The sequence below is a fragment of the Pleurodeles waltl genome, chromosome 4_2 (genome assembly GCF_031143425.1).
Source record: "Pleurodeles waltl isolate 20211129_DDA chromosome 4_2, aPleWal1.hap1.20221129, whole genome shotgun sequence".
Classification (NCBI taxonomy): Eukaryota; Metazoa; Chordata; class Amphibia; order Caudata; family Salamandridae; genus Pleurodeles; species Pleurodeles waltl.
The window spans coordinates 1,034,754,283-1,035,042,640 of record NC_090443.1 but is presented as its reverse complement, the minus strand read 5'-3'; the positions used below and the strand labels follow the sequence as shown (position 1 = coordinate 1,035,042,640).

Sequence of the window (288,358 nt, the reverse complement as noted above, 5' to 3'; positions counted from 1 at the left end):
TGTTCAGACAGACAGGCTGGCACTAGGGACAGAATATGGTAAACCAGTTGCCTAACCAGTTTTCCAGGGGCACGTAGCCCTCTTAGTAGCCACACATCTGGGTTGGGCTAGGGAGCTTCACACGCCAGGAAAGGGGTCCTGCCATATTGGACATGGGCAGAATGGTGCATCCTGGGATGCCCAGATGCCACACTTAGCAGGAAGTGGTCATCAGGTGAGTGGGGGGATCCTGGTAGCCAATTGGCTGCTAACAGCATCCTGCCCTTAGGGCATTTTCTGAGCATAAGTAGGGCACCCCTAGCACCCCAACCTCTCATCTCCGCTAGACTGGAAGAGGACTAAGGTAGGACTGCCCTGCTGCACCGTGGAACTAGCAAAGAGAGGCTGCACTGGCATCCCCTGCAGAACCTGGTGATTAGCAAAGGAGAGGAACTGTGCCTGCTGTGTCCTCCTGGAGGAGAACTCGTCTCCAGAGCCCAGCCAAGGCCAAGAGACTCCAAGGGTCAGTAAGTTGGCCTCCTGTTCACAGCACAGGGACACAGCAGCTAAGACGCCTGTTAGGGCAAGTTGGTAGCCCAAAACCTTGAACCCGGCACCATCCGCAGCCACGCCGCACCAAGGACCAAGACCCAACGCACCTGAGTTTGCTGAGCCCGGGAGTGTCATTGAGTGTAGCTGGGACCACCAGAGGACGAGTTATCGATCCTGGAAGAATTGGGCCATGACTGTGATACTGGGCGACTGGTAGTCCAGTGGCAACTGGACTTCTGCTAGCACTGAGATGGCTTCAGGAGATGTCAACCCTGTGGCCAAGACTGCCTCATCCCCTTTATGAACTAAGAAGTATTTCGACTACATTGTATCCAAAGCATCCTTTGAGCATCTTGATCATCCTTCATCCCTTGCATCAGGACCACTTCCAGAGGAAAGCCCTGCAAAGGATAAAAGTGCCTGGAACTGACTGAAGACTGCTTCACCTGCTGATGTCATTGTTTCTGAGGACCTGCCTGGTCCCCCTGACTGGATTACTACTGGAGTTGGTTGCCTAAAGTGACTCTGAGGGAGTACATTGCAACTAGCCCTAACATTTTGGTGAAAACATTTCCTGCCATCTAGTGTTGGGCTCAGGCATTTGCAGCTTGTTTTTTCTTCGAAGACGTCTTTTGAGTCATGAGGGATGGTGGCTCCTCCTATAGTATGTATTGCACATGGTCATTGGCTGTTTTTCTCCCCCATCGGGTTCAGACATCTATCTCAGAACTCCGGGACCGAAGCTTCAACACTTTCCACGAGGCCTTTTCAGCACCTCGACAATACTCCAAAGACAACCAATGACCATTTGTTTCCACATATTTCATCCCACCCACCCAGGCTCGGCCCGATCCGACTTTACCTTCACTTGAACCACGCAAAGTAATGGAAGAGACTCCGTTCAGCCCCAAGTTCCACGCTAAATATTCCAGGAAGGATCAACACTTGGTCTGCAATCCCCTGCCTGTCTTCATTACACAACGAGATGTTGTGTGAAGCCTGCCTGCCCTTCCGGTTGAAGAAGACACTTTGCCAATGGTGAGAGTGCTGCTGGGTCCGTACCATCATGCAAGCGTACTGAGCCAAAGATGAGCCCGATATCTTTGGGGACCAACCACTCATTCTCCAAACTGAAGAGGACATTGGGGGGGAGCAGAAGCCCAGGGCGTGCCTATGAACATCCCCATCTTACTTGCCAGCAGCGGGGAAGGCTCTGACTCTGAGCACAAGCCTACAACCTCAAAAAGCCACGTGAGTACACCAATGAAAGCCTCAGACAGCCACACAAAAACATTAGCAATTGCTGATGAATCCCCACTGCCCTCAGGCCATGGAGCTGTCCAACATAAGGCAAAGGAGCAGACACCCTACCTCTGCCTAAACAAGCACCAAAATGTACCAAAGAACCAAAAGCACTGACTGTCTCAAACTTAAAGCCAGCCTCTGTGCCAGTACCAAAAACTCAAACCTCGACGTCGGAAATGCCTACAATGCTCTCAGAGCCAAAAGTTACAACTTCAGAACTGAAAACACTCGGCATCGAAGGCATCGCTCCATGTCGAGCCCACTTCGCCGCCTAAAACACTTTCAGCACTCAAACCGGCGGTGCCAAAAATACCCAAGACCGCCGTGGAGCTGAGAGACGTCAAACAAAAGGGTCTGTATATTAACCCAACACTGGAAGAGTAGTTAAAAAAAACACCTCCAGCACCAACAGACACACTCCCTAAGAGGAAGAAAACATTTGAAGAGGAGATCATGGGGCCTGAGCCACAAAATAAATTTTGGCCCATACAGTTTCCTCAACTCCCACCTCCTCCCACTCTTACTCTACCATTACCTCTACCCTCTACTCCACCACTTGATCTTCCTCTGCTCCCAACACCAGTTACACACCCCGCTTATCCATCATCACCACAAAACTCCCCTCATGTTCACCCGCGGGGATCACCTACACCACCATCTTTCAGGGAGCATAGCACAGGGGATAAAATTGATGCCTATGAAACACCATATTTTCCAGATCTTCCGAGAGAACCTCAAAATGTGGACGAAGCATGGGATGACTGATACAGACTCAAAGGATGATATCGACCCTGAGCTTTACCCCTCTAAACCCTCCCCACCACACGACACAACAACTTACTATGAAGTGTTGTGCAGGGCTGTACAATACCATGAAGTAGATGTGCACACACTAGAAGATGAGGATGATTTCCACGTAGAAATGGTATCCAAATCGCAGCGTACAGTACAATTCTTGTTAATGTTAAAGGGCATGCTTAAGCCCATGGCTGAAATCTTTAAGCAATCTGTAAAATCAAGGGTCCTAACCCCAAGGGTTGAGAAAAAATATAAGCCTTCACCATCCGAAACAACATATATCAAGGAGCATGTTCCTCCTGATTCTCTGATGGTACTCACTGCCAGAAAACAGGCCAATTTGCAGGGGACTGGCAATGCCCCCACCCACCCCCACTGATGGAGAGCAAGAGGGTTGACACAGCTGGAAAGTGTGTGGTTGCACAAGCAGCTAACCACCTCAGGATAGCAAATTCAGTAGGCCTCCTTTCTAGATACAACAGGGCAGTAAAAATATGAATCAATGATGCAAATAAAGCCTTGGCAAGGTGTGGGAAAGTGTTCAGTTACCAGTGATCAGCTGTCCACAAAGATGCTGTGACTGTCTGCTGCCCTCATGATGTGTTACAGTATTTCTGCTGGCAGCGGAAGCATAAATAAATCAATGGGTCTCAGCCCAAAGCAAAATGGTGGCAACTCTTGCGTTAGGACAGCGATAGGGCATTTCCCAGCATCTTACTTCTAATACTTTTTGGGGGAGAGAGGGAGTACCTCGCCTCTGCCCCTCAGCACATTTACTGCTGTGTGGTGCAGGGGGCGAGGGAGAAACTGTCGTAACCTAGCAGGGCAACCCTCTGAGGTCCGTGGCCCTCAGACACTCGGACAGGCCGGAGAGGCCTGCGGAATCTGAGGTACTAGCCAGGAAGCCGATATTGGTGTCCGCAGACACAAAAAATGACTCTGCAGCAAGTAGCCGGGCGACTAGAACAAACAAAGAAAATGGCAGAGAAATGAAGGAAATTACCAGTAAGACTGGTAAATAAGCAGCAAATGTTTTCATGAGCAGTAACAATACAACGCATATAAAGAGCAAGTGCCACTTATCTGAGCGAAAAGTTTAAAAGAGAAGGAACATTCTGCCCATGGACTGCTTATATGTTGTTAATGTTCTAGTCTAGGTTGTCTTTGCTTTTATAACGTAATGTTCTTTTAAGTGCTGCGTGGAGTGGCATTAAAAGGATAAATGCATAATGGTAGCCTCCGGTCTTGCAATGAAAATACTCCAGCATCTCCCTGAACAATGCAACCAAAGAGGGGCCGAACTGGTAGAGGGAGGGAAGATAATATCTAAAACCACCATTCAATGTGCCTTAGATGTAGCAGACTCAAGCGCAAGGCAGGTTAACCCCAGCATCATTATCGGGTGCCTCGGATGGCTGAGTTTTTGGCTTCAAGCCTGATGTACTGCAACATATACTAAATTTGCAAGTTGATGGGGAAGATCTCTTTGGACCACAGGTAGATGAAATTCTAAAGACAATTAAGAAATACACCAATACCGCAAAAGCTATGGGTGCCTTCCAGACATAGCCCCACAGGGTTTCCTTTTGCAGAGGCCAGTATAGAGGGGCATCAGAGACAAGTAACTCCAAGAGCTCACCCTACACTTAACAAAGGAGCCATTATGGCTTTCCTAGGAAACATTCCACTTGCAGATATCTTTAAAGCTGCTACATGGAATAACCCACACACATTCACAAAACACTACTGTGCCGATGTCTTCGCTCACCAATGAGCTAGAGGGGGTCATGCTGTATTGAGAACACTTTCTAACAACTATGTCAACCATTAGCGAGCCACCGCTTTTGGGGGGGCACTGCTTTACATTCAATGCTAAACATATGTATCTATGGGCAACACATGTTACATGTGTAAATAGAATATGTTACCCTGTAAGCATCTTTTTATAATGTATAGTGCCCTGAATTCCTATGCACCCACCTCATCCCTGGATGCTAATGGCTGATGTACACACCTCTCTACTAAAACACTCAGCTTTATCAAAACTTCACCTGCATGTTCATCTCTGTCACTCTACTGCTCCTAACCTAAATGCTCAAAAACCACAGATCTCCTATCAGTCTCAGTACACCTGAGGGGCATACTATAAGTTTCAATACAAAGGCAATAGAGATCAAGGCTGTGGATCCGCTTCCAAAGGGACCACCTCCACCAAATAGTGACTCCCTACACCGAACTCCTCCACACTTAACACGAATAGGGGAACGGCTACAGGACTACCACACAAACTGGATACACATTACATCAAATCAGGGGGTCCCTTCTATAATGAAAGATGGATATTGCAGCAAACTCACTTCACCTCCCAGTATCCCACCTGGAACACAAGCTATGTCAGGAGAACATTTGTCACTCCTTCAATAGGGGGCCATAAAGCCGATCCCAACACAACACCAAGGACATGGGGTGCACTCTCTCTACTTTCTTGTTCCAAAGAAAGATGGTACTTTAAGGCCTATATTAGACCTCAGGCCACTCAACAAGTACATCCTGTCTGAGCACTTTCACATAGTAACGTTCCAAGATGTAATGCCATTGCTACAGCAGGGACACTTCATTCACACCAATACATCCAGCCCATCGGTGCTACCTCCGATTTCAAATAAGTGGTCAACATTACCAGTTCAACGTGTAGCCATTTGGAGTAACTACTGTACCAAGAGTATTCACAGAAGTCGTGCAGTAGCAGTTGCTCATCTCAGGGGGAAGGGAGGGCACACACGTGTTCCCATACCTGAACAATTGGCTGATCAAGAGTGAAAGCAAATAGCAATGTATGCAGGATACTCAGGAGGTAAGCTACCTTATATACAAGCTAGGCTTCACTCTGAATACACCAAAAGCTCACCTTCACCCTTTAAAAGTCCAACCGTTCTTAGGTGCTGCCCTGGACTCTATTGCAGCCAAAGCCTATCCTAGTCCTGCAAGACCTCTAGCTAGCAAAAGTCCCAGCTAGAATTGCCTCTTTTTCACCCACATCGTCAAGTCACAGTCAAGACAGTGATGTGGATTTTAGGTATGATGGCCTCCTGTATCTCCATAGTTCCACACGCAGGACTGCACAAGTGTCCCTTCAATGGTGCCTCCAATCATAATGGTCTCAGGCAGAGGGGCAGCTACAAGATCTAGTGTTGGTAGGGCCAGTGACCCATCGCTGTCTACAGTGGTGGAAAAGCAACAATCTGTTGCAGGGTCGGCCCATCAAAGCCTCAGTCCGGCATATCACCATCACAACAGATACATCCCTAAACAGTTGGTGGGGGCATATATGCAAGATCTTACTGTGTGTGGCCAATGGTCTGTAACTTAGAAATACCTACACATCAATCACCCAGAGCTTCTTACAATTCAATTAGCTCTGAAAGCTTTTCAACAACATCTTCAATACAAGGTGGTTCTAGTCCACAACAAGATGACCGACATGTACTACATTAAAAAACAAGGGTGCACACACTCCATACGGCTCTCCTGCATAGCCAAACACATGTGGCACTGGGCCATACATCACAAGGTCCACCTCCTAGCAGAATACTTACCAGGGTTGGACATCAACTTCACAGATACGCAGAGAAGAATGTAACAGGAGGTACACAAGTTGGAAATCAACACAACACTGCTCCACTCATATTTCCAGTGGTAGGGAACCCCAGACATAGACCTTTTTGCCACACAACAGAATGAGAAATGCCAAAACTTCACCTCCAGGTTTCCTCACCCACAGTCCAAAGGCAATGCGCTATGGATCAGCTGGACAGGATTATTTGCTTACGCCTTTCCTCCTCTCCCACTCATTCCTTACATGGTTCAAAAGCTCACAGACATCCTTCACTCTAATCCTAATAGCCCCAACATGGGCTCTACAAGCATGGCTAACCACCCTACTATAACTATTGGTTGTGCCGCATGACAAGCTACCACTTTGGCCACAGCTTCTGACTCAGAAGCAGGAAAGGGACACAGAGCCAAATCCCTAGCAACTAAATTCGCCTCCTGAAGTCTTAGAATCCAGAGGTCTCAATCTGACCCAATGTCTGACCATTCTAAAACAAGCTTGCAGGCCTACCACACGAGCATTTTATGCAACCAACTGGGAAAGGTTTGTCCACTGCTGTATAGCAAAACAAATCCAGCCTTTTCTCCCACAGTACAAGACCTTATTTGCTACCCACTCCATTTACAACAAGCAGGCTTTGCGTATACCTCTATTAGACTGCACTTACCAGCACTCACTGCATACATGCAAGATAGACAACATGTCTTTTTTTTTTAATTTCAGTAATAAAAGCCTTTATGGAAGGATTTAAAAAAAAGGGTCATTCATCCCTCCATCCCGCCAGCACCAGTCTGGAACCTTAATGCAGTTTTTACCAGGCTTATGGGCCCACCTTTCAAACCGCTACATATGCATAGAGTTCTTTGCATGGAGGTAGCATTCTTTGTGGCTATAACATCTCTTAGACGAATAAGTGAACTCTAAGCGCTCACTCTGGAAGAATCTTTCTTCCAAATCTTTTCAGATAAATTAGTAATAAGAACAAACCCTAAATTTCTCCCTAAAGTGGTTTCTGCTTTTCATGTGAACCAGACCATTGAGCTACCAGTGTTCTTTCCTAAACCAGACTGCATTGAGAGAGCGAAACCCTTTTGCAAAACACAGCAACTTTTCGTTGCTTTTTCAAACCCACAAAAGGGTTCACCTATTTTTAAAGTGGGAATTGCAGGATGGATAGTAAGATGTATACAAACTTGCTACCACAAAGCTAAGCAAATGCTACCCACACCTCCAAGAGCTCACTCTACACATAAAAAAGGAGCCTTTATGGCTTTTCCACGAAACATTCCACTTGCAGATATCTGTAAAGCAGCTACATGGAATAACCCACACACTCACAAAACACTACTGTGCCGATGTCTTAGCTAACCAATGAGCTAGAGTGGGTCATGCTGCATTGAGAACACTTTCAAACATCTACGTCGACCATTAGCTAGCCCCTGCTTTTGGGAAGCACTGCTTTACATTCAATGCTAAACATATGTTTCTATGGCCAACACATTGTACATATGTAAAAGGAGTATGTTACTTACCCTGTAAGCATCTATTTTTGGTGTGTAGTGCCCTAAATTCATATGCACTCACCCTTCTTCCCCAGATGCTAATGGCTGACGTACACACCTCTGTAATAAAACACTCAGCCTTATCAAAACTTCACCTGCATGTTCATCTCTATTGTCACTCTATTGCTCCTAAACCAAGCTCACCCGATGAGCCAAAAAAATCTAACAAAGGAGCTGATGACCATGCCCAATACAGACAATAGAAAGAATCAGCATATCTTGTGACTTGAAGGACTTCTTAAAAGAAAAAGAAGTTGCAAACGTCCGAGCCCGACAATGGATGGCAGGAGTATGCTAAGCACATGAATCTATGGCACTACACACTCCGTATAGATGCTTACAGGCTAAGTAACATATTCCTTCTCCTTGTTGCACCTGCCCTGAGAAGGCGCAGCATTTTGACGTATTTGTGGGTTTACCAATGTTGGTAAATCTGGGTATGCACCAAATCCATGGGTGGATGTGTGGGAATACTCAGGCTTCTTCCATGAAATGCATCCCTGGGGCAGAGTAATGCAAGGTAGCGGTTTGCGCTGCATTGCGTTGCTCCAGATTTATCAAGCCTCTCAGGGCCACAAAATGTGGCCTTGCGTGGCTTGATAAATCTGACTTTAGTGTTGCATCACCCTTGCGAGGCTGAAGAGCGGTGCACAACGGATAAATATGCCCCCAAGTCTGTCACTTTTACCAACAAAGCTTTTCTCTCTTCTCAAAGGACTGAAACAAGCTTCCGCTGGATCTGTGCGCCCTCCCATCTTTATCTATTTGGGAAGAAGCTAAACAGCCCACTCTTCTGCTGTCAATAGACCTGTGCTGCTGCCTCTCTTCAGTTCTGTCGGTGCCACCTGAGTTATATTGTTAAATCAATAGCGCCAGTAAGCCAAGGTGCATGTCGCACCCTACAACAAAAAATACCATAAAGTCACATTAGTGGCTTTTTACCACAGAGTGGGTGTGAGAGCCATAAAAGTTGAATATTGGGGAAACTCAGTCCCATATTTATGGGAAAGTGTCGCAGGGCAGCGAGTCACCTTCCTGCGCTGCGTCATTCTAAAAGGGCACGAATGCGCAGTATTTATGGAATACTGTGTGTTCCTGTCCTTTCCCCCTGCGCTGGCGCGGAATGGGCTAACAGAGACAACCATGGTGAAAGGGTGCCTGCGTTCCATGCAGGATTGCTTTTGTGCAGGAAGTGACACCTTCCTGCACAAAAACAATCCTTGGAGGCTTTTCCTCTTTCTGTGTGTGCTGCACAGCGCAGCAGACCTAGAAAGAGGAAGATATGAGGAGACATAAAGATATTTCACCTCGTTTCGCCTCCCCTGGGAGGCATAAGATTTTGGCATATCTCCAAGTTTACGAGTTATTGCAAATCTGGGAATGCTTCAAAAACCTTGGAAATTGTTTGGGAACACCCACGCAACTCCCACGGAACGCCTCCTTAGCGCAGAGCAAGGCATCGCAGAGATTTGCGCTGCCTCGCCTTTCTCCATGTTTTTAAGCCATTCAAAGCCAGGCAAGGTGGCTTCAAAAATATGACTTATAGATTTGCGCCATGCATGTACCATGTTGCGTGGTCCAGGCATGGCGCAAACCACTCATAAATCTGGCTCCCAGTGTTGTAGTTAAAGATGAATGTTGCATCCTGCAGGCCCCGCTTCCTGATTGGTGCATAGATGCACTCCTGCTGGCCTCGCCTCCTGATTGGTGCACAGATGCACTCCTGCTGGCCTCGCCTCCTGATTGGTGCACAGATGCACTCCAGCGAGCCTCGCCTCCTGATTGGTGCCCAGATGCACTCCTCTTGGCCCTGCCTCCTGATTGGTGCACAGATGCACTCCTGCTGGCCTCGCCTCCTGATTGGTGCACAGATGCACTCCAGCGGGCCTCGCCTCCTGATTGGTGCACAGATGCACTCCTGCTGGCCTCGCCTCCTGATTGGTGCACAGATGCACTTCAGCTGGCCTCACCTCCTGATTGGTGCACAGATGCACTCCTGCTGGCCTCTGCTGTGACAGATGCACTAGTCCACATGCAGTGGCCTGAGTCCTGCTTCAGCTAGGTGCACTGCTCTTTCATCTGCCACCTGTGCAGCATTCAGTGTATAATTAGCGCTTTATAGCGATCTGCTGTTTTCTAAGCACTCACGTTTGTTACAAATTAAGAACAGAGGCACAGGAAGATGAAATAATTTACCTGGGTTTCCATAATGTGGTTAAATGTGAAGGGTGGGCTAAAAGCCGCGTTCTAGAGTTGGACTTTTAGCCACTAGACCACGAGGGATGAGTCCACGAGGCCATTCCTCGAAAAAGTACAAGTCGGGTAGACATTAATAACTGCTATGATTTTTTTATTTAGGAGCGGTAACTACCTTATAGTAAAAATGGCAACAAAAAATTGATAGGGGTCTAGTTCATTTTTAATATCACCCATAAATTATCTACGCGTCAAGATGCATAGTGCATAAAACTGCTGCTTGCCTGCGTCTACCAGCACACATGTTACCTCCCCACTAAGCCCCAACTAGAGAACATGTCCCCCCTTTCCTATAGGGAGATCCCCTACACATCCCAAAATACCTTTGAACTATACAAATTTCAGTGCAATATTCTTTATTGATGCTTCTTTATTCTATTAGATATTATAGGGCTGGTCACCACAGGTTTTGACTTTGGTAACTTCTTCTAGACCCCTCCAGCCCTTACATTCTCTGTGTCAGCCACCCCCCTTTGAGTAGTGTTACCTTCCGCCCTGAGGATGTAGTCCTGGAAGTGAGAGGGTAGGGCCTCTTCTTCTATCCTGATCAAGAATGTGGGGAGGGCAGTGGGGACCTTGTGGGATCAGAGCGCGCTTAGATTGGGCCCCTTATTCAGGTCACCCTGGCAGCGGGAGGTTCTCCCATTCTGTGGATACGGGCACCGTGGCGACAGTGGACCACACCACAGGCGACGCAACCTCATCCAGTGACGGTGGTGTGGTAGGGGAGGAGCATCTTGGAGACCCTCATCCTGTCCAGAGGGTTGCACTGTACGCTGATGCTGTCCAGAAGAGGAGAAATCCATCCAGGTCACCTCCTTCTATGGATAGTCACATTTCGCCAGAATTAATAATTCCCTACTGCCACAACCCTACTCGCTCATCAACATTTAAAGTCTTTCTTGCTGCCAATTCTTAACGGTCCTGTAGTAAGGTTTCTAAACCCCCTCTGATGTGTGGATGACTATTGAAAAAAATGACCATGTTGATTCCCTTTGAATTCATCTAATGTCTCATGTGCTGCCATTTCTGCAACTTGACTTTATTCCTTGAAAACAGAATTGAGTCTGTCCCTCCATAACCTGTTCATTGCTTTTAACCAACATGTAGGATACATGGATTCTTGCATTCTGTAACTTTGGAAGGCGAGGATCTGGGAGCCCACATGGTGCACATGGAATTGTGCGCGTAGAACCGCCTTTCTTTGTCTGCTGATTATTAGAAGTTCTCAACAAAGTAATCCTTTCCCACATTTCCTAGGGGATTGACTCACCCTGAATCTGGGAACAAAAAAGAAAAAGAAGTTATGATTAGGATGCTGCTGAGGGGTCTTGTGCTACTTTCAGACGATGGCCATCGAGGTCATATAACCATTGGACGACAGTTCATTATACAGAGTTCCATTAAAAAAAAATGTTTTCCAAAAATGGTTTCTGCCCCCATTCTCTCTATGGTGGATTAATACACAGCATGTGAATCTTTGATAGAGTCAAGCTTCAAACCCCTTGATACAGATGAGGAACTTGTTTCCTAGTTCTCATGTGAATCTATGATAGTCTTAAGCTTCAAACCGTTGTCACAGGTACAAAAACGTGTTCCCTAGTCCTCATGTGAATCTATGATGGAGTCAATCTTCAAACCCTTAGTTACTGGTAAGGAGCTTGCTTCCTAGTCCTCATGGGTATTTTGTGATAGTCTCAAGCTATATAATAATGTTTTCTTTTAATTTAAACTTGAGTAGGTCCTGTGGCAGTAGGTTGTAGTGAGGCTTTTTGGTGACAAGTATGCAAATATGGCTGCCTGCAGAGAATGAGTGGTCTCAGCTAAATGTTTCTCATGCAGTGACCACTGCTTTATTTGTAAATAAAATGTGCTGGTGCCCAAAGTCCTCCTCTTAAACATGTGGCTGCTGCAATTAACTGTGTGAACACAGAATACTGAGGCAGCGTAATCCTGAAGCCATCTCTGGCCTCTTTAATCCATTTACAGCCACTCCTTGCCCCCTCAGCTCACTCTTGCAGCTTTCTGCTTTCTCCCATTGTGATGCTTTTTCATTTTCCTCTTCCTCCATCCACAGAAAATGCTTGTGCCAGAAAAACAAGTGCCAGCCCTCAAAAATAAGTGCTGGTGCCCCGCACCGTAAACAACAAGCACAAATTAAGCACTGGTAATGCCAGGCCATACTGGGTAGAATCTAGGTTGAAGGGACTTGAACATTTCATGATGGTTTTGGCACAAGTAATGCATGGTATTTACAATGCTTGGACACTCTGGGGGTATTTTGGCACCATACCATTCAAAATTGTTAAGCAAGGTAAGAGGGGTCAGGGAACTGGTATGCAAAGCAACTGACAGTGGTGGCCTGGTCTCATGGTTTTCCCAAGTCCACCCGGACAGAAGTAATCCATAACTTTCCAGTGTCTGCTACTGAGCAGTAAAGTGGTATGAGCCCTCGTGCCAAAGACTTCTGAAGACAATCGAGGAAACAGAGTGGGTTGTATAGCCACAATGAAGGTTGATGACACCAGCTGGGCAATCAGGAGCTTCAAATGCAGTGATTCATTTGATTCTAACACCTACTAACCATGCACAGTGTAATGGAGGATGGTGAAGCAAGTTGCTGACACCATCTAAGAGAGGATAATAGGAGCAGTCACAATGTTAAATATCTCCGGTACCACCCAAGCAAGGGGAGTGAACTAAATAGCAGAAGGTAGTTGTCGAAGTAAGCCTCAGCAAGGCCTACTAGTGCAAGGGGTTCGCCCTTCTCTGCACAAAGTCCTCAGACCATATAGGAAGAAGTTGGCACAGAAACTGAAATAAAAGACAAAGGCCCATATTTATACTTTTTAGCACCGCATTTGCGTCATTTTTTGGCGCAAAGGCGGCGCAAACTTGCAAAATACAATTGTATTTTGTAAGTTTGCACCGTTTTAGCGTCAAAAGGCGGCGCAAATGCGGCGCTAAAAAAGTATAAATATGGGCCAAAGTTTATTAAACCTCATGAGGTGGGTCCACAGTTCAAACAGCACCCTTCGGTAATGTTTGAAGTAACACACTGAACTAAGAGAGCATGGTCCTTTTATACCCACGCAGGTGGTACAATTATAAAAGCAAGACTTATATACTTATAAGGTCATATGGAAATGCACAGTCGACAGGTAGGAGGGGCTAACAGTTTTCAAGGACTAGTAGACACATTACTGTCGGTTACTAATTAGTAACAGCTGCAGACCTTACTGGGCATGTGCAAAGTGGGAGATGCTAAATATAACTTGTCACTAGACAGATTTCCAAGAGTAGTTAACAGGAAGGTAGGACAGTGCACATGGCGAGCACATGGCAGCATGTGGCAGAGATAATGGCTGCCATGAATACAAAATGGATTCCGCGAAATGTTCACAATAGTTGCTAAATACAAGATGTCTTCTGCTAATGCCTAATCTAATTGCTACTTGCAAGGAAATGTCTCCTTGGCATGGTTACCCCCCTGACTTTTTGCCTTTGCTGATGCCAAGTTATGATTTGAAAGTGTGCTGAGGCCTGCTAATCAGGCCCCAGCACCAGTGTTCTTTCCCTAACTTGTACCTTTGTCTCCACAATTGGCACACCCTGGCATCCAGGTAAGTCCCTTGTAACTGGTACACCTGGTACCAAGGGCCCTGATGCCAGGGAAGGTCTCTAAGGGCTGCAGCATGTCTTATGCCACCATGGGGACCCCTCACTCAGCACAGACACACTGCTTGCCAGCTTGTGTGTGCTGGTGGAGAGAAAATGACTAAGTCAACATGGCACTCCCCTCAGGGTGCCATGCCAACCTCCCACTGCCTATGGCATAGATAAGTCACCCCTCTAGCAGGCCTTACAGCCCTAAGGCAGGGTGCACTATACCATAGGTGAGGGCATAGGTGCATGAGTACTATGCCCCTACAGCGTCTAAGCAAAACCTTAGACATTGTAAGTGCAGGGTGGCCATAAGAGTATATGGTCTGGGAGTCTATCAAACACGAACTCCACAGCACCATAATGGCTACACTGAAAATTGGGAAGTTTGGTATCAAACTTCTCAGCACAATAAATGCACACTGATGCCAGTGTACATTTTATTGTGAAATACACACAGAGGGCATCTTAGAGATGCCCCCTGAAAACATACCCAACTTCCAGTGTGGGCTGACTAGTTTTACCAGCCTGCCACACACCAGACATGTTGCTGGCCACATGGGGAGAGTGCCTTTGTCACTCTGTGTCCAGGAACAAAGCCTGTACTGGGTGGAGGTGCTTCTCACCTCCCCCTGCAGGAACTTTAACACCTGGCAGTGAGCCTAAAAGGCTCACCCCCTTTGTTACAGCGCCACAGGGCATCCCAGCTAGTGGAGATGCCCGCCCCCTCCAGCCACGGCCCCACTTTTGGCGGCAAGGCCAGAGGAGATAATGAGAAAAACAAGGAGGAGTCACTGGCCAGTCAGGACAACCCCTAAGGTGTCCTGAGCGGAGGTGACTCTGACTTTTAGAAAACCTACATCTTGCAGATGGAGGATTCCCCCAATAGGATTAGGGATGTGACCCCCTCCCCACCGGGAGGAGGCACAAAGAGGGTGTAGCCACCCTCAGGACTAGTAGCCATTGGCTACTAACCCCCCAGACCTAAACACACCCCTAAATTGAGTATTTAGGGGTGCCCAGAACCAAGGAAGATAGATTCCTGCAACCTGAAGACGAAGAAGGACTGCTGACCTGAAGCCCTGCAGAGAAGACGGAGACACCAACTGCTTTGGCCCCAGCCCTACCGGCCCGTCTCCCCACTTCAAGAAAAACTGCAACAGCGACGCGTCCCCCAGAGTCCAGCGACCTCTGAAGCCTCAGAGGACTACCCTGCATCTAAAAGGACCAAGAACTCCCGAGGACAGCGGCCCTGTTCCACAAAGACTGAAACATGCAACAAAGAAACAACTTTTAAAGGACCACGCGTTTCCTGCCGGAAGTGTGAGACTTTCCACTCTGCACCCGATGCCCCCGGCTCGATCTGCAGAGAACCAACACTACAGGGAGGACTCCCCAGCGACTACGACCCTGTGAGTAGCCAGAGTTGACCCCCCTGAACCCGCCCAGCGACGCCTGCAGAGGGAATCCTGAGGCTCCCCCTGACCGCGACTGCCTGTTTCAAAGAACCCGATGCCTGGGAAACACACTGCACCCGCAGCCCCTAGGACCTGAAGGATCCAACCTCCAGTGCAGGAGCGACCCCCAGGTGGCCCTCTCCCTTGCCCAGGTGGTGGCTACCCTGAGGAGCAATATCCATAGTTACCACAAACAAAATATGTATTATGTGAAGCTGTAAAACTACTATTATTTACACCCTCAATAGTTACAATCGCTTGTCCCCACTGGAATTCGCCCAATGCTACGTATACATAAATCTGCTTTAGTTTTTTGTAACAGAAATCACAAATTGTTCTTTCTTGTCAGAGTCTCTTATATTTGTGAAGACATATGGTATTGAAACATTGTCCGGTTGATACTCTTCCCATTCCCATTTAGTTCCTTTGGCTTGGGGATACCCATCTTTGTCTTGGTACCATACTTTATTAAGGCGAAAAAGAAGTCCGCCCTCTGTACGTTTTCCAGATGCAAACAAAAGTGTATACCAAGCTTGACAAGAACTATTGTGTGAAAAAGGAAGAGGAATGAAAGGTGTTCCTCCTTTCTTTTGATGCGCAGGTATCATTCCACATACCCAACAGTTAGTAGTATTTGTAGCATTATGAGTATGATGCAACATTTGAATGAAAGTATTATTGAAGTACGTTTGACGGTGCATTGAGTAGTGGCAACAAAAAACTCATGAGCAGGAGCCATCTTTTCAACAAACCAGGTGATTATTGCTATAACCACCAAAACAACAACAAACCCCATATTACTAATGATCACTTTGTTATTCATTTTAGCAACAGTGATAATCGACCCTTCCAGAAATTAATTAAAAACAATGGCTGGAGCTCTTATCCCTGGGCAGCCGCTGATTTCTTCACCACGGGCCAAGACGGGTGTCACTACTCTAATGCATGACTGATTCCCCTCCCCTTGCCACATTGGCTCTCCATTTCACTAAACCAGGGCGGTAGCTCAACTAGTTTTTTTCAGCACTACATATTCTCTCCTCGGTCTCAAATTATATTGCGATACTCCAGAAATCGTATGGTCCGGGAAGAACTCCGCAGATTCGTCAGGTGATATAGCACAGCCTTTCTCCATAGTCAAAATCTCTCGATGATCGGTCAGCACAGCAGGTTCCACCAAGGTAGGTAGCACTCTCTTGCAGTGAGTACTATGGACCCAATTCTTTCGGTTCGTCACTCGAACTGCTGTCCTTGTTGCAAGGAGCACCTGTTCTGGGCCTCGCCACCTTGGTTCCAAGCTGCTTGATCTTTCAAAGGACTTAATCATCACCTGGTCACCAGGTCGGAATTCATGGCCTTCACCTGTAGATCTGTCAGGAAGTGCTTCTTGAACCTGTTGATTAATAGAAACCAAATTGTCGGTTAACTGTGCCAAATAATCATTCATCAGGACACAAGGTACATCATATACAGAATTTGGCTTAGGAACTCCCCAAATGTTCATTGGTCTTCCAAGTACTATTTCATAGGGGGTAAGGCCTGTTCGAGAGTGTGGCACTAACCTAATAGACAATAATGCCAACGGTAATGCATCCGGCCAAGTTAAAGATGTAGAAGCCTGTATCTTCACTAACTTCAGCTTCAAAGTAGCATTATACCTTTCCACCAACCCTGCTGATTGTGGGTGGAAAACGGCATGGAACTTCTGTTTGATCCCTAATCCTTTCAGGACATACTTAATAACTTCCCCCAACAAAATAAGGTCCATTATCATTCCATAAAAGTCTGCAAACACCAAACCTAGGGAAAAATTATTTCAAAAGCACCTTCGCTGTGGTAATGGCAGTATTATCCTTTGTGGGGTACGCCTCTATCCATTTACTGAAGGCACATACCACCACCAAGACATACTTTAAATTATTGCAGCGTTCAAGCTGAATATAATCCATTTGTAGAACTTCGAAAGGTGCAGTTGGTGTAGCAAACCCTCCCGCAGGAGTTCTTGTCCCTTTTCCAGGATTGTAATTTAAACAGATCAAACAAGACTGTACTAATCTCTTAGCTGTACTGGAAATTTCTGGAGGCTCCCAAACTTGCATAAGCAACTTCGTTATTGTTGAAGCTCCAACATGTGCCAGTCCATGTGCCATCTGAACCATAGGTTGTACAAAAGGTATAGGCAATTTCCATTTATCCATCTGCTAATTCCGCCAACAGTCCTCATCATCCAATTTTCCTTCTTCAGACCATTGCTCACGTTCTTTCACAGAAGCAGATTTCTGTATATCTAATACGTCTTGTCTAGCATTATGTCAACGTTCAGCTTGTATCTTCACTACATACATAGAAGTAGTACTTCGCTGCATCACAGTCTCACGTGCTGCGTGGTCCGCAAGGGCATTACCTTGCCCTATCTTATCGGTCACTCTCTTGTGTGCACTACATTTCACAATAGCTATTTTCTTTGGATATGTCAATGCAGTCAAGAGGTTATGCACTAATTCTCTGTGCATTATCTGCATCCCGTGGGATGTGAGAAAGCTTCTCTCCTTCCAAAGCAAACCAAAATCATGAGCTACTCCAAAAGCATAGCGGCTGTCTGTATAAATGTTCACACATAAGTCAGTACTAAGTTCACATGCTCGTGTCAAAGCTATTAGTTCAGCTGCTTGAGCTGACTTCTGTGGTATACGAGCTGTCTCCACTACCGTGTGTAGTGTGGTGATTGCATATGCAGCTGAGGTCGTACCGTCTGGCAACTTCAAACAAGACCCATCAACCCACAATTCCCCATCTACATTTGGAAGGGGCGTATCTTGCAAATCAATACAACACTTTGTCTGTTCTTCGGTAAGGAATATACAATCATGGGTTTCTTGTGACAGAGGCTGAGTCACCGGATATGGCAACAAAGTGGCTGGATTTAGTGTTGCACATCTCCAGTGTAATGTGAGGAGCCAGCAATGTCAATTCATATCCTCTCAGGCGAGCGCTAGTTAAATGTTGCATCTTTGTTTGATTTAAAAGAGCATCAACCGCATGGGGTACTAACACCAACAGCTTATGTGACAAAACTATCCCTTCACTCTGAGGTATTGACAAAGCTGTTGCCGCAACTGAACGAAAACACCCAGGCAACACTCGAGTGACAGGATCAAGTACTGCTGAAAAATATGCACAGGGACGCTGCTTATCACTATGTGTCTGTACTAAAACTGACAATGCACATCCATCTTTCTCATGTACGTAAAGTTCAAAAGGCTTTGTGTAATCTGGAGTACCTAACGCTGGTGCTGAACAAAGGGCTTGTCGTAGCTGCCGGAAAGCAGTCTCACATTTATCTGTCCATGGGAGGGGCATTGAAGTATCTTTAGTAAAAAGTACTAGAAAAGGTTTGACAATGTGTGAAAACCCTAATATCCATTGCCTACAAAAAGAAGTAAGACCAAGGAATGCACGAACATCTTTCTGAGTAGAGGGTACTGGTGTGTCTGAAAATTGCTTGAATACGATCTGATGTAAGTGCACTGCCCTCCTTAGACAAAAGGTGACCTAAATAGGTTACCTTTGGTCTACAATATTGCAATTTCTTTTGTGACACTTTATGATGGTGTGAAGCAAGAAAAGAAAGTAAGGACAAAGTGCACTTTTCACATTGCTCAGGGGTATCAGCTGCCAACAAAATATCATCGACATATTGTATGAGAGCCACACCTTCAGGCAAAACAAAAGAATCAAGTTGTTGTTTTAACACTTGACTATAAATACTAGGACTCTCAGTATAGCCTTGAGGAACACTGCAAAATCTATATGATAGTTTATTCAAAGTCAAATCAAACAAATATCGGCTGTCAGGATGAATAGGGATCGAAAAGAAAGCATTCTTAAAGTCTATCACAGAGAACGTAGTTGCTGTCGGGGGAACCAAAGTAAGAAGTGTTGTGATGTCAGATACCACAGGATATTGTGGTACCACAATCTTATTCACTTCTCGTAAATCAATAATGAATCGATAAATCCTAGTATCAGTACCCTTTTTCAGAATAGGAAGAATCGGACTGTTACAAACATTATACGGAACTTCCTCAACAACTCCAACTGCAATAAGATCATGCACAATTCGTGTGAGTGCTTCTTCGCCCTCCTGTGAAATTTTGTATTGAGGCAAACGTGGCAATACAGCTCCCTCCTTGACACTAATATGTACCAGTGGAATAATCATTTGCCCCACATCAGTATCTGAAGTAGCCCACAAAGTACTAGGGAGTGAAGCTAATGCAATATTCTCTTTAACAAGACAAACTCTTTCCATCACAGGATGATTATCATTCAAAATAACACGCACCCCTTCAGGGGAGCATCGTATTGTAGCCCTGAAATACTTGAACATATCAAGACCCACAATATTGTCTGGTGTATTTGGAGAAAGCAAAAATGGACATGGAGCAGTAAATTTATCAACATGGAATGCAAGTGGTTGTGACAATCGGCTAGGGGAAGGTGTTCCATCGAAACCTATCAATGTAATGGTTAAGCCAGACAGGGGAGCCCTTGGAACTAATTGTTTAGACAAGGTTCTACGAGTAGCTCCTGTATCAACCAGAAACTGATCAGTAGAACCCAAAACATGTGCTGTAACATAGGGACCCCTCTGATCTACTGGAACTTCAACTGATTCCTTACCCCATCCTAGGCAATCCTATGTATAAGCAGAATCTTGGAAATCAGGCTGCACATAGTTAGACATCTGGTATTGGTTCCGTCTATCAAAAGTGTTAAACCCATCCTGCCCTCGTACATTAGCATCAACCCTAGCATGATCATTTGTGCTTCTTCTAGGCCCTGAATATCCTGAGCGATTTCTCATTTGTCCCCGACCACGTGAACACTGCTGAACACGTAGTGCTGGAAAATCGGAAGCTCAATGCCCAAATTTCTTACAATACTCACACTGATCAACAGACAAATTTGAACGAGTGTAAGAAGAACCATAAGATCCACGTCCACCTTTATCACTACCTCTAAAAGGTGGACCATAAGCTTGAGCCAACATAACCTTCGTCTTTAATTCTTTAATCTTTTTATCCTCGCTACCTTTTGCTTCTAATTTCTGATGTTCATAATATTGAGCCATAGTCAAAAGAGAAACCGGAGTAGAGGTATTCCATGAACTTTCACTAGCTTTTAGACGAATAGCTATTCCTGGTAACAGATTTGCAATATATTTATCGATGAACAAATGTCTGCCCATATCATCTGACAATAACTGGCCGCTAAAATCATGAAATGCTTCTTCAAAGCGTGTAAAGAAATCAGAGACCGATTCATCTGCCTTTTGCTTACAAGACGCTAAAACAGTCCAATCTATCTTTTTAGGGGAAATAATCATTTCTAACTTAACTAATATGGCTGCGGGAGGATCTAGAATCAACTGATGTGGCTTTTTCACAGGTTCCCTATCCCCATCCATCTGTTCTAATTCTTTCCATGACGCCCCAAAAACTACACGATCATCAACTTTATGAACAGTTCTCCACATATCTGGTGGTAATATCAATCCGAAAAATAAATCAATGTCAGCCAAAGTCATAGTACAAGAACTAATTGCTCCCTCAACTTCCTCATAAAAGGCGGTTGGATTTTTATGCGGGTCAGGTAATGCTGTTTTAAGTGCCATTACATCTACCCTAGTCCAAGGAGTATACACCCAATTATAAATAAAATAACCCTTAGCATCAACAGACGTTTTATCAACACTTGTACCCGATCCTTTAGGAGGAACATACAAAGGCGCGGCCTCCCGCATTGGTTTAGAGTGAACTATCATAGTCTTATCTGTTCCAAAGATGGAAGCTTGCACCCCGCCGGTCTGAGATGTCCATGCAACTACGTCCACGGCCCTTTTCTCCTCTTGCAAACGGACTGCCGCAACACATAATTTCACCAAACACCTGATTGCATCAGCCACCTGGGAGAAAACAAAAAGACCATCACGCATTTGCTTACGATCAGCTGCTACATCATCGGGCTCTAACTCATCAGAATGTTTCTGAAATAGTTCAATAACTTCTGTGCCAAATGCCTCAGTAAAATATAGCTGCTCCTTTTCCGTCCACCCTTTCATGTTGTCTAAAAGTTCAGAAGCAGAGACAACGCTACGAATTGCTTTACGAGTAATAGATCTAAGCTCAGACGCACGGTCAGCAGGCAACATAGAGCGACTGTCTCGTATCTTCTGTTGCTCCGTACACTAGACCTCAGCTAACTCATGAGGGGCAGAAGGAACGACATACGGAGGTGGAGGGCGATCTAGTAACAAAAAATCATTGTGCTGTTTATTAAGGATAGGATAGAGAGGTTGCCGAACAGTGTATTGGCCAGTTACCTGAAATGTACGTTCTTTCTCTTCTATCTTCTTTAAATCGTTTCTTTCTTTCTTTCTTTCTCATTTCCAATGCTTTCACATATACATTCTTCTGCTGCTCTTTCTCAAGCAAGGCTTGCTCACGCTTCACTCGTCCACGCACTTCTTTCTCCCACATTCGTACACAAACATATCTTGCCTAGACCTTCACTTACACATACATTGTTCCACATACTCAATCTTTCGCAAATCAAATGACCCATGCATAGGCCAACATAACTCAGGATCCGCACAAGTTTATTTATTCCATAATGTGCTGTACATTATAGAAGAAAGACCAAGTTTAACATACATATCTCTATTGGGCGTCACCTCTGGGGGTGCCGGTTGCGATTCTTCCAGTCTCAAATTGGTACCATTACAAAAGCAACACATCCTACGAAGTGCGCTAAAAACAGGCATGCCAAAAATAGTGCAGAATATGCAGTATTATAATGAAAGTAGCACTTAAGGTGCCGTTCAAATCAAAATTAAATTGGAGAAAATTCTCCTCATTTCCTGCCTATATAAATTGCAATTTATATATCAATTCAAAGGACACAAATTGACTAGTCACCCAAAACACGAGAGCCACAGTAAGTGGTGAAACAAAGGCATCAAAACCCACAGCAAGTGCCGTAAAACAGCTCTTACCAATCACAGGGCGTCCAGGTTCCAACTGCCAAGTTCTAAAATCGACCAAATGGTCACTGCACGACGAATGAACAAAAATGATCTCAGTCGAGGACCGGCGCCACCTGGATGGTTAAATCACAAAGAAGGGAAAAACGCCATGGTTGCCAAGACTCGGGTCTCCTCAGGCATTGATCGTCCGCAGCGAGATCCCAATCCTTCGTTGCGTCCAATCCGTCGGGCGTCCGAGTTGCTGATGAGTCCCTGTTTGGGCACCAATTTGTCGAAGTAAGCCTCAGCAAGGCCTACTAGTGCAAGGGGTTCGCCCTTCTCTGCACAAAGTCCTCAGACCATATAGGAAGAAGTTGGCACAGAAACTGAAATAAAAGCCAAAGTTTATTAAACCTCATGAGGTTGTCCCACAGTTCAAACAGCACCCTTCGGTAATGTTTGAAGTAGCACACTGAACTAAGAGAGCATGGCCCTTTTATACCCACGCGGGGCTAAAAGAAGGTGGTACAGTTATAGAAGCAAGACTTATATACATATAAGGTCATATGGAAATGCACAGTCGACAGGTAGGAGAGGCTAACAGTTTTCAAGGACTAATAGACACATTACTGTTGGTTACTAATTACAAACAGCTGCAGACCTTACTGGGCTTGTGCAAAGTGGGAGATGCTAAATATAACTTGTCACTAGACAGATTTACAAGAGTAGTTAACAGGAAGGTAGGACAGTGCACATGGCGAGCACATGGCAGCATGTGGCAGAGATAATGGCTGCCATGAATACAAAATGGATTCCGCGAAATGTTCACAATAGTTGCTAGATACAAGATGTCTTCTGCTAATGCTTAAGCTAATCGCTACTAAATTACAACGCAGCTGGTGGCCATTGAGGATGGAATGGGATGAACAACTATGGTGAAAGAGGAAGCAGAACTTAACATGTCTGCAAAGAATACTGTTAACACAAGCTGAACAAAAAGAATGGAATCAGAAGAGATTCATTAAAGATGTGTCATTGCCCGAACAAGAAGAATGCTATCCAAAGGGAGTCACAAAGGTTTCTGCTACCGGCTGAACAAGAATGGAATCAGAACGGATTCACAAAGGATGCCTCCACCAGCTGAACAAGAAAGGAATTAGAAGGGATTCACAAAAGATGCTGCCACAGGCTGAACAAGAGTTGAATCAGAAGGGATTCATAAGGATGCCTCCACCAGCTGAACAAGAACGGAATCATAAGGGATTCACAAAAGATGCTGCCACCGGCTGAACAAGAATGTTATCAGAAGGGATTCACAAAGGATGCTGCCACCGGCTGAACAAGAGTGGAATCAGAAGGGATTCACAAAGGATGCTGACATCAGCTGAATAATAATGGAATTAGAAGGCATTCACAAAGGATGCTGCCCTTAGCTGAAAAATAACTGAATCAGAAGGGATTCACAGAGGATGCTGCCACCGGCTGAACAAAACGAATGCAATCATAAGGGATTCACAAAGGATGCTGCCACCAGCTGAACAAGAATAAAATCAGAAGGGATTCATAAAGGATGCTGCCACAAGCTGAACAGAAATAAATAAATCAGAAGGGATTCACAAAGGATGCTGCCACCAGCTGAACAAAAATGGAATCAGAAGGGATTCAAAATGATTCTGCCTCTCGTGGAACAATAATGGAATCAGAAGGGATTCACAAAGGATGCTGCCACCAGCTAAACAAGAAGGAATCAGAAGGGATTCACAAAGGATGCTGCCACTAGCTGAACAAGAAGGGAATCTGAATGGATTCACAAAGGATGCTGCCAACGACTGATCAAGAATGGAATCATAGGGGATTCACAAAGGATGCTGCCACCAGCTGAACAAGAATGGAATTGGAAGGGATTCACAAAGGATGCTGCCACCAGCTGAACAAGAATGGAATCGGAAGGGATTCACAAAGGATGCTACCACCAGCTGAACAAGAATGGAATCAGCACGGATTCACAAAGGTTGCTGCCACCGGCCGAACAAGAATGGAATAAGCAGGGATTCACAAGGGATGCCGCCACCAGCTGAACAAGAATGGAATCAGCAGGGATGCTAAATTTATTCATGAGAGGAAGACCTGGGGAAGCACAGGTTGGGGATGAGAACTCCTCTTCGGAAGAGTTGACATGTCTTATAGTTGCCTGCTCCTGTCCACCCAAGGCTAGACCAGAAAGGAATCCACCTAGGCTGGTAAACTGCAGCAGGAGCACAGTGTCCCTGGAGGCAGAGAGTAGGGAATTGCACCCTGAACATTGGATGATGACGTTGAAGTACAATGGGTGGGGGAGGAAGGAAGAGAGTGGGAGTGACCACTTAGGAAGAGGCTGCTGATGAACCCTGAGCCCAACTGGATGAAAGGGTAGAGGGGTGTCTGTTAACAGATACTTAATATGGCTCTGTAGAATCGCCACCAGTTCATGGCACCAACAACACATATGTAGAGACAAACTTTTGCCACAGAGACTGGAAGCCCCAACATGACCCCATCACATAATTCCTAAGAAGATGAAACTTGTGAGGCTGTGGTTGTGATGTACCCCAGCAGGAAGAATGACAGAGGAAGGCCTCACCAAAGACCAGCTGTGTAAACACAATGCAAAGAATGGTGTGCCTCAAAGGGGTGATGGTAGCAAGGGATGAGAGGCGTCCACACAACAGGGAAGTCATGGTAGGTTCAGTGGCTGGAGGCAGTACTGTGTCTGAAGAGGGGAACGAAGCAAGGCCACAGAAGACCATTCTCAGAAGGGAGCAAAGAGATGAGACAGACCAAGAGTGAAAGATGATAAGGAGTGGCAGACATCAGAGACATACCATAGACAGCCTCGTAAGCTCACCTGCGCAGAAGGAGAGGAACAGGATCCATGGTTTTGGATGTAAGCAAGGAAAGGACAGTACTGAGGGATCAGAGAAGTAAGAACACAACACAAGAGAATGGTATAGGTCCCCAGCTGGAAAAGAAGTGGTATTCAGATATTTTTCATAGGTGTCCACATTCACCAAGAGGGACAAGGTTATAGGAAAGCCAAGGCCTGCTTTGAGAGTAGCAACGCGGGTAAGTGTCAGTCATCAAAGCACGTTGGCAGTGAGGTGGGTTCCTCCAAAAGGACTCCGCGGCACAGAATCGGGGAATGCTGGTGCTGGACTGGTAGACCTGGCCACTGTGCTTTGGTTGCAGCGCAGAACTGTGGAGATGCAGAATGTGAATAGGAGAGCGGACAGTGTATGGAGGACAAACAAGAGAGATGGTCGTGGCCAGAGGACAAAGGCGGTTGAGCATAATGATGGCAATCGGTGCTAAGGTGGACAAAACCGTGGTGATGGAATAGAGAAGTGCAGCAGTGGACAAACCCCAGGGTTGGAGATAAAAAGAGGTTAGGTATTACTGAGGGAAGGGTTAGGTAATGGCGAACAGACAGACGAACAGGAAGAGATGTCTAACAGCGGAAGAGGGCCAGAGTAGAGAAAGTATAAGAAGGAGTCAGGCATGGGTATTACTAAATTTATAGGATGACCTAATGGTCACAACTAAATTAAAAGTTTGGAAGAAGAGTACATTTGTGAAAATGTTGGTTGGGCACCTCCAAGTACTTTGCAGGGAGAGGTCAAGGGAGCGCGTGAGAAGGACGAACACTCCAAATAAAGAAAAACTATTGAGCATCTGTATTTCTTATGTATGTGTCCTACAGATGCTTCCACAAATGGTGCAGTGTATGGAAGTAGTCGGAAGGTTGAGTTAACTATGTAGGTCAGACTTGGCCATGTGATGATGAGCAGTTCAGGACTAGAATGAGTGAAGATGACTTCAATGTACCAGAGAACTCAAGATGGACCAGCGACTTGGTGACCACTCGTCCCACAGTAGTGGGACATACCTGCAGGGGGAAGGTTGGATGGGGGCGGAAGGATACAAAGAAGTCTTCATGGGTTGGGTTTGGGCTACTGTACTTGCAACAAAGAAGTACTTACAAGTGCAGAATCCTGGACGTGTCATGGAGTTACTCAAGGTTTCAGCCAGGCCAGGAGAGCTGGGACACACAGAGAGGAAAGGGGAGAGCCGGATGGCGTTATGGCCACGGTTTACTAGGAGAGGCATTGTGGGACAACTAAAGGTATGGTATGCTTATTATCCAGACAGGAGGAGAGCAGGACACTGAAGGCAGGGTTTGGGAAGGGGTTTCATATTCATGATACAGAACCCATGCACTGGAAGGCTCCTACACTTCCGAACCTGAAACACTGGTGCGCTGCGACTCTTTAGTGGGGCAGGGTGGAGTTGGTGGCGTTGAGGGGGGAGGAGGTGTGAGATTTACGCAGGATTCCCATTGTGGCCTCTTGGGATCCTGTTGCATGATCTGCAGACCTTCCAAGATGCGCTTCACAATGGATAGGTGGGCTTAGAACATTAGGGCTGTTCAGCGCTGTTGGTAGGGGCCTGCTGGTAATTGCACCCGCCTGTGTGATTACTCTAGACGATTGACTGCTCGAGATCCTCGCTCTTTACCGGAGGGGTTGAGGACTTGCATGGTATCATGGCCCACAGAGAGGGATTTTGTTTCTGAGGGAGGGGGCAACACCATGGTTGGCAAATACGCAGATGTAATTAATTGGACAACCTAAGAGGGTCCTGCACTGTGGAGATTTAGAGTTTGTAATTGTTCTTCTTGCATATAAGAAACCAGTAACTCCTGCCAATATGCTTTTTGCCATTTCTGAAAACTGATTTTGTCATGAATACTGTTTCGTCAGATCCATGTCATTGCACTTAATGAATAAAATCTAATCAAAATGGTTAAAAAAATGATACAGGACCCATGAAAAGAAGGTTTACTAAGAATATTTCTTCAGTCAACGAACTCGCCCATGTAGTGAGCAAAGTGTTTGAAAAATAGGTGTAAAAAGGGAGTCTTGCCGCTCCTTTGGATGGATGGACCCTAGAACAGTTTACTTTTTTGCAACCAGGCGACTTCTGCCCTCATAAAAGCAGCAGGTAAACGTTTAAGTGCTAACTCTGTGAATGGGTTTATCCTCCAATATGATGCTGCGTCATAAGTAGAACACCAATACATAGTACTTGACAGCATGCAGTAATTATTTACTTTTGCGCCCTCTGGAAAGTCTTTCCAAGTTCACGCAGCACCTGCAGTCCCTTATCAAGCTCACTGGCCTTCTCGCGGATCTTCTTGGCTGCCTTGGTCTTTGTGCCATTCCGTAGCTCTTTAGCATCCATGCCTATGTAAAGGGCATCCACAGTGAGGAAGAGCCCCATCAGGACCACGCTGACCGCCCCTGCGATCTGGATTCCTCGCACCAAGCAACCAGCCGCTTTACGTAGGTGTGCAAGTTGGATAATCTCCAGCACATTGGTGATCACTCAACCTGTTCTGGGTAGACCTCTGAAGACCATGGCCTCCATCTCACGGACATGTAGGAGGAAGAATTCTGGGGACGGCTGAGTGTTTGCAGCTGACGATGGATGCTGGTCAACCACAATTCAACCTCCTTCATGTTAGCTTGGTAGTTGAGGAGAAGAGCCTCCAGTTTTGCTTGCTCCATTCGGTTGTTGACTGTGTTGGAGACTGTGGCTGAGGCGCCAGTGACCCCACCGGCTGCTGAGTGCTGACATACCCAGGCCCACTTCAGTGGCAATGAGCGAGGCACCAAAGGTGAAGGGAGCGAGCATCATGCCCGCCACTGCAGTGATGCCCCCAGTAGCAGAGACAGCACCTCCAGTGATGCTGACGATGGTTGTCCCATGGTGGAAGTGGTCCATGCTATCAGCGATTTGGCGTAGCGGGGTGATGGGAGCCTCGAATGATGGTGTGCGGTCTTCCAGGAGCTTCTAAAACTTCTTCATGCCCACACTAGTATGCTACAGGATATCTAACGGTGGAAGAGGAAACGGATCAGCACCATCTTGACTGGACATTAAAAGCCACAGATTAAAAGATACACCTCACCACTGATAAAAACTAGGGAACAAAGAGTATTGTATTAATATCTTCACTCTTAGACACTGGGGACCAAAGATTGACAAATCAACCCCACACACGCTGGACATTTGAAGCCACAGAGTGATAGATACACCTCTTCACTGACTGGCACTGAGAACCACAGAGAAATATTAACCTTTTCACTGCTGGGCACTGGAGCCACAGAGTAACCGATTCATCCCTTCACCGCTACAGACCCGGCACTCCAGAGTAATGTATTAAACCCTTCGCTGTAAGGCATTGGGGAGGTGTTCAGTCTTTATACGTAGAGCATTAAGAAACCACCAACACTCAGTTGGTTCTCAAGCCTAATAGGGCTGGAAGGATATTTTTTGTGGGGGTGTTTTGTTGGGATACACCCTCCCAATTCAATAACCAATCACAATAAATAAATAAGTAAGGCAGGAACTAGTCACCGTCACAATTATGTCTGCTCATCACACCATGGTTCCCTTCCCATTGAAGAAAGACGTTTTTTCTTTTCTAGTGACCCTCAACGAACTGTAGTAGTGGCATGCTTCATCATCTGGTACACCCTAGCTCCTAGAAGCCATGGTGGGCTCAACTGGCTGACGGGAGCACTTAGGATAGATCCTGCTGTGGTATAAATAAAATTACCTTACTGGTCACCAAGGTGTCCCTTTATTCGTGGTGCCAGTAGGTATGAATAAAATATAGCACAACTGGGGGGATCAAATCTTACAAAAAACAGCTTAGTTTCTCAAAAAGACAGCACAAAATCAAACATCCCATGGGAAGAGCCTTACCGATAAACAAGTATTGTCCAACTTCACAGCCCAGCAATTCGAAATCTGCACGGTGCACTGGCAGCAAGCGAAAGGCCGACTTTACGTCCCGCTTTGCTACAAGCGCTCTTGGCTTAACCTGTTCACCAGACCAATGGCGTCATTCATTGTGGCACACCTCACTGTGCTCAAAGCCTCTGGAATAATATCATTAATGGGCCACCCTTCTGACCAAGACAAATGCTGAATGAGCCTAAACTCACTTTGTTTCTTTTGAGGCACCACTCCAATAGGTAAATCCTCAAGGAGTACATCAGCCAATGATCAAAAGGCCCATAATGTGCCCTTCTCCCATGTCCTTCCTCAATTTAACCTGTACTAATTCCTCGAGCACCCGCACTGATATCAAGTTCTCTGTCGACCTTCTTACTTTGGGCCCCTCATAACCCAACCAAAATCCAAATTCAAAAGCATTTAACAGCACCAATGCGTCCTCTGTCTCTCCAAGGGCAGGAGTGCAGTATCTCAAATGCTGCAGATTAACTGGAGAAGAGCCATTGCCTGTGTTAATCTGTGATCCTCTCCCCCTAACCCTGTCATTGTGGCTTTGCCAAGTTCCACCTTGATTACCTGCCCTCCAGCAGCACCTCCTGCCTCCGGGCTGCACTGTTGTGTGGACCCTTTAGGACCCGGGTTGGCCACCCGTTTTAGTTTGGTTTTACAGTCTGTGTTTTTATTCACATTTTATCCATGTTAGCGAGACTGCTTTTAGGAATCGCTTTTACAAGTTCTATCAGTTTGCTTTTACTCTAGGAAAGCAAGCAACATGCTGCTCGTTTAGGTTACCCTTTGCACAACGTTTATAATCAGTATTTTCTATCCAAGGCAATGGAACGCAGTACACAATATGGTATCTTGTGTTGCCTGTGCAGGAAACAGCTTCTATCACCCAGACACAGCAGTGCATGGGAACTGCATTTCCAATGCGGTGTGGTTTATTATATAAACCAGGCGCTGACCCAAGGAGAGCAGAGGACATTCCAGCCACCATGACCTTGGGGGGCATGCTATGCTATATGCAGCTTGGCTGATCTGCCAGCCCCCTGAAGAGATTGCCATCTCCACGATAAGATGGCTCCAGGCATCCTATCCAGGTATGGGTCTGGGGGCTAATCCCTTAAATCGGGCCAGGCAGAGGGTTACAGCCATATGCTCTCAGATGCAGACATAGGGTTAGCTAGAAATCTCTAGAACCACATATGCCAAGGTTGGATTATTCATCTCCTTCACCATGTCCGTAATGTTGATTACCTTGCTTTCTTTCATTTGCCTATCGCAGCTCACTCTGTATATGCTAGATTGTGATTGTTTCAATAAATGTATTGAAACATATTTCGTATCTTTTTGTCTCTCCTTGGCATGCATGAGTGACTGAGCGAAAGGTGTATGATCTGTTTCCACTGCTTCCTGGGGGAGTCGGAGTGTCATGTTCAGGTTGCCATAATGACCTTTTACCCTGGTGGATGTGGAGGTTTGGGTGCGGCACTGTGAGCTAGCCAGGAGTAAAGCCGACAGTTACTAAAGGTGTGGATTGCACCCAGTCTCCCACACTCTGCAGTTCTGCTGTCCTAAACACAGTCCTATTACCAAAGTAGGACCCGCATAACAGCACTCCCAACGCTGTGTGTTTCCCACTTGATTTTGAAAATCCTTGCAGAAATCGGCAGTTCTCCACTATTCATCCTTCCATATTAGCTCCTTGGTAGTGGCCATTAGGAGTGCCCCAAAGGTTTTGTACTACCAACGTACAGCAATTTCGTAACCTTCATGCTTCTACTCCTTATAAACTTTATCCCCCTGTAACCTTCATCTTTAACACCCTCTGTTGTGTCTTTCCCTTTATCCGCCCAACATTTTTCTCACCACCTGAGCTGCATCTTTCTTTTTTGGAGACTGTACCCTTGCCGCCTCTCCAATATCATATGTTCGTCATGTACCTATCTACCTTTCAAAAGCTGCAACTCCTTACCTTCCCTTCACAGCCAACACCCAACGATTTCACTGAAAATGTAGAACAAACTTTTTCGGCTCTCCAAGCCTTACCTGGTTTCAAGATCGAAGCCCACACTGTCTGCTCTCCTGATATCAGTCGACCCACGCAACATCCATGGAAATGCCTCCCTGACACAAAGTAAAGCAACACAGAAACTTGTGCTGTGTTATCTTACTCCATATCTACAAGGCCATTAAAAAGTCATGCAAAGTGGCTTTGCGTGGCCCTGTAGATATGGGCCAGCAGCCTGGGCCACAGGTGCGTCACAAAAAGTCACTCACTAGCCACACAGGCACTTGTGATTAAGCCCTTCAGTCTAGAAAAAGTACTGATGGCTGCCAGAGCTGAGGAACGAGCAGATCAGCAGAGCGCCGACATGGAAGTGGGAACTACAAAAGTGAATTGCCACTGGTCAGGAAGAGAAGACACAAACACCAAGACTGTGTTTCCGATGTGGATTTTCATTTCCACATGAAAGCAAAGGTCCAGCCATCGGACAGACATGCAAAGGTTGCAGAATGGAGAATCACTTCATAACGTTTTGCAAAGCAAAAGAGAAACCAAGTAAGTCACAGAGAGATGAGAAAATTGGCACTAAAAATATCCAGAAGCTATCTCACCACAGCCCCAAAAATGAAAAATGACCTCAACTGCAAAAGGTTGAAACTAAACGAAGTAGATCGTCATCAAGTTCATCTCGCAAGGATCACACGTCATTATTGAGTGACAGCGAAGAGGGTGAATGTGCAATGATCATGTCTAAAAAGGAGTGACATGGCCTTGCCATGTGCAAAGAGGACAAATGAATGATAAAAATCAGTGAGTTAACAAGACAAAAGAACTCTCATGGACATTGCTCAAAAAACAAACTAAAAATCAACTGTTGTCCCATAATGTAATTGACAGCTGTGCATCCATCAACATCATGCCAGTTGATCACTTTAACAATTTTTCACCTGCACCAAGACTCACAGCATCCAAAAGGAAGGTGTACACCTGAGCTTTTTCCAAACCATTGTGGAATCAAGGACTGTTCAGGGCAACCTTGCTGCACAAGAAGACGTATGTGCAGGCCCCAATCTGCATTCTTTGAAGACCACCATCCAGTGCGTGCCTATTTAGTTTTACAACCGCCGGTGACAGGACTGATCTGTCAATTCCAACCTAAATATGCAATCTGACATTGTGAATCACTTCCCTTCCCTATTTCATGGTATAGAAAGGCTCAAAACAATGAAAGTGCAACTCCACATTAATAAAGACATCCGGCCTGTTGCACAGCGACATCGCAGAATAGCATTTTATCTACAAGAAGCGGCCAAGAAGGAACTAGAAGCCTTGCTAAAACACAACATGATTGAGTGCTCTACTGGTCCCACACCATGGGTGTTGGCCATAGTGGTGGTGCCAAAAATGGACAGGGGTGCAGTGTGAATCTGTGTGGATTGTGCCAAGGCAACAAAGCAATTGAGAGGAAAAGGCATCCTGGTCCGCACATTGCGGATATGATCATGCAGCTGAACGGAGCCAACGTTTTCTCCCGTCTTGACCTGAACAAAGGGTACCATCAACTCGAACTTGAAGAAAACTGCAGGTACAATACTACTTTTATTTGTCTCATGTTGGTTTGCTCAGGTACAAAAGAATAAACTTTGGAGTGTCGTCTGCTGCAGAAATATTCCAAGATATTATACATAGAATTATTCTACCTGTTACACATGCCTTCAATTACAGTGATGATATACTGGTGTTTGGAACAACACAGAAGGAACATGATGAGGCTCTCAAGCAGGAGTGTCAGTTACTTACAGATGCAAGTCTCATGTTAAATGCTGAAAAACATGAATTTCACGAAACAAAACTCAAATTGATTTGGGCACATGTTTTCTGAAGGATGGATAACTCCGGATCCTGATAAAGTGCAAACATTATCAGCCACCAGTCACCCATGAGATGTCACCATGGTACAATCCTTCTTGGGCATGGCCAGCTACTGTTCAAGGTACCTTTGTGACTTTGCCAAAGTGAGTGACCCATTGTGAGATCTGACAAATCAAAATGTTCAGTTCTGACGGTCTTCTGGATGTGACTGCAGCTTCAAAAGCATAAAGCGTGCATTTGAAAATGTGACTGAAATGGCTAACTTTGAACCGAAACACTGAGTTCACTGTTGATGCAGGCCCACTGGTGTTGCAAGCACTCATCTGAACTCCAGGTGGTTCCGATGGGGCAACGGTAATCCCCGAATCCCAATAAGAACTGACAGGGCAGCAATGAAGAACACACTGCAACCCTGGATGTTTCCAAGGGGAAGGGGACCTTGGATGAGAGAGAAAGAGAGAAATACCAGGACTTCTGTGTACTCGGATTTCTCTATTCCAGGCACTGCTGGGCTCAAAGATATCTGGATTCTGGTTCTGGATTCAGGATACTGGCAATCAGGATTATTCATATACACGGGTCTGGGCTCATATTTCCCTGTAATGAAACCATACTTTAAAATAGGAAAAACTAAACAGATCTTTGGCATTTACTAACGTCAAATCAACATACCAATAGTTCACACTATAAACATTCCCCAATGTCATTCAAGAATAATCCAGGAATTATCATGAACTGGAATTATCATGTACAAGGATTTCCACTGAGAAAAAAATAACTGGAATAATCACAACAAAAAATTCTTCAGTAGTTCAAGAGTTCAAGGTTCATATGCAAATATGCAATAGCAATCAGATTATAGTTCTCACTTGTCCCAAATGTCATTAGAACACCAACATCAGATTCTGACCAACTATGAGCACAAGATCCAGGAAGGCGCAGCTATTACAAGAAATACGGCTTCCTCTAACATCTTTTCAGTCACAAGATTGATCCGGATATTATTGCTGGCTTTAGGCAAATTTGATGAATCAACGCTGATCAAGATCCCAAAATAAAGAGGAAAACTTGTGTTACCTTTTTTGGTATGACTCGTGTCTTTTTGCCAGCGCAAGAAAGCATGATGCAGGAAATGCCCGCCTTTTACAGGAACTGTGGTAACTACGGAGACGATCCGAAATACTAGGTCAGAACTCAGGAAGCACTTCGCTGCGAGGAGAAGCCTGTCCCTGTGAAGGTTGGGTGCCGCTACGAAAAGAGGACTGCCTCTGCGAAGGTAAGGCTTCCGAAAACTGGAGGCAGGTAAGCGTCACTTACAAGTTGAACGAGGCTAAGCAGGAGTTAATCTGAAACGCCGGATTTTAGAGCCGGCCCGAACCAAGTGCAAGGAAACACATGGGGAAAACAGAGGAACTCGTTAGTCATCATTGTAATTGCACATGTTTCTCAACTGTCTTTTTTTCTATTAGGAGGATCAATTAAAGAACCAACAGTTGTCATTTGCTTCCTGGATTACCTGGTGAGGCCCAGGTGTTCAGAAGTTATCTTGACAACAATCATTGTTCTAGATATGCTTTAGACATTGCAATGATGTTATTTTCTGAGTTGCCAAGTTACACAAGGTTTCAAAGGCATACTGTAATTCAAACTGGTAATGTGATGAAAAGAAAATAACAACATCTCTGATATCACTCATAAAGAAGGGAATAAGGGCACGACTAAGGCATGTCTAGCCCTGTTCACAGCTGGGACCATGACAAGTGGGGCTGGGAACAACCCTGGCTCAGCCATCCAAATGCACAGAGACACCAGGCATACACCAGTCAAAGCTTGTCTGACACAGAAAATGCCTATTCCCAGCTGGAGAAAGAGAGTCTAACTGTAGCATGGGACTGTGAGCATTTTCATGTGTTTTTATATTTTACGATCATCACAGATCACTAAGCTCTGCTCACCATATTTGGAAATCCAAAGGCCATGATGCCCCCTCGCATTGAAAGGTGAGGGTTGCATTTACAAGAGCATGATTATACAGTCGTGCACAAGCCAGGCAAGAATCAAAACCCTGCAGACTATTTCTCACGAGTACCCCTAAAGCAACACAGCTCAATGTCGAAAACTGCTGAGGAATATATCAACCTCATTGTAAGGTCAAGCACGCCAGCGGCCCAAACAGAATAGATTGCAGCTGCTGTGAATGGTGTTAAAGACATGCTTGTCCTCAAAAACCTCATTTCAGCACAATCATGGAGAAAGAGTGGTCAACCTTTAAGTGACAATGTTGAAATTCAAAAATATCGAAATGTCCAAGATGAACTGTCACTAAATAAGGCAATGTGCAAAGAGGATCCTGGATTCTCATACCTGCAAGTCTGAGACAGCAAGTCATTGAACTCGTTCATAAAGGGCATCGTGGCATTGTAGCCACCAAGAGGGCCTTGAGAGATCGAGTGTGGATCCCTCACTTGGACAAGAAAGTTGAGAGAGAGTTATAGGAGTGTCATTTATGCAATTGCCTGTCTCCTAAGGTGACCCAGCATCCACTAACGATGTCCGATCTTCCGGCACCTGCGCGGTAAAGAGTTGCCATAGACTTCTTTGGGCCTCTGACAAACTGACACCATCTTATGGTGGTTATTGACAAGCATTCCCATTTTCCTCTGGTGCAGGACATGACTTCAATGATGCATGACAAAGTTATTGAGCGGCTAGACAACATATTTGCAGTGTGGGGCATACCGGACACTCTCAAGTCTGACAATGGTCTGCCATTCAACAGCAAGAATTCCAAGGCGTTTCTGACTAGACTCAATGCCAGACATCAGAAAAGTACACCCTTGTGGCCTCAGGCCAATGGTGTTGTGAAACAGTTTATGAGGACCATAAAACGAGTGATCCAATGTGCATCAATGAAGGAAATAGAACTGAGTCAGGCATTGTGTTAAGCTCTCCATGCCTATCGATCTACCCCTCACTCTACCACTGGTGACAGTCCTGCCACCTTGATGTTCAAGAGAGCTATAAGAACCAAAATATTGCAGGGGGACTCCTGAATGAATCCTGAATGATGAAGAGGTTCATGCTACTGATACTGTTCATTTGAGACAATGGATGAAGACATTTGCTGATCATCATTTTGGAGCCCAGGAAATCGTGATCAATGAGGGCGACTGGGTTCTCATCAAGAAAAAATGAAAGACTGATCCTCCATTTGATATTGAACCTTTCGTAGTTGTGTAAGTGTAAGGGACACATGATAATGGCGGCCAATACTGGCAAACCCATACAAGGTACTCTTCACATTTCAAACATCTGTCTAGATAATCCTCAATCATTGCAGCTCCAGAAGAGGCTGTTCCACCTGAGATCTCTGAGCAGACAGCAAGCCAAGACCCTGATTTATACTTTTTGGTGCAAAACTGCACTAACGAAGTTCTGCACCAAAACGTTTAGCACCGGCTTGCACCATTTCTGTGCACCAGCCGGGCACCATATTTATGGAATAGTGCAAGCCGGTACAAAGGGTAGGCTAGCGTAAAAAAAAAATGACGTTAGTCGGGTGGGGCTTGCGGTATGGAAGAAGGGGGTTTTGTACCCACAAAATGATGTTAGGCAGGTTAGAGTAAAAAAATGACTCTAACCTGCCTAGAGTCATTTTCTGACGCAAAACCATCCATACCACATGACTCCTGTCTTAGAAAATACAGGAGTCATGCCCACCACCCGAATGGCTAGCACAGGGGACCAGGGTCTCCTGAGCATGGCCATGGAACCCAGTGCCATGTAGGGGGGAGCATTTCAGGGCCCCCAATGGCACTTTAAGAAACAAAATACTTACCTGTACTTACCTATACTTACCTGGGATAGGGTCCACCAACCTCCGCTGTCCCTCTGGTGTGGGTGTCCTTGGGGCCTTGGGATTGCACCTGTGGGCTTATCCATGGTGTTCCACAATGGAAATAGGCCCACAGGTCCTCTAACGCCTGCCCTGAACCAGACGTTAAAAAATGATGCAAAGCAAGTTCTGCACCATTTTTGACCCCTCTTCCCCCGTCCGTGATTTCTGCATGGGAGGATAAATAAGGCGCTAGGGCCATAAAGTATTTTTTGCCCGGGAATGCCTACCTTGCATCTCATTGATGCACTGTATCTTGTAGATTTGGCACATTCCTGCCCTTTTCTTTTGACACAGGGCAGCGCTGCACAAAGGGTTATGGCACTGCCCTGCGCTAAAAGATTGTAAATATGCCCCCATTGTGTGGATCCAAATTGCACAATGCAGTTCTAAAAGTTGCCCAGCAGTTCTCAAGGCAATGTTTCAGATGCAAAAAAAAAAGTGGCCATTTTACAAATGTCTGCAACATCTTTTTTGCACATACTAAAAGAAAAAAATAATATGATTGATGAAGAAGAAAAATAGTTAGCAAATTTAGAAACTGTCAACCATATTCTCAACATGCTTCTTAGGATTGGAACTAACAATTATGAAGATAATTGTGATTTGTCAGAAAATTTTTAATGGTGTGGATGAGGAACTGTATGTTCTGCTAGAACATGAGGTTCCAATTGCTGTTGTGACAACTCAGTTCTTGGTTAACCCCGAAATCTCTAGTTACTATTATTTCAGCTAAAATATTTGACATAAAATGGAGAAATGTAAGCTTACATAAGCAAGATGTCAAAACATATTCATATGATGGTAACATGATTGGCTTCTTTATTTCTGCAATTAAATATAAAGTAAGAATTATACTTGGAAAATAATTATTGGCATTTGCTCGGTTAGAGGCACAGAGTAATTTGCATATGGCATTAAGACCGGGTTCTGAATGTTCCATCTCATGTATGTCCACACCTGGATTTAATAAGAATGTTTTATTAATTTTTGGTCAGTACAAAGATGTTTTAAACAGAAATTGTGATGTGTTAAGGGTGTTACATATCCGGTTAAACGTAAGGAAACTTCTGTTCGAAATAAACACATCCCAAGAAGTGTACCAATAAAAGTAAGGGAAGAACTTTCTAGTATGCACGGAATGTGTAATTCAACCAGTTGAGAGCTCAGAATGGGTTTCTCCCATACTCCTTGTCTGAAAAAAATGGGCAAGTTGAGACTGCGTGCCAATCTTAGGGCACTGAATAGGCAAATTGTAGTGTACGGTAACTACTTCCTAAAATTCAAGAATTTTTTGCAAACATGAATCAGTCCACATTCTTCTCTACACTAGACCTATGTCCAAGCGTGCCATCAAATTCACTAGACACCATATTGTCATCACTTAATTACATTTATCACATCAGATGATAATTCTGATTTTTATGCATGCCCAATGGTCTGGAATCTGCTGCCTCTATACTTCAAAGATTACTGAATTACTTATTTAGAAACATAGAGTGGGTAGCAGCATTCCAAGATAAAGTTCTTATTTTTGCATCTACTTTAGGAAAGCATACTCAAAGACTGAGGTGTTTGATTTTTTTTATTGAGCAGGTGTAACCATCAAATTACAATAAACTACAGAAAAACCACATAAAATACATTTAGAGTGACATTTTGCACAATTTGATTAAAACAAAAGCCCCAAGATAGGTAAAGCAGGTACACATCCATTAATCTCCCCTATGAAATATTTGAGTGCATCACGAGCCACATCATTTACATAAGAAAGTAATCCAAACAGACAAGAACAACAAGGCCCTTCAATCTTATATTGATATGGAAAACACAATCAAAGTGCTATTGCTTAAGTGCTTCTTATAGTAAAAATTAATTCATAGCGGATCAAAGTAGTGCAATAGGAGCCTTTAGCAAGCTAGTAGCCTTCTGAAACCATGTAAGAGGCTCATCGTAGCTTGGAAAGCGACATATCACTCTTAAACCAGGATGATTACCATAATCGGGAACCCTATCTCAGTCGTTAATTCATCAATCTCCTCCACGAGAAATGTTCTCATCATGCTATTTTTCACATTGTAAAATCAGAAATTATCATGATATACATCAATTGAATTTAGTATAAGGAAACAGTGTGAATATTAGTTGAAATACTAAGCATGAAAAATTATTAGTGCTTAGTGCTAAAAAGAAAGTGCAAATAAGCAATTACAGGAAAAAACTTTCAATCTTAATTAAGATGCGAAAGAAAGAGAAAATGCTTATACTTTGTGCTTATTATAATCTATTGTCACCCCTTAATTCTCATTCTAAGTCATATTCAAGGGATTCAAACTGCTGCTACATAGCTTTAAACCTCTTAACACTCCCAACTCTCTTTGCAAATGCTTCTTCAAACTGATTTGTCCTTAGCATTTTTGCCCACCACCCCAGGAGGGTTGGAACCTGCTGTGTCCTTCAGTTTTTCAGTATTAACGAAGGAGCTATTGTTAATGCAATTGAAATACAATACTGGCTGTGTTTATGTAACTAACAGGCCTCTTTAGAAGCCACAGATAACACTATACTTGCCTCTATGTCCACCCTTGACTGGACAGTCTTATTAATAACTGCAAATATTTACTCCCAGAACTGAGAGAGTTTTGGGCTTGCATAGAATGTGTGAAACCAATGCTCTAGGCCTTCCAGATGACCGGGAACCATAGATCTGGAACTGGGGAATCAATTTATGAAGAGCTTGAGGAGTGTAATATGCCATCCAACGAGTAATTACTTGTTTGTTAAAAGAAATTACAAGACGTAAGAATGAAGTTACAACTGACAAATCTAAGGGCCTAATTTTTTTTATGATCCAGTGGTGCAGTGTGTCAGCCCATACTTACAAGGCCACGTAAAGCCACCTTTCCATGGGCTTGTAAATATGGACCCCTTTCACGCATAACACTGCGTGAAAGGGCCATTTCATGGGTATTGCTCGGGGTGTTCCTGCGCCACACCCATGGAGCCTGACGGAATCTGACGCATTTCCAGATTTACAACTCTGGGAATGCGTCAGATTCCTACACCACCTCAGGAGTGGCGTAAGAGTGACGCAACAGGGAGAAATATCTTTATCAGCAATTTGTGCGCCAGTGCAGGGGGAGAGGACAGGAACGCGGTGTATCTTGTCCCAGTGGCGCAGGGCGGGCAGCAAGGTTCTGCACCACAGGCCTCATAAATGAGGCCCTATGTTTTTTGGGGCACGGCATTTCTGCTGATGGTATTTGACCCAAATAAACTTTGATTAAAGCAAGTACGAACCTCCCGTACTCAATACCAAGGAACAACTAGCATCTTTGTTTGTATTATTTGAGTATTATTCTAAGTTTGTAGATGGGTTTTCTCTGTTAGCAGATAACATGAGGATGTTAATGAAAAAAACACTCAAAGCCTCATTTACTTACAAAAAGTGTGGCACTGCGCCAAAACTGGCAGCACCGCACCACTTCAGAAACACAGGAATGCGCTGTATTTAAAACAATACGGCACACCCCTGTGCTTTCCCTAGCACTGGCGCTAAAATTAGCTGCCTAGTGCCAACACAGGCACTCTTGCACCATGGTGCAAGAGTGCCGGTGTTGGAGGAATGATTGTTTATCTGCAGGAAGGTTTCCCTTCCAGCACATGAACAATCCTTAATGGCACTTTGCTCTTCCTATGCGTGCTGCATTCTGTAGAATGCAGCACGCATAGGAAAAGCAAAAATGAGGTGAAATAAAGGTATTTCTCTCCAGTTGCGCCATGCTAACGCCACCCCTGCTGTAGCGTTAGTTTTTGGTGCTGCCTCAGGTTTGCAGTAGATATGGAAAGAGGAAACAACAAGAATAAATAGAGGAATATTTCTTCTCATTTCTCCTCCCGAGTAGGCTTATGGTTTTGGTGCTTTTACAGGTGATTGAGTAAATCTGGGGCAGTGTCAAAATCCATGGGTGTTGCGTGGGAAACGCCCATGGAACGTCTCCCTGGAGCAGAGTAAGACAACGCAGCGACTTGTGCCGCTTTGCCTTGCTCCATATCTATGAGGCCTTTCAGAGCCACGCAAAGTGGCTTTACGTGGCCTCATAGATATGATTGAGAGGCTTGCAATGCTGGAGCTTCAGATAAAGTGTAGCTCTGGTGGAGCAAACTTCTCATAAATATGCCCTTATGTTCTTAGAGAACCTAGAAAAGCAAAACTAAGAACTGCTCGTAATGTATCAGTATTAGAGAAACATAGTTGTAAATAACCATTAACAGTCACACCAACCAATGTTAACAATACACGTAAGATGGCGGGCGGCGGATGGCCATTTTACCAGCCTGCACTTTTTCCAGCACAGTGGTGTGTATCCCACATTTCGCCAGCAGGTGGCGCTGAGGTATTTTGAAAAAGTACTAGGAATTGTCCTGACAACATGTCCGTAGACACAGAAATAGCATTGTATACAACCCAGACATCCTTGTTGCAACAGACTGAATAGAGATGGAGGAGCCACTGAAAGCTTGAGCCAGAACCCTGGCTCTGGCTCAGGCTCAGCTTGAGGTCCTGTTGGAACCTCGAGCCCACACCGAGGCGAGCTTCCATCTGACTTCTGCCGGCTTCTTCCCTCTACCCAGGATGTGGCATTAGGGCTAATGCTGCTGACTATGGAACTGGGGAACCAGGGTCGACCTTCGGTCTCAGCACAAAATCTCGGGCCAGATGTTCGAAATTGCAGGTTTGCGATTTCCTAATAGAGAATTTTAGGAATTCTCAAACTGCGACGTACAACAGTGTGTTTAGCACTGTTAGAGATTCGTAGAGGCTCGTAAATGGACTGACCTCATGAATATCCATGAGGCAGGTCGCAATTTGCGATCCATTGTGAATGGCCACATCACAGGGATGGTGGCCTGCTGGGGTCAGTAGACCACCATGTCTGTGATTGCTTTTTAAATAAAGCATTTTTTTATTGTAATACAGCCCGTTTTCCTTAAAGGAAAATGGCATGCATTACAAAAACAAAAATGAAAAGTTATCTTTTCGTTTTTTAAGAGCAGGCAGTGGTACGGTGGACCACTGCCTGCTCTTATAAAATGTTTGCACCCACACTCACAAAGAGAAATTGGTCCTTGGAGACCCCTTCCCTTTGAGAATGGTTTAGCATCAAATTCAAGGAGTCTGTAAAATGTGAATGTTTTCCAACCACATTTCCGTTGCAAAACATTCACACATACCACTGTGAGTCACTATTAGGAAGGGAAGACCTGAACACACCCCTTCCTAATACCTAATCGCAAAAGCAAATTGCAGTTCATTAACAAGTTACCAAGTCGCATTCTGCCTTTGGTACATTGTAAAAAGCATTTTTCCAGTCGGGCCGTTTGTGGCCAGAAAAATGCTTTATACATCAGGACCCTCATGATTCTGTGCAAATCGCTTAATATCCCTGTGCAGGTCACCAATGATTGTGAGCTTGTGTAATGTAACTGGTGCTCCTAGAAAGCCTCCAATTTGGCCTATGGGTAGAGTTCACTCGATATAAAATGCACAAACCGGTAAAAACTAATGAACATAAGGAAACAAAACAAGATAGTCATTTCCTGGCTGATTTGTACAAAGTGAAACCAGAAAACCTGGCTAAATCGCAGCTTCACTGCTTGAACTGTGTGATTTTGGGCAAATATTTTATTGCATCAAAACTTTTTTTTGGTTCATTATCCTATATGAAAGCATTTTCATGTATGTGAGCTCAGAAAAGCAGTTGTACAAAAACCTTTTGTGCTTGATTTAATAGATTATAATGTTCTATTATAATCTGTGCCACGTACACAGTTCACATGACAACTGTCTTACCTCTTAGTGCACTAATTGTTTATCTGTAAAAAATATTACTTTTAGTAAGTACTTCTCAGTGCAGGACTATCATGTGATGTATTTATGTCAAAGCCTCACGTTATTGACATACACATTTTAGAATTTTGTCTTTATCATACATTAAGTGATGTTTGTTGTGTGATTTATATAGCTCTTGCATATGGACTTTTGGCTCGTGTCTTCCTGCAAATTTATTGGCTCCCACACCTCTAAGATCCTCACAGCATTTGCTCGCTTCAGTTCTAGGCAGCAAAAAAATGATCCCTGGTGAAATTAAAAGAACCAAGGGCAGTTTGATAAGGGCTGCTTTTGTTCCAAAGCGCTGCATAATGGAAAGGCACTGCTCGGGTCAGCAGTACAAAAGAAGCCCATTTCAAAGTAATTAACAGTTTCTTTTCTCTTACCCTCAAGGTCCACGTAAAACTGGCCAGCTTTACACATCACTGGGTCCTTTAAATCTCGTGGGCATCGTGGTGATTGGTGTAAGCAGAGAAGGGACTCACAGACAGACACCTTGTGGTTTATCTGGAGTCTTTATCCAGTACACAGGCACAGGTATCAGGTAGCTCAGCCCAGGTCTGACTGCTGAGACAGTCAACATGGTCCCTCCAACACATAACGATCCATGATGTCATCGGAGAGAAGAAAGACAGGTTACCACCAAGTGCCTGAGGGACCACCAGTCAATGACACCAGAGGTGAGAGAATTTCTACAGGACACATTGAGGGTGCTCTAAGATGTTCTGTGTCGCTAAGACAGTGCACATAAAACCACACATCCTGCATGTCTCAGCGACTTTATCTTCTTGTACTTCAATCAGTGTTTAATTTGTGCTGGTGGTTTCTGGTGCTCAGCACCGGCACTTAATTGGGAACGCCTGCATTTATGACAGTCTGCCACATGGCGGCGCTGTCTATCTAATCCAGAGATGAGCACAATAACAATTGTTTAATAATTAAATTTACGTTAAAAATGAATAATACCTGCCACCCAATCCACGCATACAGCTGTGGGGGCCTGGAATAGTTTGAATTGTCGCACTTGTAGGAGTGTGATAAGTCGTAATTGTGTTGGTACTGTAATTGGCAGCACCGGCGGGTGCTATGGGTGGTGCGAGCTGCAGCAGCCTCCTCACGAAGGCCCTGGCACCCATTTTCGTTTTTCTTTTACAAATTAAGCATTTAGGCTCATATTTATACATTTTTGCGCCGCATTTGCATAATTTTTCGACGCAAAAGCAGCGCAAACTTACAAAATACAATTATATTTTGTACGTTTGTGCCGCTTTTGCGTCACAAAAATGACGCAAATGCGGCACTAAAAAAGTATACAAAATGGGCCAGAATTGCATTTTGTAAGTTTGCGCCGCTTCTACATCAAAAAGTGACGCAAATGAGGTGCAAAAAAATATCTAAATATGGGCCTTAATTCAATGCTGGTATCTTCAAGTGTTGTAATGCATTTTACAATATGGCCAGAGAAGGGAGATGTGTTGTAATATGGCACCCTCTTTATTGAACATGTTATGTGTATCACTTGTGTAAGTCTCCTTGTTCACTGATCGCTCGTGTCTCTTTTACATTTGTGTTACACTATGTGTTACTTTATTTCTCTGCTGTCCCATGAGAGACCTGTTTTCTCATGTCAACCTGTGACTTTTCACATGTTCCTTGTCTAATGCAATGTTTACTTTTGTAATTTATCCCATTACCAAGCGGTCACACTCTGTGGTTGTTTGTAGATTGAGCCAGTTAATGAAGACAGTTAAGAGAAAGTTTCTATGGGAGCTGGGTGTCAGGGGCACTTTCAGGTAATAAAGTTATTATTCTTATAGTAGTCAATGTGAAGGAGTTTACTTTCTGCAGATATATTTGTTACCCCTCCAAAAAGATTGAGGCCCATATTTATACTTTTTGACGCAAACCAGCGCCAACGCTGGTTTGCGTAAAGAAAATTACCGCCGGCTAACGCCATTCCAACGCGCCAGGCGGGTGCCTTATTTATGGATTGACGTTAGCCGGCGCTGAGGCCTGGTTAGAGTAAAAAAAAAAGTGACTCTAACCGGGCAACGCAGGCTTAGGGAAGAATGGGGGTTGTGCGTCAAAAAATAGTGCAAGTCAGGTTAGAGTAAAAAATCATGGCTCTAACCGGACTTGCGCCATTTTTTGACTCACAACCCCCATTGAAATGACTCCTGTCTTAGGAAAGGTAGGAGTCATGCCCCCCTGCCCAATGACCATGCCCAGGGGACTTCTGTCCCCTGGGCATGGTCATTGGGCACAGTGGCATGTAGAGGGGCCCAAGTTAGGCCCCCCTATACCACTATAAAAACGAAAAATAAATACTTACCCCTACTTACCTGTATTTAGCTGGGATGGGTCACCCCATCCATGGGTGTCCTCCAGGGGTGGATGAGGGTGGCAGGGGGTGTCCCTGGGGGCAGGGAAGGGCACCTGTGGACTGCTTCCATGGTCAGAGACCATGGAAATTAGCCCAAAGGTCCCTTAAAGCCTGCCCTCACCCAGGCGTTAAAAAACAGCACAAATCAGGCTGGGCGCCATTTTTAAGGCCCGCCCACTCCTGTGCGTCAAAATGACACAGGAGTATAAATAAGGCGCACATGCCTTAAAATAATTTTTGGGACGGGAACGCCTACCTAGCATGTCATTAACGTAAGGCAGTTTCACGCATCTAGACAATTATGCACACTGCTGAATTTTGACGTTCGCGGGGTCGGGCGTCAAAGTATAAATATGGTGTTAGGTTTGCACCGAATTTGCGTCAAACGTTTTGATGCAAATTCGGCGATAACAGAGTATAAATATGCCCCTAAATGCGACAATAGAACATCAGTAATTGAAACCTGTGACTTGCAGGTTGCAAGCTCTGAACCTCCTGAGCTGTCTTCATTCAGATGCTGAAGGTAGTGATCACCCCACTCAGTGCTTAATTTGCCAGTGCCCAAAGCCCTCCTCTTAAACTCCCGGCTGCTGCAATTAAATGTGAACATGGAACATTGAGGCGGCGTAATTCTGAAGCCATCTCGGGCCTTTTTAATCCATTTACAGCCACTCCCTGCCCCTTCAGCTCACTCTTGCAGCTTTCTGCGTTCTCCCATTGTGACGCTTTTTCGTTTTTCTCTTCCCCCGTCTTTCCCAAACGTGTCTTTTGCTTGCAGCAAATGCTTCAGGCGGGAGACTAAGGCCCATATTTATACTTTTTGACGCTAAACTGCGCTAACGCAGTTTAGCGTCAAAAAGTTTTGCGCCGTCTAACGCCATTCTGAAGCGCCATGCGGGCGCCGTATTTATGGAATGGCGTTAGACGGCGCAATCAGACCGGCGCTGCCTGGTTTGCGTGGGAAAAAACCACGTAGACCAGACAGCGCCGGCGTAGGGGGAAAATGGCGCATGGGCGTCTTAAAATGGGGCAAGTCAGGTTACGTCGAAAAAATCGTCTTAACCCGACTTGCGCCATTTATTTTCGACGCCCATCCCCCATCAACATGACTCCTATCATTGTAAAGATAGGAGTCATGCCCCCTTGCCCAATGGCCATGCCCAGGGGACTTCTGTCCCCTGGGCATGGTCATTGGGCATAGTGGCATGTAGGGGGGCACAAATAAGGCCCCCCTATGCCACCAAAAAAAAATATAAAAAATAAAAAATTATACTTACCTGAACTTACCTGAATGTCCCTGGGGTGGGTCCCTCCATCCTTGGGGGTCCTCCTGGGGTGGGCAAGGGTGGCAGGGGGGGTCCCTGGGGGCATGGGAGGGCACCTGTGGGCTCATTTTGAGCCCACAGGCCCCTTAACGCCTGCCCTGAGCAGGCGTTAAAAAGTGGCGCAAATGCGCCGTTTTTAGCCACGCCAACTCCCGGGCGTCTCTTTTGCCCGGGAGTATAAATACCACGTAAAGGCCTGGGAGTCATTTTTTAGACGGGAACGCCTCCCTTGCATATCATTAACGCAAGGAAGGGGTTCACGCTAAAAAATGACGCACATTCCGGGAACTTTGGCGCTATTCGCCTCTAACGCCATAGTATAAATATGGCGTTAGTTGGCGTTAGTTTTGCGTCGAAATTGCGTCAAAAAAAACGACGCAATTTCGGCGCAAACGGAGTATAAATATGGCCCTAAGCGCCGGCCCGCAAAAATAAGTGCCGGTGCTCATCACCGGAAACAACAAGCACAAATTAACCACTGACCCCACTGGGACTTTATCTCATATCCATCCTGATCCGATGTCCCTGCATCCATAAGGTCACTCGCTGGAGGTCAGCCACATTAGTGACAACCCATGCCCGCATCCCCCCATCACTATCGCATTGGCCTCCCTCAGGTCCTAGTTTTCATTTCTAGAGAAAGTTGACTGTGGGCCACAATCTCCACAGTGACAACCAGAAAGGCCGGTGTTGACGAGATATTAAGTGCCATCCATATATGGAATCTTCTCTGCACCCATCCATCCTTTATCTTAATGTTAAATGACTTAATAAAGAGTGTGACTACCCGGAGGTGTCCTGGCGCTGGGTCTGTTAAAGGTATGCTGCCCTCAGGAATGAAAATGTCACTTACCCAGTGTACATCTGTTCGTGGCATCAGTCGCTGATATTCACATGGTCTGCATAGCTCGCCATCTGGTGTTGGGTCGGAGTGTTACAAGTTGTTTTTCTTTGAAGAAGTGTTTTCGAGTCACTGGACCGAGTGGCTCCTCCTTCTGTGCTCATTGCGCATGGGCGTCGACTCCATCTTCGATTGTTTTCTTTCCGCCATCGGGTTCGGACGTGTTCCTGTCGCTCCGAGTTTCGGAACGGAAAGATAGCTGAAAACGGAAGATTTTCGACGGTATCGTCTTTGAGGTCTAGGGTTGTCATGTAGTTGTGTTTTTTGAGCAATGGTAACACTTCTTGTAGTGTGACCATGTGAAAGTGGTCTGATTTGATGAATGTGTTTACTACTCTGAGGTCCAGAATTGGTCTCAGTGTTTTGTCCTTTATTGGTATCAAGAAGTACAGTGAATAAACTCCTGTGTTTATTTGTGTGCTTGGTACTAATTCTATTGCATTTTTTTGCAGTAGTGCTTGAACTTCTATCTCTAGAAGCTGTGAATGGTGTTTTGATAAATTTTGTGATTTTGGTGGTATGTCTGGAGGGAATTGCAGGAATTCTATGCAATAACCATGTTGGATAATTGCTAGGACCCATGTGTCTGTAGTTATTTCCTCCCATGCTTCGTAATATTGACCTATCCTTCCCCCCACTGGTGTTGTGTGGGGGGGGTGAGTGACGTGTGAGTCACTGCTTGTTGGTAGTGGTTTTGGGGCTTTGAAATCTTCCTCTATTCCTAGGGAATTGCCCTCCTCTATACTGGCCCCGAAAGCCTCCCCTGTACTGTCCCTGGTAGGTGGATGGTGCGGACTGTGAGGTACTGGCTTGTGTGGCCTGACCCCGAAACCCTCCTCTAAAAGGTGTTTTGCGGAAGGTGGTATAAGATCCTCTGCTCTGCGGGGAGTAGAGTGCGCCCATGGCCTTGGCAGTGTCAGGAAGATTATTTACAAAAAAGCCGTGTTTTTAATTCTTTCCTGAAGAAAAGGATCTAATGTGGGGGAGGTAGAGGAGTGAGAGCTTCCAAATTTTTGCTGTGCAAGTGACAACTCCCCAGTTAGTGCATCTGAACCTTGGAATGACCAGTGTCTTGGCTCTAGAGGAAGGTAAATTCCTACTTTGCTCATACCGACTAACCTTGTGGATAAGATAGTCTGGGCCAACGTGACGCAATGCTTTGTAAGCAGTCATGGGCCCGTCGTGGCCCGTCCGCGGCGTCCCCGACGCAGGGCTACGGCTGTACTAGTTCAGGCAGCTTACGGCGAGCGTAGTGTTACGCTGCACTGTGAGCCTGCAGACCAGGCTGTACCTAAATCCAGGGGGGCAGGCGCCCCGCCTTGCCCTCCCCTGCGGACGCCCATGTCAGCAGTGCATAGTGCCTTGAACCGGATTCGTTGCCTGACAGGGAGCCAGTGAAGCACCTGGATGGCTAGAGAAGCAGATTTAAACCTAGGAATCCCCAGCAATAGTCGTGTGGCAGCATTTTGCAATGTTTGAAGTTTATTTAGTTGTTGCTTCTGCATACCAAGATAGATGCCACTACAATAATCCAGTTTTGAAAGAACCAAAGCTGTAAGCTCTGTTTTTTGGGCCTCAAAGCACAGAAAGGGGAGAATTGTTTTCAGCAACCTCTGCGTGTTAAAGGAGGACGAGGTAACTACTGCGTTTACTGGTCAATGAAAGTGAGCCTGTTGTCCAGGATTATTCCCAAATCCTTTGCCTTACTCACTGGTGTATGGTCAAAGCCCCTTTGTGGGCATGAAGGTTGGGTATGCATGGGTCCAGTAACTTATTTTTCTCTTGCTGGTGGCTTGCCTAAGGGTTGATCTAATGGACCAAGCAGAAACTACCACACTGATATTCTTGCATGTATTTCCAGGCACATCTGACCCTTACGGGAACCCAACAACGCCTCCCCTAATGCAAGATGTCCTATGCCTCTTGTTGTTGCGAAGGCTGTTCCTGAGGTTGATCCTAACACAATAGGCCAGTGGTGCCCAACTTTTGACTCTGGTGGATCCCCACTTTAACATTACCAGAACCCGGGGACCCCCACAAAATCATTATTTGAATCTGGGGACCCCCCCACTGAGTCATTAATGGAAGCCAGGGACCCAGGCCTGTACACTTTTGATGATTTGAACTGCAAAACAATACACAACAAATACTGAAACAAGCATTCCATCAAACACATACACAAATGATAACACAGTATATTTAATTTGCAAACAAATAAATAAATAAAAACATTCAAAATCTTATAGGAAGGTTGGAGTTTTTATGTATTGAAACAAAGCCACACGTCATCCATAGTATGTTCTGTTTGATGCCCCTGCGCGGCTCCCACGGATCAATCGGAGGATACTAACTAAGTTTTTAGCCTCCAATTTTAAATTCTTTGACATTTACAGTACACTTTAAAATTTTCAGATGTACATTTAGCCACTTTATTCATACATACTTTATTAATATGTTAATATTAGTTAATTTTCGAAACAGTCGCGGACCCCCTGAGGTGGCTTTGCGGACCTCCAGGGTATTCCCGGACCACAGGTTGGGAACCACTGCAATAAGCAATGCAAAGGTCAAGCTGCCACAGCAACAATCATAAGTGAGCTGTCCACCACACACAGTGCAACAGCGGCGTCGATAGAGAGGAATGGGACTGGAATATCAAATAACGCGTCCTAAATACTGGTTATAAAAATATCATCCGACTGGAGTTGATAATAGGTATTGTACAACAAATGGGATATTTTTGCAAACAGTAGTTAGGTAATTAATTTATGTCAGACAATATTCCTGTGATATTTTGACTGATTTGCATATAGCTGGGTCGTAACTGGGGTGACGTGGCGAGCAAAATAACGATGGATTAAACCCAGATCTAAAATAAAGTAAAAAAATCAGCACGGGTAGCACAACATGCCCGAATTCCACCTACTCACAGATTTCCATGGATTCTCGCTGAGTTTTTATTTAATTCTGCAGAATTCCATGGAGTAAAACTCCACCAGTTCCACCCAGGGCTAATCCAAACCAGCTAGGGCACATGGTCCCTGCACTCTGGTTGCATGCTACATAAATAAAGTTTTTCTGTTGTTGGTGGTGTTGCTTCTGCCGGTACAAACCCAGGGACAGATTTGCTAACGTTTCATTCAACATAGCACAGCAAGGCAACTTGCTGGGCTGCATTGCGTGAAAGGAAGACATCAGGAATATGCCATATTTACCAAGATATGACACATTTTTGTTGCCTCCTTGAGCTGAAGCACTGTGTGTTGCCTAGAGCCAAAGCAGGCACCCTTGCACCATGCTGCAAGGGTGCCTGCATCATAAGCAGGATCGTTTTTGTGCAGAAAGAGATACCTTCCTGCACAGAAACAATCTTTAAAGGTACTTCCTTTTTCTATGTGTGATGCAGAATGCATCACACATAGAATAAGCATTTGCAATGCTATAGGTCTCGCTTTTACTCGAAGCTAGAGCTATTAGCGTTGTAAATTCCTAGCTGGACTTTTCTTGGCACTTCAATTGAAAATGAAAAGTAAAACAGTTGACATAAGCAGGCCGATTCAATGCGCCACGGCCGCCATGAGCATGAGCGCAAAGGAGGGACACAAAAAGAAAAAGAAGTTCGCTCGCAGTCAAGCGTATCTGCAAACGTGCAATTATCCATGTAACAGGGTCGGTGTCCAAGGCGGTAACAAAACCTCCCCAAGGACTTTACCATTTACCAATAATAACAAAGGATTTTTGAACAGCAAACCCACGAATGAGTGAGTGTGACGGGCGTGTGGTGGGCGTGGTTAATAGCCCACAATACTTACAACAGGTCAAAGCACTTGCACGCTCGACCTAAAAAGGAAGTACGGAGGAAAAATAAAGATATTTCTCCTCGTTACGCCTGGGTATGGGACGTGTACCATTTTGACACTTTCCCTGGTTTACAACTTTTTATAAATCTGGGAATGTGACAAAATTCATGGGTAGATGCGTGGAATGCCCGCACTCCACCCACGAAACGCCTCCCTGCCACAAGGTAAGGCACGGCAGCAAAGTGAGATGCCTTTCTTTAAATTATACTTACTATACCACACAGAGCCACGCAAGATGGCTTTGCATGGCTTAGTAAATCCCACTTAAGGGTTTGTGTTGCCTTGTGTCACCTTGTGTCACCTTGCGCGATGCAAGGGCATCACAATCTGGCTCCCAGTGTGTATTAATGCACTTGCTGCCTCTTGTAGTCTTTTAGCAAAGGTTTCCCCCAAAATCCCGTATCAGTGCTGATCATCGACAGGGGTCCGCAGGATTCCCAGAGTCTCCCGGTGTCATATGCCTCACTGTACATACCCAGGAGCGGGGAAACCACCCGATCCTTGTATTGTCAGCAATATTCAACAGGTAGGCCCATTTGATGTTCTCTATATCTATGGGGCATTTACTTTCCCCTTTACTATCCCGACATAGCTCCCATTTTCACCCCTAAACCCCTTTTCTGCCCTCCTGGAACCCCAAGGGCTACCCAGATAGCAACGCCTCTTGCAGAGGAATGAAAATGTCACTTACCCAGTGTACATCTGTTCGTGGCATCAGTCGCTGTAGATTCGCATGTTTTGCATAGCTCGCCATCTGGTGTTGGGCCGGAGTGTTACAAGTTGTTTTTCTTCGAAGAAGTCTTTCGAGTCACGGGACCGAGTGACTCCTCCTTTTGTCTCCATTGCGCATGGGCGTCGACTCCATCTTCGATTGTTTTTCCCCGCAGAGGGTGAGGTAGGAGTTGAATTGTAGTAATAGTGCCCATGCAATGGAGTGACTAAGTATGTACCTATTTAAGGTTGAGATGATACATATACAAATAGTTGAAGGTAACTTCCAAACTGCTACAGGCTCCCGGGGAGGCGGGTGGGCACATGCGAATCTACAGCGACTGATGCCACGAACAGATGTACACTGGGTAAGTGACATTTTCAGTTCGATGGCATCTGTCGCTGTAGATACGCATGTTTTGCATAGACTAGTAAGCAGTTATCTCCCCAAAAGCGGTGGATCAGCCTGTAGGAGTGGAAGTAGTTTGAAATAATGTTCTTAATACGGCTTGACCTACTGTGGCTTGTTGTGCGGATAACACGTCTACACAGTAGTGCTTGGTGAATGTGTGAGGCGTAGACCATGTGGCTGCCTTACATATTTCTTGCATTGGGATGTTTCCTAGAAAGGCCATGGTAGCACCTTTCTTTCTGGTTGAGTGTGCCCTTGGTGTAATGGGCAGCTGTCGTTTAGCTTTAAGGTAGCAGATTTGGATGCATTTAACTATCCATCTGGCTATACCTTGTTTTGAAATTGGGTTTCCTGCATGAGGTTTTTGAAATGCAATAAATAGTTGTTTAGTCTTTCTGATGTTCTTTGTTCTGTCAATGTAATACATTAATGCTCTTTTGACATCTAATGTATGTAGTGCCCTTTCAGCTACGGTATCTGGCTGTGGAAAGAACACTGGAAGTTCCACTGTTTGATTTAGATGGAACGGTGAAATAACCTTTGGCAAAAATTTAGGATTAGTCCTTAGGACGACCTTATTCTTGTGTAGTTGTATAAAAGGTTCTTGTATTGTAAACGCCTGAATCTCGCTTACTCTTCTTAGGGAAGTAATGGCGATGAGAAATGCAACCTTCCAGGTTAGGAACTGTATTTCGCAGGAGTGCATGGGTTCAAAAGGTGGACCCATAAGTCTAGTTAGGACAACATTAAGGTTCCATGAAGGAACAGGTGGTGTTCTTGGTGGTATAATTCTCCTAAGGCCCTCCATGAATGCTTTAATGACTGGTATCTTATATAGGGAAGTTGAATAGGTAGTCTGCAGGTATGCAGATATTGCTGCAAGGTGTATTTTAATGGAAGAGAAAGCCAGGTTAGATTTTTGTAAGTGAAGCAAGTAACCCACTACATGTTCTGGAGTTGTGTGTAATGGTTGTATTTGATTAATATGGCAGTAGCAAACAAACCTCTTCCATTTACTTGCATAGCAGTGCCTGGTGGATGGCCTTCTGGCTTGCTTTATGACTTCCATACATTCTTGGGTAAGTTGTAAGTGCCCGAATTCTAGGATTTCAGGAGCCAGATTGCTAGATTCAGCGATGCTGGATCTGGGTGTCTGATCTTTTGGTTGTGTTGTGTCAACAGATGTTGGGCAATTTGATGTAGGGTACTACTGATAGGTCTAGCAGCGTTGTGTACCAGGGTTGCCTTGCCCAAGTTGGTGCTATTAATATGAGTTTGAGTTTGTTTTGACTGAGTTTGTTTACCAGGTAAGGAAGGAGAGGGAGAGGAGGAAAAGCGTAAGCAAATATCCCTGACCAGTTCATCCATAGGGCATTGCCTTGGGACTGTTTGTGTGGGTATCTGGATGCGAAGTTTTGGCATTTTGCGTTCTCCTTCGTCGCAAACAAGTCTATTTGAGGTGTTCCCCAGAGTTTGAAATAGGTGTTCAGAATTTGGGGGTGAATTTCCCATTCGTGGACCTGTTGGTGATCTCGAGAGAGATTGTCTGCGAGTTGATTTTGGATCCCTGGTATAAATTGTGCTATTAGGCGAATTTGGTTGTGAATTGCCCAACGCCAAATTTTTTGTGCTAGCAGGCTTAACTGCGTGGAGTGCGTCCCCCCTTGCTTGTTTAGATAATACATTGTTGTCATGTTGTCTGTCTTGACGAGAATGTATTTGTGAACTATTATTGGTTGGAAAGCTTTTAGTGCTTGAAAAACTGCTAGAAGTTCTAGGTGATTTATATGCAGTTTTGTTTGATGTACGTTCCATTGTCCTTGTATGCTGTGTTGATCGAGGTGTGCTCCCCACCCTGTCATGGAAGCATCTGTTGTTATTACGGATTGTGGCACTGGGTCTTGGAAAGGCCGCCCTTTGTTTAAATTTATGTTGTTCCACCACAGAAGCGAGAGGTAAGTTTGGCGGTCTATTAACACCAGATCTAGAAGATGACCCTGTGCTTGAGACCACTGTGATGCTAGGCACTGTTGTAAGGGCCTCATGTGCAGTCTTGCGTTTGGGACAATGGCTATGCATGAAGACATCATGCCTAGGAGTTGTAATATCATCTTTGCTTGTATCTTTTGTGTTGGATACATGCGTTGTATGATGGTGTTGACATTTTGAATTCTTTGGGGACTTGGAGTGGCTACTCCTTTTGTTGTGTCTATTATGGCTCCTAGGTATTGTTGTACCTTGCACGGCAGAATGTTGGATTTCGTGAAGTTGACGGTGAACCCTAGTTTGAAGAGGGTTTGTATGATCTGATTTGTGTGATTTGAGCACTCTATTAACGAATGGGCCTTGATTAGCCAGTCGTCTAGATATGGGAACACATGTATTTGCTGCCTTCTGATGTGTGCAGCGACTACTGCTAGACATTTGGTAAAGACTCTTGGTGCGGTTGTTAATCCGAAAGGCAGTACCTTGAATTGGTAATGTATTCCTTTGAATACAAACCTTAGGTATTTCCTGTGCGATGGGTGTATTGGTATATGGAAATACGCGTCCTTGAGGTCTAAAGTTGTCATGTAGTCGTGTAGTTTTAGCAATGGTAATACTTCTTGTAGCGTGACCATGTGAAAGTGGTCTGATTTGATGAATGTGTTCACTATTCTGAGGTCTAGGATTGGTCTCAGCGTTTTGTCCTTCTTTGGTATCAGAAAGTACAGTGAGTAAACTCCTGTGTTTATTTGTGTGTTTGGCACTAATTCGATTGCATTCTTTTGCAATAGTGCCTGCACTTCTATCTCCAGGAGATTGGAATGATGTTTTGTCAAATTTTGTGCTTTTGGTGGTATGTTTGGAGGGAACTGTAGAAATTCTATGCAGTAACCATGTTGGATAATTGCTAGAACCCAAGTGTCTGTAGTGATTTTCTCCCATGCTCTGTAATAATGACCTATTCTTCCCCCCACTGGTGTTGTGTGGAGGGGGTGAGTGACATGAGAGTCACTGCTTAGTAGTAGGGGTTTTGGGGCTTTGAAATTTTCCTCTATTCCTAGGGAATTGCCCTCCTCTGTATTGTCCCCGAAAACCTCCTCTGTACTGTCCCTGGTAACTGGACGGTGTTGCCTGTGAGGTGCTGGCTTGTGTGCTCTGACCCCGAAACCCCCCTCTAAAGGGTGTTTTACGGAATGTGCTGTAATTCCCTCTGCTCTGCGGGGAGTAGAGTGCACCCATGGCTTTAGCAGTGTCCATGTCTTTTTTGAGTTTCTCAATCGCTGTGTCCACTTCTGGACCGAACAGTTCTTTTTCGTTAAAAGGCATATTGAGAACTGCTTGCTGAATCTCTGGTTTAAATCCAGACGTTCGGAGCCATGCATGCCTTCTGATAGTTACAGATGTATTAATTGTCCGTGCAGCTGTATCTGCAGCGTCCATGGAGGAGCGGATTTGGTTGTTGGAAATGGTCTGTCCCTCCTCAACCACTTGTTTTGCCCTATTTTGTAGGTCCTTGGGCAGATGGTCTATGAGATGTTGCATCTCATCCCAATGGGCTCTGTCATAGCGCGCAAGTAGTGCCTGGGAGTTAGCGATGCGCCACTGGTTTGCAGCTTGTGCTGCGACTCTCTTACCAGCTGCATCGAACTTGCGGCTTTCTTTATCTGGGGGTGGTGCATCTCCAGATGTGTGGGAGTTGGCCCTTTTCCTAGCTGCTCCTACAACGACAGAGTCTGGTGGCAGCTGTGTAGTGATGAAAGCCGGGTCTGTAGGAGGCGCCTTATACTTTTTTTCCACTCTTGGTGTGATTGCCCTACTTTTGACCGGCTCCTTAAAGATTTCTTTTGCGTGCCGGAGCATACCAGGGAGCATAGGCAGGCTTTGGTAGGAGCTGTGGGTGGAGGAGAGTGTGTTGAATAAAAAGTCATCCTCGACCTGTTCTGAGTGGAGGCTTACATTGTGAAATTGTGCTGCTCTAGCCACCACTTGAGAATACGCAGTGCTGTCCTCTGGTGGAGATGGCTTCGTAAGGTATGCCTCCGGACTGTTATCTGACACTGGGGCGTCGTATAAGTCCCATGCGTCTTGATCTTGGTCACCCTGGCTCATGGTGGTGTGAGCTGGGGAATGTGATGGAGTTTGTGCTGGTGAGACGTTAATCACAGGTGGAGGAGAGGGTGGTGGGGTAACTTTTTTCACCACTTTTGTTTGTGGTGTTTGTTCAGTTTGGAACTCCAATCTTCTCTTTCTTCTAATAGGGGGAAGGGTGCTTATTTTTCCTGTCCCCTGCTGTATGAAAATACGCTTTTGCGTATGGTCTACATCAGTTGAGTGTAGCTCTTCCTCAAACCTATGCTTTTGCATTTGGGAGGTTAGCGAGTGCTCTTCTGTATAAGAGCCTGAAACTGGGTCGGTTGCAGTTTGTTTTGGCACCGAAACCCTGTCTGCATCTTTTTTCGGCTCCAAGGTGACTTTTTTCTTTTTCGGGGCCGAAACCTCTCGGCGTCGATCTTCTTCGGTGCCGCTGTCTCGGCGTCGAGCCGTGTCTACACCGGTATCTCGGTGTCGATGCTTGTCTCCAGCACTTTCTCGGTCCCGAGAAGGCTGCGTGCCGGTGTCTCGACCGGAGTCGGACGATCTCGGCACTGTTTGGGCCTTTTTCGGTGCCGACGGTCGGTCACCGAATTTATGGGTCGAGCCATGGCCTGGTGGCAGTGGCGTCCCCTGGGCCTTGTAAATCTTCTTCTGAGTGGTTTTCGACGTCTTACTCACGGTTTGTGTATCGTCGAATCCTTCGGAGTCCGATTCTTGGATCGAAAAGGTTCCCTCCTCTTCTTGTTCCTCGAACTCCCGGTGGGCTGTCGGCGCGGACGCCATCTGAAGTCTTCTGGCTCGACGGTCTCGGAGTGTTTTTCGGGACCGGAAACGCACGACAGGCCACGCAGGTGTCTTCACTGTGCTCAGGTGACAGGCACAGGTTGCAGACCAAGTGTTGGTCTGTATAGGGGTATTTATTGTGGCATTTGGGACAGAAACGGAACGGGGTCCGTTCCATCGGCGTTCTTCTGCACGCGGTCGGGCCGACCAGGCCCCGACGGGGGTTCGAAAAAATTACCCCGAAGGGCACCGGAGCTCTTCGATCTTAGACGCGGTGTTGAATCTAACTACGCCGATCCCGAACGCAACAATACCGACGAAAATCTTCCGAAATTAGCTATCTTTCCGTTCCGAAACTCGGAGCGACAGGAACACGTCCGAACCCGAGGGCGGAAAAAAAACAATCGAAGATGGAGTCGACGCCCATGCGCAATGGAGACAAAAGGAGGAGTCACTCGGTCCCGTGACTCGAAAGACTTCTTCGAAGAAAAACAACTTGTAACACTCCGGCCCAACACCAGATGGCGAGCTATACAAAACATGCGTATCTACAGCGACAGATGCCATCGAACATTAATTTAGGGTGGCATAGTGTTCCCTCCCCCATCCTTTCAGCCACAGTGTCTCATGTTCATGTGTGGTTAGATGTGTTTCCTGTAGCATCACTATCTGTATCTCTCTCTGACTCAAATATAATTATTTTCCCTTTAATCACCACACTTCTGCCCCTGATGTTCCAAGATGTGAATACCCTGGATCCCCCGTTTGTGCAATGTTGGGTCTTAGCATCAGTAGGACAACTGTCTGCCAAGCAGCTCCTTGTGCAAGCTGTGACCTTCTGGCTCCCAAGGTCTCTTAAGCTCCCCTTCCCACCCGTAAGGCCAACCCCAATATGGCATCACAATGTGTACATGTAGTACAACCAACCTCCAACCGAACCAGAACACTATCTTGGAACAGCCTCATATGAAGGTGGGTCGCATCTCTTTCCCCATTAGGGGTGAACAGGCTCTACCCAGACTGAGAACCTGTGTGTCTTAACCAGCGTAGTGCAAGGGTGTGTGCGTGATGCCAAGCATAGGTTTGATACTGCAAAGAGGCCCATTCCAGTACCATATACAATGCATAGACATAGTTTAACACTTTTCCGACTTTGCATGTATGCTGTACAGTGCACCACAAAGTTGGAAAGGTCTGGAGATAAATAAAACAAATTCAAATTAATGCAATGCCAAACTTTTTTCAGTTCCTAGAGCTCTAGGTGGACGTGTGTTCTGCTACATAGGACCCAAATTATAGAACTCAATGCCACAGTCATTGAGATCTTGTCAGTCTGTTTCCATCTTTCGAAAACAACTGAAAACTTGGCTGTCTGAGTTAACCACCCGGTCTTTTTGGATTACTTACCTTGGGAAGGCCTAGCTCTGGAAAACCCATTATTGGATAGCTACTCGCTTTACAAAACGTGTATAGTTTTAATCATAACACAAGCCTCAAAAAGGTGTTATTTTTCCGGCTCGCAGACCTGTCTACGAATCTTAGTAGATAGGGCTTTGCATCAAAAACCATGGGTTGTTACATGGGAATGCCCATTTACCACTCATGGTAACCCTTTCGATCTAAAGCAACACAAAACAATGCTAGAATTACGTTGACTTACTTTAGAGATACTTTCCACTCCAAATAAAGTTGTGCTGGAAAGCAAATCCAAAACTAACTGTTTGTGTCAGTTTTCATCACTTTTTGATGGAAACCCAAGGCAAAATGTTAGTAAATCTGGCCCCAAATTGTGTTTGTTCAGCTGAGGGCCTGCCAAGTAGCCTGTGAGATCTGCATTCAGAGGATAACTGGCATATGGGGAAATATAGCAATTCATTGCCCAACAACCTGGATGGGGTGGGGCAAAGTCAGATGCATATGTCAGATCTTAGGACAGGCTACTGCTTTTGAAGGGCTTGGAAGGAGCACACTATATGCAACCATCGCTAAAGACACTCACAGCCCTTGCAGAGTGACTTCTGCAGCATGCGCTGCACCTGTTTAAGGCACGACGCACCACAGTGGTGTCGCAGGCGCTAAATCAACCTGTAAGCTCACACTCTTCTGGTAAGCATCATAGTCATATGCACTGGTTTGTTTTTCCAAGGACTGTTAATGATAGCCCATGAGCAATGAGTTTCGCATTTGTATTTGAAAGCCTATCTCTGCCCTGTGGGCTGCCTAACCATTATTTGCCCACAAATAAAACAAGTAGAAAGCCAAGAGCTACATTTTATTTTGCATTTCACAAGTCTCCCAATGGCTCTACCACACTGTCATTCCTGTCTCCCAGCCAACAGCATATGTCATTGTAGAGCTTGTTGTTTCACTTTTAAAACTTTGATTAGCAGTAGCGGCTTGCTGGCTCGGGCGGGGCGGTGCGCGGGTGGAGAAATCGGGGGAATCGGGAGGAAATATTAAATAAAAAAAAAAAAACAACACTTACCTTCTCCAACGCCGCGCTCCGCTGCTTCCTCGCTGGCGCTGCAGGCACAGGCTCCCAGCCTGCCCTGCACCAATCCTGACGCTGCTCAGAGCAGCGTCAGGATTGGCTGGGAGCGCCCAGTGTGGCGCTCCCAGGCAGACTGGGAGCCTGTGCACGCTCTCTCCAGCCCAGCAACACAGTTGCTGGGCTGGAGAGAGCCCTGTGCGCATGTGTGTTTAGCCGGCTGTCTTGGGCTGAGGGGAGTGCGCAGTGCACGCCCCCTTTACCAGAAAACCATCATAAACAAAGTTGGTTTTCTGGTAAAGGTTTTGCAGCGGCCGTTACTGGTAGGGGGGCAACGCTCCTCCACCCAAATGGAGGAGCCGCCACTGTTCATTAGAGGTTCAAACCCCGGCTTCAAAACCGATGTTGGCTAAAATTCCAGAACAGACCAAACATTATACAGGGCATGGAGACACTTGTAAATTATGTTTTAAACTTTTGGCTCATATCAACTGCCTGTTTCACACGTAAACTGACAAGTGAACTCTGCTCACATATTTTGTGTTCACTCTTTCATTCACATCATGCATTAAGTCAAGCTTTGGCAAGGCAAACTGTTTTGTGAAGTGTAAAGTTTTGTACAGAGCTTCACAACACAACAAAGGTACAACATGGACAGGAGCAGTGTAGGCTTTTCCAACACAACAAACATGTGGCTGAAGGGGGTGGAACATCACACAGTTCTCCTATGAGGGGATGGAACATCACACAGTTCTCCTACACACAGAGAAAAGGTACAACACAGGTGGCTAAAACACTAAAGTGAGAGTGAGAGGAGTACATGACTAAATACACTGTCTGTGAACAGACATAGGCATGCAAGAAGTATAAAATGTCTGTAAGAAACAGCCAGATCTTCTATAGAATTACTATACATTCCTGTAAGAAACAGCTAGATCTCTTATGGACTCATCATGCATTCCTCTAAGAAACAGCTAAATCTCTTACGGGCTCACCATACATTCCTGTAAGAAACAGCCAAATCTCTTATGGACTCACCGTGCATTCTTGTAAGAAACAGCCAGATCTCTTATGGACTCACCATACATGCCTGTAAGAAACAGCCAGATCTCTTACGGACTCACCATACATTCCTGTAAGAAACAGCCAGATCTCTTACGGACTCACCATACATTCCTGTAAGAAACGGCCAAGTCTCTTACGAACTCACCATACATTTCTGTAAGAAACAGCCAGATCTCTTACGGACTCACCATACATTCCTGTAAGAAACAGCCAAATATCTTACGGACTCACCATACATTCCTGTAAGAAACAGCTAAATCTGTTACAGACTCACCATACATTCCTGTAAGAAACAGCCAAATCTCTTACGGGCTCACCATACATTCCTGTAAGAAACAGCCAAATCTCTTACGGGCTCACCATACATTCCTGTAAGAAACAGCCAAATCTCTTACGGACTCACCATACATTCCTGTAAGAAACAGCTAAATCTCTTATGTAATTACTGTACATTACTGTACATTCCTGTACATTCCTGTAACAAACAGCCAAATCTCTTATGGAATTACTATACATTCCTGTAAGCAAACAAATCTTTTATGGGTTTACCACACATTCCTGTAAGAAACAGCGAAATCTCTTATGGAATTACCATCCATTCATGTACTCCCATAGGATGATGAAGCCTCACATGCGTAGTTCGGTACGCTTCATCAGTGGGTTACACGCCTAGCACTGGGAAGCATGACTGGTCACTGGTTGTACAGTCTCATAGTGATGAGTTCACTCGTCCGGGTGAGGTAATTTCCTTTATGTTCACATTTATGTTGTTCCTCTGTTAAACTGTGATGGCTCCAATTCCTAATGGGTCGCAAATTGAGATCCACCTCATTAATTTTCATGAGTTACGTCTATTTGCGATCCACTGGGAATTGCTAATTAAACTGTAAAGAGCATCATACATTACAAATAGTGATTCCCTAATTGAGATTCGCAGGAAATCACAATTAGGAAACCACTACTTCTAATCTTAGTACATGTAACCCATAGTTATTTATCCCGTTATAATACAATATCATGTCTTCCTTCAACAAAAATTCGGGACGGACATTCACCCCTCAAACTATCCAGACATCTTCGATCAGTCTCAAACCCTAAAGCGGTGAGCGGTAGCGTATGACTACGGACCAGAAGTACGAAAAAATGTGTTTTCAATTCACAATTATGAAACCGCAAACAGCGATGTCCAAATGTGTCCTAAATGCATTTAGTGATTCCCAGTGGGCTGCAAATTCATGAAATAGGTTGTAATTTGCGGCCCATTAGGAATGGCCAAATATCACATGGATGGCGGCCTGCCTGTGATTGCTTTTTAATAGCAGCCTTTTAATTTTTTTATTTTTAAATGCAGCCCATTTTCCTTAAAGGAAACAGGATGCGTTTAAAAAAGAAAACGAAAAAGTTTTTTTTTTTTTTTTTAAGTGTAGGCAGTTGTCTGTGGTCTTAAAAAAAAATTTGCACCCACATTAACAAAGGGGAAGGGGTCCCTTGGTTCCTCGAGGGACCCCAGCCCATTTTTAATGGGTTACCACCTACTTAAAGGAGTCAGTAAAATGTGAATGTTTTGTGACTGCATTCCGGATACAAACATTCACACATACCACAGCGAGTCGCTATTAGGAAGGGACACCCTTAACACGGCCCTTTCTAATACTGAATTGTGAACTCATTTTGCGATTCAGTAGGGTGCTGAATAGTGAAATAGGGTTTGTACATTCAAAAAGGCTTTTTTGCAAAACCTACATACATCTGGCCCTAAATTCTGAAAAGACAAAAGTGACCACTGGCAGCCTTATTGAGAGAAATATGTAGTGGGCGTTGGTGGCCGAATAGGATGGTTCCTCCAGTGTCCTCTCCTCCAACATTCTAGCATATCATGTGCCACACGTCAGGACAAGCAGCGTACCCCACCTCAAAAATATGAACTCTTTGGAAACCAAAAGTATGTGTTTGGCCTTTGGGAAATACAATAAGTAGAATTTTGGAAAAGAGAAGCCCAAAATAACATGAACGCTCCATCAGGATTGTGATCTGTGAGGTACTATCGCCTTGATCCAGTCTCTCAGCCCCAAGACCCCAGAAGATGAGAACCAAAGCACCCCTGTGGGCACAACGTTTGCAGCGCAATGCAGATATTGCGGCATGCTTGGACCAGAGTCGGGTGAGGGTGTAAAGCCACATGTAAAGTACTTTCAAGGTTGTGTCCACCTAGCGCATGTTTCCAGTCCTTTTAATGTCCTAGCCCAGACCAGACCACTCTTCTGAGAGTCCTCTGAGGATCCTGCCAACGCCTGGCCTGGTCTGGCCACTTCTTTTTCCTGCTCAGTTCCCTCAGAGGCCCACACATTTGAGAAATCAGTATTTCCACCAGGCAAGTCTGTAAGAAATATCTGAGCTGCGTGAGTAGTCAGTTGACATATTTGCACATCTCCAAATGTGTACCAGTGTCCCATTTGGAGATACTCAAATCTTTTGTTTTCGCCACTTTTGAAGTCCACCTTAGAGGGAGTGAAAGATGTAAGAGGCCAAGATAAAAAGCCCAGAGAGGAGACCATACGAGAACTGAGGCTCTTGTGAGATTGTAAAAAAAAAAAAAAAAAAAAAAGCAAACAAGCATTGGCAAAGCCAATTGGTCTGGCTTTGTTTGGCAGGCTGTGGACAATTCTTTTTTGTTTTGTCGTGGTTTTGTCAAATCTTTATTGTTTTGAAAACTGCTGGGTAATTGTCCAAAAAAAAAACTGACTAAAAGCAATAATGTTTTTTGGTGTAAAAAATAAAATAAAATAAAAAAGCACACATTACCATAGTGCTCCCTGGCCTTACCTTGTGTGTGGATGTGCTCACTGCAAAGTCAGGCGGGGGCTGGAGTGGGCTGCCACATCGCCCCTTGAAGCATGCTTAAGTGGGCGGAAGAAAAATGTGAGTGAAGCAACCACAGACCAATGGATGAAGCGTGACTGAAAACCACTGTAAGTAACTACGTCAGACACATAATTTTAACAATCAAAGGGGAGGGAAGGAAAGAGGATAAAGGAAGAAAGATGAAGGAAGAGCAGGAGGGAAGAAAGAAAGGAAGTTTAAACTAACAGTTTTACAATTGCTGCAAATTAAACATAATAAAGGCTGATGTTTTTTCCTGGGCAAAGTTTAATAAAGAAACATTGGTGAAACTGAGTCCACAATAAATGTGCTCTGAAGAATTGTCCACTTATGAACTCACATGAATAGTACTGAAGCTTCTGGCTTGTGTACTGTTATTTCTATTTCAGATGGGCATATTTGTCATGCATGAAATACCAGCCGTCAGCTACACAAAGGGCACTTCAGAAGTAATGTCCAACAGCACTGGCCAGTGATAGGAAGTGAAAGCGTGGAATGTGGCCTGTGCTCGCATCGGGTATAAAGCATCCCGCCTCCTCCTCGGGCTCTAAACAGAAAGACAACACTAAAGTAATAATTATAAAACAAAAACACTGGCACCTAGGGGAGTGCCAAGTGTGTGGATTTGTTCATTGTGAAAGAGCAAAATACGGTCACTCAAAGTGAATTTAACCAGTGGATGAAGTAGGCTGATCCATTACCCAATGCTGTGTACTGTAGTGGGCGGATGCTAAATGTGAATGACATAACAACAAACCAATGCTGTATACTGTAGTGGGTGGATGCTAAATGTGAATGACATAACAACAAACCAATGCTGAGTACTGTAGTGGGCGGATGCTAAATGTGAATGACATAACAACAAACCAATGAGCTGAAGGCTCCTTCAAGTAAGTGGATAATATATGTTAATTTAGTAAAATCGAAAGGCCTCGGCTAACACCAGATCTAAAGAGGTATCCCGCCAATTGGAACCCTGGTTGGCTATGGCCTTGCTCAGGTGAGGACTTTCTGACCTAAACAATTTCTCTTTATTTAAAGGTAAGTTGTGTGAAGGGGACAGACCAATGCAGTTTACCCGCCAGCACTCCGAGGGCTGACTACGAAAGGAGCTGCGCCCGGGCATTCTGCACCCTATGGGATAACACAAAATGTGACTTCCGATTCTTTCCTGTGGAACTTTCTTTAGTTTTTGCAATAACTCCTGATCCCTACACTCAGACTTCTTAATTTATGTGTCTTTATAACCATTATACTTTTCCCTTACTAACCAACTTGGCTTTCAGTGCTTTCGTCACAAAGTTCCGCAGACGGTGCAAGAAGTTTTCAGAGTGTCCGCAGACAGCGCAAGGAGTTTTCAGAGTGTCTGCAGACAGCGCAATAAGTTTTCAGAGTGTCTGCAGACAGCGCAAGGAGTTTTCAGAGTGTCTGCAGACAGCGCAAGAAGTTTTCAGAGTGTCTGCAGACAGCGCAAGGAGTTTTCAGAGTGTCCGCAGACAGCACAAGGAGTTTTCAGAGTGTCCGCAGACAGCGCAAGGAGTTTTCAGAGTGTCCGCAGACAGCGCAAGGAGTTTTCAGTGTGTCCGCAGACAGCGCAAGGAGTTTTCAGTGTGTCCGCAGACAGCGCAAGGAGTTTTCAGTGTGTCCGCAGACAGCGCAAGGAGTTTTCAGTGTGTCCGCAGACAGCGCAAGGAGTTTTCAGAGTGTCCGCAGACAGCGCAAGGAGTTTTCAGAGTGTCCACAGACAGCGCAATGAGTTTTCAGTGTGTCTGCAGACAGCGCAAGGAGTTTTCAGTGTCTGCAGACAGCGCAAGGAGTTTTTAGTGTCTGCAGACAGCGCAAGGAGTTTTCAGTGTCTGCAGACAGCGCAAGGAGTTTTCAGTGCATGCAGACAGCACAAAGAGTTTTCAGAGTGTCCGCAGACAGCGCAAGGAGTTTTCAGAGTGTCCGCAGACAGCGCAAGGAGTTTTCAGTGTGTCCGCAGACAGCGCAAGGAGTTTTCAGTGTGTCCGCAGACAGCGCAAGGAGTTTTCAGTGTGTCCGCAGACAGCGCAAGGAGTTTTCAGTGTGTCTGCAGACAGCGCAAGAAGTTTTCAGAGTGTCCGCAGACAGCGCAAGGACTTTTCAGTGTGTCTGCAGACAGCGCAAGGAGTTTTCAGAGTGTCTGCAGACAGCGCAAGGAGTTTTCAGTGTCTGCAGACAGCGCAAGGAGTTTTTAGTGTCTGCAGACAGCGCAAGGAGTTTTTAGTGTCTGCAGACAGCGCAAGGAGTTTTTAGTGTCTGCAGACAGCGCAAGGAGTTTTCAGTGTCTGCAGACAGCGCAAGGAGTTTTTGAGTGCCTGCAGACAGCACAAAGAGTTTTCAGTGTCCGCAGACAATGCAAGGAGTTTTCAGAGTGTCTGCAAACAGCGCGAGGAGTTTTCAGACTGTCTGCAAACAGCGCGAGGAGTTTTCAGACTGTCTGCAAACAGCGCAAGGAGTTTCCAGAATGTCTGCAGACAGCCAAGGAGTTTTCAGAATGTCTGCAGATAGCGCAAGGAGTTTTCAGAGTGTCCGCAGCCAACGCAAGGAGTTTTCAGAGTGCCTGAAGACAGTGCAAGGAGTTTTCAGAGTGCCTGAAGACAGTGCAAGGAGTTTTCAGATTGTCCGCAGACAACGCAAGGAATTTTCAGAGTGCCTGCAGACAGCACAAGGAGTTTTCAGAGTGCCTGCAGACAGAGCAAGGAGTTTTCAGAGTGTCTGCAGACAGTGCAAGGAGTTTTCAGTGTCTGCAGACAGCGCAAGGAGTTTTCAGAGTGTCCGCAGACAGTGCAAGGAGTTTTCAGAGTGCCCGCAGACAGTGCAAGGAGTTTTCAGAGTGTCTGCAGACAGCGCAAGGAGTTTTCAGAGTGTCTGCAGACAGCGCAAGGAGTTTTCAGAGTGTCTGCAGACAGCGCAAGGAGTTTTCAGTGTAAGGAGTTTTCAGAGTGTCCGCAGACAGCGCGAGTAGTTTTCAGAGTAAGGAGTTTTCAGAGTGTCCGTAGACAGCGCAAGGAGTTTTCAGAGTGTCCGCAGACAGCGCAAGGAGTTTTCAGAGTGTCCGCAGACAGCGCAAGGAGCTTTCACAAGCAGTGACTGGTTCATATGCAAACGTGTCCAAAAAAAAAGTAACAGAAAAATGATTTGTTTATTGCTCAATATTTTATTAAGTAAAAAAGTTGGATTTATAGGCATTTATTGTCCTCTTGTTAGAATTTCACAAGATAAACCATCATGCTAAAACGCTATGTTTCCCATAGAAATGGTTAATTACAAAAAACATCTTTTTATTTAAGGAACCTATACCCCAATAGCCAATAATGAGTACTTTACATCTTAAAAAGAATTAACATTAAGGCAAGTAATAACTTTTTTTTCGAAATTGTTCAATATTTCTTTTATGATTGGATATTTCCATCACATACACCGTAAGCAGTAAACTTGGCTACAATCTGTCAGGATTATAATCACTCATGACCTATCCCGATATTACTTATTACGATTTTATACTATAAGCTTAGAGTTTAATATCTTCCAGATCTTTCAGGTATCTGGGACGTGAAACAGTATTGGGGCATCAGCTTCCAGAATATATGAAGAGGGCTACAGACGACAAACAGCCACTGCAAACAAGGACACCCATTACGCCTTTTGGCTGATAACAGATAATTTTAATATCCTTCACTCAAACAATCGGAAGAAAACTGATGAAGAAAGCCTTCTTGACAGCCATCCAACATCATCAATTTATGTAAAGATCTTTGTATTTGAAGAGTACAGGTAGATTATTCTTGGAGGTCAATACAATTAATTCAGCTGTGATTGACTGACGAAGATTAACGCAGATCTTTAATCTTCAGAGAAACATTATCGTTCGATAGAGTAACTTCTAAATAGTCATCAATTGGATTTGGTAACTTCTGGTGATCTGTAAACATCGAAAACTTTTTTCTATCGATTTCGGTATCACTATTATTTACTATACCTCTTGCACATTTTTTTAGGGTGCTCTTACACTTGGGTGCACTCTTCACCGCTCTACCCCGGGACGTGATCAACGGTACAATTGCAAGAATTGATGAAGTAGATTCACACACATTGAGGAATCTTTCAATGATCCCCTCTCATGATCATTATTCTAATAAAGTGCCTACAAGTGAACCGCTAAAATGGGAGCTCGCGTCTGACCAATAAGCCTGCACTTCAACGGAGATAATGATTTGCATTGCTCGATGTTACCCTTTGGTTTTGGTGTTCACTTTGTTGTTTTAGGATTTGGGCAGGCATGCGCTTAAGAGGATTCCGTGCCTGACCAGGAGTGACTAGACGACACCTGCCCTGTAGCTTACTTAAAACTTGCAGGATGCTTGGGAAGGAAGAACATCCAGGTGAGGTGACGTGACGGATACATATGGATCAGGGATTCTGTCAATAATGTGCTTTAGGAGGTGAGAGGGACGATATAATGATACAAATGACCTCTGCTCCTTAGTACAAAATGATTCAAATCATGATTGTACCTCTTACGCAGGCATCAGAGGCCCTAGGTACAGAATGACCACTGAGGAGAAGAAAATCAACTTCCGTCTACTATAGAATCCATATTTGTTCCCCGCGGATATCAGTAGATCGGCCATGGGGAGAAGATTGCTTGGAATGCAGTCTGCTGTGTTTACATTTGCGTCTTCTTCAAGGTGCACGCAATTTCCATCAGTTCGTGTAGCCCCTTCTCCAGCTCATCAGCCGCCACCCGTATCTTTGCTGCGGCCTCCGTCTTTGCCCCCTCATGCAAATCCTTGGCGTCCTTTGCGATGAAGATGGCATCCATGACCAAGAAAAGTCCCGTCAAGACACCAGTGGCCACTCCAGCAATGCGGATGCCCCTAGCCAGCCCTCCGGCTGCCTTACCCAACTGGGCCAGCCTCACAATCTCCACCACGTTAGCGATCCCTCTGCCTGCCCTGGGTAGAGCGCAGAGGGCGACTGCCTCAAACTCCTTCATTCTGATGCGGGAGAAGTCTGGGTGGCTGTTGAGCCTCTCCAGCTGGCACTGGATGCTCTTGAGGCACTCTTCGATCTCATTCATGCTCGTCTCGTACTGACGGATCAGAGTATCCACCTTACCACGCTCCACGCGTTCCTTCACCGTGTCAGAGATGGTGGCCGTGGCACTGGTGACCCCCCCGGCCGCAGCCACACCTAGACCCACACCCGTGACAATCAGTGAAGCCCCGAAGGTGAATGGGGCGAGGATCAGTCCCACGACAGTGGTGATGCCACCGGCAGCACTCACCGCGCCCCCGGTGATGCTTGCGATAGTAGCTCCGTGGTGGAATTGGTCCAAGCCATCTGCAATGCGGCGCAGCTCTTTGATGGTAGCTTCAAAGGAGGGGGTATGCGTCTCTAGGAGCCTCAGGAATACATTCATCCTCTGAAGTGTTAGGTAAAGCGCCTCCCTGATGTCTAAGGGGGAAAAAACAGAATAATGTGTTTAATGTTAGAGAGGAAGGAGACATATGTACCCTGGATATTTTTATATTTCTCTATGAAAGCACATTAACCCTTCTATGTACTTTTTTTTAATTTCAGATGTCCAACTAAGAGAATAAAGTCAGAGTCAAGACCCTGTGGCTAGGAACAAGGATAGATAAGTTCAGATTGAACTTTGAAGAAAGAAAGATTGCTACAGGTCACACAGCAGGTCAGCACCTCTCTGGTGTCTTTTGATAGGACAGGCGATCCTACCCTCCTGCGGGCAGTCATAAGACACCCCTCAAAGTATCGAGGGATCAAAACTACCATCTGCAGAGTCACAGAATATGTTGCACCGCTTCACTTCACTTTTGACGCGTCAGAATTCACTCTCACAACCTACAGGCGAGTGAAGCATGATTCTAAATTCAAGGCTGACCCCATCCACCCACAGGACTGGAAGAGCTGCATCACCATTTATCTTGCAACTCTCTATCACCATGAGGCCAGAAGTGCCACACATACACTCAACAGACCTAATCAGGAGACACAAAGAGAGAGACAGGTAGCAAGAGCAGGGGGGCTAGAGGAGGGATGTCTCATTTATTCATTTATGAAGATGACATTACCCAAAATGTATTAGAGCTCTTTACAAAAGAATTAGATCATTACATAAGATACATAAGCTGCATGACGCAAAGATTTTTGAGCTTTTACAATAGAGGAAGAGTGTTATAATATGGTATAAATTACAAGTCATAAATATTGAGGACCAGGAAGTAAACAGGCGTCAGGTTCAGGAAGGAGCCAATTAGTACTGAGGTCAAAGGTAAGCCTCAAGGCAGCAATCAGTGCAAAAGCTAAGTTAAGGAGGAGTTGTGTGGACTTAGAAAAGTGTCTTTCAAATACAAGGGCTTTCAGTTTGGATTTAAAGATAGCCTGTGAGTTAGTGGTGTGTTGCTTTGAAGGCAAGGAGCTCCAGGCTCTTGTTGCAATGGCTGTTATGTAAAGGTCGAGCTTCAGCATTGCATGATGGCTCAGCCCCACCAGGTATCTTACGCTGGTCAGCCGGGTAACCTGGAGTGGATGTGTGAAAAGCCTTGTGAGCCACACAAGATGTTTTGAATATAGCCCTTGCATCTATAGGAAACCAGTGGCATGTTAACAGTACCAGCAAAATATGGTCATTCCTTATGGCCCCACAGACGAAACACACTGCTGCCTGTAGAACTGCATAAGGTATTTTGCCACAGGGCAGGAATGAACGAGGACTGGACTTTCAGGGTTGAAGGATCTTCTTAACTGGTCCATATATCTTTCTTAGTCCATCCCAGTCACTGACCTTTTTCTCATTTTGTCACTGAGCGCAAGCTCGTGGCCTCAGGTTGGTTCTTTTCAATGGTTTTGTAGGTGCCAGATGGTAGAAGTGGTCTTCGGTGAGTGACAGGGCCAAGTTCCAATGGCGATTAACCCAGTGTCGGTGCCACCTCTTGGATTCTAAACCCATAAACCACGTGGAAGGCACCAAAGCGTGCGGTGTGGGTGGGAGAACAGGCTCAGGGCCACATTAATTTAGGAGATGGATGACTCCACTCCCAGGAGAAGGCACACCATGTGTCCTCCAAGTTGGTACTTAGCACATACCTGCCCTCTTCTATGCAGATCATGCTGCTATGTGGCTGCACCATTCTAGTCCAAGGGCGTAACGAAGCCCCCGCTGTGCCAGGTTAAGCAGGGTGCCTTGGACAGATTAAATTGTTTTACAGCCCTTCATAACTTTCATCTCTGGCTTGCTGGTCACTACAAGGCAGAAGGATAGACCTATACATTCTGGAAGAATAAATCTCAGTGGTACCACTGTGGGATGTGGAAGGGCCAGAGAAGTTCAAACCAGCTTAGAATAGTGACAGAATGGAAAATAAATATTTTGACTATAAAAGAAAAAAATAAGTTAGAGGCAAATACAATGAAATACCTTGAAGGAAGGAAAAAAGAATGCGAATGAGGAAAGTAAAAAGCAAGCAGGATGGAGCGCAGGCACAAAAGAAGAATAGAAAGAAGGAGAGAAAGACAGAAAGGGAAAAAATGGAAAGGGGAAGAAAAAAAGCTTAGAAAAAGGAAGAAAAAAGAATTAAAAATGGAGGAAGAGAAAGAAAGGACAGCAGAAAATAGAATGAAATGATGAAAAGAAGAAATGAGAGACGGTGTTGGAAGAAAATAAAATAAAGAATAAGCAAAGGAAAGGAATTCATGAAGAAAGAGGCATGGGAGAAGGGGTAAAGGAAGGACAGGAGGACGATAAGACGAACGGAAGAAACAAGAATATGAGAATGATACTAAGAAAAGGAGTAGGAAGGAAAATTACACATAAATGTAAGGAAGGACAGACCGTTCAGAAGACACCTGAAAGAAGACCATACAGAACAAAAGAAAGATGTAAAAACAGAATGAGAAGACAATGAAAAGGAAGAAAACAAACAAATAGAAAGTAGGAAAAAAGAGGGAGGGAAAAAAAAAAAAAATCAAAAAAATAAGTCAGTGCTAATAAATACACAGTCTTTGGCCACATTCTTTGCAAATCATGCTGAAGCTTTTTCCTCTTGGGAACAGTGACCACTTGCTCCTTATTAGAAAGGGTAGAGACCGCTCACTGATCTAGGATATTTCGTTCCATGTGGCTCAAAGTGGGGGTTATTTTACTTTTCTGGCTGCTCCCTTGGTAGAAGCCCTCCGTGAAGCTCCACACCCTGAAAATGTCTTGTGTGAGTGATGGTGTGCCGGTCACCTCCCTTGGTCTTGGCCACGAAACTGGACCTTTGCTGCTTGCATCAATAAGTAATTCCCTCTTGGAGACCCAACCGCAATGAGGACCTAACATATTGGGGTTCAGTCTTGACTCTTTCAACGGTGAGACAGAGGGCCGGATTTAGATTTTGGCAGACAAGTTTCTCCATCACGACAGTGACAGGTCCTGTCCACCGAAATATAAATCCCATAGGGAATAATGCGATTTATATTTCGGCGGACGAGATATCTGTTACCGCTGTGATGGAGTAACTCATCTGCCAAGATCTAAGTCGTCCCAGAGTGCAGAAACACCCTATAGGCTCTTTGTTGAGCTCAGAGACCATAGAAAAGGCATCTCTACTGAAGACAAGAAGCAGATTTATGAACGAAGTACTCACCACTTGCCAGCGATTCTTCATAATCTGAGGGCTCCAGTCCCTCATCATCGCCAGCGTAGGACCATTCGAGGAGCACATCCTGCACACAGAGAACAAGAGAGCACAGATTGGGTTAGAGTCAACACAAGGGTGAGGAGGGTGAAAAGATCACAGGTGCTTTGGGAACATTCTCCACTACTCTGGGTCCCATTTCCCCTGTGAGAGGACCTTCTTAAGTGAGCTGGGTCACTTATTCAGGGAGCTACTGGCTGAGCACTGCTGATGCACAAGGAGCTGGTGGCTGAGCACTGCTGTTGCACAAAGAGCTGGTTGGTGGCTGAGCACTGCTGCTGCTGCACAAGAGCTGGTGGCTGAGCACTGCTGTTGCACAAAGAGCTGGTTGGTGGCTGAGCACTGCTGCTGCTGCACAAGAGCTGGTGGCTGAGCACTGCTGTTGCACAAAGAGCTGGTTGGTGGCTGAGCACTACTGATGCTGCACAAGGAGCCGGAGGCTGAGCACTGCTGCACTGCTGCTGCACAAGGAGCCGGTGGCTGAGCACTGCTGCTGCTGCACAAGGAGCTGGTGGCTGAGCACTGCTGTTGCACAAAGAGCTGGTTGGTGGCTGAGCACTACTGATGCTTCACAAGGAGCCAGAGGCTGAACACTGCTGCTGCACAAGGAGCTGGTTGGTGGCTGAGCACTGCTGCACAAGAGCTGGTGGCTGAGCACTGCTGCTGCACAAGCAGCTGGTGGCTGAGCACTGCTGCTGCACAAGCAGCTGGTGGCTGAGCACTGCTGCTCCTGCACAAGCAGCTGGTGGCTAAGCACTGCTGCTCCTGCACACGCAGCTGGTGGCTAAGCACTGCTCTTGCACAAGCAGCTGGCGGCTAAGCACTGCTCTTGCACACGCAGCTGTTGGCTGAGCACTGCTGCTGTACAAGGAGCTGGTGGCTGAGCACTGCTGCTGTTGTACAAAGAGCTGGTGGCTGAGCACTGCTGCTCCTGCTCAAGGATCTGGTGGCTGAGCACTGCTGCTCCTGCTCAAGGAACTGGTGGCTGAGCACTGCTGCTCCTGCTCAAGGAACTGGTGGCTGAGCACTGCTGCTGCACAAGCAGCTGGTGGCTGAGCACTGCTGCTGCACAAGCAGCTGGTGGCTGAGCACTGCTGCTGCACAAGCAGCTGGTGGCTGAGCACTGCTGCTGCACAAGCAGCTGGTGGCTGAGCACTGCTGCTCCTGCACAAGCAGCTGGTGGCTGAGCACTGCTGCTCCTGCACAAGCAGCTGGTGGCTGAGCACTGCTCTTGCACACACAGCTGTTGGCTGAGCACTGCTGCTGTACAAGGAGCTGGTGGCTGAGCACTGCTGCTGTTGTACAAAGAGCTGGTGGCTGAGCACTGCTGCTCCTGCTCAAGGATCTAGTTGCGGAGCACTGCTGCTCCTGCTCAAGGAGCTGGTGGCTGAGCACTGCTGCTCCTGCTCAAGGAGCTGGTGGCTGAGCACTGCTGCTGCACAAGCAGCTGGTGGCTGAGCACTGCTGCTGCACAAGCAGCTGGTGGCTGAGCACTGCTGCTGCACAAGCAGCTGGTGGCTGAGCACTGCTGCTGCACAAGCAGCTGGTGGCTGAGCACTGCTGCTGCACAAGCACTGCTCCTGCACAAGCACCTGGTGGCTGAGCAATGTGGCTGCACAAGTAACTGGTGGCTAAGCACTGATTCTGCACAGGGATCTGGTGGTTCAGCACTTGTGCTGCACAAAGAGCTGGTGGCTGAACACTGTTGGCTGCACAAGGAGCTGGTGGCTGAGTACTGCTGGTGCACTGCACAAGGAGCTGGAGGCTGAGTACTGCTGGTGCACTGCACAAGGAGCTGGAGGCTGAGCACTGCTGGTGCACAAGGAGCTGGAATCCTGGTATTGCTGCACTCCGCACTGCTGGTTGGCAGAGCATTGGTGCTACACAAGGAGCTGAAAGATGAGCACTGGTTTTGCTGCACAAGGACCTGGCGGCCTAGCATCCCTGATCTATGCACCGATGGTGGCTGAGCACTGCTGCTGCACAAGAAGCTGAGCACTGGTTCAGCTGCACAAGGAGCTTGTGGCTGAGTGCTGCTGCTGCACAAGGAGCTGGATGCCTGGTAATGCTATACTCTGCACTGTTGGTGGCTGAGCACTGCTGCTGCAAAAGGAGATGGTAGCTGAAGCACTGCTGTTGTTGCACAAGGAGCTGGTGGCTGAACACTGCCACTGCTGCACAAGGAGCTGGTGACAGAGCACTACCCTTGCTCCACAAGGATCTGGTGGCTGAGCACTGCTGCTGCACGAGAAGCTGGAGGCCGTGCACTGCTGCACTATGCCCTGCTAGGGGCTGAGCAGTGCTGCTGCACAAGGAGCTGGTGGCTGAGCAGTGCTGCTGCACAAGGAGTTGGTGGCTGAGAACTGCTGCTGCACAAGGAGCTGGAGGCCTTGCACTGCTGCACTATGCCCTGCTGGGGGCTGAGAACTACTACTGCACAAGGAGCTGGTGGCTGAGCACTGCTGCTGTATAAACAGCTGGTGGCTGAGCACTGCTGCTGCACAAGGAACTGAGGGCCTGGCACAACTGCACTAAGCGTTGCTGGTGGCTGAGCACTGCTGCTGCAGCATGGATAGCTGGAAGAAGAGAACAGCCACTGCATCCTGGAGATTTGGTGGCAGAGCACAGCCGCTGCAGCATGGACAAGTGGTGGATGAGCACAGCCACTGTGGCATGGAGGGGTGGTGGCAGAGCACAGCTGCTGCAGCATGAAGCGGAGGTGGCAGAGCACTGCCGCTGCGGCATGGAGAGAGAGTGAAAGAGCACAGCCGCTGCGGCATGGAGAGAGAGTGGAAGAGCACAGCCGCCGTACTATGGAGAGCCGGTGGGAGCACAGCTGCTGCGGCATGGAGAGATGGTGGCCGAGCACAGCTGCTGCAGCATGGAGAGCTGGTGGCAGAGTACAGCCGCAGCAGCATTGAGCTCTGGTGGGAGAGCACAGCTGCTGCAGCAGGAAGGGGAGGTGGCAGAGCATAGGCACTGTATCATGGAGAGGTGGAGGTAGAGCACAGCGGCTGCAGCCGGGAGAGCTGGTGGCAGAGCTCAGCCGCTGCAGCATGGAGAGCCGGTGGCAGAGCTCAGCCGCTACAGCATGATGAGAGGATGGGAGAGCACAGCCACTGCAGCATGGAGAGCTGGTCATAGAGCACAGCTGCTGCAGCATGGAGAGCTGGTGGCAGAGCACAGCTGCTGCAGCATGGAGCGAGGGTGGAAGAGCGCAGCCGCTGCAGCATGGAGAGAGGGTGGGAGAGCGCAGCCTCTGCAGTATGGAGAGCCGGTGAGAGAGCACAGCCGATGCAGCATGGAGACCTGGTGGCAGAGCACAGCCGCTGCAGCATGGAGATCTGGTGGCAGAGCACAGCCGCTGCAGCATGGAGAGAGGGTGGAAAAGCGCAGCCGCTGCAGCATGGAGAGAGGGTGGCAGAGCACAGCCGCTGCAGCATGGAGATCTGGTGGCAGAGCACAGCCGCTGCAGCATGGAGAGAGGGTGGCAGAGCACAGCCACTGCAGTATGGAGATCTGGTGGCAGAGCACAGCCGCTGCAGCATGGAGATCTGGTGGCAGAGCACAGCCGCTGCAGCATGGAGAGAGGGTGGCAGAGCACAGCCGCTGCAGCATGGAGAGAGGGTGGCAGAGCACAGCCGCTGCAGCATGGAGAGAGGGTGGCAGAGCACAGCCGCTGCAGCATGGAGAGAGGGTGGCAGAGCACAGCCGCTGCAGCATGGAGAGAGGGTGGCAGAGCACAGCCGCTGCAGCATGGAGAGAGGGTGGCAGAGCACAGCCGCTTAAGCATGGAGATCTGGTGGCAGAGCACAGCCGCTGCACCACGAAGGGGAGGTGAGAGACAACATAGCCGCTGCAACATGGAGAGCCAGTGGCAGAGCACAGCTGCTGCAGCATGGAAAGAGGGTGGTAGAGCACAGCTGCAGCATGGAGAGCTGGTGGTAGTGCACAACCGCTGCAGCATGGAGAGCTGGTGGCCGAGCACAGCTGCTGCGGCATGGAGAGATGGTGGCCGAGCACAGCTGCTGCAGCATGGAGAGCTGGTGGCAGAGTACAGCCGCAGCAGCATTGAGCTCTGGTGGGAGAGCACAGCTGCTGCAGCAGGAAGGGGAGGTGGCAAAGCATAGGCACTGTATCATGGAAAGGTGGAGGTAGAGCACAGCGGCTGCAGCCGGGAGAGCTGGTGGCAGAGCTCAGCCGCTGCAGCATGGAGAGCCGGTGGCAGAGCTCAGCCGCTACAGCATGATGAGAGGATGGGAGAGCACAGCCACTGCAGCATGGAGAGCTGGTCATAGAGCACAGCTGCTGCAGCATGGAGAGCTGGTGGCAGAGCACAGCTGCTGCAGCATGGAGCGAGGGTGGAAGAGCGCAGCCGCTGCAGCATGGAGAGAGGGTGGGAGAGCGCAGCCTCTGCAGTATGGAGAGCCGGTGAGAGAGCACAGCCGATGCGGCATGGAGACCTGGTGGCAGAGCACAGCCGCTGCAGCATGGAGATCTGGTGGCAGAGCACAGCCGCTGCAGCATGGAGAGAGGGTGGAAAAGCGCAGCCGCTGCAGCATGGAGAGAGGGTGGCAGAGCACAGCCGCTGCAGCATGGAGATCTGGTGGCAGAGCACAGCCGCTGCAGCATGGAGAGAGGGTGGCAGAGCACAGCCACTGCAGTATGGAGATCTGGTGGCAGAGCACAGCCGCTGCAGCATGGAGATCTGGTGGCAGAGCACAGCCGCTGCAGCATGGAGAGAGGGTGGCAGAGCACAGCCGCTGCAGCATGGAGAGAGGGTGGCAGAGCACAGCCGCTGCAGCATGGAGAGAGGGTGGCAGAGCACAGCCGCTGCAGCATGGAGAGAGGGTGGCAGAGCACAGCCGCTTAAGCATGGAGATCTGGTGGCAGAGCACAGCCGCTGCACCACGAAGGGGAGGTGAGAGACAACATAGCCGCTGCAACATGGAGAGCCAGTGGCAGAGCACAGCTGCTGCAGCATGGAGAGCCAGTGGCAGAGCACAGCTGCTGCAGCATGGAAAGAGGGTGGTAGAGCACAGCTGCAGCATGGAGAGCTGGTGGTAGTGCACAACCGCTGCAGCATGGAGAGCTGGTGGCAGAGCACAGCTGCCGCAGCATGGAGACCTGGTGGGAGAGCACAGCCGCTGCAGCCGTGAGAGCTGGTGGCAGAGCACAGATGCTGCAGCATGGAGAGAGGGTGGGAGAGCACAGCCGCTGCAGCACGGAGAGATGGTGGGAGAGCACAGCTGCTGCGGCATGGAGACCTGGTGGCAGAGCAAAGCCGCTGCAGCATGGAGAGAGGGTGGGAGAGCACAGCCGCTGCAGCATGGAGAGAGGGTGGGAGACCACATTCTCTGCAGCATGGAGAAATGGTGGGAGAGCACAGCCGCACAGGTGTGTCTCAGAGCAATGCTTCTGCACATGGAAGATGGTGATTAGGCAATGCCCAGACACAGAAGATGGCGCCCGGGCAATGACCATGCACATGGAAGCTGGTGGTCAGGCAATGACCCGCAACACACAGGAAGCTGGTGGTCAGGCAATGACCCTGCACATGGAAGCTGGTGGTTGGGCAATTCCTCTGCAAATGGAAGCTGGTGGCAGAGCACAGCCACTGCAGCATGGAGAGCTGGTGGCAGAGCACAGCTGCTGCAGCCGTGAGAGCTGGTGGCAGAGCACAGACACTGGAGCATGGAGAGCTGGTGGCAGAGCACTGCCACCAGCTCTCCGTGCTCCAGTGTCTGTGCTCTGCCACCAGCTCTCCGTGCTCCAGTGTCTGTGCTCTGCCACCAGCTCTCCGTGCTCCAGTGTCTGAGTACAGCCGCTGCAGCACGGAGAGCTGGTGGCAGAGCACAGCCGCTGGAGCATGGGGAGCTGGTGGTAGAACACAGCCGCTGCAGCCGGGAGAGCTGGTGGCAGAGCACAGCCGCCGCAGCATGGAGAGCTGGTGGCAGAGCACAGCCGCCGCAGCATGGAGAGCTGGTGGCAGAGCACAGCCGCCCCATGGAGAGCTGGTGGCAGAGCACAGCCGCCGCAGCATGGAGAGCTGGTGGCAGAGCACAGGCGCCACAGCATGGAGAGCTGGTGGCAGAGCACAGCTGCTGCAGCATGGAGAGATGGTGGCAGAGCACAGCCGCAGTAGCATGGAGAGATGGTGGCAGAGCACAGCCGCTGCAGCATGGAGAGAGGGTGGGAGAGCACAGCCACTGCAGCATGGAGAGATGGTGGGAGGGCACATTCTCTGCAGCATGGAGAGATGGTGGGAGAGCACAGTCTCTCAGCATGGCGAGATGATGGGAGAGCACAGTCCCTGCAGCATGAACAGGAGGTTGTAGAGCATAGCTGCTGTGGCATGGAGAGATGGTGGCAGAGCACAGCTGCTGCAGCATGGAGAGAGGGTGGGAGAGCACAGCCGCTGCAGAATGGAGAGAGGGTGGGAGAGCACAGCTGCTGCAGCACGGAAAGAGGGTGGCAGAGCACAGCCGCTGCAGCACGGAAAGAGGGTGGGAGAACACAGCCGCTGCAGCATGGAGAGAGGGTGGGAGAGCACAGCTGCACAGGTGTGTCTCAGAGCAATGCTTCTGCACATGGAAGATGGTGATTAGGCAGTGCCCCGACACAGAAGCTAGCGCCCGGGCAATGACCATGCACATGGAAGCTAGTGGTCGGGCAATGACCCGCAACACACAGGAAGATGGTGGTTGGGCAATGACCCTGCACATGGCAGCTGGTGGTTGGGCAATGCCCCTGCACTTGGAACCTGGTGGTTGGGCAATGGCCCTGCACATGAAAGCTGGTGGTTGGCGAGTGCCCCTGCACATGAAAGGTGGTGGTTGGTCAGTGCCCCTGCACACGGAAGCTGGTGGTTGGCCAGTGCCCCTGCACATGGAAGCTGGTGGTTAGCCACTGCCCCTGCACATGAAGCTGGTGGTTGGCGAGTGCCCCTGAAAATGAAAGGTGGTGGTTGCCCAGAGCCCCTGCACATGGAAGCTGGTGGTTGGGCAATGCCCCTGTGTAGGAAAGTACCATCTTGCCTGGCATGTTACCCCCATTTTTCACTGTATATATGTTGTTTTAGTTGTATGTGTCACTGGGACCCTGGTAACCCAGGGCCCCAGTGCTCATAAGTGTGCCTGAATGTGTTACCTGTGTAGTGACTAACTGTCTCACTGAGGCTCTGCTAATCAGAACCTCAGTGGTTATGCTCTCTCATTTCTTTCCAAATTGTCACTAACAGGCTAGTGACCATTTTTACCAATTTACATTGGCTTACTGGAACACCCTTATAATTCCCTAGTATATGGTACTGAGGTACCCAGGGTATTGGGGTTCCAGGAGATCCCTATGGGCTGCAGCATTTCTTTTGCCACCCATAGGGAGCTCTGACAATTCTTACACAGACCTGCCACTGCAGCCTGAGTGAAATAACGTCCACGTTATTTCACAGCCATTTTACACTGCACTTAAGTAACTTATAAGTCACCTATATGTCTAACCTTTACCTGGTAAAGGTTAGGTGCAAAGTTACTTAGTGTGAGGGCACCCTGGCACTAGCCAAGGTGCCCCCACATTGTTCAGAGCCAATTCCCTGAACTTTGTGAGTGCGGGGACACCATTACACGCGTGCACTACATATAGGTCACTACCTATATGTAGCTTCACAATGGTAACTCCGAATATGGCCATGTAACATGTCTATGATCATGGAATTGCCCCCTCTATACCATCCTGGCATAGTTGGCACAATCCCATGATCCCAGTGGTCTGTAGCACAGACCCTGGTACTGCCAAACTGCCCTTCCTGGGGTTTCACTGCAGCTGCTGCTGCTGCTAACCCCTCAGACAGGCATCTGCCCTCCTGGGGTCCAGCCAGGCCTGGCCCAGGATGGCAGAACAAAGAACTTCCTCTGAGAGAGGGTGTGACACCCTCTCCCTTTGAAAAATGGTGTGAAGGCAGGGGAGGAGTAGCCTCCCCCAGCCTCTGGAAATGCTTTGTTGGGCACAGATGTGCCCAATTCTGCATAAGCCAGTCTACACCGGTTCAGGGGACCCCTTAGCCCTGCTCTGGCGCGAAACTGGACAAAGGAAAGGGGAGTGACCACTCCCCTGACCTGCACCTCCCCTGGGAGGTGTCCAGAGCGCCTCCAGTGTGCTCCAAACCTCTGCCATCTTGGAAACAGAGGTGCTGCTGGCACACTGGACTGCTCTGAGTGGCCAGTGCCACCAGGTGACGTCAGAGACTCCTGCTGATAGGCTCCTTCAGGTGTTAGTAGCCTATCCTCTCTCCTAGGTAGCCAAACCCTCTTTTCTGGCTATTTAGGGTCTCTGTCTCTGGGGAAACTTTAGATAACGAATGCATGAGCTCAGCCGAGTTCCTCTGCATCTCTCTCTTCACCTTCTGATAAGGAATCGACTGCTGACCGCGCTGGAAGCTTGCAAAACTGCAACATAGTAGCAAAGACGACTACTGCAACTCTGTAACGCTGATCCTGTCGCCTTCTCGACTGTTTTCCTGCTTGTGCATGCTGTGGGGGTAGCCTGCCTCCTCTCTGCACCAGAAGCTCCGAAGAAATCTCCCGTGGGTCGACGGAATCTTCCCCCTGCAACCGCAGGCACCAAAAAGCTGCATTACCGGTCCCTTGGGTCTCCTCTCAGCACGACGAGCGAGGTCCTTCGAATCCAGCGACTCTGTCCAAGTGACCCCCACAGTCCAGTGACTCTTCAGCCCAAGTTTGGTGGAGGTAAGTCCTTGCCTCACCTCGCTGGGCTGCATTGCTGGGAACCGCGACTTTTGCAGCTACTCCGGCCCCTGTGCACTTCCAGCGGAAATCCTGTGTGCACAGCCAAGCCTGGGTCCACGGCACTCTAACCTGCATTGCACGACTTTCTAAGTTGGTCTCCGGCGACGTGGGACTCCTTTGTGCAACTTCGGCGAGCACCGTTTCACGCATCCTCGTAGTGCCTGTTTCTGGCAATTCTCCGGGTGCTACCTGCTTCAGAGAGGGCTCCTTGTCTTGCTCGACATCCCCTCTCTCTGCTGGTCCAATTTGCGACCTCCTGGTCCCTCCTGGGCCTCAGCAGCGTCCAAAAACGCCAACCGCATGATTTGCAGCTAGCAAGGCTTGTTGGCGTCCTTTCGGCGGGAAAACACTTCTGCGCGACTCTCCACGGCGAGCGGGATCCGTCCACCAAAGGGGAAGTCTCTAGCCCTTTTCGTTCCTGCAGAAACCGCAGCTTCTTCTGTTCAGTAGAAGCTTCTTTGCACCCGCAGCTGGCATTTCCTGGGCATCTGCCCATCTCCGACTTGCTTGTGACTTTTGGACTTGGTCCCCTTGTTCCACAGGTACCCTAGATTGGAAATCCACAGTTGTTGCATTGTTGGTTTGTGTCTTTCCTGCATTATTCCTCTAACACGACTTCTTTGTCCTTAGGGGAACTTTAGTGCACTTTGCACTCACTTTTCAGGGTCTTGGGGAGGGTTAGTTTTCTAACTCTCACTATTTTCTAATAGTCCCAGCGACCCTCTACAAGGTCACATAGGTTTGGGGTCCATTCGTGGTTCGCATTCCACTTTTGGAGTATATGGTTTGTGTTGCCCCTATCCCTATGTTTCCCCATTGCATCCTATTGTAACTATACATTGTTTGCACTGTTTTCTAAGACTATACTGCATATTTTTGCTATTGTGTATATTTCCTATCCTCTCACTGAGGGTACACTCTAAGATACTTTGGCATATTGTCATAAAAATAAAGTACCTTTATTTTTAGTATAACTGTGTATTGTGTTTTCTTATGATATTGTGCATATGACACTAAGTGGTACTGTAGTAGCTTCACACGTCTCCTAGTTCAGCCTAAGCTGCTCTGCTAAGCTACCATTATCTATCAGCCTAAGCTGCTAGACACCCTATACACTAATAAGGGATAACTGGGCCTGGTGCAAGGTGCAAGTACCCCTTGGTACTCACTACAAGCCAGTCCAGCCTCCTACATTGGTTGTGCAGCGGTAGGATAAGTGCTTTGAGACTACTTACCACTCTTGTCATTGTACTTTTCATAAGAGAAAAATATACAAAACAAGGTCAGTGTATATACACATAGCCAAAAAGTTTTGCATTTCCTCTTTTCACTCTTTTCCAAGTGCTGAAAAGTACTTCTAACTTTCTAAAAAGTTCTAAAAAGTTTTTTTCTCTGTCTTTCTAAAAGCTCTGACAAACTTTTTATCTTTTACTATCACTTTAACTCTCTCTAAAAAATGTCTGGCACAGGCCAAAATGTTGATCTGTCCAAACTTGCATATGATCACCTTAGCTGGAAGGGAGCAAGGAGTCTCTGCATAGAGAGAGGTTTGAGTGTAGGGAAGAATCCTTCCTTAGAACTGTTAATTAACATGCTTAGAGTACAGGATAAGGCCATAAGTGCCCCATCTGTTGAAAAAGTAGCTAATGGTTCTCAATCTGATCCAGGGACTCCCCCAGGAAAAGATTCAGGAAAGAAACTTCCTAGCCTGCCCATTACTAGACAGTCTAGCATAGTTGGTAATGATGATGAGCCACACCATATAAATAGTGTTGTCTCACATCATAGCAAAAGCATTTATTCTCACCATACTGGTAGTGATGTTTCTGTTAGCCAAGCTGTTAGGGTGGCTTCTGTAAGGGACAGGTCTCCTTCTGTCCATTCTCACCATACTTCTGTTTCAAGGCATGTCCCTCCCACCCACCCTGATGACAGATTGTTAGAAAGGGAGCTCAATAGATTGAGAGTGGAACAAACCAGACTGAAGCTCAAGAAGCAACAGCTGGATTTGGATAGACAGACTTTAGAAGTAGAGAAGGAGAGACAGAAACTGGGTTTAGAAACCCATGGTGGCAGCAGCAGTATTCCCCATAGTCATCCTGTAAAAGAGCATGATTCCAGGAATCTGCACAAGATAGTTCCCCCTTACAAGGAGGGGGATGACATTAACAAGTGGTTTGCTGCACTTGAGAGGGCCTGTGTTGTACAGGATGTCCCTCAAAGGCAGTGGGCTGCTATCCTATGGCTATAATTTAGTGGAAAAGGTAGGGATAGGCTCCTTACTGTGAAAGAAAATGATGCTAATAATTTCCAAGTTCTTAAGAATGCACTCCTGGATGGTTATGGCTTAACCACTGAACAATACAGGATAAAGTTCAGAGAGACCAAAAAGGAGTCTTCACAAGACTGGGTTGATTTCATTGACCATTCAGTGAAGGCCTTGGAGGGGTGGTTACATGGCAGTAAAGTTACTGATTATGACAGCCTGTATAACTTGATCCTGAGAGAGCATATTCTTAATAATTGTGTGTCTGATTTGTTGCACCAGTACTTGGTGGACTCTGATCTGACCTCTCCCCAAGAATTGGGAAAGAAGGCAGACAAATGGGTCAGAACAAGGGTGAACAGAAAAGTTCATACAGGGGGTGACAAAGATGGCAACAAAAAGAAGGATGGTAAGTCTTCTGACAAGGGTGGGGACAAATCTAAAAATGAGTCTTCAGCAGGCCCACAAAAACACTCTGGTGGGGGTGGTGGGCCCAAATCCTCTTTTAATCAGAACAAGGAAAAGAAACCATGGTGCTATTTATGTAAAATAAAAGGCCATTGGACAACAGATCCCAGTTGTCCAAAGAAAAGCACCAATGCTCCTACCACTACAACCCCTACTGCTACCCCTAGTGTCCCTACTAATAGCAGTGGTGGTGGGCGCAAACCTACTAATAGCCAATCCAAGGGAGTAGCTGGGCTCACTATTGGTAACTTAGTTGGGGTTGGCCTTGTTAGGGAGGCCACAGAGGCTGTGTTAGTCTCTGAGGGGGCTATTGATTTAGCCACCTTAGTTGCTTGTCCCCTTAATATGGATAAGTACAAGCAGCTACCCCTAATAAATGGTGTTGAGGTTCAGGCCTACAGGGACACTGGTGCCAGTGTGACTATGGTCATAGAGAAACTGGTCCACCCTGAACAACACCTACTTGGTCACCAGTACCAAGTAACCGATGCTCACAACAACACACTTAGCCACCCCATGGCTGTTGTTAATCTCAACTGGGGGGGGGCGGTTACTGGTCCAAAGAAAGTTGTGGTAGCCACAGATTTACCTGTAGACTGTCTACTAGGAAATGATTTGGAGACATCAGCTTGGTCAGATGTGGAGTTGGAGGCCCATGCAGCAATGCTGGGCATCCCAGGGCATATTTTTGCTTTGACAAGGGCTCAGGCCAAAAAGCAAAAAGGACAGGGAAGCTTGGATCCTGGAACAATGGACCAAGTGCTCCCTAAAGCTAGGGCTAGTAGAAGCAAACCACTTCCTATTATCCCTCCCTCTACAGTGGATTCAACTTCTCAGGAAGAAGAATTCCCTCCCTGTGCAGAACCTACACCAGAGGAGCTGGAAGCAGACACTGCTGAGCTTTTGGGTGAAGGGGGGCCTGCCAGAGAGGAGCTGAGTGTGGCACAGCAAACCTGTCCCACATTAGAGGGTCTCAGACAGCAAGCTGTCAAACAGGCTAATGGGGATGTCAGTGACTCTCACAGAGTTTACTGGGAGGACAACCTCTTGTACACTGAGCATAGGGATCCTAAACCTGGAGCTGCCAGGAGATTAGTGATTCCTCAGGAGTACAGAAAGTTCCTCCTAACACTGGCACATGACATTCCCTTAGCTGGGCATCTAGGACAAATGAAAACTTGGGACAGGCTTGTTCCCCTGTTTCATTGGCCTAGAATGTCTGAGGACACAAAGGAATTTTGTAAGTCCTGTGAAACCTGTCAAGCCAGTGGCAAGACTGGTGGCACCCCAAAGGCACCCCTTATCCCACTGCCTGTGGTTGGGGTTCCCTTTGAAAGGGTAGGGGTTGACATAGTTGGCCCCCTTGACCCTCCTACTGCTTCAGGCAATAGGTTTATCTTGGTGGTAGTGGACCATGCCACAAGATATCCTGAAGCTATTCCTTTAAGGACCACTACAGCACCTGCAGTGGCAAAGGCCCTCCTGGGAATATTTTCCAGGGTGGGCTTCCCAAAGGAAGTGGTATCAGACAGGGGAAGCAATTTCATGTCTGCATACTTAAAGGCCATGTGGAAGGAGTGTGGTGTAACTTACAAGTTCACTACAACCTATCACCCACAAACAAATGGACTGGTGGAGAGATTTAATAAAACTCTCAAAGGCATGATTATGGGTCTCCCTGAAAAACTCCGCAGGAGATGGGATATCCTTCTACCATGCCTCCTTTTTGCCTACAGGGAGGTACCCCAGAAAGGAGTGGGCTTCAGCCCCTTTGAACTTCTTTTTGGACACCCTGTTAGGGGTCCACTCACACTTGTAAAGGAGGGTTGGGAACAACCTTTAAAAGCTCCTAAGCAGGATATTGTGGATTATGTACTTGGCCTCAGATCAAGGATGGCTGAGTACATGAAAAAGGCCAGTAAAAACCTTCAGGCCAGCCAAGAGCTCCAGAAGCAATGGCATGATCAGAAGGCTGTTTTGGTTCAGTACCAACCAGGGCAGAAAGTGTGGGTCTTGGAGCCTGTGGCCCCAAGAGCACTTCAAGATAAATGGAGTGGACCCCACACAATTGTTGAAAAGAAGGGAGAAGTCACCTATTTAGTTGACTTAGGCACTGCCAGGAGTCCCCTTAGGGTGCTCCATGTCAACCGCCTGAAACCCTACTATGACAGGGCTGATCTCACCCTGCTCATGGCAACAGATGAGGGACAGGAAGAAGACAGTGATCCTCTACCTGATCTCTTCTCTTCCACAGAACAAGATGCTCTGGTGGAAGGTGTAGTTTTGGCTGATTGTCTTACTGCTGAGCAGAAAGACAATTGCATAAACCTCCTAGATCAATTCTCTGAACTCTTCTCTACTGTGCCAGGTACCACTTCTTGGTGTGAGCACACTATAGATACTGGAGACAGTTTACCTGTCAAAAGTAACATCTATAGGCAGCCTGACCATGTCAGGGACTGCATAAAGCAAGAGGTCCAGAAAATGTTAGAACTAGGAGTAGTTGAGCACTCTGACAGTCCATGGGCTTCTCCTGTGGTACTGGTACCAAAACCCCATTCCAAAGATGGAAAGAAGGAAATGCGGTTTTGTGTAGACTATAGAGGTCTCAACTTGGTAACCAAAACTGATGCTCACCCTATACCCAGGGCAGATGAGCTCATAGATACACTGGCATCTGCCAAGTATCTAAGCACTTTTGACTTGACTGCAGGGTATTGGCAGATCAAATTGTCAGAAGATGCTAAACCTAAGACTGCATTTTCAACCATTGGAGGACATTACCAGTTTACTGTAATGCCTTTTGGGTTGAAAAATGCACCTGCCACTTTTCAGAGGTTGGTGAACACAGTCCTGCAAGGGCTGGAAGCTTTCAGTGCAGCATATTTGGACGATATAGCTGTCTTTAGCTCCAGCTGGGATGATCACCTGGTCCACCTATGGAAAGTTTTGGAGGCCCTGCAAAAGGCAGGCCTCACTATCAAGGCTTCAAAGTGCCAGATAGGGCAGGGTAAGGTGGTTTATCTGGGACACCTTGTTGGTGGGGAACAGATTGCACCACTTCAGGGGAAAATCCAAACAATTATTGATTGGGTTCCCCCTACCACTCAGACTCAGGTGAGAGCCTTCCTAGGCCTCACTGGGTATTACAGGAGGTTCATTAAGAACTATGGCTCCATTGCAGCCCCTCTTAATGACCTCACATCCAAGAAAATGCCTAAAAAGGTATTATGGACAGCAAACTGTCAGAAAGCCTTTGAGGAGCTGAAGCAGGCCATGTGCTCTGCACCTGTCCTGAAAAGCCCTTGTTACTCTAAAAAATTCTATGTCCAAACTGATGCATCTGAATTAGGAGTAGGGGCAGTCCTATCACAACTTAATTCTGAGGGCCAGGATCAACCTGTTGCTTTTATTAGTAGGAGGTTGACCCCTAGAGAAAAGCGTTGGTCTGCCATTGAGAGGGAGGCCTTTGCTGTGGTCTGGGCACTGAAGAAGTTGAGGCCATACCTGTTTGGCACTCACTTCATTGTTCAGACAGACCACAAACCTCTACTTTGGCTAAAACAAATGAAAGGTGAAAATCCTAAATTGTTGAGGTGGTCCATATCCCTACAGGGAATGGACTATACAGTGGAACATAGACCTGGGAGTAGCCACTCCAATGCAGATGGACTCTCCAGATATTTCCACTTAGACAATGAAGACTCATCAGGTCATGGCTAGTCTTATTGTCCTTCGTTTGGGGGGGGGGGGGGGGTTGTGTAGGAAAGTACCATCTTGCCTGGCATGTTACCCCCATTTTTCACTGTATATATGTTGTTTTAGTTGTATGTGTCACTGGGACCCTGGTAACCCAGGGCCCCAGTGCTCATAAGTGTGCCTGAATGTGTTACCTGTGTAGTGACTAACTGTCTCACTGAGGCTCTGCTAATCAGAACCTCAGTGGTTATGCTCTCTCATTTCTTTCCAAATTGTCACTAACAGGCTAGTGACCATTTTTACCAATTTACATTGGCTTACTGGAACACCCTTATAATTCCCTAGTATATGGTACTGAGGTACCCAGGGTATTGGGGTTCCAGGAGATCCCTATGGGCTGCAGCATTTCTTTTGCCACCCATAGGGAGCTCTGACAATTCTTACACAGGCCTGCCACTGCAGCCTGAGTGAAATAACGTCCACGTTATTTCACAGCCATTTTACACTGCACTTAAGTAACTTATAAGTCACCTATATGTCTAACCTTTACCTGGTAAAGGTTAGGTGCAAAGTTACTTAGTGTGAGGGCACCCTGGCACTAGCCAAGGTGCCCCCACATTGTTCAGAGCCAATTCCCTGAACTTTGTGAGTGCGGGGACACCATTACACGCGTGCACTACATATAGGTCACTACCTATATGTAGCTTCACAATGGTAACTCCGAATATGGCCATTTAACATGTCTATGATCATGGAATTGCCCCCTCTATACCATCCTGGCATAGTTGGCACAATCCCATGATCCCAGTGGTCTGTAGCACAGACCCTGGTACTTCCAAACTGCCCTTCCTGGGGTTTCACTGCAGCTGCTGCTGCTGCCAACCCCTCAGACAGGCATCTGCCCTCCTGGGGTCCAGCCAGGCCTGGCCCAGGATGGCAGAACAAAGAACTTCCTCTGAGAGAGGGTGTGACACCCTCTCCCTTTGGAAAATGGTGTGAAGGCAGGGGAGGAGTAGCCTCCCCCAGCCTCTGGAAATGCTTTGTTGGGCACAGATGTGCCCAATTCTGCATAAGCCAGTCTACACCGGTTCAGGGGACCCCTTAGCCCTGCTCTGGCGCGAAACTGGACAAAGGAAAGGGGAGTGACCACTCCCCTGACCTGCACCTCCCCTGGGAGGTGTCCAGAGCTCCTCCAGTGTGCTCCAGACCTCTGCCATCTTGGAAACAGAGGTGCTGCTGGCACACTGGACTGCTCTGAGTGGCCAGTGCCACCAGGTGACGTCAGAGACTCCTGCTGATAGGCTCCTTCAGGTGTTAGTAGCCTATCCTCTCTCCTAGGTAGCCAAACCCTCTTTTCTGGCTATTTAGGGTCTCTGTCTCTGGGGAAACTTTAGATAACGAATGCATGAGCTCAGCCGAGTTCCTCTGCATCTCTCTCTTCACCTTCTGATAAGGAATCGACTGCTGACCGCGCTGGAAGCTTGCAAAACTGCAACATAGTAGCAAAGACGACTACTGCAACTCTGTAACGCTGATCCTGTCGCCTTCTCGACTGTTTTCCTGCTTGTGCATGCTGTGGGGGTAGCATGACTCCTCTCTGCACCAGAAGCTCCGAAGAAATCTCCCGTGGGTCGACGGAATCTTCCCCCTGCAACCGCAGGCACCAAAAAGCTGCATTACCGGTCCCTTGGGTCTCCTCTCAGCACGACGAACGAGGTCCCTCGAATCCAGCGACTCTGTCCAAGTGACCCCCACAGTCCAGTGACTCTTCAGCCCAAGTTTGGTGGAGGTAAGTCCTTGCCTCACCTCGCTGGGCTGCATTGCTGGGAACCGCGACTTTTGCAGCTACTCCGGCCCCTGTGCACTTCCGGCGGAAATCCTGTGTGCACAGCCAAGCCTGGGTCCACGCCACTCTAACCTGCATCGCACGACTTTCTAAGTTGGTCTCCGGCGACGTGGGACTCCTTTGTGCAACTTCGGCGAGCACCGTTTCACGCATCCTCGTAGTGCCTGTTTCTGGCACTTCTCCGGGTGCTACCTGCTTCAGAGAGGGCTCCTTGTCTTGCTCGACGTCCCCTCTCTCTGCTGGTCCAATTTGCGACCTCCTGGTCCCTCCTGGGCCTCAGCAGCGTCCAAAAACGCCAACCGCACGATTTGCAGCTAGCAAGGCTTGTTGGCGTCCTTTCGGCGGGAAAACACTTCTGCACGACTCTCCACGGCGAGAGGGATCCGTCCACCAAAGGGGAAGTCTCTAGCCCTTTTCGTTCCTGCAGAAACCGCAGCTTCTTCTGTTCAGTAGAAGCTTCTTTGCACCCGCAGCTGGCATTTCCTGGGCATCTGCCCATCTCCGACTTGCTTGTGACTTTTGGACTTGGTCCCCTTGTTCCACAGGTACCCTAGATTGGAAATCAACAGTTGTTGCATTGTTGGTTTGTGTCTTTCCTGCATTATTCCTCTAACACGACTTCTTTGTCCTTAGGGGAACTTTAGTGCACTTTGCACTCACTTTTCAGGGTCTTGGGGAGGGTTAGTTTTCTAACTCTCACTATTTTCTAATAGTCCCAGCGACCCTCTACAAGGTCACATAGGTTTGGGGTCCATTCGTGGTTCGCATTCCACTTTTGGAGTATATGGTTTGTGTTGCCCCTATCCCTATGTTTCCCCATTGCATCCTATTGTAACTATACATTGTTTGCACTGTTTTCTAAGACTATACTGCATATTTTTGCTATTGTGTATATATATCTTGTGTATATTTCCTATCCTCTCACTGAGGGTACACTCTAAGATACTTTGGCATATTGTCATAAAAATAAAGTACCTTTATTTTTAGTATAACTGTGTATTGTGTTTTCTTATGATATTGTGCATATGACACTAAGTGGTACTGTAGTAGCTTCACACGTCTCCTAGTTCAGCCTAAGCTGCTCTGCTAAGCTACCATTATCTATCAGCCTAAGCTGCTAGACACCCTATACACTAATAAGGGATAACTGGGCCTGGTGCAAGGTGCAAGTACCCCTTGGTACTCACTACAAGCCAGTCCAGCCTCCTACACCCTGCACATGGAAGCTGGTGGCTGGGCAATGCCCTTGCACATGGAAGCTGGTGGCTGGGCAATTCCTCTGCAAATGGAAGCTGGTGGTTGGTCAGTGCCCCTGCACATGAAAAATGGTGGTTGGCCAGTACCCCTCCACATGAAAGCTGGTGGTTGGGCAATGCCCTTGCACATGGCGATTGGTCAATGCCTCTGCACATAGACGCTGGTGGCTGGTGCCCATGCACATGGAAGCTGGTGTTTGGGCAATGCCCCTGCACATGTGTTGCATAGACGCTCTAGGTGCTGATAGTATGGCTACACAGGATCCTGGATTGCGCAGAACACACCGCACTGGCAGCATGGCTGCATAGGACCTTGCATTGCATAGACGCACAGAGTGCTGGGGCTGAACAGTATGCCTGCACAGGATTCAAGACCATATGCTGCATGGACACGCAGGGCACTGGCGGCTAAGTGTAAGACTGCCCAGGATTCCAGACCCTGTGCTGCACAGATGCACGGACTGCTGGACGTGAGCAGTACACCAGCACTGGATCCTGGTTCATGTGCTGCATAGGCATGCAGGGCACTGGCAGCTGACAGTATGGCTGTACAAGACTTTAGATCCTGCATTGCGCAGACACACAGGGTGCTGGGGCTGAGCTGTATGGCTGCACAGGATCCTGGACCCTGCGTTGCACAGATGTATGGGACGCTGGAGTAGTATGGCTGCACAGGATGCTTGACCTTGAATTGCATAGATGCACAGGGTGATGGGGCTGAGCAGGATGACTGCACAGGATCCCGGACCTTGCATTGCCCAGAAACTCAGGATGCTGGCAGCTGAGCAGTACGGCTGCACAAGATCCTGGACCCTGCGTTGCAGAGATGAGTAGGTGTGCTGGTAGCTAAGTCTACGAGTGCACAGGATCTCGGACCCTGCACTGCACAGATGCATGGAGTGCCGGGGCTGAGCAGTACGGCTGCACAGAATCCTGGACCCTGTGTTGTGTAGACGCTTAGACTCCGGCGGCTGAGCAGTATGGCAGCACATGAACCTGGACTCTGCATTGCACAGATGCGCAGGACACTGGTGGCTAAGTGAGGGCTGCACAGGATTGCGGACCGGGCACTGCGTAGTCTCGCAGGGTGCTGAGCAGTACGCCTGCACAGGATCCCGACCCCCTGCGTTGCACAGACGCATGAGGTTCTGAGGCTGAGCAGTACTCCTGCACAGGATCCCGACCCCCTGCATTGCACAGACGCACAGTATTCTGCGGCTGAGCAGTACGCCTGCACAGGATCCTGACCCCCTGCGTTGCACAGACGTGCGGGGTTCTGAGGCTGAGCAGTACGCCTGCACAGGATCCCGACCCCCTGCGTTGCACAGACGCATGAGGTTCTGAGGCTGAGCAGTACTCCTGCACAGGATCCCGACCCCCTGCATTGCACAGACGCACAGTATTCTGCGGCTGAGCAGTACGCCTGCATAGGATCCCGACCCCCTGCGTTGCACAGATGCACGGGGTTCTGGGGCTGAGCAGTACTCCTGCACAGGATCCCGAACCCCTGCATTGCACAGACGCACAGTATTCTGCGGCTGAGCAGTACGCCTGCACAGGATCCCGACCCCCTGCGTTGCACAGATGCGTGGGGTTCTGGGGCTGAGCAGTACGCCTGCACAGGATCCCGACCCCTTGCGTTGCACAGACGCACAGGGTTCTGGGGCTGAGCAGTACGCCTGCACAGGATCCCGACCCCCTGTGTTGCACAGACGCACAGGGATCTGGGGCTGAGCAGTACACCTGCACAGGATCCCGACCCCCTACGTTGCACAGATGCGTGGGGTTCTGAGGCTGAGCAGTACGCCTGCACAGGATCCCGACCCCCTGCGTTGCACAGATGCGTGGGGTTCTGAGGCTGAGCAGTACGCCTGCACAGGATCCCGACCCCCTACGTTGCACAGATGCGTGGGGTTCTGAGGCTGAGCAGTACGCCTGCACAGGATCCCGACCCCCTGCGTTGCACAGACGCACAGGGTTCTGAGGCTGAGCAGTACGCCTGCACTGGATCATGACCCCCTGCGTTGCACAGATGCATGAGGTTCTGGGGCTGAGCAGTACGCCTGCACAGGATCCCGACCCCATGCGTTGCACAGACGCACGGGGTTCTGAGGCTGAGCAGTACGCCTGCACAGGATCCCGACCCCCTGCGTTGCACAGATGCGTGGGGTTCTGAGGCTGAGCAGTACGCCTGCACAGGATCCCGACCCCCTGCGTTGCACAGATGCGTGGGGTTCTGAGGCTGAGCAGTACGCCTGCACAGGATCCCGACCCCCTGCGTTGCACAGACGCACAGGGTTCTGAGGCTGAGCAGTACGCCTGCACTGGATCATGACCCCCTGCGTTGCCCAGACGCATGAGGTTCTGCGGCTGAGCAGTACGCCTGCACAGGATCCCGACCCCCTGCGTTGCACAGACGCGTGGGGTTCTGGGGCTGAGCAGTACGCCTGCACAGGATCCCGACCCCTTGCGTTGCACAGATGCGTGGGGTTCTGGGGCTGAGCAGTACGCCTGCACAGGATCCCGACCCCCTGTGTTGCACAGACGCACAGGGATCTGGGGCTGAGCAGTACACCTGCACAGGATCCCGACCCCCTACGTTGCACAGATGCGTGGGGTTCTGAGGCTGAGCAGTACGCCTGCACAGGATCCCGACCCCCTGCGTTGCACAGATGCGTGGGGTTCTGAGGCTGAGCAGTACGCCTGCACAGGATCCCGACCCCCTACGTTGCACAGATGCGTGGGGTTCTGAGGCTGAGCAGTACGCCTGCACAGGATCCCGACCCCCTGCGTTGCACAGACGCACAGGGTTCTGAGGCTGAGCAGTACGCCTGCACTGGATCATGACCCCCTGCGTTGCACAGATGCATGAGGTTCTGGGGCTGAGTAGTACGCCTGCACAGGATCCCGACCCCATGCGTTGCACAGACGCACAGGGTTCTGGGGCTGAGCAGTACGCCTGCACAGGATCCCGACCCCCTGCGTTGCACAGACGCACGGGGTTCTGAGGCTGAGCAGTACGCCTGCACAGGATCCCGACCCCCTGCGTTGCACAGACGCGTGGGGTTCTGAGGCTGAGCAGTACGCCTGCACAGGATCCCGACCCCCTGCGTTGCACAGATGCGTGGGGTTCTGAGGCTGAGCAGTACGCCTGCACAGGATCCCGACCCCCTGCGTTGCACAGACGCACAGGGTTCTGAGGCTGAGCAGTACGCCTGCACTGGATCATGACCCCCTGCGTTGCCCAGACGCATGAGGTTCTGGGGCTGAGCAGTACGCCTGCACAGGATCCCAACCCCATGCGTTGCACAGACGCACAGGGTTCTGGGGCTGAGCAGTACGCCTGCACAGGATCCCGACCCCCTGCGTTGCACAGATGCGTGGGGTTCTGAGGCTGAGCAGTACGCCTGCACAGGATCCCGACCCCCTGCGTTGCACAGACGCACAGGGTTCTGGGGCTGAGCAGTACGCCTGCACAGGATCCCGACCCCCTGCGTTGCACAGACGCACAGGGTTCTGGGGCTGAGCAGTACGCCTGCACAGGATCCCGACCCCCTGTGTTGCACAGACACGTGGGGTTCTGGGGCTGAGCAGTACGCTGCGTTGCACAGACGCACAGGGTTATGGGGCTGAGCAACATGGCTGCACATGGAGCAAGTGGCCAATCAGTGTGGTTAGGAGCTGCAGCTGAACAGTTATTTGTTGGATTCGACTCCTCTCAGTTTGTCTGTCCTCCTTTCTGTCAACATGTGTTCTTCCCTCCATCCCGCTTCCCCACCAGTGGAAATACCAGGAGTACCTTATCGTCCATCTCTCGGCTGTCGAGCAGGCCTCACAGGATGAGTTTTCAGGCAGTTCAAAGTCCAAAGAGTGCCAGAGCCGGATGGAGGAGGAGACACTGTAAGGAAGAGGGTGAGAGGGCAGACAGAAGATTAATAAACTCAAGTACAAAGAATCAACTGATTGGTCTTCCTGGACACAATAAAAATATTAACTCTCGCTCAAAGTGGATGGATGGACTCTGATTATCTTAAGTTTAAGTATAAGGTTAAAGTACGTGAAAAGAGGATAAATAAAATTTCATCTTAACCTCTAGTCATTATTTACTTTCTTCGGTTTTTAGATGTTTAGAAATATACACAGACAGACACGATTAAATTCAGTGACAACATTTTTCCTGGCTAACAAGATACCTGGTCAACAGAAGTGGACAAGAACTTACCACAAAAAAATTAAGAAATAAGATCACCATGAACTTTGATAGCATCATTCAACAACTTGTTAAATTTGAAATCAGATAACACTTGTTGACCTGCAAACCACACGAGCACATTGACACACGTGCCTCAGAATGCGTCAAGGTATCTCGTTTTTTTGGAAATAAATTATCTAAAGGATTTCTTTAGTGCTGGATTTATGAATGAAAACCCTGAAGCAATTAATAATGCTCTGTCCTGACGAGCAGATGCTTTCCCTGATTAGCACCCGGAAGTAATTCATGTTAAAGACCATAATGGAGGCCAAAACACATCTTTCATGCAACTAGATAAATGATAAAATGCAAAATACTGATGAATGTACCCTAGAAATGGGCACAAAGGTAAGATTGGGAAAATTAACTGTACAAAATCTACATCCTTGAGGCCATCTGAGAAGGATTTCTGGAACTGTGCTCCTTCTCTTGTGAATTGTGCAACACTTGGGTTTAGATCGTTTCTTCCTAGGCCCCTGCTTCTGCCTCGTGAGTGCCATCAGTGTTCATTCACATTTTAAAACAAATGGGAACCGGTTTAAACAAATCTTCTTATTAAATAATGAGATATGCTTCTATGTAACTAATTATATATTATTACTGTTGAATTTAATAAATGTGCTTGTATAATGAAAATTAAGAAATACAATTTTAAAGAATGTAATGTTTTTACAGATGCAGAGTGTATTCAGAGACCCATCTACTAGAAGGGAAGAGATGTATCCATGGACACCCAGGTCAGGCCTCGGTTAAGGCTGACCTCTTCTTGTTATGTTTTTAGTACTTGGATAGCACACTCCTACCTTCTGCACGCCACGTTTGGTCAGTGAAGATCTTATCCAATATACTAAATAAAAATGTGGCATACTGTTTAATAGCACAGTCAAATTAAAAACGATAGAATGGAATGCTATCCAGAGGAATTCCCGGTGCTCACCATTAATTGAAGCACCTTCGACCATCAGCTCTGTGCTGCCTCAGAGCTGACATATATAAATTAAACATCTATCGGCAATGGCAATAAGTCAGGTTCATAACTGAAAACGTCAGCCACACCTATTGGCTTTGTCAAGGTAGGTCTCGGTTTCAGTCTGTGACTTCTGCCCTGGGGTGGGGAGACTTGCCAGGCCTGCTTGAGGTCATTCCCACTGAGGTCCGGATACAAAACTAATCTTTGGGGGTTTGAGGGTGCTTCCGGTACTATGAGAATAGAAGTCTGTGAGAGTGCTACCAGTACTGTGAGAATAGAAGTCTGTGAGGGGTGCGAGAGTGCTTCCAGTACTGTGAGAATAGAATTCTGTGAGGGTGCGAGTGCTACCAGTACTGTGAGAATAGAAGTCTGTGAGGGGTGTGAGGGTGCTTCCAGTACTGTGAGAATAGAATTATGTGAGGGTGTGAGTGCTACCAGTACTGTGAGAATAGAAGTCTGTGAGGGGTGTGAGAGTGCTACTGGTACTGTGAGAATAAAAGTCTGTGAGAGTGCTACCAGTACAGTGAGAATAGAAGTCTGTGAGGGGTGTGAGAGTGCTTCCAGTACTGTGAGAATAGAAGACTGTGAAGGGTGTGAGAGTGATACCAGTACTGTGAGAAAAGAAGTCTGTGAGAGTGCTACCAGTACAGTGAGAATAGAAGTCTGTGAGGGGTGTGAGAGTGCTTCCGGTACTGTGAGAATAGAAGGCTGTGAGGGGTCTGAGAGTGCTACCGGTACTGTTCGAATAGCAGGCTGTGAGGGGTGTGAGAGTGCTACCGGTACTGTGAGAATAGAAGTCTGTGAGGGGTGTGAGAGTGCTTCCAGTACTGTGAGAATAGAAGTCTGTGAGTGGTGTGAGAGTGCTACCGGTACTGTGAGAATAGAAGTCTGTGAGGGGTGTGAGAGTGCTTCCGGTACTGTGAGAATAGAAGTCTGTGAGGGGTACGAGAGTGCTACCGGTGCTGTGAGACTAGAAGTCTGTGAGAGTGCTACCAGTACAGTGAGAATAGAAGTCTGTGAGGGGTGTGAGAATGATCCCAGTACTGTGAGAATTGTAGTCTGTGAGGGTGTGGGAGTGCTACCAGTACTGTGAGAATAGAAGGGTGTGAGAGTGCTTCCGGTACTGTGACAATAGCAGTCTGTGAGGGGTGTGAGAGTGCTTCCGGTACTGTGAGAATAGAATTCTGTGAGGGTGTGAGAGCTACCAGTACTGTGAGAATAGAAGTCTGTGAGGGGTGTGAGGGTGCTTCCAGTACAGTGAGAATAGAATTCTGTGAGGGTGTGAGTCCTACCAGTACTGTGAGAATAGAAGTCTGTGAGGGGTGTGAGTGCTACTGGTACTGTGAGAATAGAAGTCTGTGAGAGTGCTACCAGTACAGTGAGAATAGAAGTCTGTGAGGGTTGTGAGAGTGCTTCCAGTACTGTGAGAATAGAAGTCTGTGAAGGGTGTGAGAGTGATTCCAGTACTGTGAGAATAGAAGTCTGTGAGAGTGCTACCAGTACAGTGAGAATAGAATTCTGTGAGGGGTGTGAGAGTGCTAACAGTACTGTGAGAATAGAAGTCTGTGAGGGGTGTGAGAGTGATACCAGTACTGTGAGAATAGAAGTCTGTGAGAGTGCTACCAGTACAGTGAGAATAGAAGTCTGTGAGGGGTGTGAGAGTGCTTCCAGTACTGTGAGAATAGAAGGCTGTGAGGGGGTGTTAGAGTGCTACCGGTACTGTTCGAATAGCAGGCTGTGAGAGTGCTACCGGTACTGTGAGAATAGAAGTCTGTGAGGGGTGTGAGAGTGCTAAAGGTACTGTGAGAATAAAAGTCTGTGGGGGGTGTGAGAGTGCTTCCGGTACTGTGAGAATAGAAGTCTGTGAGGGGTGTGAGAGTGCTTCCAGTACTGTGAGGACAGAAGTCTCTGAAGGGTGTGAGAGTGCTACTGGTACTCTGAGAATAGAAGTCTGTGAGGGGTGTGAGAGTGCTTCCAGTACTATGAGAATAGAATTCTGTGAGGGTGTGAGTGCTACCAGTACTGTGAGAATAGAAGTATGTGAGGGGTGTGAGGGTGCTTCCAGTACTGTGAGAATAGAATTATGTGAGGGTGTGAGTGCTACCAGTACTGTGAGAATAGAAGTCTGTGAGGGGTGTGAGAGTGCTACTGGTACTGTGAGAATAGAAGTCTGTGAGAGTGCTACCAGTACAGTGAGAATAGAAGTCTGTGAAGGGTGTGAGAGTGCTTCCAGTACTGTGAGAATAGAAGTCTGTGAGGGGTGTGAGAGTGCTAACAGTACTGTGAGAATAGAAGTCTGTGAGAGTGCTACCAGTACAGTGAGAATAGAAGTCTGTAAGGGGTGTGAGAGTGCTTCCGGTACTGTGAGAATAGAAGTCTGTGAAGGGTGTGATAGTGCTTCCGGTACTGTGAGAATAGAAGTCAGTGAGGGGTTTGAGAGTCCTACCGGTACTGTGAGAACAGAAGTCTGTGAGGGGGGTGAGAGTTCTACCGTTACTGTGAGAATAGAAGTTTGTGAGGGGTATGAGGGTGCTTCCGGTACTGTGATAATAGAAGTCTGCAGGGTGGGTGGGGGGGGGGGGGGGGGTGAGAGTGCTTCCAGTACTGTGAGAATAGAAGTCTGTGAGGGTGTGGGAGTTTTACCAGTACTGTGAGAATAGAAGTCTGTGAGGGGTGTGAGAGTGCTTCCGGTACTGTGAGAATAGAAGTCTGTGAGGGGTGTGAGAGTGTTTCCAGTACTGTGAGAACAGAAGTCTCTGAAGGGTGTGAGAGTGCTACTGGTACTGTGAGAATAGAAGTCTGTGAGGGGTGTGAGAGTGCTTCCAGTACTGTGAGAATAGAATTATGTGAGGGTGTGAGTGCTACCAGTACTGTGAGAATAGAAGTCTGTGAGGGATGTGAGAGTGCTACTGGTACTGTGAGAATAGAAGTCTGTGAGAGTGCTACCAGTACAGTGAGAATAGAAGTCTGTGAAGGGTGTGAGAGTGCTTCCAGTACTGTGAGAATAGAAGTCTGTGAGGGGTGTGAGAGTGCTAACAGTACTGTGAGAATAGAAGTCTGTGAGAGTGCTACCAGTACAGTGAGAATAGAAGTCTGTAAGGGTTGTGAGAGTGCTTCCGGTACTGTGAGAATAGAAGTCTGTGAAGGGTGTGAGAGTGCTTCCGGTACTGTGAGAATAGAAGTCTGTGAGGGGTGTGAGAGTGCTTCCGGTACTGTGAGAATAGAAGTTTGTGAGGGGTGTGAGAGTGCTTCCAGTACTGTGAGAATAGAAGTCTGTGAGGGGTGTGAGAATGCTACCGGTACTGTGAGAATAGAAGTCTGTGAGGGGTGTGAGAGTGCTACTGGTACTGTGAGAATAGAAGTCTGTAAGAGTGCTACCAGTACAGTGAGAATAGAAGTCTGTGAGAGTGCTAGTAGTACTGTGAGAATAGAAGTCTGTGAGGGGTGTGAGAGTGCTTCCAGTACTGTGAGAATAGAATTCTGTGAGGGTGTGAGAGCTACCAGTACTGTGAGAATAGAAGTCTGTTAGGGGTGTGAGGGTGCTTCCAGTACAGTGAGAATAGAATTCTGTGAGGGTGTGAGTCCTACCAGTACTGTGAGAATAGAAGTCTGTGAGAGTGCTACCAGTACAGTGAGAATAGAAGTCTGTGAGGGTTGTGAGAGTGCTTCCAGTACTGTGAGAATAGAAGTCTGTGAAGGGTGTGAGAGTGATACCAGTACTGTGAGAATAGAAGTCTGTGAGAGTGCTACCAGTACAGTGAGAATAGAATTCTGTGAGGGGTGTGAGAGTGCTAACAGTACTGTGAGAATAGAAGTCTGTGAGGGGTGTGAGAGTGCCACTGGTACTGTGAGAATAGAAGTCTGTGAGAGTGCTACCAGTACAGTGAGAATAGAAGTCTGTGAGGGGTGTGAGAGTGCTTCCAGTACTGTGAGAATAGAAGTCTGTGAGTGGTGTGAGAGTGATACCAGTACTGTGAGAATAGAAGTCTGTGAGAGTGCTACCAGTACAGTGAGAATAGAAGTCTGTGAGGGGTGTGAGAGTGCTTCCAGTACTGTGAGAATAGAAGGCTGTGAGGGGTGTGAGAGTGCTACCGGTACTGTTCGAATAGCAGGCTGTGAGAGTGCTACCGGTACTGTGAGAATAGAAGTATGTGAGGGGTGTGAGAGTGCTAAAGGTACTGTGAGAATAGAAGTCTGTGAGTGTTGTGAGAGTGCTACCGGTACTGGGAGAATAGAAGTCTGTGAGTGTTGTGAGAGTGCTACCGGTACTGTGAGAATAGAAGTCTGTGAGGGGTGTGAGAGTGCTTCCGGTACTGTGAGAATAGAAGTCTATGAGGGGTGTGAGAGTGCTTCCGGTACTGTGAGAATAGAAGTCTGTGAGGGGTGTGAGAGTGCTACCGGTGCTGTGAGAATAGAAGTCTGTGAGAGTGCTACCAGTACAGTGAGAATAAAAGTCTGTGGGGGGTGTGAGAGTGCTTCCGGTACTGTGAGAATAGAAGTCTGTGAGGGGTGTGAGAGTGCTTCCAGTACTGTGAGAATTGTAGTCTGTGAGGGTGTGGGAGTGCTACCAGTACTGTGAGAATAGAAGTCTGTGAGGGGTGTGAGAGTGCTTCCGGTACTGTGACAATAGAAGTCTGTGAGGGGTGTGAGAGTGCTTCCGGTACTGTGAGAATAGAAGTTTGTGAGGGGTGTGAGAGTGCTTCCAGTACTGTGCGAATAGAAGTCTGTGAGGGGCGTGAGAATGCTACCGGTACTGTGAGAATAGAAGTCTGTGAGGGGTGTGAGAGTGCTTCCAGTACTGTGAGAACAGAAGTCTCTGAAGGGTGTGAGAGTGCTACTGGTACTCTGAGAATAGAAGTCTGTGAGGGGTGTGAGAGTGCTTCCAGTACTGTGAGAATAGAATTCTGTGAGGGTGTGAGTGCTACCAGTACTGTGAGAATAGAAGTATGTGAGGGGTGTGAGGGTGCTTCCAGTACTGTGAGAATAGAATTATGTGAGGGTGTGAGTGCTACCAGTACTGTGAGAATAGAAGTCTGTGAGGGGTGTGAGAGTGCTACTGGTACTGTGAGAATAGAAGTCTGTGAGAGTGCTACCAGTACAGTGAGAATAGAAGTCTGTGAAGGGTGTGAGAGTGCTTCCAGTACTGTGAGAATAGAAGTCTGTGAGGGGTGTGAGAGTGCTAACAGTACTGTGAGAATAGAAGTCTGTGAGAGTGCTACCAGTACAGTGAGAATAGAAGTCTGTAAGGGGTGTGAGAGTGCTTCCGGTACTGTGAGAATAGAAGTCTGTGAAGGGTGTGATAGTGCTTCTGGTACTGTGAGAATAGGAGTCAGTGAGGGGTGTGAGAGTGCTACCAGTACAGTGAGAATAGAAGTTTGTGGGGGGGGGTGAGAGTTCTACCGTTACTGTGAGAATAGAAGTTTGTGAGGGGTATGAGGGTGCTTCCGGTACTGTGATAATAGAAGTCTGGGGGGGGGGTGAGTGCTTCCAGTACTGTGAGAATAGAAGTCTGTGAGGGGTGTGAGAGTGCTACTAGTACTGTGAGAATTGTAGTCTGTGAGGGTGTGAGAGTGCTACCAGTACTGTGAGAATAGAAGTCTGTGAAGGATGTCAGGGTCCTTTCAGTACTGTGAGAATAGAAGTCTGTGGGGGTTGTGAGAGTGCTTCGGGTACTGTGAGAATAGAAGTCTGTGAGGGGTGTGAGAGTGCTACCTGTACTGTGAGAACAGAAGTCTGTGAGGGGTGTGAGAGTGCTACCGGTACTGTGAGAATAGAAGTCTGTGAGGGGTGTGAGAGTGTTACCAGTACTGTGAGAATAGAAGTCTGTTAGGGGTGTGAGAGTGTTACCGGTGTACTGTGAGAATAGAAATATTTGAGGGGTGTGAAAGTGCTACTGGTACTGTGATAATAGAAGTCTGTGAGGGGTGTGAGAGTGCTTCCAGTACTGTGAGAATAGAAGTCTGTAAGGGGTGTGAGAGTGCTTCAGGTATTGTGAGAATAGAAGTCTGCGGGGGGGGGTGAGAATGCTTCCAGTACTGTGAGAATAGAAGTCTGTAAGGGGTGTGAGAGTGCTTCCGGTACTGTGAGAATAGAAGTCTGTGAAGGGTGTGATAGTGCTTCCGGTACTGTGAGAATAGAAGTCAGTGAGGGGTGTGAGAGTGCTACCAGTACAGTGAGAATAGAAGTTTGTGGGGGGGGGGGTGAGAGTTCTACCGTTACTGTGAGAATAGAAGTTTGTGAGGGGTATGAGGGTGCTTCCGGTACTGTGATAATAAAAGTCTGGGGGGGGGGGTGAGTGCTTCCAGTACTGTGAGAATAGAAGTCTGTGAGGGGTGTGAGAGTGCTACTAGTACTGTGAGAATTGTAGTCTGTGAGGGTGTGAGAGTGCTACCAGTACTGTGAGAATAGAAGTCTGTGAAGGATGTCAGGGTCCTTTCAGTACTGTGAGAATAGAAGTCTGTGGGGGTTGTGAGAGTGCTTCGGGTACTGTGAGAATAGAAGTCTGTGAGGGGTGTGAGAGTGCTACCTGTACTGTGAGAACAGAAGTCTGTGAGGGGTGTGAGAGTGCTACCGGTACTGTGAGAATAGAAGTCTGTGAGGGGTGTGAGAGTGTTACCAGTACTGTGAGAATAGAAGTCTGTTAGGGGTGTGAGAGTGTTACCGGTGTACTGTGAGAATAGAAATATTTGAGGGGTGTGAAAGTGCTACTGGTACTGTGATAATAGAAGTCTGTGAGGGGTGTGAGAGTGCTTCCAGTACTGTGAGAATAGAAGTCTGTAAGGGGTGTGAGAGTGCTTCAGGTATTGTGAGAATAGAAGTCTGCGGGGGGGTGTGAGAATGCTTCCAGTACTGTGAGAATAGAAGTCTGTAAGGGGTGTGAGAGTGCTTCCGGTACTGTGAGAATAGAAGTCTGTGGGGGTGTGAGAGTACTACCGGTACTGTGAGAATAGAAGTCTGTGAGGGTTGTGAGAGATCTTGGTCCAGAAAGATCTCTTTTTGTAAACTGTGTAAATCTATTCAGTAGTTTTGGAGTTCTAAAATTAAAAAAGAAGAAAGATGTATTTATTTCTAGAGAAGCGGATCCACGCGCCAGCAGCAATACTGTGATTGGCTGGCCGCAAATTGGGTATGGGGGTGAGGTAACTTAAAACTGACCTGACCTGACCCCATAGGACTGATGGAGGGTCTGTGAGGGACTCCTCATGGGCAAGAAACTGCCCAAAAATTGTCCCCTTCCGGGACGGACCCACGGATCCAGACTCCAATTAAAACAAGCATTTGCAATGTCATAGGTCTCGCAGTTGCTCGGGTTAGAGCTATTAGAGTTGTAAATTCCTAACTGGACTTTTCTTGCCACTTTAATTGAAAATGGAAAGTAAAACAGTTGACATAAGCGAGCCGATTTAAAGCGCCACAGCCGCCATGAGCGTGAAGGAGAGACACAAAAGGAAAAAGAAGTTCGCTCGCAATCAAACGTATCGGCAGACATGCAATTATCCATGCGAAAGGGTCAAGGCGGTAACAAAACTGCCTGAAGGAGGGACAAACGAAAATCATTTAACAATGATAACAAAGGATTTTTGAAAGGGAAGCCCACAAATGAGTGAAAGTGATGGGGGTGAGGTGGGCCTGGTTAAAAGCCCACAGAGAGATTACAACAGGTCAAAGCACTTGTGCGCTCGATCTAAAACTACACCCCCTCACTCATTCACAGACCCACAAAACTACTACCACACCCAGTCAGACCGACAAAGGCGCTCACACACCCACTCACTTACACACCCACACATCCACTCACACATCCATGCAGCCACTCAGACCCACAAAACCTCCCACACACCCACTCAGACCCACACAGCCACTCAGACAGCTACTCACACACCCACTCACTGACCCACAAAACCACTACCATGCCTAGTCACAGACCGAAACAGACACTCACACAACCACATGCCCACTCACACACCCACTCAAACACCCATACAACCACTCACAGACCCACACAACCCCTTTCATAACCACTCACAGACCCACACAGCCACTGATGCACAGACTCACACACCCACTTTTACTCCCACACAACCACTCACACACCCATACAGCCACACACCCACTCACAGACCTACATCGGGGGTTGGCTGCATGCGGAGGGATGTCCTTGCTACCAACCCTGTTCCGCACACTGTTGAAGGCAGTGTGCACTGTGGGGTTGGCTACATGCCACGGTTGGCTGCAGAGTCTGGCCTGCTGCCAACCTCTCCTGCCGCGCACAGCCAAAGGCGGCGGTTGGATTAACGTATAGTAGTTAAATATTACTTTAGGTTTAAAAAACCCTAGAAATTCACTAAAAAAACAAAGGTTACAGGGACATTATAGTTAGGTTCAGATTTTACACATATAAAACCATAGAAATTCCGCAGTTACAGTTATACTTATCCCTAGAAACTATACAGACACCCACACATACATACACACACACACACACATATACATATACACACACACACACACACATATATATGTCACCTAGTGGCGGTCACCACTAGGTAGTTACCGTTTGGACCTAGTTTCTAAATAAAAAGTGTTTTTTGTTTTGTTAATAACTTTGGAATCATTTGATGAACATTCACAACATTTTCCCAAAAAATACGACACTCACTTCAGCATCTGTTTCAGGGTGATCCATCAAGCAGGAGCCGAGAAAGAGGAAGGGTCCCAAAACGCTTTTCCTCATTTAGTTTTCCATAGGAATTTTGAACAGTGATAGCATAGAAACCATTGGATGGAATTACACCAAATTTAGAAAAAAAGGTAGTCCTTGGTCCAAAAAGAGCCCTTTTTGTGATTTGGTATAAATATGTTCAGTAGTTTTAGAGAAATTAACAAAAATCCAAATTTGCAATACAGGGACACGAATGGTTCGCGAACCCCTCTGATCTTGTGCTGAGATCTGATTTGCTGCTAACACTTCAACAAGGAAGGACTGGCAGTCATGTTGGGACTCAGCTTCATCAGAGTCCCAGAAAAAGATGTACAAAAAAAAAAAAGGAAAGAGGCCAGTGTAGAGTCAGCCTGACCCCTTAGCTCTGGTGCTGGGGTCTAAAAAGCATTTTCTTTTTTTTTTTTCACCACAATTCACAGCGGATTCAGCAAAAATTTAAAAAAGACCCTGCAGCCAACCATCGCTACACACGGCCGAAGGCTGTGTGCGGCGGTCGTTGGATTAATATATAGTAATGAAAATGACTTTACGTTAGAAAAACCATAGAAATTCACTTTAAAAAACACAAAGGTTACAGGGACGTTTTAGTAGTTAGGCTCACATTTTAAACATACGAAACCATAAAAATTCACCAGTTATATTTAGAGTTATCTCAAGTAACTGTAACTCGTGCCCTAAGGTAACTATAACTAGCGCCCTAGCCAGGCATTGCTAATTACCCTACAAATTACGGCACTCACGACATCTTTTTGATAACATCATTGATCATATCAATGTAATATTTGCAGTAAAATTTTGGGTGAAAAAACTGTGCTCTTTCATCCCATTCTTGAAGGCCCTGTAAGGCCTGGATGGACTAGAGAGATATTATTCCAGACTCTAGGAGCTCCACCGCAAATGAATTGGTTGCACACATTCCTTAAACTTTTGAAATCTCGAGTCTCAACAGAGCTGCGGGCATGATTTAGGGTTTGGAAGATCGGGTTACTCTCTCACAAATGTGGTAGATATCCCGTCCGTCGTATTCCAATTCTGTGATATCCTATGGGAATCGTGATATGGCGGACGGGATATCCATCACGTTCGTGACAGAGTAACCCGTCTGCCAAACTCTAAATCAGGCCCTTTGTTCCTAGAGTTTCTGTTTACCCGTAGAAGTCACATTTTCAATGTTAGATACAGCGATGCAATAAGGCAAAGGGCCTTATGTCTTCTCAATCAGGAGCCATTCAAGAGATCTTACATCAGGGACGATGTGATCCGTCTTCTTCGAGACGGGCAATAGCGTGGCCGCTGCATTTACCACACCTTTCACTCGTATGAGGTTTGATTTGGGGGTGACTGTGAGACGATCAATTCCGTAGTCCAGATGAGACAGAATTAGAGATTGTACTAGGATCCACGTGTGCTGGTCGACCAAGTACTCTAAACTCTATAAAGCGTGCAACTGTCATTAGACATTGTAAGCGACAGATCCTAGGTGATCCTGCATGTAGAGTTTGATGTCCAGAATAAATCCTAGGGATTTTGTTGGGTTAGAGAAACAGGTCTAGTATCTAGAGGATCAAAGCCCATAAGCAGATTGTGTGCAAGGGTAGAATTGTTACAAAGTGATAATAATTGGAACTTTGTTTTGTTAGGAATGAATGTTATTATGTGTTTTGAGAACCATGCATCAGTGGATACAGAGAAGCGGATACAGAGAAGGAATAAAGCAACATGGTGAGTGTGGAGACTTACCTCCATGTGATGGGACGAGAAACAGTGCCAAGGAGGTTGTGCATCTATGACATAACCAATTTATGGCAGCTGCCACGTGGTACCATGTCATGAGTGACACCTGAACCAAGTCCTGCTTTTTATTAAACAGTGGTTTGCATGCTTGGATTGTTGAGCCCATAATTACAATGTTAACAGCTAAACTACAAGTTCCAAAATTCAAAGTGCTGTAGTAACAAAGCCAAAGGTGGCTTAAAGTACCACACATGACTAGTGGTCAATTGGCTACCATGAACACGGAAGAGATTTTTGTTAATCATTATTTTACTCGTGCATTTCAATACAGATCAAAACAACAAACAATACCATCATTTACCAATTATTACCATTGTCAGTAATACAGAAGCATGGGCCGCCACCGTACAGTATAACTCCAGCCCCCAGCAATCGCGTCAGTAGTACCAGTACGTTAGGTCTCATCTGAAAATGTAAGCAAATAAGCAGTAAAGAGAGACCAAATATCCTTTGGCCGGGGAACATGGAAGTGTTACTCCACGAAAGGAGCACAGCTCTGTCCATCAGGGATGAGGCTGAAATTTCATAAAATGATTTCAGTAGTATGCCGCTGAACCCCTTCAGCATGACAGTGCCATCAAGTGGTCCAATGTCAGCCCGTGTGGGCCAACTAGTCCTGGCAGTCGCTTGGGCATTCTGGTATGTGTAGTTTTCTGCTTTCATTATTAATGCAGAACTACACACAAAAGAACACAAACAATATAGAAAAAAGTTGATGCGATGTTCTCCGCTGCTGTACAAGAACTTGAGAGCTCTGGCGACTGTTTGGAATAACTCAAGGGGCAGATTTTGGCGCAGTAAAGGGAATATTTTAGGAGAATGTCCTGGTAGACAATCCATTTCACCAATTACAAGTGGTTTATACTGGATGTTTTTGCTAGCTTATTATTGTTTGGTCATCTATTGAAGCTCCTGGGGAAAAGTCCTTTCAAATCTAATTCCATCTTGAAACTGGTTATTAGTGTTGAATGTGGCTACTGGTGCCAAGGATGTTGGGTTGCACTACCCTTGTGCACTGGATCGAAAGGAAGCAATGCTCTTTTCCATCTCTCACCACTCCTACCAGTGATCACATACACTGAGAAAGGGAGGCCAGTGGTAGAAGTGGGGAAAGGGGACGGGATGAGAGAGAAAACAGACAAAGAGCTCCATAGACTGACACGCTGCCTATAGGGTCAAGGAAGCCTGCAGGTTGTCATGGTCCTTCACAAGGAAAAAAATATGTCTTAAGTAACTTGTATTAGAATACTAAAGTATAGCTGTAATTATGAACTGATGTACCTTAGCAATAACTCTGTATAACCACCTCTCTATACTTCAATATGGAACTGGGAATTTGTCAACACTAAACGGATGTAAAAATAAGCATCTCATAAATGCATGTGTGCCAATGCCTCTTCCTAAGTTTCGAAAAACTATCTCAAGCTTTGTCATCATACGCTCACGTGAAAAATGAATATCGTTTCTACTTCACTTCTGTAGAACTGAAAAATAATGAATACCATTAACATCTTATTTTTCCCTACTCTTAGCAATATATACTCAAACTGAAAATCTAATACACTGTGTAAATACATATTGCTTACTGGCAGTCGCCAGTTATAGTTAGGACCTAGTTTCCATAGGAAAAGTGTTTTTTACTTGCCAATAACTTTGGGGCCTTTTGACAAATCTTCATGAAATTTTCAAAACTAATATGACAATCAGGTCAGCTACTGTCTTAAAAGTTTCAGGGTGATCCGTTATGCGAGTGCCAAGAAAAAGGGGGGGCAAACACATCATCTCCATGCATTTTCCTACAGGGATTTTGAACACAACTACAGCCCAAACCGCTTGATGGAATTACACCACATTTCACAGAAAGCTAGCTTTTCGTCCAGAAAGCGTGATTTTTATGTTTTGATGCAAATACGTTCAGTAGCTTTAGAGATATTAAAGGAAAAATAAATATAGATATCTAGTGACACAGAGGATCCGTGGATCCAGCAGTCCCGTGCTGATATCTGATTGGCTGCCAACACTTCAACTGGGTAGCATTGGCAGCCATTTTGGGACTCTGCTTCAGCCAAGTCCAAAAAAAACATTAAAAAAAACAAAAAGGAGGTAGGGTAGGAATACCCTAAACCTGAAGCATTCGTGCTGGGGTACCCCTGGGACACTGCACGGGGTGGGGAGGAGGGCAAAAACTTTTTTTCTTCAGTTTGGCCACAAAATCGCAGAGGATCCATGAATCCCCGGCAAAATTAGAAAAAAAAACACAAGGGTGGTCTCCTGTGCTTGTTTAGAGTTTAACCACTGGGTGATCCAGGTCCCAGAAGCAATTCCTTCAGTAGACTAGTCCAGGGAAGTTTGCATAATGATAGCCAACGTTAGTTTTGCCTCCAAGAGTATGGAGTGCATCTCATCACCAAGTGTGTAATTCAATATCTTTAGTTATTCTTTTAATCCCTTTCAGGATGTCCTGATGTGCCAAATCTCCAGAGGTACAGCATGGCAAGAAACGCGTAAGTGTGAACATGTAAGGCAATTGAACAAGTTCACACTCTGCTCTGAATACCATGTCACTTCCTAATAAACCACAGCACTTGTTGAGCTTTGAAAGCTTTGCAAGTGTAGGTGTATTTGAAAATCAAGCTGTAACAAGGCGTTAAATGAACCAAGGGTGTTTTGTCAAGAACACAATTACGTTGCTGCGAAACAACTGTGTGGTATTGTGAGCTGATGTCAGCAAGCCTGACATCAGCTCAGAATGTAATTGTCAAAAATTCTATTGAATGTGTAGGCTGAAAGATGACAAGGCAGCCAACGGGAGAGTTGGATGGCTGAGCTGTTTCTTCCACAATACTTTAATAAATACTCATATGTTACACCTAACCACGGCATGATAATCTTCAATTTAACACTGGCGACGGACGTGGGATAATCATGGAAAGATAAGGACAGCTCAACATTGTTCCACAGAAAGAGAAAGGAAACGGCACAGGAATTAGAAGATCCCCTCGCACTGTTTATTAGTTGTACCATTCGTCTGTATACCTGGTGAGTTCAAATATTTTTTTTAGTCGACTGAAGTCGGCAAGAGTTCTTCACTATTCTGTTTTCAGCAAAGCTCTTGCCAGCTCCCACTCCTTGCTTATAAAAACATTGGGGCACATTGGTACTAATTTTGTATTATTACTTTCTTATAGACTGTGTAGAGCCGCAAAGCCAAAGTCAATTACCTTTCAACTAACCATGCCAATCACTATTTAAATCCTTGTGCTGCTCACTGGTCACAGAAGCTCCTCAAGACACCTTTTATTTGCAGGAGGAGGCTTGCATGTCAATTTGGCAGCAACTTAACGACTGCATTGGCTTCAAGGGCTTTGTCCAGAAAGAGGAAGTCTCGAGCGCTGATACGTCAAGTGTGACGGCGTGACAGCAGGAGTGTTGCCTGGATACTGGCAGCTTTGTGCTGCATTGCTGTGGAGACGCCTTGTCTGTTTCCTGTCTGCTTACAGACGTTATCACAATGTTTACACTTCATTATAAAGGAAAATATCGCATCACTGATACGCACAGCAAACTTTATTGGGCAAGCGCATCAATCTGTTTGTGAAAGGCACCTCGCTGATGCGCACAAGATACTTTATTGGTCAAACGCACCAATCTGATTTAGGAGAGGCACATCACTGATGTGCACAGCATTTAGTACATTGCATACAACCAGTGTTTTGCAAGACGCACATCGCTGATGTGCACAGCATATACAAGGATATAAAACAACAGTGAGAACATTACTAATAAACTGAGGAGGGGCACTGTAATGCCTCAAAATTAATTATACTGTGTAAGAATTTGCCTCAAACCTGCACATCATAGATATACACAGCAACGGTTTAGACTCAAAATTTACTATATATATATATATATATATATATATATATGTATATATATATATATATATATATATATATATATAGTCTATGCATAATTGTGCATTTTTTACAAAAATAATTACAATTGGTCTTATAGCATTATGCAGAATGTCACAGCACCTCCGCTTTCCTTGTCTAGCCCTAGAGATCCTCCCATTAAATGGGCCAAATGGTAAAAGGTGTTTGAGCACTATGCAAGGGTGTGTGGTACTTCCTTGAGTGATGAAAAGAGGACTGCATTGTTACTTCATTGTCTTCGTACAGAAGGACAAGAAGTATTCGATCATCTTCCTGATGTGCCGGATAATGAAGCGGTTGATCTTAACAAGTATGAATCATGTATATGTAAATTAGACAAACATCATTTGCCCAAAGTAAACACCATTTTAGAACGCTACTATTTTGGTAAGAGAGTAAAGAAAGAAGAGGAATCTATAGAAAACTACGTAACAGAACATTGTTGGATGAAAGAATAAGGGATCAAGTCCTGTTGGGTTGTCACATTGAAAAAGTGCAAAAAGAATTATGGCTCAGAGATGAGCCTACTCTGAATGAAGTGTCACTAATTGCTAAAAAAACAGAACATTCCCTGAAATGCGTAGAAGTTATGAAGAAAGACTCGTCAAATGAAGTGCATATTGTAGTGAGTGAAGGTAAAAAAAAAAAAGAAACTGGTAGAGAGGGTGCATGGAGGAAAGAGAATAAAAATAATGTTAACATAAAAAAATGAACTAAGCTAGAGAAGAAATGTTTCAGGTGCGATAAGGTAGGACACTTTGCCAATAACAAAACATGTCCAGCTCTCAAAGCAGTGTGCACATATTGCAAGAGACAAGGGCATTTTGTCTCAGTCTGTAGAATGAGGAACGTAAAACAAAAAGTGCATGAAGTTGATGCAAGTGACAACGAAAATCATGCAAGTTCTGATTTTGAACGTGGACAGATTGTTTTACAAGTAGGGCGGCGTAAGAATAAAAAATGGTCCCTTAGATTACACTGAAGTAGAAGGGAAAAGGACTAAAGTTCTATTCAACTCTGGGGCCAAGATCACCATTATATCAAACAAGTTCTATAGCGATAAATTAGAAGAAACAGTGACTTTGCTCAAACCTAATGTTAGACCATGTGCTTATGGTGCAGATCCCATTGAATTACATAGCTATTTTCTAGGTTTGATTGAATATGAAAATCGCTACACCTGTGGCAAGATAAAGGTCTCCAAGAAAGGTGATAGCAATATGAGTTGGTGGCATCAAAGGGATTTAGGGGTCATGCTAGATCCTAATAGTGAAAACCCCATTGTATTAAAGAACATTAATCATATTTACACAGTAGTACAAGAAACTTAAACAAGTTTGCATAAGACAGATACAGAGTTACAAGAGGTGCTACAGAATGAATTTCCGCGTGTATTCAGAAAGGGCTTGGGTTGTCTAAAGAGATACTATCACAAAATCAAATTAGCCCCTCATTCAGTCCCCTGTTGTAGTAAAGTACGGAATGTTCCCATGAACATACGAGAAGAGATGCGAACTGAGTTAGAGAAACTTAAAGAACAGGGGATTATTGAGGACATTCGAGGAACTGCATGGCTAACTCCAGTGGTTGCTGCCAGAAAATCCAATGGATCTTTAAGGTTATATATTGATCTTAGGCAATTAAATAAAAGTGTTTTAGTAGACAGATATGCGTTACCTAATATTTCTGAATTATTAATGATGATAGGAGAAGCAAAGGTCTTTAGTACCATCGACCTTGCTTCGGCCTATCAGCAAATACAGTTAGAGGAGATGTCTAAAGACCTTCCTGCATTTATAATGCCGTTCGGCACATTTAGATACACCAGACTCCCTTTTGGTCTAATATCTATGCCATCAGTTTCTCAACGGGTCATGGAAAAGATTTTAAACGGAATGGATGAGGTCTGTATATACCAAGATGACATACTTGTATATGGAAAAGATGATTATCTAGGCCATACCATAACAGGTGAAGGTGCAATTCCTGAAGAAGGGCTCGTAGGTACCATTCAGAAAATGTTTCCTCCCACTACTAAGAAGGAGCTAATGCGTTTTCTAGGAATGGCAGAGTATTATCACAAATGTGTTAAAAACGTTGCAGATATTACATACAACATGAGGAATCTTTTGAGGGGAGGAGTCAATTTTTCATGGAATGCTGAGTGTGAGAGAGAATTTGATGAAATTAAGTGCAAATTAGCACAGGCTCCCAAATGCAAGAATTTTGATCCAAAGAAAAGCTAAATTATTACCACTGATGCCACCCTCAAGGATCTCAGGCCGGTTTCGCAACAAGGAGGATGTGGCCCTGAAAATACCATCATGTTTATATCAAGGAGTCTGAAAGGTGCAGAATGTAAGTACTCTGTAATAGAGAGAAAGGCTCGTGCGGTTCAGTGGGCGGTTAAAAAATGGAAGAAGCTTCTGTGGGCAAGTACTTTTGCAGTAACAACAGATCACATGCCTTTGTGTGAGGTGTTCAACAAAAAGGGAATTTACTCTATTTCTGCTAGAATCTCTAAATGGGTTGTAAGTTTACAAGAATATAATTTTAGTGTGAGGTATATTACAGGGGACAGAAAATGTGATAGCAGATACATTGTAAAGATTAGTGCATGAAGGAAATAGTGACCAGGATATTGATGCTACCAATGATCACACAGAGTTTGTCTGTGAAGTTGACTGTGAGATAATTTCAGAAGAGAGGAGATAAACTGAGATGAAACCTTACCAAAGGTGGTGAATCTTATCTGTACTGGCTGGAAATACAAACAAGGGGGTGTGGAGTGCAAAAGTTTTTGTTTGGTGAAGGATCTATTATCGTCTAACAATGGTTTATTGTTACGAGGGACTAGGTTAGTTCCTCTGGTCAAACTAAGAGAAGAGTTGCTGAATCTAGCACATAGTTGTCACTTAGGTAGCTCAAAAACCAAAGAAAGATTACGGTCAAGTTATTAGTGGCCGGTAATGGATACACAAGTAAAACATTTGGTGAAAGAATGCATGCAATGTGCTTTGAGTAAAAAGGGCATGAAACCGAGGACTCAACCCATGATAATCAGAAATCGGCCAAGTGAGCCATGGAAAGATATTGTTCTAGATATTCTAGGACCCATACATGGGGATGGTCACGAGAATTATGTTATAGTTGTGATACATTTGTACTCCTGATGGCCTAAAATATGTTTTTCCAGGTGCATTGAAACACATCATGTAATTAATTTTTGGAAAGCTCTCATTGCTAGGGAGGGTCTCCCAGAAACATTGTTAACAGACAATGGGGTGCAATTAGTTTCCAAGGAGATGGAGAATTTTCTTCAGGGATGCGGAATTGTGCACAAGAAATGTGCTCTATATCATCGTGAATCTAATGGAATGGTAGAAAGATTTAATCGGGTGTTAAAGGAAACCATTTCTGTAGCTAAAAATAACTGCCTAGATTGTCAGTAAGAAGTATCCAAGAGGGTTGGGGTGTACAGGTTCACACCTCACACAACCATGAGTATGTCCCCATTTGTTTTGTTAGGTGGGAGACACCCCAATACCATTCTGAAACCGTCTTGGGTGAATGCATTTTTAGGAGGTAAAAAAACTAAATGTTGAATCCAAGTAGTGGAGGATGAGGGGGGACATGAAATTGAGTAACAGTAAAATACGTTTTGATGAAAAACACTCTGTCAAATTAACAGTTGTAAAAGTGGGTGATGTTGTTATGATAAGATGACCAGTTTGGCATGTGAGTGGAAACAAACTGTCAAAACCAATGAGAGATATCAAAGCCTTCACTAATGCCATACGAACTGAAGATCACTGTGTGTGGAATCTCAACAGAGTGGTCATATATAAAGGAAGGATGTTGGATAATGCTGAGGGTCATTCTCAATTGAACAATGGTCCTACAGGGGGAAGTAAAACCCTTGTCATCCTGGTAAACAATTACTAAACAATCTTCAAACATGTGCAAATTTTGTCAACAATTCATATTTTATTATATAGTAGGTACATATTTCTTTTCTAAACAACACAGTCATTCTTATACTTTGAATTCAATCATTACGGTGCTCCTATAGTGACGGCGCAGTGAAAGTGAATTTAGTGAAAAACGCTTGTGCAAATGTGCTCTGTACATTATAGACAATATGTGGTTAAACCGTAAATTTTCTGCTATCTTCTATAAGCGGACTCATATTACTCCAGAGGTCCAGAAGTCACTTTTTAGTCTCTCAAGAAACATCCACACTATCACAATGTCGACGTTTCGACCCCATTTATGTAGATCAATCTATCTGGGGTCATCATCAGGACTGTTAGTTTGCTATAGGTAGCACCTAGAGTAAAACAAACTGCATTATTCTCTGCCTATAAAGGCTAGTTTCATAATTTGTCATTATGGGTATAGACCCACAATTCTAGGTGATTAAAAATACTCACCAGTCAGCCATCGTATTCTGTCTCAGGGTGATTGTTTAATCATCTAATTCTCCATTGACTCTAGATTCTGTTAGTCTGTCCTCTCCTTGTAAACCTCCATATGGTCTATAAGGCAAAGGAGCGATGCTTAGCCCACCCGTGGCCTCTGGCACGCCCTAGCCTAGCACGTAATTATGTATTTGTAGGCTGTATCGGAGCTGCTTATAAATACTCTCACCAAGCAAGCGACCATTTAGTCCACTGAATGTAATCCCAACTAGTTTCATACCAATCACATGGACAACTCATATCATTTGGCAGCCCACAGTGATTACTGAGGTTGTTTAACAGTTCCATTGGTGCGAGAGCAAACCGAGTGCACAAATAATGAAATCCTGCACCCTTTCTTATCCTTGTTTTAATAAATGAATACTGGTAGCATACGGTCTGTATTAACGCTGCTCAACTTGATGGTGAACCAATTCAGTGGTTCCCAACCCTTTGACTTCTGTGGACCCCACTTTATCATTACTGGAACCTGAGGACCCCCCACTGAATCATTGCTAAAAGCTGTGGACCAAATCTGTTACTATTATTTAATTTTCTAAGCAGTCGCGGACCCCCTGAGGAGGCTTTGCGGACCCCCGAGGGTCCGAGGACCACAGGTTGGGAACCAATGAATTAGATAATTTAGACAGAATGTTACAGCTAAATTTGTGGGTTCTCTTTTCCTGAAAAAACATCCTGTCTCCTCCAGCTATTTATACTCTCTTCCAAAAGTTAGCCAAATACGTGTACTAACAGTGCCTCAGCCCCTCATAAACAAAAAGGATGTCTAATGCCCATTTCATTTGTCATGCCGGTAAAACAGTTAAATGAATTGAAAACAGAAAGTTACAACCTAATTCATGGATTCTCTCTGCTTCAGAAAGGTCCTTGTCTAGTGGAGCTATTTATACTTGTTGCAAAAGGTTAACATATTGCAAGGCCGAAACGGACACCACTCACTTGTTTTTCTTAACAGAGGACACCTGCTTGCATCTCTCCAGTCGTGCTGAAATTACTCACTTAACCGCTTCTGTGCCTTGGACGAGATGATCTCGTCCAAGGCTACAGTTCCCCTGTGCCTTGGACGAGATCATCTCGTCCATGGCACAGGGGAACCTGGGGGCGCGCTAGCGCGCCCCCGTGCACCCCCCTTCCCCCCCAAGTCGGGGATGGAAGGGGAAGACCTTCCCCTTCCACCCCCCCTGTGACGTCAGCGCGCGCGCGCGCGCTGATGTGTCACAGGGGCCTCCCTCGTCGCGCTGGAAGCTCTGCTTCCAGCGCGATTGAAAAAGAAATGCAAAAGCATTTCTTTTTCAATCACTTGGGAGGCCCGGAGGGGCTTCAAAGGGAAGGAAAAGTATTTCCTTCCCTTTGAAGTCCCTCCGAGGGTTTCAAAAGCCGGATTGCTTGCAATCCGGCTTTTGAAACCCCACTAGACACCAGGGATTTTTTTTTTTTCTTTGAAATTGACAAAAGGGAGCGACCCCTTGGGCAAGGGTCGCTCCCAGGGGGGGCATTTTTTTGAAAAGGCCTTTTCTGCCCCCCCTGGGGGCAGAAACCTCTAGGCACCAGGGACCATTTTTTTTTTTGTTTCATTTTTTTTTTATTGAGGTGGGGAGCGACCCCTTAGGCAAGGGTCGCTCCCCTTGGGGGAAAATTATATGTTGGCCATTTCTGCCCCCCTTGGGGGCAGATTGACCTATTTTGATGAGGCCAATCTGCCCCCAAGGGGGGTAGAAACCACTAGACACCAGGGATTTTTTTTTTTTTTTATTGTTATTGACAAAAGGGAGCGACCCCTTGGGCAAGGGTCGCTCCCAGGGGGGGCATATTTTCGGGAAGGCACAAAAGTGAGGTATCATTTTTATCGGGAGACGTGGGGGAACGCTAGGTGGAAGGAAATTTGTGGCTCCTCTCAGATTCCAGAACTTTCTGCCACAGAAATGTGAGGAACATGTGTTTTTTTAGCCAAATTTTGAGGTTTGCAAAGGATTCTGGGTAACAGAACCTGGTCCGAGCCACACAAGTCACCCCTCCTTGGATTCCCCTTGGTCTCTAGTTTTCAGAAATGCACAGGTTTGGTAGGTTTCCCTAGGTGGCGGCTGAGCTAGAGGCCAAAATCTACAGGTAGTCACTTTGCTAAAAACAGCTCTGTTTTCTGTGATGTGTCCACGTTGTGTTTTGGGGCATATCCTGTCGCGGGCGCTAGGCCTACCCAAACAAGTGAGGTATCATTTTTATCGGGAGACTTGGGGGAACATAGAATAGCAAAACAAGTGTTATTGCCCCTTGTCTTTCTCTACATTTATTCCTTCCAAATATAGGGGTGTGTGTAAAAAAGACATCTATTTGAGAAATTCCATGTAATTCACGTGCTACTATGGTCACCCCGGAATTCAGAGATGTGCAAATAACCACTGCTCCTCAACACCTTATCTTGTGCCCTTTTTGGAAATGCAAAGGTTTTCTTGATAGCTATTTTTTACTCCTTATATTTCAGCAAATGAATTACTGTATACCCGGTATAGAATGAAAACGCACTGCAGGGTGCAGCTCATTTATTGGCTCTGGGTTCCTCGGGTTCTTGATGAACCTACAAACCCTATATATCCCCGCAACCAGAGGAGTCCAGCAGACGTAACGGTATATTGCTTTCGATAATCTGACATTGCAGGGAAAAGTTACAGAGTAAAAAGTAGAGCAAAATTGATGTTTTTTTCACCTCAATTTCAATATTTTTCTTTTTCAGCTGTTATTTTCTGTAGGAAACCCTTGTAGGATCTACACAAATGACCCCTTGCTGAATTCAGAATTTTGTCTACTTTTCAGAAATGTTTAGGTTTCTGGGATCCAGCATTGGTTTCATGACCATTCCGGTCACTGACTGGAAGGAGGCTGAAAGCACAAAAAATTGCACAAATGGGGTATGCCCCAGTAAAATGCCAAAATTGTGTTGAAAAATTGGGTTTTCGGATTCAAGTCTGCCTGTTCCTGAAAGCTGGGAAGCTGCTGAGTTTAGCACCGCAAACCCTTTGTTGATGCCATTTTCAGGGGAAAAACCACAAGCCTTCTTCTGCAGCCCCTTTTTCCAATTTCTTTGAAAAAAACGAAATTTTCACTGTATTTTGGCCAATTTCTTGGCCTCCTTCAGGGGAACCCACAAAGTCTGGGTACCTTTAGAATCCCTAGGATGTTGGAAAAAAAGGACGCAAATTTGGCTTGGTTAGCTTATGTGGACAAAAAGTTATGAGGGCCTAAGCGCGAACTGCCCCAAATAGGCAAAAAAAGGCCTGGCACAGGAGGGGGAAAAGGCCTGGCAGCGAAGGGGTTAAATAGATTATCTTGTGCGTAAGCGTGCACGTTGTGGCCATCGAGCGCCCTCTGGTGTCGTTATGGTGTAACGCCTGGGCCAGATTTAACAGTGATTTGTATCTTGATAGATCTGTAATCCTCTTTTCCTACATTGTTAATTATTTCTAAAGACCCAGTTTGTCGGAAACATACATATTCTGTCAGCATCCTTATGTTGTTTCCATCAGAACCGTGTTATAGCAATAGAGGAAATACATCATAAAGTCTTCAAATTGTAATTTATACTAATTACTGTTATGTGTATAACAAATTGCTATAACGATAGAACGAGATGCATGGAGACATGCACAACAATGTCTCGACAAATACGTTACAAAATAATTGTGCACTTGTTATAACGATAGAACGAGATGCATGGAGACATGCACAACAATGTATCGACAAATAGGTTACAAAACAATTGTGCACTTGTTATAACGATAGAACGAGATGCATGGAGACATGCACAACAATGTATCGACAAATAGGTTACAAAACAATTGTGCACTTGTTATAACGATAGAACGAGATGCATGGAGACATGCACAACAATGTATCGACAAATAGGTTACAAAACAATTGTGCACTTGTTATAACGATAGAACGAGATGCATGGACTCATCATGGCCAATTTCAGACTGTGGACGCTTGTCCCCAATCCTCCAGTGTATTAAGGCCATTAGTTACTGCCCCACACTTCGCAGTTATGGCCCATAACTCGGTAGTGTTCCACCAGAGGAGCTCCCACTGTATTGCATTTGATACTGCTCTTGTGTTGCTGAATTCTGCACTTGATTTTATGTGCGGTCTTGCCTATGTAAAGTAAATTACATGGGCACCAAATTGCATAGACAACATCTTGAGTGCTACAATTACTGAAAGTAGTCAAATTTATCATATTAATATTGTGACCAAACAGATTTGTGTTAAAACTATAGTTGCATGCTATCCATTGTGCACATCTGTGATGTCCTAGCACAGTTGGAAGACCCCATAACGTGTTCACAGGTTCTTTCTGGGGTTGCGGTAGGGCAGCTCTCACTAATGTGTCTTTAAGGTTTTTTCCTCTCTTAAAACAGAAAAGGGGGGGGGGGGGGGAGTCTTTTTCAGTCAGATATTCCTTAACCAAGTTCCAATGGTGTCTAATGATTTTTTTAATGTCATTGCTGGTGGGGCAAAAAGTGGTTACACAAGTTAGTCTATTCAGGCCTTCCTTCTCAATTGTGGGTTCCAGAAGGCTGTCCCTGTGGTTAAACCAGGCTCCCTTTCTCGCCCTTTTCACCAGTCTTTTTGGATAACCTCTCTCAACTAATCTGGTGATCGGTATGTCTGATTCCTTAAAATAATCAACTTTCTTCGTGCAATTCCTTCAGATGCGCAGGAACTGCCCAAATGGTAGATTATCCCTCAAACGTCACGGGTGGTAGCTATTGTACTGAAGTATTGTGTTTCTCTCAGTAGGTTTCCTGTACAGCGACATAAACAACCTGCCTTCATCATTTCCTATTCTCAAGTCTAGGAACGGAATGCTGTTCTTACTGTATTCCATCGTGAACTCTAGGTCTATTGATCTTGTATTAAGCCGTGTGTGGAATGCATGTAGCTCTGTTACTAAACCTCTCTAAACGAAGAAAACATTGTCAATGTACCTGGACTATTTTATGATATGCTCCATAAAAGGGTCTGCAGGGTTGTGAATATTCTGTGCCTCAGTCTGCCGTGAAAAGGTTAGCTAGATCCAGGGCAAAACTTGCCCCCATGGCTACACCTTTCACTTGGTAGTAGAAGCAGTTCTCGAATTGAAATTTTATTTTCATCATAGCTATTTCCATGAAGGCAGCTAGAAACCAAGTAGGTACTTGGACCGGTTGTGAAATGTCCAAAATGCTTGTCACAACACGGAGAGCTTCCCACTGGTGGATATTGGTTTACAAAGACTGTATATCCATGGTGACGAGAATATCTGTGGTGTTTCAAAAGGCATATCCTCAAATATTGAGATCTCATGCGTGCTATCCCTCATAAATGAGCTAGTCAGGGGTACAAATGGTTTTAGGAAAAAATCCAAATACTGGCAGAGGGGTTCCAAAATGGAACCACACCCCCAAAGGATCGGTCTGACCAGAGGATTTTCCAACCTCTTATGTATTTTAGGTAGAGTATAAATAACCGGTGTTCTCGGGTGTTCTTTATTCAGGAAAATATATTCATTCTTACTCACTACAGGAGCACCATAATGATTGAATTCAAAGTATAAGAATGACTGTGTTTTTTAGTAAAGACATATGTACCTACTATATAATAAAATATGAATTGTTGACAAAATTTGCACATTTGAAGATTGTTTAAAACTTGTTTACCAGGAAGACAAGGGTTTTACTTCCCCCTGTAGGACCATTGTTCAATTGCATATTTAACTACCCATGTTCTAGGGTTACGGGGTATGCCTCATTTTCTCTTAATAGAGGGTCAGTCTCAGCAAGAGAGGATGTTGATAATGGTGGAATCAAAAATAAGTCTTGCTTTAAAAAAATAATGATGATACTACTATCAAAAACAAAGATGAGTGATTACCAAGAAGGTCTGGCTAGGAAAGTACAAAGTCTGCCTTATCTAAGTGACTATGTTTAGTTCTCAATATAGATATGACCACAGTGCTTTAAAATTTATGTTGCATAGAGGTTTGGTTGCTGTAATATATTATCTACTATATATTCTTCTGTATTGTGAGGTGTATTTTTTTTGTCCTTTCTTAAAATGTATAAAGAAGGGAGGTGTATGGTATCGTGAGCTGATGTCAGCAAGCCTGACATCAGCTCAGAATGGAATTCTACGGAATGTGAAGGCTGAAAGAAGACAATGCGGCCAACAGGAGAGTTGGATGGCTGAGCTGTTTCTTCCAGGATACTTTCAATAGATATTCCTATGTTACACCTAACCACGGCGTGATAATCTTCGATTTAACAGACTGTTGCTCCTCCTCTTTTTTTCTTTTTCTCTGTGAATAAAAAACATTTACAAGCCAGCTCTATCAGCAGTTGAAGAGTTACTGATGTCTTCTTCCCCTCGGGCGCTACACTTTTTACCTTTAAGTAAAGTTTTGTATATGAGGCAGTAAGAAGCTAACCTTTGCTGGTAATCACGTTTATGTGCGAGCTGCGGTCCTGTGCACGTAAATACCGCCACATTACACGCCGTAGCTGGTAAGTACTGGACTGCCTTCAAAGGGCTCTTGTTCCAGTGCTGCAGGGGCTTGCAGTACAAACCTCCTCTGGCATAGTTTTGAAGATCACTGCTCAGAGTCCAGCTTGTCTAGGAGGGCGGACCTTCATACTACACACCGTTAAGTACATTTCAAGTGTAGTTTTAGTCACCTGGGCCAAGGGCTGAGATCGCTCGGTGTAAATACAGTCTGTGCATCAATGCATGATCCAGTTCCCTTTAAAGTGAACCATAGAATGTTATGGGATTGCCTCCTAAAAGAAAGAGGATATGGCCTCACTCTGTCCCTGCACTACAGTGGAGATCATTTTAATACAAGAGGGAGCTATTTTCATATCCTTTTCATGTAATGTTGTCACGTAGGATCTCATTATTCTAATGACACTACTGGATTTTGAGCAGCAGAATCGTCCACGGTGTGCGAGACTGAGTCTAACCCACTTCCGGTGACACCTGTCGCTCTAAATCCGGGTTTTGCTCCGGCTAACTAGCAGAGCCTCATCTCTACCAGCAGATGGTGATGATTGGGCAGCCGAGCACATGACATATTAGGCTTCTCAGGGAAGTTGTGGTCACTCAGGTCGCTACCGGATATCTCATTTATAATTCAGTCTCATATATAAACGACAAACAAAGGCAGTATATGTTTTAATAATGAGTTTAATAAAACGACTGCATCTTCGATAGCAAAGCGTGAGCTGCAATAACCAGGACGACAACATGACAGTATTAAAATTGTGACGAGAAGAGTGAAGCATAAAAACAACGCTATCATATTGTCACTATGATCAATGGATTATTTCCTATCTAAGTCATAATTTGAGCACAGCATGTTAAGCTATAATTCTGCCTTTCAGGTTCCCCCGGAAGACATCAACCCTCATAACCGAGCAAAGGCCTGTGGAATGCGTTAGCATCTGTAGCAAAACATTGAGCAATCAGCATACAGTTGTGGTTCCCTGGCTGGAATCTCCCTCTAACGTGTAATGGAAGTGTTTTTATATTAACACAGCTGATGTTCAAGAAAATGTCTCTACATAAGGATGTGTATTTTCTATGAATGTTGGAGACTAAACTTCTACCACGTTCACTGCCAATGTACCGTGCTGTAGCCTTGGAAGAAGCACAGAGTGATCAAGAATGTCTTGTTTGAGAACAGAGTGCTGAGCTAGGCACAAACAGTAAGACAGAAGAAAATAAAACAAGACCGTATAAATAGTTATTGTAAAAATAACAATACGAAGTCAAATAAAATATATCTAGGTTAAAGTGCACAGCGGCAGGCCTAGTGTGTTAAAATAACGTGCATGGAGCTATAACTAAAATGGCTACACAACACCCTCCCCTTGTCGGTTGAAAGTGGTTCAAAGCCAAATTTAGCCAAAGCTAAAATGTTATTGTTAAAAAGCTCAACCTAAGATATACATGAAAGCAAAGTCAATTTGGACACGTTAAAGGGACACACAAGCATCCAACGTGACAAGTTAAAATATGAGCATGTGACTTATAACCGAATTAGAAAGACATGTCAATTTTAAAAAGTTCCAAACTAGGTATGAGTCATTGAAAACAGGAGCTCTTCCACTTCAGCAGATGTCAAAACCAGAAAGTCCTCGCTAAAAAGGATCAAGGAGCAGGTGTGTTCCATAGCCCCAGTGTCAACCAAGGGAGCATCCCGTGGAGTGCCCATTGATGAGTTGTGAACAACTTCCTCCAGGAAGGGTAACTCATAATTAGCTTCATGCTGCAAACGCACCCTCAATGCGCATGTTCGGTAATTAACCCTCAGCGAGAACATCAACACATCAGCATCTACTGCAGGCAAGCGCTGCTGTGAAAGGCAGACCTCCAGTGCATGTTCGAAAGGGCACCAGAGGCACTGAAACACAGGCTGCACACAATGCAAAACCGGTCTGAATGACAAAGACCAGCCAAACTCCAATTGCTCCAGGAACGTTGCTCCAAAATACTGCATCATACGCTCACGAAACAGCTGTACTGATGGGAGCGCTGTCATTTATCCTCGTAGTGGCGGGACAGCCATTGCGCATAAACAACTGCAAGATACCAGCTAATAAAGCCAAAGTTATCGGAAATCCCCAAAAAATACTAAAGAAAATTGAGTGGATAGCTGAAGGTATCAAAGCGAATATGGAGGAGAAGGTGTAAGCAAAACCAGAACCAACAGCTTTGAAAAAATGTGCGATTCCAGTTGTACTGGACACATTAAATATTTGTCCCACGAGTTCACCAAAGTGTCTCGGAAAGTTTGTATTTAACAGGGACTGTATTTCTGCTGAGACCTTGCCACTTGAAGTGCATAGGTCTCGCGCGCAGATGTAAGGGCCACATGCTTTTGAAACAATAAAGCCTTGAGTCTGCTCAACTTGTCAAAATTCACGTTTGAAGTAGCAATGTGAGGCCAGATATCAGCTACCTCCTTAAATTTAGTGGGGGGAAAACAGTACGTTCCCGCAGCAAGTAACGACCTTAGAGACTGAAACAGAGTAAACTATTCCGGCCCACATGCCACAACAGTCTTCACCATTGAGGAGGACGTAGCTGCTGTTTGAAAGCACCTGGAACGTAGGTCTAATCAAGGGGACTGGGACTCCCTTCAGATAACAAGCCAAGTTTGCAGCAGAGGCGTTACACGCCCCATGCAAGGACAGCTGTTTACAAACCATCGAATGGCTGACTGAAGTCTCGCATTCACTACCGCTAAGAAAGACTTCTTTCATGCCACTGATGCATTTGTACGAGAAGGGAAGCTCCCACACCTCATGGATGTAACTAGCTCCCAGCTTTTCATATCTGCCTACCGGAATGTGTTTTAAACAGGAGGTGAATTGTAATGTAGAAATAGGCAGATTAATAACCCCGTGTATTAACCACTCAGCAGACAGTATTTAGGCCACAGTAAAAGGCAACTTTTTTAATTTCTCTATGTTAAGCATGACATAAGTCGCTTCCTTCTTAGCCATTAGTTATTGTTGTCACGTTAGATTAAAGGAAGAAAATATCTCCTTTGCACTGACCTTCTGCCATCGAAAGTGACCCGCCTTCAATGTTTGAAGCGTCCAACCCAACTGCATAATGGACCTGATCTTACTCTGTCCATGGTGTAAAGAAGACATATCTGATTGTAAAATGTCTATAGCAGAAGAGACAATATTATTTATGGTATATATCCGATCGGACAAGGTGTTAATCCCATTATCCACAACAGCTAATGCCTTTTTTAGATTTTCCTGACCTATTTGCCTTAACCGGGCAACAGCATCTTGTTGGGAAAGTTTCCAAATCTCATTATATACTGCATATAAGAAATGCTTCCTACGTGGTGTTCTGGGGCCTGACAAGAAATGTTGTAAGTCGGTGGAGTTAGACAGGAGACTGAGGTGTTCTCTAACTGCGTCTAGTGAGGATGATTTTAGCCACTGTTGGCATAATTTTCCCACACTATATGTTGTAATTATACCCGCATGCTCTGATGATATATAGCGAGGGTCTGGCCTACTCATCCTAAAACCCCAGAGGAGTTAATAAAACGTTGATGACACCCATTGGTATCTATTGGCCACATTGACCACCCCCCAGGACGTGTCCGTGATGCATTAAATGTCACATTCTGGACCCACTCATCGAGCTCATTTTCAGTTGCATTTGTATATTTTTGCCATTTATAAAACTTTGCGGGGGCAGGTATATTGGGCATGTTTAATTCCCTAATTTTAGCTAAGACTAAACAACTTGTCTGTTGTACTGTGTCGTTTAAAAAGATCATTTGTACAGGAATAAGGCATGCTCTAAACAAGGCTTCCTTTCCTTTAATTTGCCAATTTCTTGTTCCCCACACACTTTTCAGATCAATTGATTTAAGCCAATGTTCATAGCCTTCTATCGATAACCGGGAAACAAAGGATTCCGAATACATGAATTTCGTATTGGTCATTAACATATGTATATCCTTGGTAGGTGGTACTTTAAAATAATATGACTCGCCATTTTTTGGACTGTGCCCAGAAAAATATGCAAACTTTTCAGAATATGTTTTGGAACTCCCCTGTGGCGGAGTCGGGCAATGTTCTCATTGCGTGTAATTAAAAACAGTTCTGAGGCTGCTCGCTCTATGTATGAAATGGTGCCCATAATGATTACAGCAAAGCATATCACCATAATTTTCTTTAAATTGGTAAACATCTTCCTTCTCAAAGACAGTATAATATTGCAATTCAGTCATCATAGAATTAACTGTTTTCACATCCCAATCATCAGAAACAATGCCAAGTATTACTATATCATTCATTGATAATTTGAACACATACGGTATTTGAATAACTTCCCTGGGCCCATATATATCAAACATTACTTTGTCCCAAACAATCCCATCAGGAATCAGCACTGCGGAAATGTTCACAAAGGATAAGTCTCTTCGGACTTTATGCGATGAAAAATGTGGCTTTAAAACCTCCACCACCAGTTCAACTGTTGATCTTTCAAGAAGAAAGTGACCATGTATTAATAAGAAAAAGGTGATGACAAAACCAATCCAAAGTAGAAAGGCTAAGACAGTCAAGGAGAACCATACATAGTTCCATGGAAAAATAAAATATGGTCAGCGCCAAAGAGGCAAATGAATCTGAGAAGTCATCGTTGAAGTCGGCAAAATATCCAGAGGCAGTTCGTGCAAATGGCGGAGCCGTTGTCAGTGGTGGAGTTGGTGTTTCCTGCGCTGGCACATTATAGATAGCACCATCCGTTTGTGTTGGAGTTGAGTTAACTTGGTCAAATGTTTCTAAATTAGTTGACATTAGTGGAACTAACGCAAGATCATCTTCCACCCTCCCCAAGCTCAGAGAGGTGTAGGTGTTGGTGTAAACAACTTGTAGAGGAACTTCTTCACCAGTAGCGAGAGGGATTCAGGAACTACTGGATGTTCCTCTTGGTCCGCTGTGCAGGATCGGCCACATGGTGTAGTTTGACATTGTCGATACAGACAAAACAATTTTCTTTGGCACCTGCCAACGGTGGTAGAATGGCAGTTCTGGTACCGTGTATCTCTAGTACAGGGACTGGTGCTCGATAAGAAGGGCCAAATTCATTTTACAGAGCGACTTTCTCACGTACAAGATCCCCAACTCTGGGAATCCAGCCGGTAGATGTTACAGGAACATCCTTAATTCCTGTGGAGGCGGCACTGTTAGAAGAATTATCATCACGGAACTGTTGCAATTCCTGTAAGACAGTGACACGTTCATTTATGTCAAAAGGTGTTTCTGCTGCCTCCATGCCAGGGCCATCAAGATCCGGAATATACATTTGAGTTCCAAACGGGCACTCATATGAAGTACAAACTCCCAGGGACCTTCTAGGCAGATTATTTAGTGCTGTCTGGACTCCATACAGGCGGTTAAGCCAACTACGACCCGTACCTAAGACTCTAGCTGTTAAGGATTGTTTTAAATCACTGTTTACCACTCCACAACACTATTTCCCTCGGGATGTAATGGAGACGAGTACTGGAGGTAGACCCCCAACGAAGCCATGGCGTCCCTGAATGCCCTTGAGGTGAAAGCAGGGCCCTGGTCCAAATGGAAAGCTGCAACTGCATACGTACCTATAAAGACTTGCAAATCTTTAATAACAGTCAGAGCGTCAGCCGAGCATTGTGGCCATACCCAGGTAAATCTGTAGCATGAATCAACAGCGACTAGAATATATTTGTATGCACTATCCGGTGTTAGGGGACCGCAATGGTCCATGTACATACATTATTGTAATGGTTTGTTAGAAATTAAGAGGGGTGTTTGTGGCGGGCGTTTGGCAGTGGAAACCTTAATTTGTTGACAGATGTCACAACAAAGGACATATTGCTTGGTCTCTTTGTAGAGACCTGACCACCAGTAACGGGCCTGCAATATTGAAATTGTAGCTGCCACGCCAGTATGGGCAGATGCTACCCCCTCATGCGCTGCTTTAATCAATCCTGGTCTTATTTCTTTGTTGGGGATGTCCCTTACGCCTACACCAGGTATTCTAACTTCAGTGTTCAGGCGATCCCCCATTCGATAACAATATTTATTTGGAAATCCTTTAGGATAGGGCTTACCATCAGCCGTAGCTCTCACGGCAGCCCAAATGTCTGCGTCTGGTTTGGAACTCGAGCGAGTCACCGCAGCTACAGTGGCTACTGCCACTGCTGACTTTGCGGCTTCATCAGCCAGTGTATTTCCAGCAACATATATTCCAACGCGCTGGTGTCAAAGTGTGTGTACAACATGGACATTTGGTAGCGTCTCTTTCAGGTCAGCTACTTTCCCCCACAGTAGTCTGTGTTTAATGGTGTTGCCTTTGGAATCTCTGAACCCATTCTGGTGCCAGTAATGCAGGTATTCATTAAAAGACTGGACACAGTAGTATGAATCACAAACAATCAGCGTAGGCTGTGCAGGGTCCGTGTGTTCCAGTGCCATCAGCAGAGCTTTTAGTTCTGCCAATTGTGCTGTGCAATTCCCTAAGGTTTGTGTAAAGGTATGTAGAGGACAGAATTTAATCGCCCTCCATGTAGACACTTACGACTGTGCAAGCACTGGAGTATTGGTGCTTTGTGCCAATTGCAGGTTGCGCTAAGTCATCGGTGTACATGACTCTATGATATTGTTCAATAGGCAATGTATTTGCTGGAACTGGGTATTCTAGCGCATATTGTAAAAATTCTTGAGTTTGTAATTTTGGGTCAGAAATGTAGTCTACATCAGTGGCTGTCAAAGACGTAGCCCATTGTATCCAACGTGGATGTAATACTTTCGCGTTTGGAACGCTAGCTTTTGTAACAGCCTCTAGAGCTGGGATCGGAGAAGCGACAACAATGCGTTTTCCTTGGGCAAGAGGTCTCTCTTTAATGACAGCCATCTGTGCAGCAGTGAGAATTTTCTCAGTGGGAGCAAAGCGTTGTTCTGCCGCTGAGTATAAGTGCGATTTGTATACAATCGGGACTGTCTCACCTTCATTAAATGTCTCATAGGTGAAACCAATGGCCCCAGCTATTACTCTGATGACCAAATGTGTTTTGTCGTCCCTTGTGTGTAAGTGTTGTGCTGAAAGCATATCTGTCTGCAACTGTCGAAGAATACGTGTATGTTCAAATGTCCAGAATTTACTTGAAAAATCAGGACGTATTAAATAATATAAAGGTTTTATGCATGTAGCAGAATCTGGAATGTAAGTTCTGCCAAAATTTGGGAAACCCAATAGTGATTGGAGTTTTTTTTAATCGTATTTAGTGGTTGTAACTGTGCGCATTTCTCTAAGAATTGTGGCGCTAGGCTCTTCCCTTCACTCGACAGCTCATGTCCTAGGAACAAGACGCTGAGGAAGGCTATTTTTGTTTATTTGAAGTTGAATTTGTAGCCAAATTCAGCAAATCCGACAACAATGCGGGCTACCGGTCTTAAATGTAGCAATTCATCATCCGTAAGATAGATATCATCTACATAGGATAATGCATCAGGGTCAATCTCGTGCAAAATTGCAGTAACACGAGCTGCAAACAGTCCTGGGCTGTTCTATAACAGAATTTTTTCTGGGAGCCTAGTGCACTGAAGCTTGTTAAATCTCTACTGTCAGGCGCTATATTCTGGCAGAAAAAAACATTCGAAATATCCAGTGTTGTTTTGTATTTTTAACGCACTATGGGCCAGATGTAGGAAAAAGGGAAATTGCGACTTGCAATCTGCGAGTCCGTGCGACTCGCAATTCACGATGCAGAACGCTGTCTCAGACACCGTCTGCGACTCGCAATGGGGTCGCAAAGACCCACCTCATTAATATTAATGAGGTGGGTCGCAGTCTGGGCACTCACGGGGATGGTGGCCTGCTGGAGACAGCAGACCACCATGTCCGTCACTGCTTTTTAATAAAACAGTTTTTTTTTTTCTATCTGCAGCTCGTTGTCCTTCAAGGAAAACGAGCTGCACTTAGAAAAAAAAAACGAAACCTTTTGTTTCGGTATTTTTCAGAGCAGGCAGTGGTCCATAGGACCACTGCCTGCTCTGAAAAAATGTTTTTGTGATCATTCACAAAAGGGGAAGGGGTCCCATTCGTTTGCGAATGAGTCACCATCCACTTCAAGTGGATGGTAACTGCGAGTTCTTTTGCGACCGCTTTCGCGGTCGCAAATGAACTTGCATAGCGTTGCGAGTCGCCAATAGGAAGGGAACACCCCTTCCTATTTGCGAGTCGGAAACGCATTTTGCAAGTCGGATCAGACTCGCAAAATGCATTTCTGCATCGCGGAGAGGCTTTTGCGCCTCGCAAACGGCGTATTTCGCCATTTGCGAGTCGCAAAACCCTTCCTACATCTAGCCCTATGTTGCTTATTAGTGCTGTGCTATGCGAGTTTTGTATAGCATATGTGCGCGTATGACTGTTTAAATGTAATTAGTCTAAGACTATTCTATATGAATGGTCTGGTTTAGCTATGGGGAATAAAGGGTTATTCATTGGTGATACACAGGGTTCAATCACGCCCTGGTACTCTAATTGCATGAGTATTTCTCTCACTGGTGCTTTTGCTTCATGTTTCATAGGATACTGCGGTTGCAGCTGAGGTTCACTTTTAATTGGAATTACATGGTAGGGGGATTCCTTATCCCATCCTACGTGATTTCTGTATAATGCAGGTGCTTGTGCCAAAGCCCAGTCAATGGAATAGGATTCAGCGAGTTCCTCTGGAACAAGGGGCGAGAAAGAAGGCTTAATGACATCTTCTCCATACGGGCAGGTGCGGACAAAGTCAGACGGCCAATCTTGTTCGGCCAACAAGACATCATATACTTTTACTACGCGATCCCAAAAGATTGCGTCTATTATGCGTTCAATGTCTCCTAACTGTAACGTTACTTTGTACACCCTATCAGGCGTGGAGACACGCATGTCAACAGTCTCTACTTGTATGAAGTCATGAGTTGCTTTCACCTCCAGATGCTCTAGAAGATTCCGGTGAACTATTGTGACCTCTGACGCGCTGTCTAGCAATGCTAGAGCCTAATTCTTGGTCTTCAAGAGGACTTTCTTCCTGAGTGGCATGTCGGACTGCGACTGCTGCCACCTTTTTCTTTTTAAATTGTGGTTTTTGTTGGGCGGATACCTCTTCCTTTTTAACAGAAACCTCCGAAGAGCATTGTGATTCCTGTCTCGGTTTCACGTACTCTGTTCTCCGCTCTGATCGCCCGCCCCTCTCATTTCTTTTTTCTGATGAGTCCTGAAAGGAACAAGATTGGCGTGTATCAGTATATTGATTTCTATCAGGCGTTTATATTATCCCTATTTCTGAGATTATACTTATTCTGTGGGGTCTCCATACGCGGAGATTCTCCCCTCTCTTTTTTAGGAGTTTGTTGCTTTTTATCCCAGCGTTTCTTATTACCCTCAGGTGCTTGCTTGGGGGTATCTTTGTTCGATGTACCCTGAACTTGTGGTTTTTGTGGTCTGGCCCCTAAGCTATCTCGACCAATACTTGAATAGGTCTCTGCTATTATTTTAGGCAGCTCTCGTTCCTGATCCTGTTGTGGAACGTCACGGAGCCGCATGCGCACTGCAAGCGCCACTGCTTCCCCTTTAAGATTACTGAAAATGATTGAGGATACTGTGGCAAAATTGCCCATCAATTGCATCCCCAAATCTAGGGCCTGGGCAGCCCGGTATTCATCTTGAATTTGTTTCAACACCTCCGGTAAATTGGCAAGTGTCGGTGTTCCATGTGCGGTTGTATAGAGCGCGGCAAACACCGTGCCCCAGGTATTACAGTTATCTACTGTAGGGACCATCCCAAATGGCAAGCACATTGTTAATATTCTATGTTTATCCTGAGGTCTCATATGGGGAAATACTGATTCCAGCGCATTTATTTTTTGAGCTAACCAAAACAGAGTTTCCTCTCGTCTGGCGGGTACTTTACCCATAATCGAATGTACAGTCGCAGGATTTATACCTGACGTTGCTGCATGTGGATGTGCTGGAGCAGCATGTGCTGGGTTTGTATTTAGTGTTTGCATCACAAATTGTACTAATCGTCTATATATCGCTATTACTTCAATATATAAACGACGAACCTCAACTACTGCTAGATTTGCAACCGCAGGATGAGGTGTATATGTGGCCAATAAAGGCCAGGTAGGACTGTCATTACTTAGTGGACCTAACCTTACTGGTAATACTGTGTGAGTAGGGCACCATCAAGCCAATTATTATGTTCTTGATAAGATCTCTAAATATGCGTATGCTCTGTATTGTCCAAGCGCATTCGCAGGTGTATATTGGTGAAATGTATAACTGCTGGAAATGTGACCCAGGAATAGAAAAGTTCTGTTCTATAAGCTGCATGGGCATCCACCACAAATGTGAATGGACCCCCCTGGGCTGTTAGGCCATGTGCTAATAAATGTGCAGTTAGAGATAGTCTCATATTAACTGCTATTTGTACCTGCTGTGGATTCGCCATAATAGTGACACTATGAGTTCGGAGGAGGCACACCAAACAGGGCTTTCCTTTTAAAGTTCAAGATTGAACAACCTCCAGCTGCAGTAGGATAGCCTATGCAGCTGTGGTGGAAATCCTCGGTATCACGGACGTCTCAGCATACGGTACTGAGGTGTCATATATAATGAGACAGAGATACTCCAGAGGACCCGAAAATTAGAGCCTGACCAAAAGTTGGCGGTGCCATGACGCATAGGCTCTCATTATTCTAATGAGACTACTGGATGTCGAGCAGCAGAATCGCCCGCGTGTGGGAGACAGAGTCTAACCTACTGCGAGTGACACCTGTCGCTCTAAATCCGGGTTTTGCTCTGGCCAACTAACAGTGCCTCATCTCTACCAGCGGATGGTGATGATTGGGCAGCCGAGCGCTTAACATATTAGGCTTCTCAGGGAAGTCGTGGTCAATCAGGTTACTTCCGGTTCTCTCATTTATAATTCAGTCTCATATATAAACGACAAACAGAGGCAGTATATGTTTTAATAATGAGTTTAATAAAACAACTGCATATTAGATAGCAAAGCGTGAGCTGCAATAACCAGGATGACACAACATGAAAGTATTAAAATTGTGATGAGAAAAGTGAAGGATAAAAACAACGCTATCATATTGTCACTATGATCGATGGATTATTTGCTATCTAAGTCATAATTTGAGCACAGTATGTTAAGCTCTAATTCAGCCTTTCAGGTTCCCCCGGGAAGACATCAACCCTCATACCTGAGCAAGGCCTGTAGTCTGCGTTAGCATCTGTAGCGAAGCATTCACCGTTCAGCATACAGTCGTGGTTCCCTGGCTGGAATCTCCCTCTAACGTGTAATGGGACAAGGAAGTGTTTTTATAATAACACAGCTGATGTTCCGAGAAAATGTCCCTACATAAGGATGTATATTATATATGAATGTTGGAGACTAAACTTCTACCACGTTCACCGAAAAGGTACCGAACTGTAGCTTTGAACGAAGCACAGAGTGATCAAGAATGTCTTGTTTGAGAACAGAGTGCTGAGCTAGGCACAAACAGTAAGACAGAAGAAAATAAAACAAGGCCATATAAACGGTTAGTGTAGAAATAATGCAAAGCCGAATAAAATATATCTAGGTTAAAGTGCACTGCGGCCTAGGGTGTTAAAATAACGTGCATGGAGCTATAACTAAAATGGCTTCACAACAACGTATGGCATTATAAGTAGGACTGGATTCATCAAAAATCAACACATGCGACACCTATGGGCCCCTTCAGGGCCGAGACCACCTTACAAATGCCCTGGTGCGATGAAAGCCTACATGGCTTTGTTGAAGCATCATGGTTGCTCTTAATAAACCCAGTACCTGTGCAAAGTGTTTTAAAGGAAATGTGTTAGGCTGGAAATCATGGTAATATTTTCCTCTAGGACATGGGTCTTCAAAATGGGGGGCATCAAGTGATCCCAAGGGGGTGCCAAGCTCTGGCCAGAAGAAGAATAATGCTGATAACAGGGCTTTGTTTTAAGCAGAAAAAAAGTTTATTGCATTTTTAAAAAGGTAACATAACTTAACTGCAATGTTTAAATAAGTCTAGACATATTTAAACATTGCCAACTTAATAGAATAATTGAAAAAAGTCTGAGGGGGCATGATTTTCTTTTTCCCACCTGGTGGGGCCCGGCATTAAAAAGTTTGAAAAGCCACTCCTCTAGGGGCACATTTTCTCGTTTTTTCTCGTCAAAAGGCCCCCTTGCTACACCGACAAATCCCTAGCACTAAACATGTTTTGCAAATTAACACGGACAGATAGCTGGTGAAACCAGCATTTGGAATACATTAGATCTCGCATTTGCGAAAGGTAGAGGCATTTGCGTTGAAAACTGTATTTTTCTTTTTTACCTTTGTTTTTTTTGTGTGTAGGCAGTGGAATGCTGATGTTTGCATAGCGCTATTGCCATTTGTATGACCTTGAGGCGCTGGAGAACCAGATAATGGGAAATAGGTTTGAGGGAGTGTAGGCAAGAGTAATATGCTGGCTGAGAAAAAAAATAAAGTAAGAATATCCTGAAAAAAGCAAACACTCATAGAGAATGCAAGATTTAGTAAAGCATGTGAAATGCAAGCAGGAGCAACATGCTTATGTTAACGTTTTTATACATGTAATATGCTGGCTGCGAAAAACCTGCAACATTTACTGTTGTAATGCGCATGAAGCAGGGAAAGGGTACAGTACCACAGGCTGACCCTAGGTGTCCCTTGGGACCTCTTTTGGCACATAAGGTACTATCTTACAGTGACGCCAACACTGAAAATAGCGTGTTTATTTTCCATTGGAATTCAACAACCAAGTGCTTTACTTTGTAAAACGCAATGATCCTGAAACTGTTAAATCCTAAAACAAATAACAAGTAGAGTTTATTTGCACAGCACGAAAAATAAAATAAAAATAGCAACCGTGCCAAAAAAGTAATTTGGATTAAAACACACATACAACACTAGCATGGCATTCTGAGCACAGCAACATGAGTTGCAAGTTACAAGTGAAGTAGCTTTGGTTATAAATGCATCAAAACATACGCAGTTTAAGCTTAGGGTACAGGCACTGACATCTGGTTAGCAGGCCTCAGTGCACTCTCAGAGTTTAAAAAAACAGCCACATCAGTCCAAAAGTTGGAGGTAACCATACAAAACAAGCACTGGCAAAGCCAAGAGGTTTCTCCTCTGCAAAAACTTGTTTTGTCAATGCTTTTTAGATATGTTACACAGCAGCGCTAACTATTGTGCAGCATGTCTTAAAGTTAACAAAAAAGCAGTATGGCAATGTCAACGCATAAACATGTTGCACAGCGGCGCTATCTGTTGTACAACATGGTTTAAAGTTTTTTTTAAAAGCTATGACGTGGACAGCATTGACCTTATCATACTGTATTTTTATTTATTTTTTTTACTGTAAGACATACTGAATAGTTGCTAGCGCTGCTATGTAACATGTCTAAAAAACATTGACAAAACAAATAGATTTTGCGGAGGCAAATGCTATTGGGTTGTCAACACTTGTTTGGGAGAGCTTGCACCTAGTTTTCTGCATAAGGCATTTACTGCGAGCAAAAGACAAATATGGGAAAGGCGGGGGAAGAGAAAGATGAAAAAAAATCGGGAAAGCAAAAAGGAGGTGAAGGAGCAGGAAGTGGATATAAATGGATTGAAACAGCCCAAGACAACTGCAGAATTACGCTGCCTGAAAGAGCATGCCATCGCTCCCAAGCTGAAAATCTGCGTGGCGTGTTGACTTACAGCTGGGCCTGGGAAAGGTGCACCTTTCCTTTACTTGTAAGCGGTGCTTAATTTGAGCCGCTGCACTGCACCAGAACTTCTTTGTCAGGGCTGGAACTTTTTTTTTCTGCATCAAGCATTTACTTCGAGCAAAAGGCAAATATGGGATAGGCGGGGGAAGAGAACAATGGTAAAAAGCATCACAAATTGAGGAAGAAAAAAGCTGCAAGGGGGAGTTAAAAAAAACCTCACCAATTCGTTTTTTACTACTGTGAGGCCTGCTCCTCTCATAGACTACCATTATAACTGCCCTCATATACTTTAAAGTGGTAGATTCTGATCTGGAAGGAGTAGCCCTGTCGTGTTTAGTATTGTTGGTCTGGTAATAGAAAATCCTGCTTACTGGTGAAGCTGGAGTTAATATTTATATTTTAGAAATGCCACTTTAAGTGGGCATTTGTCTGCACTTACTGCCATCTGTGCCTTACAGCTTATCTCCAATCCATGTCTGGTCTGTGCTGGTTGACAGCACCTCTTGTGCATTCCACCCAGACAGCCATAAACACAGAACACTCAGTCACAACTGCATTCATCTGCGTACTAAATGGGTCTCCCAGGGCAGGAAGGGCAGAGGGGCTCTCTCTTGGAATTTCAAAGGCCAGTGGCCTTCCCTCACAGAAAGGACTGAATCCCCCACAGGGATTCTAGCGGAGAGGGCTGGGCTGAAAGGGGAACTTGTGCACTTCAAAACCATTCTTTGATGTTTTCTGCACTTGAAAAGGCACTTTTGGGTATATATACTAGGTCTCTGACCCCATTAAACCAGATACTTCTGGATCTACGCCTGCACTCTATCAGAGGAACTGCCTGGCTGCCCAAAGGACTCATCTGGACTGCTTTTCTGAGAAGGACTGTTGTTCTGCTGACCTGCTGGTCTCTGACCTTGCTGGAAGGACTCTGCCTTCCCAAAAAGTGCTCTCCAAGAGCTTGGATTGAGCTTGCCTCCTGTTCTGAAGTCTCGGGCCAACAAAGACTTCACCAGCTTGCTTTTAGCTAGTTTCCCCCGACTTCAACGATGCCAGTGCCAACGCCGCAGCTGCTACCGCTCCGTGGACATCGCTGTACGCATTGACTGCAGCCTGCAATGCAAGTCCAACATTGCTGCGACGCCTCTGACGTCACGCAGTGTGACCACAACACTAAGAAGCCGACTCATCACGTCTTGACCAACTGGATTCCTCGACCCTGCTGGGTCACAAGGAACCGACTTCTCGCCACCGACACCGCACCAGCTCCCTCTGCAACTGGACGGAACTGACACCTCGCAGTATGGAACTGACACCTCACCTCCCCGGATGCCGTTAGGGACTGACACTGCACCAGCTCCAGCGACACTTCATCTCAACTCCATGCAATGAATTTGTTTCTTTGTTTCCAAAGACACTGTGCCTGGGGGTCAGTGCAACTCTCTGACCAGCGCCTGGTGCGTCGTATTATCGGGAACAACTGCGTCAACAACCCCATGATAGCCCCAGTTGGAGCTATTCAGGTTTTAAGCGCTTTAGTGGGATTTAATCTTTAATAATTCATAACCTTTATTGTGTACATTGGATTTTCATCGTTTTGACCTTATTTTATTCACATGAATAGTATCTATTTTTCTAAACCTGTGTGGTGGATTTTTGTGGTGTTTTCACTTTGTTTCTGTAAAAGTTATTGCACAAATACTTTACACATTGCCGTCTAAGTTAAGCCTGCCTGCTCTGTGCCAAGCTACCAGAGGGTGAGCACAGGATAATATGGGTTGTGACTTACCCCGACTAGGATTGTGGTCCCCACCTGGACAAGGGTGTATACCTCTGCCAACTAGAGACCCCATTCCTAAGAAGGTAAGAGAAAGACAAAAGTATTCACAAAGTCAGACAACAAAAAGCTGCATAATAGAGGTAAAGGGATAGGAAGTGGCTATAAATGTATTGAAGAGGTTCGACATGGCTACAGTATTAAGCTGCCTCAGTATTCAGTGCTCACACATTTAAATGCAGTAACCATGTATTTCAAAGGAGAGCTTTGGGCACCGGCTGGTTTCTAGCGACAAATTAAGCACCAAGTAAAAAGGATAAATAAAATCAAAATGTTGAAATATACGTTTACAATCTGTATTCCATATGGTACACTGGTGTCAACACATAGTTTTCCAGTGCAGGGCACCAGTACTTTTTTTTTCCCCCAGAGCCAGCACTTAGTTTTCTGCATTGAGCATTTACTTCAAGCCAAATACATATGGGATAGGAAGGGAAGAGAAAGACAAACACAACATATTACCAAAACAATTATAGAACACTGTATCCTTGTAAAAGCTGCAAAAAGGAGGTGAAGGAGGAGGAAGTGGATATAAATGGATTGAAAAGTTCCAAGATAACTGCAGAATTACGATGCCTCAAAGGGCATGCCATCGCTCCCAAGCTAAAAGTCTGCGTGCCGTGTAGACTTACAGCTGGGCCTGGGAAGGGTGCACCTTTGCTTTACTTGTAAGCAGTGCTTAATTTGAGCCGGTGCGGGGCACCAGCACTTCTTTTTCAGGAGCGGAACTTAGTTTTTTGCAACAAGTATTTACTTCGAGCAAAACACACATATGGGAAAGGCAGGGGAAGAGAGAGGAAAAAAAAGCATCACAAATTGAGAAAGCAAAAAAACTGCAAGAAGTAGTTAAAGAAGCAGGAAGTGGATATAAATGGATTAAAAAGTCCCAAGATAACTTTAGAAATACGCTGCTCGCACATTTAAATGCCTTCATTCATGAAAGAACAGTATCTGTTTGTAACTGGCCCAACAAAATAAACAGAGGAAAGAGAAAACATGTTGTCTGATTGGTTGGCTGTTTAAACAGTGAGATTTTATTATGTGACAGTGAATCACTTGTAAACACTACAAAATGCTTGGAGCAAAGTGAAAAGGATTGAAAGAGATTCCTTCCCTAAAGCCAATCACTGGGAGAGAGAGATTGACTGATTCCCTAAAGCGCCATCACCAGGAGAGAGAGAGATTGATTGATTCCCTAAAGCCCCATCACCGGGAGCGAGAGATTAATTGATTCCCTAAAGCCCCATCACCAGGAGAGACTGACTGATTCCCTAAAGCACCATCACCAGGAGCGAGAGATTGATTGATTCCCTAAAGCCCCATCACCGGGAGCAACAGATTAATTGATTCCCTAAAGCCCCATCACCGGGAGAGAGAGACTGACTGATTCCCTAAAGCACCATCACCGGGAGCGAGAGATTGATTGATTCCCTAAAGCACCATCACTGGGAGCGAGAGATTAATTGATTCCCTAAAGCCCCATCACCGGGAGCGAGAGATTAATTGATTCCCTGAAGCACCATTACTGGGAGTGAGAGATTGATTGATTCTCTAAAGCATCATCACTGGGAGTGAGCGATTGATTGATTCCCTAAAGCACCATCACCTGGAGCGAGAGATTGATTGATTCTCTAAAGCACCATCACTGGGAGTGAGAGATTGATTGATTCCCTAAAGCGCCATCACCGCGACCTCGCTGGAAGCAATCCTCAAATGGCCGAAAGCTGTGATCCTTTTCAACTCACTTGATTTCACCGCACCTCCGCCATCAGTGGTGCTTAAAAACATTGTCAGTAAGCGCTATATAAAACAAGCAACAACTTGGGAGAGGTGGTGGGATGAGCAGACACGAACAGGAAACTCAAGGACATACAGAAGGTGCTGGGGGACAGCAGTGCGAGCCGAGTCGAAAGAAAAAAGTAGTGAGCCTGAAACTAATTAAATGCCCAGAAGTTAACTGATCCATGTAACAGGGTCAGTCTGCAAGGCATAACAAAACAGCATCAAGGCGGGACAAACGTAAAGCATTTACTAATGAATTGATGGGATTTTTGAAAGGCAGACCCAGGAACGAATGAAAGTGATGGGCGCGAGATGGACCTGCTTAAAGCCGGCAGAACAGATTACAACACAGCACTGCTACACTCGACCTAAAAAAAAAGGAGCTAATTGGTATATAATTAAGAGCACTGTGGGAACAAAATAAATACCCATGTTACTACGGTTTCAGTGATGTTCAAAAACAAGGATGACAAGCTGAAGATACAGCTCGCGATGGCCTAAGGTCTTTATGTGTGCCACGGCAGGTGGCAAAGAAACGGACACTAAAGGTACAGTCGCCAGCTAAGGAGGCTCATGCATTGGTATTTTTGAGGCAGATACATATGTTTTGCTGATTCACAATGTATTATCTTGGGTTAATAGTTGAAATTTTACGTGATGGGCACTGATTGTGAGCAGTGATACAGTACGGATCTTTGCATCCAATCATTATGTAAGAAGTAAGAAATAAACAAGGTTGAGTCAAGGATTATATATATATATATATATATATTGGCCAGAAGCGTGAAAACAATCATGGTAAGTTGATAACTGTGGTCTACGGCTGAATTCTTTACTGACACATCTCTCTCTCTCTATATATATATATATATATATATATATATATATATATAGATATACACACACACACTGAAAAAAACAAAGGTTACAGGGACGTTATAGTTAGGATCTAGCATTTTTTTTAAAGCCTTAGAAATTCACTGAAAAAAACAAAGGTTACAGAGACTTAACACAACCACAGAAAGTCAGCAGCTATAATTAGTTATTTCAAGTAACTATAACTCACAACCTAAGGTAACTATGAATTATGCCCTCGCCATGCACAGTTGTCTCATCAATAATTTTATTACAAATGTGGTGATATTATCAATGATCTCATAGAAGATGTCATGAGCGCTGTAATATCTGGGGCAATTAGCAGAGCATGTTGAGTGCGCAAGTTATAGTTACCTTAGGGCACGAGTTAGAGTTATTTGAAATAACTCTAACTATAACAGCTGAATTTCTATGGTTTTGTGAGTTTAAAATGTGTGTATATATATATATATATATATATATATATATATATATATACACACACACATACACACACACACACACACACACATATATATACATTGAGAAAGGCATTTAGCCGAAACGCGTCATGCTGGGGAAATGAACTTAGCTGCAGACCTGGAGAGTGCTCTTTTATGGCTTTGAAGAATAGCTGTTTTTGTTGGTATGTTTTACGTGTATGCCACATGCCCCCTATTGTTACGTGTTCATACATACATGCATACATACATAAAATTGTCCACATGAGAATCCATCTTGTTCCTTCATGGGGAGTTTTTTTTTGTGGAACACGTGACCTGAGTCTTAAGAGTGCAGATAAAGTAACACAGTATTAAGAGATCATTTCCAGATTGTATAAAATGATCATCCGTCATAAGGTCTTGCCTACTCTATAAACCGCCCAATCAAAAGACAAACTAACTCGTGTCATCGCTCTTAGAGGCCTGGGGAACATGCTGAAAACAGCGGCTATTTTCAAGATGTGAATTTAAATTCAAACACGCCCTGAGAGGCTGCTTTCTTGATTGATGAGGATTGGGAGACAGGGGACAGAGAGGGTAGGGTGTCTGTTACATCCCTACCTGCTGCGCAGATCTGGTATAAACTGCAGCAAGGGGAGGGTGGGCTGGACAGGCAACAAAATGTTGGAAGGAAGTGCACTAAAGGGAAAAAAGTACTTCTGAAAGCGGCGAGCAGTGGAAGGACACTAGGTAAGGGAAGAAGTACTTGGGCAAAGCTCCAATGTAGCGACAAACACACGGAGAGGAAGTGAAGTTGGCACTCGCTGATCAAAAAGAAGCAAGGAAATGAGAGTGACGATGAAGCCAACCAATAGAAAGCAATAGGCGAGCTCTAGTAAACAAAATATCTTGCAAGTTACAGTGCTTACACGGTCTCAGGAAAGACCTGGAATACAGGGTGCGGCAGGGAAGGAGGATGCAAACTGTCAAAAATAAAGGAGCTGCCAAACATACCAAATCAAATCAAATCATTAACATTTAGAAAGCGCGCTACTCACCCGTGCGGGTCTCAAGGCGCTAGGGGACAGGGGGGGTTACTGCTGCTCGAAAAGCCAGGTTTTTAGGAGTCTCCGGAAAGCGGAGTGGTCCTGGGTGGTCCTGAGGCTGGTGGGGAGGGAGTTCCAGGTCTTGGCCGCCAGGAAGGAGAAAGATCTCCCACCAGCCGTGGAGCGGCGGGTGCGAGGGACGGAAGCGAGTGCGAGGCCAGAGGAACGGAGGAGGCGGGTGGTGACGTAGAAGCTGAGGCGTCGGTTGAGGTATTCCGGTCCCTTGTTGTGGAGGGCTTTGTGTGCGTGGGTGAGAAGTCGAAAGGTGATCCTTTTGCTGACTGGGAGCCAATGCAGGTGTCTCAGGTGTGCGGTGAGGCGGGCCGAGGCGTTTTGAATGCGTTGCAGGCGATTTTGGAGTTTGGCTGTGGTCCCAGCGTAGAGGGTGTTGCCGTAGTCCAGGCGGCTCGTGACGAGGGCGTGGGTCACGGTTTTTCTAGTGTCGGCGGGGATCCAGCGGAAGATCTTGCGGAGCATGCGGAGGGTGAGGAAGCAGGCGGAGGACACGGCGTTGACTTGCTTGGTCATGGTGAGAAGAGGGTCCAAGATGAAGCCGAGGATGCGGGCGTGTTCTGTGGGGGACGGTGCAGTGCCGAGGGCCGTGGGCCACCAGGAGTCGTCCCAGGCGGACGGGGTGTTGCCGAGGATGGGGACTTCCGTTTTTTCAGAGTTCAGCTTTAGGCGGCTGAGCCTCATCCAATCTGCGACGTCCTTCATACCCTCTTGTAGGTTGGTCTTGGCGCTGGCGGGGTCCTTGGTGAGGGAGAGTATAAGTTGGGTGTCGTCGGCGTAGGAGGTGATGATGATGTCGTGCTTGCATACGATGTTGGCGAGGGGGATCATGTAGACATTTAAGAGTGTCGGGGTGAGTGATGAGCCTTGAGGTACGCCGCAGATGATCTCGGTGGGTAGTGAGCGAAACGGAGGGAGGTAAACTCTTTGGGAACGGTTTGAGAGGAAGGAGGCGATCCAGTCCAGGGCCTGGCCTTGGATCCCGGTGGAGCGGAGGCGGGTGATTAGGGTGCGGTGACAGACGGTGTCGAAGGCAGCCGAGAGGTCGAGGAGGATGAGGGCGACTGTTTCACCGTTGTCCATCAGGGTTCTGATGTCGTCTGTGACTGAGATGAGGGCGGTTTCCGTGCTGTGGTTGGTTCGGAATACGGTTTGTGAAGGGTCGAGCAGGTTGTTGTTTTCCAGGAAGGTGGTCAGCTGTTTGTTGACGGTCTTCTCTATTGCCTTGGCTGGGAAAGGCAGGAGAGAGATGGGGCGGAAGTTTTTCAGGTCGCTCGGGTCAGCCGTAGGTTTCTTTAGTAGGGCGTTGACTTCGGTGTGTTTCCAGCATTCGGGGAAGGTAGCAGAAGAAAAAGAAGAGTTGATGATGGCCTGGAGGTGCGGGGCGATTAGGTTGTCGGCTTTGTTAAAGATGAAGTGAGGGCAGGGGTCCGAAGGGGCGCCGGAGTGGATAGAGTTCATGGTGGATTTGGTTTCTTCAGTGTTGATGTGGGTCCAGTTGTTGAGGGTGATGGCCGGGGGTGCGGGTTCGGTGGTGTTTGGTTGGGTCTGGTGTCCGAAGCTGTCGTGGAGGTCGCTGATCTTGCGATGGAAGAAGATGGCGAGGGATTCACACAAATCCTGTGAGGGCGTGACAGCGTTGGCGTTGGGGTTGGAGAACTCCTTGACGATGCTGAAGAGTTCTCTGCTGTTGTGGCTGTTTTTGTCCAGTCTGTCGGTGAAAAAGTTCCTTTTAGCAGCGCGGATCAGGTGGTGGTGTTCGCGGGTAGCGTTCTTGAGACGGTCATGTTGTCAGCGGTGTGGTCCTTGCGCCAGGCCTTCTCGAGGGCGCGACAAGTTTTCTTTGATTCTTTGAGGGTGTCAGAGAACCAGAGAGGTTTTTTGGTGTTGGTCTGTCGATGCGTGCGTTTGAGGGGAGCAAGGTTGTCTGCGCAGTTGGAGATCCAGTTTGTGAGGCTGAGGGCTGCGTCGTTGGGGTCGGTGGTGAGGGTGGGTTGGTTGGCGGCGAGTGCGGAGAAGAGTTGCTCTTCGGGGATCTTGTTCCACTGTCGACGAGGGATGGTTTGAGTGCGGAGGTGGCGGGTCTCGCGTCGGAATGTGAAGTGGACACAGCTGTGGTCGGTCCAGTGTAGAGCGGAGGTGTGGCTGAAGAAGATGTGTTTGCTGGCGGAGAAGATAGGGTCGAGCGTGTGTCAGGCGATGTGGGTGGTGGTGTTCACCAGTTGTTTGAGGCCGAGGTTGTCGAGCAGGGTGGTGGTGTTGGGGTCGTTGTTTTGTTCCAGATGAAAGTTGAGGTTGCCTAGGAGGATGTAGTACGGTGAGGCGAGGGCGTGCGGGGAGATGAAGTCGGCGATGGCGTCGCTGAAAGGGGCGCGCGGTCCGGGAGGACGGTAGACGAGGGATCCTCTGAGGGTGGTCCTCGGGTCGGTGCGAATCTGAAAATGCAGGTGTTCAGCGGCGAGAGGGGTGTCTTCGGTGGAGGTGGTGACACTGATGGAGTCTTTGAAGACGATGGCGATACCTCCTCCTACTTGGTTGGTGCGGTCTTTTCTGGAGATCTTGTAGCCTTCGGGGATGGCGGTGGCGATGTCTGGAGCAGAGGAGGCGTTCATCCAGGTCTCCGTGATGAAGGCAACGTCCGGGGCTGTGGAGTCCAGGAGGTCCCAGAGTTCAACAGCATGCTTGTGGACGGAACGAGCGTTGACCAGGATGCACTTGAGGTGGTTGATGGCGCGTGGGCTTGTGGTCGTGGTAGTTGCGTGGTGGAAGATGCGTTTGCAGGATGCGCGCAGCGGCCGCCATATGAGGTAGGAGGGGTCAGCTGGGGGCAAATGGGAGCTGGGGGGGCGGGGGCAGAGTGAGAAGAGCTGGGTGAGGGGGGGTTAAGGGTGGAGGGGGGGAGTGTTAGGAGGTTTAGGAGATTAGGGAGAAAGATAGGAGTAGGGTTGTGAAGATAGGGGAGGGGGGGTTGTAGAGGTGGGTGAGGGTGAGAGGTAGAGTGAGAGGATAGGAAGATAGGTAATAGAGGGGGTGGCGGGAAGTGGGGAGAGATAGAGAAATAGATAGATAAAATCGATAGATAGAGAGATAGATAGATAGATAGATAGAGAGATAGGTAGATAGGAGGGGGTGGAGAGTGAGGGAGTTAGATAGTGGGATAGAGAGATAGGTAGATAAGAGGAGTGAGGGAGGTAGATAGCGAACGGATTAGATAGGGGTGATAGAGAGGGGGAGGCGAGTGAGGGAGGGGGATGAGGCAGGAGCAGGAGGGCAGGCGCGGGGAGAAGAAGACGGAGGAGGCAGAAGAGCCGAAGGCAGAAGACAGAAGACCGGAAGACCAGAAGACCAGAAGACCAGAAGACCAGAAGACCAGAAGACCAGAAGAACACAGAAGAACACAGAAGAACACAGAAGAACACAGAAGAACACAGAAGAACACAGAAGAACACAGAAGAACACAGAAGAACACAGAAGAACACAGAAGAACACAGAAGAAGATACAGAAAACGAAGAACAGAAGGCAGAAGACCACAGAAGAAGATGAGGAAGAAGAGAGGCGACAGGAGAGGCTGAGAAGCACACAGAAGAAGAGAGAAGACGGGGAAAAGAAGAGTACAGAAGAAGATTACAGACGAGGAGCAAGGAGGAAGAACAGAAGAAGAAAAGAAGAAAAGAAGCAGGAGAGAGGGTGAGTAGCGCGGGGCAGAGCGAGGGGCTGGGGGGTACTTACTGTGAGGTGGGTCTCAGGAACTCAGGAACCTGGAGGAGCTGCAGCGGCAGGGGGAGCGACCTACCCTTGGGTCAAGGGTCGCTACCACTGTCGCGCAGCGGCCGCCATATGAGGTAGGAGGGGGGGGGGGGGTCAGCTGGGGGCGAATGGGAGCTGTGGGGGCGGGGCGTGCAGGAGGTCGCGGCGGGAAAGCGCGAGGGAGGGGGGGGGACGTGTAGAGTGAGAAGAGCTGGGGGAGGGGGGTTTAAGGGTGGAGGGGGGTGAGTGTTAGGAGGTTTAGGAGATTAGGGAGAAAGATAGGAGTAGGGTTGTGAAGATAGGGGAGGGGGGTTGTAGAGGTGGGTGAGGGTGAGAGGTAGAGTGAGAGGATAGGAAGATAGGTAATAGAGGGGGTGGCGGGAAGGGGGGGAGAGATAGAGAAAATCGATAGATAAATAGATAGATAGAGAGATAGGTAGATAGGAGGAGGTGGAGAGTGAGGGAGTTGGATAGAGAGATAGAGAGATAGGTAGATAGGAGGAGTGAGGGAGGTAGATAGCGAACGGGTTAGATAGGGGTGATAGAGAGGGGGAGGCGAGTGAGTGAGAGGGATGAGGCAGGAGCAGGAGGCCAGGCGTGGGGAGAAGAAGACGGAGGAGGCAGAAGAGCCAAAGGCAGAAGGCAAAAGACAGAAGAACAGAAGAGCAGAAGACCGGAAGAACAGAAGAACAGAAGACCAGAAGAACACAGAAGAACACAGAAGAACACAGAAGAACACAGAAGAACACAGAAGAACACAGAGGAAGATACAGAAAACGAAGAACAGAAGGCAGAAGACCACAGAAGACGATGAGGAAGAAGAGAGGTGACAGGAGAGGCTGAGAAGCACACAGAAGAAGAGGGAAGACGGGGAAAAGAAGAGTACAGAAGAAGATTACAGACGAAGAGCGAGGAGGAAGAACAGAGAAGAAGAAAAGAAGAAAAGAAGCAGGAGAGAGGGTGAGTAGCGCGGGGCTGGGAGGTACTTACTGTGAGGTGGGTCTCAGGAACTCAGGAACCTGGAGGAGCTGGAGGAGCTGCAGCGGCAGGGGGAGCGACCTACCCTTGGGCATAAAACAACCACGGTGACCCTAAAACATTTAGGGGCACTAGAGTGAAGGTAGGAGAATGTATAAGGAGGGGTTGGGGGATGTGTCCTGCCTGAGGGGAAACAGCCTTTACTACACAAGTAAGTACTACACGGGTAAGCATTTCTACCATTACCACCCAGTACTTTAACACACAGGTAAGTATTTTTTTAAATAACATACTTTTTATGTTACTTAAAATAAAAAGTGACACTAAGGTTTAGGGGTGGGTAGAGGTAAATGGCAGGAAGGTGATATTAAGGTTGAGGACGTGTAGAGGTAAACATAAGTCATGGTATTTTAGGGCTTGGGTGGGTAGGTGTAAATGGAGGTAGGGTGATTTTAGGGTTCATGCGAGTGGAGGTAAAGGGAGGAAAGGGTGATTTTAGTGGTCAAGGAAGGGTAGAGGTAAATTTAGGGTTCGGAGTGGGTACAGGTAAAGGGGTGTAAGGGTGGTTTTAGGGTTCAGGGTGGGAAGAGGTAAAGGGAGGTAAGCGTGATATTGGGGTTCAGGATGGCTAAAGCTAAAGGGTGATTTTAGTGTTTGGGGTGGGTAGCAGTAAAGAGAGATAGGGGTGAATTTAGGGTTCGGGTGGAAGAAAGGGTGATTTACCAGTTTAGGGGTGGATAAATGTAAAGGGATTTAGGGGAATTTTAGGGTTCAGGGATGTGTAGAGGTAAAGGAAAGTCATGGCAATTTCAGGGCTCGGTGGATAGGTGTAAATGGAGGTGAGGGTGATTTTAGCACTCGAGGAAGGGTAGAAGTAAAGGGAGGTAGACCTCAAATTAAGAGTTCGGAGTGGGTAGCCGTAAAGGAATGTAAGGGTGCTTTTAGGGTTCAGGGGTGGGTAGAGGTAAAGGGAGGTACGGATGAATTTAGGGTTCAGGGTGAGTAGAGGTAAAGGGAGGTAAAGGTGAATTTATGGTTCAGGGTGGGTAGAGGTAAAGGGAGGTACGGCTGAATTTAGGGTTCAGGGTGGGTAGAGGTAAAGGGAGGTACAGATGAGTTTAGGGTGGGTAGAGGTAAAGGTGAATTTAGGGTTCAGGTTGAGTAGAGGTAAAGGGAGGTACGGCTAAATTTAGGCTTCAGGGTGGGTAAAGGTAAAGGGGGTACGGATGAGTTTAGGGTTCAGGGTGGGTAGAGGTAAAGGGAGGTACGGGTGAATTTAGGTTTCAGGTTGGGTAGAGTTAAAGGAAGGTACGGCTGAATTTAGTGTTCAGGTTGGGTAGAGGTAAAGGGAGGTACGGGTGAATTTAGGGTTCAGGGTGGGTAAAGGGAGGTACAGGTGAATTTAGAGTTCAGGGTGGGTAGAGGTAAAGGGAAGTACGGATGAGTTTAGGGTTCTGGGTGGGTAGAGGTAAAGTGAGGTAAAGGTGAATTTAGGGTTCAGGGTGGGTAGAGGTAAAGGTGAATTTAAGGTTTCGGTGGTGGGACGAGGTAAAGAGAGTTAAGGGTGAAATATAATTGTTTTGAAAACACTGCCTGTTTCATAGTGATGAATACAACACCCTCTAAATTATAAAAGAGGTAACCAACAAATGAGTAAATGTGACGCAAAAGGGGTAACCAACAAATGAGTAAATGTGAAGTGTTAAGTCAGAAAAACACACACTGTCCGGCAACAGCCTTAAACCTTGCAGGGAGGGCGTTCACAGCCTCGTCAAGCAACAAGTCGCCGAAATGTGTGTTTTGGACACTGGTCACATGACACAAAGTTTCGTTAGTGCTGCGTGTTTGCTTTCAGTTCCTGGAAATACCAGGAAGTGTCAGCTTGAACTCTTATGGTTTAAAAAAATAAAATATATCCGTGCTGAAGCAGCGCAGAAATACCAACTAAGCAGTCAGTACTTAAAAACTAACACCTGGAGACTAAAGGGGGGGAATTGTCCAAGCACCCTCAGTAATGCAAAGAGAGAAAATAAGCGAGAATGAAGCCAACCAATGGTAAGTGATGGGCGGGCTAAAGCTTATTTTAAAAGTTTTTTTTTTTTTTAAAGAAACAATAGATGGTCACAAGCCACAGCGCATGCGCTGTATATACCACTCGCTATGAATCCTCAGGGTCACACACAGAGCACTGACAGGCCACACATGGCACTGAAACCCACAAAATGTTATCAGGAAACTCTGCAACTGTGGGGCGACCACTGAGAAGTTCGCACTCTAATACTCACAGGAAGAGACACAACCCTGTCTGCAATGTTATATGCCCAGGATCACAGGATGCTGAGGCGACGCTGAGACTCGAGCCTGTTACCCCAGTTCCAAAGTCGGTAGCTCAGGCCCTTACACCACATCCTCGCCCGAGTCCATGCACCAAAGCCCCCCAGCCTGGGCGTAGAAAGCGAGGTACAGAACTATTTCATTAAATACATACTAAATGTAGCAGCCGCCTGTGACTTAATACTGGACTTTCAGCCCAGAACAACAGGCGCGCAAGCCGGGGCGAGCATCTTTACTTCGGACTTAAAACGTGAGGCCAGAACCGCTGCCTTGGAGCTGGGGAAACAGGTTCGAGTCTCGGCGTCGGCTCAGCGTCCTGTGATCCTGGGCAAATCACGTCATGTCCCCCGCGTCTTTGTGTAACGAAACTGGTGTTCATGTAAAGCGCTCCGATACCTCCGGGTTGAGTTCAGTCCATAAAATAGTAAAAAAAAAAAAAAAGGAAAATAATCCTGCACATGTCCAGAGCACCAGATCCCAGCCAGGTTTTCAAGATTATCCACCAGGAAGAGGTGTCCTGTTCATAGGTGTCGTCCATTGTCTGCTGTGGGAATCCGGCAGGGACGGACCCTCACCCCCTTCTTTGCCCCCCTGCACCCCAGCTTTAAAAAGGACGGGCTCACAGTGGTCACCTTGTGGGGGCCGATGGGTCAGTGGGCACCTGCAGGCATCCGTCTGACCTCACGATCGCCGGTTCAGTCACTGGAAGATCTACTCCGCCTTTCAACCTTCCAATGTCGGTATAAGTTGTGCCATCTAGTTAGGGAAGAATAAAACTGGAAACCAAAACTGGCTGAAAGTCTCTCTTGTTACGTGTATTGACACCCCCCTCCCCCAACTGGCTGAGCTTTACTAAAGCCATTAATGGATCTCGTTAAAAGAGAAGCAGCATCTGGCCGCCGGCCACCCCCCCCTTCCTAAAATGATCACCCCAGAATGAATACCTGGATAGAACTGGGGGTTCAGGCGCCTGCTCCGAGAGAACCGTCTCCACTCCTTGGCGCCCAGAGTGCTGCTACTTTCTCTCCTGCCCTCTCCTCCCCATGGCTGCTGACGCCTGTCTGCTCGCTTTCACAATTGTAGGAAGGAAACGCCTCCCGAGACCGAGCGGAAACACTCCCTTCCCTACAACCACTTGTGGCCCTCAGTATTTTAAACAGGTGCAGCAGCGAGTTTGGGATTGCACAGCACCTGGTGAACACGCATTCAAACCTCAGCACCGAGCCTGGGATTGCACAGCAACTGGTGCACACGCATTCAAACCTCAGCACCGAGCCTGGGATTGCACAGCACCTGGTTCACACGCATTCAAACCTCAGCGCCTGGAGCACACGCATTCAAACCTCAGCACCGAGCCTGGGATTGCACAGCACCTGGGGCACGCACATTCAGACTTCAGCACAGAGCCTGGGATTGCACAGCACCTGGGGCACGCACATTCAAACCTCAGCACCGAGCCTGGGATTGCACAGCAACTGGTGCACACGCATTCAAACCTCAGCACCGAGCCTGGGATTGCACAGCAACTGGTGCACACGCATTCAAACCTCAGCACCGAGCCTGGGATTGCACAGCAACTGGTGCACACGCATTCAAACCTCAGCGCCTGGTGCACACGCATTCAAACCTCAGCACCGAGCCTGGGATTGCACAGCACCTGGGGCACGCACATTCAAACTTCAGCACAGAGCCTGGGATTGCACAGCACCTGGTGCACACGCATTCGCACCTCAGCACCAATCCTGGGATTGCACAGCGCCTATGCACGCACATTCAAACATCAGCACCGACCCTGGGAATGCACAGCACCTGGTGCACATGCAATCAAACCTCAGCAACGAGCCTGGGATTGCACAGCGCGTGGTGCACACACATTCAAACTTCAGCACCGAGCCTTGGAATGCACAGTGCCTGGTGCACATGCAATCAAACCTCAGCAACGAGCCTGGGATTGCACAGTGCCTGCTGCACACGTATTCAAACCTCAGCACCGAGCATGGGAATGCACAGCACCTGGTGCACACGCAATCAAACCCAGCAACGAGCCTGGGAATGCACAGCATCTGGTGCACAGACAATCAAACCTCAGCAAAGAGCCTGAAAATGCACAACGCCTGGTGCACATGCAATCAAACCTCAGCAACGAGTCTGGGATTGCACAGCACCTGGTGCACGGGCATTCAAAACCAGCACCAAGCCCAGGATTGCACAGCACCTGGTGCACAAACATTCAAAACCCAGCACTGAGCCTGGAAATGCACAGCACCTGGTGCACAAGCATTCAAAACCAGCACCGAGCGTAGGATTGCCTAACACCTGGTGCACATTCAATCAAACCCAGCACTGACCCTGGGATTGCATAGTGACTGGTCTACATGCATTCAAAATCCAGTACCGAGCTTGAGATTGCACAGCGCCTGGTGCACATGCATTCAATACCAAGCACTGAGGCTTAGATTCCACTGCGCCTGTTGCACATGCATTGAAACCCTGCGCTGAGCCTGGTATTACACAGTGCATTGTACACACACATTCAAAGCCCACGCCGAGCCTGGGATTGCACAATCAGCGTCTGGTACATACACATTCAAAACTGAGCGCCAAGCCTGGGATTGCACAGCGCTTCGTGAACATGCATTCAAAACCCAGCGCAGTGCCTTGGATTGCACAGTGCCTGGTGCACATGCATTCAAAACCCACAGCTGAGCCTGGGATGGCACAGCATCTGGTGCATATGCCCTCACAACCCAGCAGAGAGTCTGAGGTTGCACAGTACATGGTGCACATGCATTTTAAACCTTTTCGAAGAGGTTGGCACCTGTGTGCCTGTCTACAATGTTGTTAGTTACACTGTGGTGAGGCTGCCCCACATAACAATGACCTATGAGGTGAGAGCTCCTTCATATCCCCAACATGCCTGGTGTCAAAACATGCATATCGACTAACCTATCCATCTATACATTCATCTCAGCAGGGCCAGCTTTAGGGCGGTGCGAGCGGTGCGGCCGCACCTGGTGCTGAGCTGGGTTGGGGGGCGCTGACCTCAGGGGGGCACTGTGTTTAGCAATAACTTTACAAAACTTGCCATTTAAAAGCACCTGCTGAAAAGTTCCTTGTGTGTCCAGCCTTCAAAAAGCAATTCAGATGTCGTGATAACTCTTGTAATTAATGTTCTTGCTAGAGAGGGAGATGGAGGTTTTGTCCAGTGGCAGTTTTTATGCCATAAAGTAGCATAGAGGGTTAATGTGCCTGATGCAAAGAACAGAACTATATTTTATGTGGCTAGCTGAGTGGATTAGTAAAGCCAGTCTTTACCTGAGCTTCAAAACAAATGAACCTATGTGAAAGGGGGCTATGGAGAGATGAGGAGGACATCTGCGGCCGGGTGGTAGTGAGGGAATCCAAGGAGGTGGTCATGGGACAGGGGCGCCAAAAAAGATTGTCGCACCAGGAGCCACCAGCGCTAAAGCCGGCCCTGCATCTCAGTGACATAAGGACCCACTGCAAAAATCGGTCTAACCCTACACCTCACTCATGCCTTATCTTTATGTGTTCTGTGACAGACGGAAGCCAGTAATAGTCTGCCCGGCTGGACCAGTTGTGTGAGAAATGGAAGGTTAAACGCATTGCCTGCTGTGATGGAGGAAGCTTGTTTGTTACTGTCATACTGTCCCATTTCTGTGAGGAAGTGAAGCTTGCACGGCTGCTGCCAGATATGTACCTGTCCAGTTATGGGAAAGGGCTGTGCTGATCCTGCCCTAGCTGCACCTGTCCTCGGGTTGAGAAGCTTCCGCTGTTTCTGCCCAAGGTGCACATCTTATAAAACTACAAAGCATCTTTGAATCCACTTACATAACGAGCCCAGGCCAGTCAGAAGCTTTCATTGGACCCAGGACAAACACTAGTTGCAGAGTGCTGACCCAGAGACCCTGGTTTTAATCACAGCTTCTCAAAACTGTGTGACCTTGTGCAACTGCTCTTCTTCCCTCTGCCTCCTTTTCGTGATCATCACATTTGAGAGCACCTTGAAAAGACAGATGCGGTCAGGCGAAATTCCCTGTGCATATCCACGGCTCTACGGCCACTGCCTCAGATGGACTACAATAGTGCGCCGCCCGTGAATAGTGACTTCTTAGCCCCTGGTGCAAAAGTGTGATTGGGGCTTAGTGACCCAGCACAAGTCCCAACAATGGTGCAAGTTCTGAAGCCACTGAGAAAGGGAAAGATCCCTTGGCATGCGGCACCCCTCACGGGCCCTGTGATTTTGTAGACCTCACCGCAAACTTATGAACAGACACCATCGATCTCCCTTCACAAACAGACTCACCTCGCCAAAAGAAAGTAGGCATAATAGCACCAAAGAGTAAACGCCAGCATCAGCCACCAAAAAGGGGCGGGCCCTGTGGCTTTCCACCCAACAATGGGCCCGGGAGAATCCTCTAACCCATTAATAGTAATCAGCTAGGTGCCTTGGCAAAAGCCCACAACGACAACCTATTTCTTAGATTGGAATCATTGGTGGGATTTTTAAAAGTAGACTTATTGGAAAAAAAGTGAGCAGCTGTTTGAGAAAAGTATAGGCTCCTACCGCCATTTACCACACATGGGTTATCCCTATAGAACCTCTGTATTCAGGGCTTTCGCCCCCAACCCTCTCACGGATTTTCACAGTGCCCGCCCACTCTGAAGACTGCTACCTTCCCTGAAGCCCCCATAACATTCACATATGCACTCGATAAAAGAAGTTCTTCCCGGTGTAGAGGGGACTCCCTTAAAAGGCCGACATATGGGAAAGATGGAGGAAGAGAAAAACAAAAATGCGTCACGAAGGGAGAAAGCAGAAAGCTGCAAGAGTGAGCTGAAGGGGCAGGGAGTGGCTGTAAATGGATTAAGGAGGCCCAAGGTGGCTTCAGGATTACGCTGCCTCAGTATTCAGTGTTCGCACATTTAATTGCAGCAGCTGCGTGTTTAAGAGGGGGGGTTTGGTCAGCGGCATGTTTTTATTTACAAATTAAACACTGCCCCCCACGGGGGGAGGAACCTACTAGCCGCACTAATACACCTTCCTGACTCTCCTTGTGGAGTTAGAGTGCTACTCGGGGTTCCTCTCTAATTCCTACAGCACTAGATATTATCACAGGCCAGGAGGGAGGCTGCCTCGTTGCCACCTGATTTAGACTCAACCCTTTCTGACTTGTCCTGTAATATTTCCGGGATCCGTTTAAAACTTGAAAATGAAGAATGGTTGGGTTTTGTTACAGATTTCGATTTGATTTGCCTCCAGGAGACGTGGGCTTTGAATGGATTTCCACATACATGGGTACCGCTCTTACTGCAATCCTGCGGTCCCTGCTATCTCGGGGAGGGTGGTGGTGGTCTTGCTGTTCTCATTTCTGTCAAGCTTCACAGGCAAATGTTAAACCCTTACTTCCTCCCCCTGGTACCAACTGCTCTGGTTCTTTGGCCCTGGGATTGTAGACACCTTGATCGTGAACTTCTGCGATGACATTTTGAACAGAGAAATACAGAAGTTGTTATTCTGTTAAATGACGCAACCATAAATGTAATTACCTGCAGTTACCCCCTTGCATTCTGTGAGTAGGGGGTTTCAATTGCCCGGTTTGCGATTTTAGCCATACAAGGCTCTGTGGAGTGGAAATTCATGTAGGTTTGGCAGTGCCTCATTTTAGGCACTCCCACTATGGGGATGCCTTGAACAATATTGTAATCTCAAACAACATAGCCTTCCTGTCTGATTGCGAGAAAGGTTCTCGTTCTCATCCTCCAACTTTCATGGGAGGAAACAAGTCCAGCACTATTGATTTTATGCTAATAACTAACAATCAATCAATCAATCAATCAGGGTCTTGTAAAGCGCTGCTAATCACCCATAAGGCTCTCAAGGCACTGGGGGAGGTAGGGTGGAGTAGTAGGAGTTAATTCGAAGAGAGGTATTAAGATCTTTCTTTTATTGAGGTGTGAGGGTGATTGCCTGAGGTGTAGCCGAAGAGTGTCTTTGAGGCGAGGTAAGAGAAGGATCTTCCTCCAGCTGAGTTCTTGCGTATCCTTGGGGTTGTGGTGAGGGCAAGTTGGGCGGAGCGGAGGTGTCTGGTGGGCATGTGGAAGGTCAGGCCGTAGTTGAGGTATGCGGGTCCGATGTTGGCAGAGGGCCTTGTAGGCGTGCATGAGGAGCCTGAAGGTAATTCTTTTGTTGATCGGGAGCCAGTGAAGGTCTCTCAGGTGACTGGAGATGTGGCTGTGGCAGGAGATGTCCAGGATGAGCCTGGCCGAGGCATTCTGGATTCTCCGAAGTTCTTTGGGAGTGCCTGAGTGGTGCCGGCACAGAGTGTGTTGCACAGTCTAATTTGCTGCTGACGAGCACCTGGGTGACTGTTCTCTTGAAGTCGATCGGGATCAATTTGAAGATCTTTTGGAGCAGGCAGTGCGTGGAAACGCAAGCACGAGACGGTGTTGACTTGGTTCATTGAGAGCGAGGAGTCGAGGATCATGCAGAGGTTGCGAGCATTTTCGATTGGTGTGGGAAGGGGTGGTTCCGAGCACTGAGGGCCACCAGGAGTTGTCCCAGGTGGAGGGGGTGGGGCCCAGGACGAGGACCTCAGTTGTGTTGAAGCTGAGTTTCAGGCAGCTGTCCTTCATCCAGGCGGTGACTGCCTTAATTCTGTAGTGGAAGTTGCATTTTGCGGTTGTAGGCTCGTCGGTGAGGAAAAGAGTCATCTTGGTGTTGTCAGCATAGGAGACGATGGTGAGTTTGTGGGTTCTGACAATGTTAACGATGGGTAGCATGTAGATGTTGAAGAGGGTGGGGTTCAGAAAGGAGCCCTGAGGAACTCCCCAGCTGATCTCTGTTGGTTTTGAGGAGAATGGTGGGAGCCTGACTCTCTGGGATTGGCCGGTGAGGAAGCAGCGGATCCCCTCTAAGGTTTTGCTGCAGATGCCGGCGTCGTGGAGTCCAGTGCAGAGGGTGTGGTGGGTGACAGCGTCAAAGGCAGCAGAGAGGTCCAGGAGGAGGAGGGCTGAGGTTTTGCCTCGGTCGAGGAGAGTGCAGATGTCGGCTGTTGCTGCAAGGAATGCGATCTCGGTGCTGTGGTTGCTTCTGAAGTCTGATTGGGAGAGGTCCAAGGTGTGGTTGATTTCAGTGAATTTGGTGAGTTGGGCATTGATGGCCTTCTCAATGACCTTGGCTGGAAAGGGGAGCAGAGGGATGGGTCTGTAGTTCTTGAGGTCCATCAAGTCGGCAGAGGGTTTCTTCAGCAGTGGGCTGATTTCTGCATGCTTCCAGTCTTCTGGGAAAGTGGCAGACTGGTGCGGCATGGTTCTGGAGCGATGGCGGCACCGACTCGGTTGAAGATGTGGTGGGGACATGGGTCAAAGGGGGCTCCGGAGTGGATGCTTTTCATGACCTTTGGGGTGTCATCAGTAGAGAGAATGGTTCAGTCGAGCAGGGTCGGCTGGGAACTGGAGCCTTTGGGTGCAATGGTTGAGGGTGGGGTGGGTGGGTGTTGGGTTGCGCAGCTGTTGTAGATGTCTAAGATCTTGTGGTAGGAGAATGTGGCGAGGTTGTTGCAGAGGTCTTGGGAGGGGGGATGTCTGTGGTGTCCATGCTATGTTTGGTGAATTCTCTGATCACAGTGAAGCGTTCTTTGCTGTTGCGTGCATTGGCGTTGAAGAGTTCCTGAATGGCCGTTATCTTTGTGGTTCTGATGAGGTGGTGGTGGTGTGTGGTGCCGCTGGTTTCGAAGGCTGAGCAGTCGGCCAGGGTCTTGCTGCTCCTCCATCTTCTCTCAAGCCGTCTGCAGGTGTGCTTAGACTCTTGGAGGGGGGAGGAACCATCTGGCTTTGTTGGGGGGATGTTTATCGGAGGGTTTCCTGAGGGGGGCCAGTGTGTTGATGCAGTCAGATATCCATTGGTGGAGGTTGTGTGTTGATGTGTTGGCGTCCTTGGTGGCTGGTGGTGGTGTTTGGCAGAGGGCGGTGGCGAGTTGGGCTTCAGAGACCTTGTTCCAGCTTCTCCGTGGGTGAAGGTGTATGAGGTGGGTTTGGGGAAGGAGAAATGGATGCAGTGGTGATCAGTCCAGTGCAGTTCGAAGGTGTGGGTGATGGGGATGTCGTTGCTAGTGGAGTAGAAGGGGTTGAGCATGTGTCCTACTGAGTGGGTTAGCAAAATGACCAGTTGTTTGAGTCCCAGGGTGGCAAGGTTCCTCAGTAGGGAATATGTGTTGTGGTCGTTGAGGTTTTGCAGTTGGAAATTGAGGTCACTGAGGACGATGTAGTCCATTGAGGTGTGAGCATGGTGTGCAATGAAGTTGGCCATGGATTCGCTGAAGGGGTATGGGGCCCAGCGGGTCTGTATCGAAGGTGCCGCCGAGGGTGGTGTTCGGGTTGGTCTGGATCTGGAAGTGGAGGTGCTCCATGCTGGGCGAGTGGTCATCAGAGCTAATAGTGAGGTGCAGGGTGTTTCTGTGAACGATGGCAATGCCTCCTCCCAGTCAGTTCATGAGGTCCTTGTGTATGATTCTGTAGCCATCGAGAATGGTGGTGGCGGTGGCGATGTCCGGGGCTGAGGTGGGGTTCATCCAGGTTTCCTTGAAGGTGACGTCTGGAGAGATGGAGTCACGCAGGTCCCAGATCTCCACCGCATGTTCGATGAGGGAACGGGTGTTGAGAAGGAAGGATGAGGTGGCGGATCCAGTACTAGGTGGGCGTGTGGTTGAAGGATCCAGTGTGCAGAGGCAGGAGAAGACACAGTTGCGGCAGGTGAATGGGTCATGCGTGTCCTTTGGTGACGCCAGGTGGCTGGTGGTGGATCATCCAGTGTTGAGGGCGTGGAGGGTGCCGGCGTAGTAGCGAGGAACGGCGCAGGGACCAGGGTCCATGGGGCTGACCACAGTCCTGGCATGGATGGGTGCAGACGGGTTTGCCTTTGGCGCGCCAGCCGTGCACCCACTGCGAGCGTCTGCACAGTAGCTGCCAGTAAGAAGGGCAGGGAGGTTGGAGGAGCTGGTCAGCTGGGAGGCGGGAAAGCGGCGCTGAGAGGGGGGCGGGCTGCAGGGATGGAGCAGCGGCAGGAGTGGGAAGGAAGAGAAGCGGTGAAAATGGGAAAGGGAAAAGGTGAGGAAAGCAGCAGAAATGGAAAACAAAGGGAAAATTAGAAGGAAAAAGCAAAGGCAAAAGCAAAAAAGCAGAAGGCAAGAGAAACAGAGACGGAGCTCACCAGTGGACCACCAGGGACGAGGCGAGGCAGGAGTCTGCAGGTGGGGGTGGGCCTCGAACGCCTGAACCTCGAACAGCGTGAAGTGCAGCAGCAGGCAGGTGGAGCTGCGCGGTGGGCAGCAACAGATGCTGACCAAGGGTCAGTGAAGTCGCTCTGTCACCACGCAGCGGCCGTCATTAAGAAGGGCCGGGAGGTAGGAGGGGCTGGTCAGCTGGGAGGTGGAAAAGTGGTGTTGAGATGTGGGTGAGGCGAAGGGACGGGGCAGCGGCAGGGGCAGGAAGGGAGAGGGGCGAGGGAAGCGGCAGAAATGGAAAAGGCGAGGAAAGCAGCAGAAATGGGGAAAAAAGGAAACAAATAGAAGGAAAAAGGAAGAGTAAAAAAGCAGAAGGTAGGAGAAACAGAGACAGAGCTCACCGCTGGACCACCAACGATGGTGGAGCCTGCAGGTGGAGGGGGGCTTCGAACACGTGAACCTGGAGCAGCGTGTGGAGCAGCAGCAGCACGGTGGGGAGAATCAGATGCTGGCCAAAGGTCAGTGAAGACGATCATAATTGTTTGGTCACCAACTTCAAGGTTATTCCACACTGCGCCAGTGATCACAACCCTTTAGCAGCAAACCTAAAATTAAAACTTGGGCCAGTGGAACCTAAGCCTGCAGATATTCCCATTATGTACAGCTCAAATAAAGGCCCCAGAATACAATGGGAACAGGTTGACCCTAAAGCTTTTGAGGCCAAAATTGTGTTCGAAAATCTTGAGCTAATAGGTTCTTGTTAGTAGAAGGTACCTCTGGTGCCCTGGTAAAGGACTTTGAGAACTTGTGCTGGGCCTTATCACTAGAGCAAACAGCTAAACGGCCCACTCTCACCCCCCCTCTTTTTACGTGGTTTGATAGCGCCTGTACAAAAGCCCATAAACAGCTAAAGCAGCCCTTAATTCTGTCCCAAAAAACAGGGAAGTGATCATTGCTGCACGAAAACACTATAAAGCCATAATTAGGGCCAGAAAGGCTGAGCTTAGAACCAAAGCCTAGTCCGATCTGTTGGTGGCGGGTCATTCAAAAGACATGAAGACATTTTGGGATGTCATCAATCGTCCACTGTTCCCGGAGGGACCTCCTTCCAACATTGATGACCTTGTCTCAGAGACAGCATGGGCGACACATTTCTCCTGCATTTTTAACCCCGCCAATAACGCGATAGATCATCTAGAGATGGACCTGGCATGGTGAAAGATAGGGATCTGGCCGATCCGTTTCAGTGAAGGAGGTGGCGTTAGTCATTAAGCTAGGCACGGGCAGGAAAGCACCTGGACCAGATGGAGTCCGAGTGGACTTCTTCAAAAATAATCCTGCCCTTTGTGCCCCAAAGCTCACTAACATCTTTAGAGTAGCCATTATTGGACCACTCCCTTCAACCTGGAAAGAGGCCACAGTAGTCCCAATTTTTTAAAAAGGTGATAGAAATGACCCGGTGTGTTACAGGCCAATGTCCTCAATTGATTATAAGGCCAAGGTCCTGGGTAGGGTCCTATTGGTGTGACTGGAAGAGTGGGAAAGGGCAAACAACATTCCATCGGGGACTCAGTGCGGCTTTAGGCACAGAATGGGAACAGTTGAGCAGTGTCTTAACCTCTCACTAATTGTTGGCAAGTGTTCGACCTGACTCATAGAGGTAGTGGTTACCCTAAAGTGTTTTGCTTTTTTCTAGAATGTTTTTGCTGGTACTCTCAAAGGGCCACCAGCCCTGGGCACTTTCCCACTGTAAGTACAGTCTGAAAGTGCCGGCACCCTGGAAGTATCACGCACGTAGCTGTGCAGCTTGCACCCGGGTGGTTTTCTTATGTAGGTACAGGAGCTGGCATCACTTGCCAGGGTGTGCACATTTGTGCATCGTACCTTAATATAGGAACTGAGCCTGATAGAGTAGGCCAGTATTGGCACATGTGCACTTTTTGGGTGGCTTTAACGAAAGTGCCCCACATGCCCCAGCGGGTATGGGGGTGCGACAGGGCATATGTGCCCAGGGGGTGCCGAGTACTCATGCGTGTTCGCACTACCAATGAGTGCTGCTCTGCCCATAAGGTAACAGGGGAGAATGAGTGATATTATTGTAATAGTGGATTGCAGGGGAGCAGCCTAATGATGTTTAGGATCATTGGACTCAGGATGACAAACCCCCTCTGATGGGAAAGGTGGTTTTGTCATTGATGCCCTAGAAATGCCACTTCTGGGAAGTGGGCATTTCTAGGTTCTGAAGTGGTTGTGGTGTCTTATAAATTAGGCTTCATTCTAAGGGGGTCGAGCACATCTGTGCATTCCCCAGGCAACTGTTAAAAAATGTTGCATTCAGAACGATAGATCCCTGCCATTTGGGGCCTCCATAGATAGATTTGGGTGAGATGTTTTTGACTCTAGGCCTCTTGGAGCTAGAGCATTACCCACTAAAGATAAACATCTGCATTCCAGAGCCTCAGAGTAGAAAGAGAGGAAATTTAGGGGAGACATCTGTGGTTCAAAGGAGAACCCTTTGAACTACCCCAAACTTCAAAGGAACCATCTAGTATAACTAGGGGTACTCAGTGTCTGCAAGGCAGAGTAACCTTTACTGGCTGTGTGGGCACACTGCCAGAGGAATCTGTTGTGCCCAGGAGGATAACTGTCCGAGGAGAGAATACGCACTCCCCTTCCTGCTTAGAGGCTGGCCTGAGGCTGATTGCCTGCTTTTGTGAAGCATCTCTCAAAAGGCAGGTTGGCTTGCCTCCTGTTCTCTGAGGAGGTCTCAGGGACATCAAAGACCTCCTGAGAAGGACTTACATCGATGACTGGTAATATCTGGAGAGCGGTGTCCTCTACATCGTATGCTGGATGTCACTTGGCAGCAGCAGTGTTAGCGTGGCCTTAATACTGTGTCTGGAGACCAGAATTGCCTGGTGTGCAGCTTGCCAAGGACTGCCCGCACTTCAGGTGAGTGGCCCCTCATCGTGGGGACCACTGCATGCCAAAACGTCTTGTTGGTGTGATCAGGCTCACCCAGTGTGGGACCCCGCAAGGCGCCCTATAGATGAGTGTGTCACATTTCTCTCATGTGAGCCTCCGCTACATGCTCATTGTGTGCGGTGCCCTGTTCATGCAACCCTTGGAGGTGGGGGGCGCAACCTGTGTTGTGCTGTACTTGGCCTCGTATGGCACGGCTGAACTTGCGTTGAAACGTGTGACCAGGGAGTCTGGAGCGATTATAAGTCATTGTGTACTAGACAGTGTGCCTCATTCCAGAAAGGTACGGAAACCAAGTTCCGAGTGTGACCGGATGGACTAGTGCGACTCAAGTCATCGTGTACTAGACATTGTGCCTCTCAGAGAGGTGCAGGATTTACATCCTTCGTTGGAGAATCCAGGATTGTCTGGTACGGTTCAAGTCATCAGGCACCAGATTGGTGCCTCTATCCGAAGAGGTACCACCTTGGGAATTGGTTTGTGAATGAACGTATGGTCAGGGTGATTCCAATCACCAGACCCCTGATGTTGTGCTTGCTTTTTGAGGAGGTACAGCAATGAGCACTTTTCACGTGGGATTGTAACCATCTGGGGTCACTTGAGTCTTCGTGCCCCAGACATGTCATCTACTGGTACAGGAGATGCGGGCCTAGTAACTTGTCTTCTGCAACTGGAAGTATCGAGGACGACTCACATCAACAAGTCCCGACAGCACCTCTCCGTTCCCGAGGTGCTGAAATTGTTAACTATTTGGTAATATTGAATTATCTGGCTGGGCTAGCACCACGGTGTCTAACGGCGGCCCCAAGGACCCTCCACCTGTGTTTGCAGACTTCTGAGTGAACCTGCTGTGAGGAGCCCGAACGTCTCCTCCTTAATTGCTTACCGGCGGTTGTCTTTACTTTCCACCAACTTGACCTCAGAACCCTGAGAGTTGTGACTTAGCCGCAAGCGGCCTAGTAACTAGAGAAAGGTTGATGCAATCTTTGGCTGGTGGAGGGGTGGGATAGCCACAGCTGGTTGGTTGGTGAAGGGCGGTTTGGTACCCAGGGTGCACGCAAACACAGTGGCATCCACTATCCGGATATCACGCACCGCATTAGGGTGCTGGGAGTGAGTGCATATGAGTGAGTGTGAGCACAGGCTGACTGATACCCGTGGCACCGCACAACAGAGCAGCGTGGATGTGGGGGAGTGAGTGCAGGTGAATGCGAAGGCAGTACCGTGGTGCAGCTGGTCACGTTTATCCTGTCAGGGATTACTTACAGTTGGCATTACGTCTTACTAGTGCAGCTTTGCCCTCAGTGCTGCGCGAAAGTGTTGTAAACCTTGCGTGTACATTTTGCTGCTAATGTTGGGAACCGGGCTGCAGCCTGAATTTATGTGTTATACTCATTGTAGGCAATTCTAGGGTGAGACCTGTGCGGAAACGTCTGGCACCTTATGTGGGTGCGGAGAGGAAATGTATGCTTTTCCTAGTGTGTACATTCAGGAGTAGTGCTTAGTACAGTTGGGCCTCATAGCGCGACATCCATTGCTAAGTGGGGTATATGTCCGAGTTACATTATAGTTATACTGTACTGCCAATGTGTGTGTTGAATACAATCTTTTTTATACATACACTGTGTGTGAAATCTCCTTTCTGCCGTGCAGCGTGGTTGTGGCAGGAAGTGCTGTGTCTTTGCTTTACACATTGCCTCTGTGATAAGCCTGAGTGCTCCGTGCCGAGCTACCCAAGGGTACGCACAGGTTATACAGCGATTGTAATCACCCACCCTTGTTGGAAGTGGTGGGATCTGCCTGGCCAGGTTCTTGCCTCAGCCAACCAGAACGTGCTGCCTCCAACTGCAAATATAGCAAGTCCATGAAGGGTTTTGTAGACCCAGCCTTCATGGACTTGTCTAGCGCTTTTGAGACTGTGAACCGTGGCAAACTGTGGGAGATGAGGGGTGCTATGGGAGTGGAAGAATCCCTCATTAATCTCCTCCAGAGAATACCCTGGATCACCATTGTTAAAATATGATATGGTCCCGGTGGCAAATTTACAGATTCTTTAGCCTCAACCAAAGGCGTCCGCCAGGGATGTATTTTGTCTCCCATTCTGTTCTTGATCTACATAAATGGCCTGGAAGCCTATTTATTGCAAAATAAACTGGATTTCCCAAGGGTCGGCAATTGTTTCATCCCCACGCTCCTTTATGTTGATGATGGCGTTATCCTTGCAGGGATTGCCGTTAGCTTGCAGAAAGCCCATGGCGCCTTTGTAGAGTTTGTCTTCTTTGGACTTGAACATCAATCATCGTAAATCTTATATGATGGTCTGCGGTCCAAAGAAAACTAGGTCCAAAGTTTTTTACATTCAGGGAAACCCGGTTGATTAAGTACCAAGTTTTTGTTACCTGGGGATTCTTTTTAAAACACATTTAAAGTGGGACCCTTTGCTGGTCTTGAGGGAGCACCAAACAAACAGAGCAATCGAAGCACTTTTTTGCTTCGTGGCCAAGTTAGGACATAAGCCCGTAAGGGAAATGATAGCCCTCTACAAATTCAAGTGTTTTTTTTATTGCCACCCTTGGGGCGGGAGAGTGGGACACTGCAACTGTTAAACTCCAAGTCGTAGAGAATAGCTGCCTTAGGAGCTTTCGATGATCCCTCAGGGATCGTCTCCCTCCTTTTGTCACACAGAGGTGGGTTTGAACTATATAGAGGACAATCTAGGCTTGGTCACTCCTGTTATTGTAGGTTAAATTATGGCAGACACCAGAACCAGAATTTTCTCAACATATTCTCCAGGACTGCTAGACCTTGGGCAATCAGGAACAAATTCCCTGGATGGGATACGTGATGCGTGCTCCTGGCGATTTGGGCTTCACGGGTGTCTTTGATGGCCCAACCCATATCTTGCCCTCAGCTAGAGCCCAAATAAATACAGCGTACCTTGAAAGGGCACAGACCAACTGTTGGCGACAATCCCTTCAGCTGTCTCGAGCCACTATGACGTTGTGCCCCCTAGCCATGAGATGCAATTTTATCTATCTATTGTATCGAGTCCCCAATACAGATTTTACTTAAGCAGGCTTTGTTTGGGCACTGCACATTTTTACTTGCATTCCCAGTCCAAAGTGGATGGCTGGCAAACCTTCCCCCATGCCCTTGCGATAACACTTCCAGACAATCTAGATTGCACTTTTCTGTTTTTTGTGCACCTTATAAAACCACAACATCAACCTTCTTACTTCCTCTTGCATAGCTTCAGCTTGCACCAAGAAGGTTTTAGGTTTTTATTATCTCTTGACTGCTCTGAAACTTGCAAAGCTGTTGTAAGTTTTATAAGAGGGCACTTCCCACCAGGAAGCACCATGCCTAATAGCTGCCTTCTGGCAGCCGGGATGGGGGATTGTGCACCTCCTGCGAAACTTAACTGATGTTTCATTGATGTGTTGTTTTTATTGTTCAATGACATTTTGTATCATGCTATGTGCTTTTATGACTATTCAAGTCGAATAAAGTTTTCATGACTGACATAATGTATCTCAAACTATAAAATAAAAACAAGACAACTCACTTGACTCTTGAGTGAATAATAAAACAGTCATTCCAGAAATGGAGCACTCAGTGCTCACATTATAATCGAATGTGAAAGAATCCAAACCACTTTATGTAAAAGTTTGCAAATTAGCTATAAACAAAGTGGCACCCAGTGGCGTGCACCAGGGCAGGAGGTCCAGGATGAGCTTGTCTCCTTGGCCTCCTCTGCACTACTCTTTCAGACAAGATGTTTATTGAAATTGTACAACAGTCCTTCAACGCCTCTCACTCACCCTTTATGTACTGGGGCCGTACCTGTCCACTATGTGTGAGAGAACCCGGTTATGTTCCTTCTGCTGCTGCCACCTGTCCTTAACATATTATTTGTGTTAGGGCAAGATGCACTGTTGCTATCCATGTTGTACCTTTGTGTTGTTAACCTCAGTACAAAACCTTCCCCTACACATAAGAAAAAATGATTCCCATTGCCAGTGCTTGTTTTAATGCATGATGCAAGTGAAAGAGTGGAGCATCACAGAATATGTTAGCAGAGATTACTTTTGCCTTATGCATGAAATAATCATGTTTTAAAATGGAGTAGTCGACCTGGTAACGTTTAGAAAAACAGCTGGCAAGGCAACTTCGTAACATTTTAAAACATAGCTGACAAGCCGCCAATTCTGGCATTTTATCCAACAGAGGTTTGTATGCTGTGGTTTTGAGCCCATGATGAAACTGTTAAAAGCAAAACTACAAGCTCCAGAATGCAACACGTCATTGGTTCCCCCCCCCAAAAAAAAATGGATGATAGCATCCTGTGTCGTAGTACCAAAGTGCAGAGTAGTGAAATGCTAAATAAAATTTAGCTCCTGGCTTTTTGTCTTTTTTCTTCTAGGCAGCCTTGAGTTAAAGAGCCCAGAGGGTGAGAGGGCAGAGACAACCTTTCAGATGCAAATGCGAGGATCACACTGCTAATGAGCAGGGGCAGCTCCTCCGCTATGGCGGAGGAGCATTGCCCCCGCCAGCAGCAGCAGCTGCAAACCAAACAAGCATTTACAATGCAACGGGTCTCGCGTTTGCTCATGTTAGAGCTGATCGCGTTGTAAACTCTTAACCCGACTTTTCACCTATCGGGCAAAAGTGCATTTATGTACATAACCCGAAAAAGTGAAATCAAGTATGTAAAGCGCTCGACTTCTGCCAAGCGAGATCACGCTCGTAAATTAGAGAAAAAAAAGTCCACGTGCCCGATGGAAAACAGCGAGCCTCGCATGTTTTCTGTACTTGGTCGCTGCGCTCGAGGAGAGCTAGCCACCGGAAAAGAAATGACATATGGGTGCCTTCGACTAATGAAAGCAAGCAGATTTTATTAGGGAAGCCCACGAACCAATAAAAAACACTGACGTCAAGTTGACAGGGCTCCGAGCCCTTTTCTAAATACAAAAGAGTCTTGCTGCGATACGCATGCACGAGCGCATGCAACGCAGGCTCGACCCTAAAAATAACAAGCATTTGCAATGCAATGGGTCTCGCGTTTGCTCGAGGTAGAGCTATTAACATTGTAAATTTCCAACTGGACTTTTCTTGCCACACAAAGTGAAAATAAAAAGTAAAACTTTTGACATAAGTGAGCCGATTCAAAGAGCCGCTGTCAGCGCAAAGAGAGACAAAAAAGAAAAAAAAAAGAAGTTTGCCCGCAAAGTTATCTGCAAAAGTGCAAATAGCCATGTAACAGGGTCGATGGCTAAGGCCGTAATAAAACCACCCTGAGGAGGAACAAACGTAAAAGCAGTTACCACCGAAAACAAAGGCTTTTTGAAAGGCAAGCCAATGAACCACTGGCAGTGATGGGCGTGCGGTGGGCGTGTTAGCCCAGATACATGCCAACTCGTCAGAAAAGCAGTGCTTGTGCGCTGCTAAGCTCGCCCTATAAAAACTAAAACTGTGCTGACCACTGTCGACAATATTGTTGACATCTCAGCATTACGATGGTGCTGTCGCCATTCTATCATACACGCAACTATTTCTACTTCAGATCCTCTGTCGCTCAAATTCCAGAATTATGGCTTTCATTTGGTCTCCCATAGCTCTCTGATGAGCAATAGCGTTACCATGTACATGATTCACTGTATGTTTGGTGTGTGATTGTCACTGGGTATCAGTGGGCGTCGATGCAACTACAGGCATACGCCCATATGAGGAAAAACACCGGTGCCACAGGTACCATTTTCATCAGTATTCAAAACAGCGACATGTCCATAACCAATCTTAAAGTTGTCTGAAATTGAAATGCCTGCACAAATCTCTGCCACTGATGTGTGTTTAAGTATACATGACAAGGCTGTAATAAGAAATGGTTCTTTAATAAACTGATATCGCCAACTGTGACAACGTACATGGAAAGTAATACGCAAAGTAATGATATAGCGCACAATATGCATGGCGGCAATGATTATCAGTGTCACACCGCTGCAATATTTCAGAGTCTCATTTCTAAAATACAGCCGATCCGCATGACACTTTCACGACATTCCCAAAACCCAAACAGCAGCTCCTTGTGACATACAAGGCAAGCCTGCAAGTAAGAAAAAAACAGCACAATTGCGCTGCTACAGTTCACATGTAACTATCGGCTAAAGTGTAATTAACTGCGTAAAATAGAGAAAAAGTAGTCCACAACCCCAGCGAGCCTCGTATGTTTTCTGTACTTGGTCGCTGCGTTCGAGGAGGGCTAACCACCGGAAAAGGCATGACGTATGCATGCCTTCCACTAATCAAAAGAAGCAGAGTCTAACAGGCAAGCCAACTTGCCAATGAAAGACACTGATGTGACGTTGACAGGGCTCCGAGCCCTTTTCTAATACCTAAAGCGTCTCGCTAGCGATACGCATGCTCGACCCTAAAAATTATTATAAACTATGTTTATTATAATTTTTATTTTCAGAGGGCGGGGCCACGGGCGATGACAGGGATAGAGGGGGAGTGCACAGCACTCTCATCAGTGCACATATGTGTTTGGCCGTCTCAGGCTGGCCAAACACACATGTGCACTTGGCTCTCTCCAACCCGACACTGTGTTGCCGGGATGGAGACAGCAGGCAGAGGCCCCCACTCTGCCTCGGAGCGCCCTGGCTGTGCACTCCATCCAATCGGAACGCTGCTTTCATGCTGCCAGCACATTTGTTCACTTTTGCTGTGAGATGGCTTTTAAATTCAAGGTCTTCCTTTAGTTAAGTGGTGCAGGACAACCTAGTCACTTCCTTTCTTTAACTTCAGTTAACCTTTAAATAAAGACTTGCCTGAATATTTAATATTTTTTTAATGTTAGTGCTGAGTCGAGTGAACAGTGTCCTGCCTCCACTACTTCAGGTCCTCAGTAGAGTTAGGTGCCCTGCTTTTAACACATGCAAGGGTGGCCAGTCAGTCAGTCAAAGATCTTTATTCGGCAGTTGCCATAAAAGTACAGATAAAATCACATATCCAAGTGAGCAGGCGAACAGAAAAAAGAAACAAATTAAAACACATCTCAAAAGATCATATCATACATAGATTACAAAAAAGAGGGCAAAGTAGTCTAATCCAAGTTCCTCTTTCACGGATATTCCAATATTCTTATCAAAAAGTTTACTAGTATCATAAAATATAGTACCAACATTTTTAAATACCATAAAATATAATAGAAATCCTTACTCCATATGGAATAAAACTATCCTATACCACATATGAAGTATAACATTTTAAACAAAACAGATTTTAAAAGTTAGCATAAATAGATTAATAAATTACAAAATGTTAATACCGGTTCCTAATACCAATAGATTATCTAATAAAGTTTAATACCTGAAAACAAATTTTGACGTTTGATAATTTCTGAAAATATATCAAGGCTTCCTTATAATGGATCGGTGCTAGTGTACGTAAAATAGGTAAGATAAAAACATTTCTAGGGGTAGCGTAAAGGGAAGAAAAAAGAAAAAAGTGGGAAGTACTCTGCTTTGAACTAGCATCGCAGGGCCAAGGTGGTAAGTCTTTTTGCCACATACACTGATTGGGAAAGGCCACCTTAAAATGAATCAAATTCAGTCTAAAAAGAGTTAAAAGAGAATATATTTTTGGACAAGAAAACCAAGTCTCATAAGGTTCTATATGTAAGGCCGTAACGATCTGAGTATAAGAATCTAAAGATTTCAGTTTCAAACAACTATGAAGTCTTACGTCTAGAGTATGCTCAGAGTGACATGATTTCAGCAGTTGTGGTTAGCAGTTGTGGTTCTTCAAACATATACATAAGCCACAGCTTGTCAAAAGATGATCGCAAATACGAGAGCCAGGGAATCCTGTTCGAATTGGCCAACTGTATGCACTCAGTAATACATTCCTGCACAAGACTTGCCGCTGGATTCGTCCAACATCTAATCCACAACAAAAGGGGGGCAATAGAGACCGTGTCCTCTAAAAAGCATTGGCCCACCTCCTCGTGGATAATGATGTTTGCTATACTCTTCACCATCAATAATCTGCGCATAAATTTATTCTCAATACGTTGGAGAGTGGGTACTTTGATGTGGTCCCAGACACCAGCCCCGTATAGGGCTGCTGAGGCACACTTGGAATTATATAGCATCATGATCTGAGAAGACGGTCTATGACCAAGTTTACGAGTAAAACAAAAAATCGCTTCAGTGTTCCTTGCCATTTGTTGGGTCTTAAATATAAGGTGAGTATTCCAAAGCATGGAAGAACTTATATGCATACCTAGATAACAGAAATCCCTCACATTATTAATGATATTGCCCCCCATAGTAAATTGTTTAGATTTTGTATTTCGGGGGCCACATGTCATAACAAATGTCTTAGAATAATTAACTTTCAAATCAAGCATGTAGTTCAAAAAGAGGTCCAACAGGCCTTGTAAACCATTTGCAGTGTGTGCAATAAGTACAGCATTGTCTGCATATAATAAAACTGGAAGCAATCTCTGACCCATCTTTGGTACATCTTTCCCATTTTTTATCAAAAAGTCATAAAGCCCATTTATATATATCAGAAAAAGAAAGGGGGCCAAAATACATCCCTGCCTTACTCCCCTAAATGAGGAAATGGGGGCAGTTCTCTGTACCGATGGGCCAAACTGAACTGAAACCTTTAAATCCATATGAAGACGCTTTATAAGTTCCAATAGGGTCGCATCGCACCCCATGGTTTCCATGATTTGCCATAGCTTCTCCCTATTTACCAAGTCAAATGCGCTGGATAAATCAATAAAGGCCATATGAATTAACTCCCTTTTGGCAGTTACGTATTTACTAAGAATGAGATGCAAGTTTAATACTTGCTCAACTGTACCCAAACCGGGTCTAAAACCAAATTGAATTGGAGATAAAATCTGTGCCTTTAGCACCCAATCCTCCAGGCGAGATAAAATCACACTGCCCAGAATCTTGGCCGTAGAATCAATCAAAGATATTGGTCTGTAACAAGAAGGGTCTTGTCTATTGCCCTTTTTGAATATAGGAATAATAATTGCCAGTTTCCAAGAAGGGGGTATATTACTTTTAACAGCAGTTCTAGGACATTTGTAACTAGGGGACCCCAAAGATTAGGCATAGATTTAAAGATATCAACGGGAACACAGTCAGGGCCAGGAGCCTTCCCTTGTTTTTAACGACTAATGGCTCCAAGGATCTCATGTAGATCAAATGAAATATCTAGGGTGTTTGTATTAGGGTCTGTGTTGATCCGGTTGGTAATATTATCCTTCTTAGTCAGAAAGTCATTATCTGGATCAAATACTTTCCTAAAGTGGTTCAACCAAACCTCTTCTGCAATAAGACAATCATCAACCTTAGTGTTACTGTCCGAGAAATATGAATGATTGACCACCTTCCAAAAGTTTGAAGTATCCTTCAGATCGGACGCAGCCTGTAACTCTTCCCACGACTTAGACCTTATCTCTGATTTCCTTTTTTCCAAGGTGGCCTTATACTCAGCCCTAGCTAATTTAATTAAATGACGGGAAGAAGGAACTGTTTTAAGGGCATCTTTACATTTTTTGTGCGCAGTTTAACACGCAGAATCAAACCATCTATGTGTGGGCAAACCCATGGTAGGCCTGTCCACCACAAGAGCATGCGAAATAGCATTACTTAATAGTTCAAATTCTTGAACCATATGATCATGGTCAGACTGCTTAGATAAACAAATATTAATGGAGTCAAACCTAGATCTTATAAACTCTTGATTGAAAGTCGTTGGGTTTATTTTGTCCCATTTCAGACGTAGGCCAGAATTTGTATGAAAAGTGATGTTTCTTCTCAATCCCTTATCCCTAGATACCTGGTCAATGATTAAGTCTAAGTTAATACACAAGGGATTGAGGTCACTAGCACAGTGAGGGATTATTTTAAAATCACAGATTAAATGATAATCAGGGGAGCCAATAAGAATAAAATCAATAGTACTCCCCTTCGAATTCCCTGTGAACGTTGGAACATTTAAAGAATCTAGTGCCACTTTCTCCCTAACATGAACCAGATCGAAGTTACATAAAAAGGAGTTCCGAGCTTCTCCTTCAGGTGAATGAATAAAGTGGATTAACGACTCTCTGCCTTCAACGGGAATAGCACACAGTTCTAAATTTTCCTGACAACATAGGGGAGTATTAAAATCACCGACCCATAAGACTACTAAATCTTCATCCTGTAATTCAGTGGAAGAATCAATAAAGTCCACAACGTCCTCTAGCATTCCTTTAAGGAGACCATGTGGGACATTGTTATAGAAATTAAAAATCAAAATACCTTTACACCCCCTAATAGATAGTAGAACAATCATAAAATAAGGTGAAGACCAAATTAAAGAAGCCTTCAATAATGGTAGTCGTAGGGATACAAGAACTAAAAGACCTGCTCGTGCTCTTCCCATTGAAGAAGTTAATGCCGGCTGGTAAAGAGTTGTGTACCCATCCAAAAGGAACGGATCTTTTGACCAAGTTTCCTGTAAGCAAATTATGTCAAAAGATGATATAAAACTCGTCCAGTCCGGGCTATTTATTTTAGATCGAAGCCCCGCAATGTTCCAACGGATCAAGGATATGGGCTTTGGTCCTGAGTGTAATGCCGATTTATCAGTATTATTTAAATGGGAGGGATGAAAAATACTCTCTCTTTCTCCCTGTATAGGTTCATCATGATCATCGTCGGTCATTAATCTCAAGTTTTTTTTTAGGACCCGGGCTTACGATAACCATAAATCAATCATTCTCGTCAAGAGAACTAAAGGCCAAAGGACAATTGCTAGTAGGAACATTTACCTGAACATATGGCCTAACTGGCACTAAGCTATGATTGCTAGGGACATCACTAAAACATTGTGGAAAAAGGGAATGGTCATAAAAATAGCACAGGGAGTGTATTTGGATCCCATTATCTGAAATGTTAGAATAATCTAGATTTGCCAAAAGGTAATCAACTGAACACGGGTTAGCGAAATTGATTACAACACAGACTCCATCATCCACTTTTCTTCGGTGGCCAACCCGCTTCACTCTACGCGCCATAAGGATCTTATTGTTTGGATGATAGTTAGATTTGAATTTAGATTTCAGCCAGTGAGCAGACTTCCTAATCAAAGCTTGGGTGCCTTCTTTTTTGTTACTATCCAAAGGAGGCACGTTTGTTAAAACCAAGACATAAGGAATACAGTCAGGAGGTAAGTGCAATACATCTGCTTGATTAATGGATTTATTTAATAGGGGAAAATTTGGGCCAAGGATGATAACTTCTTTAGGGATTACTTGCGGCAACTCATTCGCAGCATTACCTTGGCCAGATATGACCGGGGATTTGGCCAAGAGTGTGCCGGAACCTTGAGATGACAATATAGGTAATGAATTTTCTTTTGTTACCACATCCCGGCTACGTACCTCTCCCTCACTTGATACTCCTGAATTAAATAACTGGGCAAAAGTACCAAACACATTGTTACAAAAACAGTCAAGTCTTTTAGTAATCATAGTAATAAGTTTCTCCTCTAGGGTAGCACAAAAGGATTTAAGTATGGAGTCTATTGTACCAAAGTAGTCACTGAAAGCATCATTGCTTTTTGGATGTTCGTTAGTTGAAACCAAAACAACTGATTCTTTGGCACTAATTGCCGGTGAAATATGAATTCTCTTTTTAGGGCCTTGTAACGGGCGAGGTGCCGATCCTGGGTCCGAAGCTCCCGTCGGGGAAGAAACCCAATACCCCCGGGGCACGGAGGAGGATTCCCCTAGAATGACGTATGACGCGGAGGGCGTCATAAAGAGGAAAAGAGAAGACGGACGAGGAGAGAGGTCGGAGGAAAAGGAGGAGCCGAGAACGCGGAGAAGCCGAGGAGAGGAAACCACCACCATCCAGGAGCCGGAGGAAGAGCGAGAAAACACCGTGGCAGGAGAGCAGAGCACGAAAAGAGAACCCACCTTCACCCAGGAGCTAAAGGGAGAGGAAGACACCGCCAGCAAAGTGATCGAGACGGAGGGAGAGACCCGGAAGGCGGGACGCCTCGAGGACAGGAAGAACCAGTGGGCGACCCCCAACCCGACCGAAGAGAAATCGGGGGACCACCTACTTGCCGGCCGCGCCCCTGGAGGGACGTGGCCCTCCCAGGTACGACTACACCCTGCCTGGCAGACTCTGTCAGGTTGGCTCACAGGGAAAAGAGGGAGGGGGGGGGGAGAAAAGGGAGGACGGGGAGGTTTCTTTAAAGGAAGGGCATAGACCTGCAGAGAGAGGGGAAACCCGTTTACTTAACCCACGGACTGGGACACCTCCGGAGAAACCCTAGAAAGAAGAGAAGGGGTTGACCGGGACACAGGGGAAAGAAGGCACAATAAATAAATAGAGAAACCCACCACAACCAGCACCGCCGCCCTACCTGTTTCACCACCCCTACTAACCCCTATCTGACCCCTTACCTTAGCCCTACTTCATTTTCACTTACCTGATTATTTTTATTTTCCTTTCTTTTGGGGAATACGGGCGACCGGAGGACGGGAAACCAGACCGCCTCAAGACGGAGCCAAGACACCACCAGAGCCTGGAAAGAGAAAAGAAAAGGGGCTTTGAGGAAATAGAAATTAGGGCTGATCTTGTGAAGAGGAACAAGAGAGGACTGGCCAAGATATCAATAAAACAGTATTATTCCCTCAAATAGCAGTGCCTGTCGTATTCTTCCAATATCTTGCATACGTCAGATAACGAACCCATTTACAGTGGTGTCAGAAGTGGGATATTGGAACAAGCGACAGGAGAAATTCTAGAAGATGGAGGGTGCACCCACAATGGCTGACATGATGCAGCAACTGGCTGAGGGCCAACGCCATCTGCAAATTGTATGGGAGGAACAACAGAAGGCTGCCAAGGTGGAAAGGGAGGCTCTGCAAAATGCACTTAAAAGTCAGGCCACTATCATGGCCAACAATCAGTTGGTACATGACAACGCCATAAAAACTTTGACTGATACCATTGCCGCAACTAGGGTACATCCAAATGTACCGAGTTCCGTTTTGCAGAGATATCAGGAAGGCGAAGATCCCGACGCCTTCTTTACTAACTTTGAACGCGTTGCCCTTTCAGCCACCTGGCCGCAGGACAGATGGGGTCAATATATCGCTCCCTTGTTAACCGGGACACTTCAAGCAGCATATCAAGCGGTTAACCCAGGAGGAACAACGCCCTATCCGGACATCAAGAAGAGTATCCTAGAAAGGGTCGGTTTTGATACAGAACATTATCGGGTTCGCTTCCGGAAGGCCAAGTGGGGCCCCGCTGAGAACCCTCGAGCCTTATATTTCCGGGTCAAAGACCTAGGGCTCAAATGGCTTGGACCCATAGGGACGAATAGGGAAGACGTTATCGAGGCCGTCCTCCTAGAACAATATTTAGATGCTCTACCCACCAATACTCGCCATTGGATCAAGCAACACCCAAACCCCGACACGAATACTACTATTGAGCTGGCCTGCGCTTTCCACCGCTCCCTCGAATTCAAAACACCACTCCCGCGGTTGTTACCTCAACCCGTTAGGCAAAACCCGGGAAAATCCGCAGCCACAGGGAAAAGGCTAATAGAGGAACCGGGAAGATTACGAGGGATGGAAAAGCCATATGGGCAGCAGCCCCAATGTTTTAGTTGTGGGGAATGGGGACACATTGCCCGCTTTTGTCCTTTGAAGGCCGGGAAACCCGAACCCATGGAAATAGGGGTTACGAGAGGCTGGGTATTCTACACCGGGGGGAAAGAAACTCAATACAAAAAGATAGTGTCCATTAATGGAAGGGATACGTTGGCGGTCATCGACTCTGGATGTAGCCAGTCCGTAATTAGAGCGGACCTAATTACTGAGCATAACCTTGATCCGGATTTCACGGTATCCATATGCTGCATTCATGGGGAAACAAGGGAATACCCCCTAATATGGGCTACCCTTTTTTGGGAAGGAAAAGAGACCCCCATACGGCTGGGGGTAGTTGAAGGTTTGGTGGAAGAAGCCATCATAGGAACAGACTTTAAAGACTTTCCGATCCTCTTAGACAGCACACAGAGTAAGAATGACCTGGATACCTGGTTGGGAAGCGCCCCTTTTTCTGAATTAACCATACCTACCCTGGTGATCCGCTATAAACCCACTAAAAGAGAGAAACGAGAAGCCAGGAAGTCCTATGAAAGAGGAGATATGAACCACGATAGTCTTAATGCACAGGTACTCGCCCTCGTTGGTCTTCCACCCTTCCGATGTAGTCAAAGAGACGATCCCAGTCTGATCCATGCCTGGAAAAGCGCCAAACCTCGAACCATAGAGGATAAGGGTCCCTCCTTTATAATAAATAGAAATCTGCTATATCGGATCACCAGTAACGAGAGAGGGGAAAAGAAACAATTATTGGTTCCCGAACCCTATAGGCAGCAGGTGTTGCACCTAGCCCACAGTCAGCCGGGGGGTGGTCATTATGGGAGAGAGAAAACCGAGGAGTACCTATTAAGGAAGTTCTATTGGCCTGGGGTTTTTTCTCATATCAGAAAGTTCTGTCAACAATGCCCTAGATGTCAGTTAATCGATCCCGGACCCCAGAAAAAAGCCCCCCTACATCCTCTGCCCATTATTGACGTACCTTTCTCTAGAATAGGAATGGATTTAGTCGGGCCACTTCTACCGTCTTCCAAGGGATACCAATATATCCTAGTATTGGTCGACTACGCCTCTAGATATCCGGAAGCTATCCCCCTGAACAGTATTAGCACCAAAAGTGTCGCCAACGCCATGATAAGTTTCTTCTCACGAATAGGCTTTCCCCGAGAAATATTGACGGACCAAGGGACCCAGTTTATGTCCAACCTAATGGCTCAGATCTGTCAAATATTAGGGATACGACAGCTAAGGACAGCGGTTTATCATCCCCAGACAGACGGATTAGTAGAGAGGTATAATCGCACCCTGAAGATCCTCCTGAGAAAGACGATTTCCGAGTCAGGTAAAGATTGGGACAAGAAACTTCCTCTAGTATTATATGCGGTCAGAACCCATGAACAAGCCTCTACAGGGCATAGTCCATTCGAACTGTTGTTTGGGCGACAGCCTAGAACCCTATTGGACATGGCAGCTGAACTATGGGAGGAAGACGAAAACGGGGAAAAGCCTCTCCTAGAGTACACTAGCGAGTTAAAGTCTCGACTACAAACAATATGGGAAGATGTGAGAGGGCATATGGAAAAAGCCCAGGAGAAACAGAAACGATACTATGATAGGAACACGCAAGTGCGATCTTTTGTAGAGGGAGACCGAGTATTAGTGCTTTTACCCAGTTCAGACAATAAACTCTTGGCAAAATGGCAAGGACCCTATAAAGTAATAGCAGCAGTAACTCCCGTTACCTATAAGCTACAACTAACAACTAATCCCAACCGATTTCAGATCTTTCATGTTAACTTACTAAAAAGATGGGAGGAATCACAGGTGGATCAAAATATGAACTGTTTAATTAATACAGTAAAAGAGCTAGAAATAGGGTGGTGCCCCACGGACCCCACCCCAAGGGGCGAGGTGCCCCTCCGAAATGCAGAGTTAACAGTGCAACAGAACCAACAACTAAACCAACTCCTTAATAAGCAGCCCCACATGTTTTCCCCGATGCCAGGTAAAACAGATCTAATCCACCACCAGATCATAACCCAACCGGAAAAAATAATCCGGTTACGCCCCTATCGCATTCCCGAAGCAAGGAAGGTCATAGTTGAAGAGGAGGTAAAAAGGATGTTAGACATGGGTATTATAGAGCCGTCCCAAAGTCCCTGGTGCTCCCCGGTTGTATTAGTGCCAAAACCGGACGGATCTATACGGTTCTGTATCGACTTTAGACAAGTCAATGCCGTGTCCCAATTTGACACGTATCCTCTTCCCAGGGTAGACGAACTTCTAGAACGGCTGGGTAAACCTAAATACATGTCAACCCTGGACCTAACCAAGGGGTACTGGCAGATTCCTTTAGCTAAAGCAGATAAAGAAAAAACGGCGTTCTCCACCTCTTCCGGTTTATATCACTTTAACGTACTTCCCTTTGGACTACATGGGGCCCCCGCCACTTTTCAGAGACTGATCGATACTATATTGCGACCACATAACAGATACGCAGCAGCCTATCTGGATGACATTGTTATTCATAGCGAAACCTGGGAAGACCATTTATCCCATTTAGAACTGATCATTAAAGCACTGGCAGCGGCCGGATTGACCGCCAATCCTTCCAAGAGCCGACTGGCCTTCAATGAAATTCCCTATCTGGGGTATCATATTGGAAACGGGAATATCAGATCACAAATGAGTAAAATTGAAGCCATTTTACGCATAAGAGCACCCAGTACAAAAAAGGAGATCCGTTCCTTCCTCGGCCTAGTGGGATATTATCGTAGATTCATACCCCACTACTCTACAGTGGCCGCCCCTCTCACTGACCAGTTGAGGAAAGGTCAACCTAAGAACATCACAAGTTTAACTATTCTACAGTCCCATAGCTATCGTACCTTACAACGATGTCTAACCACGCAACCGGTATTAAAATGTCCTGAGTTCAGCCGTCCCTTCCAGCTCCAAACGGACGCATCGGACGTAGGCCTGGGTGCAGTACTTTTTCAAAAAGATGAAAATGAGATAAGCCATCCAGTGGTCTTCATTAGTCGCAAGCTATTTCCACGGGAACAGAACTATCCCATAATAGAGCGTGAGTGCCTGGCCATTAAATGGGCTGTGGAAAGTCTTCAGTATTATCTCCTAGGGAGGTCCTTCCTTTTATACACCGACCACGCACCTCTTACCTGGCTCTCGAGGTATAAAGATACCAACGTTCGCATTTTAAGGTGGTTTATGGAGCTTCAACCTTTCTCCTTCCAGGTTTGTCATCTCCCTGGGGACTTTATGGGGCAAGCGGACTATCTGTCTCGATTTCCGGGACCTGGGGGGCTCGAACAGCCCCATCCAAGGGAGGGGATGTGTAACGGGCGAGGTGCCGATCCCGGGTCCGAAGCTCCCGTCGGGGAAGAAACCCGATACCCCCGGGGCACGGAGGAGGATTCCCCTAGAATGACGTATGACGCGGAGGGCGTCATAAAGAGGAAAAGAGAAGACGGACGAGGAGAGAGGTCGGAGGAAAAGGAGGAGCCGAGAACGCGGAGAAGCCGAGGAGAGGAAACCACCACCATCCAGGAGCCGGAGGAAGAGCGAGAAAACACTGTGGCAGGAGAGCAGAGCACGAAAAGAGAACCCACCTTCACCCAGGAGCTAAAGGGAGAGGAAGACACCGCCAGCAAAGTGATCGAGACGGAGGGAGAGACCCGGAAGGCGGGACGCCTCGAGGACAGGAAGAACCAGTGGGCGACCCCCAACCCGACCGAAGAGAAATCGGGGGACCACCTACTTGCCGGCCGCGCCCCTGGAGGGACGTGGCCCTCCCAGGTACGACTACACCCTGCCTGGCAGACTCTGTCAGGTTGGCTCACAGGGAAAAGAGGGAGGGGGGGAGAAAAGGGAGGACGGGGAGGTTTCTTTAAAGGAAGGGCATAGACCTGCAGAGAGAGGGGAAACCCGTTTACTTAACCCACGGACTGGGACACCTCCGGAGAAACCCTAGAAAGAAGAGAAGGGGTTGACCGGGACACAGGGGAAAGAAGGCACAATAAATAAATAGAGAAACCCACCACAACCAGCACCGCCGCCCTACCTGTTTCACCACTCCTACTAACCCCTATCTGACCCCTTACCTTAGCCCTACTTCATTTTCACTTACCTGATTATTTTTATTTTCCTTTCTTTTGGGGAATACGGGCGACCGGAGGACGGGAAACCAGACCGCCTCAAGACGGAGCCAAGACACCACCAGAGCCTGGAAAGAGAAAAGAAAAGGGGCTTTGAGGAAATAGAAATTAGGGCTGATCTTGTGAAGAGGAACAAGAGAGGACTGGCCAAGATATCAATAAAACAGTATTATTCCCTCAAATAGCAGTGCCTGTCGTATTCTTCCAATATCTTGCATACGTCAGATAACGAACCCATTTACAGTGGTGTCAGAAGTGGGATATTGGAACAAGCGACAGGAGAAATTCTAGAAGATGGAGGGTGCACCCACAATGGCCGACATGATGCAGCAACTGGCTGAGGGCCAACGCCATCTGCAAATTGTATGGGAGGAACAACAGAAGGCTGCCTAGGTGGAAAGGGAGGCTCTGCAAAATGCACTTAAAAGTCAGGCCACTATCATGGCCAACAATCAGTTGGTACATGACAACGCCATAAAAACTTTGACTGATACCATTGCCGCAACTAGGGTACATCCAAATGTACCGAGTTCCGTTTTGCAGAGATATCAGGAAGGCGAAGATCCCGACGCCTTCTTTACTAACTTTGAACGCGTTGCCCTTTCAGCCACCTGGCCGCAGGACAGATGGGGTCAATATATCGCTCCCTTGTTAACCGGGACACTTCAAGCAGCATATCAAGCGGTTAACCCAGGAGGAACAACGCCCTATCCGGACATCAAGAAGAGTATCCTAGAAAGGGTCGGTTTTGATACAGAACATTATCGGGTTCGCTTCCGGAAGGCCAAGTGGGGCCCCGCTGAGAACCCTCGAGCCTTATATTTCCGGGTCAAAGACCTAGGGCTCAAATGGCTTGGACCCATAGGGACGAATAGGGAAGACGTTATTGAGGCCGTCCTCCTAGAACAATATTTAGATGCTCTACCCACCAATACTCGCCATTGGATCAAGCAACACCCAAACCCCGACACGAATACTACTATTGAGCTGGCCTGCGCTTTCCACCGCTCCCTCGAATTCAAAACACCACTCCTGCGGTTGTTACCTCAACCCGTTAGGCAAAACCCGGGACAATCCGCAGCCACAGGGAAAAGGCTAATAGAGGAACCGGGAAGATTACGAGGGATGGAAAAGCCATATGGGCAGCAGCCCCAATGTTTTAGTTGTGGGGAATGGGGACACATTGCCCGCTTTTGTCCTTTGAAGGCCGGGAAACCCGAACCCATGGAAATAGGGGTTACGAGAGGCTGGGTATTCTACACCGGGGGGAAAGAAACTCAATACAAAAAGATAGTGTCCATTAATGGAAGGGATACGTTGGCGCTTATCGACTCCGGATGTAGCCAGTCCGTAATTAGAGCGGACCTAATTACTGAGCATAACCTTGATCCGGATTTCACGGTATCCATATGCTGCATTCATGGGGAAACAAGGGTAATACGCCCTAATATGGACTACCCTTTTTTGGGAAGGAAAAGAGACCCCCATACGGCTGGGGGTAGTTGAAGGTTTGGTGGAAGAAGCCATTATAGGAACAGACTTTAAAGACTTTCCGATCCTCTTAGACAGCACACAGAGTAAGAATGACCTGGATACCTGGTTGGGAAGCACCCCTTTTTCTGAATTAACCATACCTACCCTGGTGATCCGCTATAAACCCACTAAAAGAGAGAAACGAGAAGCCAGGAAGTCCTATGAAAGAGGAGATATGAACCACGATAGTCTTAATGCACAGGTACTCGCCCTCGTTGGTCTTCCACCCTTCCGATGTAGTCAAAGAGACGATCCCAGTCTGATCCATGCCTGGAAAAGCGCCAAACCTCGAACCATAGAGGATAAGGGTCCCTCCTTTATAATAAATAGAAATCTGCTATATCGGATCACCAGTAACGAGAGAGGGGAAAAGAAACAATTATTGGTTCCCGAACCCTATAGGCAGCAGGTGTTGCACCTAGCCCACAGTCAGCCGGGGGGTGGTCATTATGGGAGAGAGAAAACCGAGGAGTACCTATTAAGGAAGTTCTATTGGCCTGGGGTTTTTTCTCATATCAGAAAGTTCTGTCAACAATGCCCTAGATGTCAGTTAATCGATCCCGGACCCCAGAAAAAAGCCCCCCTACATCCTCTGCCCATTATTGACGTACCTTTCTCTAGAATAGGAATGGATTTAGTCGGGCCACTTCTACCGTCTTCCAAGGGATACCGATATATCCTAGTATTGGTCGACTACGCCTCTAGATATCCGGAAGCTATCCCCCTGAACAGTATTAGCACCAAAAGTGTCGCCAACGCCATGATAAGTTTCTTCTCACGAATAGGCTTTCCCCGAGAAATATTGACGGACCAAGGGACCCAGTTTATGTCCAACCTAATGGCTCAGATCTGTCAAATATTAGGGATACGACAGCTAAGGACAGCGGTTTATCATCCCCAGACAGACGGATTAGTAGAGAGGTATAATCGCACCCTGAAGACCCTCCTGAGAAAGACGATTTCCGAGTCAGGTAAAGATTGGGACAAGAAACTTCCTCTAGTATTATATGCGGTCAGAACCCATGAACAAGCCTCTACAGGGCATAGTCCATTCGAACTGTTGTTTGGGCGACAGCCTAGAACCCTATTGGACATGGCAGCTGAACTATGGGAGGAAGACGAAAACGGGGAAAAGCCTCTCCTAGAGTACACTAGCGAGTTAAAGTCTCGACTACAAACAATATGGGAAGATGTGAGAGGGCATATGGAAAAAGCCCAGGAGAAACAGAAACGATACTATGATAGGAACACGCAAGTGCGATCTTTTGTAGAGGGAGACCGAGTATTAGTGCTTTTACCCAGTTCAGACAATAAACTCTTGGCAAAATGGCAAGGACCCTATAAAGTAATAGCAGCAGTAACTCCCGTTACCTATAAGCTACAACTAACAACTAATCCCAATTGATTTCAGATCTTTCATGTTAACTTACTAAAAAGATGGGAGGAATCACAGGTGGATCAAAATATGAACTGTTTAATTAATACAGTAAAAGAGCTAGAAATAGGGTGGTGCCCCACGGACCCCACCCCAAGGGGCGAGGTGCCCCTCCGAAATGCAGAGTTAACAGTGCAACAGAACCAACAACTAAACCAACTCCTTAATAAGCAGCCCCACATGTTTTCCCCGATGCCAGGTAAAACAGATCTAATCCACCACCAGATCATAACCCAACCGGAAAAAATAATCCGGTTACGCCCCTATCGCATTCCTGAAGCAAGGAAGGTCATAGTTGAAGAGGAGGTAAAAAGGATGTTAGACATGGGTATTATAGAGCCGTCCCAAAGTCCCTGGTGCTCCCCGGTTGTATTAGTGCCAAAACCGGACGGATCTATACGGTTCTGTATCGACTTTAGACAAGTCAATGCCATGTCCCAATTTGACACGTATCCTCTTCCCAGGGTAGACGAACTTCTAGAACGGCTGGGTAAACCTAAATACATGTCAACCCTGGACCTAACCAAGGGGTACTGGCAGATTCCTTTAGCTAAAGCAGATAAAGAAAAAACGGCGTTCTCCACCTCTTCCGGTTTATATCACTTTAACGTACTTCCCTTTGGACTACATGGGGCCCCCGCCACTTTTCAGAGACTGATCGATACTATATTGCGACCACATACCAGATACGCAGCCGCCTATCTGGATGACATCGTTATTCATAGCGAAACCTGGGAAGACCATTTATCCCATTTAGAACTGATCATTAAAGCACTGGCAGCGGCCGGATTGACCGCCAATCCTTCCAAGAGCCGACTGGCCTTCAATGAAATTCCCTATCTGGGGTATCATATTGGAAACGGGAATATCAGACCACAAATGAGTAAAATTGAAGCCATTTTACGCATAAGAGCACCCAGTACAAAAAAGGAGATCCGTTCCTTCCTCGGCCTAGTGGGATATTATCGTAGATTCATACCCCACTACTCTACAGTGGCCGCCCCTCTCACTGACCTGTTGAGGAAAGGTCAACCTAAGAACATCACAAGTTTAACTATTCTACAGTCCCATAGCTATCGTACCTTACAACGATGTCTAACCACGCAACCGGTATTAAAATGTCCTGAGTTCAGCCGTCCCTTCCACCTCCAAACGGACGCATCGGACGTAGGCCTGGGTGCAGTACTTTTTCAAAAAGATGAAAATGAGATAAGCCATCCAGTGGTCTTCATTAGTCGCAAGCTATTTCCACGGGAACAGAACTATCCCATAATAGAGCGTGAGTGCCTGGCCATTAAATGGGCTGTGGAAAGTCTTCAGTATTATCTCCTAGGGAGGTCCTTCCTTTTATACACCGACCACGCACCTCTTACCTGGCTCTCGAGGTATAAAGATACCAACGTTCGCATTTTAAGGTGGTTTATGGAGCTTCAACCTTTCTCCTTCCAGGTTTGTCATCTCCCTGGGGACCTTATGGGGCAAGCGGACTATCTGTCTCGATTTCCGGGACCTGGGGGGCTCGAACAGCCCCATCCAAGGGAGGGGATGTGTAACGGGCGAGGTGCCGATCCCGGGTCCGAAGCTCCCGTCGGGGAAGAAACCCGATACCCCCGGGGCACGGAGGAGGATTCCCCTAGAATGACGTATGACGCGGAGGGCGTCATAAAGAGGAAAAGAGAAGACGGACGAGGAGAGAGGTCGGAGGAAAAGGAGGAGCCGAGAACGCGGAGAAGCCGAGGAGAGGAAACCACCACCATCCAGGAGCCGGAGGAAGAGCGAGAAAACACCGTGGCAGGAGAGCAGAGCACGAAAAGAGAACCCACCTTCACCCAGGAGCTAAAGGGAGAGGAAGACACCGCCAGCAAAGTGATCGAGACGGAGGGAGAGACCCGGAAGGCGGGACGCCTCGAGGACAGGAAGAACCAGTGGGCGACCCCCAACCCGACCGAAGAGAAATCGGGGGACCACCTACTTGCCGGCCGCGCCCCTGGAGGGACGTGGCCCTCCCAGGTACGACTACACCCTGCCTGGCAGACTCTGTCAGGTTGGCTCACAGGGAAAAGAGGGAGGGGGGGGAGAAAAGGGAGGACGGGGAGGTTTCTTTAAAGGAAGGGCATAGACCTGCAGAGAGAGGGGAAACCCGTTTACTTAACCCACGGACTGGGACACCTCCGGAGAAACCCTAGAAAGAAGAGAAGGGGTTGACCGGGACACAGGGGAAAGAAGGCACAATAAATAAATAGAGAAACCCACCACAACCAGCACCGCCGCCCTACCTGTTTCACCACCCCTACTAACCCCTATCTGACCCCTTACCTTAGCCCTACTTCATTTTCACTTACCTGATTATTTTTATTTTCCTTTCTTTTGGGGAATACGGGCGACCGGAGGACGGGAAACCAGACCGCCTCAAGACGGAGCCAAGACACCACCAGAGCCTGGAAAGAGAAAAGAAAAGGGGCTTTGAGGAAATAGAAATTAGGGCTGATCTTGTGAAGAGGAACAAGAGAGGACTGGCCAAGATATCAATAAAACAGTATTATTCCCTCAAATAGCAGTGCCTGTCGTATTCTTCCAATATCTTGCATACGTCAGATAACGAACCCATTTACAGGCCTGAAAACTTTTTTATATTCTTGGACCTTTTACCCGCTCTCCTCTTCTTCATTGGGGGGGAAAGTGCCTGGGAGCATTCCAAGGATGAATTAACACTTTGAACAGGGGGTTTGGGTAAGTCTTGTGGGGGCATATCATAGTGAACAAATTGTGTAATATTAATAAACAAAGCCAGTGAAGGTGACCCCTCCATTGAATTAGTGATTATTTAAACAATAGGTTCCAGTGGGGGCTGCTGTACAGATTTTTGAACAGCCCAGATCCTTTCTTCAACTTGCTCCAATTCAGATTCAATAGCCCCAATTACGGAGGATAAATAGCTAGTAATAGAATATTGGTCTAAAGAACCAGGCCCGCTGTAGGAAGTTGGCTCTGTATGTGCTATTTCAAAGTAAGGAATAGCATGCACAGAGTCCAAGGGTTCCCCTTAGAGGTAAAATAGTGGTAAAAAGAGATAATACTAATGCTCTATTTTGTGGTAGTGTGGTCGAGCAGTAGGCTTATCCAAGGAGTAGTGTTAAGCATTTGTTGTACATACACATAGACAATAAATGAGGTACACACACTCAGAGACAAATCCAGCCAATAGGTTTTTATATAGAAAAATATCTTTTCTTAGTTTATTTTAAGAACCACAGGTTCAAATTCTACATGTAATATCTCATTCGAAAGGTATTGCAGGTAAGTACTTTAGGAACTTCAAATCATCAAAATTGCATGTATACTTTTCAAGTTATTGACAAATAGCTGTTTTAAAAGTGGACACTTAGTGCAATTTTCACAGTTCCTAGGGGAGGTAAGTATTTGTTAGGTTAACCAGGTAAGTAAGACACTTACAGGGCTTAGTTCTTGGTCCAAGGTAGCCCACCGTTGGGGGTTCAGAGCAACCCCAAAGTCACCACACCAGCAGCTCAGGGCCGGTCAGGTGCAGAGTTCAAAGTGGTGCCCAAAACACATAGGCTAGAATGGATAGAAGGGGGTGCCCCGGTTCCGGTCTGCTTGCAGGTAAGTACCCGCGTCTTCGGAGGGCAGACCAGGGGGGTTTTGTAGGGCACCGGGGGGGACACAAGTCCACACAGAAATTTCACCCTCAGCAGCGCGGGGGCGGCCGGGTGCAGTGTAGAAACAGGTGTCGGGTTCGCAATGTTAGTCTATGAGAGATCTCGGGATCTCTTCAGCGCTGCAGGCAGGCAAGGGGGGGATTCCTCGGGGAAACCTCCACTTGGGCAAGGGAGAGGGACTCCTGGGGGTCACTTCTCCAGTGAAAGTCCGGTCCTTCAGGTCCTGGGGGCTGCGGGTGCAGGGTCTCTCCCAGGCGTCGGGACTTTAGGTTCAAAGAGTCGCGGTCAGGGGAAGCCTCGGGATTCCCTCTGCAGGCGGCGCTGTGGGGGCTCAGGGGGGACAGGTTTTGGTACTCACAGTATCAGAGTAGTCCGGGGGTCCCTCCTGAGGTGTTGGATCGCCACCAGCCGAGTCGGGGTCGCCGGGTGCAGTGTTGCAAGTCTCACGCTTCTTGCGGGGAGCTTGCAGGGTTCTTTAAAGCTACTGGAAACAAAGTTGCAGCTTTTCTTGGAGCAGGTCCGCTGTCCTCGGGAGTTTCTTGTCTTTTCGAAGCAGGGGCAGTCCTCAAAGGAGGTCGAGGTCGCTGGTCCCTTTGGAAGGCGTCGCTGGAGCAGGATCTTTGGAAGGCAGGAGACAGGCCGGTGAGTTTCTGGAGCCAAGGCAGTTGTCGTCTTCTGGTCTTCCGCTGCAGGGGTTTTCAGCTGGGCAGTCCTTCTTCTTGTAGTTGCAGGAATCTAGTTTCTAGGTTCAGGGAGAGCCCTTTAATACTAAATTTAAGGGCGTGTTTAGGTCTGGGGGGTTAGTAGCCAATGGCTACTAGCCCTGAGGGTGAGTACACCCTCTTTGTGCCTCCTCCCAAGGGGAGAGGGTCACATCCCTAATCCTATTGGGGGAATCCTCCATCTGCAAGATGGAGGATTTCTAAAAGTTAGAGTCACCTCAGCTCAGGACACCTTAGGGGCTGTCCTGACTGGCCAATGACTCCTCCTTATTATTCTCATTATTTTCTCCGGCCTTGCCGCCAAAAGTGGGGGCCGGGGCCGGAGGGGGCGGGCAACTCCACTAGCTGGAGTGTCCTGCGGTGCTGTGACAAAGGGGTGAGCCTTTGAGGCTCACCGCCAGGTGTTACAGCTCCTGCCTGGGGGAGGTGTTAGCATCTCCACCCAGTGCAGGCTTTGTTACTGGCCTCAGAGTGACAAAGGCACTCTCCCCATGGGGCCAGCAACATGTCTCTAGTGTGGCAGGCTGCTGGAACCAGTCAGCCTACACAGATAGTCGGTTAAGTTTCAGGGGGCACCTCCAAGGTGCCCTCTGTGGTGTATTTTACAATAAAATGTACACTGGCATCAGTGTGCATTTACTGTGCTGAGAAGTTTGATACCAAACTTCCCAGTTTTCAGTGTAGCCATTATGGTGCTGTGGAGTTCGTGTTTGACAGACTCCCAGACCATATACTCTTATGGCTACCCTGCACTTACAATGTCTAAGGTTTTGTTTAGACACTGTAGGGGTACCATGCTCATGCACTGGTACCCTCACCTATGGTATAGTGCACCCTGCCTTAGGGCTGTAAGGCCTGCTAGAGGGGTGTCTTACCTATACTGCATAGGCAGTGAGAGGCTGGCATGGCACCCTGAGGGGAGTGCCATGTCGACTTACTCGTTTTGTCCTCACTAGCACACACAAGCTGGCAAGCAGTGTGTCTGTGCTGAGTGAGAGGTCTCCAGGGTGGCATAAGACATGCTGCAGCCCTTAGAGACCTTCTCTGGCATCAGGGCCCTTGGTACTAGAAGTACCAGTTACAAGGGACTTATCTGGATGCCAGGGTCTGCCAATTGTGGATACAAAAGTACAGGTTAGGGAAAGAACACTGGTGCTGGGGCCTGGTTAGCAGGCCTCAGCACACTTTCAATTGTAAACATAGCATCAGCAAAGGCAAAAAGTCAGGGGGCAACCATGCCAAGGAGGCATTTCCTTACACAACCCCCCCCCAAACGAAAGAGGATGAGACTAACCTTTCCCAAGAGAGTCTTCATTTTCTAAGTGGAAGAACCTGGAAAGGCCATCTGCATTGGCATGGGCAGTCCCAGGTCTGTGTTCCACTATAAAGTCCATTCCCTGTAGGGAGATGGACCACCTCAACAGTTTAGGATTTTCACCTTTCATTTGCATCAGCCATTTGAGAGGTCTGTGGTCAGTTTGAACTAGGAAGTGAGTCCCAAAGAGGTATGGTCTCAGCTTCTTCAGGGACCAAACCACAGCAAAGGCCTCCCTCTCAATGGCACTCCAACGCTGCTCCCTGGGGAGTAACCTCCTGCTAATGAAAGCAACAGGCTGGTCAAGGCCATCATCATTTGTTTGGGACAAAACTGCCCCTATCCCATGTTCAGAGGCATCAGTCTGCACAATGAACTGCTTAGAATAATCTGGAGCTTTTAGAACTGGTGCTGAGCACATTGCTTGTTTCAGGGTGTCAAAGGCCTGTTGGCATTCCACAGTCCAGTTCACTTTCTTGGGCATTTTCTTGGAGGTGAGTTCAGTGAGGGCTGTCACAATGGATCCATATCCCTTCACAAACCTCCTGTAATACCCAGTCAAGCCAAGGAATGCCCTGACTTGAGTCTGGGTTTTTGGAGCTACCCAGTCCAGAATAGTCTGGATCTTGGGTTGGAGTGGCTGAACTTGGCCTCCACCTACAAGGTGGCCCAAGTAAACCACAGTTCCCTGCCCTATCTGGCATTTGGATGCCTTGATAGAGAGGCCTGCAGATTGCAGAGCCTTCAAAACCTTCCTCAGGTGGACCAGGTGATCCTGCCAGGTGGAGCTAAAGACAGCAATATCATCAAGATAAGCTGTGCTAAAGGACTCCAAGCCAGCAAGGACTTGATTCACCAACCTTTGGAAGGTGGCAGGGGCATTCTTTAAACCAAAGGGCATAACAGTAAACTGATAATGCCCATCAGGTGTGGAGAATGCTGTTTTCTCTTTTGCTCCAGGTGCCATTTTTATTTGCCAGTACCCTGCTGTCAAGTCAAAGGTACTTAAGAATTTGGCAGCACCTAATTTGTCTATGAGCTCATCAGCTCTTGGAATTGGATGAGCATCTGTCTTGGTGACAGAATTGAGCCCTCTGTAGTCCACACAAAACCTCATCTCTTTCTTTCCATCTTTGGTGTGAGGTTTGGGGACTAAGACCACTGGGCTAGCCCAGGGGCTGTCAGAGCGCTCAATCACTCCCAATTCCAGCATCTTGTGGACTTCCACCTTGATGCTTTCCTTAACATGGTCAGACTGTCTAAAGATTTTGTTTTTGACAGGCATGCTGTCTCCTGTGTCCACATCATGGGTACACAGGTGTGTCTGACCAGGGGTTAAGGAGAAGAGTTCAGGAAACTGTTGTAGGACTCTCCTACAATCAGCTTGCTGTTGGCCAGAGAGGGTGTCTGAGTAGATCACTCCATCTACTGTGCCATCTTTTGGGTCTGATGACAGAAGATCAGGGAGAGGTTCACTCTCTGCCTCCTGATCCTCATCTGTTACCATCAACAGATTCACATCAGCCCTGTCATGGAAGAGCTTAAGGCGGTTCACATGGATCACCCTCTTGGGGCTCCTGCTTGTGCCCAGGTCCACCAGGTAGGTGACCTGACTCTTCCTTTCTAGTACTGGGTAAGGGCCACTCCATTTGTCCTGGAGTGCCCTGGGAGCCACAGGCTCCAGAACCCAGACTTTCTGCCCTGGTTGGAACTCAACCAGTGCAGCCTTTTGGTCATACCAAAACTTCTGGAGCTGTTGGCTGGCCTCAAGGTTTTTGGTTGCCTTTTCCATGTACTCTGCCATTCTAGAGCGAAGGCCAAGTACATAGTCCACTATGTCTTGTTTAGGCTCATGGAGAGGTCTCTCCCAGCCTTCTTTAACAAGAGCAAGTGGTCCCCTTACAGGATGACCAAACAGAAGTTCAAAGGGTGAGAATCCTACTCCCTTCTGTGGCACCTCTCTGTAAGCGAAAAGCAGACATGGCAAGAGGACATCCCATCTCCTTTTGAGTTTTTCTGGGAGCCCCATGATCATGCCCTTTAATGTCTTGTTGAATCTCTCAACTAAGCCATTAGTTTGTGGATGGTATGGTGTAGTGAATTTATAAGTCACCCCACACTCATTCCACATGTGCTTTAGGTATGCTGACATGAAGTTGGTACCTCTGTCAGACACCACCTCCTTAGGGAAACCCACTCTGGTAAAGATACCGATGAGGGCCTTGGCTACTGCAGGGGCAGTAGTCGACCTAAGGGGAATAGCTTCAGGATACCTGGTAGCATGATCCACTACTACCAGGATATACATATTTCCTGAGGCTGTGGGAGGTTCTAGTGGACCAACTATGTCCACACCCACTCTTTCAAAGGGCACCCCCACCACAGGAAGTGGAATGAGGGGGGCCTTTGGATGCCCACCTGTCTTACCACTGGCTTGACAGGTGGGGCAGGAGAGGCAAAACTCCTTAACCATGTTGGACATATTGGGCCAGTAGAAGTGGTTGACTAACCTCTCCCACGTCTTGGTTTGTCCCAAATGTCCAGCAAGGGGAATGTCATGGGCCAATGTTAGGATGAACTTCCTGAACAGCTGAGGCACTACCACTCTCCTAGTGGCACCAGGTTTGGGGTCTCTGGCCTCAGTGTACAGGAGTCCATCTTCCCAATAGACCCTATGCGTTCCATTTTTCTTGCCTTTGGACTCTTCAGCAGCTTGCTGCCTAAGGCCTTCAAGAGAGGGACAGGTTTCTTGTCCCTTACACAGCTCTTCCCTTGAGGGTCCCCCTGGGCCTAAGAGCTCAACCTGATAAGGTTCAAGCTCCAAAGGCTCAGTTCCCTCAGAGGGCAGAACTTCTTCCTGAGAAGAGAGGTTCCCTTTCTTTTGCTGTGTTGCAGTTGGTTTCCCAGCTGACTTTCCTGTTCTCTTGGTAGGCTGGGCCATTCTTCCAGACTCCAGCTCTACTTGTTCACCCTGTGCCTTGCACTGTGCTCTTGTTTTCACACACACCAGTTCAGGGATACCCAGCATTGCTGCATGGGTTTTTAGTTCTACCTCAGCCCATGCTGAGGACTCCAGGTCATTTCCAAGCAGACAGTCCACTGGGATATTTGAGGAGACCACCACCTGTTTCAGGCCATTGACCCCTCCCCATTCTAAAGTAACCATTGCCATGGGATGTACTTTTCTCTGATTGTCAGCGTTGGTGACTGTGTAGGTTTTTCCAGTCAGGTATTGGCCAGGGGAAACCAGTTTCTCTGTCACCATGGTGACACTGGCACCTGTATCCCTCAGGCCCTCTATTCTAGTCCCATTAATTAAGAGTTGCTGTCTGTATTTTTGCATGTTAGGCGGCCAGACAGCTAGTGTGGCTAAATCCACCCCACCCTCAGAAACTAGAGTAGCTTCAGTGTGGACCCTGATTTGCTCTGGGCACACTGTTGATCCCACTTGGAGACTAGCCATACCAGTGTTACCTGGATGGGAGTTTGGAGTGGAACCTTTCTTGGGACAGGCCTTGTCTCCAGTTTGGTGTCCATGCTGTTTACAGCTATGACACCAGGCCTTTTTGGGATCAAAGTTTTTACCCTTGTACCCATTGTTTTGTGAAGAGGCTCTGGGCCCACCCTCCTGTGCAGGTTTTTGGGGGCCTGTAGAAGACTCTTTACTATTTTTAGTTTTGGTTGTCTCATCACCCTTCCCCTGGGGAGTCTTTGTGACCCCTTTCTTTTGGTCACCCCCTGTTGAAGTCTTGGACACCCTTGTCTTGACCCAATGGTCCGCCTTCTTTCCCAATTCTTGGGGAGAAATTGGTCCTAGGTCTACCAGATGCTGATGCAGTTTATCATTGAAACAATTACTTAACAGGTGTTCTTTCACAAATAAATTGTACAGCCCATCATAATTACTTACACCACTGCCTTGAATCCAACCATCTAGTGTTTTCACTGAGTAGTCAACAAAGTCAACCCAGGTCTGGCTCGAGGATTTTTGAGCCCCCCTGAACCTAATCCTATACTCCTCAGTGGAGAATCCAAAGCCCTCAATCAGGGTACCCTTCATGAGGTCATAAGATTCTGCATCTTGTCCAGAGAGTGTGAGGAGTCTATCCCTACACTTTCCTGTGAACATTTCCCAAAGGAGAGCACCCCAGTGAGATCTGTTCACTTTTCTGGTTACACAAGCCCTCTCAAAAGCTGTGAACCATTTGGTGATGTCATCACCATCTTCATATTTAGTTACAATCCCTTTAGGGATTTTCAACATGTCAGGAGAATCTCTGACCCTATTTATGTTGCTGCCACCATTGATGGGTCCTAGGCCCATCTCTTGTCTTTCCCTCTCTATGGCTAGGATCTGTCTTTCCAAAGCCAATCTTTTGGCCATCCTGGCTAACTGGATGTCCTCTTCACTGGGGCTATCCTCAGTGATTTCAGAGGTGTTGGTCTCTCCTGTGAGGGAACCAGCATCTCTGACTATTATTTTAGGAGTCAGGGTTTGAGGGACCCTGTTCTCCCTAGATAGGACTGGTAGGGGGGAATTGTCCTCCAAGTCACTATCCTCTTCCTCTGAGTTGCCACCCTCAGAGGGGTTGGCCTTTTCAAACTCTGCCAAAAGCTCCTGGAGCTGTATTTTGGTAGGTTTGGGGCCCATTGTTATTTTCTTTATTTTACAGAGTGACCTTAGCTCCCTCATCTTAAGATGGAGGTAAGGTGTGGTGTCGAGTTCCACCACAGTCACATCTGTGCTAGACATTTTGCTTCTAAAAGTTGGAATACTTTTTAAGAATCTACAACTGGTTCTAGAATCTAATTCAAACTTTTACAAACTTTTAAACTCTAAAAGAAATGCTAAACAGGATCTAACACAAGGCCCTAGCAGGTCTTTTAAGAATTTAGAAAACTTTTCAAATTGCAAAAATCAATTTCTAATGACAATTTTGGAATTTGTCGTGTGATCAGGTATTGGCTGAGTAGTCCAGCAAATGCAAAGTCTTGTACCCCACCGCTGATCCACCAATGTAGGAAGTTGGCTCTGTATGTGCTATTTCAAAGTAAGGAATAGCATGCACAGAGTCCAAGGGTTCCCCTTAGAGGTAAAATAGTGGTAAAAAGAGATAATACTAATGCTCTATTTTGTGGTAGTGTGGTCGAGCAGTAGGCTTATCCAAGGAGTAGTGTTAAGCATTTGTTGTACATACACATAGACAATAAATGAGGTACACACACTCAGAGACAAATCCAGCCAATAGGTTTTTATATAGAAAAATATCTTTTCTTAGTTTATTTTAAGAACCACAGGTTCAAATTCTACATGTAATATCTCATTCGAAAGGTATTGCAGGTAAGTACTTTAGGAACTTCAAATCATCAAAATTGCATGTATACTTTTCAAGTTATTGACAAATAGCTGTTTTAAAAGTGGACACAGTGCAATTTTCACAGTTCCTAGGGGAGGTAAGTATTTGTTAGGTTAACCAGGTAAGTAAGACACTTACAGGGCTTAGTTCTTGGTCCAAGGTAGCCCACCGTTGGGGGTTCAGAGCAACCCCAAAGTCACCACACCAGCAGCTCAGGGCCGGTCAGGTGCAGAGTTCAAAGTGGTGCCCAAAACACATAGGCTAGAATGGATAGAAGGGGGTGCCCCGGTTCCGGTCTGCTTGCAGGTAAGTACCCGCGTCTTCGGAGGGCAGACCAGGGGGGTTTTGTAGGGCACCGGGGGGGACACAAGTCCACACAGAAATTTCACCCTCAGCAGCGCGGGGGCGGCCGGGTGCAGTGTAGAAACAGGTGTCGGGTTCGCAATGTTAGTCTATGAGAGATCTCGGGATCTCTTCAGCGCTGCAGGCAGGCAAGGGGGGATTCCTCGGGGAAACCTCCACTTGGGCAAGGGAGAGGGACTCCTGGGGGTCACTTCTCCAGTGAAAGTCCGGTCCTTCAGGTCCTGGGGGCTGCGGGTGCAGGGTCTCTCCCAGGCGTCGGGACTTTAGGTTCAAAGAGTCGCGGTCAGGGGAAGCCTCGGGATTCCCTCTGCAGGCGGCGCTGTGGGGGCTCAGGGGGGACAGGTTTTGGTACTCACAGTATCAGAGTAGTCCGGGGGTCCCTCCTGAGGTGTTGGATCGCCACCAGCCGAGTCGGGGTCGCCGGGTGCAGTGTTGCAAGTCTCACGCTTCTTGCGGGGAGCTTGCAGGGTTCTTTAAAGCTACTGGAAACAAAGTTGCAGCTTTTCTTGGAGCAGGTCCGCTGTCCTCGGGAGTTTCTTGTCTTTTCGAAGCAGGGGCAGTCCTCAGAGGAGGTCGAGGTCGCTGGTCCCTTTGGAAGGCGTCGCTGGAGCAGGATCTTTGGAAGGCAGGAGACAGGCCGGTGAGTTTCTGGAGCCAAGGCAGTTGTCGTCTTCTGGTCTTCCGCTGCAGGGGTTTTCAGCTGGGCAGTCCTTCTTCTTGTAGTTGCAGGAATCTAGTTTCTAGGTTCAGGGAGAGCCCTTTAATACTAAATTTAAGGGCGTGTTTAGGTCTGGGGGGTTAGTAGCCAATGGCTACTAGCCCTGAGGGTGAGTACACCCTCTTTGTGCCTCCTCCCAAGGGGAGAGGGTCACATCCCTAATCCTATTGGGGGAATCCTCCATCTGCAAGATGGAGGATTTCTAAAAGTTAGAGTCACCTCAGCTCAGGACACCTTAGGGGCTGTCCTGACTGGCCAATGACTCCTCCTTGTTATTCTCATTATTTTCTCCGGCCTTGCCGCCAAAAGTGGGGGCCGGGGCCGGAGGGGGCGGGCAACTCCACTAGCTGGAGTGTCCTGCGGTGCTGTGACAAAGGGGTGAGCCTTTGAGGCTCACCGCCAGGTGTTACAGCTCCTGCCTGGGGGAGGTGTTAGCATCTCCACCCAGTGCAGGCTTTGTTACTGGCCTCAGAGTGACAAAGGCACTCTCCCCATGGGGCCAGCAACATGTCTCTAGTGTGGCAGGCTGCTGGAACCAGTCAGCCTACACAGATAGTCGGTTAAGTTTCAGGGGGCACCTCCAAGGTGCCCTCTGTGGTGTATTTTACAATAAAATGTACACTGGCATCAGTGTGCATTTACTGTGCTGAGAAGTTTGATACCAAACTTCCCAGTTTTCAGTGTAGCCATTCTGGTGCTGTGGAGTTTGTGTAAAACAGACTCCCAGACCATATACTCTTATGGCTACCCTGCACTTACAATGTCTAAGGTTTTGCTTAGACACTGTAGGGGCACAGTGCTCATGCACTGGTACCCTCACCTATGGTATAGTGCACCCTGCCTTAGGGCTGTAAGGCCTGCTAGAGGGGTGTCTTACCTATACTGCATAGGCAGTGAGAGGCTGGCATGGCACCCTGAGGGGAGTGCCATGTCGACTTACTCATTTTGTTCTCACTAGCACACACAAGCTGGTAAGCAGTGTGTCTGTGCTGGGTGAGGGGTCTCTAGGGTGGCATAATACATGCTGCAGCCCTTAGAGACCTTCCCTGGCATCAGGGCCCTTGGTACCAGAGGTACCAGTTACAAGGGACTTATCTGGATGCCAGGGTGTGCCAATTGGGGAATCAAAAGTACAGGTTTAGGGAAAGAACACTGGTGCTGGGGCCTGGTTAGCAGGCCTCAGCACACTTTCAATTGTAAACATAGCATCAGCAAAGGCAAAAAGTCAGGGGGCAACCATGCCAAGGAGGCATTTCCTTACACCCGCCTTCCCCCTTTTGGAGACTGTTCTTTCTTTTCTCCATTCTGAATAATAGTCACACACGCCTCCTAGAAGAGAAAGGACAACAACAGTACCTTCAAACCTCAACGTGTGTTTTGCGCAACAAAAACAACACAGCGCAATAGTAAAGTTCCACCCCCACAAGGGGACAAAAGATCCTAGGCCAGGGAGCCAGTAAGCCAAAAAGCCCCCCCCCAACAAAGTACAAGTACCTTTTAGCGACTTCCAGGAAAAATTACCTCCAGATGAAACAAAGTGAATGTTAGGGGGGCCCAGCCCAGCCTCTTCCTGACGATGACGGGCGAAGGACGGGCCCGCCCTTGGCCCGGGCTTTGCCCGGGCGCCGCGCGCGCCCCCCAGAGCGGGAGCGCAATAAAATATTTAAAGGGGCTCAAAGCCCGCCCCTTCCTCCAGGCTCCAGCACCAAAACAGCGGTCCCCGCGAGGCGGGAGTGCGATAAAATATTTAAAGGAGCTCAAAGCCCACCCCTTCCTCCAGGCTCCAGGCACCAGCACCAAAACAGCGGTCCCCGCGCGTCCCGCGAGACAGGAGCGCAATAAAATATTTAAAGCGCCTCAAAGCCCGCCCCTTCCTCCAGGCACCAGCAGCAAAACAGTGGTCCCCGCACGTCCAGTCACTATTTTCAGGTCGAGACTACAGCTCCTCGAATGCATCACATTATTAAACAAAAGCTCAAGACTGGAAAATATGGTTGCTGGTGAATCAGATAACATTTTATCCTGCTAGGGCGAACATCTCTGCCTGAAGTAAAATGTGGACTTTTTGCCACACCCTACCAAATAAACAGAAACATTCCTTTACTCTGATACCAACTGCACATTGTTCTCTCTCTTACATGCACATCATTCACACAAAGCGTTCAGGAAGGTCACTGCTCATCATGGAGAAGCCGTGCACGTGTTATTCATGGCAACTGGACAAACTGCAAGTGGACCTGAAGTGCACTCTGCTACAGCCCTGCCACGTTTACCAGCTCCATGCGTGATGTGCCGCTCCAGTCTAGGTTTTTCTTTGAATTCTGGGACTTGTAGTTTTGTTTATTCCTTTACAAAACATGACCACAAGTCACAGAATTCAAAGGAAAAAAGCCTGGACATGGGCAGCACAACACACACGGAACATGGAAACTTGACAGCTATGATAACAGGTGGCCACAAGGACGGTGTGGCCAGGTGCCAAAGATGGCGGACGTCTAACTCCGCAGCTCCGGGCCCATAATTTATTTCTACTAACGGCTGCAATTGGCACCAATACACCGCTCCAGTGAAGTTCACACTACGAAGAGCGCAGATTGCACCAGAGGCAGAGCGGTGGATGCAAGGCGGCCCCTCGGGGACTGTGGCGGGGCTGCGATCGGGCTGGGCCGCAGCGTGTGATGGCCAAGTACTGGGCCTCCCGTGCTGCTACTCCCGGCGGGCTGTCTTGGCTGCCCTGATAGACTGGTTTGACCCCCAGCAATGGACCGGGAGCCTCTGGAGCAGCCTGGCTAAATACTAAGGTGAGGAGAGGGCCGGGCCAGGATCCAGAGGTGCGGACGGGGCTGCGACCTAGCTGTGGAGGTGTCAGGCTGGGCCGTGCTTTTTGGATACCAGAGTGGGGCGTGGCAGTATGCCCTGCCCCTGAGAGGCCCATTGATCCACAGAGGGCCCTGAAGGAGAGGTGAGGCCCTAATTGCTTCCTGCCTTACCTGCCCCCCCCCCCCCCCCCGGTGGTGAGGCAAAGGCCTCTGGGGTGGCTCACTTGAATGGTAGAATATGGGGTGGGCCTTGTTGGGATCCGGAGATGCGAATGGGAGTGCCAGCCTAATTGCGGAGAAGCCAGGCTGGGCGGTGCTCTTTAGTGGCCAGACTCTAGCATGGTCATAGACCTTGCCCCTGTGCGGTTCGCTGACATACGGAGGGCTATGGGGGGCACCAGAGGTAATAAGCTGCTGGTGTCAGCCCAGGAGAGGGGCGCTGACCTGGCTCGATGAGGACCAACAGTCCGAGGTGCTGGGTGAAGCTCGTGGCCCGTCAGGCTGTCCCATGAGAGCCTTTTAAACACCATGACTGGACACCTGCGAGGACTGGCTGGAAACAGGCGGGGGCCAAGTCATTTCATGCAAAGCTCCTGCCTGGGGTCCAGAGATCGGGCACCAAGTAAAGATACCCAGAGGCCAATGTTGGGACACCGCGTGGGCGGCGGAGGTGGGAGACCCTCCCCATGGAGAACACTTGCCTCAGATCCTTGTCTTCGCTTTCATTATGTGGAGCACCAAACCTGAGCCCCCAAGGTTGGAAGACTGCCTGCGGTTGCTTTCCACACCCTCGGAGGACTCTGCGGCCTTGACTCCTGCCGTCTGCATTCCCCCACAAAGGTGACACCGCCAATAAACAAACTGAACATTATTTTGCAGGAAATGCGTGACTCAAGGGTAGCTGTGGAACAGCAACTTGGGGTCCTTACCATGGATATCAGTCTGCTTAAGGACGATCACCATAAACTTGCAGACAGGGTCAAATCGACAGAACAAACATTAGCCACTTTAACTCCGGAGCATGAGCACATGGATCAATGTTGGCCCAGTTATGTAAACAAATGAAACAACTTCAAGAGCATGCTGAAGAGGAGGGCAGGGCACACAGGAATAATATCCGCATAGCGGGTATGCCAGAGGGTGCCAAAGGCACCCAGTCCACTCAATTCATTGAGACATGGCTGTAATCTCAGGTGGCTCCAAAGGGGCTGCCTGCCATCTTCATAGTGGAGCAGGCACATCGAGTACCTACCAGGAAGCAAGATCTGGGTGCCCCCTACCCGTGGTCGATAGTAGCAAAAATTTTGAACTTCAAAGACATGCTATTCCGAGCAGCCTGAGAACTTGCACCACTCCCCATTAAAGAAACAGGAATGTCCATATACCCGGAATACACAGTGGTAGTACAATGAAAGAGGGCCTCCTTTCAGGAAGTGAAATATCAGCTCAAAACCCTTGGGCTTCTGTATGCACTGATATCCCCAGCCAAACTAAAAAAATACATGAGCGGCGATCTCATTTTTTTGATACACCAGCGGCAGACAGAGAATGGCTAGACCAGAATTTCCAGGGATCACAGGTCGGTCAACTGCCTGGGTCTCCACCTTGGACGACTTGATGATCGGCCTGGCATAAACGGCATAGGGCTGGCAAACACAAGAGTAACGCCATCCCCGCAGCAGGGCCGTGAGAGCCAGCTCGAGGCTGTGCAACTAGCAACAGCACTGCGTGATCACGTCCAAGGGTCCAGTACCTCATCATACCTAGTTGGTGACTCAGACACCGAGGGCAGTACGGCCTTATTCCCGGTTATAACACCACAGATGGTCAATGACTTATGAGGGCTCAAACCATGGAGGCGCCCGACTGCTGGCTCTCTAAAAAGAACTGGTGCCTGCGTACTCAGCAGAGAAGTGCGGCTACCCGGATACCAACACAAATACTGTTAAACTGAATACTGTGTAAAGCTCTGCATACTACTCACTAACCTAATAACTGTTACTTAATACTAATATGTGTAATTCTCATAATATCCACCTTAGTATCGGAGATCGATTTGTAACCATTTCGTACCGTTTGCATAGCAAAGCGCAAGGGCCGCAATACCCCGTTAGCATAAGTATAGGAACCTCAATGTCAGTTAAATTCTGTTGCGTATGTTTAAATGGTCGAGCGTCATTTATACGCTGCACCTCGTATTGGGAAAAGTTGGTTGTTGTTATGCTTCTGTTGATGATGGATTACCGTTGAGACACACAATGCTCGATGAAGGGGCTACTGACTCCCTTATTATACATTTGTCATCATGGCTACAATCCCCAAATCTTACAATATAATTACCTGGAATGTTAGGGGGGCTGGAATTGGTCTATAAACATTATAGCATTCTGGCACAGTTGCATAGACGCTGTGCGTGCATGGCCTTCTTACAGGAAACGCACCTTATCACATCGGAAGCCCTTCAGTTACTGCCGAAATGGAGGAGACAGCTCTTCCATACTTACTACTCTGCTTTTGCTCATGGAGCGGCCATACGGATATGGGCGGGAGTCCCGTTCTCGGCCCAAGACACTAAAATTGATACACAAGGTAGATATGTGCTGGTACGGGGCCTACTTGATGGTGAGCAAGTAATGTTGGGATGTCTATACGCAGCGAACCAAGAACAAAGCGTGTTTCTTTCCCACCTCTCCTCACTGTTATCAGAATGGGCCCATCTCCCTTGGATGTTGGGAGGGGATTTCAATACAGTTCTTGATGTTAATATGGATCGCTCATATCCACCCTTGCCGAGCACTACTTCGATTCGGCAGGCCAGGGCACTGCGACAATGGGCTGAGGGGTGGGACATATTGGACATATGGTGCAACCGCAACGTAAACGCCAAAGAATATTCATTTTACTCCCCCACACATATGCTTCACTCCCGGCTGAACCGATTTCTGTGCACCTCCCGACTGCAACCCCATATAACTCAGGCTACTTATTTAGGCAAAACACTGGCAGACCATAACCCTCTTGAAATTACGCTCTTGTGGGGATGTGTACTCACACGGATACCTACATGGTGCCACAAGCTCATGTTACTTGAAGGCTCAGTATATCGGGAGACACTGGCCACTATTATCGATGCCTATTTTTCAGAGAACACGGGCACGGCCTCCTCCCCACTGGTCGAGTGGGAGGACTTTAAGGTGGTGTTGCGGGGGGCCTCTATCTCCACACTTGCACTTGTACGAGGGGGAAGTATTAAAAAACCTGGCACAGTTAGAAGATAATTGGGTGTTACAGAGCAGGTGGCAGCATGTGGTGAAACAGACGACGCTCAATTACAATCAGCTCGAGTCTGCCATGCGGAACTCCTTCAGCATCTTAGGGTCATCGACTATAGGTCCTACACCCAAATGTTGCACACGGACTCAGACAAAGCTGGTGCCCTACTTGCCAGATTAATTAAGCCACAACAATCAGCAACACCTATTCTATCTATACACTCCCTGCATCTGGGCATGGTGAATACAGAAAACTGCCTTCTGTCTCTAATATGCCAGCCTATATACAGCACCACCGCATACTGCTCTGGCCACCATACGCTCATTTCTCCATCAAAGTACACTTCCTCAGGTGACAGGGGCTGAGAGGGAAACCCTAAGGACCCCAATTGCAGTGGCCGAGAGCCAAGAAGCACTCAGGAAATTGGCTCGCAACAAAACCCCGGGTTCCGATGGACTGCCTGTGGAGTTTTATTCCACATATGCAACGTGTCTGCTCCCCCATTTTGAGAAATTGTACAACAGTTCACTGGAGCGGGTAATGCTCCCTGCTTCAACCCGGGAGGCAGTGGTGACCTTGCTCCTTAAACCTAATAGGCCCCCTGTCAAGGTGGCCTCTCATAGACCCCTGTCTATCTTAAATACTGACTGTAAGCTCCTCAGTAAAATACTGGCGCATCAGCTTCTCCCGCGGCTCCTACACACAGATCAAAGCAGCTTCGTTCCATGCTGTAGTACGTCGTTGAACGTGCGATGACTGTTTCAGCTGATGGATGAAATGAAACATCTTTACCCCAATGGCCCTAGACATGCGCAAGCATTTGATACCTGTAGCTGGGATTACATGATAGCAGCATTAGAGGCCTTTGGTCTATCACCAGAATATATCCGTTGGGTGAAGCTACTTTATTCAGATCCCATGGCCAGAGCTAAGACTGGTACATGTCTCTGCCTCCTACCGAATATACTGAGGGACTAGGCTGGGCTGCCTCTATCTCCTCTCTTATTTGTATTAGCAATGGAACCACTTGCACAACACATTCGCCACAGTCACAAACCACAAACCACAGAGGAGCAACTCGTCAACACCCTCAACAACTTGCCACCCCCCAACACAACAGATGCGAACACCTCAGCATGCAACCTCCGCAAATGGATCACTGACTGCGCCAACACCCCAGCTCCTCTCTGAACGACTACAGGGAAACACACCACCAAGAAAGCCAGCTGTTTCACCCCTGCAATCCAGGAATCAAAGCTCACCTGCAGGAGGCTGGACAAGAAATGGAGGAACAGCAAATCCCCGGAGGACCTTGCAGCCTTCAAAATCTGCCACAAGATCCCACCATGGCCTCATCAGATCCACCAGGAAAACAGCCCTGCAGGACCGCATCAACACCACCACACACAACACAAAAGAACTTTTCAACGTCATCAAAGGATTCACCAAACCACAAGCTCAGGCCACTAACATCCCTCCATCCCAGGATCTCTGTGACAAACTAGCCGCCTTCTTCCATCGGAAAATCAAGCATATCTACGACAGGTTTGGACCCCAAGACTCTCTGAACTCACCAACAATGCCCCAACCAGGATCCACTGAACCCCCACTGCTCCTGCTCTCCTGGATCCCCCTCACAACAGACGAGACTCACTCCAAAATGAGCAGCATTCACTCCGGAGCCCTCACTGCCCCCTGCCCCCACTACATCTTCAACAAGGCAAGTGCCTCAATCGCACCCGAGCTCCGCAAGATCATCAACTGCTCCCTAGAGTCGGCCACCTTCCCCGAGGACTGGAAGCACGCCAAGATCCGCCAACTATTTAAGAAACCCACAGCCGAACCAACGGATCTCAAGAACTACTATCCCATCTCGCTGCTGCCTTTCCCAGCCAAGGTAATGAAAAAAATTATCAACGATCAGCTCCACCAACACATCGAGGACAACAACATCCTAGACATTTCCCAATCAGGATTCAGAACTAGTCACAGCACAAGAGCGCCCTGCTCACCTCCACAGATGACATCCGCTCTCTCCTCGACTGGGGCCAAACAGCTGCCCTTGTCCTATAGACCTATTGGCCGCCTTCAATACAGTGTCCCACCGCATCCTATGCACCAGATTCCACACAGCAGGAATACATGGCAAGGCCCTTCGATGGATACATTCCTTCCTGAGAGGCAGAACGCAGAGAGTCAGGCTCCTGCCACACCTGCAGGACCTACCGAAATCAGCTGTGGAGTACCTCAAGGATCCTCATTGAGCCCCACGTTCAACATCTACATGACCCTGCGCGCCCCAATCGTCAGGAACTACAGTCTGAACATCGTCTCCTATGCTGATGACACGCAGCTGATCATTTCCCGGACTGAAAACGGCCAAGAACTTCAAAGATGGGATGGACCGAGACCCTCATCCTGGGACCATCCTCCTCAGCCTGGGACGATTCCTGGTGGCCCTCAACACTTGGCAGCACCCCCACCCCGACAGACCACACGCAAAACCTCAGCATCGTCCTCAACTCAGCTCTCACCATGACAAGAGAGGTCAATTCCGTCGCCTCCACCTGCTTCCACATCCTCCGACTCCAATGGAAGATCTTCAGATGGATCCCAAGCGACTGCCACAAAACAATGACACACGCCCTGTTCACAAGCAGACTTGACTACGGCAATGTCCTCTATGTTGGAACCACCAAGAAGAACCTGAACAAGCTGTAACAAATCCAGAACACTGCCGCTGAGAACACATCACAGGACACCTGAGATGCCTCCACTGGCTCCCCGTCGAGAAGAGGATCAACTTCAAACACCTTGTACACGCCTACAGGGCCCTCCACAACCTGGGAGCCAGCTACCTCAACCACTGCATCACCTGGTACTCCCTGCCAGACCTCTCCGCTCCTTCCAGCAGTCGCTCACCACCATACTCTGCATAAAGAAGTCCTCGGCTGGAGGAAGATCCTTCATCTACCTTGCAGCAAAATGTTGGAACACCTTAGCTCTTCACCTCAGACAGTTGCCACCGCTACCTCAATTCAGGAAGGACCTCAAGACCTTGCTCTTCGACTGAACCCTCTGGACACACCCCACAGTGCCTTGAGGCCCTATGGGTGAGTAGCGCTCTAAAAATGACTGATTGATTGATTGACAGCACGGGGGAGTGAGCTGGGTCACACTACTCACTCAATTTCATTATATGCAGATGATTTGATCTCATATTATAGGGATCTGCGAGGGGACACGGGGCGGGCGGCACAGATATTATCTCAATTTGCTGATCTTTCCGGGCTCCAAATGAATGCCGACAAATCCTACGTATATTCCTGTGGAACTTTCCGAGAACTGTTGATTCAGGTTGGACGTATGATCATTGCGGCAGCACCCGTATCTTTACGGTATCTTGGCATCTGTATATACTGTGACCATACGGGCTTGCTGGAAGGTAATCTAATGCGGGCCATCACAGCACTCCAGTCTCAAGTAGCGTTTATGACCACTTTACCTCTTTCAGTATCAGGTAGGGTGGCGTTAGCATAAATGGTGGTCTTATCACGTATGTTGTACTATTTTGTTAACTTGCCACTTCTGATACCACCTTGGGTTTTCCACTCGTTAAACTCCATATTGATTGATCCTATCTGTGGGAAAGGCCGAATCAGCCTGTCTAAGTTGCAGTTACCGCCTGACGAGGGAGGTCTGGGGGCCCTGTTTCGTAAGGCCTATTGCATAGTGGGAAGATTGCAGTGATTGTGTTACTGGCTTTCTGGCCATAATCTGGGAGAAATCAATTACACGGCTGCAATGCTGAGGAGGGGCTTGTTACACTGACTGCGGTGCCCGAACCCCCCTAAGCCACCCATAGGTGCTACTTTGCTGCTACGTATTACCTTCGCGTTTTGGAAACTGGCGATGAGATATATGGCCTCGTTGGTCCCATACGCACCGAATGTACCTCTTTGCGGACTTCCCACTCTCTGAGGTACTATAACAACTGCCATGCTCCGGGGGTGGGAAAAGCAGGCAGTCTGTTCCCTCGGAGACTTGTTTGGAGACGGCATGTTGATGCCGCACTCGGACTTTGTGCAGGCTCATGGATTTCCAGAGACTCTCTTCTTAACCCATGGCCAAATACTAGCCTACGTTCGCAGACACTGGGCACCGGATGGCTCAGAGCCGGCAACACATGAACCCCTTCAGGCCCTTCACACAATGGGACAAGGTAGGCAGCTTACCCGATGGCTGTATAGGGGACTCCGTGAGCATCTCAACATATTGTTAGATTTTTAAAACAAAATGGGCCACTGATATAGGGCGGGACATCACACCTAGGGATTGGACCTTTCTTCAATACTCCAGAAACATATCCCGCAATTCTAGGTTTAAGCTGATACAATTCTTCCTCTTTCATGGCGCCTACCTTACACCACATAGACTCAACACGATATACCCCGCAGCCTCGGCTCAGTGCCCTCGATGGCATACTTATGATGCCAACCTCATCCATATGGTTTGGAATTGCCCTTCTCTCGCGCAGTACTGGCCCGGCATATGGGCATCTTTAACGTCCCTCGCAGGTGTCGCGCTAGCACCAGATCATTCTCTATTGGGTTTATGCCGTAGACCCCGAGGCTCTAAAGTGACCTCGCGCTTTGTGGACCTGGCTATGCTCTTTGCAGAACAGAGTTGGCCAGGCGTTGGGAGTCCCCCTCGGGTCCCTCCGGTTATTTCCTGGAGAGAGGAAGCGCTGCACTGGGACAGGGTGGAGAGCCTGGGGCACTGCCGAGAGGGGTATCGAGGGCTACGACAGAAACCAATCTCGTTAGAGTGGGATGCTTGGTTAGGGTCGTTTCAGGCGCAGAGTGAGATCGAGGAGTTAGAAAGCTGAGGGTAGACAGGTTCTTTGTGTTGCACTCTGAGCCTGTGGGTTGGTCTAGACTGCCGACCGTTGCCTACTAGAGTCCAGGAACCTCCCCCCCCCCCCCCCCCTCCTCCTTCCCCACCCCCCACATCAATAAGCTGGTATCATGTGGTTAGCCCTACATAGTCCTTGACTTGCATGCGAGCACTAGCTCCTACATTGATTACATGTCCCTGGCACGGATAGGAATTATAACCCACAGTAAATTAGTTACCAACCCGATCAACAAAGGTTAGTTTTTGAGGGCGGGTGGGAATGGGTTGGTATAAGATATCATAACATTGTTGTGTGATAACCTTACTATATGAGCAATATGGAGTGTATTATCTATCAATTATTAAGCACACCAACATACCGGTCTGTAAATTTGGAATGGAAATGTTTATCAAAATACCAATAAAGTTTGTGTTATATAAAAAAACAAACAGGTGGCCACGCGAGTGCACTCTGAACCTGAGTGACTGTAACTACTGCTCCCTTACCCCAGGCTAGGAGGTGAGTGACTGAGGAGGCAGCGCGAAGCTAGGTACAGCGCACATCACCCTGTACACCTCTCCAGAGAAAAGTCTGTTCTAAAGAGGCCAGTTCCCATCACTGGGGCCCATTCGCATTCTTTGCGTCTGGCACAAGTGTGGCTAGTGTGTGAATGTTGTGCATGGGCAAATGGTGCACTGGTAGACTGGTGATTTATGTGTTTCCTTGGGTAGAGGTGGTAAAATGCACACCCAATAGTGTAGGAGACACTAAGGGGCATTTTAATGAGCCTCTTGTGCCGCCGTTGAGTCACTTTTTGTGACGCACTTGTGACGCATTCCCTGCAACCATATCTATGAGACCACACAAAAAGCCATTTTGTGTGGCTTTGAATGACCTCATAGATATGGAGTAAGGCAAGGCAATGCAAATCGCTGGGTTGCCTTACTCTGCGCTAGGTAGGCGTTTCATGGGTGTGGTGGTGGGAGGTCCCACGCAACACCCATGGATTTGGACTCATCCCCAGATTTACCAACTATGTTGAACCTGAGGATGCGCCAAAACCTTACGCCTCCCCAGGTGAGGCACAACTAGGAGAAATATCTTTATTTCTCCTCGCTTTTCCTCTTTTTTCTGCAGCACACATAGAAAGAGGAAAAAGCCTCCCAGGATTGTGTTTGTGCAGGAAGGTACACTTTCCTACACAAAAACAATCCTGCATGCAACCAGGCACCCTTGTACCATGGTGCAAAGGTGCCTGTGTTGGCGCTCGGCAGTCCCTTGTGTCTCAGCACAGGAGAAAAGGACATGAAAGTGCTGTATTTCTTAAATATAACACATTCCTGTCCTTTCCAAGGGATGCAGTATAGCGCAGAAAGGTGACTTGCCCCCACTGTGCCACTCTTTTGTAAATCTGGCCCAGACTTTGTGCTAGGGGGCACAAACAGCCTTGGAAAGCACCAAGCCAGGGACATAACCAAACAATTCCCACACTGGATGACAACAACGCTATGGTGACTTTAATGTACCCAACAAACCACTCATAATCAGACTAAAGGCACCTCCTCCATCCCAACCAGAGACCTCCCGACCATATCCAGGAATAAGGGACTCACCAACCTCATTCCGGTTCCCGCTGAACACCCAAACTGTCCAGTTCCCAAGGGTATTCACTAAACTCTGCAATGCATGCTACAGAAGTACTGGTCCGCAGTTAAACTATGCCAGGAGCTTTCAGTTGAACCTCAACCTTGATACCCTGGTCCTCACACAACCATTGAGTGAGTGATGCGTTGAACAATGCCATAGGCCACCCTCCCCTTCCACATTATTCCATTCTCCTCTGTGACCCTGAAATCAGGGAGGGTGGTGGTGTAGCAGTAATTCTAATTCTTAAGAGCACACTTAGCTGCAATTATTTCCCCAGACGGACTCACATCACCCCGCACCTCAAGAAGCTACACGGACTCCCGATACAGAAGAGATGCCAGTCAAGATGCCTACCCAGGCATTCAAAGCCCTGCACAATAAAGGACCGGCATACATCAACAAACAAATACCTTCCACCAACTGACCACACACCTGTGATCCGCCCCTTCTCCCTCGCAGACACCCCCTCGGATCCACCGATCCAACAGCGGAGAGTGCCAAAGCCTGGAACAACCTTCCCCTGCACCTCAGGAATGCAGCATCACTCTGGGAATTCAGGAAAGCACTCAAGACATTTGAATGAACGGACCACCGCGAAGCAGCTAGCAACTCCAGCGCCTTGAGACCCTCATGGGCTATTTGATGCACTTTCTAAATCCTGATTAATTAACTGATTGGAGAAGTCTGTCTTCACTGGGAGGAAGATAACAACAAACCTATTCTCTTTTGCAAGGGGCAGTGCCATCCTCCAACACTGTCAGAAATCAGCACACAAGGTTCCCTTCTTGGCCTCATTATCTCTGAGGGTACGCTCCTGACCACTGAGGATCCCATTTCTGGGGCTTCCTTCCCGAAGCTCTTTGTGTGCTTCCACCCACCCGCAACCTCCCTTTCTGTCTCCTGTTGCCCCACCTCTCCACACCCGCGTTGTTTCACCCCACCCACTCCCTCTGTGTTGCTCTACCCGCACCTTCCGCCCACCTGCTCTTAAAAAAAAAAAAAAAACATCAGTGCATTTTTTTCTTATTTGCTGATCCAACTACAATAGACAACTAAAAAGAAAAAAAAGCAGATGCATCATTTTGTAGGCGCATGCATGCACTGTGCACACGTCTACAAAATTACATGGATGGCCTCATTGTAGCCTTTTTTTATTCTTCTTCAGCTATGCTGCACAGCAACAGAGCTCCCGCACTGGTTTTTAGCCGTGCTGTGCAGCAACAGAGCTCCCACACTGGTTTTTAGCCATGCTGCACAGCAACAGAGCTCCCGCACTGGTTTTTAGCCATGCTCCACAGCAACAGAGCTCCCGCACTGGTTTTTAGCCATGCTGCACAGCAACAGAGCTCCCGCACTGGTTTTTAGCCATGCTCCACAGCAACAGAGCTCCCACACTGGTTTTTAGCCATGCTGCACAGCAACAGAGCTCCTGCACTGGTTTTTAGCCATGGGTTTTTAGCCATGCTGCACAGCATCAGAGCTCCTGCACTGGTTTTTAGCCATGCTGCACAGCAACAGAGCTCCCGCACTGGTTTTTAGCCATGGGTTTTTAGCCATGCTGCACAGCATCAGAGCTCCTGCACTGGTTTTTAGCCATGCTGCATAGCAACAGAGCTCCCGCACTGGTTTTTAGCCATGCTGCACAGCAACAGAGCTCCCGCACTGGTTTTTAGCCATGCTGCGCAGCATCAGAGCTCCCCCACTGGTTTTTAGCCGTGCTGCACAGCAACAGAGATCCTGCACTGGTTTTTAGCCGTGCTGCACAGCAACAGAGCTCCCGCACTGGTTTTTAGCCATGGGTTTTTAGCCATGCTGCACAGCATCAGAGCTCCCGCACTGGTTTTTAGCCATGCTGCACAGCAACAGAGCTCCCCCACTGGTTTTTAGCCATGCTGCATGCAGACAGAAATCAATGTGTGTTTCTGTCTTATTTATTTTTTAAAGTGAAAAAACACAGACATTTTGGCATCTAAATTCCCAGCCCACAGTCGTGCAGATTGAGACTATGTGGAATTTAAAAAAACTGAAATTAAATTTCCTTCATTAGCTGCATTGCTCAACATATCTTTGTGCTATTATGCAAATGTATTCATGTGGTTTTATGAAATGTGGCCACCTAACGTGCTAAAACTGGACAGTCAAAGTATGATTGCACATTTATTTGTTAAATAAATATGGAAATATATGTGTGCTACCGTTTCATTTATTCACAAAGCAGAAAATAAATATGAATGAATACAGACTGAAATGTTAAAAAACGAAATACCATAACACCGGGAGCCCTATCCATACTGCACATAAATGCTGCCAGATGGCTGACACCCACCATAATGATACAGCCTGATGATCCTAGACTGCAGACTGCTGCATGTCTTAAAACATAAATATTGGAGCACTCTTACATGTATAGCACAAAATCATTTAACGCATTAATATATTTCCTGCCAACAGTCCACAAAAGATAATGCTTGTTTCGTATTCTTCACATCAATAATCCAAGACCCATAGGAAGTGGTGAGTAGCATCTTTAATCAGTCTTGCACCATTATAGAGAATACAGATGATTCAGCCATACAAACTACAGATGATCCCCCCATGCCCTTGTCAATCATGGCACAACCCAATTACTAGAGCAGAACCCAGCATTGAAGCTCTTACTAAAACTCTTGATAAGGCCCTTGGCTACTGGGCCGCTCAGGGCGAAACGTGTGGGTTGCACCCAACGTTTAAGAACTGTTAAAGTAACATTGGATTTGAGTTTCTCTGCCAAGAAGAAAAAAATGTTGCTCAAAGGATCTGTGAAGGACAAAATCCTGTTTCACCCAGCAACCTTCTGCATGGGCCTCTAAATGTCTTTACAATTCTCATAATTAGCATGAGCAATATGCTTCCTTGTCCTGGTAAAATGGTAAATTTACGACGATTTCACTGTGCACGTAACTTGTGCTCTACGTTCCGGCCTTGCTCGTACCCAGAGAGGCAAACACACTTTGATTCGGCGCCTCTCCAGGGGCTGTAAGCGCTACATTAATACAATTAGTATTCACAACATTAAAATGCTAGAGGGCTCTAACTGGAGTACTGTGGTATTTCCCAGCAGGCCTCGAGAGCGGGCCTTCTGTCAAGGCCGGTGGCTGGCTAGGGGTACCTTGGGGGGCATCCGTTACTAAGGGGCAGTGGCGTCGCATCAGGCCGCTGTAAAACGAGGCACCTGGGCCCGGGAGGCCGGGAAAGGGGGGGGGGGGAATTAGTAAAACGGAGCTGTAACCAGAGGAGTACTTTCCTTCTCCACACAAAAGATATTGTGTTCTACAAAAGGTGTTTACACGAGTCTGAATCGAAGGTCAGTCAAGGGTGAACAGGCGGAGGGAGACCTGGAACCCCGTCTTCTGGGGAGTGACTGAAGGGGGAGTATGGAACTGCAGGTGCTCTGTGCGCTAGGGAGCGAGTACTCTCTGTACTGGGAACTGCATGTACTCTCTGTACTAGGGAGCACAGGTACTCTCTGTACTAGGGAGCGAGTACTCTCTGTACTGGGAACTGCATGTACTCTCTGTACTAGGGAGCACAGGTACTCTCTGTACTAGGGAGCGAGTACTCTCTGTACTAGGGAGCGCAGGTGCTCTCTGTACTAACGAGCGAGTACTCTCTGTACTAGGGAGCGCAGGTGCTCTCTGTACTAACGAGCGAGTACTCTCTGTACTAGGGAACTGCAGGAACTCTCTGTACCAGGGAGCACAGGTACTCCTTGCGCTAGAGTGCTTGTTGCCTACTGAGAACTGCAGGTACTCTCTGTACTAGGGAGAGCAGGTAGTCTCTGCACTAGGGAGCGAGTACTCTCTGTACTAAAGAGGGCAGATACTCGCTGTACTAGGGAACTGCAGGTACTCTCTGCACTAGGAAGTGCAGGTACTCTCTGCACTAGGATGTGCAGGTAGTCTGTACTAGGGAGCGAGTACTCTGTACTAGGGAGGGCAGGTACTCGCTGTACTAGGGAGCACAGGTACTCTGTGCGCTAGAGTACTTGTTGCCTACTGAGAACTGCAGGTGCTCTCTGTTCTAGGGAGCACAGGTACTCTGTGTGCTAGAGTACTTGTTGCCTAGTGAGAACTGCAGGTAATCTCTGTAATAGGGAGTGCATATACTCTCTGTACTAAGAGCTGCCAGTACTCTCTGTACTATGGAGCGCAGGTGCTCTGTGTGCTGGGAACTGCAGGTAATCTCTGTACTAGGAAGTGCAGGTAATCTGTGTACTAAGGAGCGCAGGTATTCTCTGTACTAGGAACTGCCAGTACTCTCTGTACTAGGAAGTGCAGGTGCTCCATATGCTAGGATGTACAGGTACTGTCTAATAGGAAGTGCTGGTGCTCTCTGTACTAGGGAGCACAGGTGCTCCGTGTACTAGGAACTGCAGGTACTCTCTGTACTAGAAAGTGCAGGTACTCTCTGTACTAGGCTGCGCAGGTGCTCTCTTTGCTAGGACGTGCAAGTACTCCTGTACAGGAAGTGCAGGTACTCTCTGTAATAGGAAGTGCAGGTGCTTTGTGTGCTAGGAAGTGCAGGTACTCTCTGTACTAGGGAGTGCAGGTACTCTCTGTACTAGGGAGTGCAGGTGATCTCTGTACTAGGAACTGCAGGTACTCTCTGCACTAGGATGTGCAGGTACTCTCTGTACTACTAAGTGCAGATACTCTCTGTACTAGGATATGCAGGTGCTCTCTGTACTAGGGTATGCAGGTGCTCTCTGTGCTAGGAAGTGCAGGTGCTCCTGTACAGGAAGTGCAGGTACTCTCTGTAATAGAAAGTGTAGGTACTTTGTGTACTAGGAAGTGCAGATAATCTCAGTACTAGGAAGTGCAGGTACTCTGTGTGCTAGGAAGTGCAGGTTCTCTGTGTGCTGGAGTACTTGTTGCCAACTGATAATTGCAGGTACTCTCTGTACTAGGAAGTGCTGGTGCTTTCTGCACTAGGCAGTGCAGGTACTCGCTGTACTAGAAAGTGAAGGTGCTCTGTGTGCTGAAGTACTTGTTGCCTGCAGAGAACTGCAGGTACTCTCTGTACTAGGAAGTACAGGTACACTTGTGTGCTGAATTACTTTCTGTCTACTGAGAACTGCAGGTACTCTCTGTAGTAGGGAGTGTGGGTACTCTCTGTTCTAGGAAGTGCATGTAGTCTCTGTACTAGGAAATGGAGGCACTCTACTAGGAAATGCAGATACACAGTGTGCTAGGGAGTGCAGGTACTCTCTGTACTAGGAAGCGCATGTACACTGTGATGAATTACTTGTCTACCGAGAACTGCAAGTACTCTCTGTAGTAGAGAGTGCAGGTACTCTCTGTTCTAGGAAGTGCATGTGGTCTTTGTACTAGGAAATGCAGGCACTCTACTAGGAAGTGCAGGTACACAGTGTGCTAGGAACTGGAGGTACACCCTCTGTACTAGGAAATGCAGGTGCTCTGTATGCTAGGAAGTGCAGCCACTATCTAATAGGAAGTGCTGGGGCTCTCTGAACTAGGAAATACAGGTGTTCTCTGTATTAGGAAGTGCAGGTGCTCTGTGTGCTAGCAACTGCAGGTACTCTCAGTACTAGGGAGCGCAGGTACTCTATGTACTATGGAGCACAGGTGCTCTGTGTTCTAGGAACTGCAGGTACTCTCTGTACTAGGGAGCGCAGGTGCTCTGTGCGTTAGAGTACTTGTTGCCTACTGAGAACTGCAGGTACTCTCTGTACTAGGAAGTGCAGGTACTCTCTGTACTAGGGAGCACAGGGGGCCTGTGTGCTAGGAAGTGCAGGTACTCTCTGCACTAGGAAGTGCAGATACTCTGTACTAGGAAGAGCAGGTACTCTCTGTACTAGGGAGCGCAGGTACCCTGTTTGCTAGGAAGTGCAGGTACTCTCTGTACTAGGAAGTGGAGGTACACTGTGCTGAATTACTTGGTGTCTACTGAGAACTGCAAGTACTCTCTGTAGTAGAGAGTGCAGGTACTCTCTGTTCTAGGAAGTGCATGCGGTCTTTGTACTAGGAAATGCAGGCACTCTACTAGCAAGTGCAGGTACACAGTGTGCTAGGAACTGCAGGTACACTCTCTGTACTAGGAGGTGCAGGTGCTCTGTATGCTAGGAAGTGCATGTACTGTCTAATAGGAAGTGCTGGGGCTCTCTGAACTAGGAAATGCAGGTGCTGTCTGCACTAGGAAACGCAGGCGCTCTGTACTAGGAAGCGCATGTGCTCTGTGGGCTAGGAAGTGCAGGTACTCTCTGTACTAGGAAGTGCCGGTACTCTGTATTCTGGAGTACTTGTTGCCTATTGAGAACTGCAGGTACTCTCTGTACTAGGAAGTGTAGGTACTCTGTGGGCTTGGAAGTGTAGGTACTCTCTGTATGGGTAGCTCAGGTACTCTCTGTACTAGGGAGCGCATGTGCTCTGTGTGCTAGGAACTGCAGGTACTGTCTAATAGGAAGTGCTGGGGCTCTCTGAACTAGGAAATACAGGTGCTCTCTGTACCACGAAGTGCAGGTGCTCTGTACTAGGAAGTGCAGGTGCTCTGTGTGCTAGGAAGTGAAGGTACTCTCTGTACGAGGAAGTGCAGGTACTCTATGTACTAGGAAGTGCAGGTACTCTATGTACTAGGAAGTGCAGGTACTCTCTGTACTAGGGAGCACAGGTGCTTTGTGTGCTAGGAAGTGTAGGTACTCTCTAATAGGAAGTGCTAGCGCTCCCTGTACTAGAAAGTGCAGGTGCTCTGCATTCTATGAAGCGCTGGTACTCTCTAACAGGAAGTGCTGGTGCTCTCTGTACTAATGCAGGTGCTCTGTATGCTAGGAAGCGCAGGTACTCTCTAACAGGTAGTGCTGGTGTTCTCTGTACTAGGAAATGCAGGTACTCTATGTATTAGGAAGGGCAGGTACTCTCTGTACTAGCAAGTGCAGGTACTCTTTACTAGGAAGTGCAGGTACTCTCTGTACTAGGAAGTACAGGTGTTTTCCGTACTAGAAAGCGCAGGTACTCTGAGTGCTGGAGTACTTGTTGCCTATTGAGAACTGCAGGTAGTTTCTGTACTAGAAGTGCAGGTGCTCTCTGTACTAGGGAGTGCAGGTACTCTCTTTACTAGGAAGTGCAGGTACTCTCTGTACTAGAAGTACAGGTGTTCTCTGTACTAGGAAGTAGAGGTACTCTCTTTACTAGGAAATGCAGGTACTCTCTGTACTAGGAAGTGCAGGTACTCTGTGTGCTGGATTGCTTGTTGCCTATTGAGAACTGCAAGTACTCTCTGTACTAGGAACTGCAGGTGCTCTCTGTGCTAGGAACTGCAGGTACTCTCTCTACTAGGGAGCGCAGGTGCTCTGTGTGCTAGGAACTGCAGGTACTCCCTGCACTAGGATATGCAGGTACTCTGTGTAATAGGAAGTGCAGATAATCTTTGTACTAGAAGTGCGTTCTCTGTGTGCTAGAGTACTTGTTGCCAACTGATAATTGCAGGTACTCTCTGCACTAGGAAGCACAGGTGCTTTCTGTACTAGGGAGTGCAGGTACTTGCTGTACTAGGAAGTGCAGGTGCTCTGTGTGCTTAAGTACTTGTTGTCTGCTGAGAACTGCAGGTACTCTCTGTACTAGGAAGTACAGGTACTCTCTGAACTAGGAAGTGCCGGCGCTGTGTGTGCTAGGAACTGCAGGTACTTTCTATACTAGGAAGTGCAGGTACACTTGTGTGCTGAATTACTTGGTGTCTACTGAGAACTGCAAGTACTCTCTGTAGTAGGGAGTGTGGGTACTCTCTGTTCTAGGAAATGCATGTGGTCTCTGTACTAGGAAATGCAGGCACTCTATGATCTAGGAAGAGCAGGTACACAGTGTGCTTGGAAGTGCAGTACTCTCTGCACTAGGAAGTGCATATACTTTCTATACTGGAGTACCTGTTGCTACTGAGAAGAGCAGGTACGCTGTATACTGGAGTACCTTTTACCAACTGAGAAGTGCAGGTACTCGCTATGCTGGAGTACCTGTTTGCTACTGAGAATGGCAGGTACTTACTATACGGGAGTACCCATTGCTACTGCAAAGTGCATGCACTATATACAGGAGTGCCCACCGCTACTGAAAGGTGCAGGTACCCTCTCTATACTGGAGTACCCGTTGCTACAGAGGAGAGCAGGTACTCTCTATACTGGAGTACCCGTTGCTAATGAGAATTTCAGGTACTCTCTATACTTGAGTACCCGTTGATACTGAGAAGTCTAGTTACTCTCTATACCAGAGTATCTGTTTCTACTGAGCAATGCATGCACTCTATACTGGCAGACCCGTTGCTGCTGAGTAGTGCATTTACTCTCTACACTGGTGTATGTGTTTGCTACTGAGTAGTGCAAGTACTCTCTATACTGGAGTACCCGTTTGCTACTGAGAAGTGTAGGTACCTTCTATACTGGAGTACCCGTTGTTACTGAGAAGCGCAGGTACTCTATACTGGAGTACCAGTTGCTACTGAGAGTGGCAGGTACTCACTAAACTGCAGTACCTGTTTGCTACTGAGAAGTGCAGGTACCCTCCCATTACCCCTGTTGTGTAGTGCAGGTACTCCGCGTTTCAAATTAAAGAAGTGCAGGCATCCAGTACTGCCCATTTAAAGCACTGCTTATGGGCGTACATGCTACATATCTACCCACTGTCTGGAGAGTAAAGGCTGTGAAAGTCTCAGGTCTCGTGAGACTATGAGGTTACTCTGTGCATACTTGGGTACCTCACTCAGCATGGCGGGAAGCCTCTGGTGAATGCTACAGTAATAACAAGCATAAACTTAGAGTCCCTCATGTTTCATGCTTTATAAACACAAACTCTCCAAAATTACTTAATAACCACCTCTCTGGTGCAGCTATGGGATGGTGAAAAGCGGAGCTGAACTTGGGGGCTCCGAACTGGTGACCTCTGGTGAAGTGAATTCCCTTTGTTGAACCAACACCCCCCCCCCCCCCACCCCCTCCTTGAATGTGGGGTTATGCCTTCCAGCCACCTATTGTTTTTCAGGGGGGCACAGTGACGTGGCAACACATCACCATCCACCGTCAGGTGCCGTTTCACATTGTAACTAAGGCTCTCAGTTGTCAATTTTTACTGATTTTTACAGATACATACAGACAGACAACATGTTCTGTATTTATTTCTAAAATAAAATACAGGAAATTGTGTTTCTGGGTGACTCTCCGTGCTGTCCTTCATGAATTCCAAGCCAACAGCTGAGCAGACACAAGCATGAGAAGTTAAATACACCGGATGAGATTTCCTCAAATACAGGCACATTATAGCTTAATTCTAATGCTTACCTGCGGGTGTAGTATCTTGTTACATTTGACTGCTTAATTTGCTAAAACGCAACAGGCATCAAACAAAGTATGAGTGAATGCTTGTCAGGTACATTAACGTGGAAATATATCATTTTACGACTCCATTTGTTCTCAAAACACAAAATAAACACGGGTCAATACAAACAAGTTGGCCAAAAAAGAAATATGGATAAATACAGACAGAAAAGCTTAAAAAATAAATACCATAAAACCGGGAGCCTTAATTATAATGAAGCCATGCAGCTGGGAACTATCCTCTCCTGGACTTGGGGGACACCCACAATGCACCCCAGCCCATGGTTCAAGAGGGTACCATTCACTCATCAGGGTTTGTGAGACTGACAGTAGGTGGCAGTGTTTCAGGGTACAGCCTACTGGACCTCTTTGTAGGAATCACTCCAGTCACAGGTTACTGGGATCCTTTAATCCCCACTGTGTGGTGTAGGTTACACAAGTTGGGCGTGTACAGAAGGGATAGTGTCCTTTGCACAGACACAGCCACCGTAGCATAAAAAGCTCTTTGCCCTCTGTCCATGCCAGGTAGCTGCTTCTCAAGGATGCCCTTGTTGCGCTTCTAGTGCCTGGTCTGGTGCCAGATCCCACATTCCGCCCAACCTCAGCCCCGCAACACCTACAAGGAGTGTCACAAAGAGGCTCTTACTGGCTCTGATGGTGTCTGGCTGGAGTAAGCCAATGCACATGCCCAGTGCTTGATTTGTAATATATATATATATATATATATATATATATATATACACACACACACACACACAAAAGTGCCAGGGCCCTCATCAGGAGGCCACCGAGGCTTGCCCCTCCCATTGCCCCTGCCAGGTTTGCCAATGACATACCTACAAACCATCACACGACTACAAGTCTGACAATTCAGACTGTTTGAGGCCCCGAAAGCTGTAAGAATGGGTTGGGCGACAGCTATTAGTAGTTTTAATATATAATTAATTAATAAACAACTTTTGTTCTGCTCATCTTTAAATTACACATACAGCGCCATCATGTGCCAGCTGTCACAAGTGCCAGTGTTGACAATTAAGTGCCAGTGCTGAGCACCGGAAACCACCGGCTCAAGTTAAGTAGTGAGGACCACGGCTGTTCCTCTCCAAGCTAGAAATAGGCAGGGCAAACCTGCAGCTCCGCTGAAGTGCTGCGGAGGAAGAAAACCATAACTGCGATTGGGCCTCCCCAAATCTAGTGATGAGATAGACGGAAGAGCCTGCGTGGAGGACCAACTCATGGAAGAGCCAGTCTTGAAACATCAAGGACCTGCTGGTCTTCACCGAAGACATGAGGACAAGATCCGAGAGTCAGAAAAAATAATACGATGGTTTATACTATAAGGTTCTAACATCAAATATGTGGTCACAGAAGGGGGAGTCCCGTAATGGCAAAGACTGGCCCTGTGGTGGCGCTCTCTTGGTACCGTCACCCTGCCAGCATGGGTGAAAACCCCATCGTGGAGCAAGGTCCCAGCATCGGAAGCTTAGGACAAAAAAGTACCGAAGCACACAATTAAATCTCGACAATTCTTATCGACACATGATTCAACTATGTATCAGCAGTAGAGGTGAACAAAGGTTCTTTTTATTCTTCACTTTTTTTCTCCAAGTCTTCGTATGGTATACAACATATCTACGAAAATGGCAGCCAACATGTCTCTGTATTCCATACATCTGTGCTTTTCTCCTTTCTCTCTCGCGTGAGCCGTCTTTCTTTGGCATCCACACTGTAGTAAAATTCTACAGAAATGTCTTGGTCTTTCTTTGTTGTCATCCTAACTCGTAGTAGTATGAGCCTTTTATGTATACTATTTGCAGACTTTAAAAAGTCTTGTAGACGAAGCACATGTCGACTGCCATTTCGTAGATGTGTTATATATAATACGAAGATTTGGGGGGAAACATGAAGAATAAAAAGAACCTTCATTCAACCTCTACTGCTGATCCATCATTGGACCGTGCGTCTATAAGAATTGTCGGGATTTAACTGTGCGCCTTGGTACCTTTTTCTCGTAAGATCTGAGAATCAGCTGAGACTACAGACTGCGTGGAGGACCAACTCATGAAAGAGCCAATCTCGAAACATCAAAGACCTGGATACCAAGTGGCCATCACCGAAGACATGAGGACAAGATCTGAGAGTAAGCTCAGTCTGCCACCTGCGTTGAGGTGTCACTCGTGGAGTAGTCAGTCTAGAAGCCTAAAGACACAAGGACACATTCTAAGGCCCATCTGAGACTGCATCGTGTGTGCAGGACCAGCTCATGAAGGAGCCAGTGCAGAAGGCTCAAGGACCTGGAGCACTGATGACCATCGTGAAAGAGATGAGGCAAGATCCATGAACGAGCTGGGGCTGCTGCCCATTCGAATGACCAGCTAACAGAAGAGCCTGAAGTCTACCTGGAGCCCTAAAGAGCATCACCAAAGACATGGAGACAAGATCCAAGACCAAGCTGAGAATGCAATTTCCATTGAGGACCAACTCATGGAAGAGCCAGTCCCAAAGCCTCAAAGATCTGGAGCCCTAATGACCACCATGAAAGACATTAGGACAAGATCCAAGACCCAGCTGGGACTGCTGCCCACTTGAAAGACTAACTGATAGAAAAGCCACTCCTGAAGTCTCCCTGCAGCCCTAAAGAGCCTTACCAAAGTCGTGAGGACTAGATACTAGAGTCAGCTGAGACTGCAACCTGCATGGAGAATGACTCATGGTAGGGCCAGTCTTGAAGCCTCAAGGACCCGGAGACCTGATGATCATTGCCGGAGATACAAGGATGGATATCAAAGACCCAGCTATGACTACAGCTTGCGTGGAGGACGATTCATGGATGAACCCTTCCTTAAGCCTCTAGGGCCTGGAGTCCTGATGGCCATCCTCAAAGACATGAGGACAAGACTGAAGACCTAGTCAAGACTGCTGCCTACGTGGAGGGCCGACTAATGGAAGAGCCAGTCCTGAAGTCTCCCCAGAGCCCGAAAGAGCATCACCAAAGACATGAGGACAAGATCCGAAAGTTATCTGAGGCCGCAGCCTGTGTGGAGGTGTCATTTGTGGGGGAGCCAGTCTAGAAGCCTAAAGACACAAGATCCAAGGCCCAGCTGAAACCGCTGCCGAAATGGAGGGAGAACTGATGGAAGAGACAATCCTGAAGTCTCTAGGAATTATACCCTGATGATTATTGCCAAAGATACAAGAACGAACATCCAAGACCGAGCTACGACTGCAGCATGTGCAGAGGGCGATTCATGAAAGGACCATTCCTGAAGCCTAAAGGACCTGGAGCTCTGATGGCCATCACCAAAGACATGCAAGAAGAATCATCTTCCAGCCACCACAACAAAGACCAGAAGCCCAGAGACTGCCTTCCAAGCTTATTCACCTGCGTGTCAACCAGACAGTTCCATAGAAACATCAACCTACCTGGTGCTGGTCCACTTTTGCACCATGATCCAGACGTCACACATTTGTCAATGGAATGTCACTCATACGCACACGGGCGCCATGGAAATGTCACACATGAGCAGTCTCAAAACCTGGGAGCTACGGCGGTTACTACCTTCAGCTTTACTGGGATCCTAGTGGCTTCTGTGCATCAGAGGGACCCTGCAGTCACAACACAGACGAAGAGCTCGCTACCAGCATAAAAACATCTGTGGTATGCGTTATTCCTTTTCAAGAGCTTATGGAAAATTCATCCTTGCCTCGGAGATGCAGGGAGGGAGTTGGTGATCCAGGCAGCTATCTCATCCTGTTTAGATCTCAGGAAGGTAGTCTTGCTTTTTCTAACTACATGTCTTTCCTGTCGCCTTCTGATTGTGGAAAATCCGTTCATCCAGCGTGTACCAGTCAATCCCAGCATGTGGGTTTCAATATCCCCTTCAGTGCTTCACCACTACACCCTGGCAATGAATACCAGGCCGCAGGGGCCCCACACCCCAAGATGCAGGTGTCAGTTCTTTACTCTCTCTACAGGACCTATCTTGTGTCATCCAGCATTAGTTGGGATCGACTCTGGCTTGCTTAAACCAACTTCCCACAATGCCCTGTTCTTGGTTGTCACTGGCTAAAAATCTGATGCCACCGTCGCTTTAAGTGGGATGAAAAAGGGGCGGAGCCTAAAACGGGTGTGGCTAGGGAAGCGTTTTTAAGAAAACCTTTAGAAGAGGTGCAGCCTCTGTAAGTAAGGGCACAGCCTAATACATGTGACATAGAATCCTGTGTTTGACAAAGTCATGAATAGTTTCTTACTGGACACAGCACAATAAAAAAACATAACTTGGTTATTCTTTTGAATGAAATAGTTCTTTAGGCCCTGGAACACCAAAGATAATCAGCACTATCCACCATCTGGATTAGTCCCGTGTCGCGAAGGGGGCTTCCAATAATATAGCGTGTGACCAGGAGACAGCTGCAACCAGGGCCAACTGGTGAATGACAGAAACAGAAGACCACAGGTAGCCCTGGTTCAACATCCCTTTTGTGCGTTGCCATGGCCTGGCCCTGGCCGGTCCAGGCACTCTTAAAGCATTGGGTGCCACACTTAGCCTAACAGAGTCCACTGCATCTCTGTGGTTGCACTCTGCACCAGTGTGTGCTCCTGGGCACATGGGTGCCACCACACCGAAAATCACGACAACTCTTAAGAACTGAGGTACTACCCCGAAGATACCCGACAAGCATGAGAGCAAACCATGATGTACTTGTACGTCTTCCAGCAGCACCTCCCCTGACTTGGAACACTTAACAATATAGTGCCCACCCATATAGTCCCAGGGATCCCTGTTGTTCAGCCCAGCCGAGTGCCACGCATCACAAGTGACACTAACACATTTCAGGGCTGGTTCCCGCATCACCACATTGAAATGCATCGTCACACATTTACAGCTCCTCTTGGCCCATCGGAGTTGCCTGAGGCTTTCTTAGCGTGACGGTGCGATTCCCAATGTCATCTGCAAGTCTGCAGCTACATAGTTGGCAAGTTTCCCAGGTCCATGCACGATATGCTGCTCCAGTCCATGTTTTTTTTCCTTTGAATTCTGGGATTTCTCGAATATGTGATCGTGAACAAAAAGGGGGTACAGTGAAATAAAATATTTGCTTAGAATCACACAGTTGGTGAAGTTAGGAAGCCGGGATTTCACATTGTGCAATTTAGCGACTAAACAGGGCTTTTCCAGACCTTCATATTGCTCAAAGGGTGTAATTTATGCTATTTTATTACACTCCATAGTATGACTTACCTGTGTTAACATGCCAATTGACGTCACACATTTGTCAATGGAATGTCACTCATACGCACACGGGCGCCATGGAAATGTCACACATGAGCAGTCTCAAAACCTGGGAGCTACGGCGGTTACTACCTTCAGCTTTACTGGGATCCTAGTGGCTTCTGTGCATCAGAGGGACCCTGCAGTCACAATACAGACGAAGAGCTCGCTACCAGCATAAAAACATCTGTGGTATGCGTTATTCCTTTTCAAGAGCTTATGGAAAATTCATCCTTGCCTCGGAGATGCAGGGAGGGAGTTGGTGATCCAGGCAGCTATCTCATCCTGTTTAGATCTCAGGAAGGTAGTCTTGCTTTTTCTAACTACATGTCTTTCCTGTCGCCTTCTGATTGTGGAAAATCCGTTCATCTTCCACCGCAGGTTGCCAGTGAAAATGAATTGTGTTTAAGAAACTTTGCATGGTGCAAGGAGTACATGTCCCGAGTATAGCATCTCTTGGCTTCACCCCTATGTGCACTCTCACATAGTTCATTGCTCGGCTCCTCCTGGTTGCACCATTGTTGTATTGCACCGGGGGAGGTACACACTCTTTCTTGGTTCTCACTCCTGTTTCCAGTATTTTAGAGGGAAGGGACGCTGCCCATGCGAGCACAGGGTGAGGGGTGTGCCTGTGAGGGTGCAGGGTGAAGGGTGTGCCTGTGAGAGCGCAAGGTGAGGGGTGTGCCTGTGAGGGCGCAGGGTGAGGGGTGTGCCTGTGCAGGGTGAGGGGTGTTCCTGTGAGGGCGCAGGGTGAGGGGTGTGCCTGTGAGGGCGCAGGGTGAGGGGTGTGCCTGTGAGGGCGCAGGGTGAGGGGTGTGCCTGTGAGGGAGCAGGGTGAGTGGTGTGCTTGTGAGAGCGCAGGGTTAGGGGTGTGCCTGTGAGGGTGAGGGGTGTGTCTGTGAGAGTGCAGGATGAGGGGTGTGCCTGTGAGAGCGCAGGGCGAGGGGTGTGCCTGTGAGAGCGCAGGGCGAGGGGTGTGCCTGTGAGAGCGCAGGGTGCGGGGTGTGCCTGTGAGAGCGCAGGGTGAGGAGTGTGCCAGTGAGAGTGCAGGTTGAGGGGTGTGCCTGTGAGGGTGAGGGGTGTGCCTGTGAGAGTGCAGGTTGAGGGGTGTGCCTGTGAGGGTGCAAGGTGAGGGCTGTGCCTGTGAGGGTGCAGGGTGAGGGCTGTGCCTGTGAGGGGTGAGGGGTGTGGCTGTGAGAGCGCATGGTGAGGGGTGTTCCTGTGAGGGCGCAGGGTGAGGGGTGTGCCTGTGAGGGAGCAGGGTGAGTGGTGTGCTTGTGAGAGCGCAGGGTTAGGGGTGTTCTGTGAGGGTGCAGGGTGAGGGGTGTGCCTGTGAGGGTGCAGGGTGAGGGGTGTGCCTGTGAGGGTGCAGGGCGAGGGGTGTACCTGTGAGAGCGCAGGGTGCGGGGTGTGCCTGTGAGAGCGCAGGGTGAGGGGTGTGCCAGTGAGAGTGCAGGGTGAGGGGTGTGTCTGTGAGAGCGCAGGGTGCGGGGTGTGCCTGTGAGAGCGCAGGGTGAGGAGTGTGCCATTGAGAGTGCAGGGTGAGGGGTGTGTCTGTGAGGGCGCAGGGCGAGGGGTGTGCCTGTGAGGGCGCAGGGCGAGGGGTGTGCCTGTGAGAGCACAGGGTGCGGGGTGTGCCTGTGAGAGCGCAGGGTGAGGAGTGTGCCATTGAGAGTGCAGGGTGAGGGGTGTGTCTGTGAGAGTGCAGGTTGAGGGGTGTGCCTGTGAGGGTGCAAGGTGAGGGCTGTGCCTGCGAGGGTGCAGGGTGAGGGGTGTGCCTGTGAGGGTGCAGGGTGAGGGGTGTCCCTGTGAGGGCGCAGGGCAAGGGGTGTGCCTGTGAGAGCGCAGGGTGCGGGGTGTGCCTGTGAGAGCGCAGGGTGAGGAGTGTGCCATTGAGAGTGCAGGGTGAGGGGTGTGTCTGTGAGAGTGCAGGGTGAGGGGTGTGCCTGTGAGAGTGCAAGGTGAGGGGTGTGTCTGTGAGAGTGCAGGGTGAGGGGTGTGCCTGTGAGAGTGCAGGGTGAGGGGTGTGCCTGTGAGAGTTCAGGTTGAGGGGTGTGCCTGTGAGAGTGCAGGGTGAGAGTTGCGCCTGTGAGGGTGCAAGGTGAGGGCTGTGCCTGCGAGGGTGCAGGGTGAGGGGTGTGCCTGTGAGGGTGCAGGGTGAGGGGTGTGCCTGTGAGAGTGCAGGGTGAGCGGTGTGCCTGTGAGGGTGCAGGGTGAGGGATGTGCCTGTGAGGGTGCAGGGTGAGGGATGTGCCTGTGAGGGTGCAGGGTGAGGGGTGTGCCTGTGAGAGTGCAGGGTGAGAGGTGTGGCTGTGAGAGTGCAGGGTGAGGGGTGTGCCTGTGAGGGTGCAGGGTGAGGGGTGTGCCTGTGAGAGTGCAGGGTGAGCGGTGTGCCTGTGAGGGTGCAGGGTGAGAGGTGTGGCTGTGAGGGTGCAGGGTGAGGGGTGTGCCTGTGAGAGTGCAGGGTGAGGGGTGTGGCTGTGAGAGTGCAGGGTGAGGGGTGTGCCTGTGAGGGTGCAGGGTGAGGGGTGTGCCTGTGAGAGTGCAGGGTGAGCGGTGTGCCTGTGAGGGTGCAGGGTGAGGGATGTGCCTGTGAGGGTGCAGGGTGAGGGGTGTGCCTGTGAGAGTGCAGGGTGAGAGGTGTGGCTGTGAGAGTGCAGGGTGAGGGGTGTGCCGGTGAGAGGTGTGCCTGTGAGAGTGCAGGGTGAGAGGTGTGCCTGTGAGAGTGCAGGCGGCAGCACATTAAATGCAGACATACTTGCATCTCCAATGATTGTTTTTATGGTGCACACTGAGCTGAAGTGAGTCCCAGTGAGGGTTGGGAGCACAAGGTTTATGAAATGAACGCTGAGGAGTCCCACTGAAGACGCGGTGAGATTTAGCTTCCAGACCAGCCCCAGTGGGATGGATGGAGTTTCCTGAAAAGTACCTACGTTCATCTTCTAGCCACAAAATTCTTTTCAGACTGATCCCTGGTTCCCCATTGGATAAATTCGCCTTACACTGACTTCCTACAGCTGCCCTAGGAACACGGGTCATTGCCTGCAGGCTTCCTTTGTCGGGCTTCCTCGACCTTTTACAGTGGTCACTCAGTGCATGGTCATTTCATGACCTTTCTTCAGATAGTCCATCTTTCACTCAGTCACGCAAAGTGTTCATTGGGCAGCGTTTAATCCAGCACTCCAAGCATCTCCCCAGCAACAGGTCCGTATCTCTGCCCATGCCCTGAAAGGGTGAGCCTCGAATGGCAGAATATTAAATTACTTGTAATTATATAGTGCCTCGTTCCGCATTTCTATTGTTTTTAGGCACTGCAAACAGCCGTTTGGATTATCAAATTACAAAGTACCGAATGTGCCAGCTGTGGAGGATGGAAGGTCGAGGACTCGAACTTCTAACTGACATGCAGATGACAGCAGACGCCTGCAGCGAGCGTTTAACCCACCGAGCCAGTTCAGGAACCTTTGTGCTGCCTTTGTTAAGTTGGCAAGGCAAAGGTGTTGCCAGAGCTTAGTCACTGAATATGAAAACACACTGTACCTTCTTCCCAAACTATCAGGTGACGTTGTTACCCATTGTTAAGCAGTAAGTGCAACTTCTTGGAGTTCAGGGAGACATGACCTGTTGGATGCGATCTGACTGTCCTGCAAGCAACAAACTTCAAAACCACGAGCTCTGGCCTTGGAAAGATGACGCAATAGTTACGTTTCTTGGCAAGCGCGTGCCACAAAATTAAAAAGAAGGAAACCACCTAAGCTGGAAGCCAAATGCTTACAATAAACGTTTTACATTTTAAAACATTAACCATTACATATAAACCTAACAGAACATCAAATGGCGTACCTAGAAGTCAGGAGTACTTAGAACAAGTATAGAAACCCCTTGTTAGTTGCAATACACATCACAAAAAATATGATTCTCACTCGAACAAAAAAGGCATAGTGGCTTTGAATTACAGTAACCTGAAGACATAGTTTAAACACACAATGTACGGAGCTGGGTTCTGGTTGCAGGCCTCCCCCCCACCCACACACACTGGCTTTTAGATGCAACTTCGGCTCGATTGCACTGGGCTTCTGCTAACCAGGTCCCCAGTGCCGGTGTTCCTTCCCTAAAACAAGACACCCGGTCACTTGATCCCCAAGTGACCAGGCCCTTCAGTCCCTAGTAAGTCCCTAGTAAATGGTAACCCTGGTACCTAGGGCACAGAGACTGAAGAGGGGCCCTCAGAGCTGCAGCACAACGTGTGCCACTCTGAAGGGCCCAACAACAACCTTGTGCAGACTGCCATTGCAGGCTGCGTGACAAGGTGCTTCCAAAACTGAAAACATGACATGGCACACAGCCTCTGTGCCATGTCCCGTAAACACTGTATACCAGTGGTTCCCAACCTGTGGTCCGGGGACCCCTGGGGGTCCGCAAAGCCTTCTCGGGGGGTCCGCGAGAGCCTAGAAAATGAAAAAATATTAAATATTAACAAATTAGGTCCCCAGCTTCCAGTAATGACTCAGGCTGGGGTCCCCGGATTCCCATGATGATTCAGTGGGGGTCCCTGGGTTCCATTAATGTTAAAGTGGGGGTCCACAGAAATCAAAAGGTTGGGAACCACTGCTATATACAATTTATGTAAGTTACCCCTCTGGCAGGCCTTACAGCCCTAAGACAAGGTGCATTATATTACATGTGAGGGCATATCTGCACGAGCAGATATATCCCTGCTATGTCTTTGTCGATTCCCAGACATCGTAAGTGACCAGGGAAGTCATTTTAAGTACATGTGCTGGACACTGGTCAATATGAGTTCCCCCAGCTACAGGATGGCTTCACTGAAGAAAGAGATGTTTGGTATCAAACATCTCAGAATAATAAACCCTCACTGGCACCAGTGATGGAGGATTTATTAAAACAAATGCACACAGAGGGCACCTTAGAGGTGCCCCTTGAAAAACTACCAACTACTAGTGTGTTGACTGACTCTGACCAGTCCAGCCGTCTCAGACGGGTTTCTGGACCTCAAAGATGAGAGTCAGTGCTCTCGAGGCCCAGAGACAAAAGCCTGCACTGGGCAGAGGTGTTCACTCCTCTCACAGGCAGGATGGACATTCCAGGGCAGGGAGATTCAAAGGAGTTGCCGCCTTTCTAATGCAACCCAGGTTTGACCAGATGGAGATGAGCAAGCTCCCTGTCCTGACCCCACTTTTGGCAGCAGCACAGGCGGGAAAATTAGTTAAACTAGAAGGAATGTCCACCTTCATGTCAGTCCCACACCTAAAGTGGACGAGCTGAAGTGGGCACTACTTCTTAAATTCCTCAATCTTATTTGGAAGGAATTGTGCCGCTAGGGTTAGGGTTATACCCACTTCCCAGTGGAAGTGGTCATAAGAATGGTGTAGTTACCCTGAAGGTGGTCAACCTATTGGCTACCACCTGGCATTCCCTGTAAGACCCATAAATGTAATATTTAGGTGGCACCCCTGAACCCTAGAACTCAGATTCCTGACGACCTAAGAAGAGCTGGACACAATAGAGTCACATCAGCAGAGAAGACTGCAGACACCAACTAACTTGTCCCAGCCCATCGCCTGTCTGCAGCCCACGACAATCCTGGGCCAAAGGACGACCCGTCCTGTAGCCCAGCAACCTCCACAGCTCTGGGAGGACTGCCTGCCTTCGACAAAGACCAAGATCTCTGGAGGATAGCGGACCTGTTCAAGAAGAAACTAACTCTAAAACAAAAGAACCAAGCCCTGAGGAACCACGAAAGTGCCTCCGGACCCAACTCTGCACACAATGCCCATGGCCCGAGTCCAAGTGGACCACCAGTCCTGTAAATGTTCCCCAGTGATTCTGAGTCTGAGTCCACCATGTGCTGACCCCTGCTGGATTCTGCCTCAAAGCCTGCATCCTCAAACCGAAGACTCACCCTGACCACGACCTGCCAGGTAAGCCGTTCCTGACACCAAAGAAGACGCCTGCACCCGGAGCCCCTGGGTCTTGGGGAGCTGAACCGTGGTGTGCCTACGTCACCTAGCATCAGAACTTACCTGCACAGCTGTGGGGTTTCTTTCTTCAGCCTCCTGACTCGAGTTTGCAGCCGGTATCCAAAACTGATCTCCCCCATTGATTTGCATTGGGTGCCCGATGCTGTGTTGGCACTCTGCACCCGGCCGTCCCTGTGCTACTGTGGGTGTAAGTTTGGTGCTGCCTTGTGGCCCCCTATGCTTACCTCAAACGCAGGAAATTTACCCCTGATACTGCTTTCCTCATCTGTGAGCAGCATATCTCTGGTTACCCCAGTCTCCATTGGTTAACATTGGGCTCTCAACACTGTGTTGCACTCCTCACCCGGATGCCCTCGTGCCACTGAGGGTGTAAGTTTGGTGCTGTCTGATGATCTCCTTGTGCTTACCTTCAACCACCCTCAGTCTCCACTGGTTAACATTGGGCACCTGACTCTGAATTTGACCTCTGCACCCGGCCACCCCTGTGCTACTGTGGGTGCACTACTGGTACTGATTTGAACCTTTCCTGGTGTTGACCTAAAATCCCCAAGACTGAATTTGTAAGTTGTGTACTTATCTTAGTTGATCTCGGATTTATTTATTGAGTGTGTGTATCATTTATTGCCTCTGTGAGTACAACAAATGCTTAGCACTACGCTCTGATAAGCCTAAGTGCTGCTCGCAAAGGGATCCACAAGAGATACTCTCCTTCCGTCCAAGAAAAAACATAAAGTTCATTATCTACCCTCTGAAATTCCAGGTCTGAGTGGACAGAACCTCTTATTCGATCCAGAGAATATTATTCACCCATGCTCTACGGAGTTTGTTTCTTGAATGCAAGTAGTACATTACGTGCAGGATAGATTATGCCAGGGATTCAAAAGAGATGTCCGGAACTCCCTCAGGTCAGAGTGCCCTGGCCCTTCTCTCTTGGGTAAGGTAATAAACACTCTGGGATTTAGACCCTAGCATGACGACCTTTTTGAACAACTTTGCAAAGGACCCTAAGAAGGGTCTGGACCACACCTGGCACGGCTGCCAAGATAAACTTCTAGGCCTCACCAGCCCTTTGACTATGATCCTCGATCTGACAGTCCAAGTGAAGGAATCCAATTCCCCTTTAGATCCTGAAGTCTTTTTGGAATGGGCACAAAGGGCTATATGCCTTTTGGGAAATGCTAACTGTGCCATGTCTACGGAACGTAGGAGGTCATTCCTTATGCGACTTGACCCGAAGCTGGCAGAACTAGCCTCCATTGAAGCAGGTACTTTGGCCAACGGTTTGCTTTTTGGCGATAAATTTGTCAAAGACCTGAGTAAATATGTAGCCACTTTTACAGCACTTGGCAAAGCTCAAACCTCCATCAAAATAGTGTTCAATTATGCCCTTTTAACCAGGGCCAACACTTTAGAAGTCGGGCGCCAGCCATGGATATCCTCAGACTTCAAGAGTTGCACCTCGAAGAGGCAGAGGAGGTTCCTATAACACCTCTGCCGTGGATGCGCCTCCAGAGGAGGTTATCGTGGAGGAGACAACGCTTCCAACTCCAGCCATGCAGCTGAGACTCATTTCCTCTTCAGAGGTTATTTTGGGAAGAAACATACAACTTTTTCTGAATATGTAGGAGAATATCACACAGGATCAGTGGGTCTTGCAGACAGTGCAGGGATTCAGCTGGAGTTCTACTCCCCTCCATTTCAAATGGCCCCTCCCTTCCTCTCCCTTTTTCTCCAAACAGAACGCACGTTCATAAAGGAAAAAATTAAATTGCTTCTTTGGAAAGCAGCCATAGTGGAAACTATGCCCCATCCTCGGGGCTTCCTTAGCACGATCTTCTTGGTGCAAAAGAAAGGTCGGAGGGTCCCACTTAGTTCTGAATGTAAAGCAGTTCAATTCCTGGATGATGTATCATCATTTCAAAATGGAAGGCATACACTTACTCAGAGATCTTTCACGAGAAGGCCATTGCTTAGTACGTCTAGATCTCAAAGATGCCAAACTTTCGGTTCCAATTTCTGCTCCCCACAGGTTTCTTCAATTTCAATGGGCCTTCAGTGGTACAAATTCACCGCCCTTACCTTCGGTCTCTCCTCAGCCCCTTGGTGTTTCACCAAATTACTCCGGCCAGTGGTACAACATCTCAGAGAATGAGGTGTGCGATTGATTATCTACCTCAACAATGTTCTAATCATGGCCCAAGACAGAGAGAGCGTTGTTTGTCATCTCTCTTGGACGATTCAGTTACGCAAAGACCTCGGTTTTGTCATCAATCCTGAGAAATCCAGTATGTTGCCTTCCCAGACTGTCGAATTCTTAGGTTTTCAGATAGAGTCCATTAAGGGTCAGCTCCTATTAACGCTGTTCAAACAGTGTTCTATCAAGAAGGAGTTGAAGAAAGCCTTTGCCTCTCCGACTATATCGTTGAGGATCTTAGCCCGTCTAGTGGGACTTTTAGCTTGCTTAATACAAGTCACTTTCCCAGGCCCTCTACACTATTCACCCCTTCAGCGTTTGAAGATCATGCATCTTCTGAAGGGCCGGACATATTCGGAGCAGGTAGTTCTGTCATTGGAGGGCAGGAACGAGATCTGGTAGCTGACTCACATGGATGCGTGGAACGACCAAGCAATTTTCGCCTCCGTTCCAGAAGTGATCACAGAGTCTGATGCCGACCAATGGGGTTGGAGGGCACGTTGTGGTCCATTAGAGACGGGCCGATGGTCACAAGAAGAGCTTCGTTATCACATCAATTGCTTAGAGCTTTTAGCTGGAACATTTGCGATCAGATCCATTTCGCCAAGGAAAGCTCATTGCTGTATTCTTCTCAAGATGGACATTGTGTCCGCGGTCAGATACATAATCCATCTGGTGGGTACGAGATCTCGCCTGTTGGCAGATAGCAAAGGTTTATTGGCATTATTGCCTCAATCATCAAAGTTTAGTGATAGAAGGGTACATTCTGGGCTGATCCAATGTGACATCGGGCTGAAATTCACGTTAGCTGCGTGACCCAGCAATTGGAAACATCTTCCTCCAGTGTTTCAGGCACTGGATCATCACTGGGGTCCATTCAACTCAGACCTATTTGCCTCTTGCCTGAACACACAGATACCAACATTGTTCAGTTGGAGATCGGACCCTAAGGCGGCGAGTTCCGATGCATTTCTTCAATCGTGGTACTGGGACCTTCTGTATGCCTTTCCCCCATTCTCTATGATACCAAGAGTTTTCACCCAAATACATCGACAGGGGGCAGAAGTGGTTTTAGTGACCCCATGTTGGAATGCTGAACCCTGGTTCCCATTAATGATGGCCTTGCCATGCGACCTCCTGGTGCAGATACCAATCCTCCCGGACCTTCTTTCAGATCCGATGGGACTTCTCATCCTCTGATAACGCAGGGGTGGTGTGGAGACTTCATGGAGACACTGACAAGTGCAAGGAGTTTCAGATTCAGCAATGTTTTTCCTATAACAATCCTGGACCCCGGCTACTCATACACGATATGAACAGGCCTGGCAGCAATGGGTTCATTGGTGCGTTGAACGGGGTGTGGATCCCTTGGGGGCAGAAATTAATGTAATAGCTAATTTTCTTTCGGATTTGGCCACCCAGGGTTAAGCATATAGAACGGTTAACAATTTTCGCTCAGGCATATCTGCAGGGCATCCTCATGCACAGGGTAAACCAACAGGTGAGCATTTGTAAACATCTCCGGGGCAGTGCTTGAAATGGAAAAATGAAAGTGCAGGTACTCTGTACAAGAAGACCTGCTTGTTTCTGAGAAGTGCCGGTACTCTCCAATTAAAAGTATTACGTTTTCCTTAAGAAGTGCAGGTACTCTTCCCCTCAAAATAAAAAAGTGCCGGTACTCAGTACCGGACAGTACTGGCCCATTTAAAGCACTGCTCCGGGGAATTCGAATGGTGAAAGCCCCTCAACCTACATTTTCGGCATTATGGGATGAAATGCAGCTGAGATTTGGTCTCCCAAACAACTATTAGTGAAATTGACTCTGCTTTTGTGCCTGATTTCCTGCAGGCGAGTATTGGACGCGAGAGCCTTGGATATTACGGGTAGAGTATTTACTCCCTCAGGGGTATCTTTCTCTATATCAAGACGTACCAAAACCGCATTCCGTCCTGCCTTTCCTCACAATAAGAAACTGTGGTTCAGCGCATCGAAGCATCTGAGGGTTGTATGCGGGAATTCAGACAAGATCTAACAGGACAATTGCTTATTTCTTTGCAGAAACCTTTCCGCCCGGTCTCTTCTGAAACATTGGCCCGATGGGTTAAATGGTTGTTGGTGAAGCTGGTATCGATGTGACCCTCTTTGGGGCTCATGCTGTGCTTTGGGCCATGGCCTCTAAATCTCATTCCACTGGGTCATGATTGGAACACGTTATGGCTGCGGAGGATTGGTCCTTTCATTCTACTTTCAAAGTGTTTTATCATAAACCAATAGTTGATGTGGCATCTGATAGAAGAAAATGCCCCCCTCTGCCACCCCAAGCACCTTTCCCGCCCTCAAGCCTCCCAGCTGACTGCCCCCGCCCTCCCTCCTCCCCGTCTAATGGTTGACTCCCTGATAAATGTTGCATGTCACAACGGGATAAATGTTCTGTAAACTTTTCATGAGCAGGTATCAAGTTATCTAAAAGTGGCTCATTCAGTTCCTGTTTTTACTCTGCACCCTGGAGTACAGTTTGCCAAGACTACAAGTACCAGAATGCAACGCAAAAGCGCCTCAATGGATGAGGCGCAGAACAGACTGAGAGCTCTAGTGATCTCAAGTAAAGTCCAGCCCTCCCTGAGCTGCCCCTCACCGGACAGCGACAGGTCTTAGGGCTGCTGGGCACACCATGGGGCGCCCCCATCTCCAGACGCCCGTGGGGTACACTGTACCTGACTCTGTGAACTCTTGGGGTCCTGTGTCTCCAAAGACCAGGGTTCAGCCGGAGGGGGGCCTCGGTGTGCCAGGGGTGGCACTGGGGGGTTCCCGCCTGTTGGCACCGAAGGACGTGTATCCGGACCCGAAAGTGAAACTCCCGACTCTGCTAGCTAATAACATCTGCCTACACCAGCCCTCGCGCGGGGCATGATGGGAAGGGTAGTGTTTAGCATTGACGTCACCCTGGTCATTCCTTGTAATTCCTGTAGTAGAGGGAGGACCGCTGGAATTATGCGATTGTGCGGCCGAGGCATCTTTACGCACAATTATAACTTTGCCGCGTTTGCCGCATAATCCACCTTCGGCTGCATCATCTGCAGATTTTACACTAACATGTTATTTCTAGCTCCTACGGTGCAAAAGTCACTAAAAGCAGAGCAATATGCGTTGCTGCGCGCTGGCAGACGGGTCACTTTTCTGTTGTTTATTGCTATAGTTGGGTGTTAAACAGGTACTATCGAGGCGCAACCAATGTCAAGATTGTCTTAACAAGTGTAAAAGTCACAAGATAATGAATACTATTACAAAATGTGCCGCATCGTGCTGCATAGTTTGCCTTGCTGCATAATTTGGCCCTCTAGTGCCGCATAATTCAGTGGCCCTGAGTACAGAGAGGTCCCTTGCGTGCAGCATTTGCTGCCCATCTGTGATGAGGGTCACAGGTGGCCCTCCCAGGTGAATACGGCACAGAGAGCAAACCAAGGAGGAATCTGGTCAAAGTTTGTTGTGAAGTTTGCCTGCTGGCTCCTGTGTACTGCCATCCCCAGGTACAGACTCCCAGGTGTAGCTTCAACTTCTTGAAAGCCTGATCCATTCTAGAGAGCACCAATAATTGTGCACAATTCCAAAGAATGTTTCAGTGTGTCTATCCTCTCAACAATCCAAACTGGCATTTTTAAACACTAATGGGCTCTTCTAGGTTCCAGGGGTGCCACCTAAATACTCAATTTAGGGGTGTTACAGGGAGTGCCGGGGGTAGCCAATCAGTTACTCACCTTTAGGGTGACTACACCCTTGCTACGACCACTTCCTTTAGGAAGTGGCACATCCCTAATCCTATTGGCCTAATTCCCTCCATGCAGGATGGAGGAATTTAAAAAGTAGTGTCCACTTCAGCTCGTCTACCCTAGGGGTGGGAATGGCTTGAAGTGAGCACACCTTCTAATTTACTTCATTTTCCCACCAGTCCTGCTGCCAAAAGTGGGGTCAGGAACTGGGGGTCGGCTTGTTCTTCCATTTGGAGAGGCCTGGGGTGCATTTCAGACGTGGCAAGGCCTTTGAAGCTCCCCATCCTGGAATGTCCATCCTGCATGGGAGAGAGGGTCACACCTCTGCCCAGAGCAGGCTTTTGTTCTGAGCCCTCAAGAGCATTGGTTCCCACCTCAGGGGGACAGAACTCTGTCTTAGGTGGCTGTACTGTTTTTGACTAGTCAGTGCCCACGCTTGGAATTGGTAGGTTTTCAAGGTGCATCTCTAAGGTGCCCTCTAAGTGCATGCATTATTAAATACATCATTGGATTCGGTGAGGGTGTATTAATATGAGATGTTTGATACCAAACATCCCTTTTGTCAGTGAATCCATCATGTAGATGAGGAACTCATAATGACCAGTGTCCAGCACACGTACTTAAAATGGCTTCACTGTTCACTTACTATGTCTGAGAATTGACAAAGACATAGCAGGAACATATCTGCTCAAGCAGATATGCCCTCACATGTAATATAATGCACCCTGCCTTAGGGCTGTAAGGCCTGCTAGAGGGGTGACTTACATATATTGCGTGCAGCGTAATAGGGACATGGCACACAGGCTGTGTACCATGTAGTTTTCTCATTTTAGGTCTGTACCAAGTGCACACTTTGTGCACTTAGTGAGAGGGTCTCTGAGGGTGTCACAATCTGTGCTACAGCCCTCAGGGGCCAACCTTTAGTACCCCATTCCCTAGGTACCAGGGTACCATTTACTAGGGACTTACAGTGGCAACTAAAGGTTTGCCAATTGAGAAAAACGACTGTGCAGTTTAAGGGAACGAGATCTGGCACTAGGGGCTTGGTTAACGATCAGATGACCGGGCTGTACTGGAAGTCCCGATGAGGGCTCATTTGAAGATTCAAGCTTAGCCAGGGCTCCACAAGGTCATATAAATTTGCTCAAAAGACCTCTGTCAGTGGCGGTTTCTGCTTTAGGGCTTTGGGGCTGTGCCCCTCTGAAATTCCTGTATCTTTTCTGCAAAAAATATTAAATACAACAATTTAATTTGAGATATGATCTGAAATCATAGCTCTAAATCCATTGATGTAATCAGCCAGTCAGTCAAATATGCTTTATTCGATTGATTAAAATCATAAAACACAGGAATAACAATGACCAAATACAAAATCCAAGAAAATAAAATCTTCTACAAACATAAAATGAGTGGAATCAAAACAATAGGCTAAAAACCACACAATTTAATGATCATATATAAAACATTGTTACAATAAAAACAATATGTTAAAAACCAAAGCACACAGTCATTGAATAAAAACGACAAGCTGGCCGAGGCATTAACATTAAAATAGGTATAAGCTCACTTCTTGCACAGATCATCTCTTTCTGGCTCTCAATGCACCCCTTAAAAAATTAGACATATTAAAACAGACTGTAACATTGGACAGCATCTGGAGGTATAAAAGAGCAGGTGAGAAACCCATCCCTTTCAGCAGATGCGAAATCAAGCGTTGTCTTAATAAGTGATAATGGTTGCAAAACTAAACAAAATGCATGGTATCTTGGGTTGAAAAGCTATCACAGCTATATGGGACCAAGTTAGCAACTATTTTCCAACTGTGTTCCAACCTGGTGGATCCGCCAATAGCCAGTGCAAAAGCTTAAGCCTGACTCTTGTTGAAAGGAAATGGTGTTGAGAGCTGGTGACCACTTCTAGGTAGGGTTCAGTTTTAGGTATGTTTTTAATAAAACATGCGTGGGAACTGAGGGCCTTTCATAACTCACATAATTCTCTCTCAGTCTGGGCCATCAATAGATAATGTTTCTTTACCCAGACCAGCTCTTTCTTGGTTAACTTTTCTGGTCGCCCCGGCTTGGTCGCAGTGTCTCTGATATACTTAGTCAACTGAATGCTGTTCACTTTCTCCAGAGGTAGATAATTTTTAATGACCCATGAATTAAATTGCAGTTCCCGATTTATCCAGATTGTCAACCACCTTAACAGTGAGCCTAGGGCCAAGAAATCTGAAATCTGAAAAGTAGCTGACACCTAGTTCCTCGTGCACTATAAAGGGAGTTGTTGTTTGGGGTATGAGCCTCTTCAGTAATTTATTCTCCACTATCTGCATGCTTGATTGGACCTTGTGCCCTCATAGGTGTTAGAAATGGAGTCTAGTTGGCAGAGGTATACACCCTTGTCCAAATACGGACCACAATCCTAGTCAGGGATTCACCTGGGAGGGCCACCTGTGACCCTCATCAGAGATGGGCAGCAAATGCTGCACGCGAGGGACCTCTCTGTACTCAGGGCCACTGAATTATGCAGCACTAGAGGGCCAAATTATGCAGCAAGGCTGGGGGCCGATCCATGTCAAGATCATCGAAATCAGCCAGTTGAGAAACATGGTTGAGTGCTCTTTCTTATCCCAGCAGGAGATCATGAAGACGATGTGTCCAGTGGAAGAGCAGTAGCAAAACATCTGGCTCTGTTCCTACGTCCGGAAGATCAGATGAAGTAGACTGTGGTTGGTGTTGTTCTTCCTGTAAAGATGATTCGGTTCGCTGCTCGGGCCAGTCGATTTCAGACTCCCTGCTGTCAACCACAACTGCAGTCACTAAAGCCCTGGGAAACTTCAGCTTTGATTCTGATGGTGGTGGCATCATTGTTAATCCAGGGGTGGTCCTCCTCTCAGCCTCTTCCTGCCCGTAGGAGGGTGCAGTAGGTACAGCATGCACAGAACAAATGAAGCAAGCTTGATGCCAGTGGTGCTAGCAGACATCTCTTCCTACTGGCCAATTTCTTGGCAGGAACCTCCTTCGCTGGGGCCATCTTCCTTACTTCTCGCATGGTTAGCAGCATGAGCAGACATACTTAGCAGAGAGGACTTTGGGCTTGTGTCACTGTCAGCTAATTTACATATTTCTCTCCGTCTCAGTATCATGACACCTCATGTATCTGCAGACAATAAAAAATAAGCAGAAATAGAGTGACACTTAGGCAGTCTAATCAATGTAACGCAAATTATAATCAACATAAATGCTTAACAAAGGTGCACCCATGCTTAAACTAACTTTTTGTTAGACAGTATGTTAGGAAAAGCTAATGTGGTGTCCCTCCAGAGTGTATAGGACCACTCTGGGAGGCAGGCGAAAACCAAATCAATTATTTTTAAAAATAGTTGTGCCACTCCTGGGTCCACAGGACCCATTTGGGAGCAAGGCAGAGGCAGGCAAAAATCAAATACATTATAAAAAAAAAAAGCTCGTGCCCTTACAGGGATCATAGGACACCAAGGGAAGTAGAGGTTAGGAAGAAACTGAACAAATGAATTTAAAAAATAGCTGGTGTCTATGGAGGTCCCAAGGACCCTTGTGGGAGATTGGCAAATACTGAATAAATTATTACAAATATAGCTGTTGCCTCTGCAGGGCTCATGGGATGCCTATGGGAAGCAGCGGAACAGGCACAATCAAATAGTTTAATAAAACAAATAGCTTGTGTCCTTTTCAGGGCTCTACGGGAGGCATACAATATGAATAAATTAATTCAAAAGAACATCTTTGTATTGCATACTACAATACAATCAGAAACAAGCCGAAATAATTAAAACAACAGGAAAAATATATTAGAAAAACAAAAGAGAACAAAAATAACACAGGCTTCTAAAGGGCCAAAAACCTTATTGGTCCTAGCACAAAAGGCTTTCAGAAGTGAAATAAAATAATTATTTATAAGACATAGACATTGGCTCCACACAATGGTGGTTAACACCTGGTCAACAAAAGGGGACGTCAGCAGAAAAAAGCCAAAATAGCGATCTATGACAAACACATATAGAGGCTCAACAAAATGGTTGTCGTGGTCGCCACATGGCCAGCAAAGAATGTAGCACAGAGAATAAAGATACAGTTGCTGTCTGGGACTCACATACAGCCTCCACAAAATGGTGGCCACCCACAAAACCAAAAAAGAAGGAAGCATGGAGACCAAAGAAAAGATTGTTACTCTACCCTGGCTGCAGTGTCTCGCTCCCCCAATTAAAACGTGTAGCACTGCAGGAAAAGGATTACACAAATATATACTAAAAAAATCCTTGGCTCACCAGTATGCCTGTGTTTCACTCACCACCAGTAAAGCTGTAATGTCAGATAATAACGTTTTAAAATGTCCCAAAAACAAATAGGCCAAGGCAACAATTACCCCTGCAAAAGACTTTTAAACGTTGCAGGAAAAAACACAATATTCAACCATCTCACACATACATAAACTCACACTCAACATGGTGGCAAAGCACCCGGGGAAGAAAGTTCTTGAGACCAAAGGAAAATGTCTGGCTACATAGTCTTCAATATCTAGAGCCAATCTGACCCTGGCCTTCAACAGGCACATGTAACACACATGCCAACATTCTAGAAGAGGTAAGTGGGAAATTTGGACTCACCACTGAAGAATACAGGATCGGGTTCAGGGAGACTCAAAAAACCCTGAGTCCATCCTGGGTAGATTTTGTAGACTGAGGTAGCTGGCTAAAAGGTAGCAATTTGCATGATTATGAAGGGCTTTATAATTTAATTATGAAAGGACATTTGTTAAGTAATTGTGAAAAAGAGAAGTTGCATCAGTATCTGGTAGACCTAGGTCCACTTTCTCCTCAAGAGTTGGGGAATAAGGCAGACAACTGGATGAAAACAAGGCTGACCATGATTACCACTGGGGGAGGGGGGGTGACCATAAGAAAGAGCCAAAAAAAAAACATAAGGGAAAGATGGTAATCAAGCAGAGGATACAAACAAAGAGTTTTCTAAAGCCCTGCAAAAATCTACTTAGGAGGGTGGACCCAGAGAATCTTCCCAATCCAAGGGTAGGTACCAGGGCAAGAACTGGTATCCCCAAAAGGCTTGGTGTCATGACCTCAAAGCTCTTGGACACCAAACTGGAGACCCTACCTTTCTCCACAAAAATAATGCCTCTAGTGCAACTGCAGTAAATGCAGTGGTACATCTCCAGATGGGGTTCCAGGAGGGTCCTGACCGTGTCAGTGAACCCACTGAGGCAACTCTAGTTTCAGAGGGTGGGGTGGATGTAGCTGCCTTATCTGTTTGGCCCAGTAATCTTGAGAGATACAGACATCAGCCACATATTAATGGGATTAGAGTTGAAGCCCTTAGAGATACTGGTGCCAGTGTCACCAAGGTGACTGAGTAACTGGTGTCCTCAGACCAATACTTTACTGGTGAGACATACAGTCCTCAACACTGATAATCAGGCTAAGGTACATCCCGTGGCAATGGTGTCCTTAGAGTGGGGAGGGGTTACTGGCCAAAAGAAGGTGGCAGTATATCCTGCAATCCCTCTACAGTGTCTGCTAGGCAATGATCTGGAGTCATCAGCATGGGCTGAGGTTGAAAGAAAGACCTATGCAGCTATGCTGGGTATACCTGAATGGGTGTGTGTGAAAACAAAAGCACAGTGCAGAGCCCAGGGTGAAAAAGTAGAGTTGAAGTCTAGAATAATGCCCAACCTTCCAAAAGAAAGGGCAAGATGGCTGGGAATCCAGCTTCCAAACAATGTCAGATCAGGTCCCCTCTCAGGGAGAAGGCCTGTCAGCCCCAGGGGGAACTGAGCCCTGGCAGCTTGGGCCTTATCAGGCAGAGGTCTTAGTCCCAGAGGGACCCTCTAGGGAAGGTCTGTGCCAGGGGCATAGGACTTGTCCCACTCTTGAAGCAAACTGCTTATCAGGAAAGGGAGATGTCAGTGGCTCCCACAGCACCTACTAGGAGGAGGGACTCCTTTACTCTGAGGCCGCAGGCTCCAAACATGGTGTCATTAGGAGAGTGGTAGTGCCTCAGAGGTAAAGGCAGTTTCTCCTCACTTTGGCCCATGATACCCCCATAGTTGGGCATCTTGGCCAGGCTAAAACGTGGAGTAGGTTGGTGAACCACTTCGACTGGCCAGGTATGTCCCAGAAGGGGAAGGAGTTTTGTAACTCCTGTGCCACCTATCAAGCCAGTGGTAAGACTGTTGATCAGTCAAAGGCCCCCCTTAATTCCAATTCCAGGGGTTGGGGTCCGCTTTGAGAGGGTAGGGATTGACATTGTTGGTCCCCTAGACCCTCCAACAGCATGAGGAAACTGATCTATACTGGTTGTAGTGGATCTGGTTGTAGTGGATCATGCAATCAAGTATCCTGAGGCAAGTCCCCTGAGGACTACTGCTGCCCCTGCAGTAGCTAGGGCCCTTATTGGTATCTATAACAGAGTGGGCTTTCCAAAGGAGGTGGTGTCAAACAGAGGTACAAATGTCATGTATGGCTACTTGAAACACATGTGGGCTGAATGTGGTGTGACTTACAAGTTCACTTTCCCATATCACTCTTACTTCCATGTCTGCTTTCTGCCTACAGGGAAGTGCCACAGAAGGGAGTACGTTTTTACCCCTTTGAGCTTTTGTTTTTAGGGTAAGAGCCTTCTGCTCTCAGGAGGTCCAGAACAAAAGCCTGTCTGGGAAGAGGGTGTAACACCCCATCCCACAGGATGACCTGCTGATTAGCCTTCCCAAGGCAGAAAGCCTCAAAGGGCTGCCGCCTTTGAAATGCGAATCTGGCTGCCCTCACACGAGAAGAAGCCACCCCACCTGTCCAGAGCCCACTTAGCACCTGGACAGGTGGGAAAATTAGCTAGTCAGGTAGGTGTGCCACCTCCAGACTAGTACCACCTCTAAGGTGGGCTAAGCCAAGGTGATCATGACTTTTCAGAGGTAGCCATCTCTGAGATGGAATATCTAGGAATTGTGGGACAGGGTTATGCCCACTTCCCACAGGAAGTAGTTATATAGGGGTGTTGTCAACCCAGGGGTCAGAAGCCCATTGGCTACTACACTACACATCCCTAACCCCCCTGAATTAAGTATTCAGGGGAGCCCCTGGCACCAGTGAAGCATATCCTGACAACTTAAGAAGACCAAGGTCACTGAAGAGCTGCAAAAGCATAAGAGGAGAAAATTAGCAGCTGACCTGGTATCAACCCCACCGGGCTGTCTACATCACTCATTGAAATCTGCACCAAAGTCGACTTCTCCTGCAGCTGTGCCTCCAGAAACCTGGGAGGACTACCTGCCTTCAAAAAAGATTCAAGACCTGTGAACTGCGGACCTGTTCTCCAGCAAACTTCAAAGAAAGGACTCTGAAGCTTCCGGACCCGCCAAAACCTGACACCTGAAGTCCCCAGTGAACCCGCCATCTCTGATACGAGTTGGAGTAAATCACTGGTGCCAACAAGGTTCCCTAGCCCTCCAGAGTCTGAGTCTCTTGTGGTTTCACCCCTCCTGAACTCCCCTGACGATGCCTGCAGCATCTGCACGCAGCGCACGTCTACCGCAACCACTCCAGTCAGAAAAAAACAACACCTGAAGACACCTCTGCACCGGTCGCCCTGAGCCGTGGGGAAGAGGAACAAAGGTACCTTTCTGTGCCCGAGCATCACACGGTCTGAGCCCTGCTGTTGGTTTAGCCTGATGACTCCTGGCCAGAGCCTGCAGCCTCATTTCACAGTGACCGATCTCCATTGAAACGCATTGGGCACCCAACTCTGTTTTGCACCCTGCACCTGGCTGCCCCTGTGCTGCTGGTGGTGTACTGCTGATGCTGCCTTGAACCTTTCACACCACTCACCTTAACTCCTGAAGATTGGTCCTGTAAGGTGCTGTACTCTACCGGTTTGCAGAACTCAGAAATTGCACTGTCCACTTTTTAAAGTGAAAATAATTCCTATTTAAAAACTTACTTACTTGAACATTTTTTCTCCAAATGCCTAAACATATATAAAGATACTTGCTATTTTTATAAACTGGTGTGGATCTCCTTAATGAGTCATGTGTCTCATTTATTGACTATAGTGTGTATTTGTGGGCATCTTGCACTCCTCCGTGTTATGCCTCAGGCTGCTCGACCACACCACCCCTAAAAAGATCACTTTGGGATTGCATAGAAAGCCCTGTCCACTCACTGGTAAATCCCCTGGACCCTTTATACAGTATTCACATGCCACATAAAGAGCCAGCTTCCTACAAGAAGGCAATTTGATAAGTTTTAAAATCGGGTAAATTGACCCCTCCCAGATTTTTGCGAAGTCTCTGTTTTTTCAGAGAGATTCTAGGTTTCTTCACTTGCCCCGGGGAATTTCTTGATGTTTACGTCTATTTTCTTCAAAAATTCATCAGAGAGGGTCAGTGGTAACATGCTGATTAAATAAGTTATGATCAGTGCATTCATCATTTTCACTGATTCAATCCTTCCCCACCATGTTAAAAATGTTGGTGACCAGCCATCGAATAGATCTTTAACTTTTTGGAGAGTCAGCACTTCGCTGTGGCTGAGCAAGTTCGTGATATTGTAGGAGAACTCAAGTCTGAGGTATTTAATATGTTGTGGTGGCCAGGCCAGACCCAAGTTTCCCAATGGCTCCTTGAACCTAAATTATTCAATGAGATTACCTCTGATTTGTCTTTGTTGAGGGTATATCCTGAATCTTTGGCAAAGTCGGTTATGGAATTCATCATTGCTGGGATAGACTGGTCTGCTGTCTCCGTTACTATTAAAATATCGTCTGCGTGTGCAGCCACTTTGACTGTTGTTCTGAATGTGACACCTGTGATGCTATTGTTGAGTCTAATGTTTGCTAGTAGGGGTTCAAGTGCCAGGAGGCAGAGGATGTAGGAGGCTGGCCTGGCTTATGGTGGGTACCTCATGGTACTTACACCTTGTGCCAGGTCCAGTTATCCCTTATCAGTAGATTAGTAGTGTTCTAGCAGCTTAGGCTGATAGAGGTAGCTATAGTAGAGCAGCTTAGCCTGAACTAGGAGACATGCAAAGCTCCTACTATACCACTTACATCATATAGCACTATATCATAAGAATCACAATACTCAGAGTTACTAAAAATAAAGGTACTTTATTTTGGTGACAAAGTGCCAAAAATATCCCAGAGGATATACTCCCTTAGGAGGTACGTAAAATACACAAAATATATACACAAACCAAAATCAGGTAAGTAAATAGTTAGAAAAGTAGTGCAAACACTGTAGAATACAATAGAGTGCAATAGGCCTAGGGGCAACACAAACCATATACTAAGAAAGTGTAATGCGAACCACGTAGGAACCCCTGGCCTAGTGCAGTGTGTAGAGGGTCGCTGGGAGTGTAGGAAAACACTAAGGGTGTCCAAGATACCCCACCCCAAGGCCCTGAAAAGTAGGAGTAAAGTGATACTACTTTCCCAGAAACACACTAAACACTTGATAGGAGATTCTGCAAAGACCACAACAGACTGCAAAGCACTGAAGACGGATTCCTGGACCTGAGGACCTGCAAAGGAAGGGGACCAAGTCCAAGAGTCATGAAAGTGTCCAGGGGGGGCAGGAGCCCCTAAACCCCGGATGAAGGTACAAAAAGGCTGCCTCCGGATGGAAGAAGCTGAAGATTCTGCAACAACAAAAGATGCCAGGAACTTCTCCTTTGTGCAGAAGTTGTCCCACGGAGTGCTGGAGGAAGCAGAGTTGTTTCTTTGGAGAAAGACCACAAACAAGCCTTGCTAGCTGCAAAGGTCATGGTTGAAGAAAAAGGGTGCTGCCCGGGCCCAGGAAGGACCAGGAGGTCGCCATTTGGAAGAGGAGACAGAGGGGGCCCTCAGCAACACAGAGAGCCCATGCACAAGAAGGCAGCACCCACTGAAGTACTTGAACACAGGTTCAAGAAAACTGAGCACAGTGGGTGTCTCAACACTACAAAAGAGGGTCTCACGAAGCCGGTGGTCAACTCAGTGAGTTGAGCAATGCAGGACGGAGTGCTGGGGACATGGGCTAGGCTGTGCACAAAGGATTCCTTGCAAAAGTGCACAGAGGCCCTAACAGCAGCAGTTCGTGCAGTACACCGGATTACTGTCTGGAGAGGGGAGGCAAGGACTTACCTCCTCCAAATTTGGACAGTTGGACCACTGGACAGTCTGGGTCACTTGGGTCCACCATCTGTGTTCCAGGGGCCACGCTCGTCAGGATGAGAGGGGTCCCAGAGTACCGGTGACACTGAAGTTTGGTGCCTGCTGAAGCAGGGGGTAGATTCTGTCAACCCAAGGGAGATTTCTTTGTGGCTTCCAGTGCAGGGTGAAGGCAGACAGCCCCCAGAGCATGCACCACCAGGAAACAGTCGAGAAAGCCGTCAGGATTAGGCGCTACAATGTTGCTGGTAGTCTTCTTGCTACTTTGTTGCGGTTTTGCAGGCATCCTGGAGCAGTCAGTGGTCGATCCTTGGCAGAAGTTGAAGAGGGAGATGCAGAGGAACTCTGATGAATTCTTGCAAGTCGTTATCTGAGGAAAAGCCCACTGGAGAGACCCTAAATATCCCACAATCAATCAATCAATCAATCAATCAAAAGAAATTATAGAGCGCGCTACTCACCCGTGAGGGTCTCAAGGTGCTGGGGGGGAAGGGTCAAGGGGGGCAGGGAGTGTCACTGTTCGAACAACCATGTCTTGAGGTTCTTTCTGAAGAGCAGGAGGTCTTTGGTATTGCGAAGGTTGGTGGGGAGGGAGTTCCAGGTTTTGGGGGCGAGGTAGGAGAAGGACCTGCCTCCTGTGGTGGTGCGTTGGATTCGGGGGACTGTGGCTATGGTGAGGTCGGCTGATCGGAGGTTGCGTGTGGGAGTGTGGAAGTTCACTCTTTCGTTGAGGTAGGTTGGGCCGGTGTTGTGGAGGGATTTGTGTGCGTGGATGAGGATCTTTAATGTGATTCTCTTGTCTATGTGGAGCCAGTGAAGGGATTTGAGGTGTGGTGAGATTCGTTCATGGCGGGGGAGGCCAAGGACGAGGCGTGCGGCTGTGTTCTGGATTCTCTGGAGTTTGCGTTTGAGTTTGAGTGTGGTGCCGGTGTAGAGGGCGTTACCGTAGTCTAGTCTGCTGCTGATGAGTGCATGGGTGACTGTCTTCCTGGTCTCTGGGGGAATCCATTTGAAGGATTTTTTTAGAGTGCGGAGTGTGTGGAAGCAGGAGGAGGTTAGAGCATTGATTTGCTGTGTCATGGAGAGGGAGGGGTCCAGGATGATGCTGAGGTTGCGTGTGTGGTTTGCGGGGGTGGGTGCAGGGCCTAGGGCGGTGGGCCACCAGGAGTCGTCCCATGTGGTTTTGTTGGGGCCAAAGATGATGATCTCGGTTTTGTTGGAGTTAAGCTTGAGGTGGTTAGTTGTCATCCAGTTGGCGGTGTCGAGGAGAGCAGCGTGTAGGTTGGTTTTAGCGGTGGTGGGGTTGCGGGTGAGGGAGAGGATGAGTTGGGTGTCATCTGCGTAGGAGAGGATAGTGATTCCGTGTGATCGGAGGATATTGGCTAGGGGGATCATGTAGATGTTGAAGAGTGTGGGGCTGAGGGAGGACCCTTGGGGGACTCCGCAGATGATCTTGGTAGCGGTGGAGTGGAAAGGTGGAAGGTGGACTCTCTGGGTCCGGTCGGTGAGGAAGGAGGTGAACCAGTCTAAGGCTTTGTGGCGAATTCCTATGTTGTGGAGGCGTGTGCGGAGTGTGTGGTGGCAGACGGTGTCAAAGGCTGCGGAGAGGTCTCGCCTTTGGTCCTGATGTCGTCAGTGCATGCGATGAGGGCGGTTTCCGTGCTGTGGTTCTTGCGGAACCCGGATTGTGAGGGGTCGAGGGTGTTGATTGCTTCGAGGAAGTGGGATAGGCGGGTGTTGACTAGTTTCTCAGCAACCTTGGCGAGGAAAGGGAGGAGGGAGATGGGGCGATAGTTGGAGAGGATCTCCGGGTCGGCTTTGTTTTTTTTTAGGAGATCGGTGATTTCCGCGTGCTTCCAGGGGTCTGGGTAGGTGGCGGAGTCGAAAGAGGAATTGATTATGTCGCGGAGTATGGGGGCGATGGTTGGGCTGGCTTTGTTGTAGATGCGATGTGGACAGGGGTCGGAGGGGGATCCGGAGTGGAGGGAGTTCATGTTTTTTTCGGTTTCTTCGTGTGTGGTGGGGGCCCAAGTGGTGATTGTGGTGGGGGGGTCATGAGTGGGGATTGGGGTGGGTGAGTGAGGGGTGTGTGTGGTGGGTGTGTGTGGTATGAAGCTGTTGTGGATGTCCAGTATTTTGTGGTGGAAGTGGTTGGAGAGGGCGTCACATAGGGGCTGTGTGTGTGAGGGGTCTATGTTGCTGGCTTTGGGTTTGGCAAGTTCATTAATGATGGCGAAGAGTTCTTTGCTGTTTTGAGAGTTGTTGTCAAGGCGTGTCTTGTAGTGATCTCTTTTGGTGGTGCGTATGAGTTGGTGATGGGTGCTAATGGTGGTTTTGAGGGTGGAGAAGTTGGTTGTAGAGGGTTCTAGTCGCCATATTTTCTCAGCTTGGCGGCATTTGTGCTTGGAGTCTTGGAGTTCGGGGGTGAACCATGGGGCGTTCTTGATGTTGCGGGTGGCGATGTGTTTTCTGAGGGGGGCTAGTGTGTCTGCGTAGGTGGTGATCCATTTAGAGAGGTTGTGTGCTCCTGTGTTGGGGTCGTTGGTGTGGGGGGGGGGGTTGTGAGCCAGTTGGGAGTTTAGGCGTTCTGTGGGGATCTTGTCCCACATGCGGTAGGGTGTGGTGTGTTGATGGTGGTGTGTGGGGGGTTGGGTGAAGGAGAAGTGGACGCAGTGGTGGTCAGTCAAGAGGAGTTCGTGGTGTGGGTGTAGGCTATGTGTTGGCTTGAGGTGAAAATTGCATCAAGCGTGTGTCCTGCTGAGTGGGTGGGTGCGGTGACCAGTTGTTTGAGTCCGAGGTTGTCTATGAGGGAGGTAGAGTTATGGTCTTGTAGGTTTTCCAAGTGAAAGTTGAAATCACAGAGGAGGATGTAGTCTGTGGAGGTGAGGGCGTGCGGGCTGATGGTGTCGGCGATGGTGTCGCAGAAGGCCGGGCGTGGTCCTGGTGGTCTGTAGATAAATATACCTCTGAGGGTGGAGTTGTTGTTAATGTGGATCAGGAAGTGCATGTGTTCTGTGTTGTCGATAGTGTCTTGGGAGCTGGTGGTGATTTTGATGGTGTCCCTGTGTAGGATGGCGATGCCACCACCTGGCCTGTTGAGGCGGTCTTTGCGTTGGAGTTTGTATCCCTTGGGGGTGGCGATGGCTATGTCGGGTTCCGAGGAGGGGTTGGTCCAGGTTTACGTGAGGAAGGCGATGTCAGGTGAGTGTGATGTGATGAAGTCCCAGAGTTCTATGTCATGTTTGTGAAGGGAGCGGGTGTTGAGGAGCAGGCAGTTGAGGTGGTTGTGGTGGGTGGTATTGGTGTGGTGCATGAGGGTGTTGTTGCGGGGTGTGTTCTCGTTGTGGGCTGGTGTGCGGCGGGGCTGGTTGGTGGGGGTGGGGGCAGAGCAGGTGAGTATTGCGTTGGGGGTGTTGTGTTTGTTGTCGGGGGGTCGCTATGGTTGGTGTGTGGTGTGAGGGATGAGGAGCAGGAGAAATGACAGGTGTGGCAGGTGAAGGGGCCATGAGTGTGTGTGGGGCTGGAAAGGGTGCAGGTGAGGCGGGGGCCTTGGTTGAGTGAGTGGAGGGTAGGGGGGAGTAGGTTTGTCTGAGAGGGGAAGGGGGACTGGCGCTGGGTGCGGTTTTGGCGTGGACGGGCGCAGACGGGCTTGCCTTTGGCGTGCCTTCGGTGCGGCAGCAGCGCGCCCGCTGCGCGGCCGCGCCTCGGCTGCCATAAATGGGGTGGAGGGCGGGAGTGGCAGCTGGGAGGAGGGAGGGCTGGGCGAATGGGAAGGCTGGGGGGGTGGGGCCGCAGGGGATGGCAGCGGCGGGAAAAATTTAAGAAAAACAGAGGTGAGGAGGAGGGGGGAGGCGGGAGGGGCAGCGTGGATGCAGCGGCTGGGGAATGCAAAGAGGAAAGGACGGTGAAGAGGAGGGGGGAGGCGGGAGGGGCCGCGGGGACGCAGCGGCTGGGGAATGCAAAGAGGAAAGGACGGTGAAGAGGAGGGGGGAGGCGGGAGGGGCTGTGGGGACGCAGCGGCTGGGGAATACAAAGGAAGAGGAACGGACAAGGAAGAGGAACGGACGGTGAGGAGGTGGCGTGGGGCGGCGGAGCGGGGAGCGACCTGCCTGCTGAAGCAGGGTCAAGGGTTGCTCCTCGTTACCGCACCGCGGATGCCATAAATGGGGGGGAGGGTGGGAGTGGCAGCTGGGAGGAGGGAGGGCTGGGCGAATGGGAAGGCTGGGGGGGTGGGGCCGCAGGGGATGGCAGCGGCAGGAAAAATTGAAGAGAAACGGAGGTGAGGAGGAGGGGGGAGGTGGGAGGGGCCACGGGGACGCAGGGCTGGGAAATGCAAAGAGGAAAGGATGGTGAAGAGGAGGGGGGAGGCGGGAGGGGACGTGGGGACGCAGCGGCTGGGGAATGCAAAGAGGAAAGGACGGTGAAGAGGAGGGGGGAGGTGGGAGGGTCTGCAGGGACGCAGCGGCTGGGGAATGCAAGGGAAGAGGAATGGACAAGGAAGAGGAACGGACGGTGAGGAGGAGGGCGGCGGAGCGGGGAGCGACCTGCCTGCTGAAGCAGAGGAGGATTGGCCACCGGGGCGGCGGAGCAGGGAGCGACCTGCCTGCTGAAGCAGAGGAGGATTGGCCAACTAGTCAGGTCAGCACCTATCAGGAGAGGTCTCTGATGTCACCTCTGGCACTGGCCACTCAGAGGCCTCCACTGTGCCCTCGCACCTCTGGATTCAAGATGGCAGAGGTATGGAACACACTGGAGGAGCTCTGGGCACCACCCCTGGGGTGGTGATGGACAGGAGAGTGGTCACTCCCCTTTCCTTTGTCCAGTTTCGTGCCAGAGCAGGAACTGGGGGTTCCCTGAACCGGTGTAGACTGGTTTATGCAAGGAGGGCACCATCTGTGCCCTTCAAAGCATTTCCAGAGGCTGGAGGAGGCTACTCCTCCCATCAGCCCTTAACCCCTATTTCCAAAGCGAGAGGGTGTAACACCCTCTCTCAGAGGGAATTCTTTGTTCTGCCTTCCTGGGACTGGGCTGGTCTGTCTGAACAATAAAGTGAGTCCCAAACAGGTATGGCCCCAACTTTTTCAGTGCCCAGACCACAGCAAAGGCCTCCCTCTCTATGGCAGACCAACGCTTTTCTCTAGGGGTCAACCTCCTGCTGATAAAAGCAACAGGTTGATCCTGGCCCTCAGTGTTAAGTTGTGATAGAACTGCCCCTACCCCTAATTCAGAAGCATCCGTCTGGACTATGAATTTCTTGGAGTAACAAGGGCTTTTTAGGACAGGTGCAGAGCACATGGCCTGTTTTAGCTCTTCAAAAGCCTTTTGACAGCTAGCTGTCCAGAATACCTTTTTAGGCATCTTCTTGCTGGTGAGGTCATTAAGAGGGGCTGCAATGGAGCCATAGTTCTTAATGAACCTTCTATAGTACCCTGTGAGGCCTATGAAGGCTCTCACCTGGGTTTGAGTTGCAGGGGGAGCCCATAATGGTCTGGATCTTCCCCTGCAGTGGTGCAATCTGTTCCCCACTTACCAGGTGGCCCAGATAAACCACTTTCCCCTGCCCTATCTGGCACTTTGAAGCCTTGATAGTGAGGCCTGCCTTTTGCCGGGCCTCCAAAACTTTCCATAGGTGGAACAGGTGATCATCCCAGGTGGATCTAACGACAGCTATATCATCTAGGTATGCTGCACTAAAAGCTTCCAACCCTTGCAGGACTGTGTTCACCAACCTCTGAAAAGTGTCAGGTGCATTTTTCAGACCAAAGGGCATAACAGTGAACTGATAGTGCCCTCCAATGGTTGAAAATGCAGTTTTGAGTTTAGCATCTTCTGATAACTTAATTTGCCAATACCATGCAGTTAAGTCAAAAGTGCTTAGATACTTGGCAGAAGCCAGTGCATCTATTAGCTCATCTGCCCTGGGTATAGGGTGAGCATCAGTTTTGGTTACCTGATTGAGACCTCTATAGTTAACACAAAACCTCATTTCCTTTTTACCATCTTGTAGGAGGCTGGCCTGGCTTGTAGTGGGTACCAGAGGTACTTACACCTTGTGCCAGGTCCAGTTATCCCTTATTAGTGTAGAAGAGGTGTTTCTAGCAGCTTAGACTGATAGAAGGTAGCTATGGCAAAGCAGCTTAGGCTGAACTAGGAGACATGCAAAGCTCCTACTATACCACTTATATCATATGCACAATATCAAAAGAAAACACAATACACAGAGTTACTAAAAATAAAGGTACTTTATTTTTATGACAATATGCCACAAGTATCTCAGTGAGTACCCTCAGTAAGAAGGTAAGTAATATACACAAGTTATATGTACACAAACCCAAAATAGGTAAGTAATAGTCAGAAAAGTAATGCAAACAGTGTAGAATTACAATAGGTTGCAATAGGAACACATAGGTATAGGGGCAACACAAACCATATACTCCAAAAGTGGAATGCGAACCACGAATGGACCCCAGACCTATGTGAGCTTGTAGAGGGTCGCTGGGACTGTAAGAAAACAGTGAGGGTTAGAAAAATACCCCACCCCAAGACCCTGAAAAGTAGGAGTAAAGTACACCTACTACCCCCAGAGAGCACAGAAGTCGTGATAGGGGGTTTCTGCAGGAAGAACAAACACCAGCAATGCAACAACAGTGGATTTCCAGACCTCAGTACCTGTAAGACAAGGGGACCAAGTCCAATAGTCGCGACAGTGTCGAGAGTGGGCAGGAGCCCAGGAAATGCCAGCTGAAGATGCAAGGAAGCTGCCACCTGTTGGAAGAAGCTTGGAGTTCTGCAAGAAAGAAGAGGACTAGGGACTTTTCCTTTGGAAGACAGATGTCCACATCGCGATGAAGCTTGCAGAGGTGTTCCCACACAGAAAGACTGCAAACAAGCCTTGCTAGCTGCAAGGGTCGCAGTAGAGGTTTTTGGGTGCTGCTGTGGACCAGGAAGGACCAGGATGTCGACACTTGGAAGAGGAGACAAAGGGGGCGTCTAGCAACTCAGAGAGCCCTCACAGAAGCAGGCAGCACCTGCAGAAGTACCCCAACAGGCACTTAGCAGAAGAGTGAACCGGAGTCCACGCGAAGTTACAAAAGGGGGTCCCACGATGTTGGAGGACAACTCAGAAGGTTGTACAATGCAGGATGGAGTGCTGGGGACCCAGGCTTGGCTGTGCATGAAGGAAATCCTGGAAGAGTGCACAGGAGCCGGAGCAGCTGCAAATCACGCAGTACACAGCTTTGCAGTCTGGCGTGGGGAGGAAAGGACTTACCTCCACCAAACTTGGACTGAAGAGTCACTGGACTGTGGGAGTCACTTGGACAGAGTTGCTGTGTTCCAGGGACCACGCTCGTCAGGATCAGAGGGGACCCAGAGGACCGGTGATGCAGTCTTTTGGTGCCTGCGTTAGCAGGGGGAAGATTCAGTCGACCCACGGGAGATTTCTTTGGAGCTTCTGGTGCAGGGTGAAGGCAGGCTACCCCCAGAGCATGCACCACCAGGAAACAGTTGAGAAAGCCGTCAGGATTAGGCGCTACAATGTTGCTGGTAGTCTTCTTGCTACTTTGTTGTGGTTTTGCAGGCGTCCTGGAGCAGTCAGCGGTCGATCCTTGGCAGAAGTCGAAGAGGAATATGCAGAGGAACTCTGATGAATTCTTGCAAGTCGTTATCTGAGGAAAAGCCCACTGGAGAGACCCTAAATAGCTCTCAGAGGAGGATTGGCCACCTAACCAGGTACGCACCTATCAGGAGGGGTCTCTGACGTGTGCTAGTGCCAGGGTGCCTACACACTAAGAAACTTTGCACCCAACCTTCACTCAGTGAAGGTTAGACATATAGGTGACTTATAAGTTACTTAAGTGCAGTGGTAAATGGCTGTGAAATAACATGGACGTTATTTCACTCAGGCTGCAGTGGCAGTCCTGTGTAAGAATTGTCTGAGCTCCCTATGGGTGGCAAAAGAAATGCTGCAGCCCATAGGGATCTCCTGGAACCCCAATACCCTGGGTACCTAGGTACCGTATACTAGGGAATTATAAGGGTGTTCCAGTGTGCCAATTAGAATTGGTGAAAATGGTCACTAGCCTATAGTGACAATTTTAAAGGCAGATAGAGCATAAGCACTGAGGTTCTGATTAGCAGAGCCTCAGTGACACAGTTAGTCACTACACAGGTATACACATTCAAGCCACAAACTATGAGCACTGGGGTCCTGGGTAGCAGGATCCCAGTGAGACAGGCAAAAACAAACTGACATACATGTAAAAATGGGGGTAACATGCCAGGCAAGATGGTACTTTCCTACAGAGGAGGGGAGATAGTAGGCATCCTTGACGCGTGCCTTAGTTCAGGGAGAAGTCTTGAGAGAGGAAACCACCGTCATAGACTCTGGCAGTGGGATTAGGCGTAAAGAGCCATGATAATTCCAACAAAATAGGTGCCAAGGTTAAGTTTGCGTAGCACTGAGACAAGGTATTTCCAGTTCACCTTGTCAAATGCTTTTTCAGCATCCAATGTCATAGCCACTGTTGGTGTTGTTGTAGTTCGAACTTTGTCTATCACATGACAGAGTAGTCTAGTGTTATCACTGGAAAGGTGATTTTTTATCTTATTTGTATCAGTGAGCCTCTAATTGTTGCCTTTAGAGCTTTCCACCTAGTTATCGGGGAGCAGTCAGATTCGAGGTTTTCCTTGAGGAAGTTTTTTAATACAGAACTTGTGTTTGGGGGAAGATAGGGTTTCATCATTTATTCTCCAAAGGGTGTTTTTGTTTCTTGTGTCAAAGCCTGTCAGTGCTAGAGTTATGATGGAATGGTCTGAGACCAGTCTTGGTTCTATAGTTGTTTCGTCGATATTGTATGTTTGCCTGAAATCAGGATATAGTCAGTCCTTGAGTATGTTGAATGGAGGGGTGAGAAGAACGAATAGTGTCCTTCTAACGGGTGTTGGAGCCTCTATGTGTCTTTAATATTTAATTTTTTACAGAGTTGTTTTAGAGGTTTGTGACATTTCGGGAGTCGGTATCTGCATGTTGAGCCCCTATCGATGATCGGATCTAGAGGTAGGTTAAGGTCTCCAGCAAGTATGAGCAGTGAGTCACTGGGAATAGCTAGTAGGCCTTGTGTAAGTCTGGTCTAGAATTCCTGGTCATCTGTATTGGATGCATACACATTCGCCACATAAAAATTGGTCCCATAGGCCATTTTGGATATAATCCATCCACCCTCCATGTCCACATTGGATGATATCCTACTAATTTTAGACGCATGGGAAAACAATGTTACCTCTCTGTTCTTTTTCCCTACAGCAGGAGAGCATGTCACATCTGCACATCCATTGTGTCTAAGAGAAAGAGCTAGTTTTTGGTTAAGTATACATTCTTGTAAGAGAATGATATCACCGTTCAGTCTACAAGTGTAGTCTAGAATTTTCTTTCTCATGAGTTGGTGATTTAAGCCTTTGGTGTTTAGGGATATAACCTTTAAAGGTAGGGCTTCAAGTGTCATATTTTAATGTTAAACCCGTATATTGTCCGGAGATCCCAGTGTTTTGGTCATTGTGGCTAGGAATTCCGAATGGTCACCTTCTCAGTAGGGATGTTCCTGCTCTGTAGTTGGTCCTGGTGGATGTTTTATATTTTCCATGTCTAAGCATTTGTTTTATATGCTGTATTTTTATGCTAGTTCCCTTGTGTAATCCTGTCATAGGTCCGATTGCAGTCACAAAATAATCTACAAAGTAATCCTTACTAGTTAAAGAAATGAGCAACACCCCATGTTTGTTCCCCCCCTTGACCCACCCCGCCCCCATTTGTCATTGAATGCGATGGTGATCAAGGGAATTTTGGCTGACACTGAATGTAGTATCAAAGGGCTTGGCAGTTGTGTAATGTGTTACTCATGTGGTATCATACATTGTTGAAGTTAGTTAATCATTAAATTGCCGGCCGTTCGGTAAGTCTAGCAAGGTTGGAACAAGTACAGGGCCTTATACACCTTCAGCGTCACCTGGCATCGTTTGACATTGCTGTTAAGTTGTTAGGTAAATATGAACAAGCGATGCCAACCATGAATGTGACAAGTCTTCTTTATTCAAGTAAACAGGAACAACCCCTGCCAGGGCTAAAGACACATCCGGCTCCACCATCTTTCTTTCCGTTCCCCCGTCCCTCGTACTTCAAACCCTAACATTCCAAAACCCACATTCTAACAACCCCGGACTGGTTACTAGGATACAACACATCTCCCCCCTTCAACAACTTATCATTATAATTATTACTATTATTATTTTTTTCTTTTTTTAATAAGATTGAAATAAACAATGATATAGCTCTAAATGCAATTATACTCAAGACACATATTCCTCTAAACACAGGCACCCCCAAATGAACCTAGCTAGTACTTTAACCGGCTTAGCAACGTAAAACTCTCTCATCCACGATGGTTTGCTTGTAGATCTCCTGCTTTTCCTCACATTACCATCCACTAAATTTTGCCTTCCTTCATTACTTGCCGCATCCTTCACTTTACACTCCTCCTCACCACACTTAGTAACCTTTCGTACATTCCATTTCTTACCATCACTTAACCACACGCTGTTTCCTATCCCAACCTCAACTTGTTTGGGTTTAGACCATTTAGACAAACTCCTCCTTTGACTACTCGGTACCCATGTCCTAACCCAGTCTCCACCATTGAACAAACCATGCTTTCTTCCCACGCAGTCGTGTTTGTTGACATACTTGTCCTGATACTCTTCAACCCTCTTCTCTATTTCTTTTCTATCAAAAAATTTAACATTAGCTCTGTTCATCCATGGTGGTGTTAATTTGGTACATACTACCCTCCCTTTCAACAGGGAAAAAGGAGTTTCGCCAGTAGCAGCATGAGGGGTATTACGATAACTCCACATCATTTCTTTGACCGCTTCTTTACAATTCATACCTTGTTCTTCACTCAACTGAACACACTCTTTCAACACCCTATTAAATCTCTCTACAAGACCATTCTCCCTAGGATTGTATACAGCAGTAGTATAATGTTCCATCTTCAAGTCCTTCAAATAGTCCCTGAACTGTTCGGACACAAATTGTGGACTATTATCAGACACTACACACTCAGGATAACCTTCCCTATGGAATACCTCTTCACAAAAATCAATCACACTGTCAGTTTTCACATCACTCACAAATGCCACCTCTGGCCACTTAGAAAAGTAATCTACCAATACTAAGGCATATTTTCCCATTATACCCTTGGAAACGAACGGCCCACAAATGTCAATTGCCACCTTCTGCCAGGGTTTTTCCGGAAATTTAGTGCCCGATATAAAAGATTCTCTTACCACATGGGATTTGTCACTACACATGCATGCTATGCAGTTGCGAACACGTCTCTCTATATCCTTGTCCATACCCGGCCACCAAAAATCTACCCGCGCTCTTCTCTTCATTCCAGTCATACCACCATGACCTTCATGTAATAGACTCACCAGCTTTTCTCTCAGGCCCATGGGTACCACTAATCTTCCACCTCTTCTCAAGACCCCATCAATCACAGATAATTCTGGCCATAATTTACTATATTCACCTCGCCCCTCCTTGGAATTGCGTGACTTAGTTGGATTCACAATACTGTCGCACAACATGCTCAAATCCTCATCTTCCTTCAATGCTTTCACCCACTCCTCCCTTCCTATGCTGCCTCCACACGATTCACTAATACTGGCCACTACCCATTCTTCACCATTGACTTCTTCCTCATCTCCCTCAACATCCTGTAAAGGAATGCGCGACAAACAATCGGCATACCTGTTAATCAAACCCGGCACATATGTCAGCTCAAAATCATAATATTGCAAACAATACATCCACTTAGCTATCCTAGGAGTGGCATTGCCGGCACCTTTAGTGGAAAATATTTCAATTAGGGGTTTGTGATCTGTTCTAACCTCAAACCGATTGCCCCATACATATATTTTGAAGTAATTGACACCCCACCAACAAGCCAGTGCTTCCCTCTCAATTGTAGAATACGTAGCCTCCGCTCCTTTAAGAGTGCGCGATGCAAAGGCTTCCTCATCTCCCTCAACATCCTGTAAAGGAATGCGCGACAAACAATCGGCATACCTGTTAATCAAACCCGGCACATATGTCAGCTCAAAATCATAATATTGCAAACGATACATCCACTTAGCTATCCTAGGAGTGGCATTGCCGGCACCTTTAGTGGAAAATATTTCAATTAGGGGTTTGTGATCTGTTCTAACCTCAAACCGATTGCCCCATACATATATTTTGAAGTAATTGACACCCCACCAACAAGCCAGTGCTTCCCTCTCAATTGTAGAATACGTAGCCTCCGCTCCTTTAAGAGTGCGCAATGCAAAGGCTACCACTCTTTCTTGACCCTTCTTTTTTTGCATCAACACCGCACCAAGTCCATATGCACTAGCATCTACTGCAATGATAGACTGATCATTGGGATCAAATGGTTTAAGACTTACAGATTCTGAAATCTCCCTTTTTACTAAGTCAAAAGCTTCCTGACACTCCTTTGACCAAACAAACTGAACCCTTGATTTCATCAGTGTTCTCAAAACATGTACTTTTGCGGCAAATTGTGGAACAAATTTGGAATAATATTCTGCCAGACCCAGAAAGGATCGTAGTTGCTCCTTATTTCCCGGAGCTGGTGCATTTTTAATGGCATCAAGCAATTTTTTCTTTGGCCTCACACCATCTTCAGATAACGTGTGACCAAGATACTCAGGGGGTTATTCCAACTTTGGAGGAGGTGGTAATCCGTCCCAAATGTGACGGATTTACCACCAGCCGTATTACGAGTTCCATAGGATATAATGGACTCGTAATACGGCTGGTGGTACATCCGTCACTTTACAGTCACTTTTGGGACGGATTACCACTTCCTCCAAAGTTGGAATAACCCCCTCTATCTGCTTAACATCAAACTTGCATTTATCTGCACTGATGGTAAGACCGGAATCTTGTAATCTTTTCAGAACGCTATTCATCATTTCATTGTGGTCGCTTATATCCTTACCCCATACCAAAATATCATCTTGGAACACAACAGCTTTCTCAATTCCTGATAAAATACTATTCATAATTCTTTGAAAAACTGATGACGCTGATGCCAATCCAAATGGCATACGAACACACTGAAACATGCCCTCAGGAGTAATGAAAGACGTTAATTTCTTAGATGATGGGTGTAATCGTACTTGGTGGTACGCATTCGACAGATCGATGGATGAAAAATACTTAGCCCCCCTTACAGATGACAATAGTTCATTGATGTGTGGTAATGGATGACGATCTACCAAAATACACTTGTTGAGATCTCTCAAATCTATGCACATGCGTAATTTTCCGTTCGGTTTACGTGCCAAAACAATGGGACTAAGCCATTCTGACGACTCGAGAGGCTCAATAACTTTATCCTTGCACAATCTCATCAACTCCTCTTTTAATTGTGATCTCAAAGCAAATGCTACGTTCCTTACTCTATGTATCTTAGGAGAGCTACCCGTCCTGACTACAATTCGATGCTCGAATTTTTTCAAACAACCCAAATTCTCTGAAAACAAACTGGGAAACCTTCCCTGCCATTTGTTCTTTTCTTCATCATTTACTACTAACACTTGATCAGGATGGTTAGGATTCAATATCATTCCCAAAGATTTCTGTTCACACCACCCCAACAGACTCTTCCCGTGTTCTACCACATAAACAGGTACCTTTGCACTCCTTTCCTTGAAAACTATAGTACACATTATGTAACCAATTAGAGGTAACTTGTCCCCACAATATCCTACAGGTTTGATATTCGTGGGCTTGAGTTCACCACACCCTAATTCTTTCCACACTTGTTTACTCACAATGGTGTACGGGGAACATGAATCTACCCACATTTCCACCATTTTATCATTTATCCTGACCACACACTTCGGAGGGGTGTAATTATCTCCAACTGCCCCCACATATTGTTCTACCGCCAATACCTCAACGTTGCCCTCATCTTCATTCTCATCTTCATCCACATCATCCACATTATACTGTGTATCATCACACACCTTGATGCTGTTCACCGGACGTTTTTGTCGCTGTTTCTGCACTCGCCCCAACTTGCATACACGTGCAAAATGCCCTATCTTCTTACATTGGTAACATTTCACCAATATAGCAGGACATTTGCTAGCCTCCGCGGTATGGTTACTGCTACCGCACCTATAACATTCCCTTTCTTTTTTCCTATCCCACTTTACAACATCCCCATTATTTGACCTGGAGATAACGTTCACGTCTTTTGAACAGCTTACACTATTGCATTCTTTAAGATTAAGTTCAGATAAGTACTTAGAAGTGTTCTCTATACGTCTTGCAATATTGATCGTCTTTTGTAGCGAGGGATCCTTCAATTCCAATAGCCGTTTGTAACCGGGCGCCTCCGGACGCCGGTTCTTTGTCGGAGTGAACGACCGCCGGGGGATACCCCGGGGGCACCCGAGGGATTCCTGACGTGATGACGTCCAACGTCATCCGTCAGACAAAAACAGGAAGGACGGCCGACGGAGAAGAAGCGCCGCGCGACCCAGAGAGAGACGCCTTCGTCAGGGAGAGCCGGAGAGACGAACGCCACGGACCGCCAAGAGAGAAGGGAAACCCCGCCGTGGACGAGGAACAACGGACGGAGAGCGGAAACCCTTGGGCGCCTCCCGCCCCTGCCGAGACGAAGTCGGGAGATCCCCTACAAGCCGGCCGCGTCCCTGGAGGGGCGTGGCCAAGTCAGGTACGAGCGTACCGGGGCTGGGACTGGGGTTCTGGGTGGTTGGCTGGGTTTAAGGGGGCTAAGAAGGGAGGGCTGAGGTCGTGTAGGGAAGGGGAGCCAATTTGAACAGGACCACAGTTAACTGAAGAATAACCACACAAGGACCGTACCCAGACCAGTGAATAAAACTGTAAGAGGGTCACAGAAAGGGCACAACGAAAGGAAGTCACAAGAGAAAAATAACCCCACATTCCTCCACCTCCACAGAACCCCCCCCTCTCACTCCTTACTAACCCCAATTAACCGTATATAAATAATTTTCCCCACTTACCTGTTCCTTTCTCCTTCTTTGTTTTGGGAAATCCTGGGGCCATGAGAGCCGGGTGAACAAGACCTCTCCCTCCGAACCGGACCAGGCCGCCCCGGGAACACCAAGGAACCCTGAAAAGAAAAGGGATTTATATTAGTTTTGGACTTGGAATATAACAGTTTGGCGGAAAAGCTAGTGCTACAATCCCAACGAACAAGAAAATAAACGTACTACACCCTTAAGTGCCGCGTCTGTCACCTTCTTCCAATATCCCCTCGACTCGGGATAAAAGACCCCGTCACACCGTTCTTGAATTTTGGAGTTGTTTGTTTTGTTTATGAATTGGTCTCTAATCAGTTCTTCTTGCAATTCTCTAAATTTGCACGACGCAGCTAATGTTCTCAATTCGGCAATGTATTGCTCTACGGTTTCTCCATGTGCTTGAATCCTGGAAAAAAATTTGTGTCTTTTAACAACTACACTGACTTTTCTGCCATAATTGTCATCTAATGCTTTCATAGCTACACTGTATTCATCACCACTGAAATTGTCAGACGGTGATGATGAGTCATCATCTCCCTCACCATCTACATTTGAGGAGACATTACGACTGGGTCTTGGTAGTGTTTTTAGTACTCTCCGACCTTCGACACCCAAACAATGTTTTAAAATAGCTAACTTGCGCAAAGGTTCGAAAGCAACTCCTCCAATTGCCTCCAAATATGTCTCAAAAGCTTCACGCCAGTCTTCCCATGCCATACATAGTGGACCTGGACTCTGTAAAAATTTCACTGGCGCCAAAATAGATGACATATCCATGCTGCCGCTTTATAAATACACAACTTATGAAACTCCCTTGTCTGTGTCGTTTTTCTTTTCTTTTAAACGGTTTTGCAAAAAAAAAAAAAAAATTCTGTTTATCTCACCAGTCTCTCTCTCTTTCTACAGCCGATGCCGTGGTTGCTTGCGTGCATACACCACCACGTAACGCTGTCGGTGCTGTAGCGTAGCTGTCGTAAAATCAATTCTGTTTATATCAACAATCTTCCTTGTTATGGCTGTTGCCGTGGTTACCTGCGTGCACACAACACCACATCCCGCTGTAGCGTTGTTGGCGTGATGACGTCACCCAACAACCATCACTGCTCCTCACTTGCTGCACACGCGGTCTCTCGAGCCCTCCACAGAAACCCGGTAAGATTTTATCACAACTAATCAAAATGCCCCTTGTTGCACGCGTATGACACACACCTTATTTGACGCGCCATACTAGAATTATGTCGCTTTAGACCATCCGCTCCTTTATCTTCAAAATGACACCTTGCTGGATATTACTCCTGTTCGGCCTCTGCTGTACTACCCGGACCTGCGTACAAATGCCGCGCTTCTTCTTCTCTTACTACCGAGGATTGGCAGGGGTTGACGTAGACACGAATTTCAAGGTTTTCTTCAGACATCCCATCCTTCTTCGCCAATGTTAAGTTGTTAGGTAAATATGAACAAGCGATGCCAACCATGAATGTGACAAGTCTTCTTTATTCAAGTAAACAGGAACAACCCCTGCCAGGGCTAAAGACACATCCGGCTCCACCGTCTTTCTTTCCGTTCCCCCGTCCCTCGTACTTCAAACCATAACATTCCAAAACCCACGTTCTAACAACCCCGGACTGGTTACTAGGATACAACAATTGCCTGACTGTTTAGTATAATTTATCGCTAAAATTCAATTCTTAACAATTTGGAGCTCGTACAGAGGAATCTCAACAACGCCCCAAGCTTGGATTATAACATTGTTACATATAAACAAAAGTACTATCTGTTGTAATGTGTAAAGGTATGTGTGTAGAACATGGGGCATCTTAGCAATGTGAAGGGAGTTAAGAATGTCCAAGTCATAAGATGCAGCAGATGATGAAACAGACTTGGCAGAGTTGCTCGCATTTGCCTAACTGGAAGTAAATTCAAAGAAATAAGAAAAATGGTGCTGTGTTTCTTTCAAGTGGCGACGAGGATGGAATACACCCATATTTGCCCGTACGTGGACCAACTCTGACTTAGATGTGGTTGGGCATGATGGAAAAAGTTTGAATTTTTTTGTTGTGAAGAAAAAAAGAAGGAGAAAATGAATGGAAGAAAAGAAGACTATTGCTGTCTAAGGATTGTACCAGTCGGTGGGGAGAAAGAACTGTACTATTCTGCACCTTTACGGGGTGATTGAAATTATTGTAAAGCATTCGCATCTTCAACAAGATGCGTTGCTGTACTTTCTATTGTGTTGAAGATATGATGTTATTTTCAGAAGTTCCAGTAATGGCACAGTAATATTTGTATTGACCGTTTTATCTGAATATTGTTAAGGCACAGCGTTTATATACAATCGGCGAGTGCTTCTCTTGCGCATGTTGAGCCAGTGGTTACCTGTAGCAGTTGTGGCTGTGTCATGCGCTGCAGTTGAAAACCACGTTATTTGAGGATTCAAGCCTGCGTGCCGGAATTCAACACAAAGCCCTTGCCGCGTGTAAAAGAATTGACACATCATCTGTGTGCGCCCGGAAATTTGACGCACACCTTCCTTTTTCCACACATCTTCTCCTCTGCGGTCTTTGTGCGTGTAAGTTTGACACGAACCAGGTACTTTGTGCTTGCAAGACATAATTGTTGCTTTTAAGAACTAAAGACTCTCCTTATCATTAAAAAAGTGATGTTTCAACTTGAGATTATCAAATCTTGATTGTTTTGACCTTAAATTTATTCAGATAAATATCTCATATTTTTCTAAAACTGTGTGGTGTATTTTTGCAGTGTTTTCACTGTGTTATTGCATGATTTTTTGCACAAATAGTTTACACATTGTCTTCTAAGTTAATCCTGACTGCTCAGTGCCAAGCTACCATAGGGTGGGCACAGGATAATTTGGATTGTTTGTGACTTACCCTGACTAGGATTGTGGTCCCTACTTGGACAAGGGTGGATACCTCTGCCAACTAGAGACCCCATTTCTAACAGGCGGTATGTGCCGACTCACGTGACCCTCCCAGTTTTCATTTTAAAGCGGCACACGGTTAGAGTGTATATTGAATGTACTTGCAGTTATTAAAGATAATCGTACCTCCTTATGTGAGGAGGTTGCAGGGCCCATAGCACGCTTCGGGGGTCCATTTATTTCATTGTCTCCGTTGGTGCGGAGCCAGAGAGCTATGCCACCATCTTCCTCTGAGTCCAAGCCAGTACAGTCTCATCATTAATATGAAAGGAACAGCAGCTTTTACTAAAACTCAGACTTTGTTGGAGGACAAGAGCATCCCTAGTGGAACCGTCTCCAGGGTTGCCAAAGAGAAACTTTAGGGTGTGTACAAAGGTTACTATGATGGGAAACGTGCAGTGAAGGAGGTAAGTCACAAAGCTGGAGATTGGGTGACAGTCAACCTGGCTGTGAAGGGGGCTAGTATCAAAACTCCAGGAGGGAAGGGCTGGCTTTAGAGTTGGTAGCACCCGGTGCTACAATCTTTTTTCGTGCCTTCCCCCAATGATCCCCTTCTCCATGGAATTCCTCACTACCACCCTCTAACAGTGTCCCTCATCTTTCAATGGCCTCTCTCTCACATACATCCCATTTCTTTTATAGTGCTACTCATACCAGTGTAGGGTGTCAGAGCACTTTACTTCATACACACATTATGCATAGACAATGAAGCATAAATGTGTGAACCAATCTATAGGAAATGTTGCAGAAGACAATGAGGACTACAAAGTGTAAGAATTGCATGTCATCCATACTAGTTGCAGGATATTTCAATAGCAATTGGCCTGGAGAAGCAGAAACAGGATAAAAAATTTACCACAGTGGTTGGTGTTAGAGTGAGGAAGTACCCTCTTTCTAGCATGGTTATCCCCATTTTTGGCCTGTTTGTCAGTGTGTTTGACTGTGTGACTGGGATCCTGCTAACCAGGACCCCCAGTGCTTATGCTCTCTCTGTTCCCAAATTTGTCTCTACATACTGGTAACCCAGTATTTCATCCCAAATTGGCATACTGGTCACCCCTTATAAATCCCTAGTATATGGTAACTAGGTACCCAGGGCATTGGGGTTCCAGGGGATCCCTAGGGGCTGCAGCATTACTTTTGCCACCCATCGGAACCCATGCAAAGGGCTCTGCAGGACTGCCATTGCAGCCTTTGTGAAATGGTGCATGCACCATTTCACAGCCATTTGCACTGCACCAGGTCACTTATAGGTCACCTATATGTCAGCCCTTCCAACCCTGAAGGCTGGGTGCAAAGCACCTGTGTGTGAGGGCAACCCTGCACTAGTGGAGATGCCCCACGTCGTCCAGGACCATTTTCCTGGACTTTGTGAGTGCAGGGACGCCATTTTACGCGTGCACTGGAAATACCTATGTCTAGCTTCATGATGGTAACCCCGATATGGCCATGTAAAGTGTCTAACAACTGGGAATTCTACCCCAATACTTATTCCAGTATTGGTTGTACAATCCCATGCACTCTGGGGGCTCCACAGTGGACCCCCAGTACTACCATGACAGCCTTCTGAGGTTTTCCAGGCAGCCTCAGCTGCTGCCACCTTACAAACAGGTTTCTGCCCTCCTGTTGCTTGAGCAGCTCAAGCCCAGTAAGGCAGAACAAAGGATTTCCTTTGGGAGAGGGGTGTTAAACCCTCTCCCTTTGGAAAAAGGTGTTACAGGCATGGGAGGGGTAGCCTCCCAGACCCTCTGGAAATGCTTTGAAGGGCACAGATGGTGCCCTCCTTGCATAATCCAGTCTACACCAGTTCAGGGACCCCCAGTCCCTGCTCTGGCGCGAAACTGGACAAAGGAAAGGGGAGTGACCACTCCCCTGTCCATCACCACCCCAGAAGTGGTGCCCAGAGCTCCTCCAGAGTGTCCCTGGGTTTTGCCATCTTGGATTCCAAGGTAGTGGGCACTCTGGGAGCATCTGAGTGGCCAGTGCCAGCGGGTGACGTCAGAGCCCTCCCCTGATAGGTGCGTACCTGTTTAGGTGACTAATGCCCCTTTCAGGGATATTTAGTATCTCTCCTCTGGGTGTTTCTTCAGATTCGGATTGCAAGACTCCAGCAGGAATACTCTGCATCCTTTACTTCATCTTCTACCGACGAAACCGCAGCTGAACCCAGATGGAGTCACTCACCTGCTTCAGCCGGCACCTCCCTGCAGCGACGACCGTGGGTGTGGGTCCCCTCTCCAGACGACAAGCGTGGATCCAGCAACACAGGTGGTGGACTAAAGTGACCCCCGACAGTCCCAAGGTCCAGCTGTCCAACTTTGGTGGAGATAAGAGCTTGCCTCCCCACGCAAGACAGTACCCCCGTGCATCGTGTGACTTGGAGATGCCAATGCTTGTGTGCGACCTTCCAAGAAATTCATCATGCACAGCACAGCTTAGGCCCCCAGCACTCCATCCTGCGACGCACAGCCTGCCGAGTGGTTCTCCGGCAGCGTGGGATCCCTTTGTGTCATGCTGCATGGGCCATCATTTGCACCTTCTTTTTCCCCGTGCTGTGGGACTGCTGTGCGCTCTGCCTGGCCTTCTGAGGGCTCTCTGAGTCACTGAGAGCCCCCTCTGTCTCTTCCTCCTGGCTAGAGGTCATCAGGTCCCTCCTGGTCTTGGAAACCGCCATCTTCTGCTAACTGCGAGCTTTGCGTGTGCCAAGGATTGTTGGCGGAATCCAGGGACGCAAACCAGACTGCAATCATCCATCCGGTGTGAGACATCTTCTGCACCAACCAGGAACCCACACCTGTCTTCTTTTGTGTATAACTGACTTTGTCTTCTCACTGGTGGTTCTTCTTTTGAACCTTCATCCAGGTTAGTAGGGGCTCCTGTTCTCCCTGGACTCTTCAGTGCTTCTTGGACTTGGTCCCCTTCTTCCACAGGTATTCAGGTCCAGGAATCCATCATTGGTGTCTTGCAGTCTCTTCTGGTTCTTGCATAATCTTCTAGTGTTCTTGTGAGTTTTAGGAAAGTTACTGTGATTTACTCCTGCTTTCCTGGGCTCTGGGGTGGGTTCTATTACTTACACTTGGTGTTTTCTTACACTCCAAGCGCCCCTCTACACACTACCTCCCTAGGTGGGAAACCGACTTTTGCATTCCACTATTTTAGTATATGGTTTGTGTTCCCCCTAGGCCCATTGCAACCTATTGTGATTTTCACTATTTGCACTGGTTTCTGACTGTGTACTTACCTGTTTTTGGATACTAGTGTATATATTGTGTATATTACTTACCTCCTAAGGGAGTAGTTTCTAAGGTATTTTTGGCATTTGTGTCACCAAAATAAAGTACCTTTATATTTTTAACACTGAGTATTTTTTTTTCATGTGTGTGAGTACTGTGTGACTACAGTGGTATTGCAAGAACTTTGCATGTCTCCTAGTTCAGCCTTGGCTGCTCTGCTACAGCTACCCCTAGAGTGCCTGGCTTCTAGACACGGACTACATTTCACTAATAAGAGATAACTGGACCTGGTATAAGGTGTAAGCACCTTTAGTACCCGCTACACACCAGGCCAGCCTCCTACATTGGGGTTGGCTTTCCAAATAAGAATGTATTTCCACCAAAACAAACCCTTTTTTAGCACCAGTAGGATAATGTAATATTGGGGGGAAAAACATAACATCCTAAACAATACCACGCAGTCTCCATGCCGCTCTTTAATGACAGTTCACAGGTCACTGTGCTGTTTTAGGATTGTAATTTATGAACTGCAAGTAACAAAATGAACTTGTGACAAAACCAGTAATCCACTGAGCTATCCACATAAAATACAGTTCTGTGATCTGCATGGTACACATCCTTTGCAGCAGGCAAATTACCCCGCCAGGCCAACACAGATTAGATCGTCCATGGGCAAATTAGGCTTGTCCTCCTCCTCATGGGAACGGTCTGGCTCGATCTGCCAGCCCAGGATCACTCTGAACGACCACAAGCAACCCAAGGGCAGTAAGGGCCTATTCTGGCCTCTTCAGTCCAGTGTGACTTACACTGGGAGGATCTTCCCATAGAAACGGTAAGCAAGGGTGGGAAGAGATGTAACCTCTTTAGTGCGGGCGTCGGCCAGTGGCCACTACCTCCCTGGTGCGGGTCACGACCAGTGGCCGACACCAGGGAGGGGGTTAAAACATTTATTTTTTCTAAAAATACCCCAGGAGACACAGAAGATCTTCCGTATCTCCCCCTGACCCCCCCCCCATCCGCCCCTTTGTGACGTCAGCGCGCCACGCTGACTTCACTGTTTTGTTTTCTCCATCGGAGCAGGAAGCGGCCTTGCGGTCCCAAACGGCCTTCCCGACATTCGGGAAGGCCTCGTTTGAAAGGGGAGACTCTCCCCTTTCAAACGAGGCCTTCCTGAACCGGTTTCCTGGCCCTTGGCTGAAGGCCAGGAAACCCCACTAGACACCAGAGATTTCATTTGGTGGGTCGGCCCCCTAGGCAAAAAGTTAAAATACTTCAACTGACGCGTTTCAACTGTAGCTTTTAGGCAGCAATAAAAAAGTCAAGTAAGTCTTGTGATTATGTTTCTGCTACAAAAGTATCAGACTTTTGTCTAGTGGCAGTTTTGATGCCATAAAGTAGCATAGAAGGTTTATATGCCTACTGCAAAGATCAAATCTGTATTTTATGTAAATAGCTGAATACATTAGTAAATTCGGCCACTACCTATAATACAAATGAAATATATGTGCGGGGGGGCTATGGAGAGATGAAGGGCACTTTTGCTGAGTGGTAATGAGGGAATCCGAGGAGGAGGACATGGGAGTGGGAGCACCAATAATGATTGTTGGACTGGGCGCTAGAGGTGCTAAAGACTGTGACGATTGGTATGTGACAAGGTGTTTTTTGAGTGTCTTGAAAGAACGTGCTGATTGGGGAAGAAGAGAAGGTAAGGTGACCTCTACAGTTGCACGTATCACACACACACACCAGCAATTTTGTGACGGTTTACGTGGCTAGTGTTTGAGAGCAACAGTTTAGCCAATAGCAGAGATGGCATCTTGATGGATGACTTCTGCCGTCACTCGGGTTAGAGACTGAGACATCAGATACTGAGACAGCATCTGAGGGATAGGACAATGGCGCAGACTCTGGGAGTGATTTTTTAGTTGGAGGAGTCCCATTCGTTAACTCCTCTTTCAGTGATTATGAGGGAGGTGATGAGGACAGTCCTGCTGTCCCTTCGCAAGCACAGTCTGTGCAGTGCGACAATAGTGGGTTAGCCCAACCCAGAGAGCAGGTGCATGCGGCGGCAAGCACAGAGAGAGTTCTCTCTTGGGAGCTCCCCAATTTAGTTCAGCCCCAAATTCCATCGCCCAAATCATATTGTGGAGACATCAAAATTATCTATCACAAAACAAACTGGTTTTGTAAGGCAGGCCCCTGCGTTTTTTGTCCTGGGCTCGGCGGCCATATAGGGAAACCTAAAAAACCCAGACATTTCTGGAAACTAGACATCCGGGGGAGTCCACAGAGGTGTGACTTGTGTGGATTCCCCAAAGTTTTCTTACACAGAACACCCTGCAAAGCTGAAATGTTGAATAAAATTTTCTTGCATTTCTGTCACACAAACTACAGGAATATGCTGGGATCCACAAAATTCCTACCACTCAGTGTTTCCCCACCTGTCCTGATAAAAACACTATCCCACTTGAGTGCCTGTACCTAGTGCCTGTGTTACTAATGGATCACCCCAGTGTCAACAGTTGCCCTCATGTAAGGACCAACATTGACGTTGTGTGATATATTTCTGTCGCGGGCACTAGGCCTACCCACACAAGTGAGGTACCATTTTTATCGGGAGACTTTGGGGAATGCTGGGTGGAAGGAAATGTGTGGCTCCTCTCAGATTCCAGAACTTTCCATCACCGATATGTGAGGAGAAAGTGGTTTTTTTTTGCCAAATATTGAGGTTTGCAAAGGATTCTGGGTAACAGAACCTGGTGAGAGCCCTAAAAGTCAATCCTATCTTGGATTCCCCTAGGTGTCTAGTTTAAAAAAATGCACAGGTTTGGTAGGTTTCCCTAGGTGCCGGCTGAGCTAGAGGCCAAAATCCACAGCTAGGCACTTTACAAAAAACAGCTCTGTTTTCTTTGGGAAAATGTGATATGTCCATGGTGTGTTTTGGGGCATTTCCTGTTGCGGGCACTAGGCCTACCCACACAAGTGAGGTACCATTTTTATCTGGACTTGGGGGAACGCTGGGTGGAAGTAAATTTGTGGCTCCTCTCAGATTCCAGAACTTTCCATCACTGAAATGTGAGGGAAAAGTGGTTTTCTTGTGCCAAATATTGAGGTTTGCAAAGGATTAAGGGTGACAGAACCTAGTGAGAACCCTACAAGTCAATCACATCTTGGATTCCCCTGGGTGTCTAGTTTTCAAAAATGCACAGGTTTGGTAGGTTTGCCTAGGTGCCGGCTGAGCTAGAGGCCAAAATCCACAGCTAGGCACTTTGCAAAAAACAGCTCTGTTTTCTTTGGGAAAATGTGATGTGTCCACGTTGTGTTTTGGGGCATTTCCTGTCGCGGGCACTAGGCCTACCCACACAAGTGAAGTATCATTTTTATCGGGAGACTTGGGGGAACGCTGGGTGGAAGGAAATTTGTGGCTCCTCTCAGATTCCAGAACTTTCTGTCACCAAAATGTGCGGAAAAAGTGTTTTTGGCCACATTTTGAGGTTTACAAAGGATTCTGGGTAACAGAACCTGGTGAGAGCCCCACAAGTCCCCCCATCTTGGATTCCCCTAGGTGTCTAGTTTTCAAAAATGCACAGGATTGGTAGGTTTCCCTAGATGCCGGCTGAGCTAGAGGCCAAAATCCATCTTCGGCAGCCCTTTTTTCCCATTTGTTTAAAAAAAACTAAGGGCCATATTTATACTTTTTGACGCAAAACTGCGCTAACGCAGTTTTGCGTCAAAAAAAATTAGCGACGGCTAACGCCATTCTGAAGCACCATGCGGGCGCCGTATTTATTCAATGACGTTAGCCGGCGTTAGCCGCCGGCGCTGCCTGGTGTGCGTGAAAAAAAACGACGTACACCAGGCAGCGCCGGCGTAGGGGGATATGGAGCTTGGGCGCCAAAAAATGGGGCAAGTCAGGCTGAGGCAAATTTTTCGCCTCAACCCGATTTGCGCCATTTTTTTCGACTCCCAACCCCCATAGAAATGACTCCTGTCTTAGCAAAGACAGGAGTCATGCCCCCTTGCCCAATGGCCATGCCCAGGGGACTTCAGTCCCCTGGGCATGGTCATTGGGCATAGTGGCATGTAGGGGGGCACAAATCAGGCCCCCCTATGTCCCAGAAAAAAAAACACTTACCTGAACTTACCTTAATGCCCCTGGGATGGGTCCCTCCAGCCTTGGGTGTCCTCCTGGGGTGGGCAAGGGTGACAGGGGGTGTCCCTGGGGGCATGGGAGGGCACCTCTGGGCTCCTTCAGAGCCCACAGGTCCCTTAACGCCTGCCTTTTCCAGGCGCTAAAAAACGGCGCAAAAGCGGCCGTACGTCATTTTTTTGGACCCGCCCACTCCCAGGCGTGAATTTTGCGTGTAAATACGGCGCACATGCCTCGGAGTCACTTTTTTAGACGGGAACGCCTACCTTGCATATCATTAACGCAAAGTAGGTGTCCACGCTAAAAAATGACGCAAACTCCATGGACTTTGGCGCTAGACGCGTCTAACGCCAAAGTATAAATATGGAGTTAGGTTTGCGTCGAAATTGCGTCAAAAAAACGACGCAATTTCGGCGCAAACAGAGTATAAATATGCCCCTAAATTTTCGCTGTATTTTGGCTAATTTCTTGGTCTCCTCCAGGGGAACCCACAAACTCTGATTACCTTTAGAATCCCTGGATGTTGGAAAAAAAGGACGCAAATTTGGCGTGGATAGCTTCTGTGGACATGTAAATGTGCACTATGTAATGGGCTTAGGTGTTGACTGGCAGACAGCTCAGTCTGAAGGCCTGTGCTGCCCTCTGCTGGCTGGTTTCATTCGGTGCAGCAAGAAAGGAAGTTCTTACCTTGAAGCCTGTCAGGGAAGTTGGCATCTATGGTCACTTTGGAAATAAACACACCAACCTGCAGGGATCGAAACTCACAATCCACCGATAACAAACGATAATTTTCGGCTTAGCAGTTGTGAACACATTAATTCCAGCAGTACGACAAATGCATAATCTATCATAAATATCCCAGGGTCAGCTAAAAACTGAATTTTCACTTAAAGAAAGTTTATATTGCATCCGCATCGCTGCTGCGGGTCACGTGTTATACACGACGTTTTCACCAGTATAGCTTTTTAACCAACAGCTACACCCTGGGAACGCCAATAGGTGTGTTTTTTTTAGGTGTCTGTCCATTACTGCATTATGGGCTAGATGTATCAAAGCTTTTTGCATTCGCAAACGGTACGAATCGCAAAATTCGACCGTTTCCGAATGCAAAAATGCCTTTCAAGATTTATGAAAGGCATTCGCAGTGCAATTTCAAGGAATTGCTCAAATAGTGATTCTCTAAATAGGAAATCGCAAATAAGGAATTCCTATTTGCGATTTCCAAAGCACATGTATCATGCATTTCCTACATGCAAATTGAGCATTTAGGAAATGCAATTACCACCAAATCCAATTTGGTGGTAACCATGTGCAATTTTAAAAATGCATTAAAAATGCATATTTAAAAATGACATGTAGCGCACACATGCACCTAGCATGGTTGCGCTTCACATGTCCACTGATATTTTTTTGGGTGCATCAAAGGGGGCCTCAGGCCCCCAGCACTCTGGTATTTGCATTACCTAATTTGCAAATTCCTAACAGAAATTCGCAAATTCAGAAATGCAAAACCATTCGCACCCCTGGGCCTATAGGCCCATAGGGATGATTGGAGTCCCATTCCCTAATTGTGATTCGGTGATAGCGATTGCGACTTTTAAGAAATCGCTATTACCGAATTGCAATTTTCATACATCCCATTTTGCATTTCTTAAATAGGGATTTCTTAAAAATCGCTATTTAGGAAATGCAAACCGGGATAATGATACATCTAGCCCTATATGTCTGGATGCAAGAGCTGACAGCTCACAAAGAGATATGAAAATACTGGCCGGGTGGTGTGTCAATGGAAGCCCAGGATTTTAGTTTACATATTTTACGTCACACCCTTAATGAAATAAACCATGCAGCTCAGAAAGGATTTCTAGTTACACTTCTTAGCCACGCCCTTTTCAGAGACACTCCTCCCCCACTTTTTTCATCCCCTTTAAAGCCTGGCTGTTGGTGTGAGCACGTCTGGCCTTATTTGGTCTTTTATAGTTTAATTGATAAGGGGACGCATTAGAGGTCCGATGGACTGTTTGACTACACTTAGAGTGATTCCACCAGAGCTCAGAACTTCAACAACAATATGCACAACATAATCAATAAACGCTGATAATCTTTTGGAGTCAGTAATCTTTACACACCAAGACCCATGTGGCCATGAATAGGGCTCCCGGTTTTATGGTATTTATTTTTTTAACATTTCCGCCTACATTTATCTATATTTATTTTTTCCTTATTTTATCAATATTTATCCACGTTTATTTTTGTTGCAAGCAAAAGAATAACAAAAGTGAAAGAAAACCCACCTCCATAAGTAGTTCCACAAAGTGGAATCTCTAAATCTGATAAGTCTCACAAATCAAGCCAAAGTCACAAGAATATAATCATACAAGGAAATGCAGAAAAATATATATCGCTTTATTTATCTATAGAAATCAGTATCTATAGAAATCAATACACTTGATATAAAATATACATATAAACAAAAATAAGTCTGTGAGGCCTGAGAAGAATCTAAAGATAAAAAAAACAACAACATTAATTCCAATTCAATCACACTCATTAAAAACAGAGAAAAATACAATGGGACCATGCTCAAAAAGAAAAGATGATAGCCTAATAATTACAAAGAATCTATTCAGCTGAAAACTTCTCTTATGTGCTATCAGTTGAGTCATCATTATTTAAGACCATTTCATAGAGTCTATTGTTTCCAAATCACATATCAAAATTCATATGAAGAAAGGTAAAGTCCAATCCACAGTGTTGCCCCAGTTTTGTGCCGACGAGAGTTTCGGTGCCACGTGACCATAGAGGTCACCTACCTTCGTCAGGGCACTTGGCAAGTATGTGGTGTTAAAAAAGCTCCCCAGTAGGGGATTAATATCCTCATAGACACAGTACCTCCGACATTAAAGATGAAATACGCAGGAATTGTAACTTCTTATAAATGGAGGATATCGTCCACTGAGCTCAATATGAAAAGGAGTTCCATATCTCCACGGGTTCTCCCTTTTGTTCTAAAGAATAGTGCTTCTTTCTCAATGAGATTTACTTCAGATATGAGTTTTCCAGCCAGGGTAAGGGTAGGCACTGGACTTCCTACAGACATGTGCCAACTTATATCCTCAGGCACGAGTCCAGGAGATCCATCAGCACAAGAGGCAGAGAGCAGGAGGCTAAGCAAAGGAATACCCTGGTGCTTGTAGTTTTTCACATTTGTTTAAATAGCCAATGCACACTTGCACTCAGTTGTTATAGGTTTATATATATTTAAATATACGCTCAATAGTGTGGGGCAATGGTGGGGAATGGTCTTTTGTGCTGTCACTGTAAGCGAGGAGGTGAGCGATCCTTCGCTCTTGATTTGCACAGTGTGAATCGGGAGAGAAGGATCGCTCACCTCTCCGCTTGCAGTGACAGCACAAAAGCAGTGGCCAGCGTAGACAAAGATCTTACCAGGAAGAGGGGCACGGCAAGGCAACCCTCGGTCGGTTGCAGCATGGAGTCTCTGAATCGGATTCTACCATTTTTATTTATAAATACAGACAAAGGAAAAATAGATTTCTGTCTGTATTTATGTGTAAAAATCAGTTTAAAAAGAATACCGGGAGTCTTAGCCATGAATAACCACACCTTTTAGTAAAGTTCAAATGTTTATTTCCCTGGATTAACAATGCTAATATCATGTAGATTGGTCACAAAACCAAATGATAAACGTATACAAACAACACGGGCTGACCAAATCGTCTAAAGATTCTCAGTTTAGCTAACGCATTTATAATTAAACACTCAAGAGTTACAGTACAAATCAATAACAGTAATAACTGGAAAACAGAGATAGTATTCATCTAGACTCGACAAGTGAACAGAATCAATTCTTTATTAATAACAGCTATCAATACATTTGGACGTACTAACGAACCCCCCAATTCAAATAGCATGTTTGGGCTTCATGCAAAACAATTTTAGTCAAAGTTAATTTGGAAAACATCTAACTGAGGGTCAATAAAAATAGCGGTTGATACCTAAAAGAAAGCACAAATATAGGACAGAAAGAATAGCATTTTGTTATACCTCTCCTCAATGAGTTAGCAAGAGGTGTTTTCTTCGTCAGGTGGACATCCGTCTGATCAGCGTCAACAAAGGGGCAAAAAAAGGGGATGGGTCAGCCACGGCTGGGCTCTAAGATAACTGAACCAACTTAGAAGACTTTCAAGCCAAGGAATCGGCATTAACGCAATTTAACAGAATACATGGAACGGGTGTGCTCCACGAACAGGCCTCTAGCAAGGACAGGGGGCGTGGCTCCTCCTCCTACAAAGTGCAGTCTGGATACATCAAAATCCCTAACCATTTTTTCACATCGTCATTGGTCAGGAAATCGTGAGTTTACGGTAGGACCAATAGGCTATGAACTATAAATCTAAAGTATAAGTAAACAGTCTTTCACATCTCGATGATTGGCTCCTCTGCTCCTGTTCCCATCGTCAGGTAACTTTTGTGTTGCAATCCTAGCTGTAGTTAGTGCATCCATTGTTGGCTCCTGGGAACATCTCTTTCTCATGCATCAAGTTTATAATGTAACATTTCCAAGTGCAAGATATTCTAACAGGCGGTTTTCATGAGAAAGTTTAAGACATTTACAAATCGCTTGGTCAGCATCATGTGAACAATGTACAATATTAATTCTCGGCTTTCACAAAACATTTATGAACATTTATTTATTTCTGCCATTAAACTTAATATGAGGTCCAGTCAACTAGGCCCAAACCTTGCAATTGATCAATGCCTAATATTATTTCAGCAAATACATACACTAATATGTTAATGCGACCCACTAATACATTTTATTTAACATGTGCACATCAGTTAGACTATAAACGTGAATTCATCATTAGTTGTCATGCATCTGGCCACATCAGTGGGCACCTTTTCCATGACACAATTTTCTCTACGTTATCCTAATTCATGTAAATTCTTAGCAGTTAATCAATGCAAATGTATTAGTAATTAATTCAGCTTTCACACTGGCAAACGGACGTTCACTCAATCAGACAGAGGCAGCAGAGAGCACCGTGTTTTCAATATGAGTGTTTACACTATGAATGGTGGGGGCATGAGTGTTTACATTATGAATGTCTGGTGGGGGCATGAGTGTTTACACTATGAATGTCTGGTGCTGACATGAGTGTTTACACTATGAGTGTTGGGGGCATGAGTGTTTACACTATGAATGTATGGTGGGGGCATGGGCGTTTACACTATGAGTGGTGGGGGCATGAGTGTTTGCATTATGAATGTCTGGTGGGGGCATGGGTGTTTACACTATGAATAGTGGGGGCATGAGTGTTTACACTATGAATGTCTGGTGGGGGCATGAGTGTTTACACTATGAATGCCTGGTGGGGGCATGAGTGTTTACACTATGAATAGTGGGGGCATGAGTGTTTACATTATGAATGCCTGGTGGGGGCATGAGTGTTTACTTTATGAGTGTCTGGTGGGGGCATGAGTGTTTACACTATGAATGTCTGGTGGGGGCATGGGTGTTTACACTATGAGTGGTGGGGGCATGAGTGTTTACATTATGAATGTCTGGTGGGGGCATGGGTGTTTACACTATGAATAGTGGGGGCATGAGTGTTTACACTATGAATGTCTGGTGAGGGCATGAGTGTTTACACTATGAATGTCTGGTGCGGACATGAGTGTTTACACTATGAGTGTTGGGGGCATGAGTGTTTACACTATGAATGCCTGGTGGGGGCATGAGTGTTTACACTATGAATAGTGGGGGCATGAGTGTTTACATTATGAATGCCTGGTGGGGGCATGAGTGTTTACTTTATGAGTGTCTGGTGGGGGCATGAGTGTTTACTTTATGAAAGTCTGGTAGGGGCATGCATGTTTACATTATGAATGGTGGGGACATGAGTGTTTACACTATGAGTGTCTGGTGGGGGCATGCATGTTTACACTATGAATAGTGGGGGCATGAGTGCTTACTTTATGAATGTCTGGGGGAGGCATGAATGTTTATACTATGAATAGTGGGGGCATGAGTGCTTACTGTATTAATGTCTGGTTTGGGCATGACTGTTTACACTATTAATGTCTGGTGGGATCATGCATGTGCCAGACAGAGGACTGGAAGCACGCTAAGATCTGCCCGCCCTTGAAGAAACCCACGGCAAACCCCCTGGACCTCAAGAATTACCGCCCCATCTCTCTGCTGCTTTTCCCAGCCAAGGTTATCAAAAAGGTCATCAACGCTCAGTTCCGTAAGCACATCGAGGACAACAATATTCCTGATACCTCCCAATCAGGCTTCAGGAGAAACCACAGCATGAAGACTGCCCTCCTCGCCTCCACAGATTACCTCTGCTCACTCCTTGAATGCAGACATACAGCAGCCCTCATCCTACTGGGCCTATCGGCCGCCTTCGACATGGTCTCACACCTCACCCTCTGCTCCTGGCTCCACACAGCTGGCATCTGCAGAAAGACCCTATAATGTATACGCTCCTTCCTGTCGGGCAGAACACAGAGAGTCAGACTCCTGCCTTACCTGTCAGAACCTACGGAGGTCAGCTACGGAGTTCCACAGGGCTCCTCCCTGAGCCCCACACTCTTCAGTATCCACATGGCCCCTCTCGCATCCATCACCAGGTACTACAGACTGAACATCGTCTCCTACGCCAACGATACCCAGCTGATCATATCACTGACTGAAAACCCCACTACTGCCAAGAAGAATTACCACAACAGGATGGAAGCCTCACCTTGTGGATGAAGGACAGCTGCCTCAAGCTTAACTCTGACAAGACTAAAATCCTCATCCTGGGACCATCCACATCAGCCTGGGATGACTCCTGGTGGCCATTGACCCTCAGCACCCCCCTCAACCCACCGCAACAAAACATGCATGCAACCTCCGCTTCATCCTGGAGTCATTGCTCACCATGACCCTCCAAGCCAACTCAGTCGCATCCTCCTGCTTTCACACACTTCGACTTCTTCAGACGATCTACAAATGGATCCCAAAGGACTGTCGCAAAACTGTAACCCATGCCCTGGTTACCAGCTGCCTCGACTATGGCAATGCCTTCTACACTGGTACCACCCAGAAGAACCTGAAGAAACGACAGCACATCCAAAACGCCTCCGCCAGACTCATCCTGGACATTACCCGCTGCGAACACCAATCACCTAAGAAACCTCCACTGGTTTCCTATTGAGAAAAGAAATAACTTCAAGCTCCTCATCCACGCTCACAAGGCCCTCCATGACCCTGGACCTGCCTTGGTCAACCATCGCATCACCTTCTACTCCCCCACCAGACCTCTCTGCTCAACTAGCACTAGCCACCGTTCCCCGCATACGGAAGACCTCGGCTGGTGGAAGATCCTTTGCCTACCTCACGGCAAAGAGCTGGAACACCCTGCCCTGCACCTCAGGGAGTCACCGTCACTACCCCAGTTCAGGAAGGACCTTAAAACCTAGCTCTTCGACTGAAGCTCAGAGGACAAATCCTCTTAGCGCCTTGAGACCTTATGGGTGAGTAATTGCTCTTTATTAACCCTGATTTGATTTAGATTTTCTGATTTTGTGTTCATTTTCTGAATGTCTGGCGTGTGCATGAGTGTTTACTTTATGAATGTCTGGTGGGGGCATGAGTGTTTACACTATGAATGGTGGGGGCATGAGTGTTTACTTTATGAACATCTGGTGGGGGCATGCATGTTTACACTATGAATTGATGGTGTAGGTATTGGAAATGGTCCTCTCTATAGGGTCACCCCCAAACCTTTTGCCTTCCTCCTCTTAATTTTGCTGGCTTTATATTCTGTTGGCCTTGGGACTCTGTGCACTTTACCACTGCTAACCAGTGCTAAAGTGCTTGTGCTCTCCCCCTAAAACATAGTTTGATTGGCGTACACCTGATTGGCATATTTAATTTACATATAAGTCCCTTGTATAGTGGTAAACCTCATAACCAGAGCCTGTAAATTAAATGCAACCAGTGTGCATGTAAGTCCCTTGTAGTGTGGTATACAGTCAATATTTTTAAAAGTTAGGCTGGTATTGCCAATGTATTGCCAGCGCCAATTCCTTTAAAAGTTTAACACGCAGGAATATATGGCTGCCCCCTTTTGTTTGCTCCCAACTCTTGCACACTCATTCTGCGGGTTAAATGCCACAAAGGTGCCTCTTTGTTTCTTGTTCAGTGGTATAAAGGTTTAGGTAAACACACTAGAAAGGGTTGCATCTCTAGGCTATCACAGCCAGTCTGTAGGAATGAGGCAAAAACACTCCCAAGATGTGACCTTGTTGTGTCCTCTCTCCTGTAGCAACAGGCATGAGAGGGTTGCTATGGCACCTGGTCTACATCAACTACACTCCAAACCAAAACACATAGGTAAAAGACATTGGCCCTCATTATGACAATGGCAGTAAATCCCACTTACTGCCACGCTGACTGCCACCAACATACCGCTGCCGCAGCGGATATCCGTTTACCATATTATGACACACACACACCAATCTGTCACTATTCAGCCACAGACACAACTCTGCCACACCAAGGGTCAGTGATAAACTGATGGTCCCAAAACCCACACCGTTACGCCAACAGAACAATGCCCACAACATTATGACCCACGAATCACCACGGCAGACTTTCAATGGCGGTAAACCATTGGCGGTACATACCGTCGCACTCAAAATACACACACATATACAAAACAACACTACATTGGTCAATTTAAACAACACACACCTGACACTCATACACACACCACACCACTATAAAATACACACCCACACTACCCACAACCCTTTACGACTACAATTGCCACGAGATAGACTCCACGACCACAGACAAGACCAGAGGCACACACCACCATCACCTATACATCACCCACGCACCTTACAACACACACCCCAACACATCACCCTACACACCCTCACCCACACTACTCACACAACACCCATGGCACCACAACGGCACCCCAGATTCTCTGAGGAGGAGCTAAGGGTCATGGTGGAGGAAATCATCAGGGTAGAGCCACAGCTACTTGAAGCACAGGTGCAGCACATATCCATTGCTAGGAAGATGGAGCTATGGCAGAGGATCGTGGACAGGGTCAACGCCATGGGACAGCACCCAAGAACTAGGGATGACATCAGGAAGAGGTGGAACGACCTACGGGGAAAGGTACGTTCCATTGCAGCAAGACACCAGCTCGCTGTACAGAGGATTGGCAGTGGACCCCCACCTCCTCCCCCACAACTAACAACATGGGAGGAGCAGGTCTTGGCAATCATGCATTCTGAGGGCCTGGCAGGAGTAGCAGGAGGACTGGACTCTGGTAAGTCAACTCTTTACTACTTTCACCCCCTACCTGCATGCCATCACATACCCCCACCCTCACCCTCACTCCCATCACTCCACCACTTCCCACACATCCCAACATCACATCTCACTCATTCCAATGCCAAACCCTGCATGCCTTACCAATGCATGGACATCACTCACAGACCTGCATGGACACCTATCATTAATGCATGCACACTAGAGAGAATTGGCTAGCCCACCACATACCAACTCACACAAGTGAAAGCTGCCAGGGCAAACACAAGAGGTGCCAGCAATTTCCAGTCCCCCCACAGAAGAGGCCCACAGTGATGACAGCAGCTCTGGTCGCCTGGATCTGGATGACCAACCTGGCCCATCAGGGACCTCTGGACAGTTGGTTACCCAGGCACAGTCCCACACCACCACAGAGCCTCCCCCCTCAGGAAACACCACCACAGCACACACCCAGCGTACCCACACCTCTGTCCACAGGACACGTCAATCAGCAGTGTGTCCATCACTACAGGGACCCCAGGGCACACCTCATACCCAAGACAATCAGGGACCTGGGGTCAGTGGCAGTGGACACATGGTTCAAGGGACAGAGGCACAGGACAACACGGAAACTGGGAGGTGTGCTGTGCACCAGGGGGAGGCCAGGCCCATGGAACCGACTCTCCAGGAGGCACTTGCAGAGATCCTGGGAGCATACCAACATTCCCAGGATACGCTGGGCAAGATCCTGGTCAACGTGCAGGAGAACAGGCGGCTGCAGGAGGGACAGTACCAGGGGATCAGGGAGGACTTGAAGGCTGTTAACACCACCCTGGTCTCCCTTGCAGGGGTGCTGGCAGACATGTCCAACATTATCAGGGAGGCAGCCTCACAACAGAGGCCCCTGCCACTAGCCAGACTACTGAACTGCCCTCCACCTCCGCTGTCGCCAGTGGACAGGAGGCCCCGCCACAGGAACAACAGGCCACCAGCACCCCTCCCCCTGCAGAAAGAGAACCACCCCGCAAATGTTCCCTGCGATCCAGGCAGAAGCCAGAGACTATTGCCAGACCCCTGCCAGGAAATAAGACTCTCCTGATTGTCACCTTTTTCTCCCACTCAGTCACCCGGTCCACCTTGAACTGCCATTGCTCCCCTTCCTATGCCCCCTTGGACAATGCACCTGTGCTACAAATAGACTGGAACAATGCCCTGGACTTTCCTCCATCATCACCCCATTCCATTGCACTTCCCCCTTTTCTTCTTAGCACTGAAATAAACACACTTTGAAAAAATACAAGTATGGAGTATGTGAAATGATGTAAGTATGTATTTGTTTAACAAGATTCAAACATAGCAAATCAACTGTACAGTAATGTGCACATAGGATAGACCTGTAGTTGGCTGCAGTGAACACACCAGGAGTGATGGTGGGGCACCATCATCTGCAAAAAGAGTTGCCAAAGGGTACAGTGAGTGGACATAGAAGTGGGAAATAACAGCCTGCCAGTGACAATGTGAAACAAGAAAATGACAATGTAAAGTGAAGTTACAGTGTCTCACCTGTGTGTCACTGGAAGTATTGTCGTATTATTGCAGTTCTGTTGTCCTCATCCTCATCCTCTGCCTCCTCATCTTCACTGACCACAGGGTCCACTGCTGCCACACAGCCATCTCCAGCCTCCTCCTTCTGCAGAAAAGGCACCTGGCGTCTCAACGCAAGGTTATGCATCATGCAGCATGCCACGATGATCTTGTTGGGTGAGTAGCACAGGGATCTGCTTGTTAGATTGTGGCACCGGTACGGCCAAAGGTACGTTCAATTATCCTTCTAGTTCGCCCATGTGCCTCATTGTAACGTTCCTCTGCCCTTGACCTGGGACTCCTCACAGGGGCCAGTAGCCATGATAGGTTGGGGTAACCAGAGTCACCTGCAAATATTGAGGGACAACTTTTAGCCACACACTATCCCTTATGGCCCACACTATATCCATACACCAACATTCACTGGGTGGGAACCGGTCTCACCTATTAGCCACACCCGGTGCCTCTGTAGTTGGCCCATCACATTTGGGATGCTGCTATTCCTCAAGATAAAGGCATCATGCACAGACCCAGGATACTTTACATTGACTTGGGAAATGTACTGGTCCGCCAGGCACACTATCTGGACATTCAATGAGTGAAAACTCTTACGATTTCTGAAGACCTGTTCATTTTGCCGGGGGAGGGAGGCAAATGCAATATGTGTTCCATCAATTGCCCCAATGATGTCGGAGATATGTCCCATTGCATAGAAGTCACTCTTCACTGTGGCCAAATCCTCCACCTGGGGGAAAACAATGTAGCTGCACATGTGTTTTATCAGGGCAGACAACACTCTTGTCAGCACTACTAAGAACATTGGCTGTGACATTCCTACTGCCAAGCCTACGGTCACTTGGAAAGAACCAGTTGCCAAGAAATGGAGCACAGATAGGACTTGCACAAGAGGGGGGATCCCAGTGGGGTGATGGATAGCTGATATCAGGTCAGGCTCCAGTTGGGCACACAGCTCCGTGATTGTGGCCCTGTCAAGTCTGTAGGTGATGATAATGTGCCTGTCCTCCATTGTTGCCAGGGGTCGGTACACAGGGGTACAAATCCATCTCCTATTCATCTGCAGCGGTTGCAATCTATGGGACAAAAGAGTGAGGAGCCGGTCATAAACTGTACATTGTAGCCACAACAGTACAATGCATGATGTAAATTTGAAATGTATAAGTGGCATTTGTCCTTGATGTACAATTGTGAACTGTGATACAGTTATAATCCAGGGCCTCCCCCCCCTGAAATGGCGTCCGCCTGTCCTGTGTGGAGGGACAGGTGGAAATGAGGTAATTCTGCTGACGTTGTGCGCCGTGGCGGAAGGCAGTCGGGAACCGCTGTGCAACGCCTCATTGGATAATATTGGCCCCTATGGGGTAGAGTGGCCAATGGTGATGTACACCGGCGGTGACGGTATGCACCGCCGCAGACATGACCGCCATTTTCTATTTGTTCACTCATTTGCTACCTGACCTTCAACAGGAGTGAACCTACACTGCATGTGCTGCTGTGACCTGTGTCTGGAACCTACCATGGCCCGTGTGACTGGGGAAAGGGCCCCTGTCTTCACCTCAGCAGAGTTGGAGAGACTGGTGGATGGCGTCCTACCCCAGTACGGACTGCTGTATGGGCCTCCAGACCAACGGGTGAGTACACTGTGAGCACGATGCATGGGGCATGAATGCATGGAGTGGTGTGTGTGAAGGCCTCATGTAGGGGGGGTTGGTGGATGTCCCCTGGGCGGCATGCAGCTTGTGTGCTGGGCCATGTCTGTGCAAATGGGGATGGGAAGGGGTATGGTGGGCCATGAGTGTAACAGGCAGGACGGTCTGACTAATACCTTTCCCTGTGTGTATTTCCTCTGTAGTTCAGCGCCCATCAAAAAAGAAGGGTATATGGCGTGCCATCACCAAGGAGGTGCGGACCCTGGGGGTCTACGGCAGGCGGAGCACCCACTGTCAGAAACAGTGGGAGGACCTGAGACGCTGGGCAGGGAAGACGGCGGAGGCCCAGCTGGGGATGGCCTCCCAATGAAGAAGGGGTGCCCGTCGAACCCTGACCCCCGTGATGGCCAGCATACTGGCGGTGGCCTATCCGGAGCTGGATGGGTGCCTGAGGGCATACCAGCAGCCACAAGGGGGTGAGTACAGTGCCCATCATTACTACTTACGCCTGGTGGGGTGGTATCCGGGTGGAGGATGTGTGTCTGTGGGTGCCCCTAGGCTAGGCCTGACATTGCAGAGTAGGTCCCATCTTGGGCAGGGATCTGATGTGATATTCCTCCTACCTAGCTTGTAGGCATCCACTACTGGGCAGGGTTGTGTGGGTCCCAGGTATGTTGCAGTTGGCGGTATGTGTCCCTCCCCATGCCCTGGTGACTAGCATTGTTAATGAAAGTGCATTGCGTAGTGCGTAGGGCTGTTCCCTGTATGTGAGGGTACTGTGTACACCAACAGTGGTGTTGGTGCAGCCATTGACCCAGTGTATCCTTTGTCTCTCTCCCCCGGGCTTCTTGTTTTGTCATCCTGCCTTTATGTGCATTAGCATCATCTGGTGGAGGAGCAGAGGCACCGGCGACAGAGGGAGCTGCATCCCACGGGACCCAGGAGGCAGAGTCCACTGACGGTGAGGGCACCAGTGGGACGGAGGGCGAGGGGAGTACCACGGCTGAGAATGGAGGGGACAGTTCTGACACCGATACCTCCTCCAATGGACGCTCCCTGGTAGTGGTGGACACCTCTGTGCCCACCACAGCTACAGGTACAGCTGCCACCCCCGTACCAACACCGCCCTACCAGCAGCCCCTCAGTGAGTTGCCCGTGCCCGCTCACCCAGGAGGGTGGGCCTCTCCTTCGCCCCAGACACCTCAGGCCCTGTCCCAGTTAGCCCTGCTGCCCTGAATGAGGAGGCTATTGACCTCCTACGATCCATCTCTGTTGGGCAGTCAACCATTGTGAATGCCATCCAGGGGTTGGCAGCCCAAATGCAACAGACCAATGCATTTCTGGAGGGCATTCACACTGGCTTGGCAGCCCAACAGAGATCAATCCAGGCTCTGGCCTCCTCTCTGATGGCAGCCATTGTCCCTGTTTCCACCCTCCCCCCTCCAACTTCCTCTACCCAATCCCAATCTCCACAACCCCAACCTATCCCAAGCACACCGGCAGACCAGCATGCACACAAGACAACACACAAGAGTGGCACAGGCAAACACAAGCACCACACTTCATCCTACAGGCACTCACACAAACACCATCCAGATGCAGAAATACCAACATCCAGTGCCTCCACTGTGTCCCCCTCCTCCTCCTCCACCTCCCTCCCAGTTGCGTCTACACTCACACCTGCATGCACTACATCCTCATCCACTACCGCCATCACCACCACACCTATCAGAACACACACCTCACTGGCAGACACCACCCCAACATCCATGCACATGTCCCCTGTGTAGTCTCGCACTGCGTCTGCCCCCCCTCCCAAGGTACACAAATGCAAGCACTCAGACACCCATCGCCATCCACCTCACAACAGCATCCAGCCCATGCACCTGCACCCAAGGACAGCAGACAGACACCTCCCACAACCACTCCCTCTTCCTCCACTCCCAAACCTTCTCCCTCTTCCCGCCCCAATGTCCCTAAGAAGTTTTTCCTCTCCGCCATTGACCTCTTCCCTACCCCTCTCCCCCGTCCTTCATGTCTGGCCAGGGTGGGTGTAGGAGGCTGGCCTGGCTTGTAGTGGGTCCCAGAGGTACTTACACCTTGTGCCAGGTCCAGTTATCCCTTATTAGTGTAGAAGAGGTGTTTCTAGCAGCTTAGGCTGATAGAAGGTAGCTATGGCAAAGCAGCTTAGGCTGAACTAGGAGACATGTAAAGCTCCTACTATACCACTGGTGTCATATGCACAATATTATAAGAAAACGCAATACACAGAAGTGCTAAAAATAAAGGTACTTTATTTTTATGACAATATGCCAAAAGTATCTCAGTGAGTACCCTCAGTATGAGGATAAGTTATATACACAAGATATATGTACACAAACCAAAATTAGGCAGGTAATAGCAAGAAAAGTAATGCAAGCAGTGTAAAATTACAGTAGATTGCAATAGGAGCACATAGGTATAGGGGCAACACAAATCATATACTCCAAAAGTGGAATGCGAACCACGAATGGACCCCAAACCTATGTGAGCTTGTAGAGGGTCGCTGGGACTGTAAGAAAACAGTGAGGGTTAAAAAAATAGCCCACCCCAAGACCCTGAAAAGTAGGTGTAAAGTGCACCTACTACCCCCAGAGAGCACAGAAGTCGTGATAGGGGGTTTCTGCAGGAAGAACAAACACCAGCAATGCAACAACAGTGGATTTCCGGACCTGAGTGCCTGTAAGACAAGGGGACCAAGTCCAATAGTCGCGACAGTGTCGAGAGTGGGCAGGAGCCCAGGAAATGCCAGCTGAGGGTGCAAGGAAGCTGCCACCGGTTGGAAGAAGCTTGGAGTTCTGCAAGAAAGAAGAGAGCTAGGGACTTCTCCTTTGGAAGATGGATGTTCCACGTCGCGATGAAGCTTGCAGAAGTGTTGCCACGCAAAAAGACTGCAAACAAGCCTTGCTAGCTGCAAGGGTCATGGTAGAGGTTTTTGGGTGCTGCTGTGGCCCAGGAGGGACCAGGATGTCGCCACTTAGAGGAGGAAACAGAGGGGGCGCCCAGCAACTCAGGGAGCCCTCACGGAAGCCAGCAGCACCCGCAGAAGTACCTGAACAGGCACTTAGAAGAAAAGTGAACCAGAGTCCACCCGAAGTCACAAAAGGGAGTCCCACGACGCCGGAGGACAACTAAGAAGGTTGTGCACTGCAGGAAGGAGTGTCGGGACCCAGGCTTGGCTGTGCACAAAGGAAATCCTGGAAGAGTGCACAGGAGCCGGAGCAGCTGCAAATCACACGGTACCCAGCAATGCAGTCTAGCGTGGGGAGGCAAGGACTTACCTCCACCAAACTTGGACTGAAGAGTCACTGGACTGTGGGAGTCACTTGGACAGAGGTGCTGAGTTCCAGGGACCACGCTTGTTGTGCTGAGAGGGGACCCAGAGGACCAGTGATGCAGTCTTTTGGTGCCTGCGGTTGCAGGGGGAAGATTCCATCGACCCACGGGAGATTTCTTCAGAGCTCCTGGTGCAGAGAGGAGGCAGGCTACCCCCAGAGCATACACCACCTGGAAACAGTCGAGAAAGCCAGCAGGATGAGGCGATACAAGGTTGCTAGTAGTCGTCTTGCTACTTTGTTGCGGTTTTGCAGGCGTCCTGAGCAGTCAGCGGTCGATCCTTTGGCAGAAGGTGAAGAGGGAGATGCAGAGGAACTCTGGTGAGCTCTTGCATTCGTTATCTGAAGAATTCCCCAAAGCAGAGACCCTAAATAGCCAGAAAAGGAGGTTTGGCTACCATGTTAGGAGGATTGGCTACCAAGAGAGGTAAGAGCCTATCAGAAGGAGCCTCTAACGTCACCTGCCGTCAGAGCAGTCCAGTGTGCCAGCAACACCTCTGAATCCAAGATGGCAGAGGTCTGGGGCACACTGGAGGAGCTCTGGGCACCTCCCCTGGGAGGTGCAGGTCAGGGGAGTGGTCACTCCCCTTTCCTTTGTCCAGTTTCGCACCAGAGCAGGGCTGGGGGATCCCTGAACTGGTGTAGACTGGCTTATTCAGAGATGGGCAGCATATGTACCCATCAAAGCATTTCCAGAGGCTGGGGGAGGCGACTCCTCCCCAGCCTTTCTCACCTTTTCCAAAGGGAGAGGGTGTAACACCCTCTCTCTGAGGAAGTCCTTTGTTCTGCCTTCCTGGGCCAGGGCTGCCTGGACCCCAGGGGGGCAGAAACCTGTCTGAGGGGTTGGCAGCAGCTGCAGTGAAACCCCGGAAAGGCAGTTTGGCAGTACCCGGGTTCTGTGCTAGAGACCCGGGGGATCATGGAATTGTCCCCCCAATACCAGAATGGTATTGGGGTGACAATTCCATGATCTTAGACATGTTACATGGCCATGTTCGGAGTTACCATTGTGACGCTACACATAGGTGGTGCCCTATGTGTAGGGCACGCGTGTAATGGTGTCCCGCACTCACAAAGTCCGGGGAAATTGCCCTGAACAATGTGAGGGCACCTTGGCTAGTGCCAGGGTGCCCACACACTAAGTAACTTTGCACCCAACCTTCACCTGGTGAAGGTTAGACATATAGGTGACTTATAAGTTACTTATGTGCAGGGGTAAATGGCTGTGAAATAACGTGGACGTTATTTCACTCAGGCTGCAGTGGCAGGCCTGTGTAAGAATTGTCAGAGCTCCCTATGGGTGGCAAAAGAAATGCTGCAGCCCATAGGGATCTCCTGGAACCCCAATACCCTGGGTACCTCAGGGCCATAAACAAGGGAATTATATGGGTGTACCAGTATGCCAATGTGAATTGGTAAATTTAGTCACTAGCCTGTTAGTGACGAATTTGGAAAGCAGAGAGAGCATAACCACTGTGGTTCTGGTTAGCAGAGCCTCAGTGAGACAGTTAGGTATCACACAGGGAACACATACAGGGCACATACTTATGAGCACTTGGGCCCTGCCTGGCAGGTCCCAGTGACACATGGACTAAAACAACATATATACAGTGAAATATGGCGGTAACATGCCAGGCAAGATGGTACTTTCCTACAGTGGGTAAAACTCAGGCAAGTACCTCAGCCACCCAGTCCACAGGCCCAGTAGTGTCCACAGCAACTCGTGGTGGCAAAGGATCCAGGGCAACAGGCAGCCTCACGGAAAGGGTGCCTCCCCGAAGTGCTGGTTGGAAGGGCAAGGAGCCCTCCCCAGCTGCTTCCAGGAAAGCCAAGGGCCTGCACCAGCAGGCAGGAAGGACAAGGGGCCTGGTGCTGGGACTCTGTCGGAGCCCCCACCTCCAACCATGGTGGGCAGCCATCCGAGCCTGCAGGGGATGGGCAGGAGCTTCCCCCTACAACCACCACCACCAGCAGCAGCACCACCACCTCCAGTGGGCAGCCATCACCGCTGGTGGACAGTCTGTAGTCCTGCCTCCATGGGCTGTTGTGCGAACTGACCCCTGCAAATCCTGTGGGTGTGACACCCACCTGAGAGACTGTGACCTTGCACTCCCCGAGATCTGCATCACGGGCCTCAATTCCCTCTCCAGAACCAGACTGTGGGGAAAACACCCACTCACCCCAGCCTCCCCAGGATGAAGATCACAGGGCACGATGCCCCCTTGAGAACCAGTGGGGAAAACACCCACTCACCCCAGCCTCCCCAGGATGAAGATCACAGGGCTCGATACCCCCTCCAGAAACAGTGGGGAAAACACCCACTCACCCCATCCTCCCCAGGATGAAGATCACAGGGCACAATGCCCCCTCCAAAGCATGTGGGCAATTCACCCACTTGAGAGACTGTGGCCTTGCGCTCCCCAGGATCAAGCACATGGCATGTTGCCCCCTCCAGAGCATGTGGGCAAGTCACTAACTTGAGAGACTGTGGCCTTGCACGCCCCAGGACCAAGCACAGGGCATGTTTCCCCCTCCAGAGCATGTGGGCAAGTCACCCACTTGAGAGACTGTGGCCTTGAACTCCCAAGGACCAATCACAGGGCATTTTACCCCCTCCAGGACCAGTGGTGTTGTTCCATCTGCTGGCTGAGGTGCCCCCGTGTTTCCCTTTCCCCTGAGGTGCCTGCCTATTTTCGAACTGATGTCCCTGCAGTGCTCTCTCCGTTTTGTTGCAGGAGACAAGTGGGGCCTTGGACTTTGTCGTGTGGCCCTGTGGCCCACGCACATTGAGGACTGGGCAGTGTCCCTTGAATTGTACATATGTATTTACTTTTACATTGGATGTACGTATTTTTGCTGTATTTATATTATTATACTCACTTTCATCTATTCGTGTTGTCCTTGCATTATTCCTGAGGGGTACGGGGTATATATGTTTTCTTACTTCATCTGATTGTGTGTATGGCACTGGGAGTTGAGGGGGGGGGGGTTGCGTGTGTGTGTCACTCTCTTTTTCCTCCCTCCCCTGTGTGCTAGGCGGCTGGACTCACCGTGGTCGTCTTCGCCGTCGTTGGTGTTCATGGTGGAGCAGTATGTAAAAAATAATCTGACAAATCTGAAGCTCCGGCTCCATGGCGGTGTGGTTCTTCCCTGTGTCTCCAAAGGTGAGTCCTTTCCCTTCTGTGCAGTGTTTCCGTCAGGCTTTTGATGTTGTTGGTACAGCCCCGGAAAAGGTGGCGGATTAGATTGTCATAATACAGTGGAACATTGTCTTCCGTCTGGCTGTATGCGGCTACCGCCGTGGTGGCTGTTGTTTCCACTCTGGCGGTCGGTGTGGTACATTGGCTGTCCATCTGAGCTCTTTCCGCCATGGTCATAATTTGGCGGTATTTACCACCGGCCTGTTGGCAGTATTACTGCCACTTTATCACCGACTGCCAGGGTTGTAATGAGGGCCATTATCATTTACAACGCTAATAGCTCTAACTCTCACAAATGTGAGACCTATTGCATTGCAAATGCTTGTTGTTTACTGACATAACCAGTATTGTAATGACTCAGTTGGTACAAAAATAGGGAAAATCATCTAAAGACGTATTTTCCTCCCTATCAGTACATAATTAAAACAGCTACTATTAAAACAATGAATTTTAAAATGTATTCTAGAGGTTCCTTGATGATCCCTGATGGATAATTGAAACAAAGTGAACAAAAATCATGTTTGCCCGTGGACACGGAGGATGCACTTAACAGGTGCTTTCTCTGTGGCCTCTTCTGCCCTGACTGGGAGGCCTACAGGTCATCCTTGGGTGGGTCAAGGTCCACCCCGCCCATCCTCTAGAACCGGGCCTGGTGTGTAGTGTTGTTGGGTCTCTGGTCCTGCCACAGGATACGTCCTTACAAAGGCTCTTCACTTCTAGAGCGCACTATGTAATGGGTTTAGGTGTGGACTGGCAGATAGCTGGATCTGAAGGCCTCTGCTGCCATCTGCTGGCTGGTTTCAG

At 47.4% G+C, this 288,358-nt stretch overlaps 1 protein-coding gene across 4 annotated transcripts; it reads right to left on the bottom strand.

Annotated features, from left to right (window-relative positions):
- Positions 1-66,768: 66,768 nt before the first annotated feature.
- Positions 66,769-231,849, bottom strand: LOC138293656 (apolipoprotein L3-like). Of its 4 annotated transcripts, XM_069232948.1 has the most exons (7): positions 231,679-231,849; positions 183,695-183,790; positions 178,357-178,452; positions 173,021-173,116; positions 94,473-94,571; positions 72,284-72,362; positions 66,769-69,089 (listed from the first exon to the last, which is right to left on the bottom strand). In XM_069232948.1, the coding sequence occupies exons 5-7, from the start codon at positions 94,482-94,484 to the stop codon at positions 68,299-68,301; spliced, it is 882 nt and encodes a 293-aa protein (XP_069089049.1). In that variant the 5' UTR covers positions 94,485-94,571; positions 173,021-173,116; positions 178,357-178,452; positions 183,695-183,790; positions 231,679-231,849; the 3' UTR covers positions 66,769-68,298. The 4 variants fall into 4 exon arrangements, with proteins under 4 accessions (XP_069089049.1, XP_069089050.1, XP_069089048.1 ...); XM_069232949.1 differs by lacking the exons at positions 173,021-173,116; positions 178,357-178,452; positions 183,695-183,790; positions 231,679-231,849 and adding exons at positions 136,978-137,043; positions 149,228-149,372; XM_069232947.1 differs by lacking the exons at positions 173,021-173,116; positions 178,357-178,452; positions 183,695-183,790; positions 231,679-231,849 and adding an exon at positions 149,228-149,376.
- Positions 231,850-288,358: the final 56,509 nt, after the last annotated feature.

Excerpts from the sequence above, each read along its gene's own strand:
- LOC138293656 (XM_069232948.1), bottom strand. Across the intron at positions 69,090-72,283 it reads TGAAGAATCGCTGGCAAGTG|ACATCAGGGAGGCGCTTTAC; the intron begins GTGAGTACTTCG and ends TTTCCCCCTTAG.